At 43.9% G+C, this 242,937-nt stretch overlaps 7 protein-coding genes across 16 annotated transcripts; 5 read left to right on the top strand and 2 right to left on the bottom strand.

The window, feature by feature from the left end:
- Positions 1 to 3,426: 3,426 nt before the first annotated feature.
- On the bottom strand, positions 3,427 to 19,173 carry LOC100195165 (NMD3 homolog (S. cerevisiae)). Of its 4 annotated transcripts, none has more exons than XM_014162550.2 (17): positions 19,104 to 19,173; positions 18,050 to 18,191; positions 14,039 to 14,111; positions 13,759 to 13,893; positions 13,486 to 13,582; positions 13,291 to 13,371; positions 12,586 to 12,714; positions 12,394 to 12,484; positions 11,737 to 11,815; positions 11,263 to 11,359; positions 9,190 to 9,307; positions 6,628 to 6,773; positions 5,965 to 6,077; positions 5,744 to 5,816; positions 4,334 to 4,440; positions 4,052 to 4,122; positions 3,427 to 3,911 (listed from the first exon to the last, which is right to left on the bottom strand). In XM_014162550.2, the coding sequence occupies exons 1-17, from the start codon at positions 19,104 to 19,106 to the stop codon at positions 3,778 to 3,780; spliced, it is 1,689 nt and encodes a 562-aa protein (XP_014018025.1). In that variant the 5' UTR covers positions 19,107 to 19,173; the 3' UTR covers positions 3,427 to 3,777.
- Positions 19,174 to 19,424: 251 nt separating this feature from the next.
- Positions 19,425 to 60,085, top strand: LOC106580962 (protein phosphatase 1L). Of its 2 annotated transcripts, none has more exons than XM_014162560.2 (4): positions 19,425 to 19,823; positions 43,186 to 43,378; positions 52,126 to 52,287; positions 56,858 to 60,085. In XM_014162560.2, the coding sequence occupies exons 1-4, from the start codon at positions 19,425 to 19,427 to the stop codon at positions 57,205 to 57,207; spliced, it is 1,104 nt and encodes a 367-aa protein (XP_014018035.1). In that variant the 3' UTR covers positions 57,208 to 60,085. The 2 variants fall into 2 exon arrangements, with proteins under 2 accessions (XP_014018035.1, XP_045559653.1); XM_045703697.1 differs by lacking the exon at positions 19,425 to 19,823 and adding an exon at positions 40,722 to 40,969.
- A 1,528-nt stretch (positions 60,086 to 61,613) lies between these two features.
- Positions 61,614 to 63,005, top strand: LOC106580971 (ADP-ribosylation factor-like protein 14). Its single transcript, XM_014162574.2, has 2 exons — positions 61,614 to 62,224; positions 62,382 to 63,005. Exons 1-2 carry the CDS (start codon positions 61,910 to 61,912, stop codon positions 62,694 to 62,696), a joined length of 630 nt encoding a protein of 209 aa, XP_014018049.2. The 5' UTR covers positions 61,614 to 61,909; the 3' UTR covers positions 62,697 to 63,005.
- A 1,109-nt stretch (positions 63,006 to 64,114) lies between these two features.
- On the top strand, positions 64,115 to 77,395 carry LOC106580964 (importin subunit alpha-3). Its single transcript, XM_014162565.2, has 17 exons — positions 64,115 to 64,376; positions 66,646 to 66,690; positions 67,033 to 67,122; positions 67,601 to 67,630; positions 67,717 to 67,769; positions 68,109 to 68,204; positions 68,506 to 68,591; positions 68,781 to 68,867; positions 68,992 to 69,161; positions 70,130 to 70,174; positions 70,348 to 70,479; positions 73,493 to 73,621; positions 74,310 to 74,414; positions 74,533 to 74,604; positions 74,729 to 74,891; positions 75,024 to 75,118; positions 75,226 to 77,395. Exons 1-17 carry the CDS (start codon positions 64,308 to 64,310, stop codon positions 75,322 to 75,324), a joined length of 1,566 nt encoding a protein of 521 aa, XP_014018040.1. The 5' UTR covers positions 64,115 to 64,307; the 3' UTR covers positions 75,325 to 77,395.
- A 253-nt stretch (positions 77,396 to 77,648) lies between these two features.
- Positions 77,649 to 82,112, top strand: LOC106580965 (tripartite motif-containing protein 59). Of its 3 annotated transcripts, XM_045703695.1 has the most exons (6): positions 77,663 to 77,864; positions 79,381 to 79,548; positions 79,806 to 80,134; positions 80,251 to 80,472; positions 80,557 to 80,766; positions 80,848 to 82,112. In XM_045703695.1, the coding sequence occupies exons 3-6, from the start codon at positions 79,880 to 79,882 to the stop codon at positions 81,454 to 81,456; spliced, it is 1,296 nt and encodes a 431-aa protein (XP_045559651.1). In that variant the 5' UTR covers positions 77,663 to 77,864; positions 79,381 to 79,548; positions 79,806 to 79,879; the 3' UTR covers positions 81,457 to 82,112. The 3 variants fall into 3 exon arrangements, with proteins under 3 accessions (XP_014018041.1, XP_045559651.1, XP_014018042.1); XM_014162566.2 differs by lacking the exon at positions 79,381 to 79,548 and having other exon boundaries at positions 77,649 to 77,864; XM_014162567.2 differs by lacking the exon at positions 77,663 to 77,864 and having other exon boundaries at positions 77,875 to 79,548.
- A 286-nt stretch (positions 82,113 to 82,398) lies between these two features.
- LOC106580963 (structural maintenance of chromosomes protein 4) lies at positions 82,399 to 103,806 on the bottom strand. Of its 3 annotated transcripts, XM_045703691.1 has the most exons (23): positions 103,529 to 103,806; positions 101,810 to 101,969; positions 100,676 to 100,866; positions 99,920 to 100,111; positions 98,772 to 98,948; positions 96,686 to 96,850; positions 94,006 to 94,133; positions 93,687 to 93,827; positions 93,317 to 93,467; positions 91,850 to 92,014; positions 91,458 to 91,691; positions 91,125 to 91,310; positions 90,184 to 90,345; positions 88,315 to 88,540; positions 88,136 to 88,215; positions 87,869 to 88,021; positions 86,595 to 86,721; positions 84,934 to 85,123; positions 84,490 to 84,808; positions 83,979 to 84,161; positions 83,519 to 83,751; positions 83,143 to 83,326; positions 82,399 to 82,728 (listed from the first exon to the last, which is right to left on the bottom strand). In XM_045703691.1, the coding sequence occupies exons 2-23, from the start codon at positions 101,949 to 101,951 to the stop codon at positions 82,570 to 82,572; spliced, it is 3,888 nt and encodes a 1,295-aa protein (XP_045559647.1). In that variant the 5' UTR covers positions 101,952 to 101,969; positions 103,529 to 103,806; the 3' UTR covers positions 82,399 to 82,569. The 3 variants fall into 3 exon arrangements, with proteins under 3 accessions (XP_045559647.1, XP_045559648.1, XP_045559649.1); XM_045703692.1 differs by lacking the exons at positions 101,810 to 101,969; positions 103,529 to 103,806 and adding an exon at positions 101,558 to 101,768; XM_045703693.1 differs by lacking the exons at positions 101,810 to 101,969; positions 103,529 to 103,806 and adding an exon at positions 101,654 to 101,672.
- Positions 103,807 to 103,872: 66 nt separating this feature from the next.
- LOC106580944 (intraflagellar transport protein 80 homolog) lies at positions 103,873 to 227,578 on the top strand. 2 transcript variants are annotated; one of them, XM_045703694.1, is made up of 19 exons: positions 103,873 to 103,997; positions 105,494 to 105,577; positions 106,336 to 106,557; positions 109,080 to 109,190; positions 109,306 to 109,374; positions 112,806 to 112,915; positions 115,738 to 115,827; positions 115,997 to 116,134; positions 213,330 to 213,509; positions 217,929 to 218,122; positions 219,244 to 219,407; positions 219,686 to 219,750; positions 221,288 to 221,423; positions 221,643 to 221,790; positions 221,996 to 222,167; positions 226,478 to 226,567; positions 226,688 to 226,860; positions 226,980 to 227,103; positions 227,269 to 227,578. In XM_045703694.1, the coding sequence occupies exons 2-19, from the start codon at positions 105,541 to 105,543 to the stop codon at positions 227,377 to 227,379; spliced, it is 2,334 nt and encodes a 777-aa protein (XP_045559650.1). In that variant the 5' UTR covers positions 103,873 to 103,997; positions 105,494 to 105,540; the 3' UTR covers positions 227,380 to 227,578. The 2 variants fall into 2 exon arrangements, with proteins under 2 accessions (XP_045559650.1, XP_014018011.2); XM_014162536.2 differs by lacking the exon at positions 103,873 to 103,997 and adding an exon at positions 104,902 to 105,160.
- Positions 227,579 to 242,937: the final 15,359 nt, after the last annotated feature.

The raw sequence follows: 242,937 nt of genomic DNA, 5'->3' as shown, positions 1-242,937 counted from the left end.
ATCCAACTTTGATGTAATGTCCTTAAAACAAGTCAAAATGAGGCTCAGTAGTGTGTGTGGCCTCCACATGCCTGTATGACCTCCCTACAACGCCTGGGCATGCTCCTGATGAGGTGGCGGATGGTCTCCTGAGGGATCTCCTCCTAGACCTGGACTAAAGCATCCGCCAACTCCTGGACAGTCTGTGGTGCAACGTGGCGTTGGTGGATGGAGCGAGACATGATGTCCCAGATGTGCTCAATTGGATTCAGGTCTGGGGAACGGGCGGGCCAGTCCATAGCATCAATGCCTTCCTCTTGCAGGAACTGCTGACACACTCCAGCCACATGAGGTCTAGCATTGTCTTGCATTAGGAGGAACCCAGGGCCAACCGCACCAGCATATGGTCTCACAAGGGGTCTGAGGATCTCATCTCGGTACCTAATGGCAGTCAGGCTACCTCTGGCGAGCACATGGAGGGCTGTGCGGCCCCCCCAAAGAAATGCCACCCCACACCATGACTGACCCACCGCCAAACCGGTCATGCTGGAGGATGTTGCAGGCAGCAGAACGTTCTCCACGGCGTCTCCAGACTCTGTCACGTCTGTCACGTGCTCAGTGTGAACCTGCTTTCATCTGTGAAGAGCACAGGGCACCAGTGGCGAATTTGCCAATCTTGGTGTTCTCTGGCAAATGCCAAACATCCTGCACGGTGTTGGGCTGTAAGCACAACCCCCACCTGTGGACGTCGGGCCCTCATACCACCCTCATGGAGTCTGTTTCTGACCGTTTGAGCAGACACATGCACATTTGTGGCCTGCTAGAGGTCATTTTGCAGGGCTCTGGCAGTGCTCCTCCTGCTCCTCCTTGCACAAAGGCAGAGGTAGCGGTCTTGCTGCTGGGTTGTTGCCCTCCTACGGCCTCCTCCACGTCTCCTGATGTACTGGCCTGTCTCCTGGTAGCGCCTCCATGCTCTGGACACTACGCTGACAGACACAGCAAACCTTCTTGCTACAGCTCGCATTGATGTGCCATCCTGGATGAGCTGCACTACCTGAGCCACTTGTGTGGGTTGTAGACTCCGTCTCATGCTACCACTAGAGTGAAAGCACCGCCAGCATTCAAAAGTGACCAAAACATCAGCCAGGAAGCATAGGAACTGAGAAGTGGTCTGTGGTCCCCACCTGCAGAACCACTCCTTTATTGGGGGTGTCTTGCTAATTGCCTATAATTTCCACCTGTTGTCTATTCCATTTGCACAACAGCATGTGAAATGTATTGTCAATCAGTGTTGCTTCCTAAGTGGACAGTTTGATTTCACAGAAGTGTGATTGACTTGGAGTTACATTGTGTTGTTTAAGTGTTCCCTTTATTTTTTTGAGCAGTGTGTGTATATATATATACATATATATATATATATATATATATATATATATAACATTTCCTCAGAAGCACCCACCCCTCTCCCCTTCAGCCCCTACTATAATCCAAATGACTACCTGGCAAGAATAGAGCTGTTTGTATTGGGGAACAGTCTAATAGTAGGGGACATGTGCCCACTGAGTCCTAGTTCCAAATTAAATCTGGATTGATTAATTTCTGAAGCTTGGTGAACTCATTTTAGCTTGATGATGGGGAACCAATTTCTCAAGCCAGTGGCTCTGCATGTGAGTGGGTTTGGTGTTGTTGGGTAGAGAATCTAGTTGCCAGTCTGCATCCTATTACAAGCATACAGTGCATTCAGAAAGTATTCAGACCCCTTGACTTTTTCCACATTTTGTTACGTTACAGCCTTACTCTAAATAGTTTTCCCCCTCTCATCAATCTACACACAATACCCCATAATGACAAAGCAAAAACAGGTTTAGATTTTCTTTGCAAATGTAAAGAAAAATAAATGTGGTATTTCAGTTTAACTATTCAGACCTTTTACTCAGTACTTAGTTGAAGCCCCTTTGGCAGTAATTACAGTCTTTAGTCTTCTTGGGTATGACTACAAGCTTGGCAAACCTGTATTTGCACAGCAATTTTCTGGTCTCTCCAGAAATGTTCGATCGGTTTCAAGTCCGGACTCTGGCTGGGCCACTCAAGGACATTGAGACTTGTCCCGAAGCCACTCCTGCGTTGTCTTGGCTGTGTGTTATTGTCCTGTTGGAAAGTGAACCTTCACCATAGTCGGAGGTCCTGAGTGCTCTGGAGCAGGTTTTCATCAAGGAGCTCTCTGTACTTTGCGGCGTTCATCTTTCTCTCGGTCCTGACTAGTCGCCCAGTCCCCGCCACTGAAAAATATCCCCACAGCATGATGCTGCCATCAGCATGCTTCACCGTAGGGATGGTGCCAGGTTTTCTCCAGACGTGACACTTGGCATTCAGGCCTATATTGGTTTCATCAGACCAGATAATCATGTTACTCATGGTCAGTCCTTTCGGTGCCTTGTGGCTGTCATGTGCCTTTTACTGAGGAGTGGCATCCATCTGGCCACTACCATAAAGGCCTGATTGGTGGAATGCTGCAGAGATGGTTGTCCTTCCGGAAGTTTCTCCCATCGCCACAGAGGAACTCTGGAGCTCAGGTTCTTGGTCACCACTCCGACCATACCCTTCTCCCCCGATTGCTCAGTTTGGTCGGGCAGCCAGCTCTAGGAAGAGTCCTGGTTCCAAACTTCCAAACTTCTTCTATTTAAGTATGATGGAGGCCAGTGTTCTTGGGGACATTCAATGTCTCAGAAATGTTTTGGTACCCTTCCCCAGATCTGTACCTCGACACAATCCTGTCTCGGCGCTCTACTGAGAATTCCTTTGACCTCGTGGCTTGGCTTTTGCTCTGACATGCACTGTCAACTGTGAGACCTTATATAGACAGGTGTGTGCCTTTCCAAATCATGTCCAATCAATTGAATGTACCATAGGTGGACTCCAATCAAGTTGTAGAAACATCTCAAGGATGATAAATGGAAGCAGGATGCACCGGAGCTCAATTATGAGTCTCATAGCAAAGGATCTGAAATATGTTATTTTTATTATATTTTTTATAAATGTGCAAGTATTTCTAAAAACCTGTTTTCGCTTTGTCATTATGGGGTATTGTGTGTAGATTGATGACAATGTTTTAAATTGTTATTTAATCAATTTTAGAATAAGGCTGTAACATAACAAAATTTAGGAAAACTTAAGGGTTCTGAATACTTTTCGGACGCACTGTAAGCATACCCCAATCCAGAATGCATACCCTGGGATATCTACACATACAACTACCTACTCATAGAAGGTGCCTATGCGTTCTCAACTGGTACATTCTGCCACTGTCACCATGTGGCCTGTCCCTCCTTTTAAGTCATAGGTACTACATTGAGAGTGACATCCATGCTCATGGTTCAGTGACATCTTCACCACTTTTCCAGGTCTTTCTAGTGGATGCAGCATGTCTCAGAATGACAAAGTCATATATTGTAACCAGATTATATTTTATTTGACTTGGAAATTAAGTGGTTTTCGAGTACATCACCACAACCCACTGCCTCTAACATGGAGACAGGGTAAAAAAAAAGGGCAGTTTACCATCAATAACTCAGCAACCTTAGAAGTGACCAGTCTGCAGCATTCTGAGTGGCTGCTGTTGGGTGGAGACTGTAAGCAATGGTAACTGACAACGGGTGGCATTGCCATTCTTATTGGACTACTAATCCCTCATTTTAGTAGCAGGATTCCCATTTGTCTAGTCAATCATCATGTTGATGTTAGTAAGACCTGATTGGTCTGAACAGCCATGATGTGGCTGTAAGCAGGCCGGTGATTGGTCTATTCGGTCAGCATGTCGGCTCCCACTCCCCCGGTGGCGTCTGTTAGGCTGAGGTCCTCCAGCATCTCCATCAGAGAGATCCGAGGAGCGCCCTCGTCATCCGTGTCACTCTCCACTGGGATCTTAGACGCATCTGCAATACAAAACAATACAACTATCATGAGGCTACAGCTAAAAATGGATAAATAAAAAGCTATGGGTGACAATTGGGGAAAACTGCCAGGTTCTCGCAAAAGGAACAATAAAGAGAAGCGGAAACTTGTGGTCACTCACCTCTGAAGATGTTGACGTTCTTTCTCAGGGCTTCGTCTTCCTCCAGGTCCTCTAGGAAGTCCTGGTATTGTCTGAAACAGGAAGAGAGAACAATATATAAAGTCACCGCCAATGTTGAAGACAGACACCTTTCACAACTTACAAAGTCATCACCTGGATATAGAGCATATCCAACCTTCACTCTTTCAGTTCTCTCCTCCCTCACTTTCTCTCTCCTCATCCCTTCCTGCTTCTCCCCCTCCACATTCCTCCTCTCTCATCAGTTCCTCCTCTCATCCTTACCTCTCGTCTTCAGGCGCCATGCCCTCCCTGTCTTTGTCCATCTCCTTCAGCTTCCAGTTCCTGCGCTTCACCCTCTTGCTGCGGTTGTAGCTCTTCTTAATCAGCACCTGCAAGTCCACAACAAACATGTTCAAATGGCTTCAATACATGCATTGATTTTGTTTTGTTATTATGTATTCTGCCTTATGCAGTTGAGCTTTCATTTCAAAGTTAAGTAAATAGTATTTGGTTAGGCGGCCAATTTTTCCATTAGAGGTTTGACATTTTAAATCAATGCAGCAAACATAAAATCGAACCAATACTACAATGTCCACCAGGGGGCAATGTGAACTAATACAGACTGTACAGTACATGGTAAAAAGGTGTGTTGTTTTGGGACCAGGGTTCTTCAACCTTTTTTAGCATGAGAGTTACTTTTAGAAGAATTAATGTTGCGAGCTTCAATTTATTTTATAGCTTTCTAACAGGAACATTGTTCTCTTCTCCTCTACCTCGTCCCAGGGTCCTTGGTGTACGAGAGATGTGTTTTCTGTCAATATACCTGGTAAAATAATGGTTGATAAACAGGATTTGGCATGGCAGGCCCAATAAAATGATATTTTGTATTTTCCAGAATTCTGTTTTCTATTTTATTTTTCCTGGTTTGGGATTTGTACAAAAAAAGTTATACTCTCAATATTACAAATATTCATAGAGAAACAACAAAAATGTATGTTCTCAGTCCATGGCAATGCTTAAATCACATCAGAAGACCATATGAGGTCTGGAAAAAGTGTAATTCCCCTTTAATTGCGCATCTAGCAAGACAGTAATGTGTCAGTCTAGCGATGTTTCTGCTGTTAGGCCTACTGCTGCAGCACATGTCATGGCAGAGATCACAAAACAATGGCCCCAATTGAAACAAATAATCATAATTTATCATTCTGTCAGGTAAGCCTACTTTGAGGTTAACATTTAATACAGAAGGTTTTGGGGGAAAGTCTACTCAACTGTATTAAAATGTGCACAATGTTGGGTTGAACTTCAAAACACAAACCAATTGAAGAAAAAAATACATTATCCTTAGCATTGTTAACTGGCTACAAACGGAGTGATAGACAAGCACGTGCACCAAACACAGACAGGGGGCAACATTGCTGGAAATGAATAGGCAGATCGTGTTGTGTCTGGCTTTTTAAGCCAATAGTGGCTAACCAGGTTGGGAAAATGTAAATGTGGCTTTGATTGGATAGTAGCCAGGTGCTTTATGTTTATGACAGTTTGTGATGGAAAAATGCATGTACTTTAAGAATTGATTGGAGAGCTACTCATATGTTGGCTGGGAACTACTGGTAGCTCGCGATCTACCTGTTGGAGATCTTTGTTTTGGAGGATATAGGCGTGCACACAGTATTATGTACTGGTTCTTACCACGTCAGGAATATGACTCGGGTTCATCTTGTTCAGAAACTCGTCATTAACGTTGGAATTGGCAAAGTCAAAGCTAGAGGGAAACAAAAGTGAAAAAACATATTTACTCTAACTTCACAAGCAAAATAGTTAGGTAATGTTTTGATTCTCTTATACAACAAGAAGTTCCATGAATAATTAAGTTAAGAGTAGCTGTATAGTAGCCCATGACAGTCACCTACCCCTGCACCAGGTCTCCTATGTTGAGCAGGTGGCCCAGGTGGGTGCGACAGTGGTACTGCTGAGCCGTGTCCATCTCTGAGGTCTTCTGCACCCACACCTCAGCCAGAGTGTGCTGGAAACACAAATCAGAACACACACAAGATTTAGCCTAGCACCACCATTACTTCTATTCCTTTCCACTAAACGGATGGAGGGCATCTAGTGTTTCAACACCCTGAGATGGGGGAGGGGATCGTTATCGTACCGTAGCGAGCCCATTTCCTGTTCCATTTCACACAAACACTTCCATGTATTGTGGAGGTTCTCTCTCTAATCAGATGTGCTGCTTCAGGGATAATGTAATGCTTCAGTATTGATTTTTCTTCCGAGAAAAGAGAAATGTTCCCCATAATTCAATCTGCTCGACACCACTTTCATTAAAGCCACAAACACACCAAAGCCCCGCAGTCAAGCTGTATCAACCCAAACAATCTGTCTCGCCAACACACACGCTAGAACATGTTTTTCCTCACATGGAGTGAGGGAAGTTGAACGCATGAACACACAGCATCTAAAGAAACAGACTAGCAGCATTTATTTCTCTTGAAATGTAGGTGTTCTTGCTAATGGGCCACACTTCTGCCCAATTCCAAATCACCGCCCATTTCCCTCAGAGCTCCTACCTTATTGGACCTTATGCCTGCTCCCGCCCCCAGCTTCTGGTTCCTGATGATGTCAGTATCCATGACGATGAACTCCTCCAGTTGCCTTGGGCTAACGAGGCTGTTGAAGGGGTTGCGCCAGTATGTGCCCCCATCCACCTCAGCGACTGTTGGGTCAGACAGGAGAAATAGAATTAGATGGTTCTCTCTATGGACAGTCCAGAGTTTCAATTTTGACTGCTCAAAACACCACCAATCATTTCCTACACTCACGCACACAAGATCAAAGGATTTATTTGAACTTCCCTCCCCCTGCAGTCTAGTGATTTGGCTAGCATGGAGCACTGTTCTGCCCAGAGGTTAGGGTTGAGAAAGGCGGCTCTGGCGCAAAAGTAGCCTTTCTTTGAACACTAATTAAAAACGTGTGCCCTGCCTTTCAAAATATCAGAATGAAACCAGAGGGATTTCTTTACACACACAGCAAGTAAGGACAACAAATGAGTGTGCGTGCCATGTGTGGAATGCCCTGATTAGACACAGAGGGAAGCTGTTGAGAGGGAGGGTGATGAGCATGTGAGCAGACACACTGTAAACGATACTGGGTTCAGTTAGGTACAAAAGACTGACGTCAAGTGGAATATAATGACATTCCATCAGTCTATCAAAAACTGATGCTAAAAATATGGAGCACATGGTCAACTTTTGATGCTTTACATCAAGACAAGCACAAACTCATCCAGACACAAATCCAATCACCTTTAAACATTGAACTTGTCAACACATCAACACTAATCGATCAATGAAGCAAAGCATATCTGTAAAAGCTATTTTTCAGTAGCCAGAATAGCATGTGGTGCGTACTGTACTCACTCTGCAGGGTGTTGATGAGGTGGGTGGTGCTGGTGTGTACTGTACTCACTCTGCAGGGTGTTGATGAGGTGGGTGGTGCTGGTGTATACTGTACTCACGCTGCAGGGTGTTGGGGTTGATGAGGTGGGTGGTGTGTACTGTACTCACTCTGCAGGGTGTTGGGGTCAATGAGGTGGGTGGTGTATACTGTACTCACGCTGCAGGGTGTTGATGAGGTGGGTGGTTTATACTGTACTCACGCTGCAGGGTGTTGGGGTTGATGAGGTGGGTGGTGTGTACTGTACTCACTCTGCAGAGTGTTGATGAGGTGGGTGGTGTATACTGTACTCACTCTGCAGGGTATTGGGGTTGATGAGGTGGGTGGTGTGTACTGTACTCACTCTGCAGGGTGTTGATGAGGTGGGTGGTGTATACTGTACTCACTCTGCAGGGTGTTGGGGTTGATGAGGTGGGTGGTGTGTACTGTACTCACTCTGCAGGGTGTTGATGAGGTGGGTGGTGTATACTGTACTCACGCTGCAGGGTGTTGATGAGGTGGGTGGTGTATACTGTACTCACGCTGCAGGGTGTTGATGAGGTGGGTGGTGTATACTGTACTCACTCTGCAGGGTGTTGGGGTCGTTGAGGTGGGTGGTGTATACTGTACTCACTCTGCAGGGTGTTGATGAGGTGGGTGGTGTGTACTGTACTCACTCTGCAGGGTGTTGGGGTCAATGAGGTAGGTGGTGTATACTGTACTCACGCTGCAGGGTGTTGATGAGGTGGGTGGTGTATACTGTACTCACGCTGCAGGGTGTTGGGGTTGATGAGGTGGGTGGTGTGTACTGTACTCACTCTGCAGGGTGTTGATGAGGTGGGTGGTGTATACTGTACTCACTCTGCAGGGTGTTGGGGTTGATGAGGTGGGTGGTGTGTACTGTACTCACTCTGCAGGGTGTTGATGAGGTGGGTGGTGTATACTGTACTCACTCTGCAGGGTGTTGGGGTTGATGAGGTGGGTGGTGTGTACTGTACTCACTCTGCAGGGTGTTGATGAGGTGGGTGGTGTATACTGTACTCACGCTGCAGGGTGTTGATGAGGTGGGTGGTGTATACTGTACTCACGCTGCAGGGTGTTGATGAGGTGGGTGGTGTATACTGTACTCACTCTGCAGGGTGTTGGGGTCGATGAGGTGGGTGGTGTATACTGTACTCACTCTGCAGGGTGTTGAGGTGGGTGGTGTGTACTGTACTCACTCTGCAGGGTGTTGGGGTCGATGAGGTGGGTGGTGTATACTGTACTCACTCTGCAGGGTGTTGATGAGGTGGGTGGTGTGTACTGTACTCACTCTGCAGGGTGTTGGGGTCGATGAGGTAGGTGGTGCTGGTGTGTACTGTACTCACTCTGCAGGGTGTTGGGGTCGATGAGGTGGGTGGTGCTGGTGTGTACTGTACTCACTCTGCAGGGTGTTGGGGTCGATGAGGTGGGTGGTGCTGGTGTGTACTGTACTCACTCTGCAGGGTGTTGGGGTCGATGAGGTGGGTGGTGCTGGTGTGTACTGTACTCACTCTGCAGGGTGTTGGGGTCAATGAGGTGGGTGGTGATGGTGTGTACTGTACTCACTCTGCAGGGTGTTGGGGTCGATGAGGTGGGTGGTGCTGGTGTGTACTGTACTCACTCTGCAGGGTGTTGGGGTCAATGAGGTGGGTGGTGATGGTGTGTACTGTACTCACTCTGCAGGGTGTTGGGGTCGATCAGGTGGATGGTGCTGGTGACTCGGGCGCACACACACACCTGGCCCATGTTCCCCAGGCTCTGAGCCAGACGCGGCGACAGACACACCACGTTGTCCTGGGCAATGAGACAAAACAAACCAGGGGTCAGACTGAGGTCTGGTCAGAGAGAACATTGGAACCTCCCCACCAGATTATTCCACAGAAAACCCACATCAAGCTGTACTACAGAAGAGATTAACATTCAACTCTGGATTAGGCTACACCTTCAAGAGCAATCTCCTCTGAATAACAACAACAGAGGCTGTCACTGCCAGTTTGGTTGTACAAGGGGTCGGCTAGGTTCTCTTTGTTTTATCAGTGTGATTACAATTTGTCTCAGAAACAACGCAAAAGAAAACAAGATTCTGATTAGGAATGCATTTCATTGATCTTGAAAATGTTGAGTCATATGTGTTTACTAAATAAGCCAGTGCTGTAATACTTCATTCAGTCATTGGATAGAAATGAACAAAAACACATGCAGATGGAATTGGATATGAACAAAAATTCACTCTTCACATGTATGGTCAGAAGCCAAGCGTCGATGCTTGTGTACTCAGGCTACATGTTGGAAAATAGGAGTAGATTCATCTACCACATGAATCCAACAGAAGAGCATTGACGAGAAACATTCACTCAACAAAAAACCTGGAGTAAAGAATCCTGACCTAGACACACCAAGATAGAGTCAAATTTAGTTTTTCATTTGACAGTTCAAAAGCATCTTTTAAAACAACACAGTTCTATCCAAGGGAAGCGGTGCCTGTTATAATAAGAATGGGGAATCTGTATAGGTCTGCCCTGACCTGTTTGTACCTGAGCATTTGATTATAGATGCGCTCTGCTCACCTATTCAACCACCTTTCAGCCCTGCACGTTAAAAGATATACAGTGCATTCAGAAAGTATTCAGACCCCTTCCCTTTTTCCACATTGTTATGTTACAGCCCTATTCTAAAATGGATTCAATAATCCCCCCCCCCTCTAAACCCACACACACACACACACTACCCCATAATGACACATTTATTCCAAATAAAAAAACAGAAATACCTTATTTACCTAAGTATTCAGACCCGTTGCTATAAGACTTGAAATTGAGCTCAGATGCATCCTGTTTCCATTGATAATCCTTGAGATGTTTCTACAAACTGAGCAATCGGGGGAGAAGGGCCTTGGTCAGGGAGGTGACCAAGAACCCAATGGTCACTCTGACAGAGCTCCAGAGTTCCTAGGTGGAGATGGGAGAACCTTCCAGAAGGACAACCATCTCTGCAGCACTCCACCAATCAGCCCTTTATGGTAGAGTGCAAAAAGGCACCTAAATGACTCTTTGGCCTGAATGCCAAGTGTCACGTCTAGAGGAAATCGGACAAAATCCCTACGGTGAAGCATGGCCGTGGCAGCATCATGCTGTGGGGATGTTTTTCAGTGGCAGGGACTGGGACACTAGTCAGGATCGAGGGAAAGATGAACGGAGCAAAGTACAGAGAGACCCTTGATAAAAACCTGCTTCAGATCTCTCAGGACCTCAGACTGGGGCAAAGGTTCACTTTCCAACAGGACAACGACCCTAAGCACACAGCCAAGTTACGCAGGAGTGGCTTCGGGATCAAGTTTCTGAATGTCCTTGAGTGGCCCAGCCAGAGCCCGGAGCTGATCGAACATCTCTGGAGAGAACTGAAAATAGCTGTGTCGCGACACTCCCCATCCATCTGACAGAGCTTGAGAGGATCTGCAGAGAAGAATGGGAGAAACTCCCCAAATACAGGTGTGCCAAGCTTGTAGCATCATACCTAAGAAGACTCGAGGCTGTAAATCGCTGCCAAAAGGTGCTTCAACAAAGTATTGAGTAAAGGGTTTGAATACTTATGTAAATGTGATATTTAATTCATATAAATATTTATGACACTACTACATTTTCGAATAAGGCTGTAACGTAACAAAATGTGGAAAAAGTCAAGGGGTCTGAACACTTTCTGAACGCACAGAGCATTTGACCTTCAGTATTTTGGAGGAAGATGCTACATACCTTGCAAACAGGAACAATCTCAATGGAGTAGGTGCTCTTGTAGTTGAATGTGTTTGAGTGGATGTCATGGGAGATGAGGCGCTGGGAGGTCTTCGACCTAAACAAGAGAGTGACACAAAAAAACAAAGACAACAATATCTTGTCAGAGAAAAATTAAACATTCTCAACCCTCTCCATGCTAAGCTAGAAATATATTTTTTCAAAATATATGTCTATTGACATTGAATAATTGTAGCACTAGCCACACAGACCACACTTACTGTGGTTAATGCGGTCTAAGTCATCACTGTTCAATTCAATGTCAACATACTGTCCCAACACCAAATTAAAATGTCATGGGTATTATGCAATAACCATTAAGGAGCCATCAAGAGTAGGAGAATGTCACCTAGACACTGACCTCAGGTCAGAGAGTTCTGTCACTACAGGGCAACCTCTACCCGTAGTGGAGGGTCTCTGGTGAACTGTTCCTACCTGCAGGGGACTGTGCACTGAAGAAAATCCACCATCTTCTGAGCATGCTGCTTGGTGGCATAGTAGAAATCAATACCCTCTGAGAGACGAAAAAGATTAAAAACAAGTCAGCCCTCAGTCAATAAATCAATCACAGACGCACACACACACACACACACACACACACACACACACACACACACACACACACACACGCGACCTGGGTCATCACCATTCCAACACACTTAATACGACAGCCTCAGTAACACAGACCAGATGGGCACCGGGGGAGATATGGCCGCCACATGTTGAAGCTTCAAGGCTTTTAACTCCGGCTAGAGAGGGGGGTAATTTATACTGAACTGTCAAAGGACAGCTTCTCCCTTACAATCTGGTCCAACCACACTGGGTGCTGCTTCTGAAATGGCTCTCACTACACAGTGTGTGTGTGTGTGACTGAAAATAGGTCCCGAGTCAAACAGCATTGTTGGCATGGTAAATAGAATGCTTAGTACTATGATCCTACCACACTGATTTTAAACACATGGCCATGCCCTTCTAAAGCCCGGGACAGGAAAGCTTTATTAAGAAAATCATCAATGGTAAGCTTGCATGGTCTGGTGTCTCTTCCTGGATGAAACCCCCACTTTAGAGCAGTATATTCTATCCCAAACCCACCATGGATCTCCTTGATGTTGAGTGCGTTCTGATGGAGTTTGTGCTTGAGAATCAGCTGCTCCAGGTAGTAGAAGGTCTTCTTGTGAGAAGTCTAAAAAGACCAGACCAATATTAGGTTAAAAACACAACATGTTAAAAAACAATAGCTGTGGTGAGCAACATGAATAATATCATTCTAATCATCAGTGGTACCTTCTGTCTGACTTGCACCACAGAGTTCCAGAAGTCCTTGGCCTCGACACGGTGGCAGTCGTCACACATCTGGCCCTGGATGACAAACTCCACCACAAACACCTGCTGCAGGATGGCGCCGTTCATCACCTGGACAAGAAGAATCACACTACCATCAACCACTATTCTCTTATATGACTGACTCAGAACATAGTTTACGACTGTAATGTGACACACCAGGTAAATAAAACACTCTTTAAAATCCAGAACTGGGCTAAAAAGCTGTAACCCAAAGGGAATTGGCTGTGACCCACCAGTGGATCATTACCCACCCACCATTTGGGAAACACTGATGTGGAAGACTTTATTCATCAGGGTTTGGTGCTGCTATTTCTGGTGACTAAAGGGCATCTAGATACAAGATCACAGGTCACAAAACTCCCTACACTCCAGACAATGCCCTGGGCCCTGAGGAACTGAGACTCCTCTGAAAGGTCATGAAGTTATGACAGCCACTGGCTAACCTTCACCCAATCACTGTGCTCTGAAACTACACAGTCAGCCCTTTATCCCTTTACTGTCACCTGGAGGAAATAATGACAACATGGTGGGACACATAGCGGTGGGACACGTCCTCCAGATCAGGTTCCTAATCCACACTAATCCCTTCTATTAAATATCACACTCTCATGCCTCTCATTTCTCCACTCGTCTCCTCTCTCTCACCTCTTTCTGTATGGTCACCTTCAACTTGATCCGCTTGGAGTGGGGTTCCGTCCACAGGAATCCAGCATCGATCAGACGCACCTGGATTGAGAGGTCACATGAGTTTCTGAGGCGAATGGCTACAGCCCCGTTATATTTTTTTTAACAAGTGTATGTTTAAATATAAATAGAGCAGAGCAGGGAAGGGATACTCACTTTAGTCATGTTGCCCTTCAGTTTTTTAAGGCAGAGGGCGAGCAGTTCCCTGGACTCCAGAGCACACTGCACCCAGGAGGCTGGAGGCTGCAAGTACCTGCATGGAAGAGAAAGAGGAGCAATCAATCGATCTGACCTAATGTAGGAGCCATGGTAAGATCCCAGTTAACTGACTAATGATCCTTTGGTCAAGTAAGAGCAATAGACAGGGATTTAAACATCTTAGCTGGGGCACTAAGTTTGACAGGCTTGTGATGGTGGTCTGGGTAGTACCGTTCACACTGCTTGCAGAAGTTCAGGTTGACTTGCTTGGGGATTCCCTCAGAGATGTCCACTGTGGTCCTGAGGCAAGACACGCACATGTTGGCTGGGTTTGGAGGGATGGGGATGCCACAGGTGCAGCACAGGCTGGGTAGAGGAGAGAAACCATTTCTTAATTAGTACTGTGTACCAACTGATACCTTTGAAAAAGCTATGAATCTACACCTTCACACTAATGGTAAAGGACAGATTATTTGTAGCATGTAGGAGGCTGATCATAAATTCTACTTACATGTTCCCCTGACTGCTTGTAGCAGGAGCTTGCATGTACTCCATTATAAATGGCTTGGGTGTAGCAGTGAGAACTAGACAAGACAAATCAGATTGATGTCATGAGCCAGACAAGTGTTTACTTTTTAGATTACATACAAAAATGTAATGATATTGTCGACAGGGCTAATGTGTAATGATTATAGTCAATACATGGTAGCCAGCTATCTAGTGTACTAACTTTGCTGTTAACGAGAGAGAGATATATATATATTCCATTTGTGGATAACTTTGCAGCTTTTACAGACCGACCAGGTCTATTTCTTCAGGACAATTTACATCTTAACGGGTATGGCTCCAGCATCCTCTCCACCAACATGTCTCTTACTCTTGCCTCATGTAGAGCCTCTGATACCTGACGTTGTGTATTTTCGGGGGTTGACTTTTGGGATTGTACGCTCCCCTATCAGACTACGTTCAATGCTCCTCTCCCAGTTTCATTAATTAGTCCCTCAATTGCAAATATGGAACAAACTACAGTTAACAACCTTTCTGCAATTCCTAGATTATTGTCCAATCACCGTATTGCGAATACTACTCACATGCAGAGAGGTATTGTTAGTAGTAATCTTGTCCCCATAAAATTGAGCTCTGTCAATAGCTCGAAAATGGTTTATTGCTCATCCAGTGCAGCTTCAGGTGCTACCTTGGATACTCCATCTGATATGAATTCCTGTAGCAATGGCATTGGAATAATTCATTTGAATGCTAGAAGCCTGATACAAAAGTTGGACTTTATTGAAATTTTGGTCTCACAATCAAATGTTGACGTATTGGTTGTATCTGAATCGTGGCTGTGTGATTCTGTGCCTGATTCAGATGTTCAGTTGATTGGGTACAATATTTATAGAGCTGATAGAGTTGGTGGTATCGCGATTTATGTAAAATGCTGCTTAAATGTTTCTGTGTCCATATCAACCTCTGTCCCAAAGCAATATGAATGTCTAGTTTTAAATTTGGTACTTGGTAATAATGCTCGTTTAACTCTAGGAGGGGTATATCGCCCCCCCCTCAGCTCCTCCTTGTACTCTATGCAAATTATCTGATATACTGTCTAATTATGCAAACTCTGAATTACTGATTTTGGGAGATTTTAACCTGGATTGGCTTTCACCAGTATCCGATAAATTAAAAGACATTTGTACTGAGCTAAATCTAACTCAGCTGATAACTAAACCAACCCGTCCCAACTTTAAGAACCCAGTCAAATCTACTCTACTAGACATTATTCTAACAAACACCCCCCATAAATACACAGCCAGTGGGGTTTTTGCAAATGATATCAGTGACCACTGCCCTATTGCTTGTATTAGAGATACCAGGCTGAAACACTCTGATCCCTGTATAATCTCTAAGAGAAATTATAAACATTTCTCACAGCAAGCTTTTACCCTTGACTTATATCACTCTGAGTTTTTATCCACTTGCTGCTTTCTGGACCTGGTTTTAGCCCTTGCTTTTTTCTCTTCTATTGTTACCTCTATGTCTGATAAACATGCCCCGCTTAAGAATCACAGAGTAAGGAAACCGAACCAGTTCTTGGTTCTCTCCTGAATTGTCAGGTCTTTTCCTGCAAAAGAATCGGGCCTGGGCCTTGGCGAGGAAAACAGGTACTCCAGCTGATTGGCTGTTTTTTAGGCAATTGAGAAATAAATGTACTGCAGCTGTCAAAAAGGCTAAATCAAATTACTTCCTTAATGCTATGACAGATTCTGCAGGAGATCCTGCAAAATTCTGGAAAACCGTTAATTCACTGAAACGGGGGGAATTCTGCTGTTTCTCTTCCTAAGCAAATTACCTCAGATTCCTGTATCCTAAGTGAAAAAAATGATATTTGTGATGCTTTTAATAAGCATTTCATCTCTGCTGGTTTTTTATTTGAAAGGAAAAGTGGCCATTGTGGCACTGGCCAGTTAGTTGATTTTTCATCTTGCTTTTCAACCGTTACTCTGAAAAATGGTAACCCTGTTTTTAGTTTCCAGAAAATAACCGAAGCAGAGGTTCTAGCTGCCCTGCGTGCCATTGATACTAAGAAATCCTTAGGCGCTGACAATTTAGACCCGTTCTTACTTAAGTGTGCTGCACCTATCATTGCTGGTTCAGTGACACAGATTTTTAATCTAACATTAAGCACAGGAATTATCCCTAAGGTGTGGAAAGCAGCTTTTGTTCTGCCATTACATAAGGGAGGTGACGGTAGTGATTTGGATAACTATCGACCCATCTCTAGGCTCCCTTGTCTGGCAAAGATCCTAGAATCTATAGTCAACAAACAGTTAGTCTTTTCTTTCTGCTAACAGTATTCTTAGCACCAATCAATCTGGTTTTAGATCTAAACACAGTACCACATCGGCCACTATGCTTGTTGTAAATGATATTGCAAATGCCTTAGATGATAGAAAGCACTGTGCTGCGTTGTTTGTAGATTTGTCAAAAGCTTTTGACACTGTAGACCATGCTATCCTTTTGAGTAAGCTGTCATCTATAGGAGTGGGCACTGATGCCTGCCGATGGTTTTATGACTATCTTAAAGATAGAACTCAGGCCGTCATGGTCGACGGGGTCAAGTCTGACTCCTTACAGTTACTTAAAGGGGTGCCTCAGGGTTCAATAATTGGCCCACTATTGTTCTCACTTTATATAAACAACATTGGTGATGATGTCAAATATTGTAAATTCCATTTATATGCAGATGACACAGTGATGTACTCTATTGCTCCAACAGCGGACCAAGCTTTAACGCAGTTGGAGTCTGATTTTAGGATACTACAGGGGTCTCTTTTACAGCTTAAACTTGTTTTAAACGCTAAGAAAACAAATGTCATGTTTTTTTCTAGGTCTAAACTCTCAGTTAGAAACACTTTTGTAATCACTAGCTTGGATGGTACTCAAATCAAACAGGTCTCTGCATATAAATATTTAGGGGTATGGTTAGATGATAAGCTTTCTTTTAAAAAACATGTTACTGAATTGGGAAAAAAAGCTCAAATTCAAGATAGGGTTCCTTTACAGAAACAGGGCTTGTCTGTCCTTTGTAAATAGAAAACAAATTGTGCAGACTACTTTTATGTCCGTTTTAGATTATGGTGATATTATCTATATGCATGCATCGGCAAACACATTAAAACCACTGGATGCTATTTACCATTGTGCACTCAGGTTTATCACGGGTGATAGTTACAAAACTCATCACTGTATCCTATATCAACATGTGGGTTGGGCCTCTCTATCTGTGAGGCGAGAGCAACATGCTCTCTTGTTTATTTATAAAGCGCTTCTTTTAAAACTACCTCCATATATATCATCATTAATTTCCACTAGATATACAAATTTTAAAACCAGATCACAGATGTGGATTACATTAGAGACTCCTGCGGTCTCCACAGAGTTGGGTAGGACTGCCTTTAGTTCCTTTGCGCCTTATTTATGGAACAAACTGCAGATCCAACTTAAGTTAGACACTCTGGTGTCCCTTGCCCATTTTAAAAATGTTATGGAGGATCAATATGATGTTGTCTGTGATTGTTTCTGTTGAATTGTGTCTTTGTATGTTTGAAATGTTCTTGTCTGTATGTCTAGAACTGTACATGTCAACATGTTTACACAGGGCACAGCCGTAAAAGAGATCCAGGTCTCAGTCTGTTTTCCCTGTTATATATATATATATATATATAAAAAACACATGACACAGACAGAATTAGATACTATTCTGACATCTCTCAGTCAGTTAACCATTTTCACAATGTCACATCTCATCTGACAGACCACGCTCTGCTGGCAGTTCTCGTTAGCTAGGAATACAATTGGATTTACTTAACTCAACGGCAACCAGTAACTGTTAGATAGAACATGTACCAGCCGACTAATTTGCGATGATCGTGACAGTTGTCATTACATAGGAGGCGCCGTGTTAAAATGTTTCGGGGCCCGTAATGCCGTTTCATAAAACAACTAATAAACGACACATACTTACAGAATGTTAGTTCATCTACACGTTGCGAACCTCCACGTTCCTCCAACACAAACTGGAAAGGATGAGCAGGATGATGACGACACAGCACTTCCTGGTAGCAAAAGGACCCAGTCCGTTCCTCTCTTTTGCCTGAGTGCAGTTGCTTCATAAACCATTCAAATCCCATACACACAGAAGAAACTGCATTATATATGGAAGTTATGCAATGACTGAACATTTGTAATAATCCAATGAATCCTTTTTTTTGTTGTTGCATACATTGGATTGGACAAGAAGGCAATTGTTTACATCTAAGATAAATGTATTTATCCAAAGATACATTTTACCGTTATCTATATACTATACCTTCCTCCTTTATCTTTCTTCGTCGCCATTATCATCATCAACAACAAGAACACAATAAAGCAAAGTAGAATTTTACAATGTACCTTAGAGTTCCTAAACCTTTGCCGTATCTGTTTGATAACCGCTCTGGGGTCATGTCTAGATGGGATAGCGTTTTTTTACGTCAAAAGTGTTTTCGTTTTTTTGCATTTTAGCTCACCCTAATCCTTTTGCTAACCTTAACCTAGTTCTTCTAACCTGCTACATTAATTCTCCTAACCTGCTACGAAAAGTCAATTTTGACAAAATCTGTATCCCTTCTAGACAAAACCTTTGTCTGGTCCTCTGGGCTTGCTGAAACGTATATAAAGTGGGATCCGATTAAGACACTCCGCCGTGGGGGTAGGGTGCATGCATCGGTCCGTACGTTAAAAATAAGCGATTTGCCCAAACGCTACATTTTATATTCAGCAGTATAAAGTTGCAAGTGACATTTAGTTTGTCCCTCCAGAAATATGATGTATGTTATCCTAAAAAAGCTTGCATGGTGCACACATCACGTGCTCCCAGTGGTGCGGTCCTGCAAACCGAACGCTACAGTTTGAGGGCACTATTTACAGTTCAATCTCGCTGTCAAAGGTTGAGGGAGCATGCAGTTTGTTTTCAGGTTAGCTTTAAACGAGGTACTTCAAAGCGAGTTCTCCAACTGGCTGAGGTTATATATAGCTACCATTCTCCCCCTTGCACGGTTGTGTGAGTCACCGCATCATATGGATAAGGGACAACCGCTGGTTCACGAGGTTTTATGCTAGAGTGAACGAGCCAAGGCAGAATCTTTCACCCCGCAGTGTACGGATTCTCCAAGACGTCAAGCAGCATTTCTACATGTGAGCTATCAGCGTTTGGTTGAATTAATTCAGCCTTTTACGCTGTACTGTAGGCTACGTTTGGGTAACTTGGTTTCGCTTATTATTTATTCTCGCATCGGTAATAATGGACTGAAAGTTGCGGATAAACAAAAACAACCTGCCGTGATTTGTTGTTTGTATAAATGATAGAGGATACGATGACACTGTTGTCTCTTTTGGGTCGGATCATGCGTTATTTTCTGCTCAGACCAGAGACCTTGTTCCTCCTATGCATAAGCCTGGCTCTGTGGAGTTACTTCTTCCACACTGACGAGGTGAAAACCATCGTCAAGTCCAGCCGGGATGCTGTCAAAATGGTCAAGGGGAAAGTGGCGGAGATTATGCAGAATGACAAATTCGGGGGTCTCGATGTTCTGGACGCAGAGTTCTCCAAAACCTGGGAGTTCAAGAGTAACAATGTGGCGGTGTACTCCATCCAAGGCCGGAGAGATCACATGGAAGACCGCTTCGAGGTCCTCACTGACATCGTGAACAGGAGTCACCCGTCTATATTTGGGATTTTCGATGGCCATGGGGGAGAGGTAAGATAAATGGTCTGTTATCATTCATTTGTTGACAGACCATACTTTTTTGGGTTGGTCAACACGTGCACATGCACTTGCTATGCAGCAAAACATATTAATCCCTCTCCACAGGGACATGCGGAAGGCACTTTAGTATTTGACTTTGTGAAGTTGTGCCAAAAATAGTCATTCATGGTCTTACAAGTTTAAAAGACTTATAGACATAACACGATTGTGTGGTATGCTGCAGATAAAGTCTCTAAACCGATTATAGCAGGCTTGGGGGATAATAGGATTAAACTCATTCAAATGTGTAGGTTGATTGAAGATGGATGTGACATGCGAGCTGATCATTTCCAACCCCAGTGAGAGATGCTTTCTGATATTGGTCATATTCTGGTCTGAATACGGTAAGTCACCCGATGCCCATGCACCTGTCACACTCTCCATGTTCTGGTCATTCACTGGTCACAGACAAAGCCCTGGCAGCTGTAGGTTTTTCACTCCATGACAAGCATTCAGTGGCACAGATCGAACAGCTTGTCTGACAGAAATACACTTCCTACTCTCATCAAGCAGATGTCTCTGTAGAGGGGCAAAGCGTCCATCCGTCTGGCGCTGTGTGAGAGAGAGGTTGGGTGGATATGCAGTCAGTCAGTGTAATGATCATACTCCCTGCACGAGAGAGAAAGTGGGATTCTGGTCTTGTTACTCCTCAACCTGACCAGAAGAGAATGCGTGTGTTTTGTTAATGTGATGTTGGGGTGTGGCCGGAGGTTATTTCCATAGTTGTCAGGGTAACAACACTGATTGGTCATGATGGCCAGGCCTGCCTGAACAGCGACCTTGTCTCCGTGGGCTGCAGCTGTGGCCACACGGGCCTGACAGCCCAGTATTGACTGACACCATGGAGCTACGTGAAGAGACTCAATGCCCCCCCTCACACTGCCTCTCTCCCAGACCCAGTCTACGGGCTGCCAGTGTTTTTATAAGGAGCTCTACTGTTCAGGCCTGATCTAGTATGTCTAATACAGAAGTTGAATATCTAGCTTGATCCAGGCTGTAAGTTAATATTCTAGAAATAGACAGCGATGGAGATGGCCATTCTTTTTCAGGGTAGAACTGTGGGTTCTAGTGCTGCAGCTCACTGCCTCCCTTTGACCAAAACTGGTCATTTGTCTGGTTTTCCCTGCAGCATATTTGAGTTTGCTCCTTAATTTCTCCTTCCCAGGATTCCTTATAGAGGATGGTAATATAGGCTATAAAAGCCTTCCTCAGCTGTGTGGGAGAGGGTGTTCACTTCAGATTTGCTCATGTAGGCGAGGGGCTTTTTGTTATTGGTGTGTTTTTATTCCTACACGCTTTATTGAAGTGTGAAACTGATTTCAGACACCAGCTTTTCAAATGGCGCTTCTGCTACAGTATGTGATTGTTTTATGTATTCCTGTCCCAGGGGCGGTGCGTAAGCAGTGCGATGCAGTGTAGCCAAGGGCTGGAGGAGGAATCGATTTAGCCCCAGAATGATACATCGCCTCTCAGAGAAGAATAGCAAGCTGGAAACACACAAACTAAATGCATACCTTGTAAGGTGTTAAGAATGAATGTAGTGATTCATGGTGTCTTTGTAAGTAATATATCCATTCCAGGCTGTTTGTTCTGACTCCATGTAAACAACCGGACTAACGTTCATCTCTTGTTGATATTTTGTAGGGAGAGATGCTCTCTCTACGTGGGTGATAGTCTGGCTGAAGAATACACCTACTACTAGCTCCACACAATAATGTCCACAATAGAATACAAGTGACATTTTGAACTCCCCTCTTAACTCTCCTAGCATGTTATCTTTTCTCTGAATGGCTTAATGGAGAAAGGGAGTTCAGATAATGAAGTCATCTTTTTCCTTTTGTGCTGATGTTTCTTCTCCCTCCCCCCTCGCTTTGCTGCCTTCAAGTGCAGCTTAGAGGAGAGTGGTGCGTGTGCGTAGGCAGTTTCTGAACAGGAGAAGATGGAGAGAAGTATTGTGTTAAGAGGGATGAGAGGAAAGCACACAAGGCTGACCTTTTTAGTGGGGCTCCTCTTTTTTTTACTCACTTGTTCCCTTTCTTGCTTACCTTGGCCCTCAGCGGAGTTCACCTTCCCTTCACACTAACAATAAAGGCCCTCTGTTAGTGGAAAGGGCACCATCTGCATTTTAATCCTGGGGTGGGACAGAGTGTGTGCAAGAGAAAAAGAGACGTGGTGTGTGAGTCGAGTGCGTGCGTGAGAGAGTCTTGCAGAGGGAAGCCCCTTGCCTGCAGTTTTCTGAACCCTTGAATATTATAGCTGACCTGCTTTCGTCCTCCTCTCTCCCTCATCTCTCTTTCATCCACTCAGGTTGTCAGTGTGATTACAGCTCAGTGTAACTGCAGTCTGATTACTGGAGCACTCTGAGGCGCTTTCAATTGAACTCCTTTCATTCCCATCTCCATACTGCCATTTTTCCTCATTTCATCTATGCTGTAGCCCTGGTGCAGAATGGCTCCAGTGTGTCTCTCTGCATCAGGCTCACGGTTCCCTCTCCATGGGAATGAACCCTCTTCAGCTGTTATGGAGTGTTGGTGGGCTCAGTTGGCTGGTCTGCGGGAATGTGTTCGTCTGCATCTTACTGTATGGAAATGTATGATTCTGGACAGCTTTGTCTGCGGCGGCGTTTGCATATCTGTCAGGCTCCAGGTGTGTGTGTGTGGTTTGTAGTCTGGTTTAGATATTCAGCAGCCTGGGTCCCTCTTGAGCCCACTCACACTGGAGATGAAAGAAGCGGCATGACTAATTGCAGTGTTGGCATTCTAGAGGATTGCTTAGTGTGTGTGTGTGTACACGTGTGTGTGTTCCCTCATGTTTTTGTGTGTAAAATGCAACTCTAAAGTAATGGATTTCCAGAGGACATTAGAGGAAGTAAACAATCAGCAGCGATGGCATGTTAAGCAGTGGAATTTCATGATATCTAGGCTTCACACACCTGTTCCAGACGATGTAATTTTCTGCCAAATGTCCCCCGCAAGCATCAGGCCTCCGAAGTAAAAAATACATGTATTCCTCCAGGAGCCATAAAATAATGGAATCGATGAGAATAATAATAAAACAACAAATACACCAATACTGGCAGACCAAAAAGAAACCAGTGCTCCTCTCATGGTTGTTCCACTCTGCATCACTTCATTCTGGAGGCAGATTCCCAGACCCACTTTTATTGCTTTTGGTAAAAGCAGATGCTCAACATTTTTCAGCCCTGCCTTGATGTGGAAAGACCAGTGACCTAGGAAAGGTAACGTTGTGTAGGAAAAACGCCCGGGAAGAGATGGGCTGGGAGCTTTTCTACAGTTTTCTGACCTTTTTTAGTCATTCTGCACCAGCTGGGCGTGAAAAAGGTTGGTCTTCAAGCCTAGATCAGGTGTAGAGTGAAGACCAGAATGGTGCAACTGGCCCCAGAAGACTCTCACGCAATGTTTGAGGAGCGGAACCCGACGAGTGAAACACTTACACAGAATCCAAGTGTCACAATTCCCCCGGTTGCCATCTTAAGTATTTTCCGCCACGAGTAATTGTATTTCTTGCAGTAGTAAACTCACATTGAGTGTAATGTTCTGTTTTTCCCACCAACATTCTTTTCCATTAAACAAGTGCTTGTCCCCTACCCCCTCTAGTCTTGAAATTCTCTAGCTTCGATTGGTTTGTGTGTGTGGTGCACGAGGAGCCCCCAATAAGGCCCCAGCAGAGCTCCCAACATGACGTCCCTCCGAGCGTTCAATAATTCAACACTCCCTCTGCCAGCCAGGCGCTTCTTCTGCTAAAAGTCCACTATCTAAAAATACGCCACTCCACTGCCGTACCCCCCCCTTCCTGGCCTAGAGGAGCTGGCCTACTGCGTGTGGTTAGGGGTTCAAGTAAGGTTCTCCAGATTTCTAAAAGTTGAGACCACAGCATCTCTTATGCTGGCTGTTGTCTCTCTGTGGTGCTGTGCATGAGGCTGGCTGAATGGGCTGAGGAGGGAGATGTAGAATACACACACACACTCCTGTAGTCCTCCCCATGGCCTCTGACGAGGTTCTATAGAGGCCAGGGGGTATATTCTGTGTTGCCACGTCTCTGCTTTTTACCTCTTTGAATGGTGGGCTGGAACCCCCACATCTATTTGTCCTCGTCTCCCTGTGGGGTTTTGGAAGGAAAGGGGAGGTGTTGTGCTCTGTTTACCCTGTTCTTTCTCTCTGTGTGAATCGGTTATGAATGAATGAACAGGGCTAAATGACCATGTCTCTAGGGGTAATGGTGACTCTAGTCTTGGCTCCTACTGAGTGGACTGACGTCAGCTGCCTTTACAAACAGAAAAAGGTGTGTGTGTTTTAGGCAGTGGAAATGGATGTCTCTATGATTGGTGCTGTTTTGGCAGTGGGGAGAGCAGGCAGAGGAATGTTGACACCGGGGAAGAACTGCTGTGTGTGAGATGCAATGCTCACTGGTCTACGTCCCAGCTGTCACTTCTATTTGACTCCTCTTTGGGTGAGCTGGTGAACAGAGGGCTGGCACTGATGGGGCAGGTGTGTTCTTTTTGGGGGGCTGTGTGTGTAATTCACTCTGTACGCTATGGTTTGTGTGTGAGCTATAACACAGGAGACTGTCTGCAGGGCATGTGTGTTGGCTGGTCAGACAGGAGGAATGCAGAACACATGTGTTGCTGACGTGAGCAGATGGTTCCTATCTACTACAGCATGGACCTGAACTCTCCTTAGCACAGACGCCGGGCTTCTCAAACACATGAATGCTCAATGTTCTTTTCTTATCTGTCATATGAGTGCGTAAACTCCTAGTGGGAGGAGTTGTTGTATTCATTTTAGGGTTAAGGAAGGGGTGTGGCCCATACTGGTAGACCTGTTGGCACTCTGCCATGCACTTCTGAATACGGCCCTCTGAGATTTATGACCCGTACTGAGGCTTTTTCATTCATCGTGTGTGTATGTGTGTGTGTGTGTGTGTGTGTGTGTGAGAGAGAGAGTTTGTGGTGTATGTGACCACTAGTGCACTGAGGCCTGAGTTGAAACTCCCTCTTAGTTAGACCAGACTAGGAGTTTAGAGAATAACCATGATGAAGTTATGGCTTGGCTGAGTTGGCTTGGATCCTCATACATACTTCTGAGTCTCCCATAGGCTATTTTACTCACTGTAGGTCACCTCATATGAGCATCTGCCAGAGAGGAACTCATTATATAATAAGGTAATATACTTTTTTTTCTTGGAATTTCCCTGGATATTTCCTATGTGGAGACCGGAAAACTAGGTGGAGTGTGGAGCTGAGGGTGATGGATTATGAGTGATGGGCTGGGGTTCAGGGCCGAGCTACTAAATTGATTAGTGAAGTAGGGGATGGCGTATAGTGACGGGGGCTAATGGTAACGGCTAAAGGCCCAGGGAAATCTGCTTTCCTCCTGACTTGTGACTGTCTCTCTAAACCCATGGCTGAAGGGAGGAGAGAAGACTGCAGGGCAGATTAGAACTACACTAATCCCAGAGAGGTTGGAAAATATGTTTAGAAGCCCCCCCCGTCTATATCTGTCTCTCAGTGGAGGCTGGTGGAAGGTGCTATAGGAGGATGGGCTCATTGTAATGGCTGGGATGGAATCAGTGGAACAGTATCAAACATATGGAAACCACATGTTTGACTCTGTTCCATTTATTAAATTCCAGCCATTACAATGAACCCATCCTCCTATAGCGCCTTCCTCCACCGGTCTCTGTCTGTCTCTCTCTCTCTCTCTCTCTCTCTTCATCTTTCTGACTATCTCTCCATCTCACTGTTGGCTCTGCTCTTCCTCAGTTCTCTACATCTCTCCTACAGGGAAGGCCGGTGGTTATAGGAGGCTGTGCATTGCCCTGTGGCTCAGCTGTATGAGTTTAGCCAGCGGCAGAGCTGTCAGCAAGGTTTTAGAGCTGCTCTTAGCAGGCGTACACCATCCACAGGAGGGGCAAGGGAGCGGGTGAAGGATGGACAGGAATGTGGAGAAGGGATAATGGAGGACAAAATGTGATTGATTGGAAAGTGGCTATAAGTTTATGGCTGCTCTTAGCAGCCTCCCACCTTTCACAGGAGAAGGGGATGAGTAGAAGAGAAATGAAGATGTAGGGGATAAGGGAGTGGAGGGAATTCAGCTTTAAACCGTTTTTAGTGGAGGGTAGAGATGGAAGAGAGGAAAGAAGTGAGAGAGGAAGGAAGATTATGTAAGATTAAAAAAAGGGGTGAGTGGGTAGAGAGGAAGAGACTGAGCTCTGTCTATGTTCATATATCTGGATGAGAAGATGCATGGCTGCAGGTGTATCCTGTCTGCAGGGTGTATTTATGTGCTGTGTGTAGCATGCAGAAAGCTGCATTAGCAGCATCAAAGCAGATGTAAAGAGCGAGTGTCAGTGGAACATGCAGCCTGTCAGGTGCTAGTCTAGTCTTTGATCTCCTGCTTGAGTGTGAAGGGGAACATTCCTACCTCCATAAAGGCTTAGCAGCCCAGGGACACGGACTAGGCTACATGGGGGGGGGGGGACTCACAACATCTAGTGAGGCGTGGCAGCGAAACATTTTCTGTGTGTTTGTCTTTTAGTGAGAGAGGTGTGTGAGAGAAGTGGTACTGATGCTTTTCACTTTGATCATGAGTCATTTCAACTGTCAGACAGATGGACGACTGCTCGTCTCTCTAGTCTGAGACAATATGAACATGGCATTCTCTCTCTCCTGCTCTTTCTTTTCTTTGTCTTTATATTCTCTCCTTCTTGTTCCTGTCTATTTTGACTTTTTGCTCTTACTCTCCTTCGCCATACCCCACACTATCTTCTGTTCCACGTCTCCCTCCCTCCAAAAATCTAACTTTCGTTCACCTTGAGTGTCTCTATGAGAGCAATGCCAGGGTAAGTGCAAGCTGAGCCTCCTGCCTGCCTGTGCAGTGTGACAGGAAGTAAACAGGGTGAAGGACACAGGTCTCCTCCTGTACTCTGACACCCAGCGGCCTGTTATTTGCCTCGTTCTGCTTAGAAGTTGCAACTTCTGGGACAATAAATCGGACCTTTTTTATATCCACATCGTCCCACTCCAATTGGTCTCTCCTCACTGATTGGCTGCCTGGCCGACAGGTGTGTGTAAATGGCACTGCAGCTGTTCATCTGAGGCTTAGCGTTTCACATCTACATCCATGTTCTGTTCTGCTCTCCACGGGGGAGGAGAGGAAATTCATGTTTGTTTGCTAATTCGTTTTCTTTTCGCTTTTTGTGTCAAGGCACATCTGCATACTGGGGCTGAAGTGTTTGTTTTCTAACCCCTGTAGTGAAAGGAGAGAAGAGAGACAGAGAAACTCCATCTGCAGAGTCACCTTATCTCCCTGCAGTCTGTCTAATTTATTTATCACTGCTCTGCAATATTAAAGAGTCTGCTGCCTACAACCCTGAGGGGGAGTCTGTTTACACACACAGATTCTGCCTGTCTGCTGCCCTTATCTTCTCCTGAAAACACGCTTGCGAATGGGCATCACATCACAGAAACGCACACATTTATGCATGGATTTTCAGTTGGTGTATATTATCTTCACCGATAACTCGTTTCCTTCTTCACTTGCTGTATTATGTCTGCGGATGAGCGTTTCCACATCTGCTGGTGTGCATGTACAGATGAGCGTGTGTGTGGTGGCAATGCCAGGACTCTGCTGGTGGCTGTAATTGCTGTGCGTCCATGCCTCAGTGAAGCTAGCCTGGAAGTCCTGACTCATCTCTACTGGCAACGCCGCCTGGGCCGCCGCCCCGCCGCCTGGGCCGCCGCCTGGGCCGCGCCCCGCCGCCTGGGCCGCCCGCCGCCTGGGCAGTTTCACTAATATTTAATAGTAAATAAAATGGCCGTTTGATTGGAATGTTGATGTGATTTTGTAGGTTAGTGCTGCTCAGTAATATTTGGATTGTGCCTACCTCAGGCTTTGTTAAGGCTACCGCTTGGAGGCTTCTGAATAAGACTTATGGTATGGATTTGAGCCAAAATGCAGTCTCTGTTGGATTGATCTGTGGAGGACACTGGGCTGCACTGTTGGCGTTTGGCTGTGTTCTCTTTCCTGACTATATCCAATGCGGACACACACACACACACACACACACACACACACACACACACACACACACACACACTGTTCTTATACATGTGTTGTGGCCTCTCTCTTGCCCATGCATCACAAACACCCACATTCACTTTCTATATGATGTTGATCCTTTTTCACTGGCACTTTCATACAGACACATTCACTCATTCTGTCTCTCATGGCCATACATCATTCACACCTACGGTTAGGGCTGTTGGTGACCGTATTACCGCCACACCAGTGGTCATGTCATGAAGGCAGTCAAATTCCACGTGACCATTTATTCACGGTAATTAGGCTTCTCCAAGCTCTGATGCTGCTGATGATCATTAGTATCTTACCAAACATGCTAACTGCCTGGTACTCAGCACTCTATTGTCCCTCTAATCACTCTGAAATCAATGCAAATGTATTTGAAAATCTAATCAAACACTTCATGAGCTCATGTTGCGTAACATTTCTATAGGCTATGTAATTGCGATGAGAAAACAACAGAGTGATGGCCTCTTAAAAAGAGGATCCCATCAGCTTTCTATAGGCTAGGCCTACTATATTTATATCTCAACTTTCCTCAATATTAAGCACATATTAAGCACATTGCTTATCTTTACAACAGTAGTATAGCCTAACTGGCTGGCATGAAAATGGACCACAGGAAAAGCGTCCTCCATTCGCTATTTAAGTGCAGAGATGAGGTGATTTTCCTGTTTCGAGAGGTGCATGATAATGGTCCATTCTAAATCCCAAACAAATTTCACACATTATTTAATATATATATAATGACAAGATTAAATCAAGAATAGTCTTATGGGTGATGCCCAGCTTAAGGCAAGAAACAAGCCTTTTTTTGTGTGACTTTTTGGAATCATAGTCGCACACCTCGTAACCTAGCCCATAAGCCTTTGTGTCACAACTAAAGTGGCCAAATAACTTTGTAAATTGAAGTACATTAATCTGCTTTACTGCGGGTGTGGAGCCTAACTGGCATACAATACTGTATGCAGCGTGTGAGTTTGGAGAGAGAATTTTCACCATAGAAATGCACCTTTTTTATAATAAGCATTGCACACAATCGAATTTGTGGTCACTTTTTGAGAATGGTGTTTTTCCACGAATGGAACATTCGCGCTTAAAGCATACTGCCGTGTGCCCATTTCTGTGCTTATTATGTGAAGAAATAGCCTAATAGTTTATCAACATGTTAAACGAAATGTTCTGATCAGCATTTAGGGAGAAGGGTTTCAAAAGGCATGGGTTTTTTAGGGTGCATTATGACCACAAAGGGGATGCCGCCGGGAAACTCGAAGCATTATCAAGTGTTTCTCAAATTGTGAATGAGAGATTGATGACGTGTGTACAGCCTGCCCAAAAACAAAGCAGAACTTTTTTGAAGTCATCATTAGTCGCACCATGCAGCCTTACAATGTATTAAAAATCAAAAAATATAGCCCACCGTTTTGTAGAACAACCAGAATAACTCTAAAATTAAGCATATAGTAGTACAGTCCCCTAACAGGCGCAGCGGCTGGAGGCCTGTGGATGAATATTGATTTTCATGGGGCCTTGCATCTGAATGTTTATCAGCTAATGGTTGAGCTCTGTGTAGCGTGACGCTCACCTGGGCTGCTGCCATGATCAATGTGTTTTTCCTGCTTATTGATGAATAGGGAATACAGTGCAGTGATCAATATCAGAAGGACCCAGTCTGATTGTAAGCGGGACAGGTCAGGGGTTAACAGTCTTTGCCACAGTGGGCTGATGAGAGGGAACAGGTTAACATTGTGTCGTATAGGAGTAGCAGCAGCAGAACTGTACGTCTCTGATGAAGTACTTGTTGTCTTCTGTCAGCGCTCGGTGAGAGGAGCCAGTTTCTAATTAATGTGATAAATGCTGCATCCGTCTCCAGAGAGGGGGAGGAATGGGGGGGTGAAGACGTTGCGAGGAAGACGGACTAGTAATATTGGTACAAAGAGAGGCGGAAGAAAGGTTATTTTGAGGGAAGACGTGACTTTGTTTTTAGGGTGGGTGGGGTAAGGTATTATTGAAATGAAAAGCCATCAATTTACTCATAATGTGCATCCCAGGAAAACGAATCACCACGGAAACCAGGCTTGTCTCAGTGTGAGACCCATCTGCACTACAGGATGATGCTTACTCTCTTTCTCCCTCACTTTCTCTTTAATAGTACCCCTCTTTCTCTCTCTCTCTCTCTCTCTCTCATATGTGCCCTTATTTTGGGGGTGCCTGTTCAACATGCAGCATATATATGGAAAAGTGTGTGTTCATTTGCTTTTATGTGACTAGGGTTGCAAAATTCTGGGAACTTTCAATGAATTCCCAGGTTTTCCAGAATTTCTGGTTGGAAGATACCCGGAATCAGGAGTGAATAAGCAGGAAATCCAGGATTTCTGGAAAACAAGAGAATTTACTGAAAGTTCCTGGATTTTTCAAACCCTAATGTGTGACAAGTCCTACCTGTTCTCTAATAACCAGTCTTAGCTGTACCCAAATACAGTGTTGAATGTGATCTAAGATACCATCAGGATGTGGTGCTGGTGTCTGGTGCGGGCCAGCTGATTGGAGATGAGAGCCTATGAATGGACGGTTGGCGGAACAACACTGACTTTAGACCAGCGTCTAGGGACCACTTCATCCTACTCAGATCTCTGGGACTGCTTCCACATCCGACAGGAAGAGTAGCGGAGGAGTAAAGACTCAGGAACAGTGAAGCAGTGTGTTTGACTCAGAAGGCAAACAACTCCTTCCTTTTCTCCTCTCTCCCTCCTGGTACAGGCCCTGCTTTCATTAGCCTGATGGCAGGTGTAAACTCGGCTTTCTTCTCTCAAACTACACAGCTGACAACACAGGAGGTTGGTGGCACCTTATTTGGGGAGGACAGGTACGTGGTAATGTGTGGAGCGAAATTGGTGGAAAGGTATCAACACCATCAAACACATGGTTTCCATTCCATTTGTGTCGTTCCAGCCATTATGAGCCATCCTCCCCTAAGCAGCCTCCACAGGCTGACAACTGAGGGAATGATTTCATGGTTAAATCTTTAATCCTTTCCATAAACATTTTTTACAGTCCAAATCACTCTTCTAATATCCCTCTGTTGTGATTTTGGGGGCTCACTTTCTCTTTCAGGTGTCCTCCAGTTGGCTTCTCAAAGGAGAGCAAGAGAGAGAAACAGGCCTGCATTATTAGTGATGCATATTATCCTTTTTATCAGGGGCTGGAGAGGGAACGAGATGGAGAGAGACAAACAGACCGAGAGGAAGAGTGAGGTGGTGTGATGTCGCAGTGTGGACATGCAGTGAAGTGGAGAAATGTGCAAATTGATATTTCTGATCAAAAGAGCTGTGGGATTGTCTGTGTGCATCTGGGTGATTGCGTTGGATTCTGTGTGTGTCTGAGAGCTGTGTCAATGAGCATGTGTGTGCGGTACGGGCGTTTGCTGTGTGATGAGGCAAGAAAAGCGTAGTGGTAGAAGGGAGATGATGAGTTCAGAGCAGCGGGGGCCCTTAGCTCCTCTGGGAGAGGGCTTAACCCGTCCCCTGCCACCCCTACTGCAGGTAAACCCTTCCCCAGCCTGGATGCAGTGACTCTCAGAGTAGAAACTAAGATATGTGGTCCCCCATTAGACAGACACACACCAGAGCTCAGGAGCTCCAGCCAGTCTACGATGTGGAACAACTGAGGTGAATAAGGCTTGGTTGATGTTTTGTGACTCTCTCTCACACACACACACAAGATACAGTACCAGTCAAAAGTTTGGACACACCTACTCATTCCAGGATTTCTTTTCTTTTTACTATTTTCTACATTGTAGAATAATAGTGAAGATGTCAAAACTATGAAAAAAACAGACATGGAATCATGTAGTAATCAAAGTGTTAAACAAATACAAATATATTTGAGATTCTTCAAAGTAGTCACTCTTTGCCTTGACAGCTTTGCACACTTGGAATTCTCTCAACCAGGTAGTCACCTGGAATGCATTTCAATTAACAGTTGTGCCTTATTAAGATGTGAAATGTCTTTTCTTCTTTAATGTGTTTGCGCCAATCAGTTGTGTTGTGATAAGGTAGCGGTGGTATACAGAAGATGGCCCTATTTGGTAAAAGACCAAGTCCATATTATGGCAAGAACCGCTCAAATAAGCAAAGAGAAACGACAGTCAATCTTTACTTTAACACACAAAGGTCAGTCAATCCGGAAAATTTCAAGAACTTTGTATGTTTCTTCAAGTGCAGTTGCAAAAACCATCAAGCGCTATGATGAAACTGGCTCTCATGAGGACTGCCACAGGAAAGGAAAACCCAGAGTTACCTCTGCTGCAGAGGATAAGTTCATTAGAGTTACCAGCCTCAGAAATTGCAGCCCAAATAAATGCTTCAGAGTTCAAGTAACAGACACATCTCAACATCAACTGTTCAGAGGAGACTGAGTCAATCAGGTCTTCATGGTCGAATTGCTACAAAGAAACCACTACTAAAGGACACCAATAATAAGAGACTTGGTTGGGCCCAGAAACACGAGCAATGGACATTAGACCGGTGAAAATCTGTCCTTTTGGTCTGAGTCCAAATTTGAGATTTTTGGTTCCAACCGCCGTGTCTTTGTGAGACGCATAGTAGGTGAACGGATGATCTCCGCATGTGTTGTTCCCACCGTGAAGCCTGGAGGAGGTGGTGTGGGGGTGCTTTGCTGGTGACACTGTCGGTGATTTATTTAGAATTCAAGGCGCACTTAACCAGCATGGCTACTGCAGCATTCTGCACTGATACGCCATCCCAGCTGGTTTGCGCTTAGTGGGACTATCATTTGTTTTTCAATGAGACAATGACCCAACACACCTCCAGGCTGTATAAGGGCTATTTGACCAAGAAGGAGAGTGATGGAGTGCTGCATCAGATGACCAGGGCTCCACAATCAACTGACCTCAACCCAATTCAGATGGTTTGGGATGAGTTGGACCGCAGAGTGAAGGAAAAGCAGCCAACAAGTGCTCAGCATATGTGGGATCTCCTTCAATACTGTTGGAAAAGTATTCCAGGTGAAGCTGGTTGAGAGAATTCCAAGAGTGTGCATAGCTGTCAAGGGTGGCTACTTTGAAGAATCTGAAATATAAAATGTATTTTGTATCTGATTTAACACACTTTTTTTGTTTACTACATGATTCCGTATGTTATTTCATAGTTTTGATGTTTTCACTATTATTCTACAACGTAGAAAATAGTAAAAATAAAGAAACCCTTGATTGATTAGGTGTCCGAACTTTTGACTGGTATTATGTCTAAATGTAGTTCATGATGTGTGTGAGTGTCTATGCTCGTTTATGGCCAACAAATCCTGTTGTCTTGTCGATGGTGTGTATTTGTCTGCCCATAATTTTGTTTGTTCGTGTTTGTTCTTTCAGACAGAATTGAATCAGACATTCAATGCTGTTACTGATTAGCTTCTGCTGATTGGTTTATCCAGCATCTGAGACGGAGCATGTAAGGGTAGGCTACTGATGAAGTGCAAGGTCAGTTTTTAGCCGCCTCAGCGAAGCATCTCAGGCTGTCAGACAGACCATAAAGAAGGTTGATTAATCAAACAGGAGATCAGGCCAGATTAATCAAACATGAAATGATTTATCAGTGGCTTGAGAGGGCTATTTATAACTGACAGCCCTTTGGACAATTATTTTTCTCTGTGTGTGAGAGAGACAGTGAATCAGTGGGTGAACAGGTAGTTTATCAGCCAGTCATCTCCCAGTTGATTGGGGTTTCCTCTGGACCTGACCCTGTCTCCCCTGCTACTGTTGAATCATCTCACTGGGGCTCCTCTCAGGACTCATTCCGCTGTCTAGCAGGAAGTAGGAACATGTTTGTCGCGTGCGCAGCCAGCCAGCCAGCCAGCCTGGAATATGAATATTCAGGCATCTTGCATCATATCAGTGTGTGCCAGAGAACACAGGCCACTGATCGCAGGAATACCAATGAGATGATGAACCACTCTCAAATTCCACTGGTGTGTGTGTGTGTGTGAGAGAGAGACTGTCACTGTTTGCTGACATTTTCCTTCCTTTATTCTCCTTATGGCTCTGTGTGCTCCAGGAAAAGGAATCCCAATCATGTTGATATGTTTCACTTTCATCCGGTACATCATTTGTGGGCTATGTCATCACACATTCACCAGTGTGAGGGAGGTCAGTGGGCTTTACTGTGGCCCAGGGTTGGGTTACTACTACCCAGTAACCCACAGCACATACAGGTCCTACCTGGCTTAGGGCATGGGAACAGATAAGGAGATACTGTCTGACTCACCCCTTTGCCATTCCATGGAGGCATCCACCAAATGTGTTTCAGGGAACGTCAATGATTTTCCTTCTCCTACTTCTTAAATATGGAGTGCAGAGAGCCAAATGGAGAGTAGAGGGAAGTAAATGTCAGCATTCTCGCTTTTCCACACACACGGGCGCGCGCACACACCTGCCACAGAAGTGTGTGTGTATAAAAATAGATTGGGGGTCAGGTAAGGGGCGAGAGGACAAGTGAATTTATAATGGAGGGCAGGCCTGTGGAGAGGAGACATCTACGGTATACTTTGAGAATCTCATCCATCTATCCTCTTTCGCAAACCTCTCTTTCTCAATCCTCTCTGTCACAAACCTCTTTCTCAATCCTCTCTGTCACAAACCTCTCTCCTTTTTCTCAAGCCTCTCTCTGTTGCAAACCTCTGTTTTATAGGCCAGGTATTGTCTTTAGGGTGCAGGCAGGGACAGAAGCTGGGGGTTTATTGAGTAAGCAGGTTTTTCATGGAGCTATGCTTACCTGCATGATTGCAAGTGTGTGTTTGTTTGTGAGGAGGAGCAGGTTTTTTTTATACCAGGAGTACAATGGCTGTGAGGGGTAATGGCAGGATGGTATCAAGATTACTGGTATGGTAAGCCTAGTAGTGCACTGCACTGTTGGGTGATATTGTACAGTGTTGTTCTTAGCCCAAGGGTGTGTTGTTGGGTGATGAACCCATCTGTGTTCTAAAAGGAAGTAGTCATAACATTATTTTACATCTGTTCTTAAATTAAATCTATTTCCTACATAACCCAGTGTATATAAGCATCCAGCTCACATTCTCTCATTGTCTCAGGCTCTGATTCTCTCTATCCCCCCCCCATGTCTTGCTCGCTCTCTCTTCCGCCCCATCTCTCTTTCATGAGGTTGTTCCCTCCCTCCCTCTCTCCCTACCTCCTCTCCTCAGCGGAGTGCACAACTAAAGTGTTTTTATGGCCAGTGTTGATTTAATGTCAATAGGAATATTCTAATTACTACCCCCAGAGCCATAGCATTGAGGTGGTGAGCGCCCATATGAGTGTAATGGCTGGTTTTACCCGATCCCTTAACCACAGTGTGTCTCTCGCGCGCGCACACACACACACACACACACACACACACACACACACACACACACACACACACACACACACACACTGCAGTACCCAACACCATATAGATCTCAGAAATTACAGGCCTGCAATGCCTAACGACAGGCATTCTATAAAACAGGTGCCACGCTTGGCATTTTGGTGTGTGTGTGTGTGACTTTGAAAGATGGGGGTGTGAATCTTGTTTACATCCTTGCTGTAATGTCTGGATGTCAGCACACCTCTGTACATTACAAGCTTTAACTCACGCTCACACACACTGGAAAGCATGGCAGACATGGTGCAGTGTGAATGTATTTCAGCACTCTTGAGTGAGTCTTGTTTCAAGTCTTAATCCTAATATAATCAGTCTACAAAGACAATTTCCTTCAGTTGTCTAGTTTCTTTAATGTGCCTCACCTTCTGTAATGGCCTCCTCTGTCCTCCACAGGGACATACACTGATCATTCTGAAGGGGTGTGTGTGTGTGTGTGTGTGTGTGTGTGGATGGGGTCATACTGACAGATGGCTGCTTCCTTTCACTGATTGTGAATCACTTCTCAATGAACATTTTCCTATCTTTATGAGTAAGGGTGCGTGTGCATTCCTGTCAGAATTCCCATCTCTTATGAAGAATGGATGTGTGTGTCTGTTTTTAGAGAAGTTGACTCCCCTGAATGTCATGATTTTCAAGGTGGCGACGGTCACCTTGGCTATTAAATACTGTTTATTGGCATTTAAAAGAGCCAACCACCTGTGCCCCTGGGAGGCGGGCTTTTGCATGTCATAGAGCTTAATTGTGCCGAAAGGACATGGAATTACACACAGCTGGCAAGGGGGGAAAGAACAGCCAATCGAAGGGGTTGCTTTGACGTTTGTACGTGTGTGTCAACACCGTCCTCGCACCTTGCCAAATCTTCCAAAACAGTCAATACCGAGGCTTTAATTCACTTCAACACACACACACACACACACACACACACACACACACACACACACACACACACACACACACAGAATAAATAGCATTTCATCTGTGGGCTTCATTCAGTAAGCTTCTTCTGTTGATGTTATTCACCTCCACTATCACTGGCCAGCGTTTTTACATCTCAAACCTCCATTCACTTTGAACTTTACAGCATTTCACACCCCCAGTCCACTCTGTCACCGAGCACAGTGTAGGCTACCACATCCTCAGTCCTCCTTTTGTGAAATATGAACATTACATTTGAATAGACTGGCTGGGGTGGAATGGGCTGTGTGTCTGTCTTATCAGCACCTGCCAGGAGTGCTCCCAGTTTGAATACCTTCCATCTCTGGCTCTTCTCACTCTGCCCCTCACCTTCCTTTCACCCCCTCACCCTCCTCAGCTCTCTACTCTCACCCGTCTCCTCCCTCACCTTCCTTTCACCCCCTCACCCTCCTCAGCTCTCTACTCTCACCCGTCTCCTCCCTCACCTTCCTTTCACCCCCTCACCCTCCTCAGCTCTCTACTCTCACCCGTCTCCTCCCTCACCTTCCTTTCACCCCCTCACCCTCCTCAGCTCTCTACTCTCACCCGTCTCCTCCCTCACCTTCCTTTCACCCCCTCACCCTCCTCAGCTCTCTACTCTCACCCGTCTCCTCCCTCGCCTCCTTTCACCCCCTCACCCTCCTCAGCTCTCTACTCTCACCCGTCTCCTCCCTCACCTTCCTTTCACCCCCTCACCCTCCTCAGCTCTCTACTCTCACCCGTCTCCTCCCTCACCTTCCTTTCACCCCCTCACCCTCCTCAGCTCTCTACTCTCACCCGTCTCCTCCCTCACCTCCTTTCCCACTTCGCTCTTATATTAAAGGGGCATTCCACCTCATTTTTACAACACAAACGGCAACTGAGCGTAAACCCTAAAGGGGCGTGTTTCAGTTAGGACCGAGGCTTTGACAGGCAGAGACATCAATCTCTAACAACCCTAATTTTAACAACTGAGTGTGGATTCCCCTTTAGGGACACGCATGCACAATATACACACACATATCACTCACTCACACACACACACACACACACACACACACACACATTGGTGGTGTTAATCACAAAGGAGAGATCAGAGGTTAGTGGTAATCCCCAGGTCCTACTGACAGATGGGTCTAGTATTAGTCGTGTAGAAGCACCCAGGCCTGAGGCCTTGTTCCCTGGCTCCGTCAGCAGTCGGTCTGGATCAAAGACCCGGAATGAGGAGAATTATTCTCAGAAGGTCAGACATAGCCAGCTGTTGCAGCTGATCAACACCTAATGACTAACAGACACTGGAGCTGGGATTGCTTCTAGAACCACAGCTGCTGTGGTTCACTGGCTAAGCACTGCACCATGACTGCCCTGACCGACATGTTGTGGTTAAGGTTCAGTCTGTGGCTTATCTGGGGTCAGTCTCTTTACGGGGGTACTTGCAGTGAGGGTGAACAGTACCTTTTCAAAGTCAACAGAACAGTTCCACCCTGATTTTAAAACTTCAAACAGCAGCACATGCTTTTATAGATAAGCTATCGCAGGTGGTCAGCAGTTTTCTGTGACGATGTGTTGGGAACTTTCAGGCAATGCACTTTAATTTTATTCTTTGGAAGCTGTAGCTGTGTGTGTGGACCAGTAAACTCCTGCATGGGGTTCATGCTCATGCCCTTCTTAAGGGTGCAGGGAAGAAAAGGGGGGGAAGTGTAGGGCACTTATTACATTGCCACGGATATTGGTTTTAAATGGATTCTAAACTCAGCAAAAAAAGAAACGTCCTCTCACTGTCAACTGCATTTATTTTCAGCGAACTTAACGTGTGTAAATATTTGTATGAACATAAGATTCAACAACTGAGACATAAGCTGAACAAGTTCCACAGACATGTGACTAACAGAAATTGAATAATGTGTCCCTGAACAAAGGGGGGTCAAAAGTAACAGTCAGTATCTGGTGTGGCCACCAGCTGCATTAAGTACTGCAGTGCATCTCCTCCGCATGGACTGCACCAGATTTGAAAGTTCTTGCTGTGACATGTTACCCCACTCTTCCACCAAGGCACCTGCAAGTTCCCGGACATTTCTGGGGGGAATGGCCCTAGCCCTCACCCTCCAATCCAACAGGTCCCAGACGTGCTCAATGGGATTGAGATCCGGGCTCTTCCCTGGCCATGGCAGAACACTGACATTCCTGTCTTGCAATCACGTACAGAATGAGCAGTATGGCTGGTGGCATTGTCATGCTGGAGGGTCATGTCAGGATGAGTCTGCAGGAAGGGTACCACATGAGGGAGGAGGATGTCTTCCCTGTAACGCAGAGTGTTGAGATTGCCTGCAATGACAACAAGCTCAGTCTGATGATGCTGTGACACACCGCCCCAGACCATGACGGACCCTCCACCTCCAAATCGATCCCGCTCCAGAGTACAGGCCTCGGTGTAACGCTCATTCCTTCGACGATAAATGCAAATCCAACCATCACCCCTGGTGAGACAAAACCGTGACTCGTCAGTGAAGAGCACACTTTGCCAGTCCTGTCTGGTCCAGCGACGGTGGCTTTGTGCCCATAAGTGACGTTGTTGCCGGTGATGTCTGGTGAGGACCTGCCTTACAACAGGCCTACAATCCCTCAGTAAAGCCTCTCTCAACCTATTGCGAACAGTCTGAGCACTGACGGAGGGATTGTGCGTTCCTGGTGTAACTCGGGCAGTTGTTGTGGCCATCCTGTACCTGTCCCGCAGGTGTGATGTTCGGATGTACCGATCCTATGCAGGTGTTGTTTCACGTGGTCTGCCACTGCGAGGACGATCAGCTGTCCGTCCTCTCTCCCTGTAGCACTGTCTTGGGCGTCTCACAGTACGGACATTGCAATTTATTGCCCTGGCCACATCTACAGTCCTCATGACTCCTTGCAGCATGCCAAAGGCACATTCACGCAGATGAGCAGGGACCCTGGGCATCTTTCTTTTGGTGTTTTTCAGAGTCAGTGGAAAGTCCTCTTTAGTGTCCTATGTTTTCATAACTGTGACCTTGATTGCCTACCGTCTGTAAGCTGTTAGTGTCTTAACGACTGTTCCACAGGTGCAGGTTAATTAATTGTTTATGGTTCATTGAACAAGCGCATGAGGAAACAGTGTTTAAACCCTTTACAATGAAGATCTGTGAAGTTATTTGGATTTTTACGGATTATCTTTGATAGACAGGGTCCTGAAAAAGGGACGTTTTCTTTTTTTGCTGAGTTTATATTTGGCACAATGACCCCCCCCCCCACTCTCTTTCTTATATATGCAATCTCACTCACTTAAGACCTGTACTTGACAGAGCTTTGACACATAGCGCAAACATGATGCTAGCCTAATGAAATTAGTTTTCACCGCTAGGCTAGCACTCTCCACTGCTAAGGACAGACCTCTGCAATGTCACTGTAAGGATATAGTTACAGTAGGCTACGCTACACCTCTGCAGCAAACCAACCTATAGAGCTGCAGTACATTCTGTCATGGTGCCAGATAAATGTACGTGAGGAGCGGTTGCAGACATGGGCCTTTTGCGGTTAAACATCATTGCTTTTCCAGCCAAGATGTTTCCATCCAAAATCGATGATTCAAGGTGAGAAATAAAATAAAAATAAAGAATAATCACTTGTTGTTTTGCCGAGTTTGACAGTAGTTTACAACAAAGTACAGCTGCCTTTCTGTGTTCCACTCCTTCATGTTGGACAACAGTGGCACTGGGTAGCTTAGAGGTGAGCTGAGACGAGTAGCCCCACATCTCCGTGTTCAGTCAAAAATGGACACACTCTTCCTCTGTAGCGTTCTATCCTCTGTCAGCGCTCTCTCTCTCTCTCTGTATCTCTGTCACTCTGTGTCTCTCTGTACAAATGGAGAATATATTTTAATGATGTACTTCAGTAAAGCTAGTCCACTGCCCCTCTTCTCGCTTTCTACTCCTCTCGTTCTCCGTTTGAGGGGGGGGGGTGTATTTTAATGATGAACTTCAGGTATGCTAGTTAACTCTCCCCCCCCCCCCCTCACACACACACGCACACACACTTTCTGTTGGAGAGACAGCAGTTAAAATCAGACAGACCCTTCCCCATCACTAAACCATCACTAAACCTGGCAGTAGAGAACCTGTTCAGTCCCCTCTCCCTCCCACAGTCAGCCTAATGAGACCTACAGTACATAACTCTCCCTGGATCTAATAACCTCACTGTCTGATGGATGTCTATGGTAAAGAGATCTGGCTGTTATCATTGGATGAGGGTGGAGGGGTTATTCGTTTGGGTTGGGCGAGGTATATGGTGTGGGAGGGGATTTGGAAAGTGTTCAGTTGGGGGGGAGGGTCTTCAGGGTGGGTGGTTTATATAAGGGGAGCTAGGGGTGTGTGTAAGGAGGGGGAATCTGCTGGTAGAGCAAAGCTGTGACATTCCTCACTCGCTGCTGAAGAACACTGGGAAAACTCTATTGTGTGGATGGTGTGCATCTCAATAGAGTAAGCGCACAAAGTATCTCATCAGGAGAGCATATTTGCTGCCTTTCCGTCGCTCTGCTGACAGATGCCTCTCCTGTGACGGGATCTGCTGCTTCGTTCTCTTGGTGAAGCGTTGCCGCAAGGCCAACTCCCACTACATGGTAATTCTGCTCATTAGGTAGGCTGTTATTAAGAGCCTTCTGCGACTGCTGTCCATGGGGGGCTTTTCTGTTGTTTTTTTTAAAATAACATTTTCTTTTTCCTTTTCTCCATTTCAAAAACAAATGTATACATACGAACAACAACTTACAGACACACACAAACAATGGCTACATCTCATCTGCCCCGACCCGCATGCTGCATTATAGTTTGCCACTTGGCCTTCAATTGTACCAATTTAGTTTCTCAGTCGCCCATGCTATTTCAATAATAAATCATGAGATTTTTCCATTGTGTCAATGGTTTTTAGTGTACGTTTTCTAAAGATGAGTGATAAGAAAAGGCTCTTTCTAACTGGTGCTGACGTTTTATGTTAGGTACAAAATATTGTTAAGCATAATTGAGAATACATAAAGTCTGAAACACAACTGCCAGTGGACGGTGTGTTAGAAGGATGTCGTTTGTGGCTATTGAACACCCCCCCCCCCCCAGCACACACACTAGTTAGCCGCTGTGATGATTAAGATGTCCCTGCAGCAGCAGAACTGTCGGCTGCTAGAGTCGCCCGTGCACACACAGCAGATAACACCGCTCTGGGAACGCTTATCTCTCTCTCTCACTCACACACACACACACACACACACATCTCTCTCCATCATCCCTCTCTCCATACTTCAGTCACCCTTTTATTCTTCTCTCCCCAGTCCTCCATTCCTCTCCCCATCACGACACAGCAAATGACACAGCCCAGATAAGTCCCACACACTTCTACCATCCCCTCTCTCTGTGTGTCTCTCTCTCTCTGTGTGTAAACCATGACTGCTGCTGTTTCATCTGTTTCCCCATCACCCCATACTTTTTCTCAGGCGACTGATAATATCTGGGTAATAGTAGACATGTTGGAATCCCAGTAGGTCTGAATTAGTTGAGTTTGGTGTTGCTGATCACAGTTGATCAGTGTGCAGTCAGTGGGACTTGGGGGGTCAGCAGGCTGTGGGAGTAGGACAGGTCAGAGTAGAGCAGGACTGAGCTCTTTACAGGTGTCCGATCATCCACCCTGTTACTTAACAGGATAACTAAGACTTATCCCTGTGTTTTCTTTGCTTATCCAGGCTTAATGGCTGTGTGTTCCCTCACATATATAAACACACACACATCTGCTCTTGGGATGTCTGAAAGGATAAATCGCCGTTGTTAACCCAGACAGGCCTTGTAATTCACAATAACAGTGTACTAAAACAGCTCTTAATGTGGTCATTACTGTCCCATGTAGTTCCTCCAGACAAAAGACCTCTGACCTCCTTATGATCCCTGCGGTCACTATGGTAACCACAGGAGGGAAGGAATGTCTGAGATATGTCCCCACGCAGCTCAGAGAGAAAGGCCAGAGAAAGAGGCCTAGACGGATATTCCACCCGTAGGCCTCGCTCCCAAAGCGAGCACAGAGGGGTTGTGGGAACAGCAGACAGAGGGGAAGGGGTCGGATACAGAGAGCAAGGGACCGTCACAGAGCGAGAGAGCCAGAGAAAGATTGTCAGGGAGAGTCGGAGAGAAAGTGAAGCGAGTTGAAATGTTAGGCAGAAAAAGTTTCTGAATGATAAGGCAGAAGATCATGCTCTGTCTGGGGCCCCTGACCTTGCGTATAAGCGCAAAGCCCCCTGTTAGTCAAAAATGCCTAATTAGCTTACACTAATATCTTTCTCTTTTGGTTTTGGCTCAGCTTGGCTTGGCTTGAATCTCTGGCCATGATTCAGGAAAGGCGGAGAAAAACAAGCCGTTCTTTTTGTCGTGAAGCGTTGCATATCTGTCCGTCAAAGGGTGTGCCGTTATCGCCTGGCTGAAATTAATGGCCGAGGATAGAGTTTCTCTTGCTCAGCTGTATTCCACAGCATGGCGGCGGGAGGGGAAGCGTGTTTAGCTAGTGGTGCAGATTCTCCTCCTCCTTACCTCTGGCTATTTATCTCCTGCTTTATCTGGGTTTCAGCAAGGAACTGAGGACAGCTAGGTCACCGCTACTGTAGCCTGTCTTCTCCCCCGTGTGTGTGTGTGTGTGTGTGTGTGACTACAGTGCGGGATCACACACAAGTTTGATGCTGTGTGGCAGGGCAGAGCTGTGAACATCACTTGGTTTACAATTTCTTACAGTTTACACCATGTATAACTCTGACTTCAGTATAGCCAGCTCACTGTAGCTCTCTCTCCCTCCTCCTTCTCCCAGGCGGCGGCTGACTTTGCCAAGGCCCATCTGTCGGAGGCGTTGCGTCAGCAGCTCCTGAGCTACGACCGGGAGAAGGAGAAGGAGAAGAACGAGAGCAGCGGTGGTCTGTCCTATTCCTCCATTCTGGAGCAGCAGATCCTGGCTCTGGACAGGGACATGCTGGACAAGCTGTCAGCCGTCTACAACGAAGCAGGTCAGAGGGCAGGGCAGCCATGGGTTAAAGGTCACAGCCACACCTCTGTGGGCAGACATTTGCCACTAATCTAGCAACAGTTTATACCTTAATCCTGAATTTAACCATTAGAGGGAAAATATGTACCATTGCCTACAAAAGAATGAATAGGCTATAATGTGTAGTGCTGACTTCACTGTTAGTTGGATGCTTCAGTCTTGAGATCCATGTTGTACCGTGACCGTAATTCTTTGTTTTGGATTGATTGCACTAATTTCTGCATGCTCAAACACTGTTGTCTGAGAAATTCACAAATGATGGCTATAGTTTGTTTAGGGACAGAGCAGAGAGTTTGTTGAAATAGCTGTGGTGTTTTTGCTAGTGAGAGCTAGGGGAAATGAAGCCTGTATAAATAGCTGTGGTCCAAGGGTGGGTGTGTGCTTGCTCGTAAGTGTATGCATGAGTTTGTTTTGTGTACATGAGTGGGGTAGGCTAGGGGCAGACATGCATTTCTCCTGGACTCCTATAAGGAAGGAGCCCATTACTATTGTGATGTTTGCTCACATTGGTTTGCTCATTCCTACACTTGTTTTTCTAGGAGCCCTAAATTGCTGCTTGCAAAGTATTTCTGACTTTGCTGTTCACGGTTGTTTACAGTGGGCTCGGGCTCCGGCCGTGCTGCTTATTCAGCTGTTGAAATATATCTTTATCTTCATCAGACGTAGTAATGGCCGGAGAGAAAGTGCCAAAGCCCACTCCTCAGCTGCTTCTCCTCAGGGTGGCTTGACAGATGGTGCTTTCAGAAAGTGTTCATACTCCTTGACTTATTCCACATTATTGTTGTTACAGCCTGAATTCAAAATTGATTACATAGATTTTTTTTCTCTCACCCATCTAAACGCAATATGACAAAGTGAAAACATGTTTTTAGACATTTTTGCGTATTTATTGGAAATTAAATGCAGAAGTATGTAATTTACGTAAGTATTCACAATCCTGATTCATTACTTTGTAGAAGCACATTGACAGCAATTACAGCTGTGTGTCTTTTTGGGTACTTCTCAGAGTTTTTCACACCTGGATTGTGCAACAATTGCCCATTTTATTGTTTTCACAATTCTTCAACTCTGTCAAATTGGTAGTTGATCATTGCTAGACAAACATTTTCAGGTCTTGCCATACATTTTCAAGTCGATTTATGTCAAAAGTATAACTCAGCCACTCGGCAACATTCACTGTCTTCTTGGTAAGTAACTCCAGTGTAGATTTGGACTTGTTTTATGTTGAATTCCCCTTTCAGCAGGACAATATCACCCAGTGTCTGGTGGAAAGCAGACTGAACCAGGTTTTCCTCTAGGATTCTGCCAGTGTTTAGCTCCATTCTTTCTGTTTTATCCTGAAAAACTCCCCAGTCCTTACTGATTACAAGTATACCCAAACTATTACGGACTACAATGGGAAGCGCAGCTGCAAGCTGCCCAGTGACGCAAGCCTACCAGATGAGCTAATTTACTTCTATGCTCGCTTCGAGGCAAGCAACACTGAAACATGCATGAGGGCACCAACTGTTCCGGTGAAATAATTCTCTCTGTAACCGATGTAAGATCTTTAAACAGGTCAACATTCACAAGGACGCAGATGGATTACCATGACGTGTACTCCGAGCATGCGCTGACCAACTGGCAAGTGTCTTCACTAACATTTTCAACCTATCCCTGACTGAGTCGGTAATACCAAAATGTTTCAAGCAGACCACAATGGTCCCTGTGCCCAAGAACACCAAGGTAACCTGCCTAAATGACTACTGACCCGTGGCACTCAAGTCTGTAGCCATGAAGTGCTTTGAAAGGCAGGTCATGGCTCACATCAACACCATTATCCCAGGAACTCTAAACCCACTCCAATTTGCATACCGCCGCAACAGATCCACAGATGATGCAATCTCTATTGCACTCCATACTGCCCTTTCCCACCTGGACAAAAGGAACACCTATGTGAGAATGCTATTCATTGACTACAGCTCAGCATTCAACACCCTAGTGCCCACAAAGCTCATCACTAAGCTAAGTACCCTGGGACTAAACACCTCCCTCTGCAACTGGATCCTGGACTTCCTGACAGGCCGTACCCAGGTGGTAAGGGTAGGTAGCAACACATCCGCCACGCTGATCCTCAACACGGGGGGCCCCTCAGGGGTGTGTGGTCAGTCCCCTCCCTGTACTCCCTGTTCACTCATGACTGCATGGCCAAACACGACTCCAACACCATCATTAAGTTTGCCAATGACACAACAGTGGTAGGCCTAATCACCGACAATGATGAGGCAGCCTATAGGGAGGAGGCTGTCTCATCAGGATAACAACCTGTCCCTCAATGTGATCAAGACGACAGGAGATGATCGTGGACTACAGGAAAAGGTGGGCCGAGCACGCCCCCATTCTCATCAACAGCTTCAGGTTCCTTGGTGTCAACGTCACCAACAAACTATCGTGGTCCAAACACGCAGTTGGGCACGACAAAACCTATTCCCACTCAGGAGACTGAAAATATTTGGCATGGGTCCTCAGATCCTCAAAGTTATACAGCTGCACCATTGAGAGCATCCTGACTGGTTGCATCACCGCCTGGTATGGCAACTGCTTGGCCTCCGACCGCAAGGCACTACATAGGGTAGTGCGTACGGCCCAGTACATCACTGGGGCCAAGCTTCCTGCCATCCAGGACCTCTATACCAGGCAGTGTCAGAGGAATGCCCTAAAAATTGTCAAAGGCTCCAGCTACCCTAGTCATAGACTGTTCTCTCTGCTACCGCACGGCAAGTGGTACCGGAGCGCCAAGTCTAGGTCCAAAAGGCTTCTTAACAGCTTCTACCCCCAAGCCATAAGACTCCTGAACAGCTAATCAAATGGCTACCCGGACTATTTGCATTTTACGCTGCTGCTAGTCTCTCTTTTATTATCTATGCATAGCCACTTTACCTCTACCTACATGTACATATTACCTTGACTAACCGGTGCCCCCGCACATTGACTCTGTACCGGTACCCCTTGTATATAGCCTCGCTATTGTTATTTTATTGTTGCTCTTTAATTTTTTGTTATTTAAAAAAATAAAAAAATAATAATAATTTTACTTCAGTTTATTTTAATAAATACTTTAACACTTATTTTTCTTAACTGCATTGTTGGTTAAGGGCTTGTAAGTAAGCATTTCACTAAGTTCTACACCTGTGACATGCGCCGAATACAACAAGTAAAATGTGATTTGATAACATGATGCAGCCACCACTGCTTGAAAATATGGAGTGGTACTCAGTATTATGTTGTATTCAGGACAAAAAGGGAATTGCTTTGCCACATTTTTTTTTGCAGTATTACTTTAGTGTGTTTTTGCAAACAAGATGCATGTTTTAGAATATTATTCTGTACATGCTTTCTTCTTTTCACTCTGTCAATTAGCTTAGTATTGTGGAGTAACTACAATGTTGTTGATCCATCCTCCATCCATCACAGCCGTTAAACTCCATCACTGTTTTAAAGTCACCATTGGCCTCATGGTGAAATCACCTGAGAGGTTTCCTTCCCCTCCGGCAACTGAGTTAGGAAGGACGCCTCTATCTTTGTAGTGACTGGGTGTATTGATGCACCATCCGAAGTGTAATTAATAACTTCACCATGCTCAAAGGGATATTCTGCTTTTTAAATATCTACCAATAGGTGCCCTTCTTTGCGAGGCATTGGAAAACCTCCCTCATCTTTGTTGCTGAATCTGTTTGTAATTCACTGCTCAACTGCGGGACCTTACAATTATCTGTATGTGTGGGGTACAGACATGAGGTAGTCAATCAAAAATCATATTAAACACTATTATTGCTCACAGAGTCCATGCAACTTAATTAAACAAATTTGTATTCCTGTACTTATTTAGGCTTTTCATTTTTAAATAATTTGTGAAAATGTCTAAACACATTTCCACTTTGATATTATGGGGTATTGTGTGTAGGCCAGTGACACACAATCTCAATTTCATCCATTTTAAATTCATGCTGTAACACAACAAAATGCGGAAAAAGTCAAGGGGTGTCAATAATTTCTGAAGGCACTGTACAGAGCATTCGGAAAATATTCAGACCCCTCCACTTTTTCCACATTTTATGTTACAGCCTTATTCTAAAATTGATTAAATCCCCCCCCCTCAATCTACACACAATATGCCATAATGACAAAGTTAAATCAGGTTTTTAGAAATGTTAGCACATTTATTACAAATTTAAAAAACATACCTTATTTACATAAGTAGACCCTTTGCTATGAGACTCAATTGAGCTCAGTTGCATCCTGTTTCCATTGATCATCCTTGAGATGTTTCTACAACTTGATTGGAGTCCACCTGTGGTAAATTCAATTGATTGGACATGATTTGGAAAGGCACACACAACTGTTTTTATATAAGGTCCCACAGTTGACAGTGCATGTAAGAGAAAAAACCAAGCCATGAGGTTCAAGGAATTCTCCATAGAGCTCAGAGACAGGATTGTGTCGAGGCACAGATCTGGGGAAGGGTACCAAACTTTTTTTGCAGGGACTGGGAGACTAGTCAGGATTGAGGGAAGGATGAACAGAGCAAAGTACAGAGATCCTTGATGAAAACCTCCTCCAGAGTGCTCTGAACATCTCTGGAGAGACCTGAAAATAGCTGTGCAGTGACGTTCCCCATCCAACCTGACAGAGCTTGACAGGATCTGCAGAGAAGAATGGGAGAAACTCCCCAAATACAGGTGTGCCAAGCTTGTAGCGTCCAAGAAGACTCGAGGCTGTAATCGCCTTCAACGAAGTACTGAGTAAAGGTTCTGGTTACTTATGTAAATGTGATTAGTTTTTTTTATTTGTAATAAATTAGCAAAGAAATCTAAACCTGTTTTTGCTTTTTCGTTATGGGGTATTGTGTGTAGATTGAGGGACAAACTATTTAATCCATTTTAGAATAAGTCTGTAACATAACAATGTGGAAGACGTGAAAAGGTCTGAATACCTTCTGAATGCACTGTGTATAGGGCGAGAGGGTATAGAGTTACATGATAAGGGGAATAGAAAGAAAGGGGAAGGAGGACAAAAGAGAGAACAAAGGGTTGGACAGAGACAAAGGGCCAGTGTATGGAACAGAGAGAAAGAGAGGTGAAGGTGGGAAAGAGCAAGAAGAGAGTAAGCCAAGGGACAAAAATAGGGATGGTAACAGTGATATGATAAAGGTGACAGAAGGTGATACTGAAAGGGGAAGCGTGTAGTCCTGAACTCATAGAGCGAGGGAGATGGAGCGCCATCCATCTTCACCTCCACCCATACTCGTTTAGCACCCACAGGACTGGGGGGGGAGCAAAGTTGTCACAACAGATCCAATGATGGTTTATTCAGAATGTAGGGAAGAGAGCTAAAGTATTCATGATAAGCTGGCGGTAAAGAATCGCTTCACACACTGCGATTTCAGGAATGCAGCACATGGAATGTCTCTGTCTCTCTCCTGGTATTCGGGATCCTGACATAACTTAATGTTCGGAGTGGGAGGTGGAGAAAGAGGGCGAGCGTCCGAGAGGAAGAGAACAAACGAGTGAGAATTCGGGAGAGGGTGTTCTACGGAATAAAGTTCTTTGCATGTAACTTATTATTCTGAGTGGGAGTTGGGGGAGAGAGAGTGATGGAGTGTATTATCCTATAGAGTGTACAGAACACTATAGTAGTTTATTCACAGCACAGAACCTCGTGACTCGGATGAGTGTGTAATTGAATGCGTGGCTGGTATGAAAAGGCCATTTAAGCTGTCAGGCTGTGTCAGTCCCATTCTACTGGAGGTCATGTGACATGATAGTAAAAGTGCTGTACCCGAGACCATAACAAGCTAACTCCCGGTCTGGGCGCGACAGTTGGCTTTTAGGTTACTCCTCCTGCAAGGTTACTCTTCCCACAACGTGCCCACTTAGTGGAGGCACTACCTCTGTTAGTAATTTAGCAGACGCTCTTATCCAGAGCCACTTACAGTAGTGACTGCATACATTTTCATATTGGTCTCCTGTGGGAATCAAACCCACAACCTTAGCATTGCAAGCGCCATGCTCTACCAGCTGAGCCACACGGGACCACTCTGCTCCCTTTTGACCTCCTACTCTCTGCAGAAATCCCAGCTGCTGATAGAAATCTATTGTGTGATCTGTGTCACTCAGTCCAGTGGAAAAGGCAAAACTAGCCTACCCACAAGCCCCATCTTCCTTCTGCTCTCCCATCTCTTCCATCCCTCTCTCCCACCCCTTCCTCTCTCCCTCTCCCACCCCTCCTTCCATCCCTCCCACCCCTCCTTCTCTCCCTACCTCTCTCCCACCCCTCCATCCCTCCTTTCCCTCCAAAGCAAGATGCCCTGTTGATTCTCAGACTGAGGTTTCAACCGGTCCCTCCTAGCACCATTATGTTCATTATCCTCCTGTATTTCACTCATCCCTTTGTTTGGACGACAGTAACAATGATTTAAGATTGAGCCCAAAGATAATCTTACCATAAAGCTACGCTACATAAAAAAAGTCCTGCTTTTGTGTTGCAAAGCATTAGTCAGCCATGTATTGAATTGGCTCTGAGTTTTCTGCCCAACTGCCTCCCTGAGTCTTGGGGCGGGGGGGGGGGGATCAGTTGGACTGGTAATTGTTTTTGATTGTTGTCCTTATATCTGATTGAGCGGGTAGATCATTTAGGGACTAAAGCTTTGAGCTTTTGTTGTTATCAGGGCGAGCAGAGTCCCCAGGACAACCTCCTATCAGATGTATCCCTCGCTCCTTTCATCCGTCCATCCATTGTTTATCTGGGAACAATAGATGGAAAAAGAGAATGAAGTGAGACAGAGGCCTCTGATGAAATGGCCAAGAGCTAAGTCTATTCAAACCGTCTTTTATTACAGTGAGTTATTTAACATTTCTTTGGCCTGGTATGTCTAAGAGGACAACTAATCTTTTTATAGTCAGGACCTGGGGTTAATAGGGAAAAGCTGATATCTAGACCAGCATAGGATGTATGGGGAAGCCATTTCTTTTGGACTGGATAGTAGATGTTTTTATTTTAGAAAGCGGGTAGACAATGGCATGGACTTTAGTGTGCTCACATGACTAATTGTAGAATTTGACGTGCCCAGGCCATGCCTAATGCTCAGAAAAAAGAGAGCGGAACAGGGTAGAGCCTAGCTAATTGAAGAAGAGAGTTAGCCTAGGTACAGTATGTTACGTTAATTGAAAACGTGAACTAACGTAGATATGCTAGGCTAATTGGAGAAGTCAATCTGTAGGTATCCTTGGCTAATTGAAGGAGTGAACTACCTCAGGTATGCTAGGCTAATTTGGAGAAGTCAGTCTATGTAGGTATGCTAGGTTTAATTGGATTTGTGGATGTGCGCAGGGTAAAGTTGAGCTAATCAGATAGTGGTATGTGTGTGCTAGGATGATGGTTTAATTGGAGAAGGAGAGGTATGTGTGTGTGCGGCTCGGTGAAACTTATTGGGGAAGGGTGCGCTTGCAGGGCAGTGCAGCCCATTTTCTCCATCACAACGGGAACCCGATAAAAAATAATTAGCTGGACGGCATGGCACAGAGAGGTGCCAGTTGTAGACCGGAGCAGGAGAGGATTAGACACACAGAGAGATGAAAAGAGAGCCATTCTAACTTTTGTGTTCACTCTCCTATCTCCCATCTTCCCTTTTTGTTTCCACTTTCTCTCTACCCCCGCTTTCCCTCTGTCTGCACCATCCTCTCTTTCTCTCCTCTTGCCTCTCTCATTCTGGCTCCGTTTTCTGTTTGCTTTGTTATTTTTCCCTCATCCAAAGCTATAAATGGGAATAATAAAATCACTGTCCTGCTGAGAAGTAATCTCATTTTCCCTTCACTCGCCCTCGACTTCTCTCCTCCTCTTTCCCCTTTTATTCACCATCTCGTGCTCTGCATCTCTCACTCCCCCCATTTTTCTCTCTTCCTACATTATTTCTTGATCAGCTTCAGGCGGCTCGGTGCGTCTTTGCCTCTAAATGATTGAAGCGAATGGAAAGAACACATCACCAGGGAGCTGGACCTGTTTAATTTCCTCACTAAGCCCTGAAACAGCAGAGTATAACCCAATTCCTGCAATGGAAAATCACAATCACATCACAAGTGTAGACATGTAATGTAGGCGCAGGGTAGAAACTGAAGGCAGGTTCATTCAATGAAATGGACCTCCCCTCACTCCCTCTCCCTGCCAGTCCCAAAGCCTCTCTCCTCCTTGGGGTGGTCCAGTCAGATGTCCCCATCACCCCTATGCCCTGTTCTGGGTTGTGTGGTGTGCAAACAGACAGATGGTCAAACAGACTGGTATGTTCTCACTGCAGGGCTTTGGATCTCAGATAATGGGCTTCAGTCTCAGCCCAGAGACTGGGAAACCAAACAAAGAAGGGAAAGGGAGAAGAAAACAACCCAAAGAGGACAACTTTTGAAGTGCTGTTTTCAAAGGGCTGTGGCTGTCTATTGTTGGAGAGGGTTTGTTTGTGCAAGCGCACGCTATAGCGCATGTGTCAAAGTCATTCCACGGAGGGCTGAGTGTCTGCGAGTTTTCGCTGCTCCCTTGTATTTGATTGTTGAACTAAAGTCACTGATTAGAGAGGAACTACCTCCCCTGCTATACAGTGACTTTGGCAATAGGATGTTCAAGTTCTATTCAAGAGTAATATGGTTCTATTCATCTTTCTCCTCCCCGTCCTCCCTCTCTCAGGTAGCACATGTCTGGTGGCCCTGCTGTCTGATAAAGTGTTGACGGTGGCGAACGTTGGCGACTCGCGCGGAGTGCTCTGTGACAAAGATGGCAATGCCATCGCCCTGTCCCATGATCACAAGCCCTACCAGCTCAAAGAACGCAAGAGGATCAAGAAGGCTGGTGAGCAAAAGGACATGCCTTAATAATTGGTTTAGGATAAGTTCTCTCCACCACTAGTCCTGATCTTAAACATTATACAGTTGAAGTCGCAAGTTTACATAAGCCTTAGCCAAATACATTTAAACTCAGTTTTTCACAATTCCTGACATTTAATCCTAGTAAGAAATCCCTGTCTTAGGTCAGTTAGGATCACCACTTCATTTTAAGAATGTGAAATGTCAGAATAATAGTAGAGAGAATTATTTGTTTAAGCTTTCACTTCTTTTATCACATTCCCAGTGGGTCAGAAGTTTACATGCACTCAATTAGTATTTGGTAGCATTGCCTTTTAAATTGTTTAACTTGGGTCAAATGTTTTAGATGGCCTTCCACAAGCTTCCCACAATAAGTTGGGTGAATTTTGGCCCATTCCTCCTGACAGAGCTGTTGTAACTGAGTCAGGTTTGTAGGCCTCCTTGCTCGCACACGCATTTTCTATAGGATTGAGGTCAGGGCTTTGTGATGGCCTCTCTAAGACCTTGACTTTGTTGTCCTTAAGCCATTTTGCCACAACTTTGGAAGTATGCTTGGGGTCATTGTCCATTTGGAAGACCCATTTGCGACCAAGCTTTAACTTCCTGACTGATGTCTTGAGATGTTGTTTCAATATATCCACATCATTTTCCATCCTCATGATACCATCTATTTTGAAGTGCACCAGTTTCTCCTGCAGAAAAGCACCCCCACAACATGATGCTGCCACCCCCGTGCTTCACGGTTGGGATGGTGTTCTTCAGCTTGCAAGCATCCCCCTTTTTCCTCCAAACATAACGATGGTCAATATGGCCAAACAGTTCTATTTTTGTTTTATGAGACCAGAGGACATTTCTCCAAAAAGTATGATTTTTGCCCCCATGTGCAACTGCAAACCCATGGTGTTTATACTTGCGTACTATTGTTTTGTACAGATGAACATAGTACCTTCAGGCATTTGGAAATTGCGCCCAAAGATGAACCAGACTTGTGGAGGTCTACAATTATTTTTCTGAGGTCTTGGCTGATTTCTGCTGATTTTCCCATGATGTCAAGCAAAGAGGCAGTGAGTTTGAAGGTAGGCCTTGAAATACATCCACAGGTACACCTCCAGTTGACTCAAATGATGTCAATTAGCCTATCAGAAGCTTCTGAAGCCATGACATCATTTTCTGGAATTTTCCAAGCTGTTTAAAGGCACAATCAACTTAGTGTATGTGAACTTCTGACCCATTGGAATTGTGATGGCTTCCCTGTGGCTCAGTTGGTAGAGCATTGTGTTTGCAACGCCAACATGGTGTGTGCAACGCCAGGGTTGTGGGTTCGATTCCCACGGGGGGCCAGTACAATTATTATTTTTTTAAATACATGAAATGTATGCATTCACTACTGTAAGTCGCTCTGGATAAGAGCGTCTCCTAATGACAAAAATGTAAATGTAAATGATACAGTGAATTATAAGTGAAATAATCTGTCTGCAAACAATTGTTGGAAAATTTACTTGTGTCATGCACAAAGTAGATGTCCTAACCGACTTGCCAAAACTATAGTTTATTAACAAGACATTTGTGGAGTGTTTGAAAAACGAGTTTTAATGACGCCAACCTAAGTGTATGTAAACTTCTGACTTCAACTGTAGATGAAACCACATAACTATCCCTGGTTCAGCTGTTATATTGTAGCTATACTGAGGGGTAAACCATGCCTCTGCCAAATGAAGATTAAAAATATATATATATCTATCTCAGGAGCAGTATCCATGACTACTCCCATGACCCTGATCTCTGATTATTATCTTAACATTTCCTTGATGACATCATAGCTTTATATACACTGCTCAAAAAAATAAAGGGAACACTTAAACAACACAATGTAACTCCAAGTCAATCACACTTCTGTGAAATCAAACTGTCCACTTAGGAAGCAACACTGATTGACAATAAATTTCACATGCTGTTGTGCAAATGGAATAGACAACAGGTGGAAATTATAGGCAATTAGCAAGACACCCCCAATAAAGGAGTGGTTCTGCAGGTGGGGACCACAGACCACTTCTCAGTTCCTATGCTTCCTGGCTGATGTTTTGGTCACTTTTGAATGCTGGCGGTGCTTTCACTCTAGTGGTAGCATGAGATGGCGTCCACAACCCACACAAGTGGCTCAGGTAGTGCAGCTCATCCAGGATGGCACATCAATGCGAGCTGTGGCAAGAAGGTTTGCTGTGTCTGTCAGCGTAGTGTCCAGAGCATGGAGGTGCTACCAGGAGACAGGCCAGTACATCAGGAGACGTGGAGGAGGCCGTAGGAGGGCAACAACCCAGCAGCAGGACCGCTACCTCCGCCTTTGTACAAAGAGGAGCAGGAGGAGCACTGCCAGAGCCCTGCAAAATGACCTCCAGCAGGCCACAAATGTGCATGTGTCTGCTCAAACGGTCAGAAACAGACTCCATGAGGGTGGTATGAGGGCCCGACGTCCACAGGTGGGGGTTGTGCTTACAGCCCAACACCGTGCAGGACGTTTGGCATTTGCCAGAGAACACCAAGATTGGCAAATTCGCCACTGGCGCCCTGTGCTCTTCACAGATGAAAGCAGGTTCACACTGAGCACGTGACAGACGTGACAGAGTCTGGAGACGCCGTGGAGAACGTTCTGCTGCCTGCAACATCCTCCAGCATGACCGGTTTGGCGGTGGGTCAGTCATGGTGTGGGGTGGCATTTCTTTGGGGGGCCGCACAGCCCTCCATGTGCTCGCCAGAGGTAGCCTGACTGCCATTAGGTACCGAGATGAGATCCTTAGACCCCTTGTGAAACCACATGCTGGTGCGGTTGGCCCTGGGTTCCTCCTAATGCAAGTCAATGCTAGACCTCATGTGGCTGGAGTGTGTCAGCAGTTCCTGCAAGAGGAAGGCATTGATGCTATGGACTGGTCCGCCCGTTCCCCAGACCTGAATCCAATTGAGCACATCTGGGACATCATGTCTCGCTCCATCCACCAATGCCACGTTGCACCACAGACTGTCCAGAAGTTGGCGGATGCTTTAGTCCAGGTCTGGGAGGAGATCCCTCAGGAGACCATCTGCCACCTCATCAGGAGCATGCCCAGGCGTTGTAGGGAGGTTATACAGGCACGTGGAGGCCACACACACTACTGAGCCTCATTTTGACTTGTTTTAAGGACATTACATCAAAGTTGGATCAGCCCGTAGTGTGGTTTTCCACTTAGATTTTGAGTGTGACTCCAAATCCAGACCTCCAAGGGTTGATAAATTGGATTTCCATTGATTTATTTTTGTGTGATTTTGTCAGCACATTCAACTATGTAAAGAAAAAAGTATTTAATAAGATTATATCATTCATTCAGATCTAGGATGTGTTATTTTTTTGAGCAGTATAGATCAGGGGGGGGCCAGTGAGGAATGGAATGCACTCCTCAAGAGAACCCCAAAAACGTCTACAGAGCCCATTGGCCTGTGATGTAATTATAATTTTATACTGTTGCATATTCTCCTTCATGTGAAAGTGATTTTGATGGAATTGAGCCTTTAGTCAAATGAGTAACAAATCAAGTAGGACACACTATTGTAATTTGTGGCTGTCCATAGCTCACCATCGCCATCTACAGGTTGCTGTGGGTAGTGGAGCTGCAAATAAGTCATGACAGCGAAGGACCCACAAACTGGGTAAGCTAGTTGGCTAGCAGTTTCCAGAAACTGACCTAAGTAACTGTGTAAGTAAGTGTAAAGTCAGTGGTCATAAGTTCACACCAGCTTCCATGACTGTTTACAACATCTGTTCTGTCATTATTATTACTTGGGTCTCCCATGTGCCGCAGCGGTCTAAGGCACTGCATCTCAGTGCTGGAGGCATCATTATAGACCCTGGTTCGATTCCAGGCTGTATCACAACCAGTTGTGATTGGGAGTCCCATAGGGCGGCGCACAATTGACCCAGTGTTGGCTGGGTTAGGCTGTCAGTGTAAATAAGAATTTATTCTTAACTGACTTGCCTAGTTAAATAAAGGTTAAATAAAATATTCTGACTGTTTTTATATAGCTATTATGATGCAGGGTTCAAGTTAAGGGTAACCCTGTGTTTACCTCCCGTTGAGTATGGCTTCCAAGTAAAGCCTTTTATCCAGTGTGTTACTCTGATTCCTCTTCATGGGTAATTCTCTAGTAACCTGGCTCGGTGCTCTGGCAGTGGGAGAGAATGCGAACACACAGAGACACACACAGGCAGGGCGGCGCAGTCCTCATGTGTATACTGTTTCTTTTTCTGCTTTACCTTTGAACTTCAGTACTGTATGTGAACTGTGTCCAATATAAACCATTGTGTCAGTGAAAAGATGTTAAACCAAAGAAAATGCATTTTGTGCGCTGATCCATTTATTCCCCCCCTTCACTTGAATGGCTTCATACTGTAGTTGATAAAGATTCATGGATTTGCCCATGGTCTTAGGAACACAAAACTTTTGTTTTATCTCTTCATCTGCTGTAACTAAAAGCCATTGGTTTCTTCTCTCTGTTTTCCCTCTCTCTCCCCATCCTCCCCCCTCCAGGTGGCTTCATCAGTTTCAACGGTTCGTGGCGTGTTCAGGGCATCCTGGCCATGTCTCGCTCGCTGGGCGACTACCCTCTGAAGAACCTGAATGTTGTCATCCCCAACCCCGACATCATGACCTTTGACCTAGATAAGCTGCAGCCAGAGTTTATGATCCTGGCGTCGGACGGGCTGTGGGACGCGTTCAGCAACGAGGAGGCCGTACGCTTCATCAAAGAACGCCTCGACGAACCCCACTTTGGCGCCAAGAGCATCGTCCTGCAGTCTTTCTACCGCGGGTGCCCGGACAACATAACCGTCATGGTGGTCAAATTCAAAGGTGCCGGTGGCAAGGCCGCAGAGCAGTAGACCTACTGATACATCCAAAGGAGAGATCTATATTATATATGAATATATATGTATGTGTGTGCATAGGTTTAAAAGAAAAGAGAAAACAAGCCGGCAGTTTTTGGAGCGACAACTGTTTGTATTGAAGATATTTACAGAAATGAGCCATTCGCCACCATGATGCAAACACTAAAATGGACACATACAAATTCACTCACACTCTCGAACAGTCACTTGTTTCGTTTTTTCTGCAATCCACATAACGTTTCATTCATGTTTTTTAGTTTTTTTTAAGCAGTCATCCTCCAGGCCCTACACTGTGTCACTGTTACTGTTTTGCATAAGAGGTACACCAAAATATCAACATAATTTGAAGTCGAGACCAAGTTGCAGTGATTTGTACATCTCTGAGAGAACCTTTATCAGCAGATGTCATCTGATTTGGTGCTTACATACATCAGAGCACCTGTAACTGAACACCTGTTTGGTTAGCCAGAGGGGCTAAATAGTTTCTGTTTAAAGAGAGCTCAGACTAGACAAACGTAACTGTTTTGTCTGGCATGGCCTATTTTTTGGGGGGGGCGGGGGGGGGCAGGCAGGCAATCAAACAGACAGTGACTGATTGGATTAAGATGGCATTAGATGCGTGCTCTGCGGTCCTAAACAACGGACTGTTGTTGCCTGCATGAGTGTATCATGTCAAATCACATTCAGTTTGAGGCTTCACTGTCACCCCTTGATTTCTAACGATCTGTCGTTCTGAACATTGGCCATCTTGTCTGTCGGCTCCCTAGCTCCATGTTGATTTTTGACCTGCAGTTGAGTACCCCCAAATGACTGCACTGAGAATTGCAACTGTATTTTGAAGTTCTGTAGTTTATTGGTACTAAATATAATAGATTCCTTTCCTCATTCATGCAGACTACTAACGATGTCATCTATGCCTGTCTGTCGACAACGATCTGTGGTCGTCCCTCTGCCCAGAATACATTTCTTTAACTCTAATCCCATGTTAACCCTGATCTAGGAATGAGTGGCACTTTGACACTAGTTGCACAAATGTGTGCACCATGCTGTTATTATTAATGTTATGCCAGTCTTTTGAATTAATTTTCACATGCGTGGTGGCATTGTACTGTTTGAATACCCGACACGTCTTTATTCTGATCATTGGCAGCCGATTGTCTTTCTGAAGTTGGGTTTAGTTCTATGGACTCATGCTCCCTCTACATCAGGGACCGTCACTGTCTGTCATATAGTACAGCTTACTTTAAGTTTATTTCTGTAAACTGACAGACTCAAAACATAATATGAAGCCTTTGAATGAAATATTTACCTGTTGCCTTACTTTTTTTTTATATATACATTTCCTCATGAATTTGTTGCCAAAACTAACTCCTTGGTTTGTAATGTTCATTAAACATGCACATCGCATGTAGATATATCTCACGTGTAGAATACCATCACAGATGTCTCCATGAGACAAGGAAGTGTGACATGAATGTACATACAGTGCCTTTGGAAAGTATTCAGACTCCTTGACTTTTTCTACAATTTGTTATGTTACAGCCTTATTCTAAAATTGATTAAATAAATAAAATTCCTCACACAATACCCCATAATGACAAAGCAAAAACAGAAATACCTTACTTACATAAGTATTCAGACCCTGTGCTATGAGACTCGAAATTGAGCTCAGGTGCATCCTGTTTAACATTGATCATCCTTGATGTTTCAACAACTTGATTGGAGTCCTCCTGTGGTAAATTCAATTGATTGGACATGATTTGGAAAGGCACACACCTGTCAATATAAGGTCCCACAGTTGTCAGGGCAAAAACCAAGCAATGACGTCGAAGAAACTGTCCGTAGAGCTCAGAGACAGGATTGTGTCAAGGCACAGATCTGGAGAAGGGTACCAAAAAATGTCTGCAGCATTGAAGGTCCCCAAGAACACTGACTTCTATCATTCTTAAATGGAAGAAGTTTAGAACCACCAAGACTCTTCCTAGAACTGAACGCCAGGCCAAACTGCGCGATCGGGGGAGAAGGGCCTTGGTCAGGGAGGTAACCAAGAACCCTCAGGTCACTGACACTTAGGTCACTGGTTCACCTTCCAACAGGACAACAACCCTATGCACACAGCCAAGACGATGCAGGCTACAGTGGCTTCGGGACAAGTCTCTGAATGGCCTTGAGTGGCCCAGCCAGAACCCAGATTTGAACCCGATCGAACATCTCTGGAGAGACCTGAAAATAGCTGTGCAGCAACACTCCCCATCCAACCTGACAGAGCTTGAGAGGATCTGTTGAGAAGAATGGGAGAAGCTCTCCAAATACAGGTGTGCCAAGCTTGTAGCGTCATAGCCAAGAAGACTCAGTGCTGTAATCGCTGTCAAAGGTGCTTCAACAAAGTACTGAGTAAAGGGTCTGAATACTTATGTAAATGTGATATTTCAGTTTTTTATTTTTAATAAATTAGCACAAAATAAGTTTTTAAATAAACTTTTTTGCTTTGTTTTTATGGGGTATTGTGAGTAGATTTGAGGGGGGAAACAATGTAATTTTAGAATAAGGCTGTAACCTAAAAAAAGTGGAACTAGTCAAGGGGTCTGAATACTTTCCGAAGGCACTGTACTGTTCCCATGTTATCCTCTCCCTCCACATCTGCAATGAAGAAAGCAATGCACCAACTCTTTGGTTTATTAACAAAAGAGGTATTTTACTAGATTAGTATGTTTGTGCTTTTTCAGTTCCAAAATAATGTATGTTACAGAATGTTTGTGGAGTTTGTATTTGTTTTTGTTGAATTTAAGAAACTGTTAAAAAAAATATATATCTGTGTATTTTAAGATAAGATAAAATCAAACAGATATCAATAAAAGGATTAATGATCATAGCATTGTCTTTTTTGGTCTTCATTCATGGGAGAAAAAAACTGACGTTGATAAATTATATTTGATTGATTTGAGAGAGCTGTAATACAGTATATTTCAACGACCGTGCTGGTGAGTGGCCTAAAGAAGCCTGATTATGCCACCTGTTGGTTTGTCAATAGCACTTGTTTTGTACAGTATTTTTGTTTTGAATTTGTACAGTAAATGAGATACATGGTGGTAGATGTTGACTGGGTAAATCCAGGTAACACTTTACATTAAGGTATACTTAAATTGATTTATAATGGGCTTTATAAGTAGTTTATGATAATAAACTGTTAGAATACATTGATTTGTTTTTTGATCTGACAATTCACGTGCCCTGTTTTCAGCACTTCGAACTGCATTATCTATATTAAACAAAAATATAAACGGTCAATTGAAATAAATTAATTAGACCCTAATCTATGGATTTCATATGACTGGGCAGGCACACAGCCATGGATGGGCCTGGGAGGGCATAGGCCCACCCTCTTGGGAGCAAGGCCCAGCCAACCAGAATAAGTTTTCCCAACAAAAGGGCTTTATTACAGACAGAAATATTCTTCTGCAAACCCCCCCCACCCCCCCAGATGTAGAGGTCCTGGGCTGGCGTGGTTACATATGGCCTGCGGTTGTGAGGCCGGTTGGACGTACTGCCAAATGATCTAAAACGACGTTGGAGTCGGCTTATGGTAGAGAAATTAACATTTAATTATCTGGCAACAGCTCTGGTGGACGTTCCTGCAGTCAGCATGCCAATTGCACACTCCCTCAAAACTTGAGACATCTGTGGCATTGTGTTGTGTGACAAAACTGCACATTTTAGAGTGTCCTTTTATTGTTTAAAATGTCACTGTTTAATCAGCTTCCTGATATGACATACCTATCAGGTGGATGGACTATCTTGACAAAGCTTAAAAACCTCACCAATAGGGATGTAAACACATTTGTGCACAAAATTTGAGGGAAATAAGCTTATGGAAAATTTCGGGGATCTTTTATTTCAGCTCATGAAACATGGGACGAACACTTTACACATTGTGTTTATATTTTTGTTCAGTGTAGATAAATGGGTGTAGCCCAAGCCGAAAATATATATGATTTATTGTATGATTTATACTGGTGATACTAATAATGACGTTTATGTTTGAACAATAGACCGATTGATTTATATGGGGGACTATGAAAGTTATCTCATGCTATGGTGCCTGGAATCTACACCCTCAGCCAACTTTCCCAAATGGTTTTGTTGTGACGGAGTGCTGGTCTGGCATGTTGTGGCTTCAAAAATAACTGTATGATGTAACCCACTAACCTTACAGGCCAGATGAGTACCCATGACCTACTGGTCTAAAACTGTCACTCTGACGCCATTTCCAGGACACGGTCACTTAGGAAGGAACACAAACCCCCCTACATCCTAAAAAGGACTTCCTGCTAAGTGTGATGGTCTGAAGCAGGTGAATCTTTCAGCAGTGCAATAGTAATACAAGACACAGAGGCTCTAACCTGAACCATCACCAGAGACATAAAAAGCTTTACCGAAAGCTGCGTAATGACTTGAGCATCTTACAACAACAGGAGGAGTGGTCTTGCTGCCTCCTTGGTGTACATAAGCCATTCTGATTTGCACCCTGCCTTTATAAGAGGGGATTCATCACAGCCAGAGCTCAGAAAAAGACAGAGCTTACAGAGCAGAGCACAAAGTAACTGCGGGCAGGGCATTGCTGCACAGAGCTGAGGCAGCAACAACAACACAAGCCAGCCTTCTTCTCCAGACAACAGGACCTGTGTTTGGGTTGAGCATGGGACTGCATGGGTCTAAACACCCTCATCAGGCTCAGATTGTGATGCTGGGCCTGGACGGCTCGGGGAAGTCCACCCTGCTCTACAAGCTCAAGTACAACGAGTCTGTCATCACCGTGCCCACCGTGGGCTTCAACGTGGAGATGCTGGAGACGGAGGCGAGGGGTCCGGGGTTGACCGTGTGGGACGTGGGAGGCCAGCAGAGGATGAGGCCCCACTGGAAGCACCACTACCCGGGCACGGAGGCCCTCGTGTTTGTGGTGGACAGCTGGGACCGCAGGCGTTTGGATGAGGCAAAGAAAGAGCTCCATCAGGTCATTATTTATTCATAATAAAACTTTTTTTAGCCTTATCCTGATGCATGAATGTAAATAAATTACAGGTCATATCCAGATCTCTTTCTTGTCATATTAGGCCATGTTGTTATGGGGTATAATAATGTGTATACTGGTCTTTTACATCACACAACAGGTGCTGAGGAGCAGGAGTCTAAAAAGCCTTCCTCTGGTGGTGCTGGCCAATAAGCAGGACCTCCCCGGGGCAGCAAGCCCACAGGAGATCACCCACAGGTTGGACCTGAGGAGGGTATATGGAAACAGGGATTGGTTTGTCCAGCCGTGCTCTGGGAAGACTGGTGTGGGCCTGGAGGAAGGCTTCAGAAGGGTTGCCTATCTGTTGAAGACTTCACTAAAGCAGACTAAGGCAGATATAAAGAACACAGTAAAACAACTGAAACCCAAAGCCATTACGCTGATGACCAAGACTCAAGGCCTGGGCTGCAGCTAAAACCAGTGATTATAAAACCCTTATTGATGGGTGTAATAATCTCCCTTGGATTATTTTTTATTCTTCTTCTGGATTATTTTGAGCAGAGTATCCGATTTAAAATGCCCTGTGTTAGATCATTCTGACCCACTCATTCTTGAATATGGGGACAAGACTCTCCAGAACAAACTTGAGATCCCAACGTATCTAACGCTGAAAGCTATCATTTTGCACGTTTGTTGATTGTTCAAAAGTGTTTTTGATACATCAATGTGAATTTCTGTATTTCCTTGTGATTTTTTAAATTATAAATTAAAAACCACTCATAGATATTGAAGGTGTTACTTTTCAAGGCAGAAATATAGACTATTGAATATTTTACATAGTCATGACCAGAATCAGATGCAATGCATTTAGCCTGCACAGTTATTTTGTAGACTAATTTATCTGGAGCGAACAGGGGAATAATGCAAGTATTCAAATGGACTGAACAACATCACAAATCACAAAACCCTAATGAGAGAGCAATATACAACATTTACAGACTTCTTTAGTTTAGAAATTACAAGAAATTATACCAAATACACTGATTGAGATATCACACTGATTGAGAGATCTCAAAAGAGTGTGTGATATCTGTGGATTAGAATGATAAACATGTCCCAAAACAATGCTTCCATAATGAAAGTATGTCCCATATATTCCATTAAAAAAAGGTAGAGTTCAATTGGAATTGGCTCTGTAACATCAAATTAGATTTTAGTTCCATGTTCCACATTCTAGAATCTAAGGAAGTGTTTTTTATGGGACACAACAATTTGTAGATGAAACTGGAGAACTTTGCACTTTAGACAACTTGTATTGCCCTGGAAATATTAAGTGTTAACCAAATGGACCTGCAGGTATGTATGCCTATACACAATGAAGCTCACTATAATGCACAACATTGAAAACAACATATTTGATGGTATTAATCTTACTTTCGCTAATTGTAACAGTCATAGCTAACGTTAACGACCAACGCGTTAACTTACTGTTGTAACGTTACTAGCTATGTGCTTATAGTCTATTCTGGAGAGAAAAAAACTATTCTGGGCATTGTTAACGTTCATGTATTATTTAAATAAGTGAAATAACAGTTTTGCCACCTGACTTCGGCAGTTGGTACCGAGCGACATTTCTGATTGTTGCCATAGTGACTACTATAGATAGTTTCAGGGTCAAGAAGGCAAGACAACTTGATATTTATTAATGATGGGCAGCACCGATATGGAATAAGTCTATATCGATATCAATATAAGACTAGTAACTGTTTAGGCCTACTAACACGTTACCAAAATGCACTGATTGACAGATCAGTACAGTGTGGTGGTCTGAACTAGCTGAGAACCACAGCGCGACCTAGTGAGGAATAATAACCTATTTCGCGAGACCAATGAGTGAGCAATAACGGGAATTCCCCACCCTTCTACGCCAGAGCGAGGCTGTGTCTCTACGACCGGCATTCCCAGTATGCACCGCGGACAGACCAACAAAAAAATAGTCCGGTAACTGAAAGGCCTGAAAAAAAGAACTCGAAAGGAGTAGCTGATTCATTTCAAACGGTGTTAAAACATAGCTAAAATTGCTAACATGTCTGACAACGAGAAACTAGACAACCAGCGGCTGAAGAATTTCAAGAACAAGGGTCGCGATTTGGAGGTAAAGTATACTGATTCCGTCGATGGGTCCCTTTTCATATGCGCTATTTTGTTGCTTGGGGCTGCGCTGTGTGACGTCGTTTGTAATTTTCAGGATCTGGAACTTTGCACCCAGGCCAAACCAGGCCTTATCTGATCGTCAAATAGACCAAGGCCTTTCTATCAATCCACCCGACTTTCTGAACCAGAATAAAAGTAATCCACAACCCGTGAAACGTCCCCAGCTAACCGAGTTAGCAAACGACTTCCAGGTCCATCTAAACTAAACTGGTAGCTAGTTAGTCTACAGGCCGTGATAGCAATGGTACACTAACAAACACGCTGTTCTAGCTAGCAATATTTACTATACGACAGTCATCTGAAATGTAGTTAGGTAACTGTGTCAGACAACCCATCCAGTTTGGAATTGATATACTTAACCACATCTTTTCGAGGGGATAACGTGGTTCTCTAAACGAGATTCGTATCCCCTTCTAACGACTGCGCTAGTCAGCCACCTCTGTGGTTTGGATTAACTAACGTTAGCTAGCTAAGTATGTAGTTAGCTAGCCAGCTATAATGTACCACCCCTCCCCGGCTACAACTAGCTAGCTATGTAGTTAGCTAGCCAACTAATTTACACGCAATTATCAGATGGTATATATCCTTGTAGCCATTTAAGATTTTAAAACTGGTACCTACCGTTGGCTAGCTAACTAATGACCTCAAATAGAAAATTACGCAGTAAAGACCTCAACTATACTAGCTAACGATACCTAGATCAATTTAGGTAGCTAACGTTAGCCACCCAACTGAGTTTGTCAATTTAACTTTAGTTTCGTAGTTAGATGTTCCAAGTGTCAAACGTAATGGTGTATGTTAGCCGCTTACTAGTTGGCAGCTTCTTTAACTACAAATATTGAATAATGTCTAGTTAGCCAGTACCCGCTGTTGGTAGCTAGCTAGGTTACTAGTTAACATGCTAGCGTAGCTCATCAAAACAATGGCGGAATGTAGCTGGTCAGGGTCCCTTTGCGGGCCTTGGTAGACCCATAACGAAAGTTATAGCCATTGTGAGGTAGATGGATAGCAAGTGTAGGACAGTTAAACATTAACATTACATTATACTAATCAGTGTTTTCCATAGCTTTGGAACACAACATCGGGGGGCTGTTTTTGGTTGGACTCCCAGAGTTGTGAATCCTTCTGATGGGTGGCGATAGAAAATAAACCTACCACAATATGTAGAGTTCCTAGAGATCATGCACATGCCTTTATTGTCAGGAAACGTTTTTTTGGTGAAGCTGGCTTTATTGTGGTAGGGTTATTTTACAACTCAGGGAGTCCAACCAATATACAGACTCCCGATGTTGTCCCAAAGCTATTTCCCCCCAGACCATTCCAGACTGGGTGCAAGGGCACCACACCAACACCCAAGGCTTCTTCAACTTAGCTACATTTTCAGTTCAAACTAGTGGAAGCTAAATTATTATAGGCAAGGGGAACAGATGATAGAGGAACACTTTATACTAGCTAGGCCTATGTATTATGTTTAAGCTAGATGAGAAGAAGTGCCTGCCTCTTTTTAATGATGATGTAATATGGCTAGTCAATGGCAGGGGCATTGTTTGCAATGGAAACAAGAATATTGCTTGCATAACAACTAACATGCATAACTAGGCTATATCACACCAACACATGATAGAAGTGCTGATCATATTTGAGTGATGCACTGTCTGCCACTTCACTGTGGAGTGGGAGTATAAGAAGGAAATGGGCAGGGCCCTTCTAGACAGAAGAATTTAACTTCGTACTTTCACTATATCATCCAATCATGACAAATGGACAAAGGCCAGTATTTTATGACAGCAAATTATTTAATGAGTCTTTATAAGAAATGTAATGTCTGTCAATCAGGTGCTTGAAAGTGGTCCCTCGTATTACCACCCATTATTAACATGAGCCCTTACATACAAAACACCAGTAGTTGAGATCTGTGTTAAGTCAGTCTATGTAAATGAGGTCTGTGTTATGCGAGTGTGAGCTGGGGATTTCAGGCAGTGGTATGGCAGGCTGGTTCTATCACTGTGCCATCAAAGCTGTGGATGAACAATCTGACTCTGAACAGCTCTCTAAGCACAAATACACAGGATGCCGTCATCTCATCATATTGGGAGGATAAACATCTAATTTATGTTTTGCGTGTGGATTGTGGAAGTATCAACAAATAATCAGGCACACATACAGTCTATGTTTGGACTAGGCTAATGTATGGGTTTTCTCCGCAATAGACGATGAGAAGACAGAGGACAGAGGTGGTGGTGGAACTCCGCAAGGTAATCGTTCAACTTCTTTCCTTTAATCTATGTCAGACGAGATACAAATGCATTTCAATCAGGGTATTAAAGATGGGTTTAAAGGGATACTTCGGGATTTTGGCAATAAGGCCCTTTATCTACTTACCCAGAGTCAGATGAACTTGTGGATACTGTTTTTATTTCTGTCCTGTCTGATGGTAGTTTGAAGCCAATGCTAAGTAGTGTTAGCGCAATGATTGGAAGTCTATGGGTATCTGCTTACATCTCAAAGTATCCCTTTAAGTGCTTGTTTAATAGTTGAGCCTGTTGCCATGCTGATGCATGTACGTTGAGATGGCTGTCTTGCTCTGCTCTCTGCAGAACAAAAGAGACGAACACCTGCTGAAGAGGAGAAACGTGCCCCATGAGGACACCTGCGAAGACTCTGATGCCGACGGAGACTTCAGATCGGTACGTTCTGATTGGCCCTCTGTCATTTTCCTCTGTGATCCTCCAGAGAGCATGGCTTTCCTTCCTTCCTTGAGGTAATCACTGGTGTGATAGGGATTAACAGGTGAATTAGATATATGGTAAAGACTGAGTGCCTAGAACTGTTAGCTAAAAGATATCCACATGCACTCCAAAAGAAATGTGAGGGGACCTCTTGTTGCAATAAAATATGAACAAAATAGGATGACTATTAACTGTACTGTGTTTTTTTTTTTTTATAGTATCTTTTTTTAGGATTTGTAATGTACAATGTTTGGCCCGTGTTGACATTCCTGTCGGCCTGATTAGTGTCTCCAGGCATTCGGACTTGTTCTTCCTAGTCAGGACTGCCTCCCAAGGTGTGGCCACAGTGCAAACAAACCATTACGTTTCCACTGGCCGTGTTTGACATAGACAAAATAAATTGTTCCCTAACCAAATATCTCCTTTTATCTTGCAGCAAAACACCTCTCTTGAAGCAATAGTACAAGTAAGTGCACTTCCAATTTTGAAACATTTCTTAGACATGGATTTGCTTCCGCAGTATGTGATTCCCTGTGTGCTGTTGTGTTGCAGAATGCCACCAGTGATAACCAGGGAGTTCAGCTGAGTGCCGTGCAGGCTGCAAGGTAGGAACTCTCTCCTCCTACACCCGGCTCTGCTGGTTGCCATGGTGATTCACACTCAAACATGGTTCCAAAACCCATCTCTAGAAGGTTGTGGAGTGGCATGTTCTGGAGCATAGCCTACAAATTATTTCATGGTTTCCGGCGAACATGCTAGACTTAGTTCTGTGTCATTGTCGCTGGTCTTGTGTAATCATTGTGAGATTGCATTGTCATGTCTGTAGTCAACAGCACCGGTGTTGTGCAACAACTCAGATGTTTACATTTCACATTCCTTTATTTTATGTTTTGGTGTATCTTAAGTGCAAGTATGTGTGAATAATGGCCATTTTCTTCCTGCAGGAAGCTATTGTCTAGTGACCGTAACCCTCCCATAGATGACCTGATCAAGTCTGGCATTCTCCCCATCCTGGTGCACTGTCTGGACAGAGATGACAAGTAAGCAGGGCTTTACTTTGTGTTATAATTACTCTGTGTGTTATATAATACAAGTGGTTGTGACCTAAGCAGTGCTGCAGTGAATGTAAGCTAAGCGTCACTGCACTGAGAATGGATCTCTTCGGATGATGATGAAAGTATGTTGCAATGCAAATGTTTTCATAAACAGATGTGAGGATTGTTAGAACCACTGACGGATGGAATAAGAACCCTTTCCATCACACTCATTTTTTTCCCCCTCTCTCTATCCCTCCCCTCTCTCTTTCTACCTCCTCCATCTCACTTCTGCCTCTGTCTCCAGTCCATCTCTACAGTTTGAAGCTGCCTGGGCTTTGACCAACATTGCCTCAGGAACCTCAGAGCAGACCCAGGCAGTGGTCCAGTCCAGTAAGTACCAGCTTATAATATCAGCGCAACCACTGCCACTACTTTCTGGGGGCAAAGTGGGATTTTCTATCATCATGCCTAACAGGTCTTGGATTTGTAGTTTATGTGCCCCTGAAAGGCAGATTATTTGTAGTCTTTGGTGATGGAGTTAGCTATTAAAAATTAATTAGAGCATTTCTTGTCCTGCAGATGCTGTGCCACTGTTCCTGAGGCTGCTGCACTCTCCTCACCAGAATGTGTGTGAGCAGGCGGTCTGGGCCCTGGGCAACATCATAGGTGAGTCTGGATCCTTCTCTGTGTCTCTCTAACAATGGAGGCTGATTGTGGGAATGGCTCAGGGATTCTCTGTTTGTCTCAAGGCGTCATCGGTGAGAGTTTCACAAACAATCTCTGTTCGTAGGCGACGGCCCCCAGTGCAGGGACTATGTGATCAGTCTTGGCGTGGTGAAGCCCCTGCTGTCCTTCATCAGCCCCTCTATCCCCATCACCTTCCTCCGTAACGTCACCTGGGTCATGGTCAACCTCTGCCGCCACAAGGACCCACCACCACCCATGGAGACCATCCAGGAGGTAAGAGAGGGAGTGTTTGTGCCACCTTGATCATGGTCAGTCTGTCCTGGCAAAATGACCTTTGCACACTGTCCAGGAGTTACTGGCTCTGTTAGTCTGTCTGTTGATCTGAGTCTCTCTGTCAGTGTGTTGTTGAACCTGAGCATTATGTACAGGGTGTGCCCCTGGGGTGTATGTATCAATCTGTCTCTCTGTCCTCCTGGCTCCTGTTTCATTCCTGTTTCCTGCCAATGTCTCTCTCTCCCCTAATGTGAGAGATGGTGGGATTGATCAGTAGTTGGCTAGTTGTCAGTGGGATGAATGGAGGGAGAGAGCAGGATTAGTCAGTACCCAGCAGGTGTGCTCCTAAGCTGGTGAAATGAGGGCTGATTTAGTGCTCAGAGCGGCATGTCTGGAAGAGGTATCACTGCTAGATAATACTGGACCATGTCTCTAAACTGCCATAAGCCCCTTAGAAAAAAGGCGTGGGAAATTGGGATCCTTAATGTTAAGAGGAATCCCTAACCGAAAATGTTTTTTTTTCCCCCACAAAATTAAAATCGTTGCAGTTATCACAAAACATATATTTTCAGTGTTATAACCTAACTAGACGATGGGCTATAAAGGTTTTCTCATCCTTCATCCTTCAGTCTCTTGACTGTTGATCAACTCATGAGGATTATTTGTTTTTAAATTGCTTGATTTTTGTTGTTGCTTTACATCCCTTTATTTCTTTATATAATGAATTACGCTATGTAAGTTGAATGAATAAAGTTAGTGGGTCAATTTCTGAAACAACTAAGAGCGTTGAAGCGTGAGGCTCAACTCTTATGAATTTTCCATATCATTTTAACAGACACCCCCCACCAAATGGCTGTTTAAACATAAATATTGTCCATTTGACACATCCCCAGTGGGAATATCCTATTCCTGTCATTTTGTTATCTCTCTCACTGACTCTCTTCCTCTCTCCCTCTTTTCTCTCTCAGATTCTTCCAGCTCTCTGTGTGCTGATCCACCACACTGATGTTAATGTGAGTTCCTCAATCACTGATTGTATTCAGGAAGACAACCCGATTTTAGTAAAAGTTGACATTGATTTCCCCATTTAAATAACCACAAGCAGATATTAATGCATGATCTATATGTTGATGAATCAGTGAATGTTTTGTTTTTGGGCCCTGTGACCCTGTGTTGACCCCTGTAGATCCTGGTGGACACAGTGTGGGCTCTGTCCTACCTGACAGACGCTGGCAACGAGCAGATTCAGATGGTCATCGACTCAGGCATTGTGCCCAACCTGGTGCCCCTGCTTAGCCACCAGGAGGTCAAAGTCCAGGTACGGAGACACAGAGATGCCCGTCGGCCACAGATCTAGGATCAGCTTAGCCCCACAAGTCTCATCTTTAACCTTTCTGGTATCAGTGGGACGGTAGCGTCCCACCTCGACGACAGCCAGTGAAATTGCAGGGCGCCAAATTCAAAACAACAGAAATCCCATAATTAAAATTCCTCAAACATACAAGTATTATACACCATTTTAAAGATAAACTTCTTGTTAATCCAACCACTGTGTCCGATTTCAAAAAGGCTTTACGGCGAAAGCACACCATGCGATTATGTTAGGTCAGCGCCTAGCCACAGAAAACCATATAGCCATTTTCCAGCCAAGGAGAGGGCTCACAAAAGTCAGAAATAGCGATTAAATGAATCATTAACCTTTGATCTTCATCAGATGGCACTCACAGGACTTCATGTTACACAATAAATGTTTGTTTTGTTCGATAATGTCCCTCATGTCAAAAAACCTCAGTTGAAATTGGCACGTTATGTTCAGTAATCATTGTGTCAAACAAACATCCGATGAAATTTCAGAGAGCCACATCAAATTACAGAAATACTCATCATAAACATTGATGAAAGATACAAGTGTTATACATAGGATTAAAGATAAACGTCTTGTTAATCCAGCCGCTTTGTCAGATTTCAAAAAGGCTTTACAGCGAAAGCATACCATGAGATTATGTTAGGTCAGCGCCTAGCCACAAAAACCATACAGCCATTTTCCAACCAAGGAGAGGTGTCATAAAAGTCAGAAATAGCGTTAAAATGAATCACTTACCTTTGATCTTCATCTGGTGGCACTCCCAGGTCTCCATGTTAGACAATAAATGTTCGTTTTGTTCGATAATGTCCCTCTTTATGTCCAAAAACCTCAGTTTTGTTGGTGTGTTTAGTTCAGTAATCCAAAGGCACAAAGCGCGCTCTCAACATCCAGACGAAAAGTCAAAAAGTACAATAAAAGTTTGTAGAAACATGTCAAACGATGTTTAAAATCAATCCTCAGGTTGTTTTAGACATAAATAATCAATAATATTTCAACCGGGCAATAGCTTCGTCAATAGAAAAGGAGAAACAAGAAAGGCGCGCTCCCGATCACGCGCAGGACTCATGTCTGGAAATTTCCACTGTCCACTCATTGAAAGTGCTGTATCTCCCTCATTTTTCAGAGTAAAAGCCTGAAACAATGCCTAAAGGCTGGCCACATGTAGATGAAGCCATAGAGATTGTGAACTGGGTCCTAAGTCTTTGTATGGTGGATAGGCTTTCAATGGGAAAAACAGCCTTTCAAAATAATAGTACTTCCTGGATGGATTTTCCTCGGGTTTTTGCCTGCCATATTAGTTCTGTTATACTCACAGACATTATTTTAACAGTTTTGGAAACTTTAGTGTTTTCTATCCAAATCTACCAATTATATGCGTATCCTAGCTTCTGGACCTGAGTAGCAGGCAGTTTAATTTGGGCACGCTTTTCAACCAACATTCCGAATGCTGCCCCCTACCCTAGTGAAGTTAACGAGGAAACTGTCCGTAGATCAGCATCTAGGATCAGCTCCATCCTACTCAGTGGGGCTCAGGAAGACTGACGCCAACCAAATGAAATGGTTGCTTTTGTAAGGAATGAGCCGTGCCCGACCATAGCTGTGTTTGCAGATGTGATTGAATCAGATAGGTGTGTAAGCAATATGGCGGTGGCTTCTCTATGCTCATTAGAAGGATAGGTAGAGCCATCACATCACTTACCCATATCAGTTACCTTCAGGTCTGCAGACACTGAAGGGGGCGGGGCAAGGGGTTGTTTTCGGTCAGGTACTTGGAGACCTGTGCACTGCGGTGGTTAGGGTTTGGAGAAGAGCTCTTGTCCTGAGCTGCAGTCTTTTGATCTGAGATGGGTTCCTGTCTGGCCGGGTGGGGCTGTTGGGTGTCTAAGTCAGTTTCTATGGTGCAGTAGGTAAGCTGACTCTAGGGCTGGGCGATATTGCCAAAATATCATCACAGTATAACAAAAATACAATTGGACTGTATTTTTAGTTTTTGAATAATAAAAGTTGTACATTTGCTTTATGAGTAGTGAGTGATCCTAGGGTGGCAACACGTATATTCTAAGTGATTTCAACGAGTCTTTCTCCATTCTGATTGTTTTATACTGTTCAATTCAACTTCAATTCCGTATTTTCATCATTTTCTGTATTACCTGCACTCATTTGACATAATTTCCACGCTGCCAAGTAGGACTGCACAATATGGGCAAACAATCTAGGCCTTATTTTTAACCAAATGTTGCAATTGTGATTTGACTTGCGATTTAGAGAAACAAGTTGGAATCATGGAAATAGATTATTCTAGTTAGAATATTAATAGTGGGCACTTTAAATACAGTATTTGATGTGACATCGAATTAAATTGCCAGGGAGGCGTTATTATGACAGGGTAGGAACCAAAGTCTTGTGTTTCCTAGGGGACCCTATAATCTTTGGCTACGTTGAATGTTTTCTCTTAGCGTCTTCATGCTTTGCGTATTCCTTCTTGATTTAGAAGATACTGTTGCACAAACATGACGATTTAGGTCTACTGGTAATATCAGGCTGTGTAGCAAATTACCTTTGCTCTGACTCAGCTTTTTGGAAAGTGGCGCCAATTGGGATGACTCAAATAGCGAAGTAAACTATAAAAATGGACGTTACACACGGCGTATCACATTAAAGAAACAAAAACATTCAAATACCATAAAAACCCAAACCTGTCCGTTCATCAATACCAGTATATCGTAAAATGCGGTATACCGCCCAGCCCTAGCTGGCCCTGGAGATGATACTGCTCAGGACTTGAATGGGTCTTACTCCTGGCCCTGATGCCTTGTCTGGTGGTTACTGTGCTGATATTCATACTCAAACATTCTTTGGGTGGTGGTTGGTTTGCTTACTTTAGTTAGTTGCATGAATGTTTGTTGATGTTTGGAGTTGTTTGTATTGACTGCTATGTGGAACTTGATTGTGTGTTTCTCTGTAGACTGCTGCACTGCGGGCGGTGGGCAACATAGTGACTGGAACAGATGAACAGACCCAGGTGGTGCTCAACTGTGACGCCCTGGGACACTTCCCCTCTCTCCTCACACACCCCAAGGAGAAGATCAATAAGGTAACAAACACACCATAATACATACTCTGCACCGCTTCACCTTGCCACAGCACAGAAGGTGTGTCAGTGTGACTGATCATGCTAGAAGTGATGAAATCAGAGACATGGTGCTAGTGTGAATGCTGTATGAATGACAGTGAATGGGGATATAACTATTAGTTCGGTACTCGCATCATGGAAGAGCCGTATCAAGGAGACTTCAAGAAGCTGATGGAAATTGCAGTTTGAGTAGATTTTGGGGTTTTCTGGGACGGTGGGTAGAGTGTGAGAAGTGAGTGCGTTTGTGTGTGTGGTATTTCTGGGTGAAGGGTAGTGGGCGCAGAAGACCCATGGGTCTCTGCTGATATCGGAGTGCATCTGAGGCATGTCACTCAAACAGAGGCCCCTCCCTCCGTGACTGAGCCAATGATTAGGGCCTCACGACCGCCCCTGCCCTGCCCCCAGCACCCCATCTCGACCAGGGGCCACAGCTCTGAGCAGGCCCCTGGAGTCTGATCTAGCTCAGTCCACACACCTTTGAATTCCACGTGTGAACTCCTCACCATTTCTGCAGTCCTCCTGACACACATGCATACACTCTAGCTCACACACTGACTTTTTATTCAGTCTCTGTACGCCCTGCCTCTCACACAAAACACTTGAAGGAGTAGTCACACTGAGTGCTGCTGTTTCTTCTCCCATCCTGCAGGAGGCAGTGTGGTTCCTGTCCAACATCACAGCAGGCAACCAGCAGCAGGTGCAGGCTGTCATTGACGCCAACCTGGTACCCATGATCATCCACCTTCTGGACAAGGTCTGTTTCATCACTTTCACTGCCTCATTCATCTCTTCATCAGAGCTTTCTCTCGCACAAAATGAAGCAGTGATGAGAGTATCATACTGGGGAAATATTCATTCAAATGTTTTTGCAGGGAGACTTTGGAACACAGAAAGAAGCAGCCTGGGCCATCAGCAATCTGACAATTAGTGGGAGGAAGGACCAGGTGAGCTCAACTGAGGCCTACCCACTTTACCACATACACCTCACCTGACATCCATACACTTGAATTCCCACCTTTTATAATGTATTTTGTAAAGCCTCAAGCTGACCCTTCTATGGTCCTGTAGGTGGCGTACCTGATCCAGCAGCAGGTGATCCCTCCCTTCTGTAACCTGCTGATAGTGAAGGATGCTCAGGTGGTGCAGGTGGTCCTGGATGGCCTCAGCAACATCCTCAAGATGGCCGACGACGAGGCCGAGACCATCGCCAACCTCATCGAGGAGTGTGGAGGTCAGAGCCCAGCCCACTCAGTTACTCCAAGTGTCATTGTTCCTCCCAACTGTTTATGTTGAAGTATCGTGTTTGTATCTCAGTGGCTGTGTAGATTTGACTGCTGAACCATCTCTCTTCCCTGCCCCTCAGGTCTGGAGAAGGTGGAGCAGCTCCAGAATCATGAGAATGAAGACATCTATAAACTGGCCTATGAAATTATTGATCAGTTCTTCTCATCTGATGATGTAAGTCAGAGCTCTAATATGGTCATGTTTTGGTTGGGGAAGGTACTGCATACTACATTGTGGGGAATGTCTTATTGGTATAGATTGAGTTATTGTCTGATGTTCAGATTGATGAAGACTCCAGCCTGGTTCCGGAGGCGATCCAGGGGGGAACGTACGGCTTCAATTCCTCCACCAACGTGCCAACAGAGGGGTTCCAGTTCTAGAAGGCATCTCGGGAGTCTGGAGTTTTGTTTGCGATGCAGCACTCTGTTCAACATAAAACAAATTAGGAGAGAAAGAGAGCGAAAGAGTGTGAGAGAAATTAGATCCATTGTGCTTGGCTCGTGGGATCCGTGGCTGCATCTTATCTGAGAGAAAATGTGTGGATTTCGTTTGGCATTCCAGGGGAACCAGCCCAAATGAAGTTTGAGATGGCGAGTGGGTGTGAGTGAGTGGCTACATGTTGAAAAAAACAAACATCTACATCGAATGCGTTGAGACACGCCAAGTAACTTCCATGTTATTGGAGCTGTCGGGAAAAAAAATGGAAAACTACTACAATGACGACAACAAAAACGCGATGTCAGCCCGGGGAGAACCAAATACTTCAAAATCAAGAAATTGAGGCAACAAACACAAAAGGAAAACCAACAAAATAAGCGTAAGATGAACCATATAACAATTCTGCGGTCCTCCGACCGGAGGGGGCGCCACCTCCTGTGCGCCCATCCCCCAATCGGCCACGCCATCAGACGTGTGTGTGAATGGACCCATTGTGTATGAATGTCTGGACTCAGTGCTGAGGAGCCAGGTTCATCTCCTCCAACCAGAGGCCCTCGATGGGGCGTCTCCCCCCTCCCCTCCCCCCCGCGGCGGTGGGCAGGGCCAGAGTCCAGCGGGCGTGTGCAAGAGAATGGACGAGTGGCGTGTGTGCGTGTCTGGAGTGTGCAAGAAGACTGGATGTGAACGCATGCAGAGAGAAACAAAATACATACAACATAAGAGTAACAAAACCGAGAAGCGCAAACGAAGGAAAATACGAGAAGAAATTCTGCCTTCTAAAGAGGCAGATAATAATCCCTGAAAGGAAGAACATTGGAAATGAAAAAACATGTAATCACAAGGGTTTTGTTTTTAATTTGTATTAATTGACACTGGACAACGCTGTTGGCAGGTGGAGCAGCGGGTGCATTGTATTAAGATGCATTTGGTGGCTTTTCTTTTTGCATCCAGTGTGTACAATTTATTTTCTGCTTTTACTTTCATTGCTTATGTGAGGTGATTAATAAGGATCATATTCCACCTCCCCACATTAACCATACCTTTGCACCAGATATGGGTTTGATGCTGTGAAATTCTGACATCATCATTATGTCAACCAAATGACTTGTGTACTCCCCTAGCATGATTTAATGTTTTTTCTTTCTCTTGAAGCAAAAATCACTGCTTTTGCAGTATTGTTGCCATAGCTTTGACTTATCACAAGGGGAAATAAAAAATTGCCATTTTATGTAACTTTGATTCATGACCTTTGCATGTAATTAACTATAGCACAGTTCATTTGAGGGGTTTTTAGTTTCTTTAGGCTGTGTACACAGTGTAATATTTTTTTTTTTAGTAAACTGTGCTGTTTAAATGTTACCCGTCTCCCCCTACTGACTTAAGTTTCTGATTTGAAGATAAATCTGAACAGTTTTGCACATGTACTGCAGAGTGAGATGCCTGAAGTCGTTCAAAAGGTGTGGCTAGACTCTCAAATCAGACCTGCTAACACCTTCAACAATATGCATCATCCAACCACAACCTTTGTTTTATATTCAGTAGTAGCCATAATCAACTCATGTTGAGCCATTTTTAGGGAATTTGAATTTTTTTTTTTTTTTGTAGGGGTTAATAATTATTCTGCCTGATTTTGAGGCACCCCTGAATTGGGGAAAGGTAAGTATCGGGGATTGGACCCCCTAGCCTCGACAGGGTGGCTCATGATAAATGTTGAGCCTTATTCCTTGACCTAAGAGAACTCATGAACAAGTTTGCTGTACCTCCCAAACCCTTGCTCCTGCCCCGTTTTCCATTTAGGTGCCCCATTTTTCTTTGTTAATTTAAAAAAGACTGTAGAAATTGATTACACTTTGTGGTCATCATAACCTTCTGTTGAACATAGTTATTTTTTTTTTTCAGCATTCCTTGTTAGCAAATATGTGGTTTCAAAAAAATAAAAATGAAATGGTGGTTAACCTGTTGAGTTGGATCTACAGGCTAGATTGTCTTCAAGAAAATAAATAGTGAAACCCACAGGTATGGTCTGTTTTTCTTGTCTTTTAATGGTTCATGTATACTGTGGTAGGCTTATGCCTGTTGCCTCTGCAGTTTAATGTAGGATGTTCTGTCATTTGCAGCATTTCATTCTTCTTTTGATGCTGTGCTATGGTGAAAGTAGTATCGCTTTGATACTATTTAAAAAATATATAATACAAACACCAAACAATGACTACCTACATCTCATCTGCCCAGACCCGCATGCTCACGCCCCCATCCCTTTTTGTCACCAAGCTGAGTGATGAGAAGAGGATCGTACGTCCGTATCTCAACACCCCCATCGTCAGTTACTTTGTAACTGCACTTTATTTCAATTTGAGGCACATGATAGGAAAAAGGCTGTAATTCGCATGCGCACTGGGATACTATAGTCCGGGACCAGACCGAGGACAGGACGCGAGCAAGAGGAGGATCTTAGGCACGTATTTTCGAAGTCCGGGCATCGGTGAGCGTTTTGAAAATAAAACACATACTGTACTTTGTGAAATTAAAAAGCTAGGCTTTATCAATCGTGTCTATCATAAAGTTTGCAACAGCGAGTTTTTGATAAACCAAAAAAATGCGCAGTTGCCTTGCTGAAATGCAGCCCGACCAACCATCTGTGTCAAGCAGACATTGGCATCACGGTTGTTTTCTTTCAAACGTAAACACTTCCGGCAGCGTTTTTCCAGCGTCTTCAGGCTTTTGTTTTATTTTGTTGATTAAGATATTCATGGAAGAAATGTAGGAGTGTGCCCGAAGTCCATGTTAAAGGTTATGTCTATTGTTGTACATTGTCAACAGTGCCGCACAAATAGGAAGGTAAAAAATACGTGTAGCCTAAATTGTGATAAATCCAAATTAATCTCAAAACACCTTTAGGCGAAATGTCATTCTTGACAGATAGCTGTCATTATCACGTTATTAATTCAGCAAGAATAGTGTCACTCTGGTGTTTGGGAGGATCACGTGAGCATCTACCTGTCTGCAATCTAACCTGAGGTGCCGGGTCTTGTACAGTTACAGTTTAGTGCAGCCTACCACCAAAATGAGTGGGCTCTTGCAAGTCCCCACATTATCAATGTAATACATTACTAGTAGTCTTGATCTCTGGTAGTTGGAGCTGTTAGTGTTTCCAATACTTATGTTACATTTCAGTCAATTGCACTACACTAGCCAAACGACTGCATTATACTGTAGTTGGGCAAGCTGTCTCAGAAAAACCACTCTAGTCATTATGTAACCAGGGCCGGCTTGCAACATAAGCGGTTGCTTAGGGCCCTCAGCCACTTTTTTTTAGGGACTGTGGTTGGCAATTTACTGTTGAGAGTTAGAATAGTAGAATACACAAGGTGCATGTTCGAAATGTGGTTTTGAATCAGCAGTTTTTGTCAGTCATTCAATAAGCCAAGCAGCTAACAATTTTTAGATTGGTAAATTAGCCTAGCCAGTAATCTAAACTTGTGGTAATCATGTCCGAATATCGACCAGGTACATGCCCAGGGGCCCTGACCTGCAGGGGGCCCTCATTGATTTAGCTAGTCACTCTCACTCAGATGTCATGGCATATGTCATGGAAAAATGTGTAGAATTGCAGGAAATTTGCTTTAAAACTGCAAAAATCTCTGCCCCATTGCAAACCGAATAGAATTGCATAACATTTGTTATAAAATTGGTCAATTTTCTCTCCGCCCCAATGGCAAAATATGTAGAATTGCAGGAAATTAACTTAAAAATGTAAATGTTTCTCTCTGCTATAAAGAGGGGAGGCCACTTATTTTTGCCCACTTGGTCGGGGCCCTCCAACAAAATCTTGCTTAGGACCCCCAAAAGGCTAGAGCCGGCCCTGTATATAACACTATTACACTAACCATATTTCATCCCCATTTGAATGAATTATTGTTCTGAAACAATTCTCATGTGGCTCTCAATGTTGTTCATCTCAGTCAACCAGCGTTATTCATTATGTGTGATGTATGTAGCAGAGCAATGTGCAAGTGGCAATAATTGTAGTGCCCTACAAACCTATACATGGGTTAGACCGAGACAGTAGAAACTGCTGATCATCCGGTCAGACTGAAATAGCTTCTAGCGGTGAGGTGGGAGTCATCCGGTGTGAAGTCGTAATCCGCTGCTGTCCAGGTTTGGAGGTACGTACGGTACGGTATGTAAATATGCTAGAAGGCCACATAAGTACTGACCACTAAACTTTGCAGGTTGTCAGGAAGCAACTCCACCCGTGTGTAACTGTTGATGAATCATTATGATTTACTTAATACTCATCACCAGCAATTAGATTGCAAATATTAATCCAAGTGGGTTTGGAGTCTTTGTCAGGACAAATCAAACCTTTGATCTTCACTCTTGATTTAGAACACTCAAGTGTTTTCCTCTCTTCTAATTACAGGCTAAACAATGCATTAAATTACGAGAGCAGCAACAAGCCAGGTACACAGAGCCTAATTTTCCCATCACCCCACCATGGATAACCTAGAGGAGGACCTGACATGTTCTGTGTGCTATTCCCTCTTTGCTGATCCTCGGGTCCTGCCCTGCTCCCACACCTTCTGTAAGTCCTGCCTGGACAACGTACTCCAAGTCTCTGCCGTCTATTCAATCTGGCGTCCGCTGCGGCTCCCACTCAAGTGCCCCAACTGCCGCAGTGTGGTAGAGCTCCCGCCAACAGGTGTTGATGCATTGCCCATAAATGTCTCCCTCCGCGCCATCATTGAGAAGGTATTTGTTTAATACTTTTTGATCTTAGGGCATAGTCACAATCAGGGCATATCTTAGTAGGGTACAGTATAATGAAGGGGTATATCATTTATTTGAATCCCATCGTTACCCGTCAGTTCCAGAAGGACAGCCAACCACAGCCCCCCTCCTGCCCTGAGCACCACCGACAGCCCCTCAACATCTACTGTGTCCAGGACCGCCAGCTCATTTGTGGCTTCTGCCTAACAGTGGGCCAGCACCAGGGACACCCCATCGATGACCTGCAGGCAGCCTTCGTCAGGGAAAGGCAGGCACCCGCTCACCTACTGGGGAGGCTCTCAGACCACCGCTGGGCAGAGGTGATTTGTCAGTAATAATGGATTTAATGTGTTTGAGCAAATGACCATTTGTGGGTAGGTAACCTGAAGTGTTATTTCCTGAAGGTGTGTGAGCTGGGGGAGCAGCTGGAGCAGGAGAAGGCCAGCTGTGAGGGCCTAGTGAGGCAGGACCGGCAGGCCGTGGAACAGTACTTCCAAGGGCTGGAGCTGGTGCTTGCCAGGAAGAAAGAGGCATTCATGGTGGCCCTGGACACCGCAAGCATGGAGGTGTCGCTGGCCTACGATCCACTCATCCAGAGGCTGAAGGAGCTGCAGGTAAGTATAGCCTGGGGTTGGGTGTTATGACATCACTTCCTCACCTTTGATTCTATATTATGGTGCCACCCTTCCCCACAGGAGGAGCAGCTGGACTTGTTGTCTCTGTGCTCAGCTGTGGAGGATGAAGACTCCCCCCTGGTCTTCCTGGAGAAGGTGTATCTGTTCCGGGAGAGGGTGGAGGCACTGGTCAATGCCACCCTGCCCGAAGTCACATCCCTCGCTATCACCCCCCGTGCTGCTGAGTACCTGGAGCAGCACTGGGTGGGGGTGACCATCGGAGGGCTGGAGGAAGGGCCGGTGCCTCGGGTCTGCTGCTGTGCCAAGCCCACAATTCTAGAGACGGTTCTTAGGACAGAGGCAGGGAGTCAACCTGGAGGCTGGTTCCATGATCTGTGGCAGCAGCTCCATCCCACTCCCCCTGTGGTGCTCCTGGGGCTGCTGCTGCTCCTGGCGGCAGTGTGGGTGAATCCTGTTGGTGGAGCATCTCTGGGATTCTCCTTGCTGTCCCAGCTCAGTCAGATGGTGCACGGCCTGAGTAGCGAACTGACCACCTCACTATGGGAGACAACAGGCTTCCTGTATGCACAGACAGGGGAGGTGGTGTGGAGGTACAGCTCTGCCCTGTCCACACTGGGGGAGAACACCTACCAGCAGCTGGCATCCCTCTACAAGATCCTCAGCTCCTGACTCTTCACTTCAGGAAGGACCCCAGCTCCTTGTGATGTAAGGTCTTAATGTCACCTGTTACACTCCTTTGGTTGGGAATTGACACCAACTGTGCCTAGCGATTGGAACTTTCCTGATGCAGCAGGATACAGTTGACAGAAAAACACAGGCGTTATTTCTGGGACTAACCCTGACCCCAGCTAAAGCTTATCACAGGAAAATGAAAAACCATGATATGCATTCAGAAGATTGAGACAGTTATTTACATTTATCATTTAGCCGACGCGCTTATCCAGAGCGACTTACAGTAGCAAGTGCATACATTTTCATTCGTACTGGTCCCCCCATGGGAATTGAATCCACAACCCTGGCATTGCAAGTGCCATGTTCTACCAACTGAGCCAGGCAGGTTTATATATATAACCATGAGCCTTAAAAATACTTAAACCAATATGCCTTAACAAATGTAACATTTTCATAACCTTATGAACAGCTTTTAAGACATTCTATAGCTGTACATGCACTATACTGTAATAAATACTACAGGACTTACATTTGCTATATAGCCTTCTGTAACTACAATGTGTGTACTTCAAAAGGTCTTACAATAAATCATCTTGTGATACCTGTCAGAATTAAATAAAAATGGGAGGACGGGATAAGTCTCCATCTCAGGATGAGTGGATTGAGTGTTGCTCCAGAGATACCCCAATTGTAGTGCATTAGCTCTTGTGAGGAAGTGGTTCAGTAGGTTCGTTGCATAAACAGTTAACCAGTGCTTGCAAGAATTGTCAATGAGGCGTGAAATCCATATAATTTCTCTCTCAGCTCCTCGCTGATGACCATATAGCCAGTCTTCATGTTTTCTACCTAAAAGATGGAAGACATACAGCTCATTGTGATAAGACTTGTGGGGAAGTACTCCAGTGCAACATGTCCCATTTAGGGTTACAGAATTCAAAGACCGGTGATAAAATATTTATTAGCTTCATCAGTAAAAAAAAGACAGCAGTGTGATAGAATAGGTTAAAGCCATGGTTTTATATACATGGTGTGAAAGAACAGTAAACCGGAAAGAGACATGTATACATCTTACTAGGAGTGGCTAAGGGAGAAACCAGAGTCAATCCTGTTCTAAACTGAGATTGGCTCTTTGAAGACAATGGTTTTAGGGTTGATTCCCACGCTTTTGGTGGTGTTGTGAGTTTTGTAGATGCCGATCAGACGGTCAGCAATCTCAAACATGTTGTTCCTCAGGGAGATGATGATGAACTGAGCGTTCTTGGTTTGCTCCTGGAGAGAGCGGGAGTAGGGAAATAAATTAACATTCAATCATCAAATGGTAAATATCAAGTATCATGTTTTTCCTGTGGTTATGTGAGTCAAGATCTTTTAAAACAGTGGCCTGGGAAGAATTAACCACCAACCGCCTTGACAGAAAGAAAAAAAAAACAATGGACCAACATGCTGCCAACAGAGGGCTTTGCAAAACGGGGTATTTCTCACAATAGGCTGTACACCTTAGCACAGCTCCTTCAATCTCCCATTACACAACACTAACGATTAACACAGATGGGCTGACCCCATGTCCCTCACTGAGTCAACAAGAAGCACAGCAGAATTAGGAGTAGAATGGCAAATACTATTCAAAGCTGTTGCATGTGGAAAAGAGTCCCAGGAACTGCTGCCAGCATGTGAAATACTCACATAAATGTAACAGGCCACGATGGAGACGTTCTTAAAGTCCAGGGCTGCATCAATCTCATCCATAAAGTAGAGAGGCGTGGGCTTGAAGTGGTGCAGAGCAAACACCAGGGCCAGAGAGCTCAGGGTCTTCTCTCCTCCAGACAGGTTGAAGATCTTCTTCCAGCTCTTCTTAGGGGGACGCACACTGTGGCCATGGACAGAGACAAGAGGATGAGCAAGAGTCATTCATACATTTAATGAATACAACAATAAAATTAGGAGAAAGGGGAAACCAGGTTGGGAATAGGTCATTTTTAAATATGTACAAAAGATTTATCTTCATATATCATGGATACAAATATGTTAGAAACAGTGGGCTGGGCCAGTGTCTGCTGACCTGAACATGATGCCCTCAGAGAAGGGGTCCAGGCTGTCGACTAGCTCCAGCTCAGCGTCACCCCCTAGCGTCAGCATCTGGTAGTTCTCCTTTAGCTTGTTGGTGATGATGTTGAAGCCAGCCATGAACTCGTTGAGCCTCTGCTTGCGCAGGTCCTCACAGCCACGCTTGAAGTTGTCTCTCTCTGTGGTGATCTCATCCAACTCAGCCACACGCTTCAGGTACAGTTCCTCCTACAGAGAGACATGACCCACAGCGATTACTTTCTCTTAGAGGGAAAGAAACTTGAGCAGACAAGACTAAAAACATGGTGTCAAGGTGCTTGGTTAGACCTACATTGCTTGCTGTTTGGGGTTTTATGGCTGGGTTTCTGTACAGCACTTTGACATCGGCTGATGTAAAAAGGGCATTATAAATACATTTGATTGATTGCTAGACCAAGAGAGAGCTGGTTGTGTACCTTCTTCTTGTACTCTGCGATGGCTCCCAGGTTGGGCTTCATCTGGGCACAGCGGGCCTCCATCAGGGAGATTTGGTTGGTGATGACGTCAGGCCCCTTGATGGCCACCATGTCAGCAGGGGTCAGCACGGGCAGCGCCTCCGCTGGTTTGTCCTCAATGGCGTGAAGGGAAAGCTTAGAGGCCTGGGGAGGACAGGACGGTCAGTCCTAGCTCTGAATTTGCCGATAGCTACTTGATGGAAAATGTACTTACTATGACTGATATGTGGCTGTCCCACCTAGCTATCTTAAGATGAATGGACCAACTAAGTTACCCTGGATAAGAATATCTGCTAAATGACTAAAATATAAATAGCAGAGAAGAGGAAAAATATATGGGTCTGTCTGTCAGATGATACCAGGTAATGCAACTAACTAACTGATGCACTGCAACTAGCAGGCTGGTTGGTAGACCTCTAGACACACCAAACCAAGCATGAATCTCACATGCACACAAGGCCCTGCCACCCACCTCTCTCTGCCAGTGTTTGATCTTGTTGGTGTGTTCGGTGATGGAGGTGTCTATCTGCTCCACTCGGAGGCGGACGCCGAGGGACTCCTCCTGCAGAGCATGCTCTTGCTCCTGCAGGGCCTTGATCTCCCTCACCACCCCCTGGTGCTGCCCTTGCACCTCCGGCAGTGCCGCCTCAGCCTCCTGGCAGGCTTTCATGATTTCCCCAGCCTCCTCCTCCAACCTCTTCAGATGCTCCGTCAGGTCTCCCAGGCTCTTCTCATTTTCCACCAGCTCCCCCTCCAGGCGACTTACACCCTCTTCACACTTCTTCAGGTTACTGTGGGGAGGGAGGGGAGCAGCAGCCATTAGGGAAAAGCTCAGATAAGACCCAGTAATAGATTCACAACCAGAAGCATTTGCCCAATGGGAGTTGAGTGTGCGCGCACGTGTACAAACACTTACCGCCCTGCAGTCTTGATGGCCACCTGGGCCTTGGTGATGGCTGAGGAGCAGTCGTCCAGCTCCTTGTTGACCTTGTCCAGTTTGTCCTGCTGGGCCTTCAACTTGTGGCTGTTGATGTCCACAATGATGGTGTGGAGCCTCTTCACCTCAGCCTCCACCTTCCCTGCCTTACTTGAGGCTGCCTCAAAGTCTGAGAGAGAGAAGGAGGGGCAGAGGGAAAGTGGGAGAGAGGCGGGAAAGAGATTTAATTTATTTATATGCAAGACAGGAGCGGGGTTATGTCTCAAAGGTCTAGTGGGGGCAAGTGTGGGGTGTGCCGAGTAATCAGACAAAAATCAGTATCGTAACAGATATAGAGAATCTTCTAAATATGACATGACCATTTTTTGTCATACGTGATCGAGAAAGTCATTTTTCAGCTGCCAGCACGCATCTCACCATCACTAAAAGTGTGGAGAAGGGTGCAACTGCATTTGGGAATTCCTGCATCTGCAGGAATCCTTCTTTATACTTCTATTGGTCCATTTTTAAACTATGACTCCAGTACATAGGCGGGAGGCAGTGGCGCTCCAGTACAGTTTGGTAGGCGGGTGCGAAGGCCACTGTGCCAGCTAGTCCTAAGCAGGACTCCAGTACACAACAAGCGGGAACGTCACTGTGCTAGATGGCTAACAAGCAAGCTAGCTAGCACAGCGTCACCCCCGCCTGCTGCGCACCGGAGTCGACACCTGTCAGGCACTGTTTTCCCACAGTTCTGTTGGTGAGGGCAGGTGTCCAGCAGTCGAGAGCGAAGGACCTTGTCTACTGGTACACAACAGGCAGGGACGGGGTGTACATGAAGGAACCAATGGGATGATTGAGGGGGACGTTCCTGCAGATGCATAACTCTATTGGCGGGTTCAGCTGTCTAAAGAAATCTGTGGGGTGTAGGTTGAGCCGTGTCAGGAGAGAAAAGTTGTGCTCTTTTCGAAAGTGAAACAATATATGGGGCAAGCAAATGCCCTAAATCTGTCTGGAATAAATGCAGGCAGCAGTAGCTGGGCTTTACAATCATTTACAAAAAGACTTAGAAATCTATTTCAAATGACAGTAAGGATCTTTAAAAAGAACTTGCAGTGTTTTGTGTTGGCGGTTGTCCCATCTGTCTGTGGTTCTAGACTTTAGGGAGGTTCTTCAAATAGATCTTATTATTATTTATCAGCCTATTTCAGATCATTTAATAGGACTAAGTTAGTAAATCATGTGCATTTTCAGCTGATGGGATAATTTATTTGATTTGAACAATGTGTCAATGAGTGAAGGAGCATAGCGATGCACTGAGTGATAGCGCAGTAAAGCGTACTTGAGGTATAGGTTTTACCGGCATTTAAAGCACACGTCCGGGTTTTCCGATCACAAGTAAATATAATTACGAGTATCAAGTGTGATAAAACGGATACAAGTATGATGAGATGGGCACACCCCTAGTTGTTTGTACCAGTTGTCTTCGCAGCAAACCCATGAGAGAGAATGCCTGGTGGAGTCAGACTGGGGTTCACTGTAGCAAAGCTCAAATTGAGCCAGATCATTGTCCTGAAGACTAGAACTGACACAGAGTGTAGCCTGCAATTTCTAAGTGACTTGACCTTCATAAAGTTACATTTGGGTTTTAAAGTTCTCACCTTTCTGGAAGTCCTTCAGGCTCTTCTCCAACTGTTTCTGTTGGTTCTTGTCAGGGGCAGCTGCCAGGACATTGGCCTCTAGCTCTTTAATCTGAGGCTTCAGGTGAGCCTCCTGCTCTGCCAAGCTCTAAGCAAAGAAACACACACACGGTCAACCACAGCCTCACCTGCAATCACCAGCCTCCAGTGTTGTAGTACTCTCGACTCAAGTCCTGATTTTCATGACTTTTGACGTGGACTCGTCTTCCTGTGACATGTATTTGCACGTGGACTCGATAGGCTACTATGATAAGCAGAATATTATCAATGGGTGCACAGAGCAGTGAGGGTTCGGTTGTCTAGGAGTTGGAAGGACGCGCCACACATCAGCTGGTGGACTGCGAAGGGAGCAAGCGATGAGTGTGGGCGACAGGCTCGCTCCACCTCCAATCATAAGCTACACATCGCACAAGTGACTATTGCTTCACTGTTAGCCTTCTATTTAGCTTTGCCTGGTTAAGAAATAAACTGCTTTACGAAAATGAAAACCAAAGCATTGAGTTTAAAGAAAACAGTCTTTCCCCTGCATCCCATGGCCAGGTTCTGACAAGTCTCCCTTTACTTTTCACTCTGAAATAAAAAAGAAACTACACAAAAAAGTACCTGAGCAAATAATAATCTGGTCAATCTGACAGGAGCAATAGCCAATTCCTTCTAGAGAACATTTACCCCATCAAAACATCATTACTGATTTGACATAACTATTGAACATTAGGCCTATAATCAAATAAAATGTGTATGAAGGACTTCTGGGTTTCATAGGCTATTGCATATTGCAGGCAATTAGGCAACAGGAGAAATCTTTGCATTACTTCCATTCTCACATGAAAATCTTCTACCAGTAATTGTTGCTGGGCACACTTCTTCTACCAAATCAATAGAGGGGCTCATCTGGTAAGACGAGCATCAAGCCAGCAAAAAAAAACTCCGTAACCAAAATATCAAATACGTCCAAATCATTAGTTTTGCTTTCCAAAGCTTTCCCGCAGATAGTGCAGCGAGTGGCACAATGTCAAATATGTAACAGAAAAATAAAGACCGGAACTAACTGCAAAGTAAATATGTATTAAAAATGACTTTAGCCATAGGGACTTGTGACTCAACTCAGACGTTTAGTTGCTCAACTACAACACTGCCAGCCTTACATACATTCAGCTTTACCTAAACAAGTCTGATGAACAAGAATTACACCAACATCAAATACATTTCATATCTGTATAATGTGTGTGTATAACCTGCATGCTGTTGGTGTATTTCTCCAGAGTGTTCTTCATGTCTCTGAGCTGCTGTCTGAGTTGCTGGACTTTCTCCTCCAGCTGCAGCTTCCTTTCCTGGCAGCCCTGCAGCTGCACCACCTTCTCATTCAGCTTGCTCTCCATACGGTCCAGCTGACACACAAAAAGGAGACAGTAGGTTATTAACCACAGCAGAGCTTAAAGTGAGCCATAGCAGTGATTGGAGGCCAGAGAAAGCTCTAGAAGAGTGTCCAGAAGATCTCTCACCTCCTGCTGGGTGACTTCAGTGCCGATGGAGGAGCCCATCCTACCCCGCATCACTCTCCCTCCACCTCCAGTCATGGTGCCTGAGACGGGACAGAGCATAGTGTCACACGTCATCCATATAGACCATCTATAGAGAAACACCGAGAAGAGATGAGCTCCAGCTTGCTCGGTCTACCCACCAGCCATCTCTATGATCTGTCCCTGCATGGTGACCACCCTCCAGCGCTTGTCCTTCTGGAAGGCAAGCCGTGTTGCCTGCTCCAGGTCCTTGGCCACCAGGGTGTCCCTCAGGGCAAAGTAGAAGGCTGGCTTCATACTCTCATCCTGCACCCGCACCATGTCAAACAGACGGGGGATGTTCTCTGGGGTGGAGATGGGCCCCATCTTATTCTCCCACACCTTCATCTGAGACGGGAAGAGAGTGGATGGTCCAAGTGTTAGCTACGATGTGGGACATACAAAACTCTTGGGGCAACAAAAAAATAAACGATTGTAGGTTGTTACATTTGAGTGTAAAGGCTTTGTACCAGTTGTCTCCGCAGCAAACCCATGAGAGAGAATGCCTAGTGGAGTCAAACTGGGGTTCACTGTAGCAAAGCTCAAATTGAGCCAGATCATTGTCCTGAAGACTAGAACTGACACAGAGTGTAGCCTGCAACGTAGTCATTTCTGCGAGCGAGGTTAAACATCCTTTATCAACCATGCATAAGCACAAATCTGTGTAAACCATGCATGGGACCATTTCCACACAATTTGAATGTTTGCTTGACAGTGTGTGTTGATTGACGCACATCCATGACCATGTGTACGCCAAGTGATGGAAAAAGGGAACAGCGTGTCAAGCATAGAACGGGGGAGATATGTTGAAAATGTGAGTAATAATTCAATAATTTTTAAATTTCATTGCATTTCTATTGTGAATTCATGCAACATATCTTGACAGGCTAGCTATAATCATAACATGACCACAGTGTATTTGTTATGATAATAATCCATATAAAGTTAAGTTACAGGCATGTGTGAAAGTGACACCATTGTTGAAATACTATAGAAGACTGAGAACAGGAAATCGAATGAGAGATGGCTGATGTTGCTCAGTTAGAAAATGTGTCACACGCTGCACTCCGCAGAGAGCATTTTTAGAGACAGGCGGGATTTATTGTTTTTGACAGTCCAGATCGGCTCATCAGATATCATTTCCCAAAACCACGTTTTTTTGCGAGGATTTGAGACCTGCTTTAAAAAGGCAAACGCATGCCATTCCGGTGCAGGTCTAAGCGCTATCCACCCTCAGGGTTTTGGCAACAGGCACTTTTCAACGGGAGCTTGCCAATCGGCATCACAGCCCTGGATGAGCCCATGTTTTGGACGCAATCGTCAGCAAAACACACCATCGCACAAGAGGTTGAAGTCAAGAGGGGTTTCTTTGCCATGATGCCATCAATGGGTTCCCAAATACGAACGGCGCAGTAGACGGCCCCCACCGCCATAAAAACACAACAGAAATGTCTAAACACTTCCAGGAGGGAGCTGTTGAGGATGGATGGCATATTGGTGAGTGTTACCTATATTTGCCATTGCCAAAGCAACTTCAATTGTCCTTTTTTTTATAGCCATGTTTTCATTTTTACTGGTTAAACTGAATGAGCCAAATAAAGCTTTTTTTGTTGTACTCAAACTGACACTAGCGCCTCCATTTCAGTCTCTGAAAAAAATACATCTAAACTTTTTTTTTGGTTGCGCCGTTGTATTTTAAGGTACGACATTATATATTCCCCACAGGCATTAAAGGGATGATTTTGACCATATATGGTTAATTACGGCCTTTTCGAAATGCAAAAAGCCAAGGTTGTGCACGATTACTGAGAACAATTGGTATTTATCAGTGGTTCTCTCCTACCGGTGTGCATATGATGCTTGTAGGATTGTTTGATAAATCACACTTTCTATGTGTACGAACATTCTAAATTCCGTTCGTAAGTAGTATTTTAGAATAGTTTCTACGCAATATTGATAAAGGAGGCCCCAGGTGTTTGAGTTGTCCTCACCTTGTCCAGGCCGATAAAAGTGGCCACACCGATATTCTGGGCCTTGAGGAAGTTGACACATTTCTGGGCCGTGTCGATGCTGTCCACCAGGATGTTGTCCAGAGAGCCACAGCTGGATGAGATGGCGATGTCATACTTCTCATCGATGGCCCCAAGGTCACCCTGAAGAGACAAGAACACAGTCTCACTGAGTGTGTAGAAGGGTGTGTGCATCTCTCAGCTGCCACGTGTTGCCCATGTATCAAACTCATTCCACAGAGTGCCTAGTGTCCACCGGTTTTTGCCCCTCCCTTGTACTTGATTGATGAATTAAGGTCACTGATTACTAAGGAACTCCCCTCACCTGGTTGTCTATGTCAGAGGTTCCCAAACTTTTTCACTCAGGCCTCCCTTCCAGCATTGGGTAAAAATCCCCCCGGCACAACAAGTCTATTTCTATGAGCACTTCTCATGCCACAAACCGTTCACACCCCTCTTTTGGCAGAGAGAACATTTTGCAGGTTTAAAGCTTATTTCATGCAATTCTACACATTGTCATGCGGTGCAGAGAAAATGTGTCCGTTTTAAAGCACATTTTCTTGCAATTCTATAAAATGTTGCCATGTCTAATGTTTAGTCATGTGATATTTGAGTGACAAACATTACAACAAAATCTATGGGCTAATACATCTAGCCAAAAAGCTTTAGCTGACATGAGCTAGTTGATCTGGACATTTCTGACAAGTTACAGTATAAATAGCACTACGGTCTGCAATGACAAGAGGAAAACTGCTGATGCATTACCCAATTTCAAAATTGCACCCCCCCCACTAGGGGGTATGACCCACAGTTTGGGAACCACTGGTCTAGGTCTTAATTGAAAGTAAAAAAACTAAACCAGCAAACACTATGGAATGAGGTTGACACCGCTAGTGTAGTCTATACATGCACATGGTCCTCACTAGTCGTCCCAGGATGCCGGAGATCTTGCCGCTACTCTTCTGCTGCATGAGGGCGTCCAGCACCTTCCCCCGGCTGCGGTTAGAGGACAGGGAGCTCTTGGCCTCCTCCACCTTCTGCCTCATGTCCCTCACCAGCTCCCTGGCCTGTCCGTCTGCTTGCAGCAGCTGCTCCAGCTCCGCCTCATCCTGGAACAGACAGAGATACATGGTCAACACTGGTAGCACACAGTCATCCAACCACCTGAAATACATGCATCTTACTGCCACAAATCCCATAGTCCACCCCTAACCTTATGAACTGCTCAAGACCCTCCCACACACACACCAACGTACCTTCTTGAGTTCCTGCTCACACTGGGGTATTTTGACCTGCAGCTCTTTGATGGCGGCGCGGCGGTCTCGCAGCGTGTCGGTGGTGGTCTGCAGGGACTGCTTGGCAGTGTTCAGTTGGGTCACAGCAGTGTTGTGGCGACTCAGATAGATGTCCAGCTCAGACTGGGCCACGTCCTGACGGGAACGTGTCTCATTCACAGCCTTACTCAGCTCCATCAGCTCCTTCTCCTTAGTCTGGGGACGGAGTCAGAGGAATAATAGCCATTCTTACGTGATCAGAAATCATAGAATACAAGGGGGACAGGATATCAGTCAAGTCAAATTCAATTAATCAGGAATAGTGTTTCCTACTTCAAATGAGTAAGCAATTCCTGATCATGAAAGACACCCACCTCCTTCTCCTGCTGCAGGCCGCTGGTCTCCTCCTTCAGACTCGCCATCACTTCCTTCAGTTTCTCCTCCTCCTTCCCCTTCTGTTTCTCCAACTCCTCCCTGCGCGCAGACGCCTCAGAGATGGTCTTCTCACTGCTGGCCGGCACGTTACGCACCTCCTCCAGCTGACAGAGACAGAGAGGAAAGATGAGACTCTAGGTGAGGTGCAACCTTAAACCAGGAAAGACCAAAATATACAACTAGCAGACAGTTAGGAGCACCTCCAGACTGGAAGGCAGTCTGACCCACACCTCTCTCCAGTGGGCAGGGTGGTGAGAGGGAGTAGAGGAGGCCAAGCTAGCAGGGTTAACTGTTGGTGAAGAGTGAATGTGGCTGCGTTACACAAGGCCATACTTCACTACCACACTGCAGAACACGGCTCCCCAGAGGCCTGCTCTGCTCTACCCGACCTCCACAACCCAACACCACACTGCCAAATCACAGCCACTGGTGCTGTATCATACAGACTGCAGAACAGGGGGAGAGAAAAGACAGACTTGGAGCATATTGAGTGTGTGAGTGGGGAGAGAGCAAAAAGGGAGCCCATGGAGAGAGAAAGGAGCATGGGAGAAAGCAAGAGGCAGCAGAGAGCCAAGCAGTCATGCCTTGGAGGGTTTCGTGTTTTGAGTTCACAAGCCCCTAGTGGCCAACTGGAGGAGTTTCTTATTAAATAAATCAGGTATACCAGAAACTTCATCAATCCATTTTAATCTCAGCAATGTAACAATATTTTTTTTTCTTTTCTAGAGGGACCTCATGACAGAAAATCTATTTAAAAAATCTATTCAATAGAGGGATGCACACCCTCCCCCACCCAGAGCCAATCCCAAGCAAGTTACTGTAATAAAAATGAACACGCTTGTTTTTGTGACATTGATGCAAGTACAAATAAAATGTGTAATTACACAATATGGCAATTACTAATAAGGTCATCTGTAAATCCCTGGGCAATGCCTACTCCGGGTCTCAGCACAACAGGCCTTGTGTTTGTATAGGGAGGGAAATTGTATTACGAGTGGCTGTGTTACGCTTTGGCCAGGTGACATAAATAAACAGAATAAAAGTAAAGTGTCAGGTCATTGGTGCTGGCCTGTCTTGAGAGGACAGAGCACCATTGTGTTTGTTTAGGAGTATGACCTGTAAGTTATGTAGCACATTCGCCACAATCACAGCCTCCTAACGTATAGATTTGGAGAGCCACCATAAGCTACACCTACACACAGAGACGGCCCAATATGATAAACGTAACAAAATCCTCCCCCCCGAAATCACTGAAGCCTCAATTACAGAGACCCGAATTATGTTCACAGCAAAAGGGACACATGCACACCTAAACACACCTTCTCCTTGTCCAGTTGTTTCTGTAGTTTCTTGGTCTTACTGAATTATGTTCACAGCAAAAGGGACACATGCACACCTAAACACACCTTCTCCTTGTCCTTGTCCAGTTGTTTCTGTAGTTTCTTGGTCTTACTCTTGGTGTGCTTCAGTTTCTCTCGGACCTCCACATCCTGCAGGTCCAGCTGGGTAAACTTCTCCTTCTGGCCCTCTATGTACTTGGTCAGCTTGCCTTGTTTCCTGAGAGAAATCACACAACATGGACATTATGGCAATCAAACAAATTACTGCTAATTTTACTTTTCTGTATCACTGGTCACCAGCAGGTCTATGAACATTCTCCATTTCATAACATTATTGCACTGAAGACTGACATTCACCTTACGACTATATTTTGTTCATCAATTTTCATGTAAGCAACAAAACCCATGAATAACAAATGAAAAATAAAAAGCCTACTTCTCCACGTTTTTCAGGTCTTGGTTCTTCTTCTCCATTTCCTCAGCAATGTTGTTGTTTTTCTCTGTGAGTTCCTTGGTGTCATCTTGGATCCTCTGCTTTTCCTCCTCTTTGTTTGCCACTCTCTTCTGGAGGTCATAGCTGACAACAAGGAAACAATCACACTCTGGTCAACCAGGACATATGAACTAAAAAGTTACCATCTGTGTTAATTGCATCCAACTACAGCAAACCTTCCTCCCAGATTCTTTCAAACCTGATTTCTTGTTAGTAACAAACCACTAAATATAGCAACCCTCTGTGTGGTTGTAATACTCACACATAGTACTGGCAGAGCTGGCTCTTTTGTTTGAAAATATCATTCTCCAGAGTGAGGAACTCCACGGCTGTGTTCTTCTCTCCCTCCAGAGCAGTCTTCTCCTTCTCCACCATTTTGACCCTGTTTAGCTGGAAAACAAACAGTCCACAAAATGATAAAACAGAAAGACAGAGGCTACAGCACTTTGACTTAAACATTCATGCTGAATTGTCATAAGATCAATCCCTGAATACATACGAGTTCACTTTTGTTCCTTCTCAGGCGTGCTTAGAATTTTGTTTTGCACTGATTGACCATGCCTGACATTTATTGATAAATTAAAGCTAAACCCTGAGCTTTCCCAACAAGTACAATTTTACTCCACAGTCTTAAGGTTAATTTGGCTTCAGTACCAAAATTATGCCATTTTTATTCAGTCAAATTGCATACGTGATTTGGTAAAATGTGGACAAATAGAGTAAAAGGAAAAGATATAACTCGGATAAAGGCAGAAGTGTGATAGAATCCTAAACTGCACAATGCCATCCTTAGTCTAATAAGATGAGGACAGTCAAAACTGGTCATGCCTCAAATAACACAGCATTTGACCCTGTGTATGTGGTATTGCCATTTGTATTTACTGCTATATCTACTGCAGGTGTTGCGTTAACACAGGATTCTACGTTTTTCACAGAGAAAAGGAAAGCTGCAATGCATATTTTTTTGTTTTTATCTTGCTGCGTTTGGAAACGCATATCTAAAATGCTTCTTATTGGAAATTGTGCTCGGCTTCAGTCAGCGTTCGTTCCAAATCATGAGCATTAAAGGAAGACATTTATGCTCCAGTTCCACTTCACCACTTGGATGAAATATCTTTGCTCTCATCTTGCCCAATCAAATCCCACCATTCACAAACCGACATTGGATCACCAGACAGCACTCTGAGTGATGTGTACTTTTCTCTGGTAATTTTAGCAAGTTAAAATGCAAGATTAACTAGGAAATGTAGCTGGCTATATCCTTTCTATGATAAACATCTGAAATGATGGCTATGCATTGTTTTTGCAAAAAACACCTTGCTTTATCCATTGTAAACTAATTTACTTCTCTGTTAGCGTTGCACTTGTTCTCATCTGATGAAAAAAAAAGAAGCTATTTTCTGCTGAATGTGTTGCACTAATGTATGTTGTGTAAAGAAAAATTATTAGTTACACCCCCCCCCAAAAAAACACTTAACTTTCAATATAACATTTCAGGTGATATGGTTTAAAATGCAGATTTCTGAATACTAAATAGACCTCTGACTCAGTGGTGGGAAAAGTACCCAATTGTCATACTTGAGTAAAAGATACCTTAATAGAAAATTACTCAAGTAAAAGACACCCAGTAAAATACTTTGAGTAAAAGTATTTGTTTTTAAATATACTTAAGTATCAAAAGTAAGTGTAATTATTAAAATGTGCTTAAGTATCAAAAGTATGAATCATTTCTAATTACTTATATTAAGCAAACCATTAGGGCACAATTTTCATTTATTTATCGATTGCCAGGGGTACACTCCAACACTCAGACATAATTTACAAACGAAGCATTTGGGTTTAATGAGTCCGCAAGATCAGAGGCAGTAGAGATTACCTCTTCAAATGTATGTGAATTGGACCATTTTCTGTCCTGCTAAGCATTCAAAATGTAACGAGTACTTTTGGGTGTCCGGGAAAGTGTTTGGCGTAAAAAGCACAATTTTCTTTAGGAATGAAATTGTCAAAAATATTAATAGTAAAGTAAAGATATCCCCAAAAAACAACTTAAGTACTTTCAAGTATTTTTATACCACTGCTCTGACAACTAAAGCTGCACGAACCAAAAAGTCTAAATCATGTCACCCATGGAAAATAATATAATATGTTCAAGTAATAAAAACAATAATCACAAGACTGATCAATTAGTTAATACATTACAGTACAGGGAGAAACATGTTTTTTGCAAACAGGCCTAATTAGTGATGTGATATTAGTGTAGCCTGCAAGAGATTTACTGAACCGGCTGGCTTCAACCGACATCCAGTATTTCACTTCAAATGAATTGCTACCCTGTTAACCTGGCTGGCACGCTGCAGCTCCAACACCATATCCAAATAACAATATGTCACTAGTACTGCAATACAAATAAATATACTATAAAAACCTGGTAATTATCAGCCAAACTTCACCCCCTGCTCAAATAATTACTAACACATTTCTAATAAAATCTAATTCGGGGATGTTCATCAAATGCCTTCGACTCAAAAAAAGATCACTCTTGCATCCTGTTCTGATTCCTTTTCTCACCCCCTCTTTAAAAAGAATAATTAAATGACTGATTGCATTGCAATTGTTTTGGGGCACAACAAACAAAAATGTAACAAACAAGCACGAGGGATTAACCTAGACACAGCGATCTCTGAGTAGAGGTGTGTGTGTGTGAGAAAGAGGGGTGGAGGGATAATTTGCAGCCTTTTAAGGAGAGGCAGGTGTCAGGCCAGGGGCATTCAGCTTGGCCAAGACACAGCATACCTCACAGATTTCACAGTGAAACAGCCCCCCTAACACACCCTATACACCCCCACAGCGGAAACCATCAATTTTAAAAAGGAAAAACATGTATAAATGTTAAAAAAATACAACAAATGGACCAATGTCTTGTTACTGGTGTTGTTTCTCACCTTCTCTCCCCTCTGCTCGTTGAGGAGCTCCACGCGGCGGCTCACGGTGTGGATGGGCTGCTTCAGGCGGCAGGAGCCAATGATGTCCTCAAGGTATTCTAGCATGCCCTCATCATGCTCCGTCTGCCCCTTGGGCTTCATCATGGCTATCTGCTCCACCTCACCCTGACCAACGCACAGGGAGGGAGGGACGCAAGCAAGGACACACGGTATGTTATAATACTGTATAATTTATGGTGGGAAGAAGCTATAACAACCACACACCTTGGATCAATTTCATGTTTGAGACCACCTGATTCCCATCCTAGAATTGACATGGGCAGATGGGTGGTTTGTACTTTTTTTCTCTTCAACTTTCTAAAGTCCTTGAAAAGCAATGAGGGGAAAATACACCCTCCTGCAAGCGAGTTAAAATGCAAGTCAAACTAACCTGGGCTAAAACCAGAAAGAGAGCAACTTCTGTGTGAATGTCAAACAGCAATTTTGTTCTTGATGATTTGAAATAAAATGCTTGCTCTGCTCACTAAAGCATTGAGGAAACTTTGCTGGTGTTATGATAACCCCTCATAAAAACACTGTTTTTCAACCTCTCCTTTATGATAATATATCCCTACAGTTTATGGGCAGCCAGTCATATGGGCTATTTGCAGTACATTTTGGAGTTGTGTGTACTGTACTTCTCACACACCTTCCCAGCCCACACACACCACTAGCCTACATAAAATGTTTGTCCATATCCATGACAAAACAATGCAAGGCAAAAAGGGAATAACAATCACTTAAACAGAGTCAATTGGAACCACTACAATAAAGGTTTTACATTTTATGTGGTCAAGAAAGAAATACATCTGGCAAATGTAACTAGTGCCTGTGTTTTAATAACATTATTCATTTCCTTTCCATGTCATAGACAAGGTGTAGTCCTTGACTTAACAGTCCTTGAAACATTTCTGAAAAACACAAGCCTAAATACTGGCCTACATAATAAGACTGGTAAATCTTGTTTTAATCCTGTGTTGTGTGTTGAGATCCCCCCCAACACACAATTAAAACACACAAAAAAACTACACATGCGGGAAAAAGCTGACCAGTGCACTAAATGGGCAGCTTCCCCTGAGCCATAGGCCTGTAAAAGTGACTTTGGAGAACAAACTAAAGCTTCTTGCCTAAGTCAGAACAACCCTGTCATATTCAATGAGCTCAAAATCACTTAACATTCCAGCAGAGAGAGGATGAAGAAAACAGCACAAATCAAGACAGGAGAGAACCTACATCCTCTCACAAAATAAATATCAGATATAGCACAACAACTAGTGGTTACCTAATACTCACTAGTCAATACAAACTAGTAATCTAATTGAGCCAAGAGTTGATAGGAACTAAAAAAATTTTAAAAAAAAGTGAATTGTGCAACATGTGGACTGGCTTGTTCTTCAAACAACCCCTGAACACCACAGGATGTTCCAAAGATGTATTAATAAAAAAAATATCAACTCAAAAATGTATTTGTTTGGACCATGACCGACAAAAGCAGCAAATATGACCCAACACAAACAATAAAATGTAATGTCTTTGAAATACACATTGACATTGGCATTACATTCCATGAAAGGTAATTCCAACAAAATCCAAACTGAAGACCTTATCATGCACTCAAATTATAGAAATGAAGAGTGGATGCTTGATCCTGCCACACTGAAGCAGCACAGCTAATATTGGGGTTGGGGTCTATTCTCACACCAATATTTACGTGCTGCTATAGCGTGGCAGGTAAAGGGGGCCCAAACTGACCCGAATCTCTACTAGACAAATCCAGGAATGTTTGATTTTTCTTAAAATACTAAAGCAGCAAATGATGATTCGCATCTTTTCAACACTGTTTCAAACCATGATGCGCTGCTATAGCAGTCCAAGTCTTTTTCACGCTTTAACAGGTCACTCACATAAGCATAATACCTGCTTTCCTCTGAGTGAAAGGCTGAGCAGCAAAGCTTTTACAGGATGGGATGTGTGACACAGGAGGGATCAAAGACAAACTGAAAGGAAAACTAAAAATTAAATATTATAAAATAAACTACTTCATTACCTGTAAAATCAGAAATCTGTTGTGGTCCAGGTCAATGCCATGGCTACGCAGCAGCGTTCCCACATCTTTAAAAGTGGCCTTCTTGCCATTGATGTGGTAGGATGAGGAATTGTCTTTGCTGGCAGTTCTGGAAACATAGAACTTGCTGTTGGGGATGACTTCGTAGTCATCTCCTTCCTGACTCAGAGGGGGGGGGGGCACAAGAAACACAGCTTAGACCCAGTCTTCAGAACACACTCAGGACAAAAAATGCTTAGCAATACCCCCCCCCCAAAGACAGGCAAGTAACCACCTAAAAACACACACATATACATATATGAAAGTGAAGCCTCAACCACAAAAATGTTGCTGTAAACAAATATTTGGGTGATAATACAAGAAATCATTTAAGATGTATTTAACTTGCACATTTATCAAAACGTAAGATTCATGTGATTTATTAACTAAAAGTCATTTTGAGACAATAGGAAATAAATTGTTGTCAGCACATTGTCAAGATATGAAGGGAGGCAAAAACAGAATAGCTATAACCCGTTCCCCCCCAAGTTTTTAATAGAGAAATAAATACTATGCGCATAGGCTTAAAGCTGCACTGTTAGGAGATTGTTATATTTAATTGACTGGGCTCAAAAAACTGCTTGGCTGCAAAGAGATTATTTTACATTAAATGTCAATTATGTAGTTAATTACCTTACTACACCCCCTGTGGTAGTACAATATGTTTTAAAAATCTGGTAAAGTATTTTCCTACCGCTGCATATTAATATACACAGGATTCTAGGTTTGTACAGAAACGTAGAAACTATTGTCCACCAACATTAATTTAACCACCATTAAACGGAAGGAAAAAAAACCTTCCCTTTGAAGTTCTTATCAACATAAAATCACTAATAAAAAAACAATGATGGCAAAGTTTGTAATTTACATGACTGTCAGCTTTAACTTCAAATGGGTATTCCAAGTCTTTGTTGCAGTCATTAGTGTGAAAATACTAAGCCAAATGCATACAAGACATTTATATCTAAATCCTAAAATAACATATATAATTTTTTTAACGACAAAACAATTCTGCCCCTTTACCCAAATCGCTTTTATAAAAGGTTAATCGTTTTGGTACAGCTGACCAAGCGTAAGTGTGTGTGTGTTACCTTGTCAATAATTTTCTGAAAATGCACTTCCACAGTGCAGCTCTGCACATCCTTGTGCAGGTCAGAGCTGTGAATCAGCACAGAGAGTTTTTTGGATCTGATTTTTTGAGCCCTATAGCCGAACACAAAGAGCATTGAATCTATCACGTTGGACTTCCCACTGCCATTTGGACCAATGATACAGGAAAAGCGCTAGGGAAGGGAGAGAAAGAGAGAAATGAAGGAGGGGGGGTAAAAATATATTCACAATCTGTTCAAATCAAACTAAAACCCTATTCAAAATCCAATTTTAGACCGCTTTGACCAAGTAGAAAATGATGCTGGATTAAAATGGTGGCCCTCTAACCTCAGTGGGTGTATTTAAGAATATATGTTATTTTGCTGCACCTGTGTCCATGATGCAATAAAGAGTGCAACCACCAGATACAATTTGATAGGGGGGGTAAGTTAGCAGAAAATCTATTTGTGGCAGACAAGACACAGCTAGAACACCACTAGTGTGAAAGACACAAACACTAAGCCAAAATGGAGGAGTGTGAGATGCTGCAAACTAGGGAGACATAAAATTCTGGTAAATCTGATCAAATAAAAATAATCTATTAAATTACAACTATCCAAGTACTACCATCACTGAAGATAAAACAAATACAAATAAAAGTTGAGGAAATGGACAACAACCCATACTGAGGCAATGATTAAAACAATTCCTAGTGTCATAAAAGAGTCAAAATGGGGAGTTGGTATGTTTTTTCGTACCTTATGGAAAGGGCCCAGAATCTGCTCGCCAGCGTAGGATTTGAAGTTCTGATTAACTATATGTGTTATCATCAAGCGAGGAGAGCCTGGTGCATTGGTCATTGCTGGGGGCGGGGGTGGAGGGATGCTACCAAGAATCTCCTCCAAACTTCGATTATCAACATCATCGGCACCCTCCCCGGGAGCCGGATCTAGGGCAAAGAGTTGAACTTTTATTCCACAGTGCGATTCATTTCAGGTGGGGACACTGGTGTATGGGGGAGGGGTAGTGAAGCAAAAAACAAACAAACATAAGCATTATAGAGCTAGTCACAGTGGAGGAACAAAGACTCCAGAAGAAGATCGGATGCTAACTCGCACATTTAATATCTCTGTTCACACAACTAAATTCTAACAAGAATAACTGAATCATAAACGAAGGCTTGGAGTGACCCCTTTCACAAACGCTCACATTGAAACGTAAATACATAATATGCACTCACCAACGACAAATAATTTTCAGAATATTTCGAACATATGATTCCAAGTCGTTTCACCTACTTCCAAACAAATTAATAAAAATCGAGCTTTGCTACAAATGCATACCGATTACGGTACCATATCACAATGACAACACGCTTGGTCTCAAGTCTATTGTTGTGCTCAGTAAAAAATACAAATAAGGAGTAAAATATGACCCTTAAAATAGTTTTCGGCCAACAAACGCTCCAACCATAATACTTGCTAAATCGAGAGAAGACAACATGTCAGATATGGTTATTGTTTTCGGACGAAAATCTCTTGACAAACCATTCACCAACGTTAAATAAACCATAGAAAATCATAACCATGATTCTATAACATAGAATCGTTCAAAAGCATTCATATCCAAAAATAAATTACCTTGCTAGTTGCGCAGGCTGGAGACAAACGCACACACGCTACCATTATAATAATAAAATAAAAATCACAAGATACGTTTATTAATGCCTTGCTTACGTTTGAAAAACTAACCAGCAAGCTTCGTGTTATGAATAACACAACTGTGCCAGATGGACTCAAACATCACGCACTTACATTCAACAAAACACGTTGCCATTGAGTAGACGCGCAACTTATTTAGATGCAGACACCAAAACACCCTTTGTTACTTACAATTTGTCGGCGGTGCCTCTTGGCCATTGGAGTTCGCTTCTTTAAGGGGTACGTCCAACTCGTCTTCGGAGTCATCCCGAGGCTGCGACCCTTTCCCTCTAGACTTGGAAGCAGTTGAACTTTTCGACGTTTTGGCTGGCATGATTTAGAATCTAAAGATCTAATTCAAATCACAGGAGTAAAAGTAAAATCCAGTAGGTGTTCTCTTGTCAATCACTTCTCCACAATTGATAGTCTACGTGAAGCACCCCGTTACCCCCTCCGTCATTTTCCCATCACAATCGGGCATTTGAGCCAACCTATATTCTTTGCTATACTGAGTTAACTTTACTTCAGGTCATACATCGGTTACACCGTCAATTATAAAGTTGCAAATAAATGGCCAGTCTGCTGTCTGATAAGACCCCAGATCTATCATTGTTTGTTTTAGTTTATTTGCTAAATATGTATCGTTTTAAACAAATGTTATAAGTGCATATACACGAGGGTCAGAGATGCAACCATATTCTCTAATCGGAAATAGAGAATATTTGACAACTGCAATTTAACCCTCCGACGAATAAAAGTTCATGAGCTGTCTAACTCGAATCTCCTCTAGTCAAATAGCGTTATTATATTGGTCTAAACTGACAACATTCATCAAATGTCACTTCATTATAGAGAAATTAACTGATAAGTTACCCGGACAAGTCAAGTGCGTGTAACTAAAAGATACAAAAATGGTGACGTTACAGGCTGTCAGTAACGCCAAACGGAGCTCAAAAGTAAAGCAAACAGTACGGTGAACTAGTAAGCAAAAGATGGAGTTAAATGTGCAAAGTAAAGTCATAGCCCCTGAAGTACCCAATCAGAGTCAGAGTTACTTTATCATTAGCGTCATGTAGGCTGCACTCAGTAGTCCAAGTTGACCAGCTTCAGTTGAAAGTGTAATGTTTAGTTTATTTGACAGATCGATAGTTATATCACTAATCTACGATAATGTAGCTACAATATGTCTCGCTAAATAGCAATATCACTAACGTCACTGTGTGAATAAATGTCACCTGCGGTGTATAAAAACATTTAGCTGACTTAACAGTAGCCTTGTGGGGGGGGGTTCGGTAACGTTAGTGTCATGCTTCAGATGGCCACTTGCAATCTAGTTAGCTAACGTTACCGTTACACAAATACATTGAAAATATTCATCTAGCGAACGTTTACTTAAACTGTGAAGACGTAGAAATAGCCAGCTACTGTAACATTAGCTAGCTAACATACTATAGCTCGTTATAGACTAATGTCTGGTAATTAGCTAGCTAGCGTTAGTCAGGTTAGAACACTTCGTGATTGGTTAACTAGCTAACTAGTTAATTGTAACTAGCCAGTTGGGCTTTGTTAGCCATTATTTTCACGTCAACTGTTAGCCACGAACAAATTAGCTACTAGATAGCCAACACACAACTAGAGCACAGATGAATAGGGGAAACCGGTACTTTGCTTACAAGTTAGTTAGATAGCTAGTTAGCTAACGTTACTTTGCACTGGCTCGCAAAGCTAACTAATGTTTGCTGTCGTCTGATCACTTCAAGTTATTCAATAAGCTAACCGGCTAAAAGTGCCCACAAACTTGCTAGCAAGTTACTGTAGCTAGTTAAGGTTAGTTGTGGTTTGTTAAACTAGCGAGCTTACTAGCTTTCTTTTAGCTAACTCTTTCGTGTTCAGTTACAATGTCAGTTTTACCTTGCGGACGAAGTTCTTGTTGTAACAATTCCCTCTGTATCACCCTGTATTTTCAAAAGGCTATTGGAAAACGGTTCTCGATATCGCGAAGCTAAAAAATAAAGTGGGTAAAAGTCAACCCTGTGTGACTGAAATCGTTAGCTCACTGCAAACTCTCACTCGTAAATGGCGCCTAAACTCTGTTGTCGAACCAAAATTCGTTACAAACTGATGCAAGGTTCCATGGAATCTCATTGGTCAAAAAAACAAGAAATTCAAAAAGAGGGCCGATGCCAAGTCTAGTTTTGAGCAACCATGAACTTAAATTTAAACCAGGTTTTTGCATTCAAGTTAACATTATGACGATATAAGTAATAGTTTGGTAATAATTTGGGATATTTTCATAAAATAATTTTTGAAAATAGAACGCGCCCGTGACGTTTAGGCACTGTTGCCTAGTGACGACGGAAGGGTGTTGTTTACACTACTGGTAAATGTATTATTTTGTATTTGGATTGTATTGGTTGAATAGTCGAAAATATGTAAAGGGTAATAAACAAGGGGCTATGGAAAAGAATGCACTAGGTGGAAGGTGTGTGCCACGAAGCAATAGCGAAAAGGCACTGACCTTCCACGGAGTTGCATTATTTTCCAGAGAACCCATAAGAGAGTTAAAGCCCCGAGTTTATTATACCACGGCTATAATTTAACACATACTTGCTCGTTCAGCTAACCAAACCATCAGTCCTAGCTTGCTATTTTGAAAACATTCGTAAAATTCAAACATTCGTAAATTTATTTTGGTTATCTACTCGGATTTCAGAGCAATCTCGTTTGTGTGCCAGAGCGCAGAATAACTGAATAATTTACGAACGTGCAACACCGGTTGAATATGACAGGTGTCAGTAAATGTTGGCCCAAAAATGAATTAAATTGTTGCTAGTAGCACAGTTACAGTCACTAACGCTCTAGATAACGTGAAAACAGCCTAACTAGCCCTGCTAGGGCGAGTAATGTGGCCAGAGTGAGGTGTCAACTTTAGCCAGTTGGCTTGGGCGCTTGACTGCCGTTGTGAGATCAGAACTCTCGGATCAACCCTACTCCTCGGCCAACGCTTTGAATTTACGAACGGATAATCTGACAACGCTCAGAACGCACTCAGACACACTAGAGGCAATTTACGAACGCACCCGTAGACTATGTAAGAATTAATTTCATAGCCATTGAATTATACCGTCCATTATAGGGAAACAGTGCACGCTCTAGAATGCCCTTCAAGTCAATCAGAAACAAGTATTAAACAATACTTCAACAAATTATTCCTTTGTAACATGACATCAAGATTTAGCAACGTAAGTGTTAGAATATCTAGTTTGTTTCCAAGGAACTCTCGCGATAGTAACTCACACAGCCCTGGTACGTCAGCGAAATTAGAAAATTAGTATCTCTGCTTACGTTCCAGACAATTGCTTGCTAGCTGCATAGCTATTAGTCTATTTTTCTGGTTTTGTCGATTAGTATAGTTGTTGAGGAATATATAACCCTTTATGCATTAACTATTAGCGGTGGAGCTACTATGGCAACTGGACATGATTAGTTGTCTGCTATCAAGTGTGATAACCGTGAAGACTCAGCACGTTAGCTACAGTGAAGGTACCGTAGCAACGACGGACGCTTGTTTGACTAGAAGTAGCTAATTTAGCTAGCGTAGCAGCTAGTCAGTAACTATCAACGACCTAGTAGTTGCTATACACTAATATGGCTTCTGCACTCCAAATAAAACATATGCAGGCATTCTTTAGCTAACTGTGTTTTATATTTATTTTTGATCAGCCAGTGTTACTAGCAAACTGAGTACCGTTAGCTATGAATAGCTTGCTACTTAGCTACTCTCTTTGCTAATTGTATAGCAAGCTAATACAGTCTGTTTGGTAACTAACTGTTATGTCCAATTTGAATGATCGATGACAACCCTTCTGTTTACAGTGAGTGCCTAGTACCTATTTTCTGAAGACTTCACATTAGCCACCACAATGAGATTAAAGACATCATTACTCAAGGAACCAAAACATATCCTTTTCAATTGTGTGAAAGATAGAAAGATACTGCAACAGTGCTTTGACCTGATTGTTCGTTTTTTCTGTTAAAAAAAATATGGACAGTCAGCAATAATTAATGAAAAATCTATTATGAAGTTGTGCCTCTAAAAACATACTAGGCCTCCTTTGCGCTGGTCTAGGGGGTTAGTGCCCGTTCCTCCAACTCGCTCTAATGTCATGGACCAAAGCCATGGACGCCTGAGACAAATATGATATTCAGTGCACCTTGCACCACCAGACCTGGGTTCATATACTATTTGTAAACTTTTAAATATTTTGAGTGTTTGCTCTAGCCTGTCCGGAGTGGCAGATGGGCTGGGTTTGCAGTTTTGGGACTATTTGAATGGTCCATTAAGCCCGCTAAGCTCAATCAAGCACAGATAACCCAGGTCTGCCTGGCACCTTATGAAAGGCATGCTTATTGCAACCTGTATGTAGGTGAAAATGTTTTTATATGCTAATTGCTATCAGACCTGTGTGTGGATCTCCCCTACCTAAATACAAAGAAAGGTGAATGCAGGATCTGTGTTGATTAATTCACCTGAAAAGCAACCACTGTGTTTGAGTCTGTTGCGGTCACCAATCCTGAACCCAGAGAGTTAGGCTACAGGGTGTGAGAACATTTGTTCCAGTTTAACGCTAACACACCTGGTTCAAGTAATTTAGATATTTTGCAGCAACCACTGATCTATTTCCACCTAACCATTGTCCTCCTTAACACCTGGACACATAAAGAGCTTGTGAGCTGTGTGGGCTGGACCACTGCAGACGAGCTGTACTCATGCAGTGAGGACCACCAGATCCTGAGATGGAACCTGCTGACCAGTGAGACCAGCCTGGTGGTGAAGCTGCAGGAGGACCTCTTCCCCATCGACCTGCACTGGTTCCCCAAGACGGTGGGAGGCAAGAAGCAGGCCCAGGCTGAGATCTTTGTGCTCACCAGCACTGATGGCAAGTCACCAAAGGGCCCAATAATGATGAGGAATAATAAGAGCTTTTCTCGTAACAGGCTTTGATAATACGTTTCGATAACTTTATTTATGAAGCACTTTTCAAACCTAAAAGCGCTATCTGAAACACGCTTTTGGCACCGCTAACATAGAAAATAAATGTTGCATTTTAAAGCAATGGTAGTTTCTCACATTATTCAACAAAACAGATTGATATTGAATTAGGTAGGTGATAGAGGATATGAGTCCCAAGGTACATAACTGCATGGTCTGTGTGAAATGTCTCTCATTGACCAGAGTGGTATACTACAAAGCGAGCTTCCGTTAGCTGCACGTTCTAGGTCAGGCTTCATTCGTACCACAACCGTGGATATTGCCCGTCTGCCTGCCGCTTACTGTAGCAGGCGTGTAACTGCACATGCATGTTGCACGTGGCTAGTTGAATGCCGAGCTCTTCATTGAGGCAATGCTGAAACATCAATCCATGGCCGAGTCGGTGCCACATTTTCATTTGTGCCGAAAAGAAAGAAAATATATCTTGCAAATCCAGCAGGCTTTTGTGTGAAATAGGCTTTTTGAAGTGCCATCTTTATTTTATTACTTATCATTAATGCCGTATTTGATGTGCTTATCAATGAACAAGCACTTTTTTCCGACTCCTGTCGCTCCTTCTGTCTGTGGAACAGCTTGTTGTGTTGTGGCTATATACTTATAATCCATAGAAAGGTTTTGTAAACCTCTAACCCTGGCAATTTGACTGTTAAACTCATTGGTACAATAGCAATGGCTGTTAGTTTGCGTTTCAAATGTCAAAATACTATCACGTGAAAAATGTAGTTTGGAAAGCTAATGCTGTCTACTAAATGTGTAATGTGATAGGTTCTTTAGTTTCAGTTAATATACATTTTTTGGGGGGGATGAATGACATTTAATCAGTCGTCTTCCTCAAATGAAGAGGACGCCGTCACAATCTTTGTGAGAGAGAGATGGTATCTGATTTAATTGGTCTTCAATTCAAGGCTCAGACACGTCATTCAGGGTAAATGGAGTTAGCCCGGAGTTAGCCTGCCTGGAGCAGGATAGTTCTGAAGGATTCGTTGTCATAGAAATTTACCAGTCTAAAAGGTGAGCCACTTTCGTGGTACCGGTTATCCCAAGTTCAACTTAAGAGTTGACAGAAGTTACCTCGCTAACTCCTCAAACCTGATTCATAGCACAGGGCTCTGTTGTTCTCTTGTGTCTATATCAGCTCTAAACACACAGAGTGGAGATGTACGGCGATGGCAGGCGACGTGTGGTCACAATGTTAATGGCAGTGTAGGGTTGCATAAACACACCCACAAACTGAAGCAGCAATTTTCCCTGGCAGACCATGTAGTCATGAAAACGTTTGCATCTGTCTTTCTGGTACATAATGATTATAGTCATCATATAGGTAATATTATCACAATTGACTGCTTTTTAGAACAAGTCATTGGTTTCCTTTATGGAGAGGCAGTGTTTATGTTTTAAATGTACCAGTCCTATATCCTAACGCACAGCAACCTCAACATGTTTGGGGAGGGGAGGGGGGGATTGCACAATAGTCCACTGCAGCTTGTAACGGCACATTTTTCTGGTTTCTGTTTTTAATGTCAGTGAAATTTCACATGGCTATGAAATGGTTAAATAGAAACCACAGATGTATAGCTTTGGTGTGTGGGGAAAATCTATAGTAACTTTTGTGGCTTTCTCCAACCTCATTTGCTGCGTGGGCCTCTGAGGCGATATGTCAAAAATGGGTTTGGTTCGTAGTACTGACAGACAGAGCAAATTCTGTGAGCAGTTTGAATGTGGCGTTTAACAGTCAGGTCTTTAATAGAAATGACATTTTTAAAAGCCTATTTTTATTCTGAGCGTCCTTTAATACAGCAGCCATGGTCGTATACACACTACCTGGTTTTCTGGGTCTGCGACATTCACATTTGTTAGGACATCCAAATATAGAAACTGGAGAGAGAAGCATCATGCTGATTTGCAGTTTTAGCCAACCAGAAATTACATAGAACATTCTGTATTTTTTAATACGCACCGCCACAAAGTATATGGTAGGCTAGTGTCTTTGATAACTGTCTCCATGCCTGATCGCTTCCCGTCTCTAGCAGATAGGAAACTGTTTAATTTAAGCAGCAGAGAGACATCGCTTTCATTCTTCCGTTTTGTGTAAGACATGTGTCTTCAAGAGGTTGCTTCCAACCAGGACAGTGGAGCAAAATACATTATGTATTAGAACCTGACACCATTGTTTACAGTTCTTTATGTTTATCTCTATTTGTTTGTTTCTACGTGTGGCCGAGTGCCTATATTCTTTGTATTTATGAACTCTCCTGACATCATGTGTTATGCTTTTATTGTGCTTTTTGACTGTTTGTTGCCTCTCAAGTGAGATTTAGAACTGGAGTGACAAGTTTATACAGTATATTTCCTTCATATCTAATGGACTGTACCTGTCTTCAACCTGTCTGTTCTGTTGTCTGTCTGTAGGCAAGTTCCACCTGGCCTCTAAGATGGGCCGTATTGAGAAGAGTGTGGAGGCCCACAAAGGAGCTGTATTAGCCGGGAGATGGAACTACGACGGGACCGCTCTCATCACAGGTGAGGGGGACACAGGGTAATAAACACACACAAGAAAATGTAATACGCTGCTCAGTAACAAGTGTGTTATAACTGCCGTAGGTTGTAACTCAGATTGTTGATGTTGTTTCCTCAGCTGGGGAGGACGGACAGATCAAGATCTGGTCTAAGAGTGGCATGCTGAGGTCCACCTTGGCCCAGCAAGGTAAAATGTTTCAAACTATTCTTTCAACCACTCAGCTCAGCACTTACTCTATTTGAAAACGAATTTGCGCAGCAGACTCGCAGTGCATAGCCACACTTTGTTTTGAAACAAATGCAGCCACCAATATTGTCCCTTTTTAACAATTTCCTGTTTTGTCAGAATGGGGCCCTGTAGTTTTTGTGGTGCAGTTGCTCCACGGTGTAGCGACAACATTGCACTCTCTCTGTGTGAAGAGGTGTATGTATGCGGTAATTTTCCAGCCCAGTGTCGACAGCATGCTTCTGTTAGACTGGCGCTTAGCTGAATCGATCAAGTGTGCTCGCATACTGCCTTAAAAGACCTTCGCCTGAAAAACTACAAAATTCGGCAATAGTTCTGTTAGTCCTTCTTGAGATGTCATAGCCAGTGTACACTTCCTCAATAAATCTGTAATTCATTTTTATGTGCAGTACCAGTCAAAAGTTTGGACACACCTACTCATTCCAGAGTTTTTCTTTATTTTACTATTTTCTACATTGTGGAATAATAGTGAAGACCTCAAAACTATGAAATAGCACATATGGAATCATGTAGTACCCAAAATAGTGTTAAACAAATCAAAATATATGTGGAAACTCCTTCAAGACTGTTGGAAAAACATTCCAGGTGAAGCTGATTGAGCGAATGCCAAGAGTGCGCAAAGCTGTCATCAAGGCAAAGGGTGGCTACTTTGAAGAATCTCAAATACAAAATCTATTTTGATTTAACACTTTTTTTGGTTACTACATAATTCTATATGTGTTATTTCATAGTTTTGATGTCTTCACTATTATTCTACAATGTAGAAAATAGTACAAATAAAGAAAAACCCTTGAATAAGTAGGTGTGTCCAAACTTTTGACTGGTACTGTATGTGCCAAGAAGATTTTATTCGCACAATTTTACATCTAACTAAGATGTTTGTGGCAGTATATCTCAATTGAAAAAATTTGCATGAAAACGAGTCGTCTCTCGTTGAATGACAACGAACATATAATTGAAGAATCCCTACTGTTGACCAATCACCAACGAAGGGGTGTGGACTTCGCGTACCGACTTCGGCTTGACTCAAGGAAAACAAATTCACTACCCATGTGTGAATGAGGATGCACTGTGTTAATCATAGGGGGTGAGTGTGTCAGCCTGGTGCTTTTTCAAGCCGCCTGTAGGTCTCTCACACTCTGTGCCCAGTCAGAGGACCTGCTGGGGCTTGGGCCGGGCCAGGGACAGTTGTAATGAGGTCAAACCCATGAACACAGCCACGTGAGTTACAGAGAGAGAGACGGCGCTGGCCGAAATGTTGTAAACATAAGGCAACACACAGCCACCAATTAAAGTCTCACACACAGACCGTAGTGTTCATTAAGGCCCCTTCTGCTTTTTAGGGCACCTCACTGGATGAAAGAGAGAGAGCGAGAGAGAGGTATGTAGAGAGAGAGCGAAAGGGATTTGATGAAAAGAGAGAGGCTTGTCACAGAGGGGTACAATACTGTTCATGTGTATTCAGGTAGCCCTCTCTGTGCCGTGTCACAAAAGTTTCTCCACTTAAACTGAGCTTTTGGTTGAGGCCAAGCAGAGCATGATGCGCTGCCATTAGACAGCTCTGAGTATGGTGGTTATATAGTAACCTAGACAATGTCGTCACAGTACATATAGAAAGACTAGTACAGTTTGAAGCACTACAGGATATGCCTCATGTTCTGACAATTTTTAGGCTTTCACATTTACTTCCACAGTTGGGATTTGTGTGTGTGTGTACAGTGTCTTTACAGTGTGTGTGCGTATAGTGTGTCTGTCTGTGTGTATTTAAAACTGCTGTAAACGATGCCGGTGCGATGATCTGAAAGATGGCCTTTGTGTTAACAGTGTTTAGTCCAGCCAGATGATTTAAGATGACAACCGTGGAGGATTTAAGATGACAATCTGGCAGACGGAGAGAAGTGTGTGTGTGTGTGTGTGTGTGTGTGTGTGTGTGTGTGTTGGACTATTAGGGTATAATGCTGCTGGATACAGTTGAAAATGCAGCCAGTGCTCCAGTTCCATTTTTATTAAAGGCACCGTAAAGTTTCAAAGGTTTATTGGAGTGGAGTTTTATTAAAATCCATAAAAAAAGACTCCTAATGATCCATTTCTCTAACCAGTACTCACATACAGATGGTTTACTTATTAATTGATTCATTGTGCCATTTTGAAATATCTTCTCAGAAGTGGCCCCCAAAAAATGTTTCCGTTGATGGTAAAACCTGGCCATCCGGATGACATGGATGCATTCTCCCGAATGAATGGGCGCTTTGCTTCCATAGAGAACTGGGCAGAGGCAGGAGCAGTTTCGCCACACGATGCACATTCTCCCTCAGTCCTCTATTTAATGTGTCTGTCTGTGTTGTTGTGAACCATGGCATTGACTGGACAGGCTTGAGAGGGAGTGAGCTGCACAGCCGCTGTTGCACGTACAGATTTGTAGAGCGCATGGAGGAACTGGTGGTGTCTCCTAACAGGTGTGGACACATCATCCACACTGCAGATGCATCTGTGCAGGTGCTGCGCCCCCTTATGCACACATGCGCGCACACACACACACTGCAGGAGTCACAGGTACAGCTGGGAGCCGTTGTTGTGAGTCTTGAGTGCGATGATGTAACCGTGTCCCATTTGTGTGGGGGAGGAAGAGCGAGGAAGGAGAGGACGGGTGTAGAAGAGGAGGAGGGGGCGGAGGAGGAGGGCAGAGGGAACTCGTCTCAGCCGTCTCTCATTGTCAGCCCGCGATCATGTGACCTCTTGGCATTTGAGAAACCACAAGCACCTGGAGCAGGGTTAAATGTCAGCCTGCCTCTCTCTCTCTCTCACACACACACACACACACACACACAGTTTAGGCAGGTTTCTCTTAACGCTCAGCTGTCTTGGTGTGATACACAGCCAGGTCTGCAGGATTCCAGCAAGCTTTGCACGCAAAATCCCATTCCTACAGGCTGTACGAGGTGAACCTTAAGAGTAAATATGACACTGCTGTGGTGTGGAAATTAGAAATGCAATCTCCTCCAGCTGCTGCAGTGTCTCCGTCTCTGTGTTTGTAAGGAACACCAAGCTCTTCTCCCTCTTTGATAAGGACTGCCTGGAGGTAAACTGTGTGATAGCTAATCAATGCTCTGATGAAACCAGAGTCAACTAACGAGTGGATCTTCTACTGACAGAATGACTTTATTTTATGTCACGCTGTCTGAGAAGGAGATGCAACTGTGAAACGGCCTTAAACAAGTTTCAGTTTTCATAATTTTCTGATATTAATGGATGTGTTATGAAAATAGTATTATAAAGGTTATTGTTTTATGGACAATAACACATGGACATTGTTAAGCAGTGTGATTCCTCACCTCCTGCTGTGTGTGTGTGTGTGTGTGTGTCTCTCTCAGGGTCTCCTGTGTACTCAGTGGCCTGGGGCCCGGACTCTGATAGGATCCTGTACACGTCAGGCAGACTGCTGATAATCAAGCCCCTGCAACCTAGCGCCAAGCTCCTACAGGTACTGTGAGTGTGTATGGGGTTTGAAGACCTCGCACTCCAGTGAGTATTTTTCTTGTTCATGTACATTTGTTTATTGTTTTTGGCACTGAATTGTGCCTGGGACCCTGAGTAAACACCAGAGGGTTTAGTGTGCACCCCCCCCACCTCCTCCCTCCCCCTGAGCAGAGCAACAGCTGGCAGTGTATGGAGAAACCCCCTGCACAACTCTGAGCCCTACAACCCCCCCAAACCCCCTCACCCCATCCCCCTGCTCCCTTTGGGAGAGACAGAGCCGTGGGAGAGAGAGGGGTTTGGGGAGGTGGGGGGGTGGAGATCAGGATTTGTAGTGATAACCTTCACATGGCAGGAGGAGAAAGGAGACAATGACTGAATTGACTCCTCCTCTCGTCCTCCTTTTATGGCACGTGCCTCTGGTTATCTGTTGGTCGATACATCTCATGAGTATTGACCTACAGTGCATTCAGAAAGTATTTAGACCCTTTGACTTTTTCCACATTTTGTTACGTTCTAATTCTAAAATTGATTAAATTGGGGCGTCTGGTTGCCTAGTGGTTAGAGCGTTGGGCCAGTTACCGAAAGGTTGCTGGATCGAATCCCCGAGATGACAAGGTAAAAATCTGTTGTTCTGCCCCTGAACAAGGCAGTTAACCCACTGTTCCCCGGTAGGCCATCATTGTAAATAAGAACTGGTTCTTAACTGACTTGCCTAGTTAAATAAAGGTAACTTTTTTTTTGTCGTTTTTTTCCTCATCAATCTAGACACAATACCCCATAATGACAAAGCAAAAACAGGTCTTTAGATTTTTTTGAAAATGTATGAAAAAATACATATTCACATTTACATAAGTATTCAGACCCTTTACTCAGTACTTTGTTGAAGCACCTTTGGCAGCGATTACAGCCTCGAGTCTTCTTGGATATGATGCTACAAGCTTGGCACACCTGTATTTGAGGAGTTTCTCCCATTCTTCTCTGCAAATCCTGCGTCGCTGCACAGCTTTTATCTGGTCTCTCCAGAGATGTTCAGAAACTTGTCCCGAAGCCACTCCTGCGTTGTCTTGGCTGTGTGCTTAGGGTCGTTGTCCTGTTGGAAGGTGAACCTTCGCCCCAGTCTGAGCAGGTTTTCATCAAGGATCTCTCTGTACTTTGCTCTGTTCATCTTTCCCTCTATCCTGACTAGTCTCCCAGTCCTTGCCGCTGAAAAACATCCCCACAGCATGATGCTGCCACCACCATGTTTCACCGTAGGGATGGTGCCAGGTTTCCTCCAGACGTGATGCTTGGCATTCAGGCCAAAAAAATTAAATCTTGATTTTATCAGACGAGAGAATCTTGTTTCTCATGGTCTGAGTCCTTTAGGTGCCTTTTGGCAAACTCCAAGAGGGCTGTCATGTGCCTTTTTACTGAGGAGTGGCTTCCCTCTGGCCACTACCATAAAGGCCTGATTGGTGGAGTGCTGCAGATATTGTTGTTCTTCTAGAAGGTTCTCCCATCTCCACAGAGGAACTCTGGAACTCTGTCAGAGTGACCATCGTGTTCTTGGTCACCTCCCTGACCAAGGCCCTTCTCCCCCGATTGCTCAGTTTGGCTGGGCAGCCAGCTCCAGGAAGAGTCTTGGTGGTTCCAAACTTCTTCCATTTAAGAATGATGAAGGCCTTCAATGCTGCAGACAATTTTTGGTACCCTTCCCCAGGTCTCTGCCTCGACACAATCCTGTCTTGGAGCTCTACGGACAATTCCTTCGACCTCATGACCTGTTTTTTGATCTGATATGCACTGTCAAGTGTGGGACCTTATCTAGACAGGTGTGTGCCTTTCCAAATCATATCCAATCAATTGAATGTACCTCAGGTGGACTCCAGTCAAGTTGTAGAAACATCTCAAGGATGATCAATGGAAGCAGGATGCACCTGAGCTCAATTTCGAGTCTCATAGCAAAGGGTCTGAATACTTGTGTAAATAAGGTATTTCTGTTTTTTAGTTTTAATACATTTGCAAAAAAGACAAAAAACCTGTTTTCGCTTTGCCATTATGGGGTACTGTGTAGATGGAGGGGGGGAAATTATTTCATCAGTTTTAGAATAAGGCTGTAGCGTAACAATGTGGAAGAAGTCAGGTCTGAATACTTTCTGAATGCACTGTAAGTGTGACTGTCCAACCATTCCTTACTTTTTTGAAGGGGAAACTATTCTGACAATTTTTCCCAGTCTCATTCGGCATGCTGAACAATAAGCAACACATCAGGATGTGTCAGTAAGTCACTTGGCTAATGTTAGTGTGTGTGTTTTAACAGAGATGTAATGGGGTCTCTGACGGGGACGTGTGTGTGATCTCGTAGCCTTGGCGACCTGTGAAGGCTCTGCCCTGTTTCCAATTAGAGCCAAGTCCAAGCTATTACATTAACGCAGAGCAGACTTGGAGGCTGTCAGAGCGAGCACCTCGCTCGACCTATAGCTCTCTCTCTCTTCTTGTCTACTAGGCTCCTTATGATAAGAATGCTCTCCCTGTATTTGCTTTGTCTTGTCTTCATGCAGTCTTCTCCTGCTTGTCCTTGGCAAAAAAAACTCGGAGTCATATTAGTCTTCAGCCCAGCGTGTAGTATATTGATATGGATCTGCAACCCCCCCCCCCCCCTTTCCTTTCCTCTCTTTCCTTCCCTCTGTCTCTCAGGTGTGGGGAAAGAGCCTGGGACTGGTTAACTGAGGTGTGATCTTGAATTTATTGGTTGGGTATGGAGAATATCACTGCTCTCGCATAAACATCTGCTCTTTCTCTGCTCCCTCCTCTCTTCCTTGTCCCTCGCTCCCTTCCTCTCCCCAGTGGAAGGCCCATGATGGGATCATTCTGAAGGTGGACTGGAACTCTGTGAATGACCTGATACTGTCAAGTGGAGAGGACTGTAAATACAAGGTCAAGTGTGTCCAGTGATCCAAAAATGATGACCTGTGTTATAACGTGTGTATCACGCAGTCGCAATACTGTGTAATTGACCGTGTTCCTTCTCCCACTTCTCTCTCGCTCTCTCCCCCTCCTTCCCGTCATCTCCCTCCTGTCATCTCCCTCCTTCCCCCTCTCTCAGGTGTGGGACAGCTATGGTCGTCTGCTATACACGTCCTCGTCACATGACTACCCTGTGACCTCGGTGTCCTGGTCTCCGGATGGGGAGGTGTTCGCCGTGGGCTCCTTCAACACCCTGCGCCTCTGTGACAAGACCGGGGTAAGGGCTCCCCTCCCCCCACCACACGTCCACAGCCAACCCCTCACACACCTCTGTGACAAGACCGGGGTAAGGCCTCCCCTCCCCCCACCACACGTCCACAGCCAACCCCTCACACACCTCTGTGACAAGACCGGGGTAAGGGCTCCCCTCCCCCCACCACACGTCCACAGCCAACCCCTCACACACCTCTGTGACAAGACCGGGGTAAGGGCTCCCCTCCCCCCACCACACGTCCACAGCCAACCCCTCACACACCTCTGTGACAAGACCGGGGTAAGGGCTCCCCTCCCCCCACCACACGTCCACAGCCAACCCCTCACACACCTCTGTGACAAGACCGGGGTAAGGGCTCCCCTCCCCCCACCACACGTCCACTGCCAACCCCTCACACACCTCTGTGTACTGTCACTGTGTGTGTTTCAGTGTGACAAACCTGGTTCTGTAAGAGGTCCTCCATCTCTTCCCTAGTGTGTGGAAGTAGATGGTGAATGCATGGTGTGAGTCTCTCTCTGTACACCTCACTCACTAGTCTCTGTCACATGTCAGTAGTAATAGCTGGTGCTGATAGTGCTGTTGATGGTAAGTGGACTTGTAATGAGCGAGTGATGGATGGTATGTAGCCCAGGTAGCCTAGTGGTTAGAGCGTTGGACTTATAACCGAAAGGTTGCAAGATCGAATCCCCAGAATCTGTGGTTCTGCCCCTGAACAAAGCAGTTAACCCACTGTTCCTAGGCCGTCATTGAGAATAAGAATTTGTTCTTAACTGACTTTCCTAGTTAAATAAAGGTAAAATATAACGTTTTATTATTCTTCAACGTATGGCCAGAAACAATATATCTTAGCTGGATTTCTTGTTTAGTTAGAATGGAAATGTCAGTGTATTGCTCTATGAGACGTGGCCTAATGAAAACAAACAGCACAGGGCTCTGGTCCTCTGCACTGATCACCACTCATTTCATGCTACATTTTGATCTAATTAGAATCAAATGGCATTTTTTTTTCACCAAAACAAATGGTCTGGAGAGAGACTGAGCCAACGCAGATGTCTACACAACACCGGGGTTATGAAAGAGGTTGTGTGTGTGCTTGTAAACACTGTGTATTTGAGTTTGTGCATGCATGTGTGTATTCAAGGGTATTAGCTTTCACTTGTCTAGTTGTTACAGATCAGTGTGGATGAAGGAAAGTAGATGTGGAGAGGAGGGAAGCCATCTTGTTCTTCTGAGTTGAACCCTCAGTAGGACGCTATTCCATTCAAGCCTATTACTAGCTTTTGGGGATTACGAGTTAGAAACAAGTTAGCAGCAAGAGTACAGTAATAAGCAGTATCTTTTCACACTGTAAATATTGCTTGACTTTAAAATTGTTTTGGAGTACACAAATCCAACTGAGACCACAAACTCTCTGAGCGGGTGTTTGTTCACTCTCTTCACTTCTATCCAACTGAGACCACATCTCTGAGCGGGTGTAATTTTTTATACATATCCACTACCACAAATCTCTAGCTGTAATTTTTTGGATACACAAATCCACTAACCACAAATCTTACGTTAATTTCTCCTCTCTGAGCTATTAATAAACTCTCTGAGCTTATATAAATCCAACTGAGACCACAAACTCTCTGAGCGGGTGTAATTCTTTTGGAGTACATAAATCCAACTGAGACCACAACTCTCTGAGCGGGTGTAATTGTGTCAAATAATGAACCTAAATCACCTTTCTTCACAATGACAATCGTGTCTCTGTGTTGTGAGTTTGTTTACGTTGTGGGTCTGTTCCATTGTTTGTCATTGCGCCACTCTGTGTCTTGTGGTGGGGTTGACTGTGGCGCTCTCTCTCTCTCTCTGATGACGCGTACAGTAACTCTAACTGGGGTAAGGGTCTGTTTGCCTTCACCTCCTCCCAGGCTACAGAGGGAGAGTGTGGTGTATACTGTAGCCTGGCCCTGGCCTGCCGTGGGAGGGTTGCGCAACACCAGGGAGAAGAAGATTGAGGAAGAAGAGAAACAAAGAGAGGAGAGAAAGAGAAGGCCACTGAAAAGTCACTTCGTAACTGCTCCTTGATAAGTTGATGAATCTGATCCTGTGTTCCCAGCGGCCCTTGCTTTCATTCTCATGCACATTTGGTGTGTATGCTGTGTTCCAGTACGTGCAGGGTAACTGTTGCATCCCTGCCTGTATCTGGGCTGTAGTTGGGCTGCGGTGCAGAAGGAGTTAAGCACAGTGAGGAATCTTTACTGTTACTACCGTGACTAATGGGCAGGAGTTTCATTCTGTATCTGGTACAATGAAACCTTGCACTTTACAGAGCGCTGCCTCAGCAGGAACGGCCAAGCACGTTTAACCCCTAACCTCCAGCAGGGCTTCTCTCCTCCTCTCTATCTATCTCTCTGTCACTTTTTTCTTTTTCTCTCTATCTCTCTCTCTTTCACTCTCTCTCTCCCTCCATGGACAGATGAAGTGCATTACCCTCCTCATTATCACAGGGCTGGGAGGAGGGGGAATACCCCATTACACACACACACACACACACACACACACACACACACACACACACACACACACAGATACTGAGGCACACATTAACAAAGATGCACAGATACAAACACACATGTTGAGGCTATTCTCAACGTCAGCCCTTGATCTTGATCACTTTTTCACTGATCACTTTTTCTCATGTTTTTTGTTGTTGATGGATGGTTGATTATCTTGATATATGTCTCTCTATTGACTTGAATAAGAGAGAAACTGTTAGGGGCTTGTCCCCAGCCCCTCTCCTCTTTAGGCATGGCAGATCTTAGATTCTCTATTAAGCACAAAGCAATACACTGTCACTTTTTTTTACTGGATTTGAGCACAAGAAGTGAGTGTGTCTGTGGATAAGTGTGCGTGCGTGCGTGCGTGCGTGCGTCCGTGCATGCACTCCAATGGGCCTGCGAGACAACAGTCTATTTACGAGGCACTGCAGCTGGTGTCTAGCGTCTGGACTCTGTCACGATCCCTGACACTGTGACACTCACTAACAAGTGTGACTCATTGTGCCCTCTCTCCTTCCCTCTCTGTCTTTCTCTTGCCTTGCCTTCCCCCCTTTCTCTCTCTCTCTCTCCCCCCTTTCTCTCTCGTCTGCAGAGCGGTACACAGACACTATCGTAGACCCTGTTAGTGTGTGTGTGTTCGACTAATTTGTCAGAATAACAAATACAGTCTGACGCTCCTGTGGATGCAATGACATCACGGTAAGATGGTAGGTTGTTTTTCTGTCTTCAACTTTCCTCTCTACCATGAAGACCTCTGCAGACTCTTCCAAACAGAAACCCCCACTCCAGCTTACTGAAAACCAAACACACGCACACCAGACGCCGCGTTCTGTCCCATGTTGGGTCTTGTTTCAGGCCTTAATTGATATGTCCAGAACAATCATTGGGCTATTAATACCTGCTGTTCCCGCGATGTGGTTGGGACTGAAGACGTGGCCCAGCTCTGGCCCAGTCCAGGAACCAGGAACCCTTCACTCCACTAATTAGCCAAAACCAGTGTACAATGGCTGTCCTGCTATAGAAAGCCTATACTTAATCAGGAGCGGCTGATGGCTTCTTAAAGCTGCTATTTGCCCATCTATTTGACCTCATATGAAACAGCGCTATGACATGAAGTCAGAAATGTGTTCTAAATCTGCGCTGGGTTTCCTACCACCCGAGACACACACACACACACACACACACACACACACACACACACACACACACATTGGAAGTGGAAAGTCTGAGGCTCCCTCTCCACTCCCATAACATCTGCCTGCCCCACTCACACAGTCATGATTGAGTGTAAAACCAGTGGTATCTGGTGTAATGCAGATATTATTTTGCGCGACACGCAAAATGTCCCGAATCAATGCAATTGTTGATTTAATGATTTATCGTCTCCAGCTGTGATTCTTCTGCCTGCTCTAATATCAGTGTGTTGGCTCACATAGCTACACAGAAAACACTCCATACAATGGCTTCTGATAGCGTTTGGAAACATTGTAGGAGCGTTTTTTTGTGTAACATGTGGAGAATCCTATGAGGTCAGTCTGGTCTGACCTCTGTCCCATCCTGCTCTCTCTCTCTCCTCAGATTCAGTGTTTAATAGTCACATGTACAGGGTTGCAGGTGTGATTACTGGGTACCCTGAACATCTTAGGCTCCAACATGCAGTACTAAGTGAAATACAATGATGTAAATGGTAATAAAACAATGTATAGAAGTATAAATATTACTATATACATCATAACTGTAGCAGTGATGAATAAATACATATCTTTGGGGTGGAGGCAGAGTAAAGACTGCTGGGGGGGTGTCCATAGGGGGAGCAGCATGACCATTGAAGGGGTGTGGGGAGTGAAATAAAAACAATACAAATGATTATTATAAAAATATATAATATTCATATTAACAACTGCAACAGTGATGAATGTCATTGGGGTGGGGACAGGGTAAAAGTCATAGGGGGAGCAGCATGTCAGGTAAGTGACTGTTGGGGGGGGGGAATGTCCATATGGGAAGTAATAGGGGGGGAGAGGGGAATAAGGTAGATGACTAGTGGTGGCTATTCAGCAGCTTGATGGTCTGAGGGTAGAAAGTCTTGCTGTTTTTGCCATGATGCTCCTGTACTGCCCACATCTGAGTAATTGAATCGGGGAGAACAGTGCATGGCTTTGGTGGCTGGGAGTCCCTGATGATCTTCTTGGCCTTCCTGAGACACCTGGTGTTTTAGGTGTCCTGTAAGGCAGGCAGTGTGCACCCAATGGTGCGTTTGGCTGTACGTATCACCCTCTGAACAGCCTTGCGGTCCGTGGTGGTGAAGTTTCCGTACCAGGCTGTGACGCAGCCCGACAGTATGCTCTCGATGGTGCTCCCGTAGATCACTGTGATGGCCCTCGGGACAGGCCAGATTTCTTCTGCATCCTGAGGGTGAAGAGTCGCTGTCGTGCCTTCACCATGTTGTCTGTGTGGTTAGACCATTTAATTTTCTCTGAGATGTGTACGCTGAGGAATTTGAAGTTATTGACCGTCTCCGCTGCGGCCCTGTTGAGGAGGATGTGGGTGTCCAGCCTGGTTCCTCCTGATGTCCACAATCACAATATTTGTTTTGCTAACATTAAGGGGGAGATTGTTTACCTGGCACCACGGTATCAGAGTGCCTTGTTGTTGGTAATCAGACCTACTACTGTTGTGTCGTCAGCGAACTTGATGATGGCGTTGGAACTGTGTGAGGCCATGCAATCGTGGGTATACAGGAAATACAGGAGGGGACTAAGGACGCACCCTTGTGGGGCCCCCTTGTTGAGAATCAGTGTCAAGGAGGTAATGTTGGTACCGTCACAACATGGGGGCGGCCCGTCAGGAAGTCCAGGACCGAGTTGCATAGGGAGACGTTCAGACCCAGGGCCATGAGCTTTGTATTGAGTTTATAGGGCACTATGTTATTGTAGGCCGAGCTGTAGTCGATGAACAGCATCCTCACATATGCATTCCTTTTGTCCAGGTGGGTGAGGGCAGTGTCGATTGCGTCGTCTGTGGATCTGTCAGGGCGATAGGTGAAAGAGGGTCACGTGTGTCGGGGAGGGAGGCGGTGATATGTTCTTTGACTAGCCTCTCAAAGCACTTCATGTTGACGGAAGTGAGTGCTACTGGTTGGTAGTCGTCCAGTTTCTTTCTCCAGGTGGGCATAGCAACCGGAGCTAGGGAGAGGTTGAAAATGTCAGAGAACACAACAGCCAACAGGTCTGCACATGCTCTGAGGGCACGGCTAGGGATGCTGTCTGGGCCGGCAGCCTTGAGGGTTAACACGTTTGAATGACTTACATGTGTAGCCCATGTTGTCATTGGGCGCTCTCTTCGGCAGCTCAGTGTCATTGTGCTCGAATCGTGACAAAAAGGTGTTTAACTCCTCCGGTAGGTTGGCGTTGGTGATCGTGATGTGGCTGGCTTTTCTTCTCTCAATCCGTGATAGTTAGGAGCCTCTGCCACATTCGCCTTGTGTCCAACCCGCTGAATTGCTCCTCCACTTTGTCACTTTACTTGTTTAGGTCGTATTTGTACTGTTTAACCATATTTTTGTCCCCAGTCACCTTGCCCAGTTTATAAGCAGCATCTCTCTTTTTCAGTTTTTATTTAAGGCTGCTATCAATCCACATTTTTTGATTCCTCATCCCCGCCCCTGGGTCGCTCTCTTTTCTCTTGTCTATTTGCCATGGCCTCTGTCTTTCTCCTAACTGACTTCTTATCCCACCACTCATATTTCCTCAGTTTTATCTATCTTGTCCTTCTTTCTCTCTAGGGAATGTACTGTATGTGACTTTAGGTTCCCTGTGAGGCCCCTTCACTTAGACTTTGTAAGGCTGGGATCAGTGTGTCTCCCTTCCTTTCTATAAAGTATCAGTTTCTATTCTCCAGGCTGTACCACTCCAGTGTGCCCTGCTTGGCTGCCAGCCTCTGGCCAACGGCTGGCCTGGAAACGCTCCCTGCCGCTGGAGCGATATAAAAGGCCTCTAAACTAAACGCTGGTTTGAGTCCTGAAGCGCTCTTAGTGGAGCATGAAAAGGGCAGAGAAAACGATTGTAGATTTATTAGTCTTTTCTGCTTTATCTGTTTTCATCACATTAGCTATGATGGTTAGCGCAATGCAGATGGCGAAAATGTCACTGTAAAAGTGAGAGGGCAGGCTGCAAGAGTTGGACAGGGGGAAAGAAAGGGAGAGGAGAGCTGCGTGGAAAAACAGCAGATGTGGAGGGGGTTACACACTAGAGAGGGAGAGAGAGAGCGCAGTGAAACAAAGAGAGTCCTGAGTCAGCAACGGCAGAGCAGTTTTCTCCCCAGGCAACTGGGCTGGGCTCCTCCTCTCTCTCTCTCGCTCTCTCTCTCTGTCTCTCTCTCTCTGTCTCTCTGTCTCTTTCTGCCTGACACACTCCACATGCTCCTACTTTGTCTCCTCGATCTCCTCCTTCTCTTGCTCTCTCTCTTTCAAAAAGTCCTATGCTTTATTGCCATGGCGTTTACAGGTACAACAATCTTGTTAAAGACAGTTAATTAGATAAAGTATTAAGATAACTATCAAATGAACTAAATGAGAAACAGAAAAAAAGGTGAACTTTCCCTCACTACACACTTTTTCTCCACCTTTCTCCTCCCCTTATGAGCCAAACTCTCTACTTTACATGTGCTCTCGCTCTCTCGCTCTTTCACTCACTCTCTCTCTGCAACCAGCTGCAGTTTAGAGAGGGAGAGAGTTTAAGCAGTGAAAAGGGCACTTTGGGTCTATCTTTACCACTAAGTCAAGACTCTCTTCCTTCACACATTTTCTCTGTTTTCTTTTAAATCATTTTTACTTCTCCTTTTAACATGTCTGGGTGAGGTTGCCTATGAAATGTTTTTGAACAAGTGGACACATTCTGGTTTTACCAGCCTCTACTTCTCAGCCAGTTAAAACAGCCATCAAATGTATGTCTCTTCAGTTTGCGTGGTAATAACACAGGCTGGCACTGCAGGCAGGTTCAAGTCCTGGTCTTAAATGAGCAGTGCAGGACAGTGGAATGCTACATCAACCCGCATCAATGAAAAAGCAGCCTTCTATTTTCTCTCTTTTATAACAGCTCTCTTCGGTCACGTGTGTCTTCAGGTAAGGATGTGGAGGGACGGGCATTACCAGGTGTTGGTTTGCTGTGCTTGGATTTTTGTTGGCACGGCTGATGGAAAAGTGTATGTGTTTCAGGGTCTTTTTTCAGATGATTGACTGCACTTCCTGTGTGTGTGTGTGTGTGTGTGTGTGTGTGTGTGTGTGTGTGTGTGTGTGTGTGTGTGTGTGTGTGTGTGTGTGTGTGTGTGTGTGTGTGTGTAATATCGGTCAGAGTGAGAGGCACTTGTTGACATGGTATTAATCTCTTGAGTTTGGCTTCAAGCTTGCCATGTTGGAAAGTGAACGGAGAGAGAGCTTGAAAAATAGTAAAAATAAGAGGGGGAGCAGCTGATGGTTTGACAAATGTAGTGTGGAACTGTCCAATATATCCTGTGAAGTTGGCTGGAGAGTGGGGCTGGGAGAATTGGTCTCCATAAACGATGGTGGTTACCCCCCTTTTCTCCTTTCCCCCACCCCTCCCCCTCTCTGGTCTGGTGTAGGGTGAGATGTATGACATACTGAGACAGTGCCATGCCAGGCCCTCTGATAGTCATCACTCCCCACACCACTAAATCACTACCTCCACACACAAGGCAAACATGTCACACACAGAGAGGGAGGGTAGAGGGGAAGGGGATGTACTGGGAGGCAAGATGAGGGTAACTCGAAGGAGTGAGATGTTTTAAAAAGGAAATTGGGTATAAAAAGTTGGAAGATGCAAAGAGAAAGTGAGTTAGGTGCTATATATAGAGTTTGTTAGAGTGCAAGATTAAAACATTTAAGAAGTGTTATTAATATCAATGTCAAAAGGACCTACATTCAGCTGAATTATTAACTTGACCCTGAAAGTACATAAAGCAGCCTCCACATTTCTCCCAAGGTTTGGTGTGTACGGTGTGAGAGATGTGTAGTGTTTATTTGGTGTGTTGTTGCTCTTGCGTTGGTGTGCATGCTTCCGTGTGTGTGTACTGAAGGCGACTGTTTATTGGTGTATCACTTCATTTTCACCCGCTTATTTACATGGCCCAGGCTCAGTGACGTAACAAGCAGGGCTGCCAAGTTCATTATGCTATTACTGGGGACCAGGGGGAGAGGGCAGGGGGGGATGGAGGAGTGAGGTAAGGAAAGGGGTAGGGGGTAGGAGTGGGGGTCAAATATTTTGGCTCCTCCCCAATGTTTCTCTCCTGTACTTGCGTGTGTGTTTATTAGTAGGGCTGTGACGGGTTTGGAAATGTGAGGTTATAGTATATTGGCCAGGCCAATGTACACTGTCACCGACATAACAATTCTGTTTGTACACTTGTTTACATGGATATGTTTCTTTAATAAAACCTATTATTAACAAGCCATTACACTTTGTTATTATCATGGCATTTCTTATTATTATTCAGGTTATTACTTATTAATCAACATATTAAGAGGATCTGTCACATTTCCGTATTGACACAACATTAACGGAGTCAAAATAAACATATGCCTACCTTGTCTATTGGCTTTTCTGCATATTTATTTTTAATACAGAAGCTATTTTGATGCACAAAACCATTCAAATGAAGTCTAATTTGTTTTCTCACACATTTCCCGAAATGTTCGCATAATGTCACAAACCCTGATGCTGCAAACCCCCATTCGATGGCAGTAGCAAGTAACGACGTCGTAATGAGATGAGAAATGCAGGTTAAGCTAGTGAAAATAGGCCTTTTACAAAATGAGATCATGACAGAAGCGTTTGAATCTTATTAAAGAGATTGAGTCCAGACAGGCTACTTTAGGAAGTTTATGAATGGACTTAGAGAGAATCATCGAATGCACATCCCAGTAAAAACACCCGTCAATCAAAGCCACCGGTGTATGTCAGACAAGCAAATATTTCTCCTTTCCTTTAAAACGTATTAGGCTTTCCGAAAGTAGGCAGAACATAATTAATTGAAAAGGGAAGAATGAAGGGGACAGCTATGCTATAGTATGAAGATGAAATTGACAAATATAAAAAAAAATCTACATCTGCCAAAATACGAAGTATACAAGCAGTGGACACTATTTCCGTGCTTTTAGGGCCTTAATACAATTCTTCCGAAAATGAGCGTGGCTTTACAACGTTTTCAAATTTGAAGAAAATACGGCAATCGGATACAAATTCATTGCTTTAACTAATTATGACAAATGTTAAGAAAATGTTGAACAATATAATTAAGTTACGTTACACGTTATGTTGGCTGACAATTTGTTAGCTACGCTGTCCTTACGAACTGCATAGCATATCATTACAGCAGTATTGTGTACCAGTATGTTAGCTAGATACCTAACGTTAGTTGGCTACTAATACATTGAACTTGCCAGTATATTAACTATATGCTATCTAACTAATTACCCAACGTACCCAAGATATAGCAAAGCAGTGCGACAAAAACAACACCATAGAGTTACACATGGGATAAACAAACGTAGTCAATAACACAATAGAAAAATCTATGTACAGTGGGTGCAAATTTAGAAGATTAGGGAGCTAAGGCAATAAGTAGGCCATAGAAGTGAAATAATTACAATTTAGTATTAACACTGGAGTGATAGATGTGCAGATGATGATGTGCAAGTAGAGATACTGGGGTGCAAAAGAGCAAAAAGATAAATAACAATATGGGGATGAGGTAGTTGGGTGTGCTATTTACAGATTGGCTGTGTACAGGTGCAGTGATCGGTAAGCTGCTCTGACAGCTGATGCTTAAAGTTAGACAGGGAGTTATAAGTCTCCAGCTTCAGTGATTTTTGCAATTCGTTCCAGTCATTGGCAGCAGAGAACTGGAAGGAAAGGCGGCCAAAGAAGGTGTTGGCTTTGGGGATGACCAGTGAAATATACCTGCTGGAGCGCGTGCTACGGGTGGGTGTTGCTATGGTGACCAGTGAGCTGAGATAAGGTGGGGCTTTACCTAGCAAACAGTTAAAGCAATCGGTTGAAGAGCATGCATTTAGTTTTACTAGCGTTTAAGAGCAGTTGGAGGCCACGGAAGGAGTGTTGTATGGCATTGAAGCTCATTTGGAGGTTTGTTAACAGTGTTCAAAGGGCCAGATGTATACAGAATAGTGTCGTCTGTGTAGAGGTGGATCAGAGAATCACCAGCAGCGAGAGCGACATCATTGATATATACAGAGAAAAGAGTCGGCCCGACGATTTGCCACAGTGAACTCTATCTGAGAAGTAGTTGGTGAACCAGGCGAGGCAGTCATTTTAGAAGCCAAGGCTATTGAGTCTGCGTTGATTGACAGAGTCGAAAAGCCTTGGCCAGGTCGATGAAGATGGCTGCACAGTACTGTCTTTTATCGATGCCGGTTGTGATATTGTTTAGGACCTTGAGCGTGGCTGAGGTGCACCCATGACCAGCTCGGAAACCAGGTTGCATAGTGGAGAAGGTACGGTGGGATTCAAAATGGTCGGTGATCTGTTTGTTAACTTGGCTTTCGAAGATTTTAGAAAGGCACGGCAGGATGGATATAGGTCTATAACAGTCTGGGTCTAGAGTGTCTCCCCCTTTGAAGAGGGGGATGACCGTCGCAGCTTTCCAATCTTTGGGGATCTCAGACGATACGAAAGAGAGGTTGAACAGGCTAGTAATAGGGGTTGCATCAATTTCAGCGGATAATTTTAGAAAGAGATGGTCCAGATTGTCTAGCCCAGCTGATTTGTAGGGATCCAGATTTTGCATCTCTCTCAGAACATCAGCTGTCTGGATTTGGGTGAAGAAGAAGGGGGGGGCTTGCGTGCTCTTATTCTCCATGGACTTTACAGTGTCCCTTTTACAGTGTCCCTTTTTGGAATTAGTGTAGCAGGATGCAAATTTCTGTTTGAAATAGCTAGCTTTAGCTTTCCTAACTGACTGTGTATATTGGTTCCTTACTTCCCTGTAAAGTTGCATATCGCGGGGGCTATTCGATGCTAATGCAGAACACAACAGGATGTTTTTGTGCTGGTCAATAATGTACAGACATGGGTATGGTCGGATGTGAGTTCAGTGGAGGTTAACCTAGGCATTGAGTGACGATGAGAGAGGTTTTGTCTCTAGAGGCACCAGTTAAGCCAGGTGAGGTCACTGCTTGTGTGGGGGTTGGGACAAAAGGGCTATCTAAGGCATATTGGGCATTGCTGGGGGCTTTACACTGAAATAAGACAATAATAACTAACCAAAACAGCAATAGACAAGGTATATTGACATTAGGGAGAGGCATGTGTAGCCGAGTGATCATAGGGTCCAATGAGCAGCAATAGGTGAGTCAGGGAGCCGTTCGGTAGTCGCTACTACGCTAGGCGAGCTGGAGACACGGCGATTCAGAAAGCTAGCAGGCCGGGGCTAGCAGATGGGCCTTGGCTAACTGACTGCTAGCTAGTTAGCTGGCTAGCTGCTGATGGAGGTTCCGATGCTGAAGTAAAAAAAATTGCAGATCTGTACCACATTGGCTGAGGCGGGTTGCAGGAAAGTATATTCAATTTGTAGACGGAAAGTGAGATTAAAATATATATGAAAAAACAAGGAAGAGGACTATTTACACGGTACAAGACAAACACACTGCTACGCCATCTTGGATAAACAACCAGAGCGCAGAATAACTTAATTTAAGAACGCTCAACACCCGTTGAATACGACCGGTGTCAGTAAACGTCTGGAAAAAAGTGTAACTAAATTGTTGCCAGCAGCACAATTAGTCATCAACGCTCTGGATAACATGAAAACAGCCTAACCAGGACCCGGCCTGATCAGATTGATTAGTCTAGAAATTAAGAAAAGATTCCTTATCAAATTAAACCATGCCAGGTTGGAGAGGATTGGCACATTGTCCATTTCACACAACATTAGCGCGTCATAGGCCTCAGAGCCAGAACAACCTTATCGACTGCTGTTGAATAATTAATGAATAGTCAGACACATCCAACTTTCTTTTTTTAAGAAGACAGATTTATTTGATTTACTCTTAAGCAATGAAAACGTGTGTTGTATAAAAGAAAGTCCACACATCAAATATCTTTTTACTGAAGTGCCATAGCCTATAATGCTACACCTCTTAGCATCTAGGTTAGCTGCTTGAGCATCAAAGGAAAGTTGGAAAGGGGAGATGTAGAAAGTCTAATAGACTAAATTAGCAAAACATTTACTTATCATTAGTTAACACTCCCTGCTATGTAGCCTGAGAAATAAGGTTAATGAAATTGGTAACTTATTAACATCAGAAAACATTTATAGTCTGACCATCTCTGAAACACACTTAGGTAATTCAGTAGTAGCTATACATGGTTATAGAATATATTGAAAAGATTGAAATGCAAATGGAGGGGGTGTTGCCATGTATGTCCAGAGTCATATTCCTGTTAGGCTGAGAGAGGATCTCATGTCACATTATTTGGAAGTAATATGGCTATAGGTTAATCTGTCTCACCTAAAGCCTATTCTCTTAGGAAGTTGCTAAAGACACCCAAGTGCTAGAGACACCCAAGTGCTAGTGTATACAGTTGAAGTCGGATATGTACATACACCTTAGCCAAATACATTTAAACCCAGTTTTTTAATCCTAGTAGAAATTCCTTGTCTTAGGTCAGTTAGGATCACTACTTTATTTTAAGAATGTGAAATGTCAGAATAATAGTAGAGAATAATTTATTTCAGCTTTTATTTATTTCATCACATTCCCAGTGGGTCAGAAGTTTACATTCACTCAATTAGTATTTGGTAGCATTGCCTTTGAATTGTTTAACTTGGGTCAAATGTTTCGGGTAGCCTTCCACAAGCTTCTCACAATAAGTTGGGTGAATTTTGGCCCATTCCTCCTGACAGAGCTGGTGTAACTGAGTCAGGTTTATAGGCCTCCTTGCTCACACATGCTTTTTCAGTTCTACCCACAAGTTTTCTATATGATTGAGGTCAGTGCTTTGTGATGGCCACTCCAATATACCTTGACTTTGTTGTCCTTAAGCGATTTTGACACAACTTTGGAAGTATTCTTGGGGTCATTGTCCATTTGGAAGACCCATTTGCAACCAAGCTTTAACTTCCTGACTGATGTCTTGAGATGTTGCTTCAATATATCCACATAATTGTTCTTACACATGATGCCATCTATTTTGTGAAGTTCACCAGTCCCTCCTGCAGCAAAGCACCCCCACAACATGATGCTGCCACCCCGTGCTTCACGGTTGGGATGGTGTTCTTCGGCTTGCAAGCCTCCCCCTTTTCCCTCCAAACATAACGATGGTCATTATGGCCAAACAGTTCTATTTTTGTTTCATCAGACCAGAGGACATTTCTCCAAAAAGTACGATCTTTGTCCCCATGTGCAACTGCAAAATGTAGTCTGGCTTTTTTATGGCGGTTTTGGAGCAGTGGCTTCTTCCTTGCTGAGCGGCCTTTCAGGTTATGTGGTTATAGTTACTTTTGTACCTGTTTCCTCCAGCATCTTCACAAGGTCCTTTGCTGCTGTTCTGGGATTGATTTGCACTTTTTGCACCAAAATACGTTAATCTCTATAAGACAGAACTCGTCTCCTTCCTGAGCGGTATGACGGCTGCGTGGTCCCATGGTGTTTATACTTGCTTACTATTGTTTGTACAGATGAACATGATACCTTCAGGCGTTTGGAAGGATGAACCAGACTTGTGCAGGTACAGTACATACAAACATACAGTAAATTGAGAAATCACGTAACTAAACCAAACAAAAATAACAAACTATACTATGGAACAAAAATGAATGATAGTAAAAAGCTCTAGAGTACTTAAAATTCAATTCTAGACATGAAAGCAAACTCTGCTCCATTTTTCATTGAGGCAGATGGCTTGTTCATAACAAAACCCTTTGATATTGCCAATCACTTTAATAACTTTTTTTGTTGACAAGATTAGCAAACTTAGGTATGGCATGCAAACAACATGCTGAGCCTTCATATTCATGCATAATATAACAAATAATGAAAGATAAGCACTCTAGTTTTAAGTTCCACAAAGTGGGTTTGGACGAGATGGGATTGTTGCCACCTATAAATAAGGACAAACCACATTGTACCGCTAACTTGGATAGTAAATTGCTGGTAGCGGAATACATTGACTCCTGTTTGCCACATCTTCAATTTAAGCCTAGAAGACCATGTGTGAACTCAGACATGGAGGGAGCACCCTTTAATGGTTCAAACAGCTGACCAATCAGTTCGTTTCAAGTGCTTAGCAAAGTTTTGGATTAAATTGTGTTTGAAGAAATACAAAGTTATTTTACAGAAAACAAATTAACAACAGACTTTCAGCGTGCTTATAGGGAAGGGCGCTCAACATGCTCGGCACTGACACAAATGACTGATTGGCTGAAACATATTGATAGTGAGAAGATTGTGGGAGTTGATAGACTTCAGTGCAGCTTTTGATGTTATTGATCATAATCTATTGCTGAAAAACGTTTGGAAGACTCTCTCATGCAAATTAGGTTGAGCGTGGTGTACTGCTTGGAAACTGGCTAGGGCCATTATTGTTTTCTGTTTTTACAAATGACCTTTCACTGCCCTTGAATAAAGCCTGTGTGTCTGTACACTGACGACTCAACGGTATACACGTTGGCTGCATCAGTAAAGTAAATAACTGAGACACTTAACATAGAGCTCCAGTCAGTTTTAGGATGGTTAACTAACAATAGGCTGTTGCTAAATATTTCAAACTAAAAGCATCATTTTTGGGACAAATCACTCGCTCAACACTAAACCTTGTTTAGATCTATTATTGAATAATGTGGCTATAGAGCAAGTTGAGGAGACTTAACTGCTGGGTGTAACCCTAGATAGCAAGCTTTCATGGTCAAAACATATAGACGCAATGGTTGCTAAAATGGGAAGAGGTCTGGCCATGACAGTATGTTGCTCTGCCTTCTTGACTTCTCAGTCGACCAGACAGGTCTTACAGGCTCTGTTTTTGTCGCACCTGGATTACTGCCCAGCTGTGTGGTCATGTGCGGCTAACAAGGACATAGGTGAATTGCAGTTGGTCCAGAACAGAGCAGCACGTATCACACTTAGATGTACACAGAGGGAAAGTGTCAGTAACATACATGTCAGTCTCTCCTGGCTCAAAGTTGAGGAGAGATTGACTGCATCACTATTGGTCTTTGTGCGAGGTGTTGAATGTACCGAACTGTCTGTTCAATCAGTTGGCACACTGTTAGGACACTCATCGGTACAACACAAGACATGCAACCAGAGGTCTCTTCACAGTTCCCAGGTCCAGAACAGAGGCTGGGAAACACACATTATTAAATAGAGCTCTCTGCCACCCCAGGTAACTCAAGCTAGCAATAAAACCATAAAAAAAAGTAAAAAATAAAAGAACACCTTACTGTCAAAGGAGACTGAAGAGACACAGCCATTTTATGTGTCTTGTATTGTAATTTGCACTGTACTATGTATTAGACCTAGATATTGTGTGTATGTATGTAGTTCAGTCATTGACTAATAATGTTCTGTATTATGTCATGTTTCATGTGGACCCCTGGAAGAGTATCTGATGCTTTTGCAGTGGCTAATGGGGATCCTAATAAATATCATATACCAAAGTTTATCAACATAAAAATAAGGTTAATAAAATAAAACATTCCTAAAATGAATCTAGGCCTATTTAAACGTTTATTTTTTATTTATTTTTATTTTATTTTCATGATTGCCTTCATCCATATCCATCAGTTACACGGTTATTCAATTACATCACAGCCCTATTTATTAGTGTGGATGCCTGTTAGTGTGTGCAGGAAAACTAAAGTATTATGTAAAAAAGTAAGAGCCAGACATTTTATCCTTTGACAGCAGTAAATATAAAAGTGTTAGTGCTCCTCCAAGTCCTCTCCTACCCTGCTCCCCAATATAAACATAGTGTGTGTACTAAACCAGGGTCAGTTTGGGACTGAGTTCCATAGAGGGCTGCTATCAGCTGCTTTACACACACACACACACACCTCAGTGTTACGGGGGTAATACCAGCCTGTTGGTTCACATCTCTACCCTGAGATGGGGGATCTAATTAGAAACTGCCACGAGTGCTGCTGCTCAGGAGAATTAATAACCTCTCTCTTGCTCTCTCTCAACAGTCTCCCTACACACACACACACACCGTCTTTCACACACAAACATAATACACACACTCTGCACTTATGGGAGATGTTTCATCACCTCTGACCTCTGACCCCCCCCAGTTCTCCAATGACTGGCCATAACTCACTCTGCTGCTGTTACTGTTGGCCGCAGGAGACTCTCAGCTGAGTGCTGCTAAAGTTATAGTCAGTACTGCTAAGTGTATAGTCAGTACTGCTGCCACTAGCTTAGTGCTGCTAAAGGCATAGTCAGTACTGCTAAATGTATAGTCAGTATTGCTAAGTGTATAGTCAGTACTGCTGCCACTAGCTGAGTGCTGCTAAAGGCATAGTCAGTACTGCTAAAGGCATAGTCAGTACTGCTCCCCCTAGCTGAGTGCTGCTAAAGGGATAGTCAGTACTGCTGCCCCTAGCTGAGTGCTGCTAAAGGCATAGTCAGTACTGCTAAATGTATAGTCAGTACTGCTGCCCCTAGCTGAGTGCTGCTGAAGGCATAGTCAGTACTACTAAATGTATAGTCAGTACTGCTCCCCCTAGCTGAGTGCTGCTAAAGGTATATTCAGTACTGCTCCCCCTAGCTGAGTGCTGCTAAAGGTATAGTCAGTACTGCTCCCCCTAGTTGAGTGCTGCTAAAGGCATAGTCAGTACTGCTCCCCCTAGCTGAGTGCTGCTGAAGGCATAGTCAGTACTACTAAATGTATAGTCAGTACTGCTCCCCCTAGCTGAGTGCTGCTAAAGGCATAGTCAGTACTACTAAATGTATAGTCAGTACTGCTCCCCCTAGCTGAGTGCTGCTAAAGGCATAGTCAGTACTACTAAATGTATAGTCAGAACTGCTAAATGTATAGTCAGTACTGCTGCCCCTAGCTGAGTGCTGCTAAAGATATAATCAGAACTGCTAAATGTATAGTCAGTACTTTTGCTCCGAGCTGAGTGCTGCTAAATGTATAGTCAGTACTGCTGCTAAAGGCACAGTCAGTACTGCTGCCCCTAGCTGAGTGCTGCTAAAGGTATAGTCAGTACTACTAAATGTATTGTCAGTACTGCTGCCCCGAGCTGAGTGCTGCTAAAGATATAGTCAGTACTGCTGCCCCTAGCTGAGTGCTGCTAAAGGCATAGTCAGTACTACTAAATGTATAGTCAGTACTGCTGCCCCTAGCTGAGTGCTGCTAAAGGTATAGTCAGTACTACTAAATGTATAGTCAGTACTGCTGACCCTAGCTGAGTGCTGCTAAAGGTATAGTCAGTGCTACTAAATGTATAGTCAGAACTGCTGCCCCTAGCTGAGTGCTGCTAAAGGCATAGTCAGTACTACTAAATGCATAGTCAGTACTGCTGCCCCTAGCTGAGTGCTGCTAAAGGTATAGTCAGTACTGCTGCCCCGAGCTGAGTGCTGCTAAATGTATATTCAGTACTGCTGCCCCTAGCTGAGTGCTGCTAAATGTATATTCAGTACTGCTGCCCCTAGCTGAGTGCTGCTAAATGTATATTCAGTACTGCTGCCCCTAGCTGAGTGCTGCTAAATGTATAGTCAGTACTGCTGCCCCTAGCTGAGTGCTGCTAAAGGTATAGTCAGAACTGCTGCCCCTAGCTGAGTGCTGCTAAAGGTATAGTCAGAACTGCTGCCCCTAGCTGAGTGCTGCTAAAGGTATAGTCAGAACTGCTGCCCCTAGCTGAGTGCTGCTAAAGGTATAGTCAGAACTGCTAAAAGCATAGTCAGAACTGCTGCCCCGAGCTGAGTGCTGCTAAAGGTATATTCAGAACTGCTAAAAGCATAGTCAGTACTGCTGCCCCTAGCTGAGTGCTACTTAGCTGAGTGCTGCTAAAAGTATAGTCAGTAATGCTGCCCCTACAGTGCATTCGGAAAGTATTCAGACCCCTTGTTACGTTACAGCCTTATTCAATTGACACACAATTACCCCATAACGACAAAGCAAAAACAGGTTTCTAAATGTCAAAATCTGATATCACATACGGAATCATTTAGTAACCAAGAAAGTGTTAAACAAATCAATATATTTGAGATTCTTCAAAGTAGCCACACTTTGCCTTGATGGCAGCTTTGCACACTCTTGGCATTCTCACAACCAGCTTCATGAGGTAGTCACCTGGAATGCATTTCAATTGACAGGTTTGCTTTGTTAAAAGGTCATGTTAATATGTGGAATTGAGCCAATCAGTTGTGCTGTGACAAGGTAGGGGTGGTAAACAGAAGATAGCCCTATTTGGTAAGCTTGGACACCTACTTATTAAAGGGTTTTTCTTTTCGTTTTACTATTTTCTGCATTGTAGAATAATAGTGAAGACATCAAAACTATGAAATGACACATGGAATCATGTAGTAAGTGAAAAAAGTGTTAAACAAATGAAAATATATATTATATTACACCTCCAGGCTGTGTAAGGGCTATTTGACCAAGAAAGAGAGTGATGGAGTGCTGCATCAGATGATCTGGCCTCAACAATCACCCAACCTAAACCCAATTTAGATGGTTTGGGATGAGTTGGACCGCAGAGTGAAGGAAAAGCAGCCAAGTGCTCAGCATATGTGGGAACTCCTTCAAGACTGTTGGAAAAGCATTCCAGGTGAAGCTGGTTGAGGAGAATGCCAAGAGTGTGCAAAGCTGTCATCAAGGCAATGGGTGGCTACATTGAATCTCAAATATAAAATATATTTTGATTTGTTTAATACATTTTTGGTTACTAAATGATTCCATATGTGTTATTTCATAGTTGTGATGTCTTCACTAGTATTCACTATTATTTTACAATGTAGAAAATAGTAAAAATAAAGAACAACCCTTAAATGAGTAGGTGTGTCCAAACTTTTGACTGGTACGGTAGGCAGGTGTGTGCCTTTCCAAACCATGTCCAATCAATTGAATTTACAACAGGTGGACTCCAATCAAGTTGTAGAAACATCTCAAGGATGATAAATGAAAACAGGATGCAGCTGAGCTCAATTTCGAGTCTCCGCAATGGGTCTGAAGACTTATGTAAATAAGGTATTTCTGTTTTTTATTTAAATAATCCACTCCTTCAACATGCATACAAAGGATTCCAAAAAGTTACCAGCAAAGTTCGTCCAAACAAGTCAAACAATGTTTATTAAACCTCAGGTTGTCTAATATCTAAATAAACAATAATATTTCATACGGAGAATACTATGTTCAATAGCAAAGGAAAAGAACAAAGAGCGCGCCCTCGTTCACGCGTGCAAAAAGACTACTTTTGCCTTGGTGCTCACCTTGGAAAGACTACAAATACTTCTTCATTTTTCAAAAAAACAAGCCTAAAACCTTGTATAAAGACTGTTGACTTCTACTGGAAGCCATAGGAACTGCAGTCTGGGAGGCGGAAATTAGATCTTTCAATAGCATTGCATTGGAAGTCATTGGGAGCTAAAAAAAAAAAAAAGAATCCGGATGGATTATCCTCGGGTTTTCGCCTGCCATATCAGTTCTCTTATACTCACAGACATTATTTTAACAGTTTTAGAAACTTCAGAGTGTTTTCTATCCAATTATAACAAAATGTGGAAAAAGTCAAGGGGTCTGAATACTTTCCGAATGCACTGTAGCTGACTACTGCTAAATGCATAGTCAGTAATGCTGCCCCTAGCTGTGTAGTGTCCCTAGTTGAGTAGTGTCCCTAGCCGAGTGGTGCTAATTGAATTCTGCTGGCGGGCACACAGCTGTGTCCTGCTGATGAGTCCCAGGAGGCCCCAGCATGTGTCTATGGTTACTGTGTTGAGGCTCCAGCATGAAGCCATGTGTATATCATTACCCTCTCCCTTCCTGCCAAATCTCTGACTTGTGCCACTCGATACAACCCCCAGGCCAAGGCTCTGTGTCTTTGGGAGCCAAGCCTATATTACAATGCAGAGAGATGGCCTGCTTTTCACCAGCCTATGTTTAGCTCCAGCTTTTACTTCTATATACGGACTATTGTGTGTTATTATAGACAGTTTCTAAGAATGGCTTAATTTTTCACGTTTAGGGGAGACTGAGAGATGGTCTCTAGGTACACAGGAGTTTGAGCCTTTATTGGGTCATTTATTTTGACAGACGGAAAGGTTAGTCGGGATGTGTTATGGATGCATTGTTATTAAGGCATTGAATTTCACTGAGGGGACGCAATCCTGGCTCCCTCTAGAATACACTGCATCACACACACTTGCTCTCTTTCTTTCTTTCTCTCTCTCTCGCACTCTCGCACTCTCTCTCTTTCTCACACACACAAGCCGGGCTCCTGAATTTTTTTACCTCAGAATACCCTCACTTTGACGATAAAGTGGCAAAGCAAAGAGAGGCAGAGAGAAAGTAATGTGAAAGGGATTCTGTGGAGACCTCTTCCAGTGATGATGAACTTGGCCTACCTGACTACTAGTTTATTTTACACAGGTCCTTTTTTATGTTTTTTTTAAATTTATTTAACTATATGCTATCTAACTACCTACCCAACGTTTATTGACTTGATTCACGTCATTCTTAGCTTAGCTACGTGGTATGGTCATTGTGCGTTCTCAATGGACATTGCTAATCCGGGTGCGTTCGTAAATTCGCTCCCGCTATCTACTCCGATTTCAGAGCCCTCTCGTCTGAGTTAAAAATAATAATAATAATAATATTTCACCTTTATTTAACCAGGTAGGCCAGTTGAGAACAAGTTCTCATTTACAACTGCGACCTGGCCAAGATAAAGCAAAGCAGTGCGACAAAAACAACAACAGAGTTACACATAAAACAAACGTACAGTCAATAACACAATAGAAAATCTATATACAGTGTGTGCATATGTAGAAGATTAGGGAGGTAAGGCAATAAATAGGCCATAGTGGCGAAATAATTACAATTTAGCGTTAACACTAGTGATGTGCAGATGATGATGTGCAAGTAGAGATACTGGGGTGTAAAAGAGAAAGAAGATAACAATATGGGAATGAGGTAGTTGGGTGTGCTAATTACAGATGGGCTGTGTACAGGTGCAGTGATCGGTAAGCTGCTCTGACAGCTGATGCTTAAAGTTAGAGAGGGAGTTATAAGTCTCCAGCTTCAGCCAATTCGTTCCAGTCATTGGCAGCAGAGAACTGGAAGGAAAGGCGGCCAAATTAGGTGTTGGCTTTGGGGATGACCAGTGAAATATACCTGCTGGAGCGCGTGCTACGGTTCGGTAATGCTATGGTGACCAGTGAGCTGAGATAAGACAGGGCTTTACCTAGCAAAGACTTATAGATGACCTGGAGCCAGTGGGTTTGGCGACGAATATGTAGCGAGGGCCAGCCAACGAGAGCATACAGGTCGCAGTGGTGGGTAGTATATGGGGCTTTGGTGACAAAACGGATGGCAGTGTGATAGACTACATCCAATTTGCTGAGTAGAGTGTTGGAGGCTATTTTGTAAATGACATCGCCGAAGTCAAGGATCGTTAGGATAGTCCGTTTTACGAGGGTATGTTTGGCAGCATGAGTAAAGGAGGATTTGTTGTGAAATAGGAAGCCGATGTATAGATTTAATTTTGGATTGGAGATGCTTAATGTGAGTCTGGAAGGAGAGTTTACAGTCTAACCAGACACCTAGGTATTTGTAGTTGTCCACATATTCGAAGTCAGAACCGTCCAGAGTTGTGATGCTAGTTGGGCGGGCGGGTGCGGGCAGCAATCGGTTGAAGAGCATGCATTTAGTTTTACTAGCATTTAAAAGCAGTTGGAGGCCACGGAAGGAATGTTTTATGGCATTGAAGCTCGTTTGGAGGTTTGTTAACACAATGTCCAAAGAAGGGCCAGATCTATACAGAATGGTGTCGTCTGTGTAGAGGTCGATCAGAGAATCACCAGCAGCAAGAGCAACATCATTGATATATACAGAGAAAAGAGTCGTCCCGAGATTTGAGCCCTGGCACCCCCATGGAGACTGCCAGAGGTCCGGACAACAGGCCCTCCAATTTGACACACTGAACTCTATCTGAGAAGTAGTTGGTGAACCAGGCGAGGCAGTCATTTGAGAAGACAAGGCTATTGAGTCTGCCGATAAGAATACGGCGATTGACAGAGTCAAAAGAATTGGCCAGATCGATGAAGACGGTTGCACAGTACTGTCTTTTATCGATGGCGGTTGTGATATCGTTTAGGACCTTGAGCATGGCTGAGGTGCACCCATGACCAGCTTGGAAACCAGGTTGCATAGTGGAGAAGGTACGGTGGGATTCAAGATGATCGGTGATCTGTTAACTTGGCTTTTTAATTTTTTTAGAAAGGCAGGGCAGGATGGATATAGGTCTATAACAGTTTGGGTCTAGAGTGTCTCCCCCTTTGCAGAGGGGGATGACCGCGGCAGATTTCTAATCTTTGGGGATCTCAGACGATACGAGAGGTTGAACAGGCTAGTAATAGGGGTTGCAACAATTTCGGCGGATAATTTTAGAAAGAAGGGTCCAGATTGTCTAGCCCAGCTGATTTGTAGGGATCCAGATTTTGCATCTCTCTCAGAACATCAGGTGTGTGGATTTGGGTGAAGGAGAAGCGGGGGGGGGACTTTGGCAAGTTGCTGCAGGGGGTGCAGAGCTATTGGCCGGGGTAGCCAGGTGGAAAGCATGGCCAGCCGTAGAAAAATGCTTATTGAAATAATCGATTATCGTGGATTTATCGGTGGAGACAATGTTTCCTAGCCTCAGTGCAGTGGGTAGCTGGGTGGAGGTGCACTTATTCTCCATGGACTTTACAGTGTCCCAAAAACTTTTGGGAATTAGTGCTACAGGATGCAAATTTCTGTTTAAAACTTGTTAAGGCTAGGGGGCAGTATTTTGACGTTCCTGATGAAAAGCGTGCCCAAAGCAAACTGCCTGTTGCTCAGGCCCAGAAGCTAGGATATGCATATATTTGTAGATTTGGATAGAAAACACTCTAAAGTTTCTAAAACTGTTAAAATAATGTCTGTGAGTATAACAGAACTGATATGGCAGGCGAAACCCAGAGGACAAACCATCCAGGGGAAAAAAATAAATTGAGGTTATAGGATTTCCTAATGGTTTTCTATGGGAAATCCTATTTATGAGGAACCTGGTTGCAGTTCCTATGGTTTCCACTAGATGTCAAAAGTCTTCAGAAATTGGTTGATGTTTTTTTTGAGAAATGAAGAAGTAGTGCTATTCATTCCATGTGTCACTCTGAAGGTCCCTACTATTTTGGTGTGCGTGAACAGGAACGTGCTCCGTCTTATTTTTCTTCGGTATTGGAAACAGATTATCCCGTCTTTAAATTTTAGCGATTATTTACATTTTAGGACACCTGAGGTTGGATTAGGAACGTTGTTTGAAATGTTTGGACCAAGTTTACAGGTAACTTATTAGATACTTTGTAGTCATGTTGAGCGAGTTGGAACCGGTGTATTTCTGAATCAAACGCACCAAATAAATGGACATTTTGGGGATATAAAGAAGGAATTTATCGAACAAAACGACCATTCATTGTGTCACTGAGACATTTGGGATTGCAAAAAGAAGACGATCTTCAAAGGTAAGGCATTTATTATATCGTTATTTCTGACTTTTGTGTCGCACCTGCCTGTTGAAAAATGATTTTCATGTGTTTGTATGTGGGGCGCTGTCCTCAGATAATCGCATGGTCTGCTTTCGCCGTAAAGCCTTTTTAAAATCTGACACAGCGGCTGGATTAACAAGAAGTTAAGCTTTATTTTGATGCATTTACACTTACATTTTCGTGAATGTTGAATATTGATATTCCTGTAGTTTGTATTTGGCGCTCAGCAATTTCACTGGATGTTGTCAAATCGATCCCGCTAAAGAGATTGGCGCGTGAAGGGATCACTAAGAGGTTAAAAAAGCTAGCCTTAGCTTTCCTAACCGACTGTGTATATTGGTTCCTGACTTTCCTGAAAAGTTGCATATCGCGGGGGCTATTCGATGCTAATGCAGAACGCCACAGGATGTTTTTGTGCTGGTCAAGAGCAGTCAAGTCTCGGGTGAAACATGGGCTGTATCTGTTCTTAGTTCTACATTTTTTGAATGGGGCATGCTTATTTAAGATGGTGAGGAAAGCACTTTTAAAGAGCAACCATCCTCTACTGACGGGATGAGGTCAATATCCTTCCAGGATACCCGGGCCAGGTCGATTAGAAAGGCCTGCTCTCTGAAGTGTTTTAGGGAGCGTTTGACAGTGATGAGGGATGGTCGTTTGACCGCGAACCCATTACGGAAGGGCAATGCGGCAGTGTTTGCCGAGATCCTGGTTGAAGACAGCAGAGGTGTATTTAGAGGGCAAATTGGTCAGGATTTTATCTAAGAGGGTGCCCATGGTTACGGATTTAGGGTTGTACCTGGTAGGTTCCTTGATAATTTGTGTGAGATTGAGGGCGTCAAGCTTAGATTGTAGGACGGCTAGGGTGTTAAGCATATCCTAGTTTAGGTCATCTAACAGTACGAACTCTGAAGATAGATCGTGGGCAATCAATTCACATATGGTGTCCAGGGCACAGCTGGGGGCAGAGGAGGGGTCTATAACAAGCGGCAACGGTGAGAGAATTGTTACTGGAAAGGTGGATTTTTAAAGTAGAAGCTGGAATTGTTTGGGCACAGACCTGGATAGTATGACAGAACTCTGCAGGCGATCTCTGCAGTAGATTGCAACTCCGCCCCCTTTGGCAGTTCTATCTTGTCGAAAAATGTTGTAGATGGGGATGGACATTTTTGGTGGTCTTCCTAAACCAGGATTCAGACATGGCTAGGACATCAGGGTTGGCGGAGTGTGCTAAAGCAGTCAATAAAACAAACTTAGGGAGGAGGCTTCTGATGTTAACATACATGAAACCAAGGCTTTTGCGGTTACAGAAGTCAACAAATGAGAGCGCCTGGTGAATGGGAGTGGTGTGGTGGGCTGCAGGGCCTGGATTAACCTCTACATCACCAGAGTAACAGAGGAGGAGTAGGATAAGGGTATGGCTAAAGGCTATAAGAACTGGTCGTCTAGTATGTTCGAAACAGAGCAGGAGGAGCAGATTTTTGGGCGTGGAAGAATAGATTCAAGCCATAATGTACAGACAAGGGTATGGTACGATGTGAGTTCAGTGGAGGTAAACCTAGGCATTGAGTGACGATGAGAGAGGTTTTGTCTCTAGAGGCACCAGTTAAGCCAGGTGAGGTCACTGCGTGTGTGGGGGTTGGGACAAAAGGGCTATCTAAGGCATATTGGGCAGGGCTGGGGGCTCTACAGTGAAATAAGACAATAGTCACTAACCAAAACAGCAATAGACAAGGCATACTGACATTAGGGAGAGATGTGTGTAGCCGAGTGATCATAGGGTCCAATGAGTAGCAATAGGTGAGTCAGGGAGCCGATTCAGTAGTCGTTACTACGCTAGGTGAGCTGGAGACATGACGATTCAGACAGGCTAGCAGATGGGCCTTCGGCAACGTTGCAACGGAAGAGCCTGTTGAAACCACCTTGGATGATTACGTCGGCGGACCAGTTGTGATGGATCGGTGGGGCTCCGTATCAGCAGTAAAGGGTCCAGGCCAATTGGCAAAAGAGGTATTGTAGCCCAAGAATTAGCTGGTGGACCTCTTCGGCTGGCCGGAAGATGGGCCTAGCTCGAGGCTAGCTCAAGGCTAACAGGTGCTTGCTTCGGGACAGAGACGTTAGCCAGGAGTAGCCACTTGGATTGCAGCTAGCTAGCTGCGATGATCCGATGTAAAGGTTCAGAGCTTGCTGTAGGAATCCGGAGATGTGGTAGAGAAAAAGCAGTCCTATATGCTCTGGGTTGATATCGCGCTGTGTAAACTGGCAGGTGTTGACCGAGCTGAGGCTGGCTGGAGTCCGAGTTAACGGTGAAGACCGCTAGCAGTGGCTAACTGACTACTAGCTAGTAGCTAGTTAGCTGGCTAGCTGCTGATGGGGGTTCCAGGTCTAAAGTATAAAATATCAGATCCGTACCACATTGGGTGAGGCGGGTTGCAGGAGAGTATATTCAGTCCGTAGATGGAAAGTGAGATTAAAATGTATACAAAAAAAAAACAATATTTTACACGGGACAGGACGGGACAAGACAAAACACACTTCCGACTGCTACGCCATCTTGGTTATTGTCTTACTGAATAGTTTCCTATTGCCAGGGTAAAAATACACAAGCGGCGTCTTAAATGACACCCATTCCTTATGTAGTGCACTAGTTTTTACCAGGGGCTGAGAATAAGGTGGCACTTGAGTTTTACACACAGAGATACTCTCCCCACAGGTGACTGGTTACACAAATCAACAGTGAAAAGTGGATCAGTGTGCTTGTGTGAATGTGCATTCATGCAAGCGTGTGTGTTTGTGTGTGTGTGTCTTTCTCGCTCTCTGAGACAGTGGGCAGACAGACAGACAGAGGGTCTGAGCGTGAGTGTGATTAAGGAAGCTCAGACTGTGCGGTGCCATGGGACGTTTCAAAGCAGCTCTTTAATGGGCCTGAGTCTCGGTTCTGTTTAATAGCGTGTAATTTAATGCAGTGGGCCAGGCTTTATTATAAAGAGATGTACATCATTTTGCTCCCAAAGAGCCCTTGACATTTTTCTACTCCCTCTTAAAGATTGTTTTATCTTCAGATATTGTTTTAGGTTTGGCAGACTGTTGTATGTGTGTGCTTTGTATGATGGATTGCCCTTGGAGAGGGGTGGCCAAGGGAGGGGTGGGTCTGTACGGTGTCAACACCCAGCCCGCTCCCCCTTGGCGAGGTGTTCTAAACGGGGTCAGCTCGTCCCTACGGCCCCTCTCCCTAGCTGGGAGTTCCAGCTCAGATCCTCAACCCCAGCTCCTTACCTCCTCACCTCCAGCCCCCAGCACGACCCAGTACATCTCAGAACGCCCTGCCCTGCTCAGCCATGCCATTTCAACACAGCCCAGCACAGTCCAACCTACCAACCCAGATCACAAAACACAACCCAACACAGCCCAATGACTACAGCCCCACCTCCAACCCCCTTTGAGGGGGGCCTGGGTCACTGCAGAGCAATGTTTACAACTCCTCCTAATCTGCTGAGAGATTGATGGGCCCCCCTCCACCTCTCCCTCTTCCTCCTCCCCAACAGATGGATTACTTTTAGCCTCTCTTTCTCTTACACTACTTACAAGAATAATGACACAGCTGTGACACTAGATACAGTAATAATAACAGTGGAAAATGTGAGCATCTTTCTTATTGTTTGTGGATGTCTTCAGAGAACAAGGCTTGAGTGCTGGACTCCATGGATGTCTGTGTCTTCACACACACTTTATTGTGCATGCTGTTTGTTTGGTGCTCCTTGCGGCTGGCAGAGTTTGGGGAATAGAGAGAGAGTGTGTACAGGAAATGCTCTATGGGTCTTCTAATGGTCCGACTCCCTCCCTCAGAGTGCGTGAATCAGATGGAGATGCTATGCTGCTATTTATTAACCGCTCTCATCAACCCTGTCCAGCGGATCAACAAAATATGCTTGAGTTATGATGCCATCAAGAGTGTGTGTCAAATCTCATCTAATTTTATTGGTCACACACATATTTAGCAGATGTTATTGTGCGTGTAGCAAAATTCTTGTGTTCCTAGCTCCAACAGTGCAGTAATATCTAACCATTCACAACAATACACACACATCTAAAAGTAAAGGAATGGAATTAAGAAATATATAAATATTAGGACAAGCAATGTCAGAGTGGCAGTGATCATCGAATCCCCGAACTGACAAGGTAAAAATCTGTCGTTCTGCCCATGATCAAGGCAGTTAACCCACTGTTCCCCGGGCGCCGAAGACATGGATGTCATTTATTCAGAGGGGTTGGTTTAAATGCGGAAGACACATTTCAGTTGTATTGACGAGGTATCCCCCTGTTTCCTAATGTATTATTGACTTAAATACAGTAGAATAGAATGCAGTATATACATATGAGATGAGTAAAGGAGTATGTAAACATTTCATTTTTTATTTCACCTTTATTTAACCAGGTAGGCCAGTTGAGAACAAGTTGTCATTTACAACTGTGACCTGGCCAAGATAAAGCAAAGCAGTGTGACACAAACAACAACACAGAGTTACACATGGAATAAACAAGCGTGCAGTCAATAGCACAATAGAAACAAAAGAAAGTCTATACAGTGTGTGCAAATGGCGTGAGGAGGTAAGGCAATAAATAGGCCATAGTAGTGAAGTAATTACAGTTTAGCAAATTAACACTGGAGTGATAGATGTGCAGATGATGATGTGCAAGTAGAGATACTGGGGTGCAAAAGAGCAGAAAAGTAAATAAAAACAATATGGGGATGAGGTAGGTAGATTGGATGGGCTATTTACAGATGGGCTATGTACAGCTGCAGTGATCAGTTAGCTGCTCAGATAGCTGATGGTTATAGTTAGTGAGGGAAATATAAGTCTCCAGCTTCAGTGATTTTTGCAATTCGTTCCAGTCATTGGCAGCAGAGAACTGGAAGGAAAGGCAGCCAAATTGAGTGTTGGCTTTGGGGATGACCAGTGAGATATACCTGCTGGAGCGTGTGCTACGGGTGGGTGTTGTTATCGTGACCAGTGAACTGAGATAAGGCGGAGCTTTACCTAGCATAGACTTATAGATGACCTGGAGCCAGTGGGTCTGGCGACGAATATGTAGCGAGGGCCAGCCGACTAGAGCATACAGGTCGCAGTGGTGGGTGGTATATGGGCCTTTGGTGACAAAGCGGATGGCACTGTGATAGACTGCATCCAGTTTGCTGAGTAGAGTATTGGAAGCTATTTTGTAAATGACATCGCCGAAGTCGAGGATCGGTAGGATAGTCAGTTTTACGAGGGTATGTTTGGCGGCGTGAGTGAAGGAGGCTTTGTTGCGAAATAGGAAGCCGATTCAAGATTTAATTTTGGATTGGAGAGGTTTAATATGAGTCTGGAAGGAGAGTTTACAGTCTAGCCAGACACCTAGGTATTTGTAGTCAGAACCGTCCAGAGTAGTGATGCTAGTCGGGCGGGCGGGCAGCGAACGGTTATTAAAGTGACTAGTGTTCCATTATTAAAGTGGCCATTGATTCCATGTGTATGTATATAGGGCAGCAGCCTCTATGGTGCAGGGTTGAGTAACTGGGTAGTAGCCGACTAGTGATGGCTGTTTAACAGTCTGATGGCCTTGAGATAGAAGCTGTTTTTCAGTCTCTCGGTCCCAGCTTTGATGCACCTGTACTGACCTCGCCTTCTGGATGATAGCGGGGTGAACAGGCAGTGGCTCGGGTGGTTGTTGTCCTTGATGATCTTTTTGGCCTTCCTGTGACATCGGTGCTGTAGGTGTCCTGGAGGGCAGGTAGTTTGCCCCCGGTGATGTGTTGGGCAGACCTCACTACCCTCTGGAGAGCCCTGCAGTTGCGGGCGGTGCTGTTGCCGTACCAGGCGGTGATACAGCCCGACAGGATGCTCTCAATTGTGCATCTGTAAAGGTTTGAGGGTCTTAGGGGCCAAGCTCAATTTCTTCAGCCTCCTGAGGTTGAAGAGGCGCTGTTGCGTCTTCTTCACTACACTGTCTGTGTGGGTGGACCATTTCAGTTTGTCAGTGATGTGTACGTCGAGGAACTTGAAGCTTTCCACCTTCTCCACTGTGGTCCCGTCGATGTGGATAGGGACGTGCTCCCTCTGCTGTTTCCTGAAGTCCACGTACGCACGTTTGTGCTTGTGTGTGCACGTGTGTGTGTGTGTGTGTGTGTGTGTGTGTGTGTGTGTGTGTGTGTGTGTGTCTGTCCATGCCTGCGTGGTAGTGTACATTGATGTGGGGGGAGCGTGTAGGGATTTACACCCCATACCTGCCCTGCCAGGTCGTCTCTCAGGAACACTGAGGCTAACTGAAGCCAGCTGGGCTCGTCAAGCAGCCAGCTAGCCAGTAGCCACACTGATTTATCATGTTAGCCAAGCTATAGGCTAGCCACAATGGGTAGCTAATAGCTATAGGTTAGCCAAATGCTAGCCACGTTGATTTATAGAATTAGCCACTCTGGCAATGTTAGACCCAAGCTAATGATAGTCTAGTGTTGGCTTAACTTAGACTTTATTATCTTCAGAGAAAGACAGTGGGTTTAAACTATGATTTAAAGAAAAACCACACGTGCACTTGCTCTCTCCCTCTTTCTCACTCTGTCCCCCTCCTTTATTCTCTCTCTCTTCAGAGGAGGGGGCTTCAGAGGAGGGGGGCTTCAGAGGAGGGGGGCTTCAGAGGAGGGGGGGCTTCAGAGGAGGGAGGGCTTCAGAGGGGGGAGGGCTTCAGAGGAGGGAGGGCTTCAGAGGGGGGAGGGCTTCAGAGGAGGGAGGGCTTCAGAGGAGGGAGGGCTTCAGAGGGGGGAGGGCTTCAGAGGAGGGGAGGGCTTCAGAGGAGGGGGTTCAGAGGGGGAGGGCTTCAGAGGAGGGGAGGGCTTCAGAGGAGGGGGGCTTCAGAGGAGGGGGGCTTCAGAGGAGGGGAGGGCTTCAGAGGAGGGGAGGGCTTCAGAGGAGGGGAGGGCTTCAGAGGAGGGGAGGGCTTCAGAGGAGGGGAGGGCTTCAGAGGAGGGGGGCTTCAGAGGAGGGAGGGCTTCAGAGGAGGGAGGGCTTCAGAGGAGGAGACTTGGGAGATGGAGGACTTCACATGCCACCCTGCCGAAAAGCGTGTTGTGAGGAGAAGCAGACCTGTCTGCAGCAGTCGGTGCAGACATATTTAATGTGCCTGATGTAATGGGGCTGAATCAGCAGATAGCTCCGCTGGGAGCCATTAGCCCAAACGTGTCATTAACCCCTTCCCTGCCCCAGGCCCCAGCCCAGTCCCCTCTGCAGTCCCAGCCAAGCCCCCCCCCAGCCCCAAGTACTGCTCCAGGTGGAGGGGACACAGGGTAGGGGTGAAGGGAGGACCGATCTGTCTCTCTCTTTCGATTTTTCTCTTTGTCTCTTCCTTTCTAGGTATCCCCCTTTCCTCCAACCCGCCAAAAAACTAAAGGGGAGGGAGGGAGGGAGGGAGAGGGTGAGGGAAGGTGCTGTAGTGAGGATGGGGGTTTGAGGAGGTACCGCCTCCATGTCTTTGAGATCAGTTTGAAGTATTTTTCCCTGCAGAGGGCTGTAGCCTGTTACAGCAGTTTGGAGAAGCAGCAGGCTCACAACACCTGCCAATCTTAATGGCAAACGTATGTGCAGTGAAACGGAGAGGGGGGAGAGAGATAGAGAGGGTTGAGGGAGGGAGAGGGAGGAAGAAAATGTTCCCTAAAGAGGGTGGCAGTGTTGTCTGACTGGTCTGTTGTCTATATGTGTAAGAGAGAGAGAGAGGGCTTGTGTTTTAGTGAGTGAGTGAGTTTAGCTTCTTGTGTGTCTGTGTTAGTGTGCTTCTCTGTATGTATGCCTGCGTGTGTAGGTCGTTGCGTATAATTTGTGTTACTTTCACAAATTGTACTTGGTAGTAACACCACCCCACAGTCTTTTCTCCTCATCACAGTGCAGCTAACCCATGACCATAAGAGGCTGAAGAGTGGGTGGGATTTAGTTTAACACACACATGTTAAATCTCTAGACAGGTGTGTGTGTATCACTTACTCCTCTGAATGATCAAGTGTATCAGATTGGGTCGCCGTGTGTGTGTGTGTGTGTGTGTGTGTGTGTGTGTGTGTGTGTGTGTGTGTGTGTGTGTGTGTGTGTGTGTGTGTGTGTGTGTGTGTGTGTGTGTGTGTGTGTGTGTGTGTGTGTGTGTGTGTGTGTGTGTGTGTGTGTGTGTAGTGTTATGCAGCAGTGTGTGTATAGTGTTATACAGCAGTATGTGTATAGTGCTATGCAGCAGTGTGTGTATAGTGTTATACAGCAGTGTGTGTATAGTGTTATACAGCAGTGTGTGTATAGTGTTATACAGCAGTGTGTGTATAGTGTTATACAGCAGTGTGTGTATAGTGTTATACAGCAGTGTGTGTATAGTGTTATGCTGCAGTGTGTGTATAGTGTATAGTGTTATCCTGTTAGGGCTAGGGGGCAGTATTGACACGGCTGGATAAAAAACATACCCGATTTAATCTGGTTACCACTCCTACCCAGTAACTAGAATATGCATATACTTATTACATATGGATAGAAAACACCCTAAATTTTCGAAAACTGTTTGAATGGTGTCTGTGAGTATAACAGAACTCAAATGGCAGGTCAAAACCTGAGAGATTCCTTTACAGGAAGTGGCCTGTCTGACCATTTCTTGAACTTCTTTTCCATCTCTATCATTTACTAAGGATCTCTGCTCTAACGTGACACTTCCCACGTCGTCCATAGGCGCTCAGAGCCCGGGAAAAACAGAATGTCGTCATTCCAGCCCCAGGCTGAAACACATTATCGCCTTTCTCAAGTGGCCGATCAAGGGACACTGGGCTTAGGCGCGTGACCCGACCGCCCCCGCATTTGGGATTTTTTCCTCTGTTTGCCGAAAAGGAGATTCCCTGTCAGAATATTATCGCTTTTCTACGAGAAAAATGTCGTAAAAATTGATTTTAAACAGCGGTTGACATGCTTCGGGCACGGTAATGGAATATTTAGAATTTTATTGTCACGAATTGCGCCATGCGCGCGACACTTCTTTACTATTTCGGATAGTGTCTGGAACGCACGAACAAAACGCCGCTATTCGGATATAACGATGGATTATTTTGGACCAAACCAACATTTGTTATTGAAGTAGCAGTCCTGGGTGTGCATTCTGACGAAGACAACAAAAGGTAATCAAACTTTTATAATAGTAAATATGATTATGGTGAGTGCTAAACTTGCCGGGTGTCTAAATAGCGAGCCCGTGATGCCTGGGCTATGTACTTAGAATATTGCAAAATGTGCTTTCACCAAAAGCTATTTTAAAATCGGACATATCGAGTGCATAGAGGAGGTCTGTATCTATAATTCTTAAAATAATTGTTATGCTTTTTGTGAACGTTTATCGTGAGTAATTTAGTAAAATGTTAGCGAATTCCCCGGAAGTTTGCGGGGGTATGCTAGTTCTGAACGTCACATGCTAATGTAAAAAGCTGGTTTTTGATATAAATATGAACTTGATTGAACAAAACATGCATGTATTGTATAACATAATGTCCTAGGGTTGTCATCTGATGAAGATCATCAAAGGTGAGTGCTGCATTTAGCTGTCTTCTGGGTTTTGGTGACATTATATGCTGGCTTGAAAAATGGGTGTCTGATTATTTCTGGCTTGGTACTCTGCTGACATAATCTAATGTTTTGCTTTCGTTGTAAAGCCTTTTTGAAATCGGACAGTGTGGTTAGATTAACGAGAGTCTTGTCTTTAAATAGCTGTAAAATAGTCATATGTTTGAGAAATTGAAGTAATAGGATTTTTAACGTTTTGAAAATCGCGCCACGGGCTGCCAGTGGCTGTTACGTAGGTGGGACGAATTCGTCCCGCCTAGCCCATAGAGGTTATACAGCAGTGTGTGTATAGTGTTATGCAGCAGTGTGTGTATAGTGTTATGCAGCAGTGTGTGTATAGTGTTATGCAGCAGTGTGTGTATAGTGTATAGTGTTATACAGCAGTGTGTGTATAGTGTTATACAGCAGTGTGTGTATAGTGTTATACAGCAGTGTGTGTATAGTGTTATGCAGCAGTGTGTGTATAGTGTATAGTGTTATGCAGCAGTGTGTGTATAGTGTTATACAGCAGTGTGTGTATAGTGTATAGTGTTATACAGCAGTGTGTGTATAGTGTTATACAGCAGTGTGTGTATAGTGTTATACAGCAGTGTGTGTATAGTGTTATACAGCAGTGTGTGTATAGTGTATAGTGTTATACAGCAGTGTGTGTATAGTGTTATACAGCAGTGTGTGTATAGTGTTATACAGCAGTGTGTGTATAGTGTTATACAGCAGTGTGTGTATAGTGTTATACGGCAGTGTGTGTATAGTGTTATGCGGCAGTGTGTGTATAGTGTTATACGGCAGTGTGTGTATAGTGTTATACGGCAGTGTGTGTATAGTGTTATGCAGCAGTGTGTGTATAGTGTATAGTGTTATGCGGCAGTGTGTGTATAGTGTTATACAGCAGTGTGTGTATAGTGTTATACAGCAGTGTGTGTATAGTGTTATACAGCAGTGTGTGTATAGTGTTATACAGCAGTGTGTGTATAGTGTTATACGGCAGTGTGTGTATAGTGTTATACAGCAGTGTGTGTATAGTGTTTACGTGGTGTATAGTGTTATGCAGCAGTGTGTGTATAGTGTTATGCAGCAGTGTGTGTATAGTGTTATACAGCAGTGTGTGTATAGTGTATAGTGTAATACAGCAGTGTGTGTATAGTGTTATACAGCAGTGTGTGTATAGTGTTATACAGCAGTGTGTGTATAGTGTTATACAGCAGTGTGTGTATAGTGTTATGCAGCAGTGTGTGTATAGTGTATAGTGTTATGCAGCAGTGTGTGTATAGTGTTATACAGCAGTGTGTGTATAGTGTGTTATACAGCAGTGTGTGTATAGTGTTATACAGCAATGTGTGTATAGTGTTATGCAGCAGTGTGTGTATAGTGTTATGCAGCAGTGTGTGTATAGTGTTATGCAGCAGTGTGTGTATAGTGTTATACAGCAGTGTGTGTGTATAGTGTTATACAGCAGTGTGTGTATAGTGTTATACAGCAGTGTGTGTATAGTGTTATGCAGCAGTGTGTGTATAGTGTTATACAGCAGTGTGTGTATAGTGTTATACAGCAGTGTGTGTATAGTGTTATACAGCAGTGTGTGTATAGTGTTATGCACCAGTGTGTGTATAGTGTTATGCAGCAGTGTGTGTATAGTGTTATACAGCAGTGTGTGTATAGTGTTATGCAGCAGTGTGTGTATAGTGTTATACAGCAGTGTGTGTATAGTGTTATACAGCAGTGTGTGTATAGTGTTATACAGCAGTGAGTGTATAGTGTTATGCAGCAGTGTGTGTATAGTGTTATACAGCAGTGTGTGTATAGTGTATAGTGTTATACAGCAGTGTGTGTATAGTGTTATACAGCAGTGTGTGTATAGTGTATTATAGTGCTATGCAGCGTGTGTGTATAGTGTTATACAGCAGTGTGTGTATAGTGTTATACAGCAGTGTGTGTATAGTGTTATGCAGCAGTGTGTGTATAGTGTATAGTGTTATGCAGCAGTGTGTGTATAGTGTTATACAGCAGTGTGTGTATAGTGTTATGCAGCAGTGTGTGTATAGTGTTATGCAGCAGTGTGTGTATAGTGTTATGCAGCAGTGTGTGTATAGTGTATAGTGTTATACAGCAGTGTGTGTATAGTGTTATACAGCAGTGTGTGTATAGTGTTATGCAGCAGTGTGTGTATAGTGTTATACAGCAGTGTGTGTATAGTGTTATACAGCAGTGTGTGTATAGTGTTATACAGCAGTGTGTGTATAGTGTTATGCAGCAGTGTGTGTATAGTGTATAGTGTTATGCAGCAGTGTGTGTATAGTGTTATGCAGCAGTGTGTGTATAGTGTTATGCAGCAGTGTGTGTATAGTGTATAGTGTTATACAGCAGTGTGTGTATAGTGTTATACAGCAGTGTGTGTATAGTGTTATACAGCAGTGTGTGTATAGTGTTATACAGCAGTGTGTGTATAGTGTTATGCAGCAGTGTGTGTATAGTGTATAGTGTTATGCAGCAGTGTGTGTATAGTGTTATACAGCAGTGTGTGTATAGTGTATAGTATTATGCAGCAGTGTGTGTATAGTGTTATACAGCAGTGTGTGTATAGTGTTATACAGCAGTGTGTGTATAGTGTTATACAGCAGTGTGTGTATAGTGTTATACAGCAGTGTGTGTATAGTGTTATACGGCAGTGTGTGTATAGTGTTATATGTGCAGCATGTGTGTATAGTGTTATGCGGCAGTGTGTGTATAGTGTTATGCGGCAGTGTGTGTATAGTGTTATGCAGCAGTGTGTGTATAGTGTTATACAGCAGTGTGTGTATAGTGTTATACAGCAGTGTGTGTATAGTGTTATGCAGCAGTGTGTGTATAGTGTTATGCAGCAGTGTGTGTATAGTGTTATACAGCAGTGTGTGTATAGTGTTATACAGCAGTGTGTGTATAGTGTTATACAGCAGTGTGTGTATAGTGTATTGTTATGCGGCAGTGTGTGTATAGTGTTATGCAGCAGTGTGTGTATAGTGTTTTTACGGCAGTGTGTGTATAGTGTTATGCAGCAGTGTGTGTATAGTGTTATACAGCGGTGTGTGTATAGTGTTATACGGCAGTGTGTGTATAGTGTTATGCGGCAGTGTGTTATAGTGTTATGCAGCGGTGTGTGTATAGTGTTTTATACGGCAGTGTGTGTATAGTGTTATACAGCAGTGTGTGTTTGTATAGTGTTATACGGCAGTGTGTGTATAGTGTTATGCAGCAGTGTGTGTATAGTGTTATACGGCAGTGTGTGTGTGTATAGTGTTATACAGCAGTGTGTGTATAGTGTTATACAGCAGTGTGTGTATAGTGTTATGCAGCAGTGTGTGTATAGTGTTATGCAGCAGTGTGTGTATAGTGTTATGCGGCGGTGTGTGTATAGTGTTATGCGGCAGTGTGTGTATAGTGTTATACAGCAGTGTGTGTATAGTGTTATGCGGCAGTGTGTGTATAGTGTTATCGGCGTGTGTGTATAGTGTTATGCAGCGTGTGTTATAGTGTTATACAGCAGTGTGTGTATAGTGTTATACGGCAGTGTGTGTATAGTGTTATGCAGCAGTGTGTGTATAGTGTTATACGGCAGTGTGTGTATAGTGTTATGCGGCAGTGTGTGTATAGTGTTATGCGGTAGTGTTATACAGCGGTGTGTGTATAGTGTTATACAGCAGTGTGTGTATAGTGTTATGCGGCAGTGTGTGTATAGTGTTATACAGCAGTGTGTGTATAGTGTTATACAGCAGTGTGTGTATAGTGTGAGTTTTATCGGCAGTGTGTGTATAGTGTTATACGGCAGTGTGTGTATAGTGTTATACAGCGTGTGTGTATGTGTATGTGTTGCATGTGTTATCCGTGGTATAGTGTATATAGTGTTATACAGCAGTGTGTGTATAGTGTTATGCAGCAGTGTGTGTATAGTGTTATCAGTGTTGTGTGTAGTGTGTATAGTGTTATACAGCAGTGTGTGTATAGTGTTATACAGCAGTGTGTGTATAGTGTTATACAGCAGTGTGTGTATAGTGTTATACAGCAGTGTGTGTATAGTGTTATACAGCAGTGTGTGTATAGTGTTATACAGCAGTGTGTGTATAGTGTTATGCGGCAGTGTGTGTATAGTGTTATGCGGCAGTGTGTGTATAGTGTTATGCGGCAGTGTGTGTATAGTGTTATACACAGTTGTTGTATAGTGTTATGCGGCGTGTGTGTATAGTGTTTATAGTGTTATGCAGCAGTGTGTGTATAGTGTTATACGCAGTGTGTGTATAGTGTTATACGGCAGTGTGTGTATAGTGTTATGCGGCAGTGTGTGTATAGTGTTATACAGCAGTGTGTGTATAGTGTTGTTATGCGGCAGTGTGTATAGTGTTATACGGTGTGTATAGTGTTATGTCGGCAGTGTGTGTATAGTGTTATACAGCAGTGTGTGTATAGTGTTATACGGCAGTGTGTGTATAGTGTTATACGGCAGTGTGTGTATAGTGTTATACGGCAGTTGTGTATGTGTATAGTGTTATGCAGCGTGTAGTATAGTGTTCGTGTGTGTATAGTGTTATGCAGCAGTGTGTGTATAGTGTTATACGGCAGTGTGTGTATAGTGTTATACAGCAGTGTGTGTATAGTGTTATCGCGGGTATAGTGTTATACGGCGTGTGTGTATGTATAGTGTTATGCGGCTGTGTGTATAGTGTTATCAAGCGTGTGTGTATAGTGTTATACAGCAGTGTGTGTATAGTGTTATGCGGCAGTGTGTGTATGTATAGTGCGGCAGTGTGTATAGTGTTATGCAGCAGTGTGTGTATAGTGTTATACAGCAGTGTGTGTATAGTGTTATGCGGCAGTGTGTGTATAGTGTATAGTGTTATACAGCAGTGTGTATATGTGTTATACGGCAGTGTGTGTATAGTGTTATACAGCAGTGTGTGTATGTGTTATGTGTTATACAGCAGTGTGTGTATAGTGTTATACAGCAGTGTGTGTATAGTGTTATACGGCAGTGTGTGTATAGTGTTATGCGGCAGTGTGTGTATAGTGTTATACAGCAGTGTGTGTATAGTGTTATACAGCAGTGTGTGTATAGTGTTTGTTGTATAGTGTTATACGGCAGTGTGTGTATAGTGTTATACGGCAGTGTGTGTATAGTGTTATACGGCAGTGTGTATAGTGTTATACGGCAGTGTGTGTATAGTGTTATGCGGCAGTGTGTGTATAGTGTTATACAGCAGTGTGTGTATAGTGTTATGCAGCAGTGTGTGTATAGTGTTATACAGCGTGTGTGTATAGTGTTATACGGCAGTGTGTGTATAGTGTTATACGCGCTGTGTGTAGTGTTATCGGCGGTGTGTATAGTGTTATACGGCAGTGTGTGTATAGTGTTATACGGCGTGTGTGTATATGTTTGCAGCAGTGTGTGTATAGTGTTATGCGGCAGTGTGTGTATAGTGTTATACGGCAGTGTGTGTATAGTGTTATGCGGCAGTGTGTGTATAGTGTTATGCGGCAGTGTGTGTATAGTGTTATACGGCAGTGTGTTATGTGTTATCGTGTGTATAGTGTTATGCAGCGTGTGTGTTGTCGGCGTGTGTGTTGTGTATAGTGTTATGCGGCAGTGTGTGTATAGTGTTGTGTTATACGCAGTGTGTGTATAGTGTTATACAGCAGTGTGTGTATAGTGTTATACAGCTGTGTGTGTATAGTGTTATACAGCAGTGTGTGTATAGTGTTATACAGCAGTGTGTGTATAGTGTTATACGGCAGTGTGTGTATAGTGTTATGCAGCAGTGTGTGTATAGTGTTTGCTATAGTGTTATGCGGCAGTGTGTGTATAGTGTTATGCGGCAGTGTGTGTATAGTGTTATGCGCGTGTGTGTATAGTGTTATACAGCAGTGTGTGTATAGTGTTATACAGCAGTGTGTGTATAGTGTTATACCAGTGTGTGTATAGTGTTATACGGCAGTGTGTGTATAGTGTTATGCAGCAGTGTGTGTATGTGTGTTATGCGGCAGTGTGTGTATAGTGTTATACGGCTGTGTGTATAGTGTTATACGGCGTGTGTGTGTAGTGTTATGCGGCAGTGTGTGTTGTGTTGTATGCGGCAGTGTGTGTATTTCGCTGTGTGTATGGTGTTATGCGGCAGTGTGTGTATGGTGTTATACAGCGGTGTGTATGTTTCGTGTATAGTGTTATACGGCAGTGTGTTAAGTGTTATACGCAGTGTGTGTATAGTGTTATACAGCAGTGTGTGTATAGTGTTATGCAGCAGTGTGTGTATAGTGTGTGTTATGCAGCAGTGTGTGTATAGTGTTATGCGGCGTGTGTGTATAGTGTTTTGCAGCGTGTGTGTATGTGTTATACAGCGTGTGTGTATAGTGTTATACGGCAGTGTGTGTATAGTGTTATACGGCAGTGTGTGTATAGTGTTATACAGCAGTGTGTGTATAGTGTTATACAGCAGTGTGTGTATAGTGTTATACAGCAGTGTGTGTATAGTGTTATGCGCAGTGTGTGTATAGTGTTATGCGGCAGTGTGTGTATAGTGTTATGCGGCAGTGTGTGTATAGTGTTGTGTTATGCAGCGGTGTGTGTATAGTGTTATACGGCAGTGTGTGTATAGTGTTATACAGCGTGTGTGTATAGTGTTATACGGCAGTGTGTGTATAGTGTTATACAGCAGTGTGTGTATAGTGTTATACGCGTGGTGTATAGTGTTATGAGCGTGTGTGTATAGTGTCATGCAGCAATGTGTGTATAGTGTTATGCGGCAGTGTGTGTATGTGTTATGCAGCAGTGTGTGTATAGTGTTATACAGCAGTGTGTGTATGTGTTTTTATCGCGTGTGTGTATAGTGTTATACGCAGTGTGTGTATAGTGTTATGCGGCAGTGTGTGTCATAGTGTTATGTGTTTACGGCAGTGTGTGTATAGTGTTATACAGCGTGTGTGTATAGTGTTATGCGGCAGTGTGTGTATAGTATTGCGCGGTGTGTATAGTGTTATGCAGCAGTGTGTGTATAGTGTTATACAGCAGTGTGTGTATAGTGTTATACGGCATGTGTGTATAGTGTTATGCGGCAGTGTGTGTATAGTGTTATGCGGCAGTGTGTGTATAGTGTTATACAGCAGTGTGTGTATAGTGTTATACAGCAGTGTGTGTTATACGCGTGTGTGTATGTGTTATACGGCAGTGTGTGTATAGTGTTATACGGCAGTGTGTGTATAGTGTTATGCGCGTGTGTGTATAGTGTTATAGGAGTGTGTGTATTGTGTTATACGGGTGTGTGTATAGTGTTATACGGCAGTGTGTGTATAGTGTTATACGGCAGTGTGTGTATAGTGTTATACGGCATGTGTGTATAGTGTTATTGTTCAGCAGTGTGTGTATGGTGTTATACGGCAGTGTGTGTATAGTGTTATGCGCGTGTGTTATTGTTATGTGTGTATGTGTTATGCAGCAGTGTGTGTAGTGTTATGCGGCGTGTGTGTATAGTGTTATACGGCAGTGTGTGTATAGTTGTTATCGCGTGTGTGTATGTGTTATGCAGTGTGTGTATAGTGTTATACAGCAGTGTGTGTATGTGTTATACGGCGTGTGTGTATAGTGTTATACAGCAGTGTGTGTATGTGTTATACGGCAGTGTGTGTATTGTTTTTGTTTCGTGTTTATAGTGTTATAGGCGTGTGTGTATAGTGTTATGCGCAGTGTGTGTATAGTGTTATACCAGTGTGTGTTGTGTTTTGTATAGTGTTATACGGTGTGTGTGTTTGTTATGCGGCAGTGTTTTGTATAGTGTTATACGGCAGTGTGTGTATAGTGTTATGCAGCAGTGTGTGTATAGTGTTATGCGGCAGTGTGTGTATAGTGTTATGCGGCAGTGTGTATGTATAGTGTTATACGGCAGTGTGTGTATAGTGTTATACGGCAGTGTGTGTATAGTGTTATGCGGCAGTGTGTTATGTGTTATGCGGCAGTGTGTGTTATGTGTTATACGGCAGTGTGTGTATAGTGTTATACAGCAGTGTGTGTATAGTGTTATTGTGTGTATAGTGTTATACGGCAGTGTGTGTATAGTGTTATGCGCAGTGTGTGTATAGTGTTATGCAGCAGTGTGTGTATAGTGTTATGCAGCAGTGTGTGTATAGTGTGTTATAGTGTTTACGATTGTGTGTATAGTGTTATACAGCAGTGTGTGTATAGTGTTATACAGCAGTGTGTGTATAGTGTTATACGGCAGTGTGTGTATGGTGTTATACGGCAGTGTGTGTATAGTGTTATACAGCAGTGTGTGTATAGTGTTATGCGGCATGTGTTTGTATATGTTATGCGCAGTGTGTGTATAGTGTTATGCGGCAGTGTGTTGTATGTGTTATACGGCAGTGTGTGTATAGTGTTATCCGGCAGTGTGTGTATATGTTATACAGCAGTGTGTGTATAGTGTTATACGGCAGTGTGTGTATAGTGTTATACAGCAGTGTGTGTATAGTGTTATACAGCAGTGTGTGTATAGTGTTATGCGGCAGTGTGTGTATAGTGTTATGCGCAGTGTGTGTATAGTGTTATACGGCGTGTGTTATAGTGTTATACGCATGTGTGTATAGTGTTATGCGGCAGTGTGTGTATAGTGTTATACGGCAGTGTGTGTATAGTGTTATACGGCAGTGTGTGTATAGTGTTATACGGCAGTGTGTGTATAGTGTTATGCGGCAGTGTGTGTATAGTGTTATGCGGCGGTGTGTGTATGTGTTATGCGGCAGTGTGTGTATAGTGTTATGCGGCAGTGTGTTATAGTGTTTTTACAGCGGTGTGTGTATAGTGTTATACGGCAGTGTGTGTATAGTGTTATACGGCAGTGTGTGTATGTGTTATGCAGCAGTGTGTGTATAGTTGTTATACGGCAGTGTGTGTATAGTGTTATACGGCAGTGTGTGTATAGTGTTATACGAGTGTGTGTATGTGTTATGCGGCGTGTGTGTATAGTGTTATACAGCAGTGTGTGTATAGTGTTTACGGCGTGTGTTATAGTGTTATCGCGTGTGTGTATAGTGTTATACGGCAGTGTGTGTATAGTGTTATACAGCAGTGTGTGTATAGTGTTATACAGCAGTGTGTGTATAGTGTTATACGGCAGTGTGTGTATAGTGTTATACAGCAGTGTGTGTATAGTGTTATCGCAGTGTGTGTATAGTGTTATGCGGCAGTGTGTGTATAGTGTTATACAGCGTTGTGTATTTGTGTTATACGGCAGTGTGTGTATAGTGTTATGCGTGTGTGTATAGTGTTATACAGCAGTGTGTGTATAGTGTTATACAGCAGTGTGTGTATAGTGTTATACAGCAGTGTGTGTATAGTGTTATACAGCGTGTGTGTATAGTGTTATGCAGCAGTGTGTGTATAGTGTTATACAGCAGTGTGTGTATAGTGTTATGCAGCAGTGTGTGTATAGTGTTATACAGCAGTGTGTGTATGTGTTGTGTTATACAGCAGTGTGTGTATAGTGTTATACAGCAGTGTGTGTATAGTGTTATACGGCATGTGTGTATAGTGTTATACAGCAGTGTGTGTATAGTGTTATGCGGCAGTGTGTGTATAGTGTTATACAGCAGTGTGTGTATAGTGTTATACAGCGTGTGTTATAGTGTTATGCAGCAGTGTGTGTATAGTGTTATGCGGCAGTGTGTGTATAGTGTTATACAGCAGTGTGTGTATAGTGTTATACAGCAGTGTGTGTATAGTGTTATACGGCGTGTGTGTATAGTGTTATACGGCAGTGTGTTATAGTGTTATGCAGCATGTGTGTATAGTGTTATGCAGCAGTGTGTGTATAGTGTTATACGCAGTGTGTGTATAGTGTTATACGGCATGTGTGTAGTGTTATGCGGCGTGTGTGTATAGTGTTATACAGCGGTGTGTGTATAGTGTTATACGGCAGTGTGTGTATAGTGTTATGCGGCAGTGTGTGTATAGTGTTATGCGGCAGTGTGTGTATAGTGTTATCAGCAGGTGTGTTATGTTATGCGGCAGTGTGTGTATAGTGTTATGCAGCAGTTGTGTATAGTGTTATACGGCAGTGTGTGTATAGTGTTTACGGCAGTGTGTGTATAGTGTTATACAGCAGTGTGTGTATAGTGTTATGCGGCAGTGTGTGTATAGTGTTATACGGCAGTGTGTGTATAGTGTTATGCACAGTGTGTGTATATGTTATCGGCAGTGTGTGTATAGTGTTATACAGCAGTGTGTGTATAGTGTTATGCAGCAGTGTGTGTATAGTGTTATGCGCAGTGTGTGTATAGTGTTATACAGCAGTGTGTGTATAGTGTTATACAGCAGTGTGTGTATAGTGTTATCGCGTTGTATAGTGTTATACAGCAGTGTGTGTATAGTGTTATACGGCATGTGTTATAGTGTTATACGGCAGTGTGTGTATAGTGTTATACGGCAGTGTGTGTATAGTGTTATACAGCAGTGTGTGTATAGTGTTATGCAGCAGTGTGTGTATAGTGTTATACGGCGTTGTGTATAGTGTTATACGGCAGTGTGTGTATAGTGTTATACGGCAGTGTGTGTATAGTGTTATGCGGCAGTGTGTGTATAGTGTTTATGCCGTGTGTGTATAGTGTTATACGGCAGTGTGTGTATGTGTTATACGGCAGTGTGTGTATAGTGTTATACAGCAGTGTGTGTATAGTGTTATGCAGCAGTGTGTGTATAGTGTTATACAGCGTGTGTGTATAGTGTTATGCGGCAGTGTGTGTATTGTTATCCTGTGTTATAGTGTTATGGCAGTGTGTGTATAGTGTTATGCGGCAGTGTGTGTATAGTGTTATACACGGTTGTGTATAGTGTTATACAGCAGTGTGTGTATAGTGTTATGCGGCAGTGTGTGTATAGTGTTATGCGGCTGTGTGTATAGTGTTATACAGCAGTGTGTGTATAGTGTTATACAGCAGTGTGTGTATAGTGTTATGCGGCAGTGTGTGTATAGTGTTATGCGGCAGTGTGTGTATGTGTTATCGCGTGTGTGTATGTGTTATACAGCGTGTGTGTATAGTGTTATACGGCAGTGTGTGTATAGTGTTATACGGCAGTGTGTGTATAGTGTTATGCAGCGTGTGTGTATAGTGTTATACAGCAGTGTGTGTATAGTGTTATACGGCAGTGTGTGTATAGTGTTATGCAGCAGTGTGTGTATAGTGTTATGCGGCAGTGTGTGTATTGTTATGCGGCAGTGTGTGTATAGTGTTATGCAGCAGTGTGTGTATAGTGTTATACGGCAGTGTGTGTATAGTGTTATGCAGCAGTGTGTGTATAGTGTTATACGGCAGTGTGTGTATAGTGTTATACGGCAGTGTGTGTATAGTGTTATACGGCAGTGTGTGTATAGTGTTATGCGGCAGTGTGTGTATAGTGTTATGCGGCAGTGTGTGTATAGTGTTATACGCGTGTGTGTATAGTGTTATGCGGCAGTGTGTGTATAGTGTTATACAGCAGTGTGTGTATAGTGTTGTGCAGCAGTGTGTGTATAGTGTTATGCAGCAGTGTGTGTATGTGTGTGTTATACAGCAGTGTGTGTATAGTGTTATACAGCAGTGTGTGTATAGTGTTATACAGCAGTGTGTGTATAGTGTTATACAGCAGTGTGTGTATAGTGTTATACAGCAGTGTGTGTATAGTGTTATACAGCAGTGTGTGTATAGTGTTATGCAGCAGTGTGTGTATAGTGTTATACGGCAGTGTGTGTATAGTGTTATGCGGCAGTGTGTGTATAGTGTTATGCGGCAGTGTGTGTATATGTTATGCGGCAGTGTGTGTATAGTGTTATACAGCAGTGTGTGTATAGTGTTTGCTGTGTGTATAGTGTTATGCGGCAGTGTGTGTATAGTGTTATACGGCAGTGTGTGTATAGTGTTATGCAGCGTGTGTGTATAGTGTTATGCGGCAGTGTGTGTATAGTGTTATACGGCAGTGTGTGTATAGTGTTATACGGCAGTGTGTGTATAGTGTTATCCGTGTGTGTATAGTGTTATGCAGCAGTGTGTGTATAGTGTTATACGTGTGTATAGTGTTATGAGCAGTGTGTTATAGTGTTATGCGGCGTGTGTGTATAGTGTTATGCGGCAGTGTGTGTATAGTGTTATGCAGCAGTGTGTGTATAGTGTTATCAGCAGTGTGTGTATAGTGTTATACAGCAGTGTGTGTATAGTGTTATACGGCAGTGTGTGTATAGTGTTATGCGGCAGTGTGTGTATAGTGTTATACGGCAGTGTGTGTATAGTGTTATACGGCAGTGTGTGTATAGTGTTATACGCGTGATAGTGTTATACGGCAGTGTGTGTATAGTGTTATACGGCAGTGTGTGTATAGTGTTATACGCGTGTGTGTATAGTGTTATGCAGCAGTGTGTTTGTATAGTGTTTGCAGCAGTGTGTGTATAGTGTTATGCAGCAGTGTGTGTATATGTTATACGGCAGTGTGTGTATAGTGTTATGCGGCAGTGTGTGTATAGTGTTATACAGCAGTGTGTGTATAGTGTTATACGGCAGTGTGTGTATAGTGTTATACGGCGGTGTGTATGTGTTTCGGCGTGTGTATGTGTTATACGGCAGTGTGTGTATAGTGTTATGCAGCAGTGTGTGTATAGTGTTATGCAGCAGTGTGTGTATGTGTTATACGGCAGTGTGTGTATAGTGTTATGCCAGTGTGTGTATAGTGTTATACGGCAGTGTGTGTATAGTGTTATGCGGCAGTGTGTGTATAGTGTTATACGGCAGTGTGTGTATAGTGTTATACGGCAGTGTGTGTATAGTGTTATACAGCAGTGTGTGTATAGTGTTATACGGCAGTGTGTGTATAGTGTTATGCGGCAGTGTGTGTATAGTGTTATACAGCAGTGTGTGTATAGTGTTATACAGCAGTGTGTGTATAGTGTTATACGGCAGTGTGTGTATAGTGTTATGCAGCAGTGTGTGTATAGTGTTATACAGCAGTGTGTGTATAGTGTTATACAGCAGTGTGTGTATAGTGTTATACGGCGTGTGTGTATAGTGTTATACGGCAGTGTGTGTATAGTGTTATACGGCAGTGTGTGTATAGTGTTATGCGGCAGTGTGTGTTATAGTGTTATACGGCAGTGTGTGTATAGTGTTATACAGCAGTGTGTGTATAGTGTTATACGGCAGTGTGTGTATAGTGTTATGCGGCAGTGTGTGTATAGTGTTATGCGGCAGTGTGTGTATAGTGTTATACGGCAGTGTGTGTATAGTGTTATACGGCAGTGTGTGTATAGTGTTATGCGGCAGTGTGTGTATGGTGTTATGCGGCAGTGTGTGTATAGTGTTATGCAGCGTGTGTGTATAGTGTTATGCGGCAGTGTGTGTATAGTGTTATACGGCAGTGTGTGTATAGTGTTATGCGGCAGTGTGTGTATAGTGTTATGCGGCAGTGTGTGTATGTGTTATGCGGCAGTGTGTGTATAGTGTTATACGGCATGTTGTATAGTGTTATGCGGCAGTGTGTATAGTGTTATACAGCAGTGTGTGTATAGTGTTATACACGTGTGTGTATAGTGTTATGCGGCAGTGTGTGTATAGTGTTATGCGGCAGTGTGTGTATAGTGTTATGCGGCAGTGTGTTATAGTGTTGTGTTATACGGCGGTGTGTGTATAGTGTTATACGGCAGTGTGTGTATAGTGTTATGCGGCAGTGTGTGTATAGTGTTATGCGGCAGTGTGTGTATAGTGTTATGCAGCAGTGTGTGTATGGTGTTATACGGCGTGTGTGTATAGTGTTATGCAGCAGTGTGTGTATAGTGTTATGCAGCAGTGTGTGTATAGTGTTATACAGCAGTGTGTGTATAGTGTTATACAGCAGTGTGTGTATAGTGTTATACAGCAGTGTTTATAGTGTTATACGGCAGTGTTTATATGTTACAGTGTGTGTTTAGTGTTATACGGCAGTGTGTGTATAGTGCTATGCAGCAGTGTGTGTATAGTGTTATACGGCAGTGTGTGTATAGTGTTATACGGCAGTGTGTGTATAGTGTTATGCAGCATGTGTGTATAGTGTTATACGGCAGTGTGTGTATAGTGTTATACGGCAGTGTGTGTATAGTGTTATACAGCAGTGTGTGTATAGTGTTATACAGCAGTGTGTGTATAGTGTTATACGGCAGTGTGTGTATAGTGTTATACGGCGTGTGTGTATAGTGTTATACGGCAGTGTGTGTATAGTGTTATACGGCAGTGTGTGTATAGTGTTATGCGGCAGTGTGTGTATAGTGTTATACGGCAGTGTGTGTATAGTGTTATACAGCAGTGTGTGTATAGTGTTATACGGCAGTGTGTTATAGTGTTATGCGGCAGTGTGTGTATAGTGTTATGCGGCAGTGTGTGTATGTGTTATACGGCGTGTGTGTATAGTGTTATACGGCAGTGTGTGTATAGTGTTATGCAGCAGTGTGTGTATAGTGTTTACGGCGTGTTGTATAGTGTTATACAGCAGTGTGTGTATAGTGTTATGCGGCGTGTGTGTATAGTGTTATACGCAGTGTGTGTATAGTGTTATGCAGCAGTGTGTGTATAGTGTTATGCAGCAGTGTGTGTATAGTGTTATACGGCAGTGTGTGTATAGTGTTATGCAGCAGTGTGTGTATAGTGTTTGCGGCAGTGTGTGTATAGTGTTATACGGCGGTGTGTGTATAGTGTTATACAGCAGTGTGTGTATAGTGTTATACAGCAGTGTGTGTATAGTGTTATACGGCATGTGTGTATAGTGTTATGCGCAGTGTGTGTATAGTGTTATACAGCGTGTGTGTATAGTGTTGTTATACAGCAGTGTGTGTATAGTGTTATACAGCATGTGTGTATAGTGTTATACAGCAGTGTGTGTATAGTGTTATGCGGCAGTGTGTGTATAGTGTTATGCGGCGGTGTGTGTATAGTGTTGTGTTATACGGCAGTGTGTGTATAGTGTTATAGGCAGTGTGTTTGTGTTGTGTTATACAGCAGTGTGTGTATAGTGTTATACGGCAGTGTGTGTATAGTGTTATACGGCAGTGTGTGTATAGTGTTATACAGCAGTGTGTGTATAGTGTTATACAGCGGTGTGTGTATAGTGTTATACGGCAGTGTGTGTATAGTGTTATGCGGCGGTGTGTGTATGGTGTTATGCGGCAGTGTGTGTATAGTGTTATGCAGCGGTGTGTGTATAGTGTTATACAGCAGTGTGTGGTATAGTGTTATACGGCGGTGTGTGTATAGTGTTATACAGCAGTGTGTGTATAGTGTTATACGGCGTGTGTGTATAGTGTTATACAGCAGTGTGTGTATAGTGTTATACAGCAGTGTGTGTATAGTGTTATACGGCAGTGTGTGTATAGTGTTATGCGGCGTGTGTGTATAGTGTATAGTGTTATGCGGCAGTGTGTGTATAGTGTTACGGCAGTGTGTGTATAGTGTTATACAGCGTGTGTGTATAGTGTTATACGCAGTGTGTGTATAGTGTTATACAGCGGTGTGTGTATAGTGTTATACGGCAGTGTGTGTATGTGTTATACAGCAATGTGTGTATAGTGTTATGCAGCAGTGTGTGTATAGTGTTATGCAGCAGTGTGTGTATAGTGTTATGCAGCAGTGTGTTATAGTGTTATGCGTGTGTATAGTGTTATACGGCAGTGTGTGTATAGTGTTATGCGGCAGTGTGTGTATAGTGTTATACGGCAGTGTGTGTATAGTGTTATACAGCAGTGTGTGTATGTGTTATGCGGCAGTGTGTGTATAGTGTTATGCGGCAGTGTTGTATAGTGTTATACGGCAGTGTGTGTATAGTGTGTATACAGCGGTGTGTGTATAGTGTTATACGGCAGTGTGTGTATAGTGTTATACGGCAGTGTGTGTATTGTTGTTATGCGGCAGTGTGTGTATAGTGTTATGCGGCAGTGTGTGTATAGTGTTTACGGCAGTGTGTTATAGTGTGTGTTATACAGCAGTGTGTGTATAGTGTTATACGGCAGTGTGTGTATAGTGTTATACGTGTGTGTATGTGTTATACCGTGTGTGTATAGTGTTATGCGGCAGTGTGTGTATAGTGTTATACGGCAGTGTGTGTATAGTGTTATGCGGCAGTGTGTGTATAGTGTTTTACGGCAGTGTGTGTATAGTGTTATACAGCAGTGTGTGTATAGTGTTATGCGGCAGTGTGTGTATAGTGTTATACAGCAGTGTGTGTATAGTGTTATACGGCAGTTGTGTATGGTGTTATACAGCAGTGTGTGTATGTGTTATGCGGCAGTGTGTGTATAGTGTTATGCGGCAGTGTGTGTATAGTGTTATACGGCGTGTGTGTATAGTGTTATACGGCAGTGTGTGTATAGTGTTATGCAGCAGTGTGTGTATAGTGTTATGCGGCAGTGTGTGTATAGTGTTATACGGCATGTGTTATAGTGTTATCGCGTGTGTTATGGTGTTTACGGCGGTGTGTGTATAGTGTTATACAGAGTGTGTGTATAGTGTTATACGGCGTGTGTGTATGGTGTTATACAGCAGTGTGTGTATAGTGTTATACACGTGTGTGTATAGTGTTATGCGGCAGTGTGTGTATGTGTTATGCGGCAGTGTGTTGGTATGTGTTATCGTGTGTGTTGTGGTATTGTGTTATGCGGCAGTGTGTGTATAGTGTTATGCAGCAGTGTGTGTATAGTGTTATACGGCAGTGTGTGTGTGTTATACAGCGGTGTGTGTATAGTGTTATGCGGCAGTGTGTGTATAGTGTTATGCGGCAGTGTGTGTATAGTGTATAGTGTTATACGGCAGTGTGTGTATAGTGTTATGCGGGTGTGTGTATGTGTGTTATACGCAGTGTGTGTATAGTGTTATACAGCAGTGTGTGTATAGTGTTATACAGCAGTGTGTGTATAGTGTTATACGGCAGTGTGTGTATAGTGTTATGCGGCAGTGTGTGTATAGTGTTTTATGCGGCAGTGTGTGTATAGTGTTATGCGGCAGTGTGTGTATAGTGTTATGCGGCAGTGTGTGTATAGTGTTATGCGGCGTGTGTGTGTATAGTGTTATACGCAGTGTGTGTATAGTGTTATCGGCAGTGTGTGTATAGTGTTATACGGCAGTGTGTGTATAGTGTTATACGGCAGTGTGTGTATAGTGTTATACAGCGGTGTGTGTATAGTGCTATGCGGCGTGTGTTATATGTTTTATACGGCGTGTGTGTATAGTGTTATACGGCGGTGTGTGTATAGTGTTATGCGCATGTGTGTATAGTGTTATACAGCAGTGTGTGTATGTGTTATACTGCGTGTGTGTATGTGTTTGCGGCGGTGTGTGTATAGTGTTATACAGCAGTGTGTGTATAGTGTTATCGGCAGTGTGTGTATAGTGTTATACCGTGTGTGTATAGTGTTATACAGCAGTGTGTGTATAGTGTTATGCAGCAGTGTGTTATAGTGTTATACGGCAGTGTGTGTATAGTGTTATGCGGCTGTGTATATTTGTCGGCTTGTGTGTATAGTGTTATGCGGCAGTGTGTGTATAGTGTTATGCAGCAGTGTGTGTATATGTTATGCGGCAGTGTGTGTATAGTGTTATACGGCAGTGTGTGTATAGTGTTATACAGCAGTGTGTGTATAGTGTTATACGGCAGTGTGTGTATAGTGTTATGCGGCAGTGTGTGTATATGTTGTTATGCAGCAGTGTGTGTATAGTGCTATGCGGCAGTGTGTGTATAGTGTTATGCAGCAGTGTGTGTATAGTGTTATACAGCAGTGTGTGTATAGTGTTATGCGCGTGTGTGTATAGTGTTATGCGGCAGTGTGTGTATAGTGTTATGCAGCAGTGTGTGTATAGTGTTATGCGGCAGTGTGTGTATAGTGTTATGCGGCAGTGTGTATAGTGTTATACGGCAGTGTGTGTATAGTGTTATGCGGCAGTGTGTGTATAGTGTTATGCGGCATGTGTGTATGTGTTATGCGGCAGTGTGTGTATAGTGTTATGCGGCAGTTGTGTTGTGTATAGTGTTATACAGCAGTGTGTGTATAGTGTTATGCGGCAGTGTGTGTATAGTGTTATGCGGCAGTGTGTGTATAGTGTTATGCGGCGGTGTGTGTATAGTGCTATGCGGCAGTGTGTTGTATAGTGTTATACGGCGGTGTGTGTATAGTGTTATGCGCAGTGTGTGTATAGTGTTATACGGCAGTGTGTGTATAGTGTTATACGCAGTGTGTGTATAGTGTTATACGGCAGTGTGTGTATAGTGTTATGCGGCAGTGTGTGTATGTGTTATACGGCAGTGTGTGTATAGTGCTATGCGGCGGTGTGTGTATAGTGTTATGCAGCGGTGTGTGTATAGTGTTATACGGCAATGTGTGTATAGTGCTATGCGGCAGTGTGTGTATAGTGTTATACCATGTGTGTATAGTGTTATACGGCAGTGTGTGTATAGTGTTATACGGCAGTGTGTGTATAGTGTTATGCAGCAGTGTGTGTATAGTTTATGCGGCAGTGTGTGTATAGTGTTATGCAGCAGTGTGTGTATGTGTTAGTGTTATACAGCAGTGTGTGTATAGTGTTATACAGCAGTGTGTGTATAGTGTTATACAGCAGTGTGTGTATAGTGTTATACAGCAGTGTGTGTATAGTGTTATAAGCAGTGTGTTATAGTGTTATACAGCAGTGTGTGTATAGTGTTATACAGCAGTGTGTGTATAGTGTTATACGGCAGTGTGTGTATAGTGTTATACGGCAGTGTGTGTATAGTGTTATACGGCAGTGTGTGTATAGTGTTATGCAGCAGTGTGTGTATAGTGTTATGCAGCAGTGTGTGTATAGTGTTATACGGCAGTGTGTGTATAGTGTTATACAGCAGTGTGTGTATATGTTATACGGCAGTGTGTGTATAGTGTTATACGGCAGTGTGTGTATATGTTATACAGCAGTGTGTGTATAGTGTTATGCAGCAGTGTGTGTAATTGTGTTATGCGGCAGTGTGTGTATAGTGTTATACGGCAGTGTGTGTATAGTGTTTTATGCGGCAGTGTGTGTATAGTGTTATACGGCGTGTGTGTATAGTGTTATACGGCAGTGTGTGTATAGTGTTATACGGCAGTGTGTGTATAGTGTTATGCAGCAGTGTGTGTATAGTGTTTTCCGTGTGTGTATAGTGTTATACACAGTGTGTGTATTGTTATGCGGCAGTGTGTGTATAGTGTTATCTGTGTGTATAGTGTTATGCAGCAGTGTGTGTATAGTGTTATGCGCAGTGTGTGTAGTGTTGTTATACGCAGTGTGTGTATAGTGTTATACGCAGTGTGTGTATAGTGTTATACGGCAGTGTGTGTATAGTGTTATACGGCAGTGTGTGTATAGTGTTATACGGCAGTGTGTGTATAGTGTTATGCAGCAGTGTGTTGTGTATAGTGTTGTGCGGCAGTGTGTGTATAGTGTTATACGGCAGTGTGTGTATAGTGTTATACGGCAGTGTGTGTATAGTGTTATGCGGCGTGTGTGTATAGTGTTATACTGCAGTGTGTGTATAGTGTTATACGGCAGTGTGTGTATAGTGTTATACAGCAGTGTGTGTATAGTGTTATACAGCAGTGTGTGTATAGTGTTATACGGCAGTGTGTGTATAGTGTTATACGGCAGTGTGTGTATAGTGTTATACGGCAGTGTGTGTATAGTGTTATACAGCAGTGTGTGTATAGTGTTATGCAGCGGTGTGTGTATAGTGTTGTGTTATACAGCAGTGTGTGTATAGTGTTATGCAGCAGTGTGTGTATAGTGTTATACCAGTGTGTGTATAGTGTTATGCGCGTGTGTGTATAGTGTTATGCGGCAGTGTGTGTATAGTGTTATACAGCAGTGTGTGTATAGTGTTATGCGGCAGTGTGTGTATAGTGTTATACGGCGGTGTGTGTATGTGTTATACGGCGTGTGTGTATAGTGTTATGCGGCAGTGTGTGTATAGTGTTATGCGGCAGTGTGTGTATAGTGTTATGCGGCGGTGTGTGTATAGTGTTATGCGGCAGTGTGTGTATAGTGTTATGCGGCAGTGTGTGTATAGTGTTATGCAGCAGTGTGTGTATAGTGTTATGCGGCAGTGTGTGTATGGTGTTATACGGCAGTGTGTGTATGTGTTATACCGGTGTGTATAGTGTTATGCGGCAGTGTGTGTATAGTGTTATACGGCAGTGTGTGTATGTGTTATGCGGCGTGTGTGTATGTTTATCATTTATGTGTTTCGGCGTGTGTGTATAGTGTTATGCGTGTGTATAGTGTTATACGGCAGTGTGTGTATAGTGTTTCGCTTGTGCGCAGTGTGTGTATAGTGTTATACAGCAGTGTGTGTATAGTGCTATGCAGCAGTGTGTGTATAGTGTTATACGGCAGTGTGTGTATAGTGTTATACAGCAGTGTGTGTATAGTGTTATACGGCAGTGTGTGTATAGTGTTATGCAGCAGTGTGTGTATAGTGTTATACGGCGGTGTGTATAGTGTTATGCGGCAGTGTGTGTATAGTGTTATACAGCGGTGTGTGTATAGTGTTATACGGCAGTGTGTGTATAGTGTTATGCGGCAGTGTGTGTATAGTGTTATGCAGCAGTGTGTGTATAGTGTTATGCGCAGTGTGTGTATAGTGTTATACGGCAGTGTGTGTATAGTGTTATGCAGCAGTGTGTGTATTGTGTTATACAGCAGTGTGTGTATAGTGTTATACAGGCAGTGTGTGTATAGTGTTATACAGCAGTGTGTGTATAGTGTTATACGGCATGTGTGTATAGTGTTATACAGCAGTGTGTGTATAGTGTTATACAGCAGTGTGTGTATAGTGTTATACAGCAGTGTGTGTATAGTGTTATACGGCAGTGTGTTATAGTGTTATACAGCAGTGTGTGTATAGTGTTATACGGCAGTGTGTGTTATAGTGTTATACAGCAGTGTGTGTATAGTGTTATGCAGCAGTGTGTGTATAGTGTTATACGGCAGTGTGTGTATAGTGTTATACGGCAGTGTGTGTATTGTGTGTATTGTTATACGGCAGTGTGTGTATAGTGTTATACGGCAGTGTGTGTATAGTGTTATACAGCAGTGTGTGTATAGTGTTATGCCGTGTGTGTATAGTGTTATCGCAGTGTTGTATGTGTTATACGGCGGTGTGTGTATAGTGTTATACAGCAGTGTGTGTATAGTGTTATACGGCAGTGTGTGTATAGTGTTATGCGGCAGTGTGTTATATGTTATACGGCAGTGTGTGTATAGTGTTATGCAGCAGTGTGTGTTATAGTGTTATACGGCAGTGTGTGTATAGTGTTATACAGCAGTGTGTGTATAGTGTTATGCGGCAGTGTGTGTATAGTGTTATACAGCAGTGTGTGTATAGTGTTATACAGCAGTGTGTGTATGTGTTATGCAGCAGTGTGTGTATAGTGTTATACGGCAGTGTGTGTATAGTGTTATACGGCAGTGTGTGTATAGTGTTATACAGCTGTTATGTCGGCAGTGTGTGTATAGTGTTATACGGCAGTGTGTGTATAGTGTTATGCGGCAGTGTGTGTATAGTGTTATACGGCAGTGTGTGTATGTGTTATACAGCAGTGTGTGTATGGTGTTATACGGCAGTGTGTGTATTTGTGTTATACACTGTGTGTATAGTGTTATGCGGCAGTGTGTGTATAGTGTTATGCAGCAGTGTGTGTATAGTGTTATACAGCAGTGTGTGTATAGTGTTATACGGCAGTGTGTGTATAGTGTTATACAGCAGTGTGTGTATAGTGTTATACGCGTGTGTGTATAGTGTTATACAGCGTGTGTGTATGTGTTATTGTGTGTTATACGGCGTGTGTGTATAGTGTTATGCAGCAGTGTGTTATAGTGTTTATACAGCGTGTGTGTATAGTGTTATACGGCAGTGTGTGTATAGTGTTATACGGCAGTGTGTGTTAGTGTTATGCAGCAGTGTGTTGTTATGTGTTATACAGCAGTGTGTGTATAGTGTTATACGGCAGTGTGTGTATAGTGTTATACGGCAGTGTGTGTATAGTGTTATACGGCGTGTGTGTATAGTGTTATGCGGCAGTGTGTGTATAGTGTTATGCAGCGGTGTGTGTATAGTGTTATGCAGCAGTGTTGTGTATAGTGTTATGCGGCAGTGTGTGTATAGTGTTATGCGGCGGTGTGTGTATAGTGTTATGCAGCAGTGTGTGTATTGTGTGTGTATAGTGTTATACGGCAGTGTGTGTATAGTGTTATACGGCAGTGTGTGTATAGTGTTATACGGCAGTGTGTGTATAGTGTTATACGGCAGTGTGTGTATAGTGTTATGCAGCAGTGTGTGTATAGTGTTGGTTACAGCAGTGTGTGTATAGTGTTATACGGCAGTGTGTGTATGTTATGCAGCAGTGTGTGTATAGTGTTATACAGCAGTGTGTGTATAGTGTTATACGGCAGTGTGTGTATAGTGTTATACAGCAGTGTGTGTATAGTGTTATGCAGCAGTGTGTGTATAGTGTTATACGGCAGTGTGTGTATAGTGTTATACAGCAGTGTGTGTATAGTGTTATACAGCAGTGTGTGTATAGTGTTATGCAGCAGTGTGTGTATAGTGTTATGCGGCAGTGTGTGTATAGTGTTATGCAGCAGTGTGTGTATAGTGTTATACGGCAGTGTGTGTATAGTGTTATACAGCAGTGTGTGTATAGTGTTATACGGCGGTGTGTTATAGTGTTATACAGCAGTGTGTGTATAGTGTTATACGGCAGTGTGTGTATAGTGTTATACAGCAGTGTGTGTATAGTGTTATACAGCGTGTGTGTATAGTGTTATACAGCGGTGTGTGTATAGTGTTATGCGGCAGTGTGTGTATAGTGTTATGCGGCAGTGTGTGTATAGTGTTATGCGGCAGTGTGTTATAGTGTTATACGGCAGTGTGTGTATAGTGTTATGCGGCAGTGTGTGTATATTTATGCGGCAGTGTGTGTATAGTGTTATACGGCAGTGTGTGTATAGTGTTATACGGCAGTGTGTGTATAGTGTTATGCGGCAGTGTGTGTATAGTGTTATACAGCGTGTGTGTATAGTGTTATGCGGCAGTGTGTGTATAGTGTTATACGGCGTGTGTGTATAGTGTTATGCAGCAGTGTGTGTATAGTGTTATACGGCAGTGTGTGTATTGTAGTGTTATGCGGCAGTGTGTGTATAGTGTTATGCGGCAGTGTGTGTATAGTGTTATGCGGCGGTGTGTGTATAGTGTTATACAGCAGTGTGTGTATAGTGTTATACAGCAGTGTGTGTATAGTGTTATGCAGCAGTGTGTGTATAGTGTTATGCGGCAGTGTGTGTATAGTGTTATACGGCAGTGTGTGTATAGTGTTATGCAGCAGTGTGTTATTGTTGTGTTATGCGGCAGTGTGTGTATAGTGTTATACGGCATGTGTGTATAGTGTTATACGCAGTGTGTGTATAGTGTTATGCAGCAGTGTGTGTATAGTGTTATGCGGCGTGTGTGTATAGTGTTATACAGTGTGTTATATGTTATACGGCAGTGTGTGTATAGTGTTATGCGGCAGTGTGTGTATAGTGTTATGCAGCAGTGTGTGTATAGTGTTATCGGCGTGTGTGTATAGTGTTATACAGCAGTGTGTGTATGGTGTTATGCGGCAGTGTGTGTATAGTGTTATACGGCGGTGTGTGTATAGTGTTTATACAGCAGTGTGTGTATAGTGTTATACAGCAGTGTGTGTATAGTGTTATGCGGCAGTGTGTGTATAGTGTTTTATACGGCGTGTGTGTATAGTGTTATACGGCAGTGTGTTATAGTGTTATGCGGCGGTGTGTGTATAGTGTTATGCAGCAGTGTGTGTATAGTGTTATACGGCAGTGTGTGTATGTGTTATGCAGCAGTGTGTGTATAGTGTTATGCGGCAGTGTTGTATAGTGTTATGCGGCAGTGTGTGTATAGTGTTATGCGGCAGTGTGTGTATAGTGTTATGCAGCAGTGTGTGTATAGTGTTATGCAGCAGTGTGTTATAGTGCTATGCAGCAGTGTGTGTATAGTGTTATACGGCAGTGTGTTATAGTGTTATACAGCAGTGTGTTATAGTGTTATGCGGCGTGTGTGTATAGTGTTATGCAGCTGTGTGTGCTATGCGCGGTGTGTGTATAGTGTTATGCGGCAGTGTGTGTATAGTGTTATGCGGCAGTGTGTGTATAGTGTTATACGGCAGTGTGTGTATAGTGTTTACGGCAGTGTGTGTATAGTGTTATACGGCAGTGTGTGTATAGTGTTATGCGGCAGTGTGTGTATAGTGTTATACAGCAGTGTGTGTATGTGTTTGCATGTGTGTATAGTGTTTATACAGCAGTGTGTGTATAGTGTTATGCAGCAGTGTGTGTATAGTGTTATACGGCAGTGTGTGTATAGTGTTTATACGCGTGTGTGTATAGTGTTATACAGCAGTGTGTGTATAGTGTTATGCAGCAGTGTGTGTATAGTGTTATGCGGCAGTGTGTGTATAGTGTTATACGGCAGTGTGTGTATAGTGTTATGCAGCAGTGTGTGTATAGTGTTATACGGCTGTGTGTATAGTGTTATGCCGTGTGTGTATAGTGTTATGCGCAGTGTGTGTATAGTGTTATACGGCAGTGTGTGTATAGTGTTATACGGCAGTGTGTGTATAGTGTTATGCGGCAGTGTGTGTATAGTGTTATACGGCAGTGTGTGTATAGTGTTATGCAGCAGTGTGTGTATAGTGTTATACACAGTGTGTGTATAGTGTTTATACGGCAGTGTGTGTATAGTGTTATGCGGCAGTGTGTGTATAGTGTTATACAGCAGTGTGTGTATAGTGTTATGCGGCAGTGTGTGTATAGTGTTATGCAGCGTGTGTGTATAGTGTTATGCGGCAGTGTGTGTATAGTGTTATGCAGCAGTGTGTGTATAGTGTTATGCGGCAGTGTGTGTATAGTGTTATACAGCAGTGTGTTGTATAGTGTTATACGGCAGTGTGTGTATAGTGTTATACAGCAGTGTGTGTATAGTGTTATGCGGCTGTGTGTATAGTGTTATACAGCAGTGTGTGTATAGTGTTATACGGCAGTGTGTGTATTGTTATACGGCAGTGTGTGTATAGTGTTATGCAGCAGTGTGTGTATGTGTATAGTGTTATACAGCAGTGTGTGTATAGTGTTATACGGCAGTGTGTGTATAGTGTTATACAGCAGTGTGTGTATAGTGTTATACAGCAGTGTGTGTATAGTGTTATACGGCAGTGTGTGTTGTTTATACGGTGTGTGTATAGTGTTATGCGGCAGTGTGTGTATTGTGTGTTATACGGCAGTGTGTGTATAGTGTTATGCGGCAGTGTGTGTATAGTGTTATGCGGCAGTGTGTGTATAGTGTTATGCGGCAGTGTGTGTATAGTGTTATACGGCAGTGTGTGTATAGTGTTATGCGGCGTTGTGTATAGTGTTATACAGCAGTGTGTGTATAGTGTTATGCGGCAGTGTGTGTATAGTGTATATGTTATGCGGCAGTGTGTGTATAGTGTTATACGGCAGTGTGTGTATAGTGTTATACGGCGTGTGTGTATAGTGTTATGCGGCAGTGTGTGTATAGTGTCATGCGGCAGTGTGTGTATAGTGTTATGCAGCAGTGTGTGTATAGTGTTATGCGGCAGTGTGTGTATAGTGTTATGCAGCAGTGTGTGTATAGTGTTATACAGCAGTGTGTGTATAGTGTTATGCGGCGTGTGTGTATAGTGTTATGCGGCAGTGTGTGTATAGTGTTATACAGCAGTGTGTGTATAGTGTTATACGGCGTGTGTGTATAGTGTTATGCGGCAGTGTGTGTATAGTGTTATACGGCAGTGTGTGTATAGTGTTATGCGGCAGTGTGTGTATAGTGTTATGCAGCAGTGTGTGTATAGTGTTATACAGCGTGTGTGTATAGTGTTATACGGCAGTGTGTGTATAGTGTTATACAGCAGTGTGTGTATAGTGTTATGCGCAGTGTGTATAGTGTTATACGGCAGTGTGTGTATAGTGTTATCGCAGTGTGTGTATAGTGTTATACGGCAGTGTGTGTATAGTGTTATACAGCAGTGTGTGTATAGTGTTATGCGGCAGTGTGTGTATAGTGTTATGCAGCAGTGTGTGTATAGTGTTATACGGCTGTGTGTATAGTGTTATACGGCAGTGTGTGTATAGTGTTATGCGGCAGTGTGTGTATAGTGTTATACAGCAGTGTGTGTATAGTGTTATGCGGCAGTGTGTGTATAGTGTTTTACGGCAGTGTGTGTATAGTGTTATGCGGCAGTGTGTGTATAGTGTTATCGCGTGTGTATAGTGTTATGCGGCAGTGTGTGTATAGTGTTATGCGCGGTGTGTTATAGTGTTATGCGGCAGTGTGTGTATAGTGTTATACAGCAGTGTGTGTATAGTGTTATGCGCTGTGTGTATAGTGTTATACAGCAGTGTGTGTATAGTGTTATGCGGCAGTGTGTGTATAGTGTTATGCAGCAGTGTGTGTATAGTGTTATGCGGCAGTGTGTGTATAGTGTTATACAGCGTGTGTGTATAGTGTTATGCGCAGTGTGTGTATAGTGTCATGCGGCGTGTGTGTATAGTGTTATGCGGCAGTGTGTGTATAGTGTTATGCGGCAGTGTGTGTATAGTGTTATGCGGCGGTGTGTGTATAGTGTTATACGGCAGTGTGTGTATAGTGTTATACAGCAGTGTGTGTATAGTGTTATACAGCAGTGTGTGTATAGTGTTATGCAGCAGTGTGTGTATAGTGTTATGCGGCAGTGTGTGTATAGTGTTATGCGGCAGTGTGTTATAGTGTTATGCAGCAGTGTGTGTATAGTGTTATACAGCAGTGTGTGTATAGTGTTATGCGGCAGTGTGTGTATAGTGTTATACGGCAGTGTGTGTATAGTGTTATGCGGCAGTGTGTGTATAGTTTATGCGGCGGTGTGTGTATAGTGTTATACGGCAGTGTGTGTATAGTGTTATGCAGCAGTGTGTGTATAGTGTTATACGGCAGTGTGTGTATAGTGTTATGCGGCAGTGTGTGTATAGTGTTATACGGCGGTGTGTGTATAGTGCTATGCGGCAGTGTGTGTATAGTGTTATGCGGCAGTGTGTGTATAGTGTTATACGGCAGTGTGTGTATAGTGTTATACAGCAGTGTGTGTATAGTGTTATACAGCAGTGTGTGTATAGTGTTATACGGCAGTGTGTGTATAGTGTTATACAGCAGTGTGTGTATAGTGTTATACAGCAGTGTGTGTATAGTGTTATGCGGCAGTGTGTGTATAGTGTTATGCAGCAGTGTGTGTATAGTGTTATGCAGCAGTGTGTGTATATGTTATGCGGCAGTTGTGTATATGTTATACGGCAGTGTGTGTATAGTGTTATACGGCAGTGTGTGTATAGTGCTATACAGCAGTGTGTGTATAGTGTTATGCAGCAGTGTGTTGTATAGTGTTATACAGCAGTGTGTGTATAGTGTTATACAGCAGTGTGTGTATAGTGCTATGCGGCAGTGTGTGTATAGTGTTATACGGCAGTGTGTGTATAGTGTTGTGCGGCAGTGTGTGTATAGTGTTATGCGGCAGTGTGTGTATAGTGTTATGCGGCAGTGTGTGTATAGTGTTATACGGCAGTGTGTGTATAGTGTTATGCGGCGTGTGTTATAGTGTTATACGGCAGTGTGTGTATAGTGTTATGCAGCAGTGTGTGTATAGTGCTATACGGCAGTGTGTGTATAGTGTTATACGGCAGTGTGTGTATAGTGTTATGCGGCAGTGTGTGTATAGTGTTATGCGGCAGTGTGTGTATAGTGTTATGCGGCAGTGTGTGTTGTTGTGTTATGCGGCAGTGTGTGTATAGTGTTATGCGGCAGTGTGTGTATAGTGTTATGCGGCAGTGTGTGTATAGTGTTATACGGCGTGTGTGTATAGTGTTATGCAGCAGTGTGTGTATAGTGTTATACGGCAGTGTGTGTATAGTGTTATGCGGCAGTGTGTGTATAGTGTTATACGGCAGTGTGTGTATAGTGTTATGCAGCAGTGTGTGTATAGTGTTATGCGCGGTGTGTATAGTGTTATACAGCAGTGTGTGTATAGTGTTATGCGGCAGTGTGTGTATAGTGTTATGCGGCAGTGTGTGTATAGTGCTATGCAGCAGTGTGTGTATAGTGTTATGCAGCAGTGTGTGTATAGTGTTTTGCAGCAGTGTGTTTATAGTGTTATGCAGCAGTGTGTGTATAGTGTTATGCAGCAGTGTGTGTATAGTGTTATGCAGCAGTGTGTGTATAGTGTTATGCAGCAGTGTGTGTATAGTGTTATGCAGCAGTGTGTGTATAGTGTTATACAGCAGTGTGTGTATAGTGTTATACAGCAGTGTGTGTATAGTGTTATACAGCAGTGTGTGTATAGTGTTATACAGCAGTGTGTGTATAGTGTTATGCGGCAGTGTGTGTATAGTGTTTTATACGGCAGTGTGTGTATAGTGTTATGCAGCAGTGTGTGTATAGTGTTATACAGCAGTGTGTGTATAGTGTTATACGGCGTGTGTGTATAGTGTTATACGGCAGTGTGTGTATATGTTGTTATACGGCAGTGTGTGTATAGTGTTATGCGGCAGTGTGTGTATAGTGTTATACAGCAGTGTGTGTATAGTGTTATACAGCAGTGTGTGTATAGTGTTATACAGCAGTGTGTGTATATGTTATGCAGCAGTGTGTGTATAGTGTTATGCAGCAGTGTGTGTATAGTGTTATGCGGCAGTGTGTGTATAGTGTTATGCGGCAGTGTGTTATAGTGTTATACGGCAGTGTGTGTATAGTGTTATGCAGCAGTGTGTGTATAGTGTTATGCGGCAGTGTGTGTATAGTGTTATACAGCAGTGTGTGTATAGTGCTATACGGCAGTGTGTGTATAGTGTTGTTATGCAGCAGTGTGTGTATAGTGTTATACAGCAGTGTGTGTATAGTGTTATACGGCAGTGTGTGTATAGTGTTATACAGCAGTGTGTGTATAGTGTTATGCAGCAGTGTGTGTATGTGTTATACGGCAGTGTGTGTATAGTGTTATACAGCAGTGTGTGTATATTTATGCCAGTTGTATAGTGTATAGTGTTATACAGCAGTGTGTGTATAGTGTTATACGGCAGTGTGTGTATAGTGTTATACAGCAGTGTGTGTATAGTGTTATGCAGCATGTGTGTATAGTGTTATACGGCAGTGTGTGTATAGTGTTATGCAGCAGTGTGTGTATAGTGTTATGCAGCAGTGTGTGTATAGTGTTATACAGCAGTGTGTGTATAGTGTTATACAGCAGTGTGTGTATAGTGTTATACAGCAGTGTGTGTATAGTGTTATGCGGCAGTGTGTGTATAGTGTTATACGCGTGTTATACGGCGTGTGTGTATAGTGTTATGCGGCAGTGTGTGTATAGTGTTATACGGCAGTGTGTGTATATGTTAGTGTTATACAGCAGTGTGTGTATAGTGTTATACAGCAGTGTGTGTATAGTGCTATGCGGCAGTGTGTGTATAGTGTTATGCGGCAGTGTGTGTATAGTGTTAGTGTTATACGGCAGTGTGTGTATAGTGTTATACAGCAGTGTGTGTATAGTGTTATGCAGCAGTGTGTGTATAGTGTTATACGGCAGTGTGTGTATAGTGTTATACGGCAGTGTGTGTATAGTGTTATACGGCAGTGTGTGTATAGTGTTATACGGCAGTGTGTGTATAGTGTTATACGGCAGTGTGTGTATAGTGTTATGCAGCAGTGTGTGTATAGTGTTATGCAGCAGTGTGTGTATAGTGCTATACAGCAGTGTGTGTATAGTGCTATACAGCAGTGTGTGTATAGTGTTATACAGCAGTGTGTGTATAGTGTTATACAGCAGTGTGTGTATAGTGGTATACAGCAGTGTGTGTATAGTGCTATGCAGCAGTGTGTGTATAGTGTCATGCAGCAGTGTGTGTATAGTGCTATGCAGCAGTGTGTGTATAGTGTTATGCAGCAGTGTGTGTATAGTGTTTTGCAGCAGTGTGTTTATAGTGTTATGCGGCAGTGTGTGTATAGTGTTATGCAGCAGTGTGTGTATAGTGTTATGCGGCAGTGTGTGTATAGTGTCATGCGGCAGTGTGTGTATAGTGTTATGCGGCAGTGTGTGTATAGTGTTATGCAGCAGTGTGTGTATAGTGTTATGCGGCAGTGTGTATAGTGTCATGCAGCAGTGTGTGTATAGTGTCATGCGGCAGTGTGTGTATAGTGCTATGCGGCAGTGTGTGTATAGTGTTATGCAGCAGTGTGTGTATAGTGTTATACGGCAGTGTGTGTATAGTGTATGTGTTATACGGCAGTGTGTGTATAGTGTTATGCGGCAGTGTGTGTATGTGTATGTGTTATACGGCAGTGTGTGTATAGTGTTATACAGCAGTGTGTGTATAGTGTTATGCAGCAGTGTGTTATAGTGTTATACAGCAGTGTGTATAGTGTTATACGGCAGTGTGTGTATAGTGTTATACAGCAGTGTGTGTATAGTGTTATACAGCAGTGTGTGTATAGTGTTGTGTTATACAGCAGTGTGTGTATAGTGTTATGCAGCAGTGTGTGTATAGTGTTGTGTTATACGGCAGTGTGTGTATAGTGTTATGCGGCAGTGTGTGTATAGTGTTATACAGCAGTGTGTGTATAGTGTTATGCGGCAGTGTGTGTATAGTGTTATGCACGGTGTGTATAGTGTTATGCGGCAGTGTGTGTATAGTGTTATGCGGCAGTGTGTGTATAGTGTTATACAGCAGTGTGTGTATAGTGTTATACGGCAGTGTGTGTATAGTGTTATGCAGCAGTGTGTGTATGTGTTATACGGCAGTGTGTGTATAGTGTTATACAGCAGTGTGTGTATAGTGTTATGCGGCAGTGTGTGTATAGTGCTATGCGGCAGTGTGTGTATAGTGTTATGCGGCAGTGTGTGTATAGTGTTATGCAGCAGTGTGTGTATAGTGTTATGCAGCAGTGTGTGTATAGTGTTATGCGGCAGTGTGTGTATAGTGTTATGCGGCAGTGTGTGTATAGTGTTATACAGCAGTGTGTGTATAGTGTTATGCGGCAGTGTGTGTATAGTGTTATACAGCAGTGTGTGTATAGTGTTATTCAGCAGTGTGTGTATAGTGTTATGCAGCAGTGTGTGTATAGTGTTGTGTTATACAGCAGTGTGTGTATAGTGTTATACGGCAGTGTGTGTATAGTGCTATGCGGCAGTGTGTGTATAGTGTATGTGTTATACAGCAGTGTGTGTATAGTGTTATACAGCAGTGTGTGTATAGTGTTATACAGCAGTGTGTGTATAGTGTTATACGGCAGTTTGTGTATGTGTATAGTGTTATACAGCAGTGTGTGTATAGTGTTATACGGCAGTGTGTGTATAGTGTTATACAGCAGTGTGTGTATAGTGTTATGCAGCAGTGGTGTATGTGTATAGTGTTATACGGCGTGTGTGTATAGTGTTATGCAGCAGTGTGTGTATAGTGTTATGCAGCAGTGTGTGTATAGTGTTATACGGCAGTGTGTGTATAGTGTTATACGGCAGTGTGTGTATAGTGCTATGCGGCAGTGTGTGTATAGTGTTGTTATACAGCAGTGTGTGTATAGTGTTATACGGCAGTGTGTAGTGTATAGTGTTATACAGCAGTGTGTGTATAGTGTTATACAGCAGTGTGTGTATAGTGTTATACAGCAGTGTGTGTATAGTGTTATGCAGCAGTGTGTATAGTGTTATACAGCAGTGTGTGTATAGTGTTATGCAGCAGTGTGTGTATAGTGTTATGCAGCAGTGTGTGTATAGTGTTATGCAGCAGTGTGTGTATAGTGTTATACAGCAGTGTGTGTATAGTGTTATGCAGCAGTGTGTGTATAGTGTTATGCAGCAGTGTGTGTATAGTGTTATACAGCAGTGTGTGTATAGTGTTATGCAGCAGTGTGTGTATTGTTGTTATACAGCAGTGTGTGTATAGTGTTATGCAGCAGTGTGTGTATAGTGTTATGCAGCAGTGTGTGTATAGTGTTATACAGCAGTGTGTGTATAGTGTTATGCAGCAGTGTGTGTATAGTGTTATACAGCAGTGTGTGTATAGTGCTATGCAGCAGTGTGTGTATAGTGTTATGCAGCAGTGTGTGTATAGTGTTATGCAGCAGTGTGTATAGTGTTATACAACAGTGTGTGTATAGTGTTATACAGCAGTGTGTGTATAGTGCTATGCAGCAGTGTGTGTATAGTGTTATGCAGCAGTGTGTGTATAGTGTCATGCAGCAGTGTGTGTATAGTGCTATGCAGCAGTGTGTGTATAGTGTTATGCAGCAGTGTGTGTATAGTGTTATACAGCAGTGTGTGTATAGTGTATAGTGTTATGCAGCAGTGTGTGTATAGTGTTATGCAGCAGTGTGTGTATAGTGTTATACAGCAGTGTGTGTATAGTGTTATACAGCAGTGTGTGTATAGTGTTATGCAGCAGTGTGTGTATAGTGTTATACAGCGGTGTGTGTATAGTGTTATGCAGCAGTGTGTGTATAGTGTTATACAGCAGTGTGTGTATAGTGTTATGCAGCAGTGTTTGTATAGTGTTATACAGCAGTGTGTGTATAGTGTTATACAGCAGTGTGTGTATAGTGTTATACAGCAGTGTGTGTATAGTGTTATACAGCAGTGTGTGTATGGTGTTATACAGCAGTGTGTGTATAGTGTTATACAGCAGTGTGTGTATAGTGTTATACAGCAGTGTGTGTATAGTGTTATGCGGCAGTGTGTGTATAGTGCTATGCGGCAGTGTGTGTATAGTGCTATGCGGCAGTGTGTGTATAGTGTTATGCGGCAGTGTGTGTATAGTGTTATGCAGCAGTGTGTGTATAGTGTCATGCAGCAGTGTGTGTATAGTGCTATGCAGCAGTGTGTGTATAGTGTTATGCAGCAGTGTGTGTATAGTGTTTTGCAGCAGTGTGTTTATAGTGTTATGCAGCAGTGTGTGTATAGTGTTATGCGGCAGTGTGTGTATAGTGTCATGCGGCAGTGTGTGTATAGTGTTATGCGGCAGTGTGTGTATAGTGCTATGCGGCAGTGTGTGTATAGTGTTATGCGGCAGTGTGTGTATAGTGTTATACAGCAGTGTGTGTATAGTGTGTTATACAGCAGTGTGTGTATAGTGTTATGCAGCAGTGTGTGTATAGTGTATGTTATACAGCAGTGTGTGTATAGTGTTATACGGCAGTGTGTGTATAGTGTTATGCAGCAGTGTGTTTGTGTATAGTGTTATACGCAGTGTGTGTATAGTGTTATACGGCAGTGTGTGTATAGTGTTATGCAGCAGTGTGTTATAGTGTTATGCGGCAGTGTGTTATAGTGTTATACGGCAGTGTGTGTATAGTGTTATACAGCAGTGTGTGTATAGTGTTATACAGCAGTGTGTGTATAGTGTATTTATACGGCAGTGTGTGTATATGTTATACGGCAGTGTGTGTATAGTGTTGTGTATAGTGTTATACGGCAGTGTGTGTACAGTGTTATGCGGCAGTGTGTGTATAGTGTTATACAGCAGTGTGTGTATAGTGTTATGCAGCAGTGTGTGTATAGTGTTATACGGCAGTGTGTGTATAGTGTTATGCGGCAGTGTGTGTATAGTGTTATACAGCAGTGTGTGTATAGTGTTATGCGGCAGTGTGTGTATAGTGTTGTGTTATACGGCAGTGTGTGTATAGTGTTATACGGCAGTGTGTGTATAGTGTTATACGGCAGTGTGTGTATAGTGTTATGCAGCAGTGTGTGTATAGTGTTATACAGCAGTGTGTGTATAGTGCTATGCAGCAGTGTGTGTATAGTGTTATACGGCAGTGTGTGTATAGTGTTATGCAGCAGTGTGTGTATAGTGTTATACAGCAGTGTGTGTATAGTGTTATGCGGCAGTGTGTGTATTAGTGTTATACGGCAGTGTGTGTATAGTATTATACAGCAGTGTGTGTATAGTGGTATACAGCAGTGTGTGTATAGTGCTATGCGGCAGTGTGTGTATAGTGTCATGCAGCAGTGTGTGTATAGTGTTATACAGCAGTGTGTGTATAGTGTTATGCAGCAGTGTGTGTATAGTGTTATGCAGCAGTGTGTGTATAGTGTTATGCAGCAGTGTGTGTATAGTGTTATGCAGCAGTGTGTGTATAGTGTTATACAGCAGTGTGTGTATAGTGTTATTCAGCAGTGTGTGTATAGTGTTATGCAGCAGTGTGTGTATAGTGTATAGTGTTATACAGCAGTGTGTGTATAGTGTTATACAGCAGTGTGTGTATAGTGCTATGCAGCAGTGTGTGTATAGTGTTATACAGCAGTGTGTGTATAGTGTTATACAGCAGTGTGTGTATAGTGTTATACAGCAGTGTGTGTATAGTGTTATACAGCAGTTTGTGTATAGTGTATAGTGTTATACAGCAGTGTGTGTATAGTGTTATACAGCAGTGTGTGTATAGTGTTATACAGCAGTGTGTGTATAGTGTTATGCAGCAGTGAGTGTATAGTGTTGGTTACGGCAGTGTGTGTATAGTGTTATGCAGCAGTGTGTGTATAGTGTTATGCAGCAGTGTGTGTATAGTGTTATGCGGCAGTGTGTGTATAGTGTTATGCAGCAGTGTGTGTATAGTGTTATACAGCAGTGTGTGTATAGTGTTATGCGGCAGTGTGTGTATAGTGTTATGCAGCAGTGTGTGTATAGTGTTATACAGCAGTGTGTATATAGTGTTATGCAGCAGTGTGTTATAGTGTTATACGGCAGTGTGTGTATAGTGTTATGCGCGTGTGTGTATAGTGTTATGCGGCAGTGTGTTGTATAGTGTTATACAGCAGTGTGTGTAAAGTGCTATGCAGCAGTGTGTGTATAGTGTTATGCAGCAGTGTGTGTATAGTGTTATACAGCAGTGTGTGTATAGTGTTATACAACAGTGTGTGTATAGTGTTATACAGCAGTGTGTGTATAGTGCTATGCAGCAGTGTGTGTATAGTGTTATGCAGCATTGTGTGTATAGTGTTATGCAGCAGTGTGTGTATAGTGTCATGCAGTAGTGTGTGTATAGTGCTATGCAGCAGTGTGTGTATAGTGTTATGCAGCAGTGTGTGTATAGTGTTATACGGCAGTGTGTGTATAGTGTTTTATACAGCAGTGTGTGTATAGTGTTATGCAGCAGTGTGTGTATAGTGTTATACAGCAGTGTGTGTATAGTGTTATACAGCAGTGTGTGTATAGTGTTATGCGGCAGTGTGTGTATAGTGTTATACAGCAGTGTGTGTATAGTGTTATACGGCAGTGTGTGTATAGTGTTATGCAGCAGTGTGTGTATAGTGTTATGCAGCAGTGTGTGTATAGTGTTATGCGGCAGTGTGTGTATAGTGCTATGCGGCAGTGTGTGTATAGTGTTATGCAGCAGTGTGTGTATGGTGCTATGCGGCAGTGTGTGTATAGTGCTATGCGGCAGTGTGTGTATAGTGTTATGCAGCAGTGTGTGTATAGTGTCATGCGGCAGTGTGTGTATAGTGTCATGCAGCAGTGTGTGTATAGTGCTATGCGGCAGTGTGTGTATAGTGTTATACGGCAGTGTGTGTATAGTGTTATGCAGCAGTGTGTGTATAGTGTTATACGGCGTGTGTATAGTGTTATACGGCAGTGTGTGTATAGTGTTATACAGCAGTGTGTGTATAGTGTTATACGGCAGTGTGTGTATAGTGTTATACAGCAGTGTGTGTATAGTGTTATGCAGCAGTGTGTGTATATGTTGTGTTATACAGCAGTGTGTGTATAGTGTTATGCAGCAGTGTGTGTATAGTGTTATACAGCAGTGTGTGTATAGTGTTATACAGCAGTGTGTGTATAGTGTTATACAGCAGTGTGTGTATAGTGTTATGCAGCAGTGTGTGTATAGTGTTATGCAGCAGTGTGTGTATAGTGTTATGCAGCAGTGTGTGTATAGTGTTATACAGCAGTGTGTGTATAGTGTTATGCAGCAGTGTGTGTATAGTGTATAGTGTTATACAGCAGTGTGTGTATAGTGTTATACAGCAGTGTGTGTATAGTGGTATACAGCAGTGTGTGTATAGTGCTATGCGGCAGTGTGTGTATAGTGTCATGCAGCAGTGTGTGTATAGTGTTATGCAGCAGTGTGTGTATAGTGTTTTGCAGCAGTGTGTGTATAGTGTTATGCAGCAGTGTGTGTATAGTGTTATGCAGCAGTGTGTGTATAGTGTTATGCAGCAGTGTGTGTATAGTGTTATGCAGCAGTGTGTGTACAGTGTTATACAGCAGTGTGTGTATAGTGTTATTCAGCAGTGTGTGTATAGTGTTATGCAGCAGTGTGTGTATAGTGTTATACAGCAGTGTGTGTATAGTGTTATACAGCAGTGTGTGTATAGTGCTATGCGGCAGTGTGTGTATAGTGTATGTGTTATACGGCAGTGTGTGTATAGTGTTATACGGCAGTGTGTGTATAGTGTTATACAGCAGTGTGTGTATAGTGTTATACAGCAGTTTGTGTATAGTGTATAGTGTTATACAGCAGTGTGTGTATAGTGTTATACAGCAGTGTGTGTATAGTGTTATACAGCAGTGTGTGTATAGTGTTATGCAGCAGTGAGTGTATAGTGTATAGTGTTATACAGCAGTGTGTGTATAGTGTTATGCAGCAGTGTGTGTATAGTGTTATGCAGCAGTGTGTGTATAGTGTTATACAGCAGTGTGTGTATAGTGTTATACAGCAGTGTGTGTATAGTGCTATGCAGCAGTGTGTTATAGTGTTGTGTACGGCAGTGTGTGTATAGTGTTATACAGCAGTTGTGTTAGTGTATAGTGTTATACAGCAGTGTGTGTATAGTGTTATACAGCAGTGTGTGTATAGTGTTATACGGCAGTGTGTGTATAGTGTTATGCGGCAGTGTGTGTATAGTGTATAGTGTTATACGGCGGTGTGTGTATAGTGTTATGCAGCAGTGTGTGTATAGTGTTATGCAGCAGTGTGTGTATAGTGTTATGCGGCAGTGTGTGTATAGTGTTATACGGCGTGTGTGTATAGTGTTATGCGGCAGTGTGTGTATAGTGTTATGCAGCAGTGTGTGTATAGTGTTATACAGCAGTGTGTGTATAGTGTTATGCAGCAGTGTGTGTATTAGTGTTATCGCAGGTGTGTATAGTGCTATGCGGCAGTGTGTGTATAGTGTTATGCGGCAGTGTGTGTATAGTGTTATACAGCAGTGTGTGTATAGTGTTATGCAGCAGTGTGTGTATAGTGTTATACGGCAGTGTGTGTATAGTGTTATGCGGCAGTGTGTGTATAGTGTTATGCAGCAGTGTGTGTATAGTGTTATGCGGCAGTGTGTTATAGTGTTATGCGGCAGTGTGTGTATAGTGTTATACAGCAGTGTGTGTATAGTGCTATGCGGCAGTGTGTGTATAGTGTTATGCAGCATTGTGTGTATAGTGTTATGCAGCAGTGTGTGTATAGTGTCATGCAGCAGTGTGTGTATAGTGCTATGCAGCAGTGTGTGTATAGTGTTATGCAGCAGTGTGTGTATAGTGTTATACAGCAGTGTGTGTATAGTGTTATGCGGCAGTGTGTGTATAGTGTTATGCAGCAGTGTGTGTATAGTGTTATACAGCAGTGTGTGTATAGTGTTATACAGCAGTGTGTGTATAGTGTTATGCAGCAGTGTGTGTATAGTGTTATACAGCAGTGTGTGTATAGTGTTATGCAGCAGTGTGTGTATAGTGTTATACAGCAGTGTGTGTATAGTGTTATGCAGCAGTGTGTGTATAGTGTTATACAGCAGTGTGTGTATAGTGTTATACAGCAGTGTGTGTATAGTGTTATACAGCAGTGTGTGTATAGTGTTATACAGCAGTGTGTGTATAGTGTTATACAGCAGTGTGTGTATAGTGTTATACAGCAGTGTGTGTATAGTGTTATACAGCAGTGTGTGTATAGTGTTATGCAGCAGTGTGTGTATAGTGTTATGCAGCAGTGTGTGTATAGTGTTATGCAGCAGTGTGTGTGTGTGCTATGCGGCAGTGTGTGTATAGTGTTATGCAGCAGTGTGTGTATAGTGTCATGCAGCAGTGTGTGTATAGTGCTATGCGGCAGTGTGTGTATAGTGTTATGCAGCAGTGTGTGTATAGTGTTATGCAGCAGTGTGTTTATAGTGTTATGCAGCAGTGTGTGTATAGTGTTATGCAGCAGTGTGTGTATAGTGTTATGCAGCAGTGTGTGTATAGTGTCATGCAGCAGTGTGTGTATAGTGCTATGCAGCAGTGTGTGTATAGTGTTATGCAGCAGTGTGTGTATAGTGTTATACAGCAGTGTGTGTATAGTGTATTTTATTCGGCAGTGTGTGTATAGTGTTATGCGGCAGTGTGTGTATTGTTATGCAGCGTGTGTGTATAGTGTTATACAGCAGTGTGTGTATAGTGTTATGCGGCAGTGTGTGTATAGTGTTAGTGTTATACGGCAGTGTGTGTATAGTGTTATACGGCGTGTGTGTATAGTGTTATGCGGCAGTGTGTTATAGTGTTATGCAGCGTGTGTGATAGTGTTATACGGCAGTGTGTGTATAGTGTTATACAGCAGTGTGTGTATAGTGTTATACAGCAGTGTGTGTATAGTGTATAGTTTTATACAGCAGTGTGTGTATAGTGTTATACAGCAGTGTGTGTATAGTGTTATACAGCAGTGTGTGTATAGTGTTATACAGCAGTGTGTGTACAGTGTTATGCAGCAGTGTGTGTATAGTGTTATACAGCAGTGTGTGTATAGTGTTATACAGCAGTGTGTGTATAGTGTTATACAGCAGTGTGTGTATAGTGTTATGCAGCAGTGTGTGTATAGTGTTATACAGCAGTGTGTGTATAGTGTTATGCGGCAGTGTGTTTGGTGTTATAGTGTTATACAGCAGTGTGTGTATAGTGTTATACGGCAGTGTGTGTATAGTGTTATACAGCAGTGTGTGTATAGTGTTATACAGCAGTGTGTGTATAGTGCTATGCGGCAGTGTGTGTATAGTGTTATACGGCAGTGTGTGTATAGTGTTATGCGGCAGTGTGTGTATAGTGTTATACGGCAGTGTGTGTATAGTGTTATGCGGCAGTGTGTGTATATGTTAGTGTTATACGGCAGTGTGTGTATAGTGTTATACGGCAGTGTGTGTATAGTGTTATACAGCAGTGTGTGTATAGTGTTATGCGGCAGTGTGTGTATAGTGTTATGCGGCAGTGTGTGTATAGTGTTATACGGCAGTGTGTGTATAGTGTGTGTTATGCAGCAGTGTGTGTATAGTGTTATGCAGCAGTGTGTGTATAGTGTTATGCAGCAGTGTGTGTATAGTGTTATGCAGCAGTGTGTGTATAGTGTTATACGGCAGTGTGTGTATAGTGTTATTCAGCAGTGTGTGTATAGTGTTATGCGGCAGTGTGTTTTGTTGTGTTATACGGCAGTGTGTGTATAGTGTTATACAGCAGTGTGTGTATAGTGCTATGCGGCAGTGTGTGTATGGTTAGTGTTATACGGCAGTGTGTGTATATGTTATACGGCAGTGTGTGTATAGTGTTATACAGCGTGTGTGTATAGTGTTATACAGCAGTGTGTAGTGTATAGTGTTATACAGCAGTGTGTGTATAGTGTTATACAGCAGTGTGTGTATAGTGTTATACAGCAGTGTGTGTATAGTGTTATGCAGCAGTGTGTGTATAGTGTATGTGTTATACGGCAGTGTGTGTATAGTGTTATGCAGCAGTGTGTGTATAGTGTTATGCAGCAGTGTGTGTATAGTGCTATGCGGCAGTGTGTGTATAGTGTTATGCGGCAGTGTGTGTATAGTGTTATACAGCAGTGTGTGTATAGTGTTATGCGGCAGTGTGTGTATAGTGCTTATGCGGCAGTGTGTGTATAGTGTTATACGGCAGTGTGTGTATAGTGTTATGCGGCAGTGTGTATAGTGTTATACGGCGGTGTGTGTATATGTTATGCAGCAGTGTGTGTATAGTGTTATGCAGCAGTGTGTGTGTGTATAGTGTTATACAGCAGTGTGTGTATAGTGTTATGCAGCAGTGTGTGTATAGTGTTATGCAGCAGTGTGTGTATAGTGTTATACAGCAGTGTGTGTATAGTGTTATACAGCAGTGTGTGTATAGTGTTATACAGCAGTGTGTGTATAGTGTTATGCAGCAGTGTGTGTATAGTGTTATGCAGCATTGTGTGTATAGTGTTATGCAGCAGTGTGTGTATAGTGTCATGCAGCGTGTGTGTATAGTGCTATGCAGCAGTGTGTGTATAGTGTTATGCGGCAGTGTGTGTATAGTGTTATACGGCAGTGTGTGTATAGTGTGTTATGCAGCAGTGTGTGTATAGTGTTATGCGGCAGTGTGTGTATAGTGTTATGCAGCGGGTGTATAGTGTTATACGGCAGTGTGTGTATAGTGTTATGCAGCAGTGTGTGTATAGTGTTATACGGCAGTGTGTGTATAGTGTTATACAGCAGTGTGTGTATAGTGTTATACGGCAGTGTGTGTATAGTGTTATGCAGCAGTGTGTGTATAGTGTTATGCAGCAGTGTGTGTATAGTGCTATGCGGCAGTGTGTGTATAGTGTTATGCGGCAGTGTGTGTTGTGCTATGCAGCAGTGTGTGTATAGTGTTATGCGGCAGTGTGTGTATGTGCTGCGGCGGTGTGTATAGTGTTATGCGGCAGTGTGTGTATAGTGTTATGCGGCAGTGTGTGTATAGTGTTATACGGCAGTGTGTGTATAGTGTTATGCGGCAGTGTGTGTATAGTGTATAGTGTTATACGGCAGTGTGTGTATAGTGTTATACAGCGGTGTGTGTATAGTGTTATACGGCAGTGTGTGTATAGTGTTATGCGGCAGTGTGTGTATAGTGTTATACAGCAGTGTGTGTATAGTGTTATACAGCAGTGTGTGTATAGTGTTATACAGCAGTGTGTGTATAGTGTTATGCAGCAGTGTGTGTATAGTGTTATACAGCAGTGTGTGTATAGTGTTATGCAGCAGTGTGTGTATAGTGTTATGCAGCAGTGTGTGTATAGTGTTATACAGCAGTGTGTGTATAGTGTTATACGGCAGTGTGTGTATAGTGTTATGCAGCAGTGTGTGTATAGTGTTATGCGGCAGTGTGTGTATAGTGTTATACAGCAGTGTGTGTATAGTGTTATGCGGCAGTGTGTGTATAGTGTTATGCGGCAGTGTGTGTATAGTGTTATACAGCAGTGTGTGTATAGTGTTATACAGCAGTGTGTGTATAGTGTTATACAGCAGTGTGTGTATAGTGTTATGCGGCAGTGTGTGTATAGTGTATAGTGTTATACGGCAGTGTGTGTAAAGTGTTATGCGGCAGTGTGTGTATAGTGTTATGCAGCAGTGTGTGTATAGTGTTATACGGCAGTGTGTGTATAGTGTTATGCAGCAGTGTGTGTATAGTGCTATGCGGCAGTGTGTGTATAGTGTTATGCAGCAGTGTGTGTATAGTGTTATGCGGCAGTGTGTTATAGTGTTATACAGCAGTGTGTGTATAGTGTTATACAGCAGTGTGTGTATAGTGCTATGCGGCAGTGTGTGTATAGTGTTATGCAGCATTGTGTGTATAGTGTTATGCGGCAGTGTGTGTATAGTGTTATGCAGCAGTGTGTGTATAGTGCTATGCGGCAGTGTGTGTATAGTGTTATGCGGCAGTGTGTGTATAGTGTTATGCGGCAGTGTGTGTATAGTGTTTATGCGGCAGTGTGTGTATAGTGTTATGCGGCAGTGTGTGTATAGTGTTATACAGCAGTGTGTGTATAGTGTTATACAGCATGTGTGTATAGTGTTATGCAGCAGTGTGTGTATAGTGTTATACAGCAGTGTGTGTATAGTGTTATACGGCAGTGTGTGTATAGTGTTATACAGCAGTGTGTGTATAGTGTTATGCAGCAGTGTGTGTATAGTGCTGTGCGGCAGTGTGTGTATTGTGCTATGCGGCAGTGTGTGTGTAGTGCTATGCGGCAGTGTGTGTATAGTGTTATGCAGCAGTGTGTGTATAGTGTCATGCGGCAGTGTGTGTATAGTGCTATGCGGCAGTGTGTGTATAGTGTTATGCGGCAGTGTGTGTATAGTGTTATGCGGCAGTGTGTTTATAGTGTTATGCGGCGTGTGTGTATAGTGTTATGCGGCAGTGTGTGTATAGTGTCATGCGGCAGTGTGTGTATAGTGTCATGCAGCAGTGTGTGTATAGTGCTATGCAGCAGTGTGTGTATAGTGTTATGCAGCAGTGTGTGTATAGTGTTATACAGCAGTGTGTGTGGGTATAGTGTTATACAGCAGTGTGTGTATAGTGTTATGCGGCAGTGTGTGTTGTGTTGTGTTATACAGCAGTGTGTGTATAGTGTTATACAGCAGTGTGTGTATAGTGTTATGCAGCAGTGTGTATAGTGTTATGCAGCAGTGTGTATAGTGTTATACAGCAGTGTGTGTATAGTGTTATACAGCAGTGTGTGTATAGTGTTATACAGCAGTGTGTGTATAGTGTTATACAGCAGTGTGTGTATAGTGTTATGCAGCAGTGTGTGTATAGTGTTATACGGCAGTGTGTGTATAGTGTTATGCGGCAGTGTGTGTATAGTGTGTGTTATACGGCAGTGTGTGTATAGTGTTATACAGCAGTGTGTGTATAGTGTTATGCAGCAGTGTGTGTATAGTGTTATGCGGCAGTGTGTGTATAGTGTTATACGGCAGTGTGTGTATAGTGCTATGCGGCAGTGTGTGTATAGTGTCATGCAGCAGTGTGTGTATAGTGTTATACGGCAGTGTGTGTATAGTGTTGTGTTATGCGGCAGTGTGTGTATAGTGTTATGCGGCAGTGTGTGTATAGTGTTATGCAGCAGTGTGTGTATAGTGTTATGCGGCAGTGTGTGTATAGTGTTATACAGCAGTGTGTGTATAGTGTTATTCAGCAGTGTGTGTATAGTGTTATGCGGCAGTGTGTGTATAGTGTTGTGTTATACGGCAGTGTGTGTATAGTGTTATACGGCAGTGTGTGTATAGTGCTATGCAGCAGTGTGTGTATAGTGTTAGTGTTATACAGCAGTGTGTGTATAGTGTTATGCAGCAGTGTGTGTATAGTGTTATACAGCAGTGTGTGTATAGTGTTATACGGCAGTGTGTGTATGTGTATAGTGTTATACGGCAGTGTGTGTATAGTGTTATACAGCAGTGTGTGTATAGTGTTATACAGCAGTGTGTGTATAGTGTTATGCGGCGGTGTGTGTATAGTGTAGTGTTATACAGCAGTGTGTGTATAGTGTTATGCAGCAGTGTGTGTATAGTGTTATGCGGCAGTGTGTGTATGGTGCTATGCGGCAGTGTGTGTATAGTGTTATGCAGCAGTGTGTGTATAGTGTTATACAGCGTGTGTGTATAGTGTTATGCAGCAGTGTGTGTATAGTGCTATGCGGCAGTGTGTGTATAGTGTTATACAGCAGTGTGTGTATAGTGTTATGCGGCAGTGTGTGTATAGTGTTATACGGCAGTGTGTGTATAGTGTTATGCGGCAGTGTGTGTATAGTGTTATGCAGCAGTGTGTGTATAGTGTTTAGTGTTATACAGCAGTGTGTGTAAAGTGCTATGCAGCAGTGTGTGTATAGTGTTATGCAGCAGTGTGTGTATAGTGTTATACAGCAGTGTGTGTATAGTGTTATACAGCAGTGTGTGTATAGTGCTATGCGGCAGTGTGTGTATAGTGTTATGCGGCAGTGTGTGTATAGTGTTATGCGGCAGTGTGTGTATAGTGTTATGCAGCAGTGTGTATAGTGTTATACAACAGTGTGTGTATAGTGTTATACAGCAGTGTGTGTATAGTGCTATGCAGCAGTGTGTGTATAGTGTTATGCAGCATTGTGTGTATAGTGTTATGCAGCAGTGTGTGTATAGTGTCATGCAGCAGTGTGTGTATAGTGCTATGCAGCAGTGTGTGTATAGTGTTATGCGGCAGTGTGTGTATAGTGTTATACAGCAGTGTGTGTATAGTGTATAGTGTTATGCAGCAGTGTGTGTATAGTGTTATGCAGCAGTGTGTGTATAGTGTTATACAGCAGTGTGTGTATAGTGTTATACAGCAGTGTGTGTATAGTGTTATGCAGCAGTGTGTGTATAGTGTTATACAGCAGTGTGTGTATAGTGTTATGCAGCAGTGTGTGTATAGTGTTATGCGGCAGTGTGTGTATAGTGTTATACGGCAGTGTGTGTATAGTGTTATGCAGCAGTGTGTGTATGTGTTGTTATACAGCAGTGTGTGTATAGTGTGTGTTATACAGCAGTGTGTGTATAGTGTTATGCGGCAGTGTGTGTATAGTGTTATACGGCAGTGTGTGTATAGTGTTATGCGGCAGTGTGTGTATAGTGTTATGCGGCAGTGTGTGTATAGTGCTATGCGGCAGTGTGTGTATAGTGTTATGCGGCGGTGTGTGTATAGTGTATGTTTATGCGGCAGTGTGTGTATAGTGTTATGCAGCAGTGTGTGTATAGTGCTATGCAGCAGTGTGTGTATAGTGCTATGCGGCAGTGTGTGTATAGTGTTATGCGGCAGTGTGTGTATAGTGTTGGTTATACGGCAGTGTGTGTATAGTGTTATGCAGCAGTGTGTGTATAGTGTTATACAGCAGTGTGTGTATAGTGTTATGCAGCAGTGTGTGTATAGTGTTATACAGCAGTGTGTGTATAGTGTTATGCAGCAGTGTGTGTATAGTGTTATACAGCAGTGTGTGTATAGTGTTATGCAGCAGTGTGTGTATAGTGTTATACAGCAGTGTGTGTATAGTGTTATACAGCAGTGTGTGTATAGTGTTATGCAGCAGTGTGTGTATAGTGTATAGTGTTATACAGCAGTGTGTGTATAGTGTTATGCAGCAGTGTGTGTATAGTGTTATGCAGCAGTGTGTGTATAGTGCTATGCAGCAGTGTGTGTGTAGTGCTATGCAGCAGTGTGTGTATAGTGTTATGCAGCAGTGTGTGTATAGTGTTATGCAGCAGTGTGTGTATAGTGTTATGCAGCAGTGTGTGTATAGTGTCATGCAGCAGTGTGTGTATAGTGCTATGCAGCAGTGTGTGTATAGTGTTATGCAGCAGTGTGTGTATAGTGTTATACAGCAGTGTGTGTATAGTGTTGTGTTATACAGCAGTGTGTGTATAGTGTTATACGGCAGTGTGTGTATTGTTGTGTTATGCGGCAGTGTGTGTATAGTGTTATGCAGCAGTGTGTGTATAGTGTTATGCGGCAGTGTGTGTATAGTGTTATACGGCAGTGTGTGTATAGTGTTATGCAGCAGTGTGTGTATAGTGTTATGCAGCAGTGTGTGTATAGTGTTATACGGCAGTGTGTGTATAGTGTTATGCGGCAGTGTGTGTATAGTGTTATACAGCAGTGTGTGTATAGTGTTATGCAGCGTGTGTGTATAGTGTATAGTGTTATACAGCAGTGTGTGTATAGTGTTATGCGGCAGTGTGTGTATAGTGTTATACGGCAGTGTGTGTATAGTGTTATACGGCAGTGTGTGTATAGTGTTATGCAGCAGTGTGTGTATAGTGTTATGCGGCAGTGTGTGTATAGTGCTATGCGGCAGTGTGTGTGTAGTGTTATGCAGCAGTGTGTGTATAGTGTTATGCAGCAGTGTGTGTATAGTGTTATGCAGCAGTGTGTGTATAGTGTTATGCAGCAGTGTGTGTATAGTGTCATGCAGCAGTGTGTGTATAGTGCTATGCAGCAGTGTGTGTATAGTGTTATGCAGCAGTGTGTGTATAGTGTTATACAGCAGTGTGTGTATAGTGTATAGTGTTATACAGCAGTGTGTGTATAGTGTTATACAGCGGTGTGTGTATAGTGTTATGCGGCAGTGTGTGTATAGTGTTATGCGGCAGTGTGTGTATAGTGTTATACGGCAGTGTGTGTATAGTGTTATACGGCAGTGTGTGTATAGTGTTATGCAGCAGTGTGTGTATAGTGTTATGCAGCAGTGTGTGTATAGTGTTATACAGCAGTGTGTGTATAGTGTTATGCAGCAGTGTGTGTATAGTGTTATACAGCAGTGTGTGTATAGTGTTATGCAGCAGTGTGTGTATAGTGTATAGTGTTATACAGCAGTGTGTGTATAGTGTTATGCAGCAGTGTGTGTATAGTGTTATACAGCAGTGTGTGTATAGTGTTATACAGCAGTGTGTGTATAGTGTTATACAGCAGTGTGTGTATAGTGTTATGCAGCAGTGTGTGTATAGTGTTATACGGCAGTGTGTGTATAGTGTTATGCAGCAGTGTGTGTATAGTGTTATACGGCATTGTGTGTATAGTGTTATGCAGCAGTGTGTGTATAGTGTTATACAGCAGTGTGTGTATAGTGTTATGCAGCAGTGTGTGTATAGTGCTATGCAGCAGTGTGTGTATAGTGTTATGCAGCAGTGTGTGTATAGTGTTATGCAGCAGTGTGTGTGTATAGTGTTATACAGCATTGTGTGTATAGTGTTATGCAGCAGTGTGTGTATAGTGTTATACAGCAGTGTGTGTATAGTGTTATGCAGCAGTGTGTGTATAGTGCTATGCAGCAGTGTGTGTATAGTGTTATACAGCAGTGTGTGTATAGTGCTATGCAGCAGTGTGTCCGTATAGTGTTATACAGCAGTGTGTGTATAGTGTTATACAGCAGTGTGTGTATAGTGTTATACAGCAGTGTGTGTATAGTGTTATGCAGCAGTGTGTGTATAGTGTTATGCAGCGGTGTGTGTATAGTGTTATACAGCAATGTGTGTATAGTGTTATGCAGCAGTGTGTGTATAGTGTTATACAGCAGTGTGTGTATAGTGTTATACAGCAGTGTGTGTATAGTGTTGTGTTATACAGCAGTGTGTGTATAGTGCTATGCAGCAGTGTGTGTATAGTGCTATGCAGCAGTGTGTGTATAGTGTTATGCAGCAGTGTGTGTATAGTGTTATACGGCAGTGTGTGTATAGTGTTGTTATGCAGCAGTGTGTGTATGGTGTTATGCAGCAGTGTGTGTATAGTGTGTGTTATACGGCAGTGTGTGTATAGTGTTATACGGCAGTGTGTGTATAGTGTTATACAGCAATGTGTGTATAGTGCTATGCAGCAGTGTGTGTATAGTGTTATACAGCAATGTGTGTATAGTGCTATACAGCAGTGTGTGTATAGTGTTATGCAGCAGTGTGTGTATAGTGTTATACAGCAGTGTGTGTATAGTGTTATACAGCAGTGTGTGTATGTGTGTGTTATACAGCAGTGTGTGTATAGTGCTATACGGCAGTGTGTGTATAGTGCTATGCAGCAGTGTGTGTATAGTGTTATGCAGCAGTGTGTGTATAGTGTTATACAGCAGTGTGTGTATAGTGTATAGTGTTATGCAGCAGTGTGTGTATGGTGCTATGCAGCAGTGTGTGTATAGTGTTATGCAGCAGTGTGTGTATAGTGTTATACAGCAGTGTGTGTATAGTGTTATACAGCAGTGTGTGTATAGTGTTATACAGCATTGTGTGTATAGTGTTATGCAGCAGTGTGTATAGTGTATAGTGTTATACAGCAGTGTGTGTATAGTGTTATACAGCAGTGTGTGTATAGTGTTATGCAGCAGTGTGTGTATAGTGTTATGCAGCAGTGTGTGTATAGTGTTATGCAGCAGTGTGTGTATAGTGCTATGCAGCAGTGTGTGTATAGTGTTATACAGCAGTGTGTGTATAGTGTTATACAGCAGTGTGTGTATAGTGCTATGCAGCAGTGTGTGTATAGTGTCATGCAGCAGTGTGTGTATAGTGCTATGCAGCAGTGTGTGTATAGTGTTATGCAGCAATGTGTGTATAGTGTTATGCAGCAGTGTGTGTATAGTGTCATGCAGCAGTGTGTGTATAGTGTCATGCAGCAGTGTGTGTATAGTGCTATGCAGCAGTGTGTGTATAGTGTTATGCAGCAGTGTGTGTATAGTGTTATGCAGCAGTGTGTGTATAGTGTATGTGTTATACGGCAGTGTGTGTATAGTGTTATGCAGCAGTGTGTGTATAGTGTTTAGTGTTATACAGCAGTGTGTGTATAGTGTTATACAGCAGTGTGTGTATAGTGTTATACAGCAGTGTGTGTATAGTGTTATGCAGCAGTGTGTATAGTGTTATACAGCAGTGTGTGTATAGTGTTATACAGCAGTGTGTGTATAGTGCTATGCGGCAGTGTGTGTATAGTGTATAGCAGCAGTGTGTGTATAGTGTTATACGGCAGTGTGTGTATAGTGTTATGCAGCAGTGTGTGTATAGTGTTATGCGGCAGTGTGTGTATAGTGTTATACAGCAGTGTGTGTATAGTGTTATACAGCAGTGTGTGTATAGTGTTATGCAGCAGTGTGTGTATAGTGTTATGCAGCAGTGTGTGTATAGTGTTATACAGCAGTGTGTGTATAGTGTTATACAGCAGTGTGTGTATAGTGTTATACGGCAGTGTGTGTATAGTGTTATACAGGCAGTGTGTGTATAGTGTTATACAGCAGTGTGTGTATAGTGTTATGCGGCAGTGTGTGTATAGTGTTATGCAGCAGTGTGTGTATAGTGTTATGCAGCAGTGTGTGTATAGTGTTATGCGGCAGTGTGTGTATAGTGTTGTGTTATACAGCAGTGTGTGTATAGTGTTATGCAGCAGTGTGTGTATAGTGTTATGCAGCAGTGTGTGTATAGTGCTATGCAGCAGTGTGTGTATAGTGTTATGCAGCAGTGTGTGTATAGTGTTATACAGCAGTGTGTGTATAGTGTTATACAGCAGTGTGTGTATAGTGTATAGTGTTATACGGCAGTGTGTGTATGGTGTTATACGGCGGTGTGTGTATAGTGTTATGCAGCAGTGTGTGTATAGTGCTATGCAGCAGTGTGTGTATAGTGCTATGCAGCAGTGTGTGTATAGTGCTATGCAGCAGTGTGTGTATAGTGTTATACAGCAGTGTGTGTATAGTGTTATGCAGCAGTGTGTGTATAGTGCTATGCAGCAGTGTGTGTATAGTGTTATACAGCAGTGTGTGTATAGTGTTATACAGCAGTGTGTGTATAGTGTTATGCAGCAGTGTGTGTATAGTGTATAGTGTTATACAGCAGTGTGTGTATAGTGCTATGCAGCAGTGTGTGTATAGTGTTATGCAGCAGTGTGTGTATAGTGTTATGCAGCAGTGTGTGTATAGTGTTATGCAGCAGTGTGTGTATAGTGTTATATAGCAGTCTGTGTATAGTGTTATACAGCAGTGTGTGTATAGTGTTATACAGCAGTGTGTGTATAGTGTTATACAGCAGTGTGTGTATAGTGTTATACAGCAGTGTGTGTATAGTGTTATACAGCAGTGTGTGTATAGTGTTATACAGCAGTGTGTGTATAGTGTTATGCAGCAGTGTGTGTGTATAGTGTTATGCAGCAGTGTGTGTATAGTGTTATACAGCAGTGTGTGTATAGTGTTATACAGCAGTGTGTGTATAGTGTTATGCAGCAGTGTGTGTGTATAGTGCTATGCGGCAGTGTGTGTATAGTGTTATACGGCAGTGTGTGTATAGTGTTATGCAGCAGTGTGTGTATAGTGTTTAGTGTTATACAGCAGTGTGTGTATAGTGTTATACAGCAATGTGTGTATAGTGCTATGCAGCAGTGTGTCCGTATAGTGTTATACAGCAGTATGTGTATAGTGCTATGCAGCAGTGTGTGTATAGTGCTATGCAGCAGTGTGTGTATAGTGTTATGCAGCGGTGTGTGTATAGTGTTATACAGCAATGTGTGTATAGTGCTATGCAGCAGTGTGTGTATAGTGTTATACAGCAGTGTGTGTATAGTGTTATACAGCAGTGTGTGTATAGTGTTATGCAGCAGTGTGTGTATAGTGTTGTGTTATACAGCAGTGTGTGTATAGTGTTATACAGCAGTGTGTGTATAGTGTTATACAGCAGTGTGTGTATAGTGTTATACAGCAGTGTGTGTATAGTGTTATACAGCAGTGTGTGTATAGTGTTATACAGCAGTGTGTGTATAGTGTTATACAGCAGTGTGTGTATAGTGTTATACAGCAGTGAGTGTATAGTGTTATACAGCAGTGTGTGTATAGTGTTATGCAGCAGTGTGTGTATAGTGTTAGTGTTATACAGCAGTGTGTGTATAGTGTTATGCAGCAGTGTGTGTATAGTGTTATACAGCAGTGTGTGTATAGTGTTATACGGCGGTGTGTGTATAGTGTTATGCGGCAGTGTGTGTATAGTGTTATACAGCAGTGTGTGTATGTGTTATGCGGCGTGTGTATAGTGTTATACGGCAGTGTGTGTATAGTGTTATGCGGCAGTGTGTGTATAGTGTTATACAGCAGTGAGTGTATAGTGTTATACAGCAGTGTGTGTATAGTGTTATGCAGCAGTGTGTGTATAGTGTATAGTGTTATACAGCAGTGTGTGTATAGTGCTATACAGCAGTGTGTGTATAGTGTTATGCAGCAGTGTGTGTATAGTGCTATGCAGCAGTGTGTGTATAGTGCTATGCAGCAGTGTGTGTATAGTGTTATACAGCAGTGTGTGTATAGTGTTATACAGCAGTGTGTGTGGTATAGTGTTATACAGCAGTGTGTGTATAGTGCTATACAGCAGTGTGTGTATAGTGTTATGCAGCAGTGTGTGTATAGTGCTATGCAGCAGTGTGTGTATAGTGCTATGCAGCAGTGTGTGTATAGTGCTATGCAGCAGTGTGTGTATAGTGTTATACAGCAGTGTGTGTATAGTGTTATGCAGCAGTGTGTGTATAGTGCTATGCAGCAGTGTGTGTATAGTGTTATACAGCAGTGTGTGTATAGTGTTATACAGCAGTGTGTGTATAGTGTTATGCAGCAGTGTGTGTATGTGTTGTGTTATACAGCAGTGTGTGTATAGTGTTATGCAGCAGTGTGTGTATAGTGTTATGCAGCAGTGTGTGTATAGTGTTATGCAGCAGTGTGTGTATAGTGTTATGCAGCAGTGTGTGTATAGTGTTATACAGCAGTGTGTGTATAGTGTTATACAGCAGTGTGTGTATAGTGTTATACAGCAGTGTGTGTATAGTGTTATACAGCAGTGTGTGTATAGTGTTATACAGCAGTGTGTGTATAGTGTTATACAGCAGTGTGTGTATAGTGTTATGCAGCAGTGTGTGTATAGTGTTATGCAGCAGTGTGTGTATAGTGTTATGCAGCAGTGTGTGTATAGTGTTATACAGCAGTGTGTGTATAGTGTTATACAGCAGTGTGTGTATAGTGCTATGCAGCAGTGTGTGTATAGTGCTATGCAGCAGTGTGTGTATAGTGTTATACAGCAGTGTGTGTATAGTGCTATGCAGCAGTGTGTGTATAGTGTATAGTGTTATACAGCAGTGTGTGTATAGTGTTATACAGCAGTGTGTGTATAGTGCTATGCAGCAGTGTGTCCGTATAGTGTTATACAGCAGTATGTGTATAGTGCTATGCAGCAGTGTGTGTATAGTGCTATGCAGCAGTGTGTGTATAGTGTTATGCAGCGGTGTGTGTATAGTGTTATACAGCAATGTGTGTATAGTGCTATGCAGCAGTGTGTGTATAGTGTTATACAGCAATGTGTGTATAGTGCTATACAGCAGTGTGTGTATAGTGTTATGCAGCAGTGTGTGTATAGTGTTATACAGCAGTGTGTGTATAGTGTTATGCAGCAGTGTGTGTATAGTGTATAGTGTTATACAGCAGTGTGTGTATAGTGTTATACAGCAGTGTGTGTATAGTGCTATACAGCAGTGTGTGTATAGTGTTATGCAGCAGTGTGTGTATAGTGTTATACAGCAGTGTGTGTATAGTGTTTAGTGTTATGCAGCAGTGTGTGTATGGTGCTATGCAGCAGTGTGTGTATAGTGTTATGCAGCAGTGTGTGTATAGTGTTATACAGCAGTGTGTGTATAGTGTTATACAGCAGTGTGTGTATAGTGTTATACAGCAGTGTGTGTATAGTGTTATGCAGCAGTGTGTGTATAGTGTTATACAGCAGTGTGTGTATAGTGTTATACAGCAGTGTGTGTATAGTGTTATGCAGCAGTGTGTGTATAGTGTTATGCAGCAGTGTGTGTATAGTGTTATGCAGCAGTGTGTGTATAGTGCTATGCAGCAGTGTGTGTATAGTGTTATGCAGCAGTGTGTGTATAGTGTTATACAGCAGTGTGTGTATAGTGTATAGTGTTATACAGCAGTGTGTGTATAGTGTTATACAGCAGTGTGTGTATAGTGCTATACAGCAGTGTGTGTATAGTGCTATACAGCAGTGTGTGTATAGTGTTATGCAGCAGTGTGTGTATAGTGTTATACAGCAGTGTGTGTATAGTGGTATACAGCAGTGTGTGTATAGTGCTATGCAGCAGTGTGTGTATAGTGTCATGCAGCAGTGTGTGTATAGTGTTATGCAGCAGTGTGTGTATAGTGTTATGCAGCAGTGTGTGTATAGTGTTATGCAGCAGTGTGTGTATAGTGTTATGCAGCAGTGTGTGTATAGTGTTATGCAGCAGTGTGTGTATAGTGTCATGCAGCAGTGTGTGTATAGTGCTATGCAGCAGTGTGTGTATAGTGTTATGCAGCAGTGTGTGTATAGTGTTATACAGCAGTGTGTGTATAGTGTATAGTGTTATGCAGCAGTGTGTGTATAGTGTTATGCAGCAGTGTGTGTATAGTGTATAGTGTTATGCAGCAGTGTGTGTATAGTGTTATACAGCAGTGTGTGTATAGTGTTGTGTTATGCAGCAGTGTGTGTATAGTGTTATACAGCAGTGTGTGTATAGTGTTATACAGCAGTGTGTGTATAGTGTTGTGTTATGCAGCAGTGTGTGTATAGTGTTATACAGCAGTGTGTGTATAGTGTATAGTGTTATACAGCAGTGTGTGTATAGTGTTATACAGCAGTGTGTGTATAGTGTTATGCAGCAGTGTGTGTATAGTGTTATACAGCAGTGTGTGTATAGTGTTATACAGCAGTGTGTGTATAGTGTTATACAGCAGTGTGTGTATAGTGTTATACAGCAGTGTGTGTATAGTGTTATACAGCAGTGTGTGTATTGTGTTATACAGCAGTGTGTGTATAGTGTTATGCAGCAGTGTGTGTATAGTGCTATGCAGCAGTGTGTGTATAGTGTTATGCAGCAGTGTGTGTATAGTGTATAGTGTTATACAGCAGTGTGTGTATAGTGCTATACAGCAGTGTGTGTATAGTGTTATGCAGCAGTGTGTGTATAGTGCTATGCAGCAGTGTGTGTATAGTGCTATGCAGCAGTGTGTGTATAGTGTTATACAGCAGTGTGTGTATAGTGTTATGCAGCAGTGTGTGTATAGTGCTATGCAGCAGTGTGTGTATAGTGTTATACAGCAGTGTGTGTATAGTGTTATGCAGCAGTGTGTGTATAGTGTATAGTGTTATACAGCAGTGTGTGTATAGTGTTATGCAGCAGTGTGTGTATAGTGTTATGCAGCAGTGTGTGTATAGTGCTATGCAGCAGTGTGTGTATAGTGTTATACAGCAGTGTGTGTATAGTGTTATGCAGCAGTGTGTGTATAGTGCTATGCAGCAGTGTGTGTATAGTGTTATGCAGCAGTGTGTGTATAGTGTATAGTGTTATACAGCAGTGTGTGTATAGTGTTATACAGCAGTGTGTGTATAGTGTTATACAGCAGTGTGTGTATAGTGTTATGCAGCAGTGTGTGTATAGTGTATAGTGTTATACAGCAGTGTGTGTATAGTGCTATGCAGCAGTGTGTGTATAGTGTTATGCAGCAGTGTGTGTATAGTGTTATGCAGCAGTGTGTGTATAGTGCTATGCAGCAGTGTGTGTATAGTGTTATACAGCAGTGTGTGTATAGTGCTATGCAGCAGTGTGTGTATAGTGTTATGCAGCAGTGTGTGTATAGTGTTATACAGCAGTGTGTGTATAGTGTTATGCAGCAGTGTGTGTATAGTGTTATGCAGCAGTGTGTGTATAGTGTTATACAGCAGTGTGTGTATAGTGTTATACAGCAGTGTGTGTATAGTGTTATACAGCAGTGTGTGTATAGTGTTATACAGCATTGTGTGTATAGTGTTATGCAGCAGTGTGTGTATAGTGTATAGTGTTATACAGCAGTGTGTGTATAGTGTTATACAGCAGTGTGTGTATAGTGTTATGCAGCAGTGTGTGTATAGTGTTATGCAGCAGTGTGTGTATAGTGTCATGCAGCAGTGTGTGTATAGTGTTATACAGCAGTGTGTGTATAGTGTTTAGTGTTATACAGCAGTGTGTGTATAGTGTTATACAGCAGTGTGTGTATAGTGTTATACAGCAGTGTGTGTATAGTGTTATGCAGCAGTGTGTGTATAGTGTTATACAGCAGTGTGTGTATAGTGTTATACAGCAGTGTGTGTATAGTGTATAGTGTTATACAGCAGTGTGTGTATAGTGCTATACAGCAGTGTGTGTATAGTGTTATGCAGCAGTGTGTGTATAGTGTTATACAGCAGTGTGTGTATAGTGGTATACAGCAGTGTGTGTATAGTGCTATGCGGCAGTGTGTGTATAGTGTCATGCAGCAGTGTGTGTATAGTGCTATGCAGCAGTGTGTGTATAGTGTTATGCAGCAGTGTGTGTATAGTGTTTTGCAGCAGTGTGTGTATAGTGTTATGCAGCAGTGTGTGTATAGTGTTATGCAGCAGTGTGTGTATAGTGTTATGCAGCAGTGTGTGTATAGTGTCATGCAGCTGTGTGTATAGTGCTATACAGCAGTGTGTGTATAGTGTTATGCAGCAGTGTGTGTATAGTGTTATACAGCAGTGTGTGTATAGTGTATAGTGTTATACAGCAGTGTGTGTATAGTGTTATGCAGCAGTGTGTGTATAGTGTATAGTGTTATACAGCAGTGTGTGTATAGTGTTATACAGCAGTGTGTGTATAGTGTTATGCAGCAGTGTGTATAGTGTTATACAGCAGTGTGTGTATAGTGTTATACAGCAGTGTGTGTATAGTGCTATGCAGCAGTGTGTGTATAGTGTTTAGTGTTATACAGCAGTGTGTGTATAGTGTTATACAGCAGTGTGTGTATAGTGTTATGCAGCAGTGTGTGTATAGTGTATAGTGTTATACAGCAGTGTGTGTATAGTGCTATACAGCAGTGTGTGTATAGTGTTATGCAGCAGTGTGTGTATAGTGCTATGCAGCAGTGTGTGTATAGTGCTATGCAGCAGTGTGTGTATAGTGTTATACAGCAGTGTGTGTATAGTGTTATACAGCAGTGTGTGTATAGTGCTATGCAGCAGTGTGTGTATAGTGTTATACAGCAGTGTGTGTATAGTGTTATGCAGCAGTGTGTGTATAGTGTTATGCAGCAGTGTGTGTATAGTGTTATGCAGCAGTGTGTGTGTATAGTGTTATGCAGCAGTGTGTGTATAGTGCTATGCAGCAGTGTGTGTATAGTGTTATACAGCAGTGTGTGTATAGTGTTATGCAGCAGTGTGTGTATAGTGCTATGCAGCAGTGTGTGTATAGTGTTATACAGCAGTGTGTGTATAGTGTTATGCAGCAGTGTGTGTGTATAGTGTTATGCAGCAGTGTGTGTATAGTGCTATGCAGCAGTGTGTGTATAGTGTTATGCAGCAGTGTGTGTATAGTGTTATACAGCAGTGTGTGTATAGTGCTATGCAGCAGTGTGTGTATAGTGTTATACAGCAGTGTGTGTATAGTGTTATACAGCAGTGTGTGTATAGTGTTATACAGCAGTGTGTGTATAGTGTTATGCAGCAGTGTGTGTATAGTGTATAGTGTTATACAGCAGTGTGTGTATAGTGCTATGCAGCAGTGTGTGTATAGTGTTATGCAGCAGTGTGTGTATAGTGTTATGCAGCAGTGTGTGTATAGTGCTATGCAGCAGTGTGTGTATAGTGTTATGCAGCAGTGTGTGTATAGTGTTATGCAGCAGTGTGTATAGTGTTATACAGCAGTGTGTGTATAGTGTTATACAGCAGTGTGTGTATAGTGCTATGCAGCAGTGTGCGTATAGTGTCATGCAGCAGTGTGTGTTTAGTGTCATGCAGCAGTGTGTGTATAGTGTTATGCAGCAGTGTGTGTATAGTGTTATGCAGCAGTGTGTGTATAGTGTTATGCAGCAGTGTGTGTATAGTGTATAGTGTTATACAGCAGTGTGTGTATAGTGTTATGCAGCAGTGTGTGTATAGTGTTATACAGCAGTGTGTGTATAGTGTTATACAGCAGTGTGTGTATAGTGTTATGCAGCAGTGTGTGTATAGTGTTATGCAGCAGTGTGTGTATAGTGTTATACAGCAGTGTGTGTATAGTGTTATGCAGCAGTGTGTGTATAGTGTTATGCAGCAGTGTGTGTATAGTGTTATGCAGCAGTGTGTGTATAGTGCTATGCAGCAGTGTGTGTATAGTGCTATGCAGCAGTGTGTGTATAGTGCTATACAGCAGTGTGTATAGTGTTATACAGCAGTGTGTGTATAGTGTTATGCAGCAGTGTGTGTATAGTGTTATGCAGCAGTGTGTGTGTATAGTGTTATGCAGCAGTGTGTGTGTATAGTGCTATACAGCAGTGTGTATAGTGTTATACAGCAGTGTGTGTATAGTGTTATGCAGCAGTGTGTGTGTATAGTGCTATGCAGCAGTGTGTGTGTATAGTGTTATACAGCAGTGTGTGTATAGTGTTATACAGCAGTGTGTGTATAGTGTTATGCAGCAGTGTGTGTATAGTGTATAGTGTTATACAGCAGTGTGTGTATAGTGTTATACAGCAGTGTGTGTATAGTGCTATGCAGCAGTGTTTGTGTATAGTGTTATGCAGCAGTGTGTGTATAGTGTTATGCAGCAGTGTGTGTATAGTGCTATGCAGCAGTGTGTGTGTGTATAGTGCTATGCAGCAGTTTGTGTGTATAGTGCTCTGCAGCAGTGTGTGTGTATAGTGTTATTCTGCTGTGTGCTGTCTGTGTGTAAGAGCTCATTGTAAGAACCAGGGGTCTCTCCCTCTCTCTTTCCCCCCAGACCTCAGCAGAGCTTCACGTCATGTCTGTCACCTTTCCTCTGGCCACAAAGCTGCCCATTATAGACAGGGCTCAGTGACCAGAGCAGACCCTTACCAGCGCCCCTCCAACCTTCTCCTGCTGCTCCCCCCGTCTTTCCCCCTCCCATGTTTCCAGTGTGATTGTGAATCTCCTAGCTGGTCCAGGGTTCTCCAGGAGAGAGCAGAGTGGTTGGAACAGGGCCAGGATCATCCCTTTTGGCTCAAATAAAACTAGTCAGCAAATCTACTGCTGACTGATCCGCCTCCGTCGCTCCTCTCATCCCCTTTCAGCCCTTATATCCCTCCTCTCATCCTCCTCTCCCCTTCCCTCGCTCCTCTCTTCCCTCTTTCACCCCTTTCACTCATCTCCCTATGGCTGAAGCTCTCTGGTTGTCTATGGCTGAAGCTCTCTATGGTTGTCTATGGCTGAAGCTCTCTCTGGTTTTCTATGGCTGAAGCTCTCTGGTTGTCTATGGCTGAAGCTCTCTATGGTTGTCTATGGCTGAAGCTCTCTATGGTTGTCTATGGCTGAAGCTCTCTATGGTTGTCTATGGCTGAAGCTCTCTCTGGTTGTCTATGGCTGAAGCTCTCTCTGGTCGTCTATGGCTGAAGCTCTCTCTGGTCGTCTATGGCTGAAGCTCTCTCTGGTTGTATATGGCTGAAGCTCTCTCTGGTCGTCTATGGCTGAAGCTCTCTCTGGTCGTCTATGGCTGAAGCTCTCTCTGGTCGTCTATGGCTGAAGCTCTCTCTGGTTGTCTATGGCTGAAGCTCTCTCTGGTCGTCTATGGCTGAAGCTCTCTCTGGTCGTCTATGGCTGAAGCTCTCTCTGGTCGTCTATGGCTGAAGCTCTCTCTGGTCGTCTATGGCTGAAGCTCTCTCTGGTCGTCTATGGCTGAAGCTCTCTCTGGTCGTCTATGGCTGAAGCTCTCTCTGGTCGTCTATGGCTGAAGCTCTCTCTGGTTGTCTATGGCTGAAGCTCTCTTTGGTCGTCTATGGCTGATGCGCTCGATGGTTGAATATGGCTGAGGCTCCCTATATTTGTCTATGGCTGCAGGTCTCTATGGTTGTCTATGGCTGAGGCCTTCCTGACACTGAACTGTGGTTGAGAGCAGGGTCCTGGAGTGGAGCCCTGTGGCCCAGAGGTAAACCAGCACTGCTCCAGGTCCGGACAGGTCCTGATTTACTCCTGCAGTCTGGAGACAGTATGTCGACAGATCTGTGCTGTGGAGTGGACCCCCGGGATCTTATAGAGGGCCATAATTGGACTGGAGGTTTGGGGAACGTTTGGGGAACGCTTGCTACAGTTCTACCTAATGCTGACACCTTTTGTGAGAGGAAGGGAGTTATGAAAGAGAGAGAGAGATAGTGGGGTTAGTTCTGGGGAAAGATAAAGGTAGCGAGAGCAGAGTGGAAGGGAGGTTTTTCATGGTGTGGGGGAGGCAGGGGTAGAAAGAGGTAGAGTAGCCTTCTCTCAGGACTCGCCCCAGTGTCCCATACTCACTCATAGCCTGACACTGAGAGCCCAAGGATTTTCTCCTTTTAGGTACACACACATAGCTGCACTCAGAAACTCACACTGTGCATTTACACACCCCACCACATCTCTTATACACATTTAAATCTACACCCGTATTCTCTCTTTCTCACACACATAGATACACAAACGTACGCTTGCTGCAGCAGGAGTCAAATGGCCCAATGTGTTAAAAGCATTAGGTAAGCACAAATCCAAAAGTGCTTCTCGGGCCGATATCAAGTGTCCTGCTTCATTACAGTGTGGTGTATACATTCAGCTGCATCTCTGTCCCCCCTCCTCCACCTCCTCTCCCATCCTCCAAAACCTCCGCTCCTCCATCCATTCCCACTCAACCGCATCCTCTCCTCCACCTCCTCTCCCCCTCCTCCACCACCTCTCCCCACTCCACCTCCTCTCCTCCACCTCCTCTTCCCCTCCCCCACCTCCTCTCCCCCCTCCTCCACCTCCTCTCCTCCACCTCCTCTCCTCCACCTCCTCCCCCCCTCCTCCACCTCCTCTCCCCCCCTCTTCTCCCCCCTCTCCACCACCTCCTCTCCCCCCTCCTCCACCTCCTCTCCTCCACCTCCTCTCTCCCCTCTCCTCCACCTACTCTCCCCCCTCCTCCTCCTCCTCTCCTCCACCTCCTCTCACCCCTTCTCCACCTCCTCTCCCCCCTCCTCCACCTCCTCTCCCCCCTCCTTCACCTCCTCTCCCCCAGGGGAGCTCTAAAAGGGAGCGGGATGTTTATTGAAGAATAGATGGGGTATTATTATTTTAAGCGTGTAGGCTTTCGTTGGCGGTGGATCATGTCCAATCATAGTGCTGATGTTTGGACGAAAGGTATATAAAAGTACACTTCAAAGCCCTGCAGCAGCCTTAATGCGGCCGGACCATGTTTATCTTTGTGGCACACACGCATATATATATACACACACACACACACACACACACACACACACACACACACACACACACAAAAAATAAGGAAAGTCATTTCTATCGCAGGATTTATGAGGAAGGAGGGAGAGCGCGGTAGAGGTAAAAGTGCCACCTTTGATATGAGTTTAACAAGAAATCTCTTGTCCAGATTGGTAAAGAGGGGCGTTTTTTCTTTGGCTATTTTGGATCCTGATACAGTATTACAGGGGAGGAAGCTGACCATGGAAATCTTCTGTTTTGACCGTGGCCGCCGGCCGTTCTGATATAGAGAGAGAGAGAGAGAGACAGACAGACTGATCAAACAGGGTGGGCTCCAACCTGCTGGCTGAGACCGTATACAAAGCCATACCTCAGCACATGAAGCCAACACAGACCTTTTCTGTGCAGCACAGCACTTGGCGTCCCGTCCAGTCTCTAACAGGCAGCGCTAGGGTAATGTTAGCGTTAGTGGTTTCTCCCACTGTAAGCAGCCTCAGCCCTGCCAGCCACCTGCACACAGGAAAGAGCTGAGGCATAGAGGTCAGGGGTCAAATACTACACCAGAGGAGAGGGGCGAGACAGAAAAAAGGGATGGCTGTTAAAGCTGGTGAGCCCTGCCAGCCACCTGCACAGTGGAACGGGCTGAGGCAGAGGGGTCAGGGGTTAAAGGTAATCAAGGAAAGGTCATCACTGTCTTTGACTGCCCATGGAGGAATCTATAATGTAGACTGTGGACAAAGGGAGGAGAGTGGGAAGGGGTGAAAGGAGGTGGGGTGGAGTAAAAGAGAGGCGGGTTAGATATGGGTACAGAGACAGGGTGCTGAGAGGTAAAGAGAGGGTGGAGAAAGTAGGGTAAAGAGCGATGGATGAGACTGAGTGGGGAAGCAGGAGAGTTCCCTTTCACACTAGAGTCCTGATTCTTGTGTAGCATACTGTTTAAGTGTGGCATTGCTAATCTGGCCTCTCCATTAGTCAAGCCCCAAATCATCCATCAACACGGAGATCTCTCTCACACACACATACCCCAACAGGTTGAGAAAACACAACTGCAAGCCCAAACTATCTCAACTCAATCATAAGCCCTCTGACAGGCTGGATTTCTAAACCAGAAGCCCAATAACAGAATAGGCTTTGTGTGATACTCTGCAGAACGCTAAGAGAGAGGAGAGAGAGAGCAGTGAGAGAAGAAAAGAGAGCAAAGGGATATCTTGAAGAGAGAGCGGGGGGAGAGAATTGGAAAAGCCAAGGAGGAGTGTTTTTCTAGTGGCCTTTGTGAGTAACGTCCTGTGTTGTCGCGGTGCTGTGTTCCAAACGGCAGGCTGGGGAGTTGGTAGGAGCTGCAGCCTCTTCTCAGCTGTCTCGATGGGTGTCACTGACTCCCACCGACACACCAGCAAAACCCCCACTACACCCCCAAGAGACACACACTCACAGCAACCCCCCACCACCTCCCTCCCCTAAAAAAGAAAAGGAAAATGGAACTTTAAAAATGAAGGGAAAGTTTTGGGTAATCACTCTTCGGCTCTTGGTTGTGTGCTCATGCGACCCCCCCCCCCCAAACCACCACCACCCCCATAACTCTGGCTGGTTGTAATAGATGAGGATAGCAGAGTGCATGTTTACGAGCGCGAGTGCTGGACTTGGCAGGCCTGAGTGCTCCTTCAGTGTCTCACAGTTCATCACAGCTCAGTGACTGGGCCTTGACTCAACCCGTGTCTCTTACACACAGTTTACATGGAGGGGGGGGGGGGGGTGTCATGCACCCAACCAAACCCCCCACTACCCCATACTGCACCTATCCCTGTTCACCCCCCACCCCTCTCTCTAACCCTAACCTCCCTGGTTTACTGTACCCCTACCTCATATACCCCTTTGTGGCTGCCCAGTACAGTGAGGGGAAAAAGTATTTGATCCCCTGCTGATTTTGTACGTTTGCCCACTGACAAAGAAATGATCAGTCTATAATTGTAATGGTAGGTTTATTTGAACAGTGAGAGACAGAATAACAACAAGAAAAATCCAGAAAAACGCATGTCGAAAATGTTAAATTGATTTGCATTTTAATGGGGGAAATAAGTATTTGACCCCTCTGCAAAACATGACTTAGTACTTGGTGGCAATCACAGAGGTCAGATGTTTCTTGTAGTTGGCCACCAGGTTGCACACATCTGAGGAGGGATTTTGTCCCACTCCTCTTTGCAGATCTTCTCCAAGTCATTAAGGTTTCGAGGCTGACGTTTGACAACTCGAACCTTCATCTCCCTCCACAGATTTTCTATGGGATTAAGGTCTGGAGACTGGCTAGGCCACTCCAGGACCTTAATGTGCTTCTTCTTGAACTACTCCTTTGTTGCCTTGGCCGTGTGTTTTGGGTCATTGTCATGCTGGAATACCCATCCACGACCCATTTTCAATGCCCTGGCTGAGGGAAGGAGGTTCTCACCCAAGATTTGACGGTACATGGCCCCGTCCATCGTTCCTTTGATGAGGTGAAGTTGTCCTGTTCCCTTAGCAGAAAAACACCCCCAAAGCATAATGTTTCCTCCTCCATGTTTGACGGTGGGGATGGTGTTCTTGGGGTCATAGGCAGCATTCCCCCTCCTCCAAACATGGCGAGTTGAGTTGATGCCAAAGAGCTCCATTTTGGTCTCATCTGACCACAACACTTTCACCCAGTTGTCCTCTGAATCATTCAGATGTTCATTGGCAAACTTCAGACGGGCATGTATATGTGCTTTCTTGAGCAAGGGGACCTTGCGGGCGCTGCAGGATTTCAGTCCTTCACGGCGTAGTGTGTTACCAATTGTTTTCTTGGTGACTATGGTCCCAGCTGCCTTGAGATCATTGATCTCCCCGTGTAGTTCTGGGCTGATTCCTCACCGTTCTCATGATCATTGCAACTCCACGAGGTGAGATCTTGCACGGAGCCCCAGGCCGAGGGAGATTGACAGTTCTTTTGTGTTTCTTCCATTTGCGAATAATCGCACCAACTGTTGTCACCTTCTCACCAAGCTGCTTGGCGATGGTCTTGTAGCCCATTCCAGCCTTGTGTAGGTCTACAATCTTGTCCCTGACATCCTTGGAGAGCTCTTTGGTCTTGGCCATGGTGGAGAGTTTGGAATCTGGTTGATTGATTGATTGCTTCTGTGGACAGGTGTCTTTTATACAGGTAACAAGCTGAGATTAGGAGCACACTCTTAAAGGGAGTGCTCCTAATCTCAGCTCGTTACCTGTATAAAAGACACCTGGGAGCCAGAAGTCTTTCTGATTGAGAGGGGGTCAAATACTTATTTCCCTCATTATAAATTGATTTACATTTTTGACATGCATTTTTCTGGATTTTCTTTGTTATTCTGTCTCTCACTGTTCAAATAAAACTACCATTAAAATATAGACTGATCATTTCATTGTCAGTGGGCAAACGTACAAAATCAGCAGGGGATCAAATACTTTTTTCCCCCACTGTATTTGCATTATTGTTTGAAATTGTGCATTAAGTACAGTACTACTATTTATTTTATTTTTGTTGCCATTTACTCAACAATCTGTCTCTCTCTCTCTTTGTCTTTCTCTCGCTTTCTCTCTGTCTCTCTTTGACGCTCTCTCGCTTTACCCTCTCTCTCTCTTTGTCACTGTCTTGCTCTCTCTCTCTCCCTCTCTCTCTCTCTCTCTCTCTCTCTCTCTCTCTCTCTCTCTCTCTCTCTCTCTCTCTCTCTCTAGTGGTCGTATGCGTTGGAGAAGCCTAACACTGGCAGTGTGTTCAGCCTGGCCTGGTCAGCAGACGGCACACAGCTCGCGGGGGCTTGTGGGAATGGACACGTCATCTTCGCCCACGTGGTGGAGCAGCGCTGGGAGTGGAGGAGCTTCGAGATCACCCTCACCAAGAGGAGGACCATGCAGGTAGAATACACAGATCACCCTCACCAAGAGGAGGACCATGCAGGTAGAACACACAGATCACCCTCACCAAGAGGAGGACCATGCAGGTAGAATACACAGATCACCCTCACCAAGAGGAGGACCATGCAGGTAGAATACACAGATCACCCTCACCAAGAGGAGGACCATGCAGGTAGAATACACAGATCACCCTCACCAAGAGGAGGACCATGCAGGTAGAATACACAGATCACCCTCACCAAGAGGAGGACCATGCAGGTAGAATACACAGATCACCCTCACCAAGAGGAGGACCATGCAGGTAGAATACACAGATCACCCTCACCAAGAGGAGGACCATGCAGGTAGAATACACAGATCACCCTCACCAAGAGGAGGACCATGCAGGTAGAATACACAGATCACCCTCACCAAGAGGAGGACCATGCAGGTAGAATACACAGATCACCCTCACCAAGAGGAGGACCATGCAGGTAGAATACACAGATCACCCTCACCAAGAGGAGGACCATGCAGGTAGAATACACAGATCACCCTCACCAAGAGGAGGACCATGCAGGTAGAATACACAGATCACCCTCACCAAGAGGAGGACCATGCAGGTAGAATACACAGATCACCCTCACCAAGAGGAGGACCATGCAGGTAGAATACACAGATCACCCTCACCAAGAGGAGGACCATGCAGGTAGAATACACAGATCACCCTCACCAAGAGGAGGACCATGCAGGTAGAATACACAGATCACCCTCACCAAGAGGAGGACCATGCAGGTAGAATACACAGATCACCCTCACCAAGAGGAGGACCATGCAGGTAGAATACACAGATCACCCTCACCAAGAGGAGGACCATGCAGGTAGAATACACAGATCACCCTCACCAAGAGGAGGACCATGCAGGTAGAATACACAGATCACCCTCACCAAGAGGAGGACCATGCAGGTAGAATACACAGATCACCCTCACCAAGAGGAGGACCATGCAGGTAGAATACACAGATCACCCTCACCAAGAGGAGGACCATGCAGGTAGAATACACAGATCACCCTCACCAAGAGGAGGACCATGCAGGTAGAATACACAGATCACCCTCACCAAGAGGAGGACCATGCAGGTAGAATACACAGATCACCCTCACCAAGAGGAGGACCATGCAGGTAGAATACACAGATCACCCTCACCAAGAGGAGGACCATGCAGGTAGAATACACAGATCACCCTCACCAAGAGGAGGACCATGCAGGTAGAATACACAGATCACCCTCACCAAGAGGAGGACCATGCAGGTAGAATACACAGATCACCCTCACCAAGAGGAGGACCATGCAGGTAGAATACACAGATCACCCTCACCAAGAGGAGGACCATGCAGGTAGAATACACAGATCACCCTCACCAAGAGGAGGACCATGCAGGTAGAATACACAGATCACCCTCACCAAGAGGAGGACCATGCAGGTAGAATACACAGATCACCCTCACCAAGAGGAGGACCATGCAGGTAGAATACACAGATCACCCTCACCAAGAGGAGGACCATGCAGGTAGAATACACAGATCACCCTCACCAAGAGGAGGACCATGCAGGTAGAATACACAGATCACCCTCACCAAGAGGAGGACCATGCAGGTAGAATACACAGATCACCCTCACCAAGAGGAGGACCATGCAGGTAGAATACACAGATCACCCTCACCAAGAGGAGGACCATGCAGGTAGAATACACAGATCACCCTCACCAAGAGGAGGACCATGCAGGTAGAATACACAGATCACCCTCACCAAGAGGAGGACCATGCAGGTAGAATACACAGATCACCCGCACCAAGAGGAGGACCATGCAGGTAGAATACACAGATCACCCTCACCAAGAGGAGGACCATGCAGGTAGAATACACAGATCACCCTCACCAAGAGGAGGACCATGCAGGTAGAATACACAGATCACCCTCACCAAGAGGAGGACCATGCAGGTAGAATACACAGATCACCCTCACCAAGAGGAGGACCATGCAGGTAGAATACACAGATCACCCTCACCAAGAGGAGGACCATGCAGGTAGAATACACAGATCACCCTCACCAAGAGGAGGACCATGCAGGTAGAATACACAGATCACCCTCACCAAGAGGAGGACCATGCAGGTAGAATACACAGATCACCCTCACCAAGAGGAGGACCATGCAGGTAGAATACACAGATCACCCTCACCAAGAGGAGGACCATGCAGGTAGAATACACAGATCACCCTCACCAAGAGGAGGACCATGCAGGTAGAATACACAGATCACCCTCACCAAGAGGAGGACCATGCAGGTAGAATACACAGATCACCCTCACCAAGAGGAGGACCATGCAGGTAGAATACACAGATCACCCTCACCAAGAGGAGGACCATGCAGGTAGAATACACAGATCACCCTCACCAAGAGGAGGACCATGCAGGTAGAATACACAGATCACCCTCACCAAGAGGAGGACCATGCAGGTAGAATACACAGATCACCCTCACCAAGAGGAGGACCATGCAGGTAGAATACACAGATCACCCTCACCAAGAGGAGGACCATGCAGGTAGAACACACAGATCACCCTCACCAAGAGGAGGACCATGCAGGTAGAATACACAGATCACCCTCACCAAGAGGAGGACCATGCAGGTAGAACACACAGATCACCCTCACCAAGAGGAGGACCATGCAGGTAGAATACACAGATCACCCTCACCAAGAGGAGGACCATGCAGGTAGAATACACAGATCACCCTCACCAAGAGGAGGACCATGCAGGTAGAATACACAGATCACCCTCACCAAGAGGAGGACCATGCAGGTAGAACACACAGATCACCCTCACCAAGAGGAGGACCATGCAGGTAGAATACACAGATCACCCTCACCAAGAGGAGGACCATGCAGGTAGAATACACAGATCACCCTCACCAAGAGGAGGACCATGCAGGTAGAATACACAGATCACCCTCACCAAGAGGAGGACCATGCAGGTAGAATACACAGATCACCCTCACCAAGAGGAGGACCATGCAGGTAGAATACACAGATCACCCTCACCAAGAGGAGGACCATGCAGGTAGAATACACAGATCACCCTCACCAAGAGGAGGACCATGCAGGTAGAACACACAGATCACCCTCACCAAGAGGAGGACCATGCAGGTAGAATACACAGATCACCCTCACCAAGAGGAGGACCATGCAGGTAGAATACACAGATCACCCTCACCAAGAGGAGGACCATGCAGGTGTTTTAGGTTCCTTTTGCCATATGATTGGTTAAACCTCCAGAAAAAGTATTCATCTTTACTTCACTTAAGAAGCCAAACAGTCCCCGAGCCTAAATGAATTAATGAGACAGCTAACTGAGGGTGAATGGGCCGGTGTGAGAGGCAGACGCTAGTGAGGTGAAGTTAACAGGCTATTTAAAAGGGCCAGACTATTCCCCAGGCCTGGGTACTTGTGGCTATACATTATGCTATAAGCCTCCCAGTGTGGACCAGTGACAATGGCCAGCCTGTATAGCAGCCTCCATCACCAAGTGTGTTTAAACTTCAGAAACCACAAGGTAGAGTTTACACGTGGTCCACACACCCCCGCGCACGCACACACAGAAACGAACACACACACGTGGATAAACGCATACGTGCACACTCTCCATAGACAACTCTCACTGAGCACTGTTTGCGTTAACCAAACAAACCTGTGTCTTCAGCCATTTATTTTCAGCCTTCCAGGGTTTTTTCTCTCCCTCTCTTTTTTAAAAGTGCACATCTGCCAATGGTTTGTGAATCAGGCGGCTAAATTTACCACCTCGCGGTTAAACATTTTTATTCCTGGTTGTTTGGTGAGTAAATTTGGGTTGTTAGTGGGGGTTAAAGAAGGATGATGTTTAAACCCTTAAATAAATACCCACCACATCTTTTATCTGCTGGTGGAAAACCATATTCAATTCATTCATTCATTCATTCATTCATTGATTCACAGGGAAATGTGGAAGACATTTTGTTTATCCTAACAGGTGAAAAAAGTAGAAAGGCACATATGTATACACACCAGGTGTTTCTGTCCCCTCCTGTCCTATGCTTAGACATGGGCTGATTCCTTGTATATAGCTACAGTAAATAATCTCTTGAGTTTCCGTGAGTGCATCCATGCCTACTATACATGGATGAGTGTCTCAGACAACATGGCCTTTGTGTGTATGCTATAGTCTGTTTGTTACAATTTGTTTGTTAGTATTTCAAATGATTTGTTACTCAATGTCTGTATGTGTTTATGCATGTCAAGATCTGAGTTACATCTGCATGTTTGTGTGTATGTCTGTGTGTGTGTTCCTAAACAGTCCCTCTCTCTCTCTCTGTCTCTCTGTCTCTCTCTCTCTCTATTCATCACCCAGGTGAGGAACGTGGTGAATGATGCGGAGGATGTTCTGGAGTTCAGGGACCGGGTCATCAAAGCCTCTCTGGCCCACGGTCACCTAGTGGTCACCACCTCTCTCCAGTGCTACGTCTACAGTGCTACGAACTGGAACACCCCTCTCATCTTTGACCTGAAGGAGGGGACTGTCAGCCTCATTGTACAGGCTGAGAAGTAAGTCTCTCTTTATCCTTCTGTCTCCATCTCGTTATGTCCCTCCTCCCTCTCTTAGTTTTTCCCTCTCATCTATCCCTGTTGCGCCGATCTCTCTGTTGCGCCGATCTCTCTGTTGCGCCGATCTCTCTGTTGCGCCGATCTCTCTGTTGCGCCGATCTCTCTGTTGCGCCGATCTCTCTGTTGCGCCGATCTCTCTGTTGCGTCGATCTCTCTGTTGCGTCGATCTCTGGACCCCCTGTCCTTTTCATTCCCTCCCCGTCTTTCTCCTGCCAAACACTCTCTGTGTGTGTGTGTGTGTGTGTGTGTGTGTGTGTGTGTGTGTGTGTGTGTGTGTGTGTGTGTGTGTGTGTGTGTGTGTGTGTGTGTGTGTGTGTGTGTGTGTGTGCCATTGCCAGAGCAGGTCTGGCTGTGGAAGTCTGACTGCAGTGGGAAACAGAGAGAGAGACATCTATCATTCTCTCCAATGAGTCGTTCCACCTCACAAAGCAAAATAAAGATGATTTCAACTCCCACCATCTCAGATTGTTCTGAAATTGTTTCTGTTGTTAGAAACACAAGATGCAATAAGATTTTGTTGAAATATAATTTGATCTCTGAACCCAAATTGGCCATTTTAATTTATAGGATTCATATAATATTAAATAAATATAATACCTAACATCCGATTTGGACCAAACCTTTTTATAACAATGAGTTAGACATGAGGAATCAAAAGAAATGGTCAAAAGACACACATGGACCACCCACTCCCCACACTCCACTACAATCCCACCCCAACAACGACTACATAGTATCAGTTCTGTATGTCTGACAAGTAGTATGGGGATGTGGCTCTGAGTATTGTTTCTTCATGCTATGTAATGTATTCCCAGTCAATTTGGTGGTGGCTTTTATTCCCTGTTCAGAGAAATGAGTCATTGCATTTTGTATTATCTTGGCTCCATCTTGCAGTTTGTTATGCTCTCCTCTCCTCTTTACCATTCCCACTCTCCTCTTTGTTGCTCCCTCCTGCTTCTATCACTCCTCTCCATCTCTGTCCCTAACCCTGCTTTCTATCACTCCCCCTCATCTTTATCTCTCCATCTCTCCCATTCTCTTTATTTTGTCTCCTTCCTCAGACACTTCCTGTTGGTGGATGGGACGGGGCTGTATGTGTTCTCCTACGAGGGCCGTCTCATCTCCACGCCCAGATTCCCCGGCATGAGAACGGACATCCTCAACGCCCAGTCCGTCTCCCTTAGCAACGACACCATCGCCATCCGGGACAAGAGCGATGAGAAGGGTGAGTGCAATGCCAGTCGAGCTGTCCCTTCACTACCACAATACAATACCACGCTTCATTGTCCATACAGCGGGGGGAGATTTGCGCTTGGCTTCTTCCCTCAATGACATTTACAGCCGTTAAACACATTGAAACATCAGGAGCACTTTGTCAACAAGAGGATTATACTTCACCAGGAGATAAAAAGCTGGGGAAATGACTTTAACAGGACTGGAACAATGACCGTTTGTAATCATACTCTCTCTCCTTCTTCCCCTCCCTCTCTTCTTTTTCTCCAGTCATCTTTCTGTTTGATGCCCTGACGGGGAAAGCCCTGGGTGACGGGAAGCCCCTGACTCACAAGGTGGGTGATTCACCAACTAACACACCAACAGTCAGTCACAGCACACACTACACTCTCCTGTTAGTGTGCACACACTGACCTGAGACGACTGTGTATATCTCCACGTGTCTAACTCTTAATCCGTACTGTTACATTGAGCAACCTGCTAGGATTGGGGGAGGGTAAGCTGATCCTAGATCTGTGCCTCAGGGTAGCTGTGGGACAGTGTGAGAGTAAGTGTGGTGGGTTCCAGCGACACCAACAGGCCAGGGTGAAAAGGTCAGGGAGCCAAGGGGAGAAGGCAGAGAGAAGAATTAATGGTGTTGAGGAAAAAAACAGAAACTTGATAGTTAAGAGGGACACGTACAGATTGTGAGGAAACTGGAGTGAGTGCATGTGTGTGAGAAAGAGATGGAGGATGGAGAGAAAGGGGGAGGGTTATGGAGTGAGAATAGGATTGAAAGGGATAAAGAGAGAGGGAGTGAATTAGAGAGGGAGAAAAGGAGGAGAAGTTGCCAGGGTCAGTAGTTACTGTTTGTCAGCATGGCTGTCTCTGCCAGCACTCCACAGCTCCAAGACAGAGGAGCACTGCACTGAAGCCAGCTGGCTCTGACACACACGCACACACACACACACACACACAGTCACACACACGCACAGTCACGCGCGCGCGCACACACACACACACACACACACACACACACACACACACACACACACACACACACACACAGTCACACACACGCACAGTCACGCGCGCACACACACACACACACACACACACACACACACACACACACACACACACACATGCACACACACACACACACAGTCACACACACGCACAGTCACACACTCGCACACAATGACTAACACACGCACAGTCACGTGCGCGCACACACACACACAGTCACACACACGCACAGTCACACGCGCGCACACGCACACACACGCGCGCACACGCACACACACACACACACTCCTGTTGGGGAGTATGGGCCAGGAGCTGTGGGGTCAGACTGCTGGCACCCCCCACTTGCCTCCCCCATTTCTCCCTCCTGGCTCCTCTCTCCCTCTTACCTCTTTCCTCCACATCTTCCCTCTAAGTTGAGTCTCTTCCCTCTGATCTGGGCTCAGTTGTTCCCTCCTAGTCCTCCTGTGGCTGTGTACTCAGGGCAGTACTGGGGACTAGAGAGTGTGGAGGGGGAGAGGAGCGGGCTTGTGATTTGGGTGATCATGTGTTGAGAAGAGATGTGTATCAAAAGACAATATTGTAAGTGTTATGGGGACTGGTGGGGTTTGACACTGGTGGTTCAGTTAGCCCTGTTAATGTGAACCAGGTCTCTCCCACACAACTTTCTGCCTCCCATTTCACCATGTGTGTGTGGTGTGTGTGTGTGTGTGGTGTGTGTGTGGTGTGGTGTGTGTGTGTGTGTGTGTGTGTGTGTGTGTGTGTGTGTGTGTGTGTGTGTGTGTGTGTGTGTGTGTGTGGTGTGTGTGGTGTGTGTGTGTGTGTGTGTGTGTGTGTGTGGTGTGTGTGTGTGTGTGTGTGTTCCAGATGGAGGTGGTGGAGATAGCTCTGGACCAGTGTGGCCCGTCCAGCGATAGGAAGATCGCGGTCATAGACAAGAACCGTGACCTGTACCTGACCGCTGTCCATCGCCTCTACAGAGAACACAACATCTGCAAGATAGGTAGGAGAGAGGGAAGGAGAGAGGGAAGGAGAGAGGGAAGGAGAGAAAGGGAGGGGGAATAGATTTCAAACTGCTTTGTGTTGTTAAGCACCTAAAGCCTACCAGATAGATAACGTCATCTTTCTTACCATAACCCACATGCACTATGGTCTACACTCCATGTGTTAGAGGTTATAGTTAGGTGTTCTGAGTGTTGTCTGTCTCTATCCTGTCCTATAGGTACTATGGTCCACACTATGTCCTGGAACGACTCCTCTAACATCCTGTGTGGTATTCAGGACACACAGTTCACCGTGTGGCACTATCCCAGTGCTGTCTTCACTGACAAGGACCTGCTGCCTAAAACACTGTACACGAAGGACGCCAGGTAACGTGCACGCAAACACGCACACAGAAAACACTTCCCCGTTATCGGAAATAAAAGGTCGTGGATCGTCTTCATGTCAGATGTGTTCGTGTTGTATTAAAGCCGTTGATGAATCGCTGAAGAGATTCCTGAGTGGCTGCCCTTAGGCTCAGTCGCTGTCTGTACAGAATGTTTTTTATGTCTGTCTATCTGTCCCCCTCCACAGTGAGTTCAGCCGGGCGCCCCACATCCTGAACTACGTGGGGACCCAGGTGACGGTGCGTCGCGGTGACGGCTCGTTGGTGTACAGCAACGTGTCTCCCTACCCTGCCCTGCTGCACGAGTACAGCGCCTCCTCTCGCTGGGAGGACGCTCTGCGCCTCTGCCGCTTTGCCAAGGTAACACGCACCTGAGAGGAGTGGCAGCTGCTATGGGGACATTCCCTGGTGACTCCCTGGTCCTGTGTAGCACAGAGCACACATCATATCCAACTCCAAATACTGTACAAAACACATCTTAAAAAACTCTTTACATTATGCTGAAAATTGAATAATGGTCTGGAATATGCCAGTGTCAAGCAATGTGTAACCCCAGGCCTGCTGTCTCCCTGGCCCTGCCACTACCCTACCCAGGAGAGGGGGCTGCTCTGTGCCCTGAGCCCTTCTCTTAAAGCCAGTTATTTATAATAAATGGTGTCATTAGCGGCCTGTAATTGCTAGCACATTGTGGGCTGCAGCAGAGCAGTGCAGGGCCAGAGGGACCAGAGAACCAGAGCCCGGGTCCCAGGGGAAACACTCAGCCCCGAGAGGGGCCACAGGCTGGGGGTGCTACAGGTCTGGGTCCTGGGGGATGGTGATAGGGGGGGTAGGGACCTGAAGGAATATTGAATGGGATTCCTCCAGGGTTCCAGTGTTCTGATAGACCCCCCACTATAGCGTGGGAACTCACGGTCACTCTTTGACAGTGGTGTGTGTGTGTGTTTGTCTCAATGTCTTGTGTCGGTGTGTCAAATTTCTGTACTCATGTCTGTCTGATTGTTTCATGTCTTTGTCCGTGATGTTCCTCTCGTCTGTTGGTGTCTCGCACCCCTTCACTGAGTCTCTGTGTACTAGACCTCTGAGGAAGAGGTGAGTCTCTCTCTCGTTCATTTACATCTTTCCACGTTCCCTTTTACCCCTGTCCTCGTCTTTGTCTCCTCTTGTCTTCTTCCTCTTCCTCCTATCCCTTACTTTAGTTCTGGTTTCTCTCCTCATCTGCTAACTGCCCTGTGGCACTCCACCGTATACCGTATTGACCATATACACACATGAAGATATTGACTGGATACTTCAAGAGAACTTAATCCTTCAGTGTTGGGGTTGATGTCTGTGTGCGTGCCGTGAATGAGTGCGTGTGTGCCCACTGCCCATGTGTGTTTACTTTCTGGTTGGTGTGTGTTTGTCTGTAAGATGGTGTATGTGTTTGTAAATGACGTGTCCTGCAGCCCTGGGCCTTGGCATGGTGAAGGGTCCATGATGGAGCCACAGGAGTGGAACTTTAACGAGACACCACCAGCAGCTTTTAATTAGTCTCTAATTAGCCTGGGTGACACCATTTACCGTATTTAACCTCCCCAACACACACACACACACACACACACACACACACACACACACACACACACACACACACACACACACACACACACGCAGCCAATCCCTGAACCCCAACCCCAGTGAGAGCCTTCACAGTGTGCACTGCATGGGTTATGATGCAATAACCACAACCCTGGAGAAGGATGGCTAGAGGGGACAGGGGAGGGGAGAGGGGGGAGAGGGAGGGGAGAGGGGAGGGAGGGAGGGGAGAGGGGGGAGAGGGGAGGGAGAGGGGGAGGGGGAGGGGAGAGGGGGGGAGAGGGGAGGGGGAGAGGGGGGGTGAAGTGGGTAAATGCAGTACCTTCAGAAAGTATTCATACCCCTTAACTTATTCCACATTTTGTTGTTACATCCTGAATTAAAAATGTATGCGATTGTTTTGTTTTCCTACCCATCTACACACAATATCCCAGAATGGCGAAGTGTTTTTTGTTGTGTGCAAATTGATTGAAAATGAAAAGCATACATATCTAATTTACATAAGAATTCACACCACTGAGCCAGTACATGTTACAATCAACTTTGGCAGTGATTACAGCTGTGAGTCTTTCTGAGCTTTGCACTTCTGGATTGTACAATATTTTCAAATTATTATTTTTTTAATTCTTCAAATTCTGTCAAGTTGGTTGCTGATCGTTGCTGGTCACCCATTTTCAAGTCTTGCCTTAGCTTACCATGCTGATTTAAGTCAATTGTAAATAGGCCACTCAGGAACATTGTTTTGTCTTGGTAAGCAACTCCACTGTAGATTTGGCCTTGTGTTTTAGGTTATTGTCCTGCTGAAAGGTGAATTTGTCTCCCAGTGTCTGGCGGAAAGCAGACTGAACCAGGGTTTTCTCTAGGATTTTGTCTGTGATTAGCAATATTCTGTTTCTTTTTATCCTAAAAAACCTCTCTAGTCCTTGCTGTAACCCATAACATCACTATGCTTAAAAATGTGAAGAGTTGTACTCAGTGATGAGTTGTATTGAATTTGCCCCAAATAACGCTTTGTATTCAGAACTTGGTTAATTTCTTTGTCACATTTTTTGCAGTTTTAATTTAGTACCTTGTTGCAAACGGGATGCATGTTTGGAAATATTTTTATTCTGTACAGGCTTCCTTATTTTCACTCTGTCAATTAGGTTAGTATTGTGGAGTAACTATAATGTTGTTGATCCATCCTCAGTTGTATCCTATCACAGCCATTAAACTCTGTAACTGTTTTAAAGTCACCATTGGCCTCATGGTGAAATCCCTGAGCGGTTTCCTTCCTCTCTGGCAACTGAGTTAGGAAGGACACCTGTGTCTTTGTAGTGACTGGGTGTATTGATACACCATCCAAAGTGTAATGAATAACTTCACCATGCTCAAAGGGATATTTAATGTCTGCTTTAGTTTAGTTTTACCCATCTACCAATAGGTGCCCTTTGCGAGGCATTGGAAAACCTCCCTGGTCTTTTTGATTGAATCTGTGTTTGAAATTCACTGCTTGACTGAGGGACCTTACAGATAATTGTATGTGTGAGGTACAGAGATGAGGTAGTCATTCAGAAATCATGTTAAACACTATTATTGCTCAGAGAGTCCATGCAACTTATTATGTGACTTGTTAAGCACATTTTTACTCCTGAACTTAAGTAGGGTTGCCATAACAAAGGGTTGAATACTTACTGAGTCAAGACATTTCAACTTTACATTTTTTATACATTTGTAAAAATGTATAAAAACATAATTCCACTTTGACATTATGGGATATTGTGTGTAGGCCAGTGACACAAAATCTAAATGTAATACATTTTAAATGTAGGTTGTAACACAACAAAATGTGGAAAAAGTCAAAGGGTGTGAAAACTTCCTGAAGGCACTGTATGGAAGAAGGAGCGCCACCCCTCCTCCTTCCTCCCCCCATTTCTGGTAAAAGGGTTTGGTCTTTCGTGGCCGTGTGGTTTTTCCCGGAGTGGGAGGAGTTTTGTGGGGAAATCCTGTTAGCCAGGTATGGAGGATTAGCCCGTTGTGGATACTTTCATGGCACTGAATTGTCGTTAACAGACACTTGTGTATACACCACACACACACACACACTCAGGTAAAGATTGACACAAGCATGCACACATGCTTAAACACACACACAGATCCACACATGCTGATAGGCCTGTACACAAACAACCATGGTGTACACAGTCACACAAACATGGGCAGCCCAGCAGTGTGACTAAATCCCCAGGCAGGCTCTAACAGTGAGCCAACACCACAATGGACCACATCGCTCCTCTGATTGGAGGAAACTGGCCCATCTCTCTCTGACCAGCATTTAGTGGCTTTAGCAAAGGATGATTTCGTTGTTGTTGTCTTTACGGTTTTATGACCAATGTTGTTTGTCTTAATGAAGGATTCAGATGAGATGACAGGATGCATGAGGATGTTGTTCTGGGCTTTGCTTTCAACGATACTGTAGAGTGTGACTGTAAGAGTGAATGGGAGTAACATTACGTCTGTGCGTCTAAGTACATCTGCGTGTCCTGAATGAGTATGATATCAGAATCACACACGGAAGTCAGATTACAGGGTGTGTGTGTGTGTGTGTGTGTGTGTGTGTGTGTGTGTGTGTGTGTGTGTGTTCTGTGCCCTGCAGAGTGACACTAACGAGGCCAGTGTTGTGAGGATGAGCAGACTGGTAATGGGAAGAGTGTCCCTGTAGAGACGCCAGTGCAATGTCCCTCCCGTCTCTAATAACACACAGCCCTCCTCTCTCTCAGTGCCCCGTCCCTTTAATGACCCAGGGGAGCAGGGCTAGACTAGCCCCGCTATACAGGGCCTGTGGTCAGGGCTGGGCCCCGCGCTACGCCCCGCGCTACGCCCCGCGCTACGCCCCGCGCTACGCCCCGCGCTAAGCCCCGGCGCCACCACCAGACTGTCAGGCTGAACAGCAGTTCCACCCCCCCATATACCCTTGCTCCATAGCACTTTTTAAAATACATTTAACTCTTATTTTACCAGGCAAGTGTGTGTGCTCGTGTTTATTTATGCTAAGACAATGTGTGTATGGCAAATGTAATTTCCTATTTTCTTAATGTCGGTCTCCGTTTCTATAGGACCAGTCACTGTGGGCGTGTCTCGCTGGCATGGCAATGGCCAATAGGGAGTTGACGACAGCAGAGGTGGCCTACGCTGCCATTGGAGAGGTAATCCATCAATCACTCAAATCTCACTCTCTTTCCTTTTCTCCTCCACATGTGTACAGGAATGGAAGTAAATGTAATTCTGTTTTTCCATATTTCTCTCCCCTCTGTCGCTCTCTCCAGGTGGATAAGGTGCAGTATATTAACTCTATAAAGGATCTGCCGTCTAAGGAATCTTCAGTGGCCCACATGTTACTGTTCAGTGGTCATGTCCAGGAGGCTGAGGCCACTCTGCTACAGGCTGGCCTGGTCTACCAAACCATACAGGTCCACATCAACCTCTACAACTGGGACAGGTCTGTCTGCCTCTGAATGTCTGTCTGTCTGTGACTCTGAATAGCTGTCTGACTTGTCTTTCTGCCTGTCTCTCTATGTATATTTACATATGCGTTACATATGCGTCATCTGCCCTCAGGGCGTTGGAGCTGGCAGTAAAACATAAGACCCATGTGGACACAGTGCTGGCCTACAGACTCAAGTTCCTGCAGGACTTTAGCAAGAAAGAGACCAACAAGAGGTTCATGCAGTACGCTGAAGGGGTAGGATGTCATTGCTTTTGATATAGTGACCACTGACCAGCAGTAGTTGTAAAGACTTCTTCTCTTCGAAACCAGACAGTATTTTGTTACAAGAGGCAATGTGCCCTTTCTATCATACTATGCCTCATTAGACTGACCCACTTCTCTAATCTCTCTCTCCATCAGGTGGAGGTGGACTGGGAGAAGATCCAGGCAAAAATAGAGATGGAGCTGGTTAAGGAGAGAGAGAAGGCTGCCACCACCTCTGTCAGGAGCAGCCTGGCCTCCCGACGCTGACCCTCAACCCTACACCTCTGACCTCATCCAGGGACCAAATGTACATCATATTTTCAAATGGTCATTTATCAAACATGGTTAGTGTTATTTTTGTGTTTGTGTTTTTTTATATTGATATTTATTTTCTTCAATTAACTTACATGCCTTATTCTCTGAGAATGTACATATGTAGACGTTTAATAAATACATATTTATCAGATCGGTCAACTCTCCTGCCATATTTCTATCTCCTCAACTGCTATTTTAATTCCATGCAGTCAGCCCAGCCCAGTCTGTTTTAACTAGTAATAGATGTGTAGTGTGTGTTTGTGTGTTCATATTAAGTATTACAGCTTTAAAGCATATTCTCTGGCGGTGTGAAACTGTTTGTGAAGCAGCTTCCTCCCCTGACAGAGGTCCAGCCCATCATTATGCCATTACACCCTATCTATCTATCTATCTCTACCCCAACGGACACACTCTACCCCAACGCACACACTCTACCCCAACGCACACACTCTACCCCAACGCACACACTCTACCCCAACGCACACACTCTACCCCAACGCACACACTCTACCCCAACGCACACACTCTACCCCAACGCACGCTCTCTACCCCAACGCACACTCTCTACCCCAACGCACACACTCTACCCCAGCGCACACACTCTACCCCAACGCACGCAGTCTACCCCAACGCACACTCTCTACCCCAGCGCACACACTCTACCCCAACGCACACACTCTACCCCAACACACGCAGTCTACCCCAACGCACACACTCTACCCCAACGCACACACTCTACCCCAACGCACGCAGTCTACCCCAACGCACACACTCTACCCCAACGCACACACTCTACCCCAACGCACACTCTACCCCAACGCACACACTCTACCCCAACGCACACTCAAACACCGCCCCAGCAGGGAAGCCAGGAGCAGCAGGATGGATTCCTGTCACTCTGGTCTGGACCCCGGCACTCCCAGTATTCCTGATGGATACAGAATGCTATAAATCCCTGGTCACTAGAATGAACTCCTTCCATCCTTCCCCAGTTAACTGCAGTCAGGCCGTTCTTGTCTCGAGTAAAGTTCGAGAGAGGGGGACGGGTAGCTATGATGTCAGTGGTAGTGTTGGAAGCTCTCCAGTCATCTCTGACCCAAGAGGAGCAGCACTCTGTATCAGTCAGGTTTCACATGCGTTACCACCAGAATGCACACATCTCAACGCAGGTGTTCCCTGAACTCTTACACAAGTATGATCAGACACACAGCACACAGGTAAAACACACACAGAGACACTTCAACAAATACATACAGACCTAAAACACACACACACAGTCACACACACAGACTTGAAAACTCCCATGTCCAAACCAAGCTGCTACTACTGAAGCTCAGACACTGACGGAGCATAATGTAGAATTTATCAGGAGCTTAATGCACATTGATCTGGCCTTGGTTTCTCTGCTTTTTTACCCACTAAGGCATTGAATAACTGTTCCATTGGCATAATCTGTTGTTAGATACACAGAATTACCATATATTGTCTATTTTTCTCACTTTCAGGTTCAGGGGCGGAAATCCGGGGGGGGACATGACCCCCCCCATCCTTGGAAAAATATGATTTGTCCCCCCCAATATATCACTGAAACATAACTATGTAATTTAAATAATATTAATAATACGCAATGAAAGCAATTGTGCTGATTATAGACACTTAATAGCGCGTTTTTAAGTTTCAAAAGATTGCGACCCCCCCCCCACCCTTTGCCTCACAATGTTTTGATCTACTGCCAGTTCCTTAGTTGGCAAGGTAACAGAGGGGTCGTGTCTACTGTCTGAAAGGCACTCAATGAACGTAACTGAAGTGAGGTTAATCCAGTCAATCGCGCACACACACTAGCTGAATATGCAGAGCTAGCGCGCAAATATTAACTATTAAGCTAGCTAGTACCTATTCCATTTATGTGGCCTCGTCAAAGATGGAATCTTTGCTATCGTCAATTTATTCCAAGATCAGCATGCAGATGATGTAAGTTAGTGCTTCAAAGTCCCTGTGATAAGGTTAGCCATAAACTGAAGTCCAAACTGAACAGAACTACACTCTCTTCTACCATTGTCTTAAATATATTTAATGGTCTCGTTGCAAAAGCTAAATTGTCGCAAGGGAACTTTTATTTATTTATTTTATTTCACCTTTATTTAACCCGGGTAGCAAAGATTATAGCAAACACCACTGAAACGGAATTGGTGCTCGCTAGCTTTGCAAATTCAGCTATTGTTGCAAGCCAGCCAATATGAAACAAACTATTAAAATTACAAAAGGTTGCAGCATATATTGTGTAAATGGTGAACTCAAACAGCTGTCAACTCTTGTCATTTTAATCCGTTTCACATTTGCTAGCTACCTTTTAGATCGAAGCCCAAATAGAATGATAAAAGATAAGATGATAGAAGCCCATCTCCTACTGTAAATAACCTACACACTGTGTGTGTGTGTGTGTGTGTGTAGCCAGCTAGCCAGCCAGGTAGAAAAATGGCAGAAAAATAAAAGACGGACATCAGAGTATTTTTCAGTACACCAAAACGCAAAGTAAGAACCCTAGTAGCCTAATATCTCAAAGACTAGTTGATAAAATGTTCATAAGAAAGAAATGAAATTCTAATGGAAATGTTTCACAATGATGTCATTAGGCAGAGCAGGCAACAGATGGCACACAGACAGCAGAGTTGGGGACAGATATGCAGGGACAGACTGGCAGAGACAGGGAGTCTCAGGTAAGTTTGTTGAGTCTTTGTTTGGCAACATTATGAAAGGTTCTCCATTTTTTTTACTTGTAAAATAGGAACATAATTGGAAAATGCCATGGATACCCCCACTCTCAACTTAAACTGGTGAGTGAACTAAGATTTGTTAAAGGCAATGGTTTTGCTGTTGTGATTAGTTGTGTAGTTTTGGGTACCGGTAGTTAGGAGTACGGCAAACACCTTATTTCTTTGGTTCCTCAATATACATTTACCATATTACAATGTAGGCTATGTGTTACAGCACTACTTTTGGTGTCCCCCTCAGGAATTGCTCTTGAGAAAATTTAATGTAATTGTCCCCTCCAAAGTTGATATCAGATTTTCGCCCCTGTTCAGGTTGGGCTGTAATAAACACCCTGTAAAAATGGTCTGGGTCTGGGTTTCCAAAACATCCCAAACATTTCAATACTTATGAGGTGTCTGGTCATGATTGTGGACACAACTACACAATACTTTTACCTCAAGCCAGAGCAATGTACTCTAACCAGTACTCCACGGGCTCTGGTGCCACTAAGTTAAATATGGTGGCAGCTAGTCATCTCAGCAACATGTCTCATTATTGTATTCAGATCCCCGTCAAGGGACTCCACAAAGTGCAGAATTTTAGAGTTTTACTCCATCTGATTAAACATGAATGCTGGAAATTCTAGAGGATTGGAGCGTACCCTAGGCCCCTGAACCCACAGCCTGGGTGCAGAGGACTTGTAGAGTCTGCCTCCACTGCAGAGAGAGAGCGAGCGCCTCAGAGCCAAAGATGTAAAAATATGATCTCTACTGTTAAATCACAAATTCCAGTAATGCCATATCTGTATTCTGTCACTAAAACGTACTGCGATGTGTAATGGGTCTGCATCTTGTGTCATTCCCTTAATGCTTTTTTGTGTGTATCCACCAATTTCCTCTGTGAAGGAAATCCATGTGTCCAACACTATAGGCCGACCCTGTCTGGACGGTATAGGATTACACTACAGTCAGACAACCTAGCTTTCCCATTATGGTGATCCATAACGGTCTTGGCCAGAATCCCTGTTGAAGATGATGGAATTATTGAGACAAGGAAGCCTGGCTGAAGCGCATCCAGTATTTAAGATACAGTACAAGTGTGCTGACATCACTCCTATAACCGAAACTCCTAACGAGAATCCTTTAGTTTCTCATTGCTTATCCACTCTTATGCACTTCAGATAAACCAGTTAGCTCAAGTGATTGGGTTCTTGGAGGGTTGGTGCATCTCAACAGCCCACTGTTCCACAGAAAGACTAATGATGAATGTTCTCGTCCAGCCTACTGTGGATCGGCTATCTCAGTCTGCAACTCCAGCTGCCAGCCTCTTTATTTACTGCTGTTATTCTATACTTCTGTCTTTATGACTGTCTGTATTGTCTATCAGTCATCTTCCTGCCTGTTTCCATGCAGGCATGTCTGTATTAAAGTGCTCTAATGCTGATGATGTCAAAAGTTGTGTCATTCATCTATGGCCACTACATCAAAGACAAACTATTAGCGCTGGTCTCTGCTCACTGATCACGACATGGTAACTCAACCTTGGACCAGTATTTAGGGACATCATCTCTCTCAGAGAGGAGGGAGGGATGAGATGTGTTCATGCTGCAGTATGTGTGAGCTGAGCTCTCTGATACATTGGATAAAAGAACTTGCTGATGTAACAAAATGTGAGGCTTAGCCTGTATAGGTGTGTTGGAGAGAGTGTTTGGTGTGACTATTAGTTTTGAATCCCCACTAGGCCACTGAATACTGCACTAGGCGATTGTCCTAGACCCTTCCCATGACCCCACTCTCTTAGGGTGTCTCAGGGAGAATTAGCATATGAAGGGAAAATTCACACATGAATATTAATAATACACAGCTGTATAGGTGTGAAATAGGACAGGTATAAGCACCCACCAAGTTATTATTATTCGGACATGATGCAAATTTCTAGGCTGTAGATATAATGAATAGAAGTCTTTCAGGCCCAGCAGAATCAAAAACTCCTTCTCAACCTGTTCATCTCGTTCAAAAAATTAAAATAAAGAATAATATGGAGAAAGCCAACTGTCTCACGGTGCCTTTGGAAATTGAACCGTTGAAGCGAAACAAAGTGATTGTACCGGCGTCAAATGTGCTGCCTGTCAATACACAGAAGAGCGCAAATTTCAGCAACCATCTCCCTTTTATTATCGAATTTTCTCATACAAGGTCTTAATTTTGCATACAAAAGGGGAATCATCTGCCCCGTCGAATAAAACTCTCGTCATTGACCAAATTGCCAGTTCCTACTATTTTCAGCCTTAATTGCTACAGATTGGAATTGCACTTAAGTTATTATATAGCACGTAAGTCTCTCCTTTAGTTCATACTAAAATAAAAAATGATTTCATTTTACAGTCCATCACATTGTCAGACAGAATTCTGTGAGGCGCTTGTGTTGTGTCCTGAAGTGCCCTGTTGCTCTTCTCTGGGTATCGGTCCTCCCCTCGTCCCTCCGTCCGCAACAGGCTCCTCCGACCAGACCAGTAAATTATCATCCGACCGGTCTCTGTGCACCTCCTGCATGGTCTCCTCATAGGTCGGCAGGTACTTCACCTCGTCATATGCGGGGAGCAGCACTGGCGAGGTGAAGTCCCCAAAACTGTATTCGGGGTACCGGTCCAGTAGGGTGTCCTGGGACGCGGTTGCGTGTCCGTGGAAGAGGGAGGGCTCCTCGGGGTGTGGGTGTCGGCGCGGCCGCGGACAGATGATGCGCTGAATGAAATAGCCCATTGCGAAGAGGAGCAGCAGGATCAGGATGCCCGATAGCTTGCGCGTCACCCAGCCCACGTTGTCAAAGAATATATGCAGCGGGATCTTGCAGCAGCGCACCGCGGAGCTCGCGCTACCGTTGCCGGTAACGGTAGGGGGGCAGCACTGCTGGCCCTCGACGCACTGGACCTCTCCACAGCTGCGGAGCAAGTGGCAGGAGGAAATCACGACCGCGGACAGAAAGGTGACGCTGCACATGCACGTCCTGCTGCTGGTGAATAGACTAAACATTATTTAAATCTACTAGTCGGTTCGTCAGGTTAGGATAGACCTGTGCGCGTGCGTCCCTGCCGTCTGGTTTCTCTTGAGTTGAGAAAGAGTGCACAGCCGTTTTAGCTACTACGTCTGCTGCCTGTTTGTTCCAATCCTCTTCCTTCATCCGCTCTCCGGAGAAGGCTACTGCAGACTAAGGATAGTCACCCGCTCCTCCGGTTCTGCGAGTGAGATGAGTAGCCTCTTCTACGGTTTGTCAGAGCGCGGGAGAAGACCCTCACAAAAAAAAAAAAAAATACGCATTTTCCAGACGTTGAAGTCAGGTGCATTTTAGGTGCTGAATGAAAGGTGAAAATACGTCTTTCCCGACGTCGAAAATATGTATTTTCTAGACGTTGAAATCAGGTGCAGTTCAAGTGCTGAAAAGAAAGGTGAAAATATGTATTTTTGGTCTTTTCCGCATGCCAATATGTATTTTTCGGGTTTTATATCAGTAAAAATAGGTATTTTTCAGTCATTGATTCTATATCCAAATTTCAACTGCACATACAGTGTATTCGGAAAGTATTCAGACCCCTTGACTTTTCCATATTTTGTTACTTTACAGCCTTATTCTAGAATGTATTAAATAAATATAAATGCTCATCAATCTACACACAATACCCCATAATGACAAAGTGAAAACAGGTTTTTAGAATTGTTGCAAATTTATTAAATGTAAAAAACAGATACCTTATTCAGACCCTTTGCTATGAGACTCGAAATATACCTCAGGTGCATCCTGTTTCCATTGATCATCCTTGAGATGTTTCTACAACTTCATTGGAGTCCACCTGTGGTAAATTCAGTTGATTGGACATGATTTGGAAAGGCACACAAATCAAATCAAATTCTATTGGTCACATACACATGGTTGCAGATGTTATTGCAGTGTAACAAAATGCTTGTGCTTCTAGTTTCTGACAGTGCAGCAATATCTAACAAGTAATCTAACAATTCCACAACAACGACCTAATACACACACATTTAAGTAAAGGGATGGATTAAGAATATGTACATATAAATATATGGATGAGCAACGACTGACCAGCATAGGCAAGATGCAATAGATGGTATAAAATACAATATATACTTATGGGATGAGTAATGCAAGATATGTAAACATCATTTTTAAAGTGGCATTAATAAAGTGACAAGTGAACCATTTGTTAGAGTGGCCAACGATTTCAAGTCTGTATGTAGGCAACAGCCTCTCTGTGTTAGTGATGGCTGTTTAACAGTCTGATGGCCTTGAGATAGAAGCTATTTTTCAGTCTCTCGGTCCCAGCTTTGATGCACCTGTACTGACTTTGCATTCTGGATGGTAGCGGGGTGAACAGGCAGTGGCTCGGGTGGTTGTTGTCCTTGATGATCTTTTTGGCCTTCCTGTGACATCGGGTGCTGTAGGTGTCCTGGAGGGCAGGGAGTTTACCCCCCTACGGTTGTGGGCGGTGCAGTTGCCGTACCAGGCAGTGATACAGCCCGACAGGATGCCCTCAGTTGTGCATCTGTAAAAGTTTGTGAGGGTTTTAGGTGACAAGCCAAATTTCTTCAGCCTCCTGAGATTGAAGAGGCGCAGTTGCGCCTTCTTCACCACACTGTTTGTGTGGGTGGACCATTTCAGTTTGTCCGTCATGTCTATGCAGGGGAACTTAAAACCTTCCATCTTCTCCACTGCTGTCCTGTTGATGTGCTGCTGTTTCCTGAAGTCCATGATCATCTCCTTTGTTTTGTTGACGTTGAGTGAGAGGTTGTTTTCCTGACACCACACTCAGAGTGCCCTCACCTCCTCCCTATAGGTTGTCTCATCGTTGTTGGTGATCAAGCCTACTAATGTTGTGACATCTGCAAACTTGATGATCGAGTTGGAGGCGTGCATGGTCACGGAGTCACGGGTGAAAAGGGAGTACAGGAGGGGGCTGAGCACGCACCCTTGTGGGGCCCCTGTGTTGAGGATCAGCGATGTAGAGATGTTGTTTCCTACCTTCACCACCTGGGGTGGCCCGTCAGGAAGTCTAGGACCCAATCGCACAGGGTGGGATTGAGACCCAGGGCCTCAAGCTTAATGATGAACTTGGAGGGTACTATGGTGTTGAATGCTGAGCTATAATCAATGAACAGCATTCTTACATACAGTTGAGGTCGGAAGTTTACATACACCTAAGCCAAATACATTTAAACTCAGTTTTTCACAATTCCTGACATTTAATCAGAGTAAAAATTCCCTGTCTTAGGTCAGTTAGGATCACCACTTTATTTTAAGAATGTGAAATGTCAGAATAATAGTAGAGAGAAGGATTTATTTCAGCTTTTATTTCTTTCATCACATTCCCAGTGGGTCAGAAGTTTACATACACTCAATTAGTATTTGGTAGCATTGCCTTTAAATTGTTTAACTTGGGTTAAACATTTAGGGTAGCCTTCCACAAGCTTCCCACAATAAGTTGGGTGAATTTTGGCCCATTCCTCCTGACAGAGATGGTGTAACTGAGTCAGGTTTGTAGGCCTCCTTGCTCGCACATGCTTTTTCAGTTCTGCCCACAAGTTTTCTATAGGATGGAGGTCAGGGCTTTGTGATGGCCACTCCAATACCTTGACTTTGCTGTCCTTAAACCATTTTGCCACAACTTTGGAAGTATGCTTGGGGTCATTGTCCATTTGGAAGACTCATTTGCAACCAAGCTTTAACTTCCTGACTGATGTCTTGAGATGTTTCTTCAATACATCCACATAATTTTCCTGCCTCATTATGCTATCTATTTTGTGAAGTGCACCAGTCTCTCCTGCAGCAAAGCACCCCCAGAACATGATGCTGCCACCCCCGTGCTTCATGGTTGGGATGGTGTTCTTCGGCTTGCAAGCATCCCCCTTTTTCCTCCAAACATAACAATGGTCATTATGGCCAAACAGTTCTATTTTTGTTTCATCAGACCAGAGGTAATTTATCCAAAAAGTACGATCTTTGTCCCCATATGCAGTTGCAAACCTTAGTCTGGCTTTTTTTATGGCAGTTTTCGAGCAGTGGCTTCTTCCTTGCTGAGCGGCCTTTCAGGTTATGTCGATATAGGACTCGTTTTACTGTGGATATAGATACTTTTGTACCTGTTTCCTCCAGCATCTTCACAAGGTCCTTTGCTGTTGTTCTGGGATTGATTTGCACTTTTCGCACCAAAGTTTGTTCATCTCTTGGAGACAGAATGCGTCTCCTTCCTGAGCGGTATGACGGCTGTGTGGTCCCATGGTGTTTATACTTGTGTACTATTGTTTGTACAGATGAAAATAGTACCTTCAGGCGTTTGGAAATTGCTCCCAAGGATGAACCAGACTTGTGGAGGTCTACAATGTTTTTTCTGATGTCTTGGCTGATTTATTTTAATTTTTCCATTATGTCAAGCAAAGAGGCACTGAGCTTGAAGGTAGGCCTTGAAATACATCCACAGGTAAACCTCCAATTGACTCAAATTATGTCAATTAGCCTATCAGAAGCTTCTAAAGCCATGACGTCATTTTCTGGAAGCTGTTTAAAGCCACAGTCAACTTAGTGAATGTAAACCTCTGACCCACTGGAATTGTGATACAGTGAATTATAAGTGAAATAATCTGTCTGGAAACAATTGTTGGAAATTTTACATGTCATGCACAAAGTAGATGTCCTAACCAACTTGCCAAAACTATAGTTTGTTAATTAACAAGAAATTTGTGGAATCGTTGAAATACGAATTTTAATGACTCCAACCTAACTGTATGAAAACTTCCAACTTCAACTGTAGGTATTCCTCTTGTCCAGATTGGATAGGGCAGTGTGATGGCGATGGCATCGTCTGTGGACCTATTGGGGCGGTATGCAAATTGCAATGGGTCTAGGGTGACAGGTAAGGTGGAGGTTATATGATTCTTGACTAGTCTCTCAAAGCACTTCATGATGACAGAAGTGAGTGCTGTGGGGCGATAGTCATTCAGTTCAGTTATCTTTGCCTTCTTGGGTACAGGAGCAATGGTGGCCATCTTGAAACATGTGGGGACAGCAGACTGGGATAGGGAGAGATTGAATATGTCCGTAAACACACCAGCCAGTTGGTCTGCGCATGCTCTGAGGACGCATCTATGGATGCCGCCTGGGCCGGCAGCCTTGCGAGGGTTAACACGTTTAAATGTCTTACTCACGTCAGCCACTGAGAAGGAGAGCCCACAGTCCTTGGTTGCGGGCTATGTCGGTGGCACTGTGTTATCCTCAAAGCAGGCGAAGAAGGTGTTTAGCTTGTCCAGAAGCAAGACGTCAGTGTTGGCGACGTGGCTGGTTTTCCATTTGTAGTCCATGATTGTCTGTAGACCCTGCCACATACGTCTCGTGTCTGAGCCGTTGAATTTCAACTCCACTTTGTCTCTGTACTGACATTTTGCTTGTTTGATTGCCTTAAAGAGGGAATAACTACACTGTTTGTATTCAGCCATATTCCCAGTCACCTTGCCGTGGTTAAATGCGGTGGTTCACACTTTCAGTTTTGCACAAATGCTGCCATCTGTCCACGGTTTCTGGTTTGGGTAGGTTTTAATAGTCACAGTGGGTACAACATCTCCTATACACTTCCTGATGAACTCAGTCACCGTATCCGTGTTTTCGTCAACGTTATTCTCAGTGGCTACCCGGAACATATCCCAGTCCGTGTGATCAAAACAATCATGGATTCCGATTGGTCAGACCAGCATTGAATAAACCTTACACGGGTACTTCCTGTTTGAGTTTCTGTCTATAGGAAGGGAGAAGCAAAATGGAATTGTGGTCAGATTAGCCAAAGGGAGGGCGGGGGAGGATGTTGTAGGCATTTCAAAAAGTTGAGTAGCAGTGGTCCAATGTTTTTCCAGCGTGAGTACTACAGTCAATGTCTTGGTAGAACTTCGGTAGCTTTTTCCTCAAATTTGCTTTGTTAAAAAACCCAGCTACAATAAATGCGGCCTCAGGATTTGTGGTTTCAAGTTGGCATAAAGTCCAGTGTAGTTCTTTGACGGCAGTCGTGATATCGGCCTGAGGGGGAATATACACGGCTGTGACTATAACCGAAGATAATTCTCTTAGGAGGTAATATGGTCGGCATTTGTTTGTGAGGTATTCTAGGTTGGGTGAACAAAAGGACTTGAGTTTCTGTATGTTATCACAATCACACCATGAGTAGTTCATGAGTAGGTAATCATGAAACATACACACCCGCCTTTCTTCTTCCCAGAGAGTTCTTTATTCCTTTCTGTGCAATGTACTGAGAACCTAGCTGGCTGTATGGACGGGGACATTATATCGAGAGAGCCATGTGTCCGTGAAACAGTGTATGTTACAATCCCTGATGTCTCTCTGGAAGCAAATCCTCGCCCTGAGATTGTCTACTTTATTATCCAGAGACTGAACATTAGCGAGTAATATACTCAGAAGCGGTGGATGGTGTGCACGTCTCCTGAGTTGGACTAGAAGTCCACTCCGAATACCTCTTCTCCGCCGGTGGAGTTTTGGAGCAGCCTCTGGAATAATAAGTTCAATTGCCCTGGGTGGTATGAACAAAGGATCCAATTCGGGAAAGTCATATTCCTAGTCGTAATGCTGGTGAGTTACCGCCACTCTGATATCCAAAAGTTATTTCTGGCTATGACACACAAAAAAACTAAATACTGCAAAGTTGCTTAGGAGCTAGAAGCAGAGCTGCCATATCTGTCGGTGCCATCTTACTTATCGCACACAAGCCTAAGATCACCATGCGCAATGCCAAGCGTCGGCTGGGGTGGCGTAAAACTCTCCGCCATCGGACTCTGAAGCAGTGGAAACGCATTCTCTGGAATGATGAATCAAGCTTCACCATTTGGCATTCTGACGGACTAATCTGGGTTTGGCGGATGCCAGGAGAACGCTAACTGCCCGAATGCATAGTGCCAACTGTAAAGTTTGGTGGAGGAGGCATAATGATCTGGGGCTGTTTTTAATGGTTCGGGCTAGGCCCCTTAGTTACAGTGAAGGGAAATCTTAACGCTACAGCATACAATGACATTCTAGACAATTATGTTTCCAACTTTGTGGCAACAGTTTGGGGAAGGCCCTTTCTTGTTTCAGCATGACAATGTCCCCGTGCACAAAGTGAGGTCCATACAGAAATGGTTTGTCAAGATCGGTGTGGAAGAACTTGACTGGCCTGTGCAGAGACCTGACCTCAACTCCATCGAACACCTTTAACTTCTCTAGGGCCAGTGGGACGATTTCGTCCCAACTACGTAACAGCCAGTGGAATCCCGTGGCGCGTTATTCAAATACCTTAGAAATGCTATTACTTCAATTTCTCAAACATATGACTATTTTACACCATTTTAAAGACAAGACTCTCGTTAATCTAACCACACTGTCCGATTTCAAAAAGGCTTTACAACCAAAGCAAAACATTAGATTATGTCAGCAGAGTACCCAGCCAGAAATAATCAGACACCCATTTTTCAAGCTAGCATATAATGTCACATAAACCCAAACCACAGCTAAAGGCAGCACTAACCTTTGATGATCTTCATCAGATGACAATCTTAGGACATTATGTTATACAATACATGCATGTTTTGTTCAATCAAGTTCATATTTATATCAAAAAACCAGCTTTTTACATTAGCATGTGACGTTCAGAACTAGCATACCCCCCGCAAACTTCCGGTGAATTTACTAAATTACTCACGATAAACGTTCACAAAAAACATAACAATTATTTTAAGAATTATAGATACAGAACTCCTCTATGCACTCGCTATGTCCGATTTTAAAATAGCTTTTTGGTGAAAGCACATTTTGCAATATTCTAAGTAGATAGCCCGGCATCACAGGGCTAGCTATTTAGACACCCACCAAGTTTAGCCCTCACCAAAGTCAGATTTACTATAAGAAAAATGTTATTACCTTTGCTGTTCTTCGTCAGAATGCACTCCCAGGACTTCTACTTCAATAACAAATGTTGGTTTGGTTCCAAATAATCCATAGTTATATCCAAATAGCGGCGTTTTGTTCGTGCATTCAAGACACTATCCGAAAGGGTAAAGAAGGGTGACGTGCCCGACGCGTTTCGTGACAAAAAAAAATCTAAATATTCCATTACCGTACTTCGAAGCATGTCAACCGCTGTTTAAAATAAATTTTTACGCAATTTTTCTCGTAAAAAAGCGATAATATTCCGACCGGGAATCTGTGTTTTAGTACAAAGAGAGAGAAAATAAAAACATGGGGTCGCCTCGTGCACGCGCCTCAGTGTCATTGTCCTCTGATAGACCACTTACCAAAGGCGCTAATGTTTTTCAGCCAGGGGCTGGAATTACATCATTCAGCTTTTTCCCGGGTTCTGAGAGCCTATGGGAGCCGTAGGAAGTGTCACGTTAAAGCAAAGATCCTAAGTTTTCAATAAAAAGAGTCAAGAAGCCCAAGGAATGGTCAGAGAGGGCACTTCCTGTACAGAATCTTCTCAGGTTTTTGCCTGCCATATGAGTTCTGTTATACTCACTGACACCATTCAAACAGTTTTAGAAACTTTAGGGTGTTTTCTATCCAAAGCCAATAATTATATGCATATTCTAGTTTCTGGGCAGTAGTAATAACCAGATTAAATCGGGTACGTTTTTTATCCGGCCCTGTAAATACTGCCCCCTAGCCCTAACAGGTTAAGAGGAATTGGAATGCCAACTGAAAGGCAGGCCCCACTAATGCGCTTGTGGTTGAATGGAAGCAAGTCCCTGCAGCAATGTTCCAACATCTAGTGGAAAGCCTTCCCAGAAGAGTGGAGGCTGTAGCAGCAAACTTTAAACGACACTTTTTATGGATATCTTTAAGAAATGGCTTTCTTCTTGCCACTCTTCCATAAAGGCCAGATTTGTGCAGTATACGACTGATTGTTGTCCTATGGACAGAGTCTCCCACCTCAGCTGTAGATCTCTGCAGTTCATCCAGAGTGATCATGGGCCTCTTGGCTGCATCTCTGATCAGTCTTCTCCTTGTATGAGCTGAAAGTTTAGAGGGACGGCCGGGTCTTCGTAGATTTGCAGTGGTCTGATACTCCTTCCATTTCAATATTATCGCTTGCACAGTGCTCCTTGGGATGTTTAAAGCTTGGGAAATCTTTTTGTATCCAAATCCGGCTTTAAACTTCTCCACAACAGTATCTCGGACCTGCCTGGTGTGTTCCTTGTTCTTCATGATGCTCTCTGCGCTTTAAACGGACCTCTGAGACTATCACAGAGCAGGTGCATTTATACGGAGACTTGATTACACACAGGTGGATTCTATTTATCATCATTAGTCATTTAGGTCAACATTGGATCATTCAGAGATCCTCACTGAACTTCTGGAGAGAGTTTGCTGCACTGAAAGTAAAGGGGCTGAATAATTTTGCACGGCCAATTTTTCAGTTTTTTATTTGTTAAATATCCAATAAATTGATGGGAAGATGGATGGAGCCAAATACAGGACCATTCTGGAAGAAAACCTGATGGAGTCTGCAAAAGACCTGAGACTGGGACGGAGATTTGTCTTCCAACAAGACAATGATCCAAAACATAAAGCAAAATCTACAATGGAATGGTTCACAAATAAACATATCCAGGTGTTAGAATGGCCAAGTCAAAGTCCAGACCTGAATCCAATCGAGAATCTGTGGAAAGAAGTGAAAACTGCTGTTCACAAACGCTCTCCATCCAACCTCACTGAGCTCGAGCTGTTTTGCAAGGAGGAATGGGCAACAATTTCAGTCTCTCGATGTGCAAAACTGATAGAGACATACCCCAAGCGACTTACAGCTGTAATCGCAGCAAAAGGTGGCGCTACAAAGTATTAACTTAAGGGGGCTGAATAATTTTGCACGCCCAATTTTTCAGTTTTTTATTTGTTAAAAAAGTTTGAAATATCCAATAAATTTCGTTCCACTTCATGATTGTGTCCCACATGTTGTTGATTCTTCACAAAAAATTACAGTTTTATATCTTTATGTTTGAAGCCTGAAATGTGGAAAAAGGTCAAAGTTCAAGGGGGCCGAATACTTTCGCAAGGCACTGTACCTACACGTACGCTATGGTCACAAGACGCAGGCCTCCTAATTGTCCCTAGAATTTCTAAGCAAACAGCTGGAGGCAGGGCTTTCTCCTATAGAGCTCAATTTTTATGGAAATGGTCTGCCTACCCATGGGAGAGACGCAGACTCGGTCTCAACCTTTAAGTCTTTATTGAAGACTCATCTCTTCAGTAGGTCCTATGATTGAGTGTAGTCTGGCCCAGGGGTGTGAAGGTGAACGGAAAGGCAACGAACCGCCCTTGCTGTCTGCCTAGCCGGTTCCCCTCTCTACATTGGGATTCTCTGCCTCTAACCCTATTACAGGGGCTGAGTCACTGGCTTACTGGTGCTCTTCCATGCCGTCCCTAGGAGTGGTGCGTCACTTGAGTGGGTTGAGTCACTGACGTGGTCTTCCTGTCTGGGTTGGCGCCCCCGTTGGGTTGTGCCGTGGCGGAGATCTTTGTGGGCTATGCTCGGCCTTGTCTCAGGATGGTAAGTTGATGGTTGAAGATATCCCTCTAGTGGTGTGGGGGCTGTGCTTTGGCAAAGTGGGTGGAGTTATATCCTGCCTGTTTGGCCCTGTCCGGGGGTATCATGGGATGGGGCCACAGTGTCTCTTGACCCCTCCTGTCTCAACCTCCAGTATTTATGCTGCAGTAGTT

The sequence above is a fragment of the Salmo salar genome, chromosome ssa20, assembly GCF_905237065.1.
Source record: "Salmo salar chromosome ssa20, Ssal_v3.1, whole genome shotgun sequence".
NCBI lineage: Eukaryota > Metazoa > Chordata > Actinopteri > Salmoniformes > Salmonidae > Salmo > Salmo salar.
Note: the sequence above shows the minus strand (reverse complement) of the source record. Positions and strands in the feature narration are given on the sequence as shown.

Excerpts from the sequence above, each read along its gene's own strand:
- LOC100195165 (XM_014162550.2), bottom strand. Across the intron at positions 13,894-14,038 it reads ACAAGCAGTCAGGGGAACAT|CCTGTGCTGCACCTGTGGCA; the intron begins GTAAGTAGAATT and ends TCCTCTACCCAG. Across the intron at positions 11,360-11,736 it reads CAGTGCACAGTCCCCTGCAG|GTCGAAGACCTCCCAGCGCC; the intron begins GTAGGAACAGTT and ends TCTCTTGTTTAG.
- LOC106580962 (XM_014162560.2), top strand. The coding sequence starts at position 19,425 with ATGATAGAGGATACGATGACACTGTTGTCTCTTTTGGGTCGGATCATG. Across the intron at positions 43,379-52,125 it reads AGCCGTCTACAACGAAGCAG|GTAGCACATGTCTGGTGGCC; the intron begins GTCAGAGGGCAG and ends TCCCTCTCTCAG. Across the intron at positions 52,288-56,857 it reads CAAGAGGATCAAGAAGGCTG|GTGGCTTCATCAGTTTCAAC; the intron begins GTGAGCAAAAGG and ends TCCCCCCTCCAG.
- LOC106580971 (XM_014162574.2), top strand. The coding sequence starts at position 61,910 with ATGGGACTGCATGGGTCTAAACACCCTCATCAGGCTCAGATTGTGATG. Across the intron at positions 62,225-62,381 it reads CAAAGAAAGAGCTCCATCAG|GTGCTGAGGAGCAGGAGTCT; the intron begins GTCATTATTTAT and ends ATCACACAACAG.
- LOC106580964 (XM_014162565.2), top strand. The coding sequence starts at position 64,308 with ATGTCTGACAACGAGAAACTAGACAACCAGCGGCTGAAGAATTTCAAG. Across the intron at positions 66,691-67,032 it reads TGGTGGTGGAACTCCGCAAG|AACAAAAGAGACGAACACCT; the intron begins GTAATCGTTCAA and ends TGCTCTCTGCAG. Across the intron at positions 67,123-67,600 it reads CCGACGGAGACTTCAGATCG|CAAAACACCTCTCTTGAAGC; the intron begins GTACGTTCTGAT and ends TTTATCTTGCAG.
- LOC106580965 (XM_014162566.2), top strand. The coding sequence starts at position 79,880 with ATGGATAACCTAGAGGAGGACCTGACATGTTCTGTGTGCTATTCCCTC. Across the intron at positions 80,135-80,250 it reads TCCGCGCCATCATTGAGAAG|TTCCAGAAGGACAGCCAACC; the intron begins GTATTTGTTTAA and ends GTTACCCGTCAG. Across the intron at positions 80,767-80,847 it reads AGAGGCTGAAGGAGCTGCAG|GAGGAGCAGCTGGACTTGTT; the intron begins GTAAGTATAGCC and ends CCTTCCCCACAG.
- LOC106580963 (XM_045703691.1), bottom strand. The coding sequence starts at position 101,951 with ATGCCAGCCAAAACGTCGAAAAGTTCAACTGCTTCCAAGTCTAGAGGG. Across the intron at positions 91,692-91,849 it reads GCCTGCAGCAGGAGAAGGAG|ACTAAGGAGAAGGAGCTGAT; the intron begins GTGGGTGTCTTT and ends CTCCGTCCCCAG. Across the intron at positions 82,729-83,142 it reads TCGTGGCCTGTTACATTTAT|GAGCAAACCAAGAACGCTCA; the intron begins GTGAGTATTTCA and ends CGCTCTCTCCAG.
- LOC106580944 (XM_045703694.1), top strand. The coding sequence starts at position 105,541 with ATGAGATTAAAGACATCATTACTCAAGGAACCAAAAC. Across the intron at positions 109,191-109,305 it reads CGGGACCGCTCTCATCACAG|CTGGGGAGGACGGACAGATC; the intron begins GTGAGGGGGACA and ends TTGTTTCCTCAG. Across the intron at positions 221,791-221,995 it reads CTGTACACGAAGGACGCCAG|TGAGTTCAGCCGGGCGCCCC; the intron begins GTAACGTGCACG and ends CCCCCTCCACAG.